The sequence below is a fragment of the Felis catus genome, chromosome B3 (genome assembly GCF_018350175.1).
Source record: "Felis catus isolate Fca126 chromosome B3, F.catus_Fca126_mat1.0, whole genome shotgun sequence".
Taxonomy (NCBI): Eukaryota; Metazoa; Chordata; class Mammalia; order Carnivora; family Felidae; genus Felis; species Felis catus.
The window spans coordinates 41,817,797-42,106,154 of NC_058373.1; the positions used below are offsets into that span (position 1 = coordinate 41,817,797).

The following is a 288,358-nucleotide window of genomic DNA, read 5'->3' on the forward strand; positions in this document are numbered from 1 at the left end:
AGTCCAAGGTTTTTCTGTATTTAGTTCCCACTCTTCCACTTACTAACTGTGTGAACTGGACAAATCACTTAACCTTCTGAGCCTCGGTGTCCCCAACCACAAAGTGGTAATGATACACCATGCACTGCCTGTTGTGTGGAGTTTTGATAATGAAGGATGTGAAAGTATTTTGAAAATTGTAAAGTGCTAGTCAAAGGCAAGCTGAAGAACTGATCCATGTCAGCAAAGTCACAGGATATAAAATCAATGCACAGAAATCGGTTGCATTCCTATACACCAATAATGAAGCAACAGAAAGAGAAACCAAGGAATCGCCCCATTTACAGTTGCACCAAAACCCATAAAATACCTAGAAATAAACATAACAAAGAGGTGAAAAATCTATACACTGAAAACTATAGAAAGCTTATGAAAGAAACTGAAGACACACACACACACACAAATGGAAAAATATTCCATGCTCCTGGATTGGAAGAACAGTGTTAAAATGTTGATACTACCCAAAGCAATCTACATATTCAATGCAATCCTTATCACAATAACACCAGCATTCTTCACAGAACTAGAACAAACCATCCTAAAATCTGTACGGAACCAGAAAAGACCCCAAATAGCCAAAGCAATCCTGAAAAAGAAAACCAAGTTTGGAGGCATCACAATTCTGGACTTCAAGATGTATTACAAAGCTGTAATCATCAAGGTAGTATGGTACTGGCACAAAAACAGACACCCAGATCAATGGAACAGAATAGAGAACCTGGAAATGGACCCACAAACATATGGCCAACTAATCTTTGACAAAGCAGGAAAGAATATCCAATGGAAGAAAGACAGTCTCTTCAGCAAGTGGTGCTGGGAAAACTGGACAGCGACATGCAGAAGAATGAACCTGGACCACTTTCTTCCACCGTACACAAAAATAAACTCAAAATGGATGAAAGACCTCAATGTAAGACAGGAAGCCATCAAAATCCTCGAGGAGAAGGCAGGCAAAAACCTCTTTCACCTTGGCTGCAGCAATTTCTTACTCAACACATCTCTGGCAGCAAGAGAAACAAAAGCAAAAACGAACTACTGGGACCTCATCAAAATAAAAACTTCTGCACAGCGAAGGAAACAATCAGCAAAACTAAAAGGCAACTGATGGAATGGGAGAAGATATTTGCAAATGACATATCAGATAAAGGGTTAGTATCCAAAATCTATAGAGAATTTACCAAACTCAACACCCAAAAAACAAATAATCCAGTGAAGAAATGGGCAAAAGACATGAATAGACATTTCTCCAAAGAAGACATCCAGATGGCCACCCAACACATGAAAAAATGCTCAACATCACTCATCATCAGGGAAAATCACAATCAGATACCACCTCACACCTGTCAGAATGGCTAACATGAACAACTCAGGCAACAACAGATGTTGGCGAGGATGCAGAGAAAGAGGATCTCTTTTGCATGCTGGTGGGAATGCAGGCTGGTGCAGCCACTCTGGAAAACAGTATGGAGGTTCCTCAAAAAATTAAAAACAGAACTACCCTAGGACCCAGCAATTGCACTACTAGGTATTTATCCAAGGAATACAAGTGTGCTGTTTCAAAGGGGTTCATGCACCCCAATGTTTATAGCAGTGCTTTCAACAATAGTCAAAGTATGGAAAGAGCCCAAATGTCCATCGACAGATAAATGGATAAAGAAGATGTGGTATATACAATGTAGTATGACTCGGCAATCAAAAAGAATGAAATCTTGCCATTTGCAACTACGTGGATGGAACTGGAGGGTATTATGCTAAGTGAAATTAGTCAGTCAGAGAAAGACAAATATCATATGACTTCACTCATATGAGGACTTTAAGACACAGATGAACACAAGGGAAGGGAAGCAAAAGTAATATGAAAACAAGGAGGAGGACAAAACATAAGAGACTCTTAAATATGGAGAAGAAACAGAGGGTTACTAGAGCCTGAGTGGCTCCATCGGTTAAGCGTCCGACTTCAGCTCAGGTCATGATCTCAAGGTCCGTGAGTTCGAGCCCCACGTCGGGCTCTGTGCTGACCGCTCAGAGCCTGGAGCCTGTTTCGGATTCTGTGTCTCCCTCTCTCTCTCTGACCCTCCCCCATTCATGCTCTGTCTCTCTCTGTCTCAAAAATAAATAAACGTAAAAAAAAAAAAAAATAGAACATCTGCACCCTGAAAGGCCAGGCTTCTTCTTATAATGTAACCATATTTAAGACAACTTGGAAATAAATAAAAATAATCCAGAATCCTACTATCTGAATACAACTTTTTGTGTATTTGCCCATTACTGTCCAGTTGTCATCCTGAAACACAGATAGCTTAAGATAGCTGTAATTATAATGTACACACCATTTGGTATTCTACCCTTTCTCATTTAACATTATAGCAAACATTTGTCCATGTTTCTACATAGCCTCCATGTTTATCACTGTAATGGCAAAATAATATCCCATGAAATTAGTTAATCATAATCCCCTTTGGGTCAGAATTTACATTGTCTCCAGGTTTTTCTTTTGCTACTGTTAATAATGCTGTAATGGAGAGCTTCTTAAACATAGCTTTTTGCCTAATTGAAAAATAAATTCTCACGGGTAGAACTATTTCCTCAAAGGGTATGAAAAATCTTTAGGATTCTTGCAAATATATTTTTATTGCTTTCCAAAAGGATTTCCCTATTTATAATGCCAATAGATGTATTTGATTTCATTGCAAACATTTCAGGATTGAGCAATTTATTATAAAATTTTACCAATTTAAGAGGTATAAAATGCTCTCTTAGAGTTGATTTACTTTTATCAATTAAAAATTTTTTTTAGTTAACATACAGTGCAATATTGGCTTCAAGAGTAGAATTCAGTGATTCATCACTTACATACAACACCCAGTGCGCATCATAAGTACCCTCCTTAGTACCCATCACCCATCTAGCCCATCTCCCACCCACCTCCTTCCATCAACCCTCAGTTTGTTCTCTATCTTTAAGAGTCTCTTGTGGTTTGTTTCCCTTTTTTCTCACCTCCCCCATATGTTCATCTGTTTTGTTTCTTAAATTCCACATATGAGTGAAATCACATGGTATTTAAAGGAAAGACAATTTTCAAGGACTGCTTTTTAAATTTTTTAACATTTATTTATTTTTGAGAGACAGAGCACAAACAGGGGAGGGGCAGAGAGAGAGGGAGACACAGAAACAGAAGCAGACTCCAGGCTCTGAGCTGTCAGCACAGAGCCCGACGCGGAGCATGGACTCATGAACCATGAGGGGAAGTCAGGCGCTTAACCGACTGAGCCACCTAGGCACCCTTAAAGGACTACTTTTTAGAGGAGAAAGTTTGGGTACCAAGAAGAGAAATCCAGGAAGCAGACAGTACCTTTCTTTAACACTTTGCCCACCCCAAGAAGGTGAGAAAATGAGCTGGTTCCCAACCTCTGCTTCGGAGGATGAGAACAGCCGGGCCTGCCCTGGAACCCACATCACATTTGGGCTTCCGGTATGTCATAAAGGAACAGTCCTGCAATAGTTTACATACTTGCTGGAACTCACCAACAGAGGGTTTCAGTTTCCTGGAACTTCAAAACCAGCAAATACAAGTTACAAATATTCCAGGAAGGGATATAGGTTTGGCAATGTGAAAGTTGATTGTCACCCAAATACTGGCATCGAGACCTAGTCAGAAGGAATTTTCAGGCAAACAGAATCTGGTGTGATGTTTATTGCTGCTTAGAGGGAGCCAGGCCTCCTAGCTTTGCTACTTGCACAAATTCCCAAGAGAACTTGGGGGTGGCAAAAGCCTACTGTAGTTTTCTCAGTTTCGCTTTGCCCATTTGCTAAATGCATTGCCTGAGAGAAGTGCTATGAAACATGTGAAACGGAATCTTGGAAATAACTCTGACGGTCTCAGATAGAAGTGACAATTTTAATTATGAAAGCTTGCTCCATTAAAGAAAAATCCGATACCCTTTTTACTATTTCATATGCTGGCTGAGATATTCTTTTTTAAAGTTTATTTTTATTTATTTTGAGAGAGAAATAGAGAGGAAGTAGAGGAAGGGCAGAAAGTGAAAGAGAGAGAGAGAGAGAGAGAGAGAGAGAGAGAGAGAGAGAGAGAATCTCAAGGAGGTTCCGTGCTGTCAGTGCAGAGCCCAATGAGGGGCTCAAACTCATGAACCATGAGACCTAAGCCGAAACCAAGAGTCAGATGCTTAACGAACTGAGCCACCCAGGTGCCCATCTGGTTCAGATATTCTTCACAAAACACACAAAAAATGACTTGAGCCTTAATTTTGATAAATTCAAAAGCAGTAGCAAAATATAAAGGGGAACACTTTACTAAAAAAAAATTCTTTTGTTAAAAATGTTAAGGTAAGCAGAGGTGATTTCATGCATGTAGAGATGTTTCCTTTTCCCTGGTTTGCCCTTTACATATTTAATTTTTTTTCTCATCAGGTAGATTGTAGAGGGAAAAAAAATCTTATTTCACCTTAAAAACAGCTGTGTGAAGCAGGTATTGTCTTCATTTTATAGATGAGGACACGGATGCACAGAAGAGCAGGGCCTTGCCTCCAAGGTCACACAGCTCAGAGTGTGCCTCTACTCTCCTATTCAAGCCCTTCTGCTTCAGCTGAGGGTTTGCCCTCCCTGCATTTGAAATTGAGCAAAGGCTGATGTTCTTCTACCCAGGTTATAAAGGAGGTCTGGGAAAGACAGCAACGAAGATCCCGAGAAACTGCACGAAGGTGGGGAGAAGCCCTCGGGTGGAGAATGTGTGAACAGCAGGTGGCAGCAGCGTCCTTGGAGTTGTGGTTATTCTCTGAGTCCTTGGAAAGCAAGGTCAATGCACACCATGGAAGGCATGGATCTAATGCCTGACCTCTGCTCTCTGATCTGTCTCCCGTCCTTCATCCACCTCCTGCTGAGCCAAGCGGACTGTCTGACACCTATTAAGGTGTTTCCCTTTCTCTGCAGCGTATCCCTGAGGAACCAGGGGAGGAAGACTGGGGAAAATGACCCAGAAGTCATTTGTAATGGAAAGGCTCCATCCAGATAATTAATGTCATGTACAGTTGTGTGATGGTGGCATGTTGCCCTCTCTGATCCTTGACATCCTGTTCGAAAAATGGGGATAATAATGGCCACCTGTCTCACAGGGTCATTGATTGAAGAAATATGATACGTGCAAATCTTTCGAACAGTACAGTGCATACAACACATGCTGCTCATTAGTACTATTCTTTGTAGATGGCTTTCTCATTTGCAAGGGCTTTCGTACCTATCATTCCATTCCATCCTCCCTCCATACTCTGAGATGCAGATATTATGTCCGTTTAACAGAGAAGGACTCAGGTTGAGTCAGAGGAAGTAAAAGTTAGCATGAACTTTGAAGTCAGACAGAGGGAGTCAGATTCCTCTGAAGTGTGGGAACACATGCAAGTTAATGAATGCTTCAGAGCCTCGGTTTCTTTGTCTGTATAATGGTGATAATATCATCTACCTTCTGTGTTTGTTATGAGGGTTAAATAAAATAACATATGTGAAGCTCTCTGGTGTAGTTCCTCTTACATAAGGAACACTTAAAATTATTAGAACTATGCCTTAGGGTCAAACATACAGAAGGCACCCCTCACAATCCCACCACCCAGAATTAACTCTGTTATTATTGTGGTGTGCTGTTTTTCCCCTCAGTGCTTATATGTAACATGGCTGAGATCACATCACGTATGGAGATGCAACCTGTCCCTAAGCAAGTGGCAGAGCTGGGCTGGCTCTAGGTCCAAGCTGTCCTGTGTAATCACTGCTCTACACTGCCTCTCTGATGTTAAGGCTTATTACATGGCTTTGGAGAAACTGATGAAAAAATGTTTAAATGTTTTAAGTTTGAAAGTACACACTTAGATTCAAAAGCACGTAAAGAAGCCAGAAGTAGCCAAAACAGTCCTATCATATGATTAAAGGCTAGAATTTTGCCTGGAAAAGTTGTGTTTGATGTGGAAAAAAATTAACGTCTGCATATTTCTGTTTAGCCAACATGTTGTTAAAATATTACTGCTGTGTCGTTACAATTACAATGAATAAATTTGGTAAAACTAATAAAGCAGTCATTTGACAACATTGATTAAACTGACAAGTTGAGTGAATTGATCATTCAACAGATTGGGTTTTGGGGTACACTGACTTTTGGCAAATTGGCTTGCATCTATCGGTCATGGAGTAGTATTGTTGAGTAACGAACATCTGAATGAATGAATGAATGAATGCACTGAATCTTGCTATAAACGAAATGATCTTCCCTTCTAAAACTCAGTGACTTTTCAGTGTACAGATTCCATACAATCCCTCTCAAAATACCAACGACATTTTTCACAAAACTAGAACAAATAATACTAAAATTTGTATGGAACCACAAAAGATCCTGAACAGCCAAAGCAGTCTTGAGAAAGAAGAACAAAGCTGGAGGTATCACGATCCCACATTTCAAGATAAACTACAGAGCTGTAGTAATCAAAATAGTACGATACTAGCACAAAAAATAGATACATAGATCAATGGAACAGAGAGACCCCAGAAATAAACCCACGACTGTATAGTCAGTTAATCTATGACAAAGGAGGCAAGAATATACATGGGGAATATACAATGGGGAAAAGACAGTCTTTTCAATAAATGGTGCTGGGGAAAGTGGATACCTACATGCAAAAGAATGAAACTGAGCCATTTTCTAACACCATACACAAAAAACAAACTCAAAATGAATTAGAGACCTAAATATGAGACCTGATACTGTAAAAATCCTAGAAGAGAAGAGAATACAGGGAGTAATTTCTCTGACACTGGCCATAGCAATTTTTCTAGATATCTCTCCTAAGGCAAAGGAAATAGAAGCTAAAATAAACTATTGGGGCTATATCAAAATCAAAAGCTTTTGCACAGCAAAGGAAATCATCAACAAAGCCAAAAGACAACCTACTGAATGGGAGAAGATATTTGCTAGTGATATTTATGATAAGGAGTCAATATCAAAAATATATAAGGAACTTACACAACTCAGCACACACACACACAGAAAAAAAAAAAAATCCAATGAAAAAGAGCAGAGGACCTGAATAGACATTTTTCCAAAGAAGACATACAGGTGGCCAGTAGACACATGAAAAGATGCTCGACATCACTAATCATCAGGGAAATACAAATCAAAGCCACAATGAGAGATCACTTTACATCAGTTAAAATGCTACAATAAAAAGGCAAGAAATAACATGTTGGTAAAGATGTGGAGAAAAAGGAACCCTTGTGAAAGGTTGGTAGGAACATAAATTGGTACAGTCACTGTGGAAAACAGTATGGAGGTTCTTGAAAAAATTAAAAATAGGAATACCATATGATCCAGGAATTCCATTATTGGGTATTTACCCAGAGAAAACAAAAACAGTAACTTGAAAAGATAATATGCACCCCTATGTTTATTGCAGCATTATTTACAATAGCCAAGACGTGGAAGAGTCCATGAACAGATGAACGGACAGGGAAAATGTGATACACACACACACACACACACACACACACACACACACAATGTAATATTACACAGCCATACAGAGGATGAAAGCATGACATCTGAGACAATATGGAGGGACCTAGTGGGTATTATAGAAAGTAAAATAAGACGGAGAAAGACAAATATCATATGATTCCACTCATAAGTGGAATGTAAAAAAGAAAGCCTAATGAATAAACAAAAAGCAGGATCATAACAAACTAATGGTTCCTAGAGGGTAGGGTTTGGGGGGGTTGGGCCAAATGGGTAAAGGGGAGAGGGAGATACAGGCCTCCGTTTACCGAATGACTAAGTCTTGGGAATAAAAGCACAGCATAAGGAATATGGTCAGTGATCTTGTAAAAGTGACGTAATGGGACAGATGGTAGCTATACTTGGGGTGAACATAGCATCATGTATGTATTTGTCAAATCACTAAGCTGTACACGTGAAACTAATGTAACATTATGTGTCAACTATTCTCATATTAGAAGAGAGAGAGAGAGAGAGATCAGATTTGTGGTCACCAGAGGTGGAAGAAGGAGAGAGACAATAGGATGGTGGTCAGAATGTCCAAACTCCCAGTAATCGGATAAGCAAGTACGGGAGACCTAACGTACAAAACGATGACTAGAGCTAACAGTGCTGTATGATGTACAGGAAAGTTGTTAAGAGAATAAAGCCTAAGAGTTCTTGTCACAAGGGGGAAATTTTTTCCTTTTGTCTTTTTTTCTTATTGTATTGATATGAGAAGATGGACGCTAGCTGAACCTACTATGGTGATCATTTCACAATATATGTGAATCAAGTCAACATGCTATACACCTTAGACTTACACGGTGATGTATGTCAATTATTTCTCAATAAAAGTGGAAAATAAAAAAATAATAAAATGGCACACACACACACACACACACACACACACACACATTCAATGCGTTTACATGATGTCAGCATTTTAAGAGCCTTGAAAGTTTCCTGAGACAGAAATTCTGGTTCTAGAATCATGTTGTGTGCACTTCTGCTCCAAATCCATGCCGATGGCCTTGGTTGGTTGCTCAGCATCCACCAGTGTTTCCCGGTGGTTCAGGGTAGAAGCCCACACACTGTGGGCTTGGAGTCAGAGGAACCAGGTTCCGACCTCATTCGGCTCACCCAGAGCCAGCCCCAGAACACTGGCCAGCCAGCTCATCCTTGAACTGTTTCCTCATCTGTAAAATGGGCTTAGTTCTGAAGCCTGCACCCTTCCCTTGTTCCTGGCATGACTGTCAAAATCAAATGAAATATTTAAGTGTTCTCTGGGAGCAGGGAAGTGCTAGGTGGATGTGAGTTCGTTATCGTGAAGCAATTAGACCTCAGGGTCCAAAGTGCACTGGTGTGGTGAGGAAGGGGTAGGATCTTCCTGGGGAAGGAGGGCCTGGCGTGCTCTCTCCTTTGCTCTTTGGCCTTGCCCTTCTGGTCACTGACACCCGGGACAGAGAGACGCATAGACCTATTAAACGGCCCCCCACAGGTCACCTGCCTGTGAAGAGCAGACAAACAGCAGCGGCCTCGTAACCAGCGCCTCTCCCCTGGACACTTCAGGCTGAGGTTGTCTGTGCAGAGCCACTGCAGGAGGGGTGAGGAGACCAGCCTGGCCTCTCCCACAGTCACTCCTGGGCCCGCAAGGGCTGCTGATGTCCCCCTGGTCTGGCCTTTCCCTCTCACCACAGCGCTGAAGCCAGCCTGTCAGTGTTCCGAGCTAATGTCCACCGGCCACCTTTGCTGACTCACAGAAAGAAACCTGCAGTCAAGGACACCTCACTGGCGAGGGCCGAGGAAGGGACAGAACACAGTTGGGTGTGCCAAGAGAGCCTGGGAACACCAAAGACAAAAGAATGGTAGTGGGGGGGTGTGGGGGGAGAAGTCTAGAAAGCACTGCTTTCTTGTCTCCTCCCTTTTCTCACGTGTAAGAGTGAAAAAGGAGAGGAAGGGCATTCGTCAAAGGGAAAAGGCAACCAGGGTCGGCTTTCAGTGCCTGCATGGGTGACAGTATGCGGGCACTACCATCAGGAGACCTACCATCGCTCAGTGAGGCCGCGGGCTGGCCGGTTCAGGCCAGAGGCCCTCCAGCAGCTTCTCCCCTCACAGCCAGGCCGCCTGACCTGCGCAGGCCTCTTGCCAGCAGCCAACCAGTAACGTGTCACCCACTCATTCTGGTTTACTTTCTCCTTCCTGACTTGTATCAGCCCTAGCATAGGCTCAATGTAGCAGTTCACTATATGTGTGAGGTGCTTCTTTCCAGAAAGCGTCACACCCACCCTCTGAAAGCTCGTACACTGGAGGTCACAGGGTTTAAAGCACTTCGGTACAGATGGACTGTGAACTGAAAGGTTCTGAGGTTACTCACTGCAGTGATTATCTCGTATCGGCTGGGACCTCCATCTTACCCCTTGGAGATCTGGTTCGACCTGTCCTGAACCCCAGTTCCAAGGCCTGTGACCAGCGTGAGTTTTCGACTATAACAGGCCCCGGGCCCTATCAATTAATTTTGGAATTCACATTCCACATCATAGCAAAACACGTTAGAATATATCCATATTTCACATTAAATATAAAATGTTTGCTAGGCAAAAAAAAAAAAAATCAAAATGTGTTTTGTTTTCGAAATTATTTAGCTACTAGTCATTCATTTACTATATGATTATGATATCTAGGCTGTCATCAGACATGCACAGGAAATTTTATAGGGTGAGAATATCAAACCATAGTATTACTTTCAAATACAAAGGATTTATAAATACGAAATTTAAAACTGCAGTTGACATAATTACATGTTTTATAGATGTTTAAATAAAATGCTTTACTTTCAATTTTATGCTTTTCTCCTGTGTTTAGACCCGTTCATTGTTTTTCTCATATGTTTTCACGGGCCTTTGAAAACCGTACATCTGCCAGAGGCCCTGTACCAATGGGGGCTGCAGACCAGGTGGCCTTGCTGGAGGTTGCTAAAAGCCTTCCCAAGATTTTGGCCTGCCCTTCACCTCATTTCTAGCATCCTTCTGATTCCTTTCTCCTGTATAGCTGCTCATGCTTTGGTTTCGGCTGGTACCAAAACTGGTCACAAAGCTCCTTCAATGTCTCCTATAAAATACCTCTTGGCATTTTTTGGTATTCGGTATTCACCTCTTGGTGGAATCCTGGATCAGGGCTGGTCACCAGAAAGACTGAGGATAATCAGAAGCTTGGATCGTTCAGCCTCAAAGCCCTTTCTCTGAAGAGGGCAGGGGGCTGGAAATGGAGTTAATAATCCGCCATGCCTACATGATGAAGCCTCCATAAAAATTCCTATAATACCAGGTTTGGGGTTTGGGGCACTTCTGTGTTGTTGAACACACCTACATGCTGAGATGGTGCACCTTCTTCCACCTCCTTCCTCCTCAGGAGCCCTCTGGATCTTGTCTTATGCATCTCTTCCTCTGCCTCTTCACTCATTACCTTTACTATGTCGTTTATCATAAACTGGTAAAACCTAACTCCTTCCCTGATTTCTGTGAGCTATTCTAGCAAATTATTGAAGCCAAGGAGGGGATCATGGGAGCTCTATTTCTAGCCAGTTGGTCAGAGGTACAGGTAACAGCCTAGGACTTAGGATTGGCATTTTAAGTGGGCTCGGTCTCGCGGGATTGAGCCCTTCACCTATGGGAGCTGATGCCAACTCCAGGTAGATAGTGTCAGAACTGAACTGAATTGTAGGACACCCGGTTAGCATCGGAGAATTGCCTGAAGTGTGGAAAACCCACACGTCTTGTGTCAGAAGTGTTGCAAGCATGGTAGTGCGATGATTTTATGATTCTGGGCAGATTCAAAGTTTCTTCACATCAGGAAAAGATTGGGGATTCTTTGTGTAAGGGTATTTCACGACATATAACACATTACACTATGAAAACAGGGAGATGGAAAAGTTTACCGAGGCAGGCAGAATGAAAACAAGCCGTTTCCCATTAAGTCTCTTCAGTTCGCATCCTGAAGGTGGAGCTGACTTTTAAACTTGCCCACCAGCAATGCGGAGTGTGGCTGGAAGGCGCCCATGCTGCTACCGCCCTGTGGGTTCTCATACGGTACTCGGCTGTGACACTCTAAGGTAAGAAGGGAGAATGGAGCTTCAAGGCTCATACTGGTGAGACCAACGAAATCCCTCTGGCAAATCCAGGAAAATCTAGAATTCCAGAGGGCCGGGGGAAATCACAACTTTCAGACTGGGATCAAACTTCATCAACTTTCATAACTGGGAGATGATGTCTAACTTGCAAATCCCTGTGCTGCCAAATGAAGCCAAGTTCACTTTCCTTGAGGTTGACCAACTGCAAAATAGAAGTATGGGGAGAGAGTACATGTGGGGATGTGGGGGCCAGAATAACAATCCCATCTTTTCTGGTAAGCTTGAAGGGGGGGTGGTTGGGAGACGATGAGAGAAATACCCATTCTAGAATTCCTATTCTTGTTTGTTCCTGTCCTGTCCTCCCCACCTCCCTCCTCCTTCCCAACACACACACACACACACACACACACACACACACACACTCCTTGCAGCATGGAAACCATTTAGCCGCAGACAGATGACTTCCCAGGCATACTGTTGGGAGTACCTGGAGTAAATCACTTCCTTCTCTATCCCCGGGAAAGGTCTCTCTCTTGCTTGAATCATAATTCAAACGGTCTGCCTCCAGTGAGCTGAGACTGAGATAAAGTGCACCAGCACCAACTGCCTGAGCTCCAAGAATTAGGAACAAGATAAAGAGAAGGTGCCTTTGGGGTAATGCAGTGCCTGCTTCAGACAAACCTGACCATCAAAACTGAGAGAGAGAACGTTTTCACTTCCCTAAACCTAAATAATTATTTTAAGTAGAAATATAAAAAAATATTTTAAAATATGATTTTATGGGGCACCTGGGTGGCTCAGTTGGTTAAGTGTCCGGCTCTGGATTTTGGCTCAGGTCATGATCTCATGATTCATGGGATCGAGCCCCGGATCGGGCTTTGCACTGAAAGCACAGAGCCTGCTTGCGATTCTCTCTCTCTCTGCCCCTTCCCTGCTTGCTCTCTCTCAAAAAAATATAAACTTTAAAAATATGATTTTATTGATAAGATTTCTATTTACACAAAACTTTCTAGGAATCTATGTATCACATGAGTGTCATTTCCTCACTAAAATTAGATTATATCTAGTGATTTTTATAAAAACTATTGGAACAAGCTGATGGGATAAGGATAAGAGCCTTCCTTTAGAGTAGACAGGCAGCAAACTTGTCCTGTAAAAAGCCAGATAGTAAATATTTTAGACTTTTGGAACATAAGTCTCTGTTACAACTACTCAACTCCATAGCTATAGCACAAAAGCGGCCCTAGACATCACATCAATGAAGGGATGTTCACATATCATGAACTATCATTCTTCCTGTGAATTTTTTTCAGCCATTAAAAAATTTAAAAATCATTCTCAGTTCTCAGGTTGTACAGAAATAGGTGGTGGGTTGAATTTGGCCCATAGGTGATACTATGCCTTGTTTATAAAATTCCCAGGACACAAATATAATGAAGGTAATGTTTTGTTTTTGGTTAATGTAATCTGTTCCCTATGGTTCTGGTATTTTAAAATAAGACAAGTGGTAAGCAAAAAGAAAGTTAAAGGAATAAATTATTAATACAGGAATTTCAAGAAGGAAAGTATTTTCAAGAAGGTTCCTCATTTGACACTTTGTAAAACAAGTATTGACTTTTCCTTCAGACAGGATGGATTTCACCTCTATCAAGTTAAATAGACTTTTATTGATCTCTATTATATTTCAGATAAAGACAATGAAAAAAAGAGTTCCTGCCTTTTGACAAGGGGCAACTGCTAGTAAATAATCAAATAAATAATCAAGTAAATCAAGTAAATAATCAAGGGGCAACTGCTAGTAAATAATCAAATAAGTCCTTTCTATTTAGTAATAGCATCCAACCATTCATTGAACAAAGCTCGTGTTGAACACCTACTTTGTGCTAGGTCTTGGGTTAGGTGCCAGAAATTCCAAGATAAATAAATTCCAAAGGTGTTTATTGCAAGTGACTTTCTTCCTCACTTCACTTAGTTCTTATCTTATTTTCTTGAGGAAAACCAGAGGCAGGAGGCATGGAGGGTCTAGCTGGCTGTCCCAGATGGAATATCAAAGTGGGAAACCAGAGCGTGACTAGTACCTGCCTTAGCAGGGCTGGGACTAGCGTGAGGTGAGTGAGACCTCGAGGGTATAAAGGTCAAGGCAGCCTCACACTCAAGTGCTGCATGACCTTGAGAATGAGCACCTCCTTATATCTTGCACCCAGGGCCTCTCCGTTGCCTCACCCTAGTCCCGGCTTGTGCTTTAGCTCCCTCAAAGCCCTGCTGTGGTCCTGGGAGGGCTGGAATATAGGCCTTGGTGGGTTTGGGCTACCTCATGTTCATGTCCCCTTCCTAAGATGTCCCAATCTCCTCATGAGGAAATCCTTCTTTTTCAAGGTAGTCTTGTGGAAGCCTCCCCCCGCCACCCCGCGCCCCAGCCTCACCTTCGGGGCCTAGGCTGGTGTGAGGGTCTGAGCATGGTGTGGGCATCGCGTCCTCCCTTCCCGGACTGTGACTTCTGAGCTGAATGAGTTGTTTTCTGTTTTCTTCTCACCACCCACATGACATCTACAGCCTTTCTGAGTGATGCCAATGTCACATTCCAAGCCACACCTCGGAGCCCTGCTGTTCCAACTGTGGTCCACAGACCAGCCGTGCTGGCATCACCTGGAGCTGGTGAGAAATACAGATCCTCTAGCCTGCCCCAGACCACAGTCAGAATCTGCACTTTGACAAGAGTCTAGGTGATTCCTGTGCTCATTTAAAAGTGGGAAATCTATTGTATAACTTTCCCCCACCTTCCTCCCCTTGGGTTTCACAGCCATAAGGGCCTGGGAAAGGGCCTTCCTGGGAAGTGCACAGCTTGCTGAAACTCAAGAAGGCTCAGCACTGGCCCTCCCCTTCCTAATGGGCTTGCTCTCTGAGGAATCCTCAGCCTAGGGCTCCTTAGACCCACTCATCCGGTCTCCACTGGATGGTTGACACTAAAATAAAAATATAGGCATTGACTTCAGAAAATGGTGACAGTACCACCCTTTGAATCAGCTTCTCTCCAGAGATGCTCCTCCCCTTTAAAAGTTTGGGGTGGTGAGGGGCGCTTTGGTGGCTCAGTTGGTTAAGCGTCCAACTTCGGCTCAGGTCATGATCTCACGGTTCGTGAGTTTGAGCCCCACATTGGGTTCCGTACTGACAGAGTCTGGAGCCTGCTTTGGATTCTGTGTCTCCCTCTCTCTCTGCCCCTACCCGATCCACACTCTGTCTCTCTCTCAAAAATAAATAAACATTAAAAAAAAAGGTTTGGGGTGGTGGGTGCAGGAGACTCAGGAAGCTACTTCAAAGGGTGAAGTTTCCCTATAAAGTCCCTGAGACTGACACAGGACGGTGGATGGTGTTGGTTCTCTTAGAGAAGGGGCCTGCTCTGTCTTCCTTTCAGAATGGGCCAGGGGTGAAGAAAGGGCATTAACAACCCTACTATTCCCTGATAGCCTGCCATGTACCAGGCCTGGACAAATTTGACCTTTCATTCTTTAACACAACCACAAAGGACAGGCTTTCACAGAAGAGGAAAGTGAAATTCACAGAGCCCAAGTAACTTGCCTCAAATTTCCCAGTTGTTAGCTGGGGAGAACTCCAGGGATAGAACAGGTTTTATCAGTGGTGCAGACTCACAAAAACACATGAAACATAACACATAAGATGTAACTGTGGTTGGCATTTGCCCCATGTGGGTAGTGATGACGACTCTGGGTACGGGTGTGTGTGAACGTGCATTGGGGGAAGGTGGGGTGGGGTCCTCAGGAGAGTCAAAGGCAGAGGTGAGAAGCTTGGAGAGGAACCCAGCTCCTCGTGATGGTGGGCCATGGCATTGGTGAGATACGTAGTTGGCTTCAGATACCGTTCACACATTTATAATTCAAAATAAAATATCACGATAAAATAATTGGCAATAGACCAAGGATATTCAAATTTTTCCAATGATGACTGCATCAATGCTTTTTTGGGAGAGATATAAAATATTAAATTCTACCTTTTTTTTCCTTTCTTTTGGGTGCGCTTCTGTTGCTGATGCCCTCAGTGCCCATGCTTATAGGACCCATCTTAACACCAGCTCTGAAGCCAAGAGACACTCCCCCTGCTATTTGGAAGTGGTGGTAACACCCTTCACTTGGAAGACCAGTGGTATGCCTCATTGTTAGGGAGGTGGGGAGGCCAAAAACTTTAGTGAGTCACTGCTCTAAGGATTTTGGAGTACTTGTTCTCCCCATTCCTGGGCTCTGAGTCAAGAATGTAACTGAAGCCCCAGACAATGGAGTGTGAAAGAAAAGATGTTCCCTAGTGTCAGATACCCTAGCCAACCGGACCCAAAAGCACAGAACAGGTGCTTGGCTTTAGTTCCTGGTGCTGGCTGGGTCCCTGCACCCTGCCCCACACCCCACACCTCTCTAGACAAAAGTCACAGTTAAGAAGCATGGGCTCCTGCCTCCTCCAGCGTATCTAGGATCTGCTCCAACTGAGAATAGCCTATTCCTCCTGCCAACCCATTCTTTCAAGGCTAAAGACACAGAAGGCAGGAGCCACAACCCAACAGAGGACACCAAGAAGCAGGACCTTACATGTCGGGATTTCACCAGAGGAGGATGAGAGTACTTTATGGTCTGAAGAAAACTTTCGTGTGGCCTAGGTAACCTTCCAGTGTTCGGGGGAATAAGATCAGCAACGAGGCAAGCTGAGTTTTCACAGGGTTATTGGGAAGTCCCCAGGAAACCAAACCCTGCAGGCAAACCCCCATCATGCTCTGGTGAAGACACAGGAACCGGGTACACAATTTTGGATGCCACGGAAGAGGTGACTCCCTGGAAAGCTGGCGATGGTTGGTCACTCCCTTGGTCACTGAGGGTCTACTCAGGCCCTTCTCCTCCTCACTGGAGAGGGGCTGTTTACACTATTTACCAACCCTGGCTTTGAGTCCTGAAGGGACGTGAATCCTTGCCTCCTTGTGATGTCAGAGGGAAGATCCCACTGAACTATCTGGCCCTGTACCATCCTGATGAACATCAGAGGCGCCTCATAGGTAAGTATGGGAGGGACAAGGGCAGCCTTTTCTTTGAAGCCTGAGGAGAATGGCTATAAGGGCTGACCACAAGGACACAAGACTCAGGTGTATTTAAGAGATACTAATACAACAAAAGAAGTTGTCCATCATGGAGTTTTTTGGTATCAGGCACTGTACTGAAAACTTGACATGCATGATCGTATTTAGTCATGACCTTAATGCAGTTACTGTTAGTGTCACCCCCATTTTGCAGATAGAGACGTTAAGTAGCTTACTCAAAGTCACACAACCCAAGATGGCTTTCAAATTCTGCTCTAACTCCAAAGCCCGAGATTGTAACTGCTGTCCTAGGCTGGGTTCTCTGTAGTGTAGCTTAAGTTAACTTACTGCTGCTGCTACCCTCTGTCACTGTTCATTACCAGTGATGAAGGGTCTTCCTAAAACGGAGGCAAGAATGGCCCTGGACAGGGCCTCTGGGCCCACACACCCATTATTCACTTTTATCAATTCTGGGTCTAGACCGGGGTATAGGAGAGAGGGTAAGTGCTGTAAAAGCACTGCTTAAAATCCAAGTTTCTGTGTTTTTGTTGGTCTGTGGAGATTGGGGAGAAACAGAGATAACATGTAGAGCTGGATTTCTTAAAAACCTCTATTTTAACCAGTTTGGGAAGCGTTTGTTTTGTTTCTTTTTTAAGAACCCAAAGGCTGGAACTCAAATGGGCTGTCTAGTCCTGGCTAGAGCAGGAATCACTACATAGTTAAAAAAACAAACAGCTTAACATTATATTTAGGGTATGCCTGCACTTAAAAAGAAATAGCTTTGTTTGTTGTTGTTTTTTTTAAGTGTCTGTTTCCATGTCCTATATATGGGAAATATCCTATCACAATGGGATAATGGGAAATATCCAAATCACAATGAATCTCTACCAGTTCTAGTTATGAAAGCAAAAAAAAAAAAAAATCAGAAACATTCCACATGATCAAAAATAGGAGAATAATACATCATGGCACACTAACCAGATGGAAAATCATATTAGTAATATCATAAAGGCTAGGTTAGCAACATAGAAAGATACCTATGCAACATTTTTTGAATAAATAATATAAAGTTTTGAAGAAAAAGCCCTAAATATATACACAGGTAAAACATACGAAAATATTATTTTTAAAAATGGAGGTGAGATTATGAGTGACTTTTCCTTTGCTGATTTTTTCTATAGTTTTAATAACATGTAACAAATGAAAAACTCACAGGGTATACAATTATATTGTGGTTTGGACCTTATGAATACATTTTGGCTTATTTACTTCACAACCTGGTCTCCAAATCCGGCAGAGCTTTTCATTTGAACTTGCAAATTGCTGCATGAAATTTACATATTCCTTTAACTACATAATAAGTATCTATCCCTGTTATACAAATTGGGGCTAATTCTTCAGGTTAGAGTCTTTGTCATCCAAATTTAATTATGCCATATTTATCCATAGTGCTTATCGTTTGGGGGTAGGAACCAAAACTAGAAAAGCAAAAGAAGAGTTCCTATCAATACACAGTGAAACTCAATTTTCTCACATACACCACCTCACTTTTCATCTTTGCATGAAAGCTGGAAAATGAATTATCCGGAGACCCCCAGGGCCCCTAACCTATTAGGAAGGCTGAAGTCTGACCCCAGCAGGTCAGGTTGCTATCTTCTCTAAAGGCCACAAGAAAGAGCACTGGGGAATGGTCCCAGGGGAGAATGGAGTGTTCACGGCATCTCCCATCCATTCGCTTATCCACAAATCAAAGGCTCCCTGCAAATTTCCTTACTGGCATAGAAAGCTGAGTTTATAGTCTCTAAGAGTCTATGCAAAGATTGAGAGATGCTCTAGGATAAAAGCAAAGGTGTGGTAAGACCCCCAAAATGTAATAATTTAAAACGAGTTAAAATAGCCTAAGACAAAGAAGAAGAAGGTGGGTAAGAAGGGAGAATTTTTCAGTTAAAATCTGGCAGAACAAAACTACAATGAAAAAAACCTTGGTGGCCTGAGTAAAGAGCAAAACCAAAGCATTTTATAAAGGAGCAGAGGTCTCGTTTCTAAGGTTTGAAAGGTAAGGGTGAATCGTGAACTGCCTGTAACTGGAGTACTTCTGAGAAAACGATGCAGCACGCCCAGGAGGGCCTTTTCCACCGGTTTCAGGTGGTTAGCAATCTTTCAGGAAGGAGGCATGATGCCTGTGTTTTCAATGCACTCCTATAACATTTACTCTCAATTTTCCATGCAACCAAATCCTATTGTTTTTTATTTTTTAATGTTTATTTATTTTTGAGAGAGAGAGAGAGAGAGAGAGAGAGAGAGCGCGAGCGAGCGTGTGGGCATGTGGGGGAGGGGCAGAGAGAGAGGGAGGGAGACGAGCAGGTTCTGCACTGACAGGGCTCGAACTCACAAACTGTACAAACCATGACATCATGACCCGAGCTGAAGTTGGATGCTTAATTGAGCCACCCAGGTGCCCATTATTTATTTTTAAATGTTTGTGTGTGTGTGTGTGTGTGTGTGTGTGTGTGTGTGTGTGAGAGAGAGAGAGAGAGAGAGAGAGAGAGAGAGAGAGAGAGAGAGAGATCGAATGGGGCTCTATCTCAGGAACTGCGAGACCATGACCTGAGCTGAAATCAAGAGTCGGACACTTAACCAACTAAGCCACCCAGGTGCCCCCATATCCTCCCAATTTTCCAAGTCTGTGCACTTCTTCTGTAGACACTGAGGGCAAGAAGTCTATTTTATGCTTTTTCCTTATCGTCCTACAAACCCCAACCTATATAGTTCCTAAAATAATGTGCATGCTTCTTAGGTGAAAATGGAATTTCTTAGTTCTATAGGCTAAATCATGTATAATCTTAATTTCCATATATTCTCTAGATACTAGAGGACAATATGGAAGTCCTTTCTGTGTTTAAGGGAAAGTGAACAAAACAAGAGATTGGAGTAGTAAAAAATTGTAACCGGAGAGGGAAGAGAGATCACAAGCCAGAAACAGACAGAAGTTTTCAAGTATAGAATTAGTAACCGAAGAGGTGTTTTGCCTGAACAGTTTTGCCAGGATTTGAGTCTAGAAACACTTCACTGAGGCACATTTTCTTTACGTTTCTTATATTTCTATTCCTAGACAAATTGTTCTTTTTCCTTTTTAATTTCTTGGGAAGGTGCTAAGGCAGACAATTCTGGAGTACTCTGGAAAGGAGTACTTGGTGAAAACAGGAAGAAGACAAATCATGGGAAAGGCAGTCTTCAAGCTGAATAAACCAGTAATTCATCACTTCTCAGCTGGGTTCTGAGAGGTACGACGTAGGAGTCCCTATGAAACCATCACCCACCTTAATTAAGAACAAAAATGAAAAACCCTACTGCCCATGTGCTGGCTCACATTTCTAACACACTCTCTGGGCTTTTTAGCACCGGTACTAAACCCTTTTGGGATAGTGACAGGGCTCGCTTCAGATAATGGTGTCCTTGACCACAACATGATTCAAGCAGTTCTTTGGCAAACTGTTTTAGTGTGAAACATGGTTTTCACAGAGCAAGTGGGCATGAGGCAGGGTAGAGTGTGGGGCTGCTGATGCAGAATGTAGTCGGCCGATCAACTCATTGGATCAACTCATGTGGCTCATTGGAAGGCCACAGGGCTATACTATTCTACTGCATGTACCCGAGAGTTTAATATCCGATTTAGGAGTCTAAGAAATAAGAATTCCAGTGGAAAGGCAGCATTGCAAATCCAGAGTATCTCCAGAGTTGAAAACAGATCAGGACTCACCAGGATGCAGTGTGCTTTCTTCTTCCCCCCCGACCCCCCCCCCCCCAACCCCATGCAACATACACCCAGAGGAACTTTGTTGTTGTTTTTTTTTTTTTAATTTTTTTTTTCCAACGTTTATTTATTTTTGGGACAGAGAGAGACAGAGCATGAACGGGGGAGGGGCAGAGAGAGAGGGACACACAGAATCGTAAACAGGCTCCAGGCTCTGAGCCATCAGCCCAGAGCCCGACGCGGGGCTCGAGCTCACGGACCGCGAGATCGTGACCTGGCTGAAGTCGGACGCTTAACCGACTGCGCCACCCAGGCGCCCCCACCCAGAGGAACTTTGGCTCAGACAGACCCAGGAGGCCCCTTGGGAGACAGGACCGACAATCCTGCTCTGCAACCCCCCCTGCCCCGCCCACCACACACGGCTTGTTTTGCCATCACCAGCTTTCCTCTGGAGATGTGGATTCCCAAGCGGTCCTGCCCAGCGGCTCCTCAAGAACGAACCAGGGGCAGTATTCCTACTGCTTTCCTACTCACTAGCACATCCAAATGCAGTTTGAGAAGCCAGCAACAAAAAACTGACTTTCAAAGGCCAGTGTTTTTGCTTAAAAAATGAAATCTCAATTTATTGCTTTGAAGCATTTTTTACCGGGGTGCCTGGGTGGCTCAGTCAGTTAAGTGTCCAACTTCGGCTCAGGTCATGGTCTCACGGTTCTTGAGTTCGAGCCCTGCGTGAGGCTCTGTGCTGACAACTCAGAGCCTGAAGCCTGCTTCAGATTCTGTGTCTCCCTTTCTGTCTCTCTGCCCCTCCCGTGCTAGCACTTTGCGTCTCTTTCTCTCAAAAATAAACATCAAAAAAATTAAAAAAAAAAAAAAACATTCTTAACCTTCTGTGCATAGATGGTTAATGACTCTGTAACTGTTACTTGAGCGTTTGTGTCTGGCCATTTGTCCAATCAAGAAACGCATTTTGAATGGCTCTTAGGGGTGAGGTGCTGATTCACTGCAACGAGTGGCCTCCAGGGGAATGGTCCTGGAGGTTTTCACTCCAAAAGGAAAGAAGGTATTTTCCGTTTTCCTAAGGACCCCAAGGAAGGAGGAAAGGGGCTCCAGCTGAGGAGCAGAGATGGGACTGGAGGTGGCGGGAGCACCATCACAATCCACCTTGGTTAGTTCCCAGGCTCATGGGGAAGTGCAGAAGCATGTGAAGGAACAAACCCTCTCCCTTAAGGATGAAGAAACGACTGCTCAAATGGTGAAATTAACCAAGCTCACACAGTGAGCGGTGGGGCAGGTTTCAGAGCTTTGCCCGTTTGCTTTCCAGGCCCTGCGGGAGAGCTGAACTCCATGGGATTGAACTCAAGCAGCTGAGCGGCCTTGACCAAGCCAATGAACCTCTCTAGGCCTCCTTCCGGCTCTGAATCAGCATTGCGGTTAGGGCATCAGCCTTGGCAGGCCCTGATAAGGCTGTGACTTGACTCTTTGTTCTCCACGGCCTTGATAACAGATGGAAATAAAACTCTCACAGGCGGCAGGCACCGGTCTTATCCCCGGTCGATGCCCATTTGTCAAAAATTCCGCAAAAGTTGCATTCCTATTAGCGGGCCCTCAACATAGCTTCATTCATTGTTTGACACACAAAATTTATGACATCTGTTGGAGGAACAGAGCTCTGAAAACCCTCAATGTCAAAAAGTATACATAATGGAAGGTACACTTCTTGCACCGCCTGACATCTCGAATATTTTCCCAAAACCCCCTGTCTCCAATTCTGGAAATGATGGCTCCCTGAACACCCCGGGACTTTTTGTTTTGATTGGAGAATTCAGACTTTTTTCCTCCCCCGTATGTACATCTGACTGCAGATTTTAAAACACAATCACATCTACAAATAGTGTTGACAAGTTGAAAAAATGGCTAACATGCACTCAAATGTTTGTTCAATTAAAAAGCCTTTTTCCCCCCCCCGGAGGGGGAAAAAAAAATCAGGCCCAAAGTATTAAACTCTGGAGGATACATACCAGCATACTCAAAAATTAGATTTTCTTTCTGCTAAGGACATCTCCAGGAGCAGTAATAAGTAGAGGAATTGTTCTCTTCAATGCCAGCCTCAAAAAGCTCAGACTGTGTCCAGAAAGCAACGGTTTGCACAACTCTCATCGTAACTTTAAACATTTTGGGGAGATGCTTATTTCTTACTTGTAGCCCTTTTTCTGTGGAGAGCCACCTTGCTTTACCTGAACAAGGCACGTTTTCCAACTTCTCATTCTGAAATCCGGGCCTGGTAATGGAATTTAGGGTATGAATCTTGAACTATTTCTCTGTACTTCGTGATTTTCTAAGCAGTGACCATACTGGCTTCCAGCCTCGGTGTGTCCACACTGAAGAGCCCTCATTTTTCTCCTGACCTCACAGGCGTGGCGTGTTCCGGGATTATCACATTGGAACAGACCCAAGGTGAGTGCCATGTGGAGACAGGGTGTTCCCCCCTAGCAGAAAGATTGGGTGATAATTCTTTGAATTGGTGAATAAGTTGAATAATTAATGCCTCATTAATTATTTCAGCTGATCCCTGAAAGCCAGGAAGTTAGGCAGCAAACCACTCACTAGGGGTCGTGTCGGCCAGAGAGCTGACCCCGCATACACCTTCCCCGTCTCCTCCTTCCCCAACTGTATTTGCGGGTTCGTCTGTTTCTAGCTACGTCTGGCAGTTGATCTTCTTCTGCCCTAAAGCATCTAAAACAAGTGGAAGAATCCAAACAGGGCTCTGGAGTCACACAGGCCTGAATCTGAAGCCAGGACCCCCTCCTTGTGAGCTATGGCACCGTGTGTAGGTTCATGGACTCTCCGAGCCTCAGGTTTTGTGTAAATAAAGCAGGGACCGAAGTGAAGCTGAAGTAACACTCGGAAGGCATGTTAGTACAGGTTCTGGCAAGCGGTAGCTCAGAAAGGAATTAATAACCATCACCATCTGGAGCAAAGTTTAGCGTTGCCCCAGCCTTACCAAGTCCGGTATCAAATCTGCTCTGCTGTGGTCCCTGGAGCACATGCGGCATGACAAGGGCGGCAGCGGCTAATGGTTATCAAGCACGTCCTGCGTTCTGTGTTACGTACTTTACTGCAAAGGTGACGCATTCCAGTCCCATGTAATATCCTAGGAGCTAGGTGAGACTCTTGTCTCCACTTGATTGATGAAGAATCTCAGATTTAGGGACTTGACGAGGCTAGGCAGCTAGGAAAGGTCAAGCCAGACCTGGCTCCCAAAGTGAAAGGGTGCTGGGTTCAGGAAAGGCCGCTGGGACTACAGTGAGGCAGAGAGGCCTTCTTGGTCTTGCTGAGGATGGGCAGGGGTGAGCCTAGGGGCGGTGAAGATGAGGGGAATTTGAGACCCAAAGAGTTTCTTTGCCTTACACACCCTTTCTGTGGAGAGAAAATACCTGATCAAAGGACTTGAAAGAAGAGCTACAGACACACTTCATACTTTTCAATGAAAATATAATCTGTCATCCAAATCCGTTTCCGTTTATTTCCATCCTCCCATGCTTGCTTTCCAAGAGAACGTCCTTTTCCGCCCTGCAGCACAAGTCTGGCCAACTAATAGTGTTCGTAATCTTTCGTTTGCTGTGAGTCTTCAGGAGCGACCTGTGATATTTTCAGTTTCCGAGTCCAAAATGACAAAGATGTATTGGAGTTTAGAACTCAAGACAAGTGAGAAAGCAGAAAATCACAAAGACCCTTTACAGCAATACTTTTTCGAGTCACACTGCTGGGGGACAAGGGCACACTTGGTGCATTCACTATGTGTTGGTGTATGTGCCATCACTAGGGACTTAGCTAAGACTTGAGGAAAACCCCCCAAACCACTACAGTCACTGCAAAAGCCTTTATGTATGTGCAGATATATGACCACATCATGGAAGAAGCCTTTTCTGGATGGGGTCTTTCCTGCTGGGTTCTAACTCTAACAGACCAAAAGGATGCTGCCTCGAGAGCTTCTGGAAGGGTAACACTCAGAATTTGGTTTCCCCCAATCTTTGGGATACTGTTTTAAGAAACCATTCATGAGGGAAGGTAGGTCGACCACACCATCTAAAGTTCACCAAGTAAAAACATACAAATGACAGGACCACCAAATTTAGAAAATGTCCTACAATGTGCATTTTATTCCATACCATTATACAATGTTTACATATAGTTATAACTCTTAAGAAAATGATTTTTCTTTACCAATTGTACGTAGTGCCTAAATCTTTCACTTGAACATGGAGAAATGGAGAGTGGAAGTCCACATCGAATGCTATCCTACAAGTTGTAATGAGCCGCAGGTGTGCCAATGAGAAGGCCCTAGAAGTCTTAAAAGAGCAGCGTGCCTTACAAACCCTTGGCGTTAGTGAATTCAGGCATACCGGATCCGCAGTCTCATCTCATAATAAAACTCAAGACAAAATAAATTAGTGTCGGACAGGATTCTAAATTGTACAATATTGAACGAAAGACCACAGTGGGACCTTTTGTTTAAAGTAGCACCAATCCACACCTGATTGCGTTTTCAACATTAACCTTCCTGTTGATACATCGTTGGCACTTTGAGTGGAAATCTTTCTGCTTTAGTGAGGATTCCTAGACTGGCTGAGTATACTGTGTTGCAAAACTCTCTACTAAGTGTGGCAACGTCAACCCGGGAAATGGCACATTTAAGTCATTACGGCCCTGCCATGGGCTCGCCTTGTCTGTGTGTATGTGTGTGTGTTTTCCCCAACCCCTGACCTAGCTGGTATCTTGTGGATGTTTCTGTGACAGTGTAAAAGTAAATAAAAATGCGTTTAAGGGGTTTCATGGTAAGCGTGGTGTTTCAAAACAAAACAAAACAAAACAAAAAACAAAACAAAACAAAACAACAACAAAACGACATGAAAGAGTGTGGTCGCAGCTAAGGAGGGTTCACATGTTGTTTAACTCCAGTAAAGTCTGATCCAGCATCTGGTGCATACTAAGGTTTTCTTCTTTGGCATGAGCCACTTTCTCTGTGATGGGATTAGAAAATTAAGTCATGAATAGTTGCACTTTGGACACAGAGGCGGTTTGTACATTTAGGCAGGCAAACATCAGTCACAAACAAAGATGAGATGATTAGGACAAGGCATGCTTGTAAGATACTGCTCATTTCCAGACAAGGACCTACAAAGGGAGAAGACATCTCTGACCGAAAGGGACTAGAGGCACAGCAGGTTCTCACAGAGCAGTCAGGGGAACCTCCACCAACAGGCCACTCTGAACAGAGCACAGGTGGGGCTTGGTGAAGGTCCCCCGGCCGTATGCCACAGGGACAGCGACGGTGCTTGCAGCACTCAAGCTACTTATGGCAGACATTTCTGAGTTACAGGCAGTTAAAGATCTGGGAGCTGTGTTTAACACAGAAGACAGAGATGATATAAGTAGATATGCTGACAACTTTTAAAATGATTTATTTCTGTTGCTCATTAAAAAAAAATATCCAAGTTTCATGCACACTTCAGTAGGACATTCTCTTACTATTCTTATATTTATTATTAGCATGACATTCTCACCAGATTCCAACAACACCATTAGACGGAATAAAAGCATACCTTTTAGACAATCAGGGACTTCTGACATGAGCTCCTGTTTTCAAAAGCTATTTTGCCCAAGCATAGGTACATTTAATCAAACGCTATACCAGATATTAAGAAGTTAGGAATATGAATATGTAATAGCAATATATATATATTATATATTGCATCATATATAATATGTATACGTATATAGTTACACACTCCTTGGCTTTGGCTTTCTAACTTAGGCAGAACTCATTCTCTGTGGGAAACAGAAAACAATTTTTGGTCCCCATTCTGTATCAGTTCAAACAAGAAGAACTGCGATTGCTGAATTGATTGTTATAAATATTTGATCCATATACATACACATAACTTTACCATAAAAGCAGTTTGGGGTCTAAAGAGAACTTAATTATTCCAGATTATAAGAGGAAGAAAGACGCAGATGAAGCCAGCCTTTCTGCTAACTCCCTCCATGTACGATTCTGCAGAGAGCAAGTGCTGTCGGCCCTATTAGCTGAAGGCATGGCAGTCCTGGACTTCCTGCCCATGGGCTCCATTCCTAGAATTCAGCCCAAGTTCTTTCCCACTTAAGTTTAATCCTCATTCAGGGCCAGCTTTAGTTGGTTAGTTAGGCGGCGGTTTTGCTCAAGTTGCTGGTAGAGTTGATCTGTACAGGTCAGCAAGCAGGTTAGCAGAAGAGAAGAGGCAGAAGGAAGACAGGTTAGCCAGACGTGGTGAAAGAGTTAACAGAGATCCCTCAGGTCACCTGCCGAGCAGCTCACCCTTACCCAGTGGTCGTCTGTCTCGTGCTCAGGAAGGATGGGTGGGAAAGGCCTGATAGACTCAGGACGAGCCAGGATTTCTCTCTTGGTGGCCAGGGAGGGAAAGGGAGTGACAGGGGCAAGAAAGAGAGAGGGGGAATGTTCCTCTTGCACCTTACTAAAACCCCTAGGTGAACGGAGCCGAATGCAGTTCCTGGCAACAGCCTGAGGAGCCAAGGCAGGGGGTCATGGTGGAGACCTTACAGTGAAACTTGACCCCGCCCATTTTGCCCACCTCTTTCCGGAACCCCTTTCACTTGCGCTCCAGGGACTGGCTCTCCTTTCAGGCAGAACCAGGAGGGCCGCCCACCGCCCCCCCCTCCCCCCCCCCCCCCCCCCCCCCCCCCCCGGCTGCCTGTGCACTCAGCTCTTAAAATGCAGAACTAAGCTCCCTGTCGGTCCCCCAATCACCACCATACAGGGTGCACTCTGACCTCTCGTCGTTTTGACACAGGGTGCTACACTACTCAAACAGCACAACAACAAACCCGTGTCTCCACGCACAAGTGACGTAAAATTCATTTGCCGACTTCTTGAAGAGAATGGCGTTCGTGTGTGGCGCGAGATGGAGGCGTACAGCACGGACAAGACCTCAAACATCCACCAGGCCACCGGCACAGCATCAGTTTTACACACTGGCGTCTAATCTGCTCATGCGCTAGGGAGGCCAACTACAGGTTGTCAGTCTGTATCTGATGGCCCAGGGGATGCCCCCAAAATGACAAGAACCTGGCATTTACCATGAAAAGTTGGAGGAGATACGACTGGTTCGAATGACAGTGACAACCTGGACCCAGAAATTCTACCGACCGATCTCGAAAAGCTGACAATCCTAACCCCAGGGAGAATGAACCCATCCAGCCTCTGGACCCCAGGGGTGTTGGGAAATTAATCAGTTCTTAGGTCAGCTTTCTCTGAGAAGTGACAGAAGATGGGGAGGTGCTAGGTTGCACTATGCTTTCTAGCTTAGAGTGTCTGCTACTTTGTCCTCTTTGCTCATCCTCATTTTCTGGATATTCAAAACCCCGGTCAAATGTCACCTCCTCCAGGTAGCTCCAAACATACACCATCTAGGAGTTTGGGCTCTTTTCACTCCTCTACCTTCCAGCAAAATGGCCAGCTCATCGAGGGCAAAGAACATTTTGGGCTCAGCTCTTCACCACCTCTCCGCTGCCTTCCACAGTGTCCTGCAAAGGACACATGCTTGGGGGTTGCAAATTTAAACCCCACTGGCAATATTACCGCTAATGCAGGGGGGCGATCGCCACGGGCAGGCAGGTTTGGCCAAGCTGGAATAAAAGAACTTTGGAGAAACCCTAGAGAATCCAGGAGGTCAATGTAAATTCAGCTTAAATGACGGCTGTCCCTCCACATCCCCCTCTGGGCCTGCTCCACTTCAGCTGTCATGGAGCTGCCATGCCTGGGTAGACTGGGGGCAGGAACCGGAAGTGGTTTTACATTCGCAAGTATTTTCTGCTCCTGTCCTACCTCCCAGATGTCTGGAGCCTCTAGTGCCCAGACTCAGGAATGCTTTCTGTTTGGTCCAACCAGGTTCTTGAAGCAGCTGCAGCTATGGCCTGACTCTCTGAACTAGAAACCTGGACGCCGACAATTTCTTGACATAATCAAGGTGCTATTTATCCTTTCGTGCACCCCTACCTCCTGGGGCTACTCCAGATTTGCCTTCCCAATGCAGCATTTTCCCGTTTCTCCTTGTAGAATGTGCTTACACAAAGTATGAAATTCTCTGCAAAGTTCCCCCCCCCCCCCCCCCCGCCAAAACAGATGTGCTTCCAGAATTAACTACACATCTGCTCAGCAGAACTTGGAGACCTGTCATTTTGTCTATAGCAGGGAGTAGGGGCACTCAGAGAAGGGCCCCCTTCTATTACTAGGAAGTTAAAAAAATATATGACAGGAATCACAGTCAAAAGCAGACCCAAGGAGCTTTAGGGGGAAAAATCCACGAAATTATAGAAGGCTTTTTTACACTCTCAAGGGAGAGACACTGACTTCCAGATTCCAAATTTTACAAAGTCTACTACACCAGTATTAAAATGCTTTAATTTATGGCCCTCTTAAAGAGTATTTTTTCTCTACTCTGATGTCTTTGTGGAGCAATTGACAATATTTTCAGTTTGTCTACATTTGAGTATAGTGGTATATGTCAACACCCTCAGGCTAACAAAAACAGATCAAGATCACTCACGTTTAAAACACAGGAGAAATAGAGCCAGACTGCTGAGCTGCAGAAATGTTGGGAATTAAGAAACAAAAATCCACATCATTTTAAAGTTCTAATTTTGCAATTTCTTTTAAAATCATTTAACCATTGGCGCGCCTGGGTGGCTCAGTTGGTTGGGCCACCGACTTCAGCTAAGGTCATGATCTCTGTTTTTGAGTTTGAGCCACGTGTTGGCTTTGTGCTGACAGCTCAGGGCCTGGAGCCTGCTTCAGATTCTGTCTCTCCCCCTCTCTCTACGCCTCCCCTGCTCACGCTCTTTGTCTGTCTGTCAATAAGAAATAAACGTTAAAAAAAAAACTTTAATCACTTAACCATTGTTTTTAAAGTAAAAATAGTGAAGCCTAAATAAAAATATAACTGTATTCTGGGGCACCTGGGTGGCTCAGTCAGTTAAGCGTCTCTTGATTTCAGCGCAGGTCATGATCTCACCGTTCGTGAGTCCCAGCCCTGAGCTGGGCTCTGTGCTAACAGCATGGAGCCTGCTTGGGATAGGGATATCCTCTCTCTCTCTCTGTCTCTCCCCATTCCCCACTCACACTCTCTCAAAATAAATAAACTTAAAAAAAAAAAAAACTGTATTCTGAACAATTTCCACTAATTACACTGGCAAAAAAAGAACCAACCCTAATGGTTATACTTTAATAACAACTACAAATGAAAAAAAAAAACTGCTATCATCACAAAGATTATGTATGCACTACTCCTAAAGAATACAAGAGGTCCTTACGGGCACAAAAATGAATCTTGACTTAAATGTAACCATATGTAGAAAACTTAAGATGTCATCTCATGATCTAAATGAAGGTGGTTAAGTAATGAATATACTTTTTAAAACTTTAACTGTTCTTTGTGCTGTAAAGGAGGATCAACAATAATCTCAATAACATTGGCTCCAAGTTCCAGTATGTGAAGTCCCAGCAGTGTGGGACGGCTGTGGAGCCTTCGTCAGAGCCTTGTGTTAGTTAGCTGCAGCCCCACGAACAGGGCCAACTCAGCAGTGACACATCTAACTACACCTCTGGCAGAGGAAGGCACTGCTCAAGGCACACCTGCCACTCCAACAAGCAATGTGCCCTGTGTGGGTTCTCAGTGAGGACTATACACCAGCACCATCACAATCTCAACAAAACAAAACACCCCACTCTTTAATCTTTGGAAACCAAAACTCTGAGAGGGACCCACGCTTGAGCATTTTTTAAAAGTCCAGTGAGGAACTAGTGCTTTACCAACTTTTAACATTCATGTTCAGAATGAAAAAAAAAAAGGGTAGCAGCCAAAACTAAGCCTCCTATGTGTGAGGCAGATTTGTAGTTTTATTTATTGTTTAGTTTTGTTGAAACTGAAATGTCAATAAATAAGAAGTAAAAAGAATAGCAAACAGAAATAGCTTACACAGTGTTTATTTTACACTGAAATGAGGAGCTTCTGTACAATGGAAAGCAGTGTGCCTGGCTCTCAGGCAGGATGCTAAAAGAATGAGCCAGGTCGGATGGAGAACAGACAAACCGCAGAGCTCAGAGAGGTGGGACAGCCAGCTTGATGAAGGGGTCTCAGGAGAAGTGAAGCAAAGAAACTTATCTGCATGAGGAGAAAAGGTGGGAGAAAAAGAAAAAAAGTGGCACAATGGAAAAAAGGAAAAGCAAACTAACAGATGAGAGCAGCACTTGAAACCCAGGCAGGAAGCAGACATGCAAAACCCACTGCCAGCCGCACCTGCAGGAGGACGTCCCTCCTCGCCCACCCGTGTCTAGACCCAAGGCCAGCACAGGCCCCTCTGGGTGATGGTCCATCGTCAAGAAGGCCCATGAGTAGAAATCAAAAACAGGTTTTAAGCTAACTCACCTTTCAGAATATTTGAGCATTCTTGATGCCACAAATTTTCCCTATAGAATCACCACATTTAGCACCAGAAAAGACCTAGAGACAGATGTTCTGATTCACCCCCGCATTTACAAACGAAGGAAGAGAGGATGGAATTCTCTCTACTTTCCATGGTGACAGTCACGTCTCTAATGGTGATGTGGAAATTCTATAGCCTGTAAGGCAGCAGGCACATGCCACACTCTTTACGCTACCGTGTTCGTACACGGGTGGGTCTGAAATTTCCAGCTTACGTGGAATTCAGCGCTATATTATTAGAATGAAGAGAACGCTCTGTGGAACACTCCAAGTTAGAATTTAGAGAGGCAGAAGAAGTGTAACACTTAGGTTGGGTTAGCAATACGTGGATTAGTTGTGAATGATCGAAGTTCGCGTGTGAACAAGGTATCTACTCTCTCACTGCCTCACACAGTTAAAGGTGAGCCATTAACTGCTTAACTCATACTGTGTAATCGGTGTCTTGTATCCCAATTCTTTGACACCAGCTGTGGTGTTCACTGTGAATATTTCAATGCCTTTTATTTAAACACAGAAAATTAAAGCCTCGGTTATTCAGCAGATGAACGATTTCTCTCCAGAATTCTTACAGGTGAGGAAGAGATCATCTCTCAACCATTCCCTAGGCTGTACTGGATCAATCTCCTCTCAGATCCTCAGTAACCAGACACTTGAGGGTTCCTTAAGTGTACATTTCTTTTACCAAAAATGATCCTATTGTATTTAATCGAATCTCGGGAAACCGATCTTTGATATTTCCGGGGAAGCTCCTGCACCACTGTGTAGCCTTCTAGTTTTACTTGAGCCTAGTTTAATTTCCTAAAAGGGTAGTGCTCAAGCCATTCGTATTTCAGTTCACTGCTTGGTGGGGACAATCTAGCTCAGAGATCATGAAATAAACACATTCTGAAGGGAAAATGATGTGTATAGACTGACTTAATCTACTCGGCTCTTCTATTAGTAGAATGTGAGCAGACAATAACTATCCTAGATTATGCAGAGAGAGCAAACAGAAAGGTGTGAAGATGGAGATTCTGGAGGTACAGAAGGCAGCAGCGGTGAGTTTATCATATTAGCGTGAGGGCACGGATGTGAGCAGGCAGGGTGGATCAACATTTACATGGAAGTCATATCGTTGAGAGCGTGGTCCAGCTCCTCGCTGATGGCTTTGTACTTCAGTTTCTGAGCGTACAGCTCGTCTATGACCAGGAAGTGGAAGGCAGAGGTGCAAGGGCATGGAGAGTGATCAAGAGATGGAGGGTGAGCGAGGGTGGCATGGACACCATCCCCACACAGCAGCAAGAAAAGGGCAATGCATGAAGGAAGTGATGCCGCAGCAGGTGGCCAATGCAGGAGGCGTGCGTTTTGTTTTTAAATGAATTGAAACAAAAACAAAAAGAACAAAACCCATTAGAAAATAAAACAAGAAAGACTCAATACGAAAAATCATAACAAACAGGATTGGTTTCTCAGTAAATCATGTTACACCCTGAATACAACCACAGAAGGCCGTCTCCTGGGTAGGTAATAGAATAGCTTTCCTTTCTATAGCTATATTTTAATTCCACTGGAGTAGTCAGCCATCTGCAACTCTCAACAGTGGAAAAAATTCCCAAGGGCAGTGTTTTGGAAGAACAATTTGTGACTCTGTAATCCTTATCTGGCTCCGCCTTCAAGCCACTGACTTCCTGACCAAACCAGACCACTGGGATGTCGGTTTCTTAGTGTCCTGTGAGCTACTCCTTTGGTCTTCTCACTAAGCTACCCTGTTACTGGCCCACGAGGTTTGAAAAGCGAGGACAGCCACACGTTTACGGTGGGGCTCTTGCCAAGTCTGCAATTTAGTTTTTGTAGTGATGAAGGTTTCACACTTTGCTGCACTTTGGCAGACTGGTTTACAACCACCTGTCATTCTCTCTTCTCCACTAGCTTGGATGCCTTCGCCAGCCCCTTCTGCCTTTCTTATATATTCTATGCATTCTCCTTTCTTTCCTTTTCATAGCTGACCCTTCACGAGCCTCAGAGTTCAACATTTAGGATTTCCTTGAGACAAAGGCAGGTGTTACTAAAACAAAAACCTAAATATCTTAGGAGAGAAAGGCTTGAACATAATCTCAAAAAACAATGTCCTATTACCCCCACCCCCCCTTTCAGAATATAGAGCATTTACCAAGATATTAAGGACTTAAAACCACAAGAACCCAACTGTTACATTGAATTCACACTTGAAAGACGAGTTGTGTCTAAAAACGAATCCATGCCACTCTGACAATTAGGAGGTATCAATAAGCAGAGAATACACTAAGTCATTCTCACCTAACAACAACAAATAAACCTGCCCCACTTCTGCACAGTGTGAAGGAAAGCTGGATGGCATCTGCCCTTACAAAGAGACATGCCTCATCTGGTGGCTAACAGTCATCTGGAGAGCAGAGGACTCAGGTCCAAGAGTTTAAGAGCCACAGAATGGAAACCCCAAAGGACAGGCAGGAAGAATGTGCAAGAGCAAAGAAGTATATTCAGGAGGATGCACTTGGATTGGCGAAGTGTTCCGCCAGGTCAGTTTTCAACCATAAGGACTAAATTAAAAACAAAACTTAAGATCTTACCTTCTAAGTCATCAATGCTTTTCTCCAATTTAGTTACTGACCTCTCCGCAAACTCAGCCCGAGTCTCAGCCTGTAATGATTCCATTTATTTTAGTCAAAATCGGGAGGTTTTACATTTCTGGGAGCTACAAATACAGGGAAAACTAGAGAATCAAAATCAAGCACAGCACCCATAAAACGGGTCTGAACACTTCAGTCAGTCACTAGCACAGCGCACTAACTCCAACACCACCTTTGAATATTCCTGACTTGGATCACCATACTTTTGAAATGAAGAGGCCCTGACCAGCTTTATACAAATGGACTCATTTAAAATCCAGTTGGCTTCATCTAAAACACTCATAGTATTACCTCCTTCAGCTTGTCAGAAAGGACCTTGATCTCTTCCTCGTATTTGTCTTCCTTCTGCGAGTACTGTAATTAGAAAGAGCGTTCCAGATGTCAGGCTGCAGCTCACTCTATACTCAGGTCTTCTAATACAAAGAAAGCGCCAGCCCAGCCAACAGATGTTGAGGATCCCTTAGGAGGTAACGGAGCCTCTGGTATCAAATGGCACACTACAATACATTCTCTGTTTTCTTGCCTATTGTTTTACATGGGATAAGAACAAGATAACTTAGCCATGTGGCACTTGGTTTAAATTGAATTGTTATAGACGAGTCACATACTCAACATAAAAGATGTTCTCTATTAAAAGTGAGAATCTGTTATCCAATAACCATCAGGAAATCACCTCAAAATCATGCCATTTGCTAAACAATATGCTTTCGTCAGCAGGGCCTCAGAAGAGAAAAAGGATGGGTCTTTCGAGCAGCTCTTAAAAGATGCTTCTCCCCCACACCATGCTCCTGGCCTACCTTCTCAGCCTGAGCCTCCAGTGACTTCAAGTTGTTCGTCACAGTTTTCAATTCTTCTTCAAGCTCGGCACATTTGCTAATGTTTTCGATCAGAGGCAGAAAGGGTGGGAGACAAGCCCAAGGAAGGAGGAGAGAAAAAGGAGAGGGATGGGAAAAAATGAAAACCGAGTCCCAGAGAACAAAGGGCTGCCTTAAAGTAGCCAAATCATCAGGTATTAAGAAACTCAATTGTGCCGAGGACACTGCCTCCTTAAACTTGCACCAGCAGAAAGGCAGGGTGACAAAAATCCAGTAATTTTGGAGTATGATAATTTGGCTTCTTTTTGGCTGCACCAAAGAGCATTTTGAAGGAAAAACAAAGGAGTTTAAAGGACCCAAAGAAAGCACTTAAAGCAAGACAGAAGACAGCAGAGGGTGTCGTTATACCGAACGAACCAGTAGACACTGGAAGCTGAAAGGCGTCTGGGTTGCAGTTAAACCTAAAACCACACATGAGCCATCAGTACCTTATCCTCTGCAGCCATTAATGCTTTCAAGGTCTGATCCATTATTCTTAATTGTTCTTCCAGCTGTCGAACTTGGCTGTTAGTGGACACAGGAAATGCACAAGGCCATTCTCAAAATCAGTGTGCAGGTAAGGCATGCAGTGATACACGCATTCATACAGACACCCCACACAAGTCCTCCGTGTTCCGTGCTCGCAGCTCATCCATGTAGATGAGCACAGGAGGAGCCTGGAGCTGAAACAGGTCAATGTGCAGCTGCCAGAAGGTCATGCTGTTTAGTCACTGCTCTGTAGCACCCCACACACAGCAGACCGGCACCAGGCCCGCTTACCTTTCTGAGAGCTCAGCCCGCTCCTCCGCACGTTCCAGGTCACTCTCAATGATGACCAGCTTACGGGCCACCTGTAGCAGGACAAACACAACACACACACACACATACCATGGGGCCAGCAAGCTTTGAGTACGGGGGCAGGACACGGAGGTGGGTACTGGCCCCACCGGCCCCTACAAGTTCTTATCGACAAATGAGATGACCCTCTTTCCCGTGGATGGGAGAGAAGCAACTCGCTACCCGGAGGGCCAGGGGAGAGCAGACCACAGGCTTCTGCTCACAAAGACTCAGAGTCGCTCGTCTGGGGGAGGCAGTCTGATTTTAAGTCTGACTCAGGTGAAGTCCATTTAATTACAGGGCAGCCAGCCCAAGTGTGGAGGAAGGGAGAGAGAGGAAATTCACCATCTTGAAAATAGCAGAATGGTGAGACGAGATGCATCCGATGCTGTGAAGGTGGGGGCTGCCAAAAACCACTGAAAATAATCCTGAGAACTCTTATCAATTTAGAGCTCTGTACCTCAACCTCCTCTTTGTGGAGGAGGTTAAAAATGACAACAGGATACCAAGAGAAGCTAACTTGAGATGAGCTGGTAAGATGACTAATGGAGTCAACTCTGTATTTAGCAGAGGAAAGGACCTGAGAGCTTCAAAGGGATCCTTTGAAGCATTTCAAAAGTAGCAGGCATAGTGTAACCTGGAAGTAATAATAGTAATAACGATGGTGGTAAATAACAATAATAGAAAAAAGGAGTGTCAATGCCATTTCAAGACAGCCGTGACACATTAAGATAAAACTAAGGCAATAGTCATGTTAGCTCTGTTATCACAGGAAGTTGTTCTCATGGAGACATGACCAGAAGCTGATTCACCTGTGAACCTATCTTGATAACAGGATTCTACCACCTTGAAAAGAGAGGACACATTGAAAAGGGCCTCTTGAATCTACGCGGACTTTAGTGCATGGACTGTGTCCCTATGTTGCCTGAACTGGATGTTAGGTGAATCACACCAGGAAGAGCCGCCTACATAGTGACAGTACGAGAGGTTCTTTCCTCAAGTGAGGCCCAACTCTCCTCTCTCCTGGCCAAAGGTCTTTTGGCCTCCTCTGGGGGCTGCACAGCTGGGATATCACAGGGGAAGCTTTGGTCTTTCTCAGTGCTTTCTCAGCCCGGCTTCATGATAAAGACTGGGATGCCTTAGCAGGATCAAATAAGAACTGTTTTCTGGAGACAAAGGGAATCTGCTTCTCAAAACCACCCATTTCCACCAAGGAAGCAGATCGTTTCACTGAAGAACGCAAGGCTGTAAGCACTGCTTCCTGGCCCCCACCAAGGCCAATGCAGGGGAGTCTGTGAGGCTTTGGGCCCCAAGATCTGACCTCTTCATACTTGCGGTCGGCATCTTCAGCAATGTGCTTGGCCTCTTTCAGTTGGATCTCCTGAATTTCCATTTTCTCCTCATCCTTTTGGGCTCGACTTTCAATGACTTTCATGCCTCTGAAAAGGAAGACAAGCAGAAGACCCAAGGTTTAGAGGAGACCTCCGTGAACCCACACTGCGCTGCACTGGTCTGTGAGGCTTGGTGTAACTGGCAGACCAAAATAGAGCACAGGGCAGCTTTTATTTTCCAAACCATGAAGCAAGAGTTTCCAGAGCCGAAGGAAGAAAAAGACATACACTTCTCTGTTTATTGTGAACGAAACCTCACACTTTCGATACTGGTGAAGCTATCCAGGGATCTAACGTTAAATGAAAGGTACCACGTCAGGATCCTGCTTGAAACTGGGAGGCATGGAAACAGGAAAAGCCAACATGCTTTACTTGCTATGTAAATAATGAGATTTCTTCCTAGTTAGAACAAAAACAAATCTGTCTTCGCGTACTTCTTCCTACAAAGAAGGTAGCTGTTCTCACCCCATCAGTCACAAACGTAAACGTTAGACCGAACCATGTGAAGCCGCGGACACTTGACTATGTCAGACCTACAAAAATGACAACTTCATATGGGTCAACCTAATACTTTAGATGAAAAACTGTGAGTTTTGCCTTTAAGAGAATTCTTACATAATAGAGGTGTTGACAGAGAGATTGATGCCATCGTCTGTGCTGTCTCTGGATCTCACAGTGTTAAGTTTTCGAAAACGTAAATTGTTGTGGGATGTATTACAGTTTTATGGAATAAGTCATTTTAAAATGGGATTCATTAAAAAAATAAAAATAAAATAAAATAAAATAAAATAAAATGGGATTCGTTTACCAAAATCTAAGTAGGCAGTTCAGATGATGAAGTACTACAATATGTATCAGAAGACTAAAATTCTTGGCTTGTCTATAAATCCGCCGTGAGACTTTGGGCAGGCCACATCAACTTCTGAGCCCTCGTCTTCTCATTTGTAAAAAGAGGGGAGTGGGGTAAGTGATCTCTGAATTCCTTTTTTTCCTACAAAGTCTAACATTGCCAGATTGCTTTTTACGTCTACTGGCAAGTATATTTTAGGAAGAGTCAGCCACAAAACCACTGGCATGTGTGCACGGTAAAAGAGGACGAGTCATCTTAAGGAATTCCAAAACTCTTGGTTAGGGAAGAAACAATAAGCAGCAGTGAATAAGGAGCTGGACACTTCAACTTAAGTGCTTCTTTAATCTTCAAGGCTGAAATCACTCTTTACCCATGGTGGCAGGGTGCTCACTTCTATCGGAGTGAGTGGACAGAAACTCACTTCTATCAGAGAAGGAGAAATGGAAAGAATGACGGATTGCCTTCACCTGCCCAGGCCACAGCACCGATGCACACTCCCAGTGTTCTGAGCCACCACATTACTCGGTCATGCTTCCAAGCAGGAGAACTCTCCAGTTCAGTCTTTCTTGGAACGCTTCTATGCAATATGAATACATTAACTTGAGCAGTTGAACAACTTCTAGAATACACGGAGTTGTGCTGGGCTATATGGCCGTGGTATTCCTTTACTACCACAAAACTGAATCTTGGAGTAATAATCAGGTGGAGCCAGGTTACAGGGAGTGGGTTCTGAATACACGAGTATCCGACTATATTTACATGTGCACCAGTATCTTACCAACATTACTAAGTCCAAAACAATTTACTTTTGCAGATAATATTTCTGTTTTATCTGTGCTTCCTCTTCCACCAATTTGCTGGGTTACTTGACAACTGATAGTCCATGGTTCATTTATCTGGGCCCAGTCTCCTTGGCGTATTTTAAATAAAGTTTACCTTTTGGAAATGTCTAACTGCTCTGCGGTCAGCAAGAATGAAAGAACCAATAGTCATCCCTAGAATTTCTCATTTAAAGGTCCATCTCCCTCTCTGGACGATGAGCTCTATGAAGGCAGGAATAGGAGCTCTTTCTTCTTTGTAACCTTGGGATTTCAAACAGTGCTTTGTACACAGGGGCTCCACTAACGTTAAAGGAACAAACCTAGTAAAGTTATACCTGGGATCAACTGAGGAGACGATCCCACCAAGGCACTGTAAAATTGTGAAGCCCCAAAGATCAGAGAAGCCCTCCTGTTCCACCCGGAGGAGAGGCCTGTGCAGAAAGGTGGGCTGGGAGAGGCACCCTCACCTCTCACTCTCATCTGCTGCCTTCTCGGCCTCCTCCAGCTTCTGCAAAGCTGTTGCCAGTCGCTCCTGGGCACGATCCAACTCTTCCTCAACCAGCTGGATGCGTCTGTTCAGAGAAGCTACATCGGCTTCAGCCTAGGCAGAGACAGCGAAAGGCATTTCAGACTGGGAGAGAAAGTGAGGGCACTGCCTACAGGAAGTGGCTGAGTCAGAAACACCGATTTCTGACAGGAAGCCTGGCCGTGTGGTGAGCTACCTCTAAGTGCATTACACACCCTGGTCAAGTCCAGAGTTCTCGAAGACACTGCTACATTGATTTATATAGTGAACGTCCACACTCGCGTGTGTTAAGTCCACACGCACCATTCTCAGTGGAGAGAGGGACCGTTACCAAGTGCTCTCTCACTTGGTTCCTTTCTTCCACAGAACTCCACAGTGGGTCCCCCTGACTGCTAAAGGGGCGCTTCATTACGGCCACCTCACTCACGGGGGCTCAAGCACTGGGCAGAGACAAGACCCACCCAGGCTCCACCACATAGGAAGAGAGCAGTCCAGCCGGAAACCAGACTCAGGAGTCTGCATTCTCCTTCCTCCTGGCTACTTTCTCAAAGGAGTCTTAAAAGGAACTAAAGTATTTAAAAACTCAGCCTTTCTAAAATATATGCCATATAGACACAACTGCCCCTCCCCCACTCCCGTTTCAGTAACCCCTTTAGGAGAACTCGGTCATATGCTGGAACAGGGCCAAGACAAATTTCCCAAGTGTTCTTGAGATAAGCTTACTGGCATTTCTTGCAAGGTTGTTACAAGAAAAGTTTCAAACTCCTTAGGAGAAAGCGGTATAGATACTATTTTTATTTAGTATCTGTATCTAAATTAAGATGTTACTTTTCGGGGGATGCAATGATTAGCTGCTATCATAAGCACTTTTTACTGTGAGCCTCAGAACACTTGCAAGTCTATGATGATCCGTTACATAAACTTGCATTGGTGTTTGTTTCAATATTATGCCTGGAAGTCAAAGAGAGAACTTACTAATCAGGAACCATTTCCTCATCTGCAGCCACTGTGAATGTGTGCTTATCATGGGGTGAGAAGGTTTTCAGGACACCACTTTAGAGTTTTCTAAAAATTACCATACATACTTAAGGCATGCCAGTTCTATCCATATTTCTGTGTGCTTTACTCAGTTGGAAGCTTCCTACATGTAAGGAATCATAGTTCTCTGCACAGAAGGAATATGGGCTCAGTAAATGTCTACTGAATAAAATAAATAAGACCGACGTAATTTAAACAAAAGCAACTTTCTTAGCTCATGGACTCCTGATGTACACAGTCTGAACGGCACATGTAGTGAGAGGCTGTGATTATGGCCTTGAATGAAATGAATACAAGAACGTTCAGCTCTTTGCTCCTCTGGATTTGTAAAATTTTAAATGCCAAGTTTTGTCTGGGAAAGAGAAGTTATTAGGGCATCTCCAACCATGGTGAAGGACTCTTTATAAAAAATTCAAATACACTTTTATCTCGACAAAAATTAACTATGTAGTAGTAACAGGCTGACGGAGACAGGGAATAGGAGAAATGGGAAATGACTCTGAGGAGGACAATTTGCATCCATATAGGCCCACAAAGTAAATCCTTAGGAGTGCACAGCTAGTAATGGGTTCTGCTAAGTCTGACCGGCGAATGAGTATGTTTTTTTTCTAGAGGAGGAGAGAGGGTAATAGGGACAATGCATTTCTTACATGAAAGGAACTGTCGTTCTAGCCCTATTTCTTAAAAATTGGAAGGAACTATACATTAAGGTCAGGTCAGCTTTGTTCACTTTTTTTGTATTTTCCATTTCTAACACAATTCTATTCCTTTTATGAATGGGGCATGGTAGTGGGGGGTTGTCAGGAAACAAGCAACTCTGAAAGCTGAAAACAAAAACGAAGAGCAAAAACAAAAATACCTTAGTAGAAGGTCTAGGTCATACACTTGAAAGTATTCCTCACCTTTCGTTATTATTTTGAATATGAAGGCAAGTATCTTCGTTACAGGTGCTATGGCCAGAGAAATGTCAACATGATTTTCAAAATGTTTTCTTGTAGCCACCACACTCTAAGGTTCTGCTCTGTGTTTCACCTGGGCCCCAACCCTGAGGACTTTGTACTCACAGAAAGAACAGGGTTTATGCTCTGAGGAAAGGACCTTCCGGGTGGCAGGGCAGTCTAGGTCCCCAGCTTGTCATGTGGCCAGGGCATGGAGAGTAAGGAGACCATGCCCCCATGCTCATTCCTGCCTCTGTACACAAGATCTCCCTGCCTAAGCGGCCCCCGTCAATCTGTAGCTTCCTTCTTATTGCCCCTCACTCTAACCACTCCTTCCTTTAGCTCTGGACCCTGATATGTAAATGTCACTAACTCTTTCCTAGGAGCGTGTCGTAGAACCTTCGACTTCTTGGCACTATATAGGGCCTCATACAGGGCCCCCAAGCAACAACTGGGAACGGAGGTCCATTCTAGGAGCCAGGACCGTGCACACAGCAGACCTGTGGCTGGTTCACAAAATGGGTCTCAACTGTTTATCTGGAAGAGTCTCTAGGCATCATCCAGCAGTTCCCACAACTGGCTGTCAGAATCCTAGAAGAGGCGTATTAATAATGCAAACTTCCAGGCCCTATCTCCAGAAATTCTGATTCAGGAGGTCAGAGGGGAGGGCAGACATCTGCAACATAAATACGCAACCTATTCCATCCCTCCACCTTCCCGGCCCCACCATCCAAAGAAGCTGGCAAATCTTGTGGGAACCACTCTTCCAGCTCTCCTTTCAAAAGAAAGGAGAGAGGGAGCTTTGACCCACAGTGCTGACCCTGCTCGGGCCATACAGACATCAGTGGGAGACAAGACTAAAACCCCAGTTGCCTGGGTCCTCGTGTGTGGGCTCGGCCACTTCTCATGGCCTCCAGGGATCTCACAGCAGCCCTGGAATTGGTGGTTCTTACCTCTTACTTCTCTCTTCCTGTGTTAGAGTGACAAGTCCCCTATAGCCTCTCTCAACACAACTCACCATGTGACAGAGAGGCTTTGATGACAGGCCTAGGAGAACAGTTACTGTACTGCATAGCATCCACTAAACAAGCCCTCTCCGTCCCTTCAGAGATAAGGTATGGTATTCCACTGAAAACTTCACCAAGTAGCACTCATGGGTGACACCTCACAGGTAGACACAGAGCATCTGCCCTCAAGCTGGGAAGCCAACACCCACTGCCCCTGAGCTTTCACAGCAGCACGGGCAGAGGTGCTTGTAGGCTACAGCTGGGACCTGGGAGCAGTGTCTGGGGTACGTCTATCTGCATGTAAGCTTTCCCTGGGAAAAACCTGGACTCCCAGTGGCTTCTCAGGCCGTTCCACACTGGGATGGCCGCAATTTTGTTTCAGTCCCTGCAACTCAAGTTTAAGTCCATAAATTAATTAAGGAAACTTCTTACTCTTATTTTTACTTGTGTGTGTATATATGAGAGAGAGAGAGAGAGAGACAGAGAGAGAGAGAGAGAGAGAGAGAGAGAGAGAGAGAGAGAGAGAATATGAATGATTGAATATATGTGTGTGCTTTGGATTACGCTCTGTTCAAAAGGCCTCCAGCTCTTACCTTCACTAGCCTTTTATTTCTGGTATGTGTTTTCTAAGTTCTGAAGTTTATTTAGGTATTCTCTAAGGTTCCTTCATCACAGAACCTGGGTAGTCTACTTAAGATTTAACCTTCGGTTACCTCTGCCAGTACAAGTCCCCAGCCACATGAGTACCTGTTATTTAAAAAGCACATATAAACAACAAGGAGTGTGGGAAGGGTCAAGACTCCAGACGCAAATCATTTCCAGGCATGGAAATCACCCTTAGTGCGCTGGGTTGGCTTCTTCTAAAAATGTGTTGATAACTGCTAGTGGAGTCTTTCAGTTTGGGATGCTAGTTTCTTTTACTTCAAAAGTGCTATTGTGTCCCAACATGTAATGAGCTACTCAGAAAAGAGACTGCTATATTAGTAAAGGCTACCAATTATCTTCCTGCAGATCTGTTGTTAAACAGCCAGCAGGCACTTTGCAGTTGGGCCTGGCCTGTCCCTGCACCCAACCCAAAGGTACCAGCTACCTACACGGAAAACAAGGGTAGGCACACCGCTCTCCCAACCTCAACAAGGTACTATACAGAATCAAGGGTAGCAGGGCCACTTCAACACAGCAAACTATTACTCCAAATCAGATTTGACAGCAAACTTTTATGATGCCTACATTTTCATGAAATCCAGATGTTTTGGCCAATATAACTAAATATATATATATATACACATATATGTGTGTGTGTGTGTATATATATATATATATATATATATATATATATAGCAATGGTTTTTACTTTCAAAAAGTATTCTAGTTAAAACAGTCAAGAAAATAGTAACTAGGAGAGTAACATTATATTCTAAAAAATGATCCTCTGGAATATGTTTTCAAAGTCCTGCCTGAACCAGAGGGGAACATGGGATGACCAAAGGTCAGGCATTTTTATTTCATGCAAACTGTAGTTATACGGCGAAGGTTTCACCCAACTTGCTGTGTAAGACCAAGTGACTACAGCCAAGTTAAACTTCTGCCCTTATATGGTAAGGAAAGGGGAAAAAACCACTGATGACATTAAGGGGCACTCCCATGGATAATAGATAAACACAACCTCCTCTATCTGTGCCAAGGCCTATAATTTATGAGGCATATTTGTATAATGAGGGAGAACGGACATGAACAGGGCATTGTAGTGCCCTCGCCTTGCCTACATATGAAGACAGAAATCATGAGTGTATATTCTAGTCATTGCCAGCCTGGGGTTGCCAATGTGAACACAAAGCACACTCTTTTGAGTTTCCTGGTCTCAGAGCTATTTACCAACTTGAAAGTGGGAGAGGGTAGGGGATTTCTGTTAATTGGTTATTTCCCACGATTTAATAAAATTACTAGTTGAGAACCTACAGGACACATCTTTAAGTCTCGTTGTTTGCTGGATACCACCCAGAAAGGAGGAAAGACTGGCTCCTTCTTGCTACTCTTTCCTTTGATAATAACAAAAAACACACAAAACCCTAGTGTGTCACAAGACCTAGAGTCAATCATTATATCAAGCAAAGTATCCTCATTCCAACATTTTGAAGGGCCCACACACCTTGGAAAAACAAACCAGTAGGAAATAAGGGATAACCAAGTTTTCCAAGGTAGTGCTAGCCTAAGAGGGCCAATTAACTACAGTACGTCTGAACTTTTCAGAATCAGAATTTAGGGCCAACTCTCCAGTCAAGTATTTCTTGCAGCGGCTCATGATTTTGTCACTAAACCTGTATCCTTGTAGCTAAGAGAAACTGACTGCTAGCTTAACTCACAGCTATGTCTGACAACTACCAAGAGACCACCTTAAATTAACTCCCTCTAAATTACAGTTGCAGAAGTTAGGAACAACTCTCAATCTGCAATGGTCTCTTCTGACTCAGTCCTCAAACTGCTATCTTAAAAGGTTCTGGGGTGCCTGGGTGGCTCAGTCAATTAGGCACCCGACTCTTAATTTCAGCTCAGGTCATGATCTCATGGTTGTGAGATCGAGTTGTTGTGTCACCAGACTCTGCCCCGGGCGTGGAGTCTGCTTAAGATTCTTTCTTTCTCTTTCCCTCCCTCCCTCCCTCTCAAAAAAAAAAAAAAAAAAAAAAAAAAAAAAGTTCTGTGTCCAATCAACCTGGATAGAGTGTTTTCAAAATTACTTCCAAAAAATTCAAACTATTTAAACCACTTTAAACACAAAGCTTTGAAAAGAATGAAAGCATCATCTTTAGCCAGCAGGCCCAGGAAGACTACCGCTAGAAAAATGATGTACAAAAGAGAAGACATGTATAAAAGTAACAATATGCCCTTCATAAAATTAATCTTCTGTGTCTGACATCAAACACTAGGACAGGAGTCTATAGAAGGCTCTCCTGCAGAGGACTACATGTTCCCTTTCTGACGAGGGTGAGGGGAGTTCTATCTACTCACTTCCACCACTCATGCCACCTCAACCAAACATTTCCTCCAGTCCGCCCACATCCTCTCTCCATCAAGTTCCCAAAAGAAAAAAAAAATATCGGTTAAAAGCATTTATATGCAGTGCTTTGACATGTAGTGAAAAGAGTAGGCCATTTTCAAGACCCTTTGAATAGGTGGTGAACTGAAGGCAAAGGAGCAAAGAACAAAGCCAAGTGCTGTGCAGTTTTAATACCAGCTGACATTTAGCACTTACTCTGTTGTGTCAAACACTGCTGTCATTTCCTTACACATACTAACTCCTTTGGCCACCTCGACAGGTAGGCATTATTATTATCCACATTTTAGAGCTAGGGATCTGAAAGAACGAGAAGTTATTCTGCCCAGCATCTCACAGGGAGTAAGTAGCAGAAGCCAGAATTCAGATCCTGGCAGTCTGGGTCCAGAGTTCTCTTTCTTATCCATCATGTTCTATTAGTTCTAATGGTTCAAGGACAGCTGTTAGCCAGGCAGAGAGAGAACTGGAATCATTTTATTGCCCTGTCAAATTCAGACACATCAAGGGGATCTTTGCTGACTTGTTCTCAAGAAAACTGTCTTTCTTATTAATTTCCTGATTCCTGTCTGTATTTTCCGCCAAATTTCCTCTAGTTAGGCCTTCCTCCTAAGAGGACCCATTTGTTTCTATGTATTTTATGCAAAACAGGTATTGAAGTTTCTGCAGCCAGCCATATTGCCATTACAAACACCTAACCGGTAGGATTTACTCAACTCAGAAGAATGGGTCCGTATTAAGCACAGCTGGACACCATATTATGCTTGTCATAAAATTCCCAAGGTGTTTGAGTATCCTGATTTAAAACACACACTCAAAAATCAACAAATAGCAAATGCCTGAGCTACCTCTGAAAGCCTGTTCCTGTATGTTGGATACATTTGCCTTAGGAGAAAGGAAGGAAGCCAGGTATTACATTCAACATGGGGGAGGGGGAAGCCGGCAAGAGAATACACCCAATGATCGTTGACATGTAGCCAACTCTTCTCAATACTCGGTAACAAAGGAATATCTGTATAAGACCACTAGGGAGGAGAGATGGTTAATACAAAGGGAAAGGTAAGCGGGTCTCATACTATGCGTGTCATACATACATGTATGTCAGAGCCCGGCGCTGTCAATGTCTCAACCACCACAAAGAAAACCAATGGTCAACGGGGATGGTGGAGTTTAGCATCCCCCGGCCCTAAAGTCTGGCAGTGCCCCAGACTTTCCCTGTCAGCGCCCTTTCCAAAGGAACGGATTTCCAAAAGGATTTCCCTCTTCCCTCCCCACCCTTCGAGTAAATAATGCCAGCAGCGCAAAGTGCACATCCCGAGGGACCCGAGACACCCGGGCCGAACGCAAATAACCCCAAAATAGAGCCCTTTCTGGGAAAGCGCTGCTTCCAGAACCTTCTCAACACCACTCCTGCTTCCCCTCGGGGCTTTTACTTTAAACCAGCGAAGATGGAAAGGAAGGGCTGAAAGGAACAGGCAGGGCCCCTCCCTAGAGTCCGACGCCAGCTGCCCCAGGTGCGCCAGGTGCGCCCCTGGAGGCGTGGGGGCAGGGGTAGGTGGGCTCTGGAGGGCCCTGCACCGCTCTGTGGGCCCAACTGGGGCGGAGGCGCCTCTGGGTGGGGGTGGGTGGGCAATGGGTGGGTCCCTTACGGTCTCCCTCAGCTTCCTCTCGTAGTCCAGCTCGCGCTGCAGGCTGCCCGCGCGCTCCTCCGCGGCGTCCGCCTGCTCCTGCAGGCTACGGATTTTCCTCCGCACCGCCTCCAGCGAGCTGCTCCCGGCCATCGCGCGGAGCGGCGGCGGGCTGGCCGGCGGACTGCGGTGAGAGAGACCGGCTGCTGCGCTCCGGCCGCCGCTGCCGCAGCCGCACTCCTGAGCGCCCGGCCGCCCCGCCCAGGCCGCGCCGCGCAACGGCGGCGCCCCCAGCGGCCCAGGACCAGCCCGGAAGTGGCGGTCTCCCGGGCGGCGCAGGCGAACCGCAGGCGGGTGCGCGAGCGCCGGGGGCGGGCACAGAGGGCGGGGCGCGCGCCGCGGACCCCGGGAATATGCAACCCGCGTGAGACACTGCGCATGCTCGCGGCACCGGGGCTGTCGGAGGTGGTGGACTCGCTTTGGGACACCTGGAGAGATGGGCCCGGCCGGGAGGGAGGCCAGCGCGCCAGGGATTTTACTGCGATTCCTAGCGCCCCTCCTTGGCTCCGTGGTGACCCCGCGTAACGGACCTGGTTGCTAAGGGCGGTGGTGCCGCCTACTGGCGGCGGGAGTTCGCACTCGGGAGTTCAGAATTCCCAAGCCCAAGAGAGAAGCTGAGTGGAGGAGTTTGGGGCCTGAGTGTGTCCCCAGGACCTTTCCTCGTTATAAAGAACTACAGCACACAAGATCCCAATCACAACCACCTTCCTCTTTCACTAAACTCACGAAGTGAAAACCACTAACATATTGCATTAACCTTGATTAAACCTAACATATTGATTAAACCTTTCTAAATGCAGCGTTCCTAGGTAGGTTAGAATCCGGCTCCTAGAATCTCTCCTGGCTGTTGACTTTGGCCAAGTAACTTGCCTCTTCTGGGCTTCATCTATAAAAGTGGAATTAGTACCAGTACTTCCCTCATGGGGCTGTGGTGAGGATTATGAAATAAAGTGCCTAGCACAATACATTGTACATAGTTAACTCAAATGATAGCTTTAGTGAATAAATATGCAGGCACTGCCTTAAGAGTCAGGTGGGGGTCCATCACGGGCTGTGTTCTCAGGGCCACGAACCTCTTTGGGGCTCACTTCCCTTTCCATAAAAACAATCATCTCACGGGTCCCTTATAACTTACAAGCTTCTCTGGTTTTAGATCAGCCTCAGAGATCTTCTGGAATCTGACCAATTCTGGGCTGGACTGAGATGCCTTTAAAAGGCACAGCCATGAAGGCTATAGAACACTATGAGAGCCTTTGGCTACAGCTGGATGAAAACCCAGTCTCTGGGAACCGTCCTCTGCCAATTCTCCCATTTGGGCTGCGTTTTTAAACGCCTTCCAAATCTCATGGCTTTCTTCCTCACCTTTCTCACAGGAGGCCCTTCAAGTCAATTCCTGATGTATTTAAGTGTGGGAATAATGAAGAACAAACACATACTTGACAACCCCGTCCTCCTTCTCCAAAGCCCTAACAAGGAACCTCCTTTGCTTTCCTGATTCATTTTCTATGGACTTTGTCACAGTCTCCGCTGAGACTCTCACAAACCTCAGCATGTGCCCTCACGCCCTGTAGGTGGAGCCTCTCGCTTTGTTTCCACACAGTTCATCTGGTCAGGCGGGAGGTTACAACTCCTCCCCCAGAGGAGTCCAGACAGTGGGCTCCAACGTTGAAGGTGGAGGAAGGGGGCGCCAAGGAAACTACTGGACACTTGCAAGTGCTCTAAAGCAGCCAACTAATGACTTAATGTCCTGCTTTTCAAATACCTGGGAAAGACAGTTTTAGGTGAGTTCATTTTAATGCTGATGTCATTATACAAGAGTTTAGGACAGTTCTCAACCTTGGGTGCACATTTAAAAAATACTAATGCGTGGGTTCCACTCCCAGAGATTCTGATTTAATTGGCCTGGGGTGCAGTCTGGATTTGGGCTTTTAAAACCTCCCTAGGAGATTCTGTTTACATAAGGTTGAGAATCACTGATTTAGGAAGCAAAGACCTGCAAGGAATAAAGACTCACATACTGCAAATATCAGATACATCACAATATTGGCGAAGGGGTTGGGGGCCAGAGAAAAAATGGAGCCCTTGATCCCATTCAGCCTCATTTAGGTGGAACACCAAAAGTTTCAAAAGAAAAGCATCAGGATGCTTGCTACCTTGTGAATTACAATCTTTTAAGCTAGGAAGACCCTTCTTTTGGAATAAAATTTGTAAAGTATTGGTAAATATGTAGAAAAAGGTTCTAAGTAGTAGGAAAATGTAAAAATGTTTTTAAATTGATGAGTAATGACAGTGAAATGTCCTAATTCCAAATGTAATATGATTCTACCTCAGGAAGCTGACCTCCTATCTCCCGCTTTCTTTAGTGATATCGGTCTCTTCCTCCTTAACTCTTGATTATTTTTGTTAGGAAATCACTTTAAATATAGCATTTCTTTGCAAATGTTCTTCTTCAACATCCCTACACATTCCAAACAACCTACAATATCTTAAAAGTTCAATGATCAATCTACTATAAAAAAAAAAAAAAGTACCATATTAGGGACAGTTTTCCAGTAGGAAACCAAAACACAGTTTCAAAAAGCTCCCTCCCTTGCTAACCCCGCCTCCACCAAGGTGGCTTTAAATATCCTCATCCACTTCTGCCCCACTTCATTCCAAAGCTCCCTTAAACAAGACTTTTCAATAAAGACATGATAGCACTACATAGTTACAATAATTATGATCTTTTTTTTCCCTTTAAGAATTGTAGTCGCTTTTTTCTCCTTCAGTCTTACTAGGCTATTTTCAAATTCTCTGCATTCTTTTCCTTATAAGGAATATCTCTCCTTGATCTATCAGCGGCTCTTTTGAAAAAGCTAAATAAACGTCCTGCTGGAGAATTTGGGGGAGACAGACATCCTCCATTTAGCCTTACACGAAGCAGACATATGATCTACATTATACAAAGCAGACACAGAGTTATATGTGTTTTTTGGCTCTTTTTCTAAAGCCAGGTAGTTTGTAGCTTTAATGTTTTAGCTAAGTCAGTGCTTCTGTGAACCCCGTTTCCAGTAATCTTGATGTTCATTGAAAAAAGAATTTTTTTTTTTGGTCGATTCTAAATGTCCTATGTCTGGATTTCCCATTTGCAAAGCATGCTTGGAGATTACATTTTAAGCCTTTCACGCCACAAAAAGCCATTACTGGTTTCAAGGCCCAAGACCCTCCAGCAATTTGCATTTTACTCTCATACAAAAAATTCTGCCATTGTGCTTGGTAGTTCAACTTCTGGGCACAGCTTTCCCCGGTGCTCATACATTCTTGGAATTGTTACTAACTTCGCAAGGAATTCTTTCCTAATTGGGCCTCTAGCCTTAATGAGCTTCTACAATGGAATCCAACAGTGTGAAAAGAAGTCGTTCCTTTGGAAATCTAATGCTTGGCTTGACTTATGGAGCAGAAGAGACAAGCTCTTCAGCTAAAAAGATTCCAAAGGGCAATGGACAAAGTGCTGGTAGAGTTTTTGCAGTGTGTGCATCACCCCTGAAACTATGTGGTGGTTGTCAGAAGGCTGACAGGTGGGGGTGGGGCAAGCAGGAGGGGCAGGGGGCAGTTAGCTCACTATACCATATAAAGCACTGAGCTATATATAACTCCCAGGGTACTTTCAGGATCTAGTGCTGTCAGACTGCAGACCCAAGCAAGTATCATCTTCCCAGGCAGATCTTAAGGGCTGGATTAAGGCTTCCCTAGTGAGCAAGGAGGCCTCAAGTGTCTCTGCACCCCAACATCAAGCTCAGTCTTCTAAGTAAAAGTAGCACCATGTCATTCCTTCAATTTAGAGACCAGGCCCTCTGTACCCTGACTAGACTCACCATTGAAAACCAGGCATTCCCACCCACCAGAGGCTGCAAAGGAAAGAAAGTAAACTAGGCATTCTGTTTGCACAAACCTTGGTGATGACACCGCAGAGGTTTTCTGCCACCAGGAAGGCAAGGTTCACCTCCAGCATCCAATTTCAGCCACTCCACTCCCAGCTTCTCACCCACCCACCTCCACCCCCAGGAGTGGGGGAAAGAAGGAGAAAAAGAGAGAGGAGTGGATGAAGTATAAATGAACGTGTGCAATAGAAGTCTGAGGCAGCATCCAGTGCTCTGGGCCATGTCAGGGCTGTGTGCGGGTGTCCAGCAGGAAGAGGTGACCCTCCTCCATTGCCCCTTGGCCATTGTGGTGACCTCAGAGTGGCCACTGGGCAGGAGTTGAGGGAGATACTGTGTGCGTGCACTTACGTCAGTGGCCTTTTTCTCCGCCAGCTCCAACTTCTCCTGGGCATCTTTGAGAGCCTCGGAGTATTTGTCCAGTTCATCTTCGGTGCCCTTGAGTTTCTTTTGCAGCGACACCAGCTCATCTTCCAGCTGGGAGTTGGCCGTGAGGGACGGGGAGGGGTGGGGGTGGGGTGCAGCAGGCAGCGTGATCCCGCGGGGGAGGGGTGTGGGTGCACAGAACCAGAAGGACAGGGACAGCAGAGAGAGAGAGGGAAAGACAGGGAGGGAGAGAGAAAGAGAGAGACAGAGTTAGCCATTCGTGCGCCGTGCTGCGCCGCGCGCCCCGGGTACCTTGGCGGCGGCCTCATCCGCGGCCAGGAGGCTGTCCTCCGCCTTGTGCAGCTCCTCCAGCACCCGGTCCCGCTCGTCCTCCGACGCCCGCAGCAGCTTCTCCTTCGCCGCGATGTCGTCCTCCAGCTGGGGGGCAGCGGCGGGCGGGCGCGGGCGGCCGGCACGGACCGGGTGTTAGACACACACAACACACGAGCGCCTGGTTGGCTGCGGCCCCTCGGCTTGGGGCGCTGCCGACTCGGGGTTCAAGGGTCTCTAAGTAAGCTCTTCTCTCCTGAATATGGAACCGCACTGTGGCCCACCCTGCACCCCCACCTCCCGCGGGACGAGAATCCTGCCAAGGTCCCAGCGCGCTCAAGTCCACCACTGGGGGTGCAGAAAAACGCCCCAGTCTCCCTGGCTTTCGGGCCGTACTCTCCATTCTGTTCCATCTTTGTTCTTAGGAAAAACTTAATGACTCGACCCCCCCCCCCCGCCCCCACCTCCACCTCCCTGCCCCTTCCCCCTGCTCAAGGCTCTACCCCAGTTGAAGGTTTTATTCTTTCCCGTCAAAAGTCCAGAAGAACTTCTAACACTTTCTGGACTCGATTCACCCTAACCTGCTCGCCCCCCCCGCCCCCACTCCGGTCCAACACTGATCCCCGATCGTGAGAGTCAAGTGTCTCTAGGAGTTGAGAAGACCTCGCGCGGGCTCTGGGAAGCCGAGGAGGGAAATAAACGTCCCCGGACGAGACCAAAAAGTTAGCGTAAGCCTGAGTCTTGCTCTTCCCCTCCCCCTTCTCAGCTGCGCGTCCCCGGCCTCCCAGGAGTGGCGGGGTGGGGAGTGGCTCCCCTTGTCCTCGGGGTGAGCAGCCGGGAAGGGGTGCCAGGCGCTCAGGGCCCGGGGGCGCCGTGAAGGGCGGGGGGAGCGCAGGGCCGGGGAGGCGCAGACCTGCTTGCTCCTGTCCTCCGCCGCCTTCTTATCGGCCTCCGCCTGCTCGGCTCGATCCAAGGCGTTCTCCTTGTCGAGCTTCAGCATCTGCATCTTCTTCTTGATGGCGTCCATGGTGGCGGCGGCGAGGGGCCCTGGGGCTGCGGCGGGAGCGGAGAGGCGAGTGCGCGGTGGGGCGGCCGAGCCGAAGTGCGAGCGCGGAGCCGCCTGCTGCTCCCAGATATGTACTTTCCCAAGGGGGCGACCGCATTCCTCGAGACAGCCAATACTTTTTTGGAAAAGCTTTTTTCTCCTGCCCCCTTTCCCCCTCTCCTCCCTCCGCCCCCTGCTCCCGCCCCGCTCCTTCCCGCGGGGGCCGCGCGCCCATTCGCTGCCGCCTGCCGGCCTCCCAGTTGACGGTGGATATGACTATATATGGGGACCGGAGCCGCCGAGGCGGCGGCCGGGCGAGGCCGCCCTGTTCCCAAACCTGCGCGCCAGGGAGAGGGCGTCCAGGCCTCGCTGGGGCCGAGCCGGGCCGGGGCCCTGACCTGTGCCCTGTGCCCTCCGCGCCCCCTCCTCCCGGAGCCCGTGCCCTGCCGTCGGGGTCCCGAGCCGGGCCCGCCAGAGCCCCAGGAGGCCGGGGGAGCGTGGGTCAGGTAGTGGGCACGCGTGGCCCCGGGGAGACGCCAGACCCCGGCGCTCTCAGCATCCCGCCCCGGGGGCCCCCGGAGCAGCGGCCGCGCGGGGCCCGGCCTGCGAGTTCCCCGCACCCGCGCCGGCCCCGTGCTTCCCTGGCGGCTCTCAGCTCGCCAGGTGTTATCTGGACCCTCCCTTTCTCGGAAACTCAACTGGTGCACAGAAAAGGAGAGTGGAGAGGAAGGCCCGGGGGCCGCTCCCGAGACTTGCCTGCTGGTGCGGGTCAGGGCGTCTGCGAATCTGTCTTCTGTGTGTCCTTCTTCCCAGGGGAGGGGCAGTCAAAGACTTCAGGGACACAGGACTCAGTTGGCTTAGTTGTGCGTGCGCCTGTGTGCGGTGCTATGGCCAAGGGTAGGAAGGCGTGAGTCGGTGTGTAGGTGGGTGGTTGGGAGTTTAAGCGGAAAGAACATTGAGTTTAGACTCGGCCGCCTTGGTCTTGGTTCTCCATCACCAGCAGCTGTGTGACCTTGACAAGTAGCTTCAGTGCTGCAGTTTCCTCATCTTTTCATATCGGGGGGGGGGGGGGGGGGGGGGAGATGATCCCTGAGATGCCTCCAGATCTAGCTTTTTGTCATTCTTCTTGCACTGATTTTAGGGTGTCAGCCTCTTTCCATGTTTAGGTGCTCAGACACCAGGTTGCCGACACGTGGGCTGAGTGTCCTAGCGAAGTCCTTGTACCCACAGCCATATCCCTGAGGAGGGACCAGATCCAGCTCTGTAGAGTGATCTCTGCTTGGAGGCAGGAGGATTTCCTCTCCATCTCCTACACCTCCCAGCTCCCAAGGGGGAAAAGCCTGTTCTTTTCAGAGCTTTGGTGGGAGAGGAGGAAAGGGGGCTGCCCCAGGGCCCTGTCTGAGACTGGCTGTGATGGAGTTGGTGAGGGTCTTGTTAACAGTCCCCACGGAGCAATTCACAACCTGTACTACATGGATACCGAATATTCCCCAGACGGTGCCTGAGCAGATTAGGCAGGCCAAACAACTTGTAAGTCCTTCAGAGAATGATCAAGTTCCTCTCCAGGATTTTATCAGGTTTCTTCCACTAGCCCAACTGCCCAGGCAGGAAAAAATACCCTGACCTAATGGTCAGAATGTTAGACCTGTGTACATAGGAGCCGTGTGGCACAAAAATGCACCACAACCCTTAAATCACCATGTGTCAACCCAGCCACTGGAACACAGAAAAGTTCAAGGCCTCTGGGAAATATACAGATGCATGGACCATAAGGAGCTGACTCCCTACCTTGGAGCTCTGCATAGGAGGCAAGAGTCTCGGGAGTCAGACTCTAGGATCCAAACCCGGCCTGGCTACCTTCTTGCAATGTGGCCTTAGCCAGGTTACAATCTCTTTGAGCCTCAGTTTTCTCTTCTGGAAAGTAGGTATAAAAAGTCTTCCTAGGGTTGTTCCAAGGGTGAAAATGAGATAAAGAGTGAAAAGCATTTTTTTTTTTTTCTAGCACATAGCAAAGAGCTCAGTAGATAGTGGCTGCTTGGGTGGCAAAGGGCAAATCATTCCTCCTCTCTTGGCCTCAATGTTCTCATCTGTGAAACTAGGCAACTGAACTAGAGAAACTCCTGGAGAGATCATATATTACTAACTTTTCTCCACTGTGCCTAATATAGCAGAGGAACTTGTTAAAGTTTCCTTAAATGTCCAATGCTACAGACCGTTCATTAAACACCCCATCGGTGAGCAACTGCTACATACTAGGCAGGCACTAAGCTCTGGGATCCCAAAGTGAATCCGGCCTGTCCGTGTCCTCCGGGTGTTCAGCATGAGCAGAGGTTTTAGAATTCAGAAGAGGAAGACCTAGAAGTGACCAGGTCATGGCAGACACAAAAAACACTTTTCTGGAAAGTGGTGATTTTTAGACTGATTTTAGAGGAAGGGTAGCAGTCAGAGAGGAGGGTATTGGAGGAGCCAAGGGAAGAAAAAGGAATGTTTGATGGTGGTTGGATAGTAGGCTTATTTGGGGGTGAACACGAGACTGCGACATGAGACTGGAAAGATAGATGGGGGAATATGGGACTTGAATTTCAGGTTCACATGTTCAGGTCTTCTCATGTGGGTTGAAGTCATCCAGTTCTGTTACCCTCTCTGCTCCTCCCACCTAGGTCCATATTCAGAGGAGGAAGATTGTGGTGTCCAAGGGTGGAAAAAGAGCTGCATAGAGCCAATTTTTTAAATCCTTTAGTGCGTCATCATTGATCCTACACTGATGGGTTAACGTAGCAGGTCCCTGGGCTCCCTCATTTCCATCTCACCACCGTTGAGTTTGTCCCATAAATAGGCTCATGGCCAGACCCCACCTAGCTTGATGGACCGCACCGTCTATGACCTGCCACCGAGGGCTAGGACAAGCAAACATCATGACTTAACTCAAACAACAATTTCTTCCACACTGGACAGATCTTCTGGTGGCTGGAGAGGATTAAGAGGTGTGGGCTGGACAGCCATGGGCGTGGGCTGGACAGACAGTGCATACGCCTGTCCCCAGATGATTGGCCATAACTTAAGGACAGATCCATGGGCTAACCAGGGACATAGGTTGCAGCCTGTCAGGCCAAGACGGACTGGGCCACTCAGCTTTTCTCTCACTGCAGTTTGAATGAAGGAACATGGAAAATATGAATCATTAGCTGTGGCTGCTGAAACAAAAGGGGTTTGCAGTCTTGGGCTGAAGATGCCTTGTACGAGGGTGATTAAGGGTATTTATACATATTTTGGCTTTCTCTCCAATCAGGGCCTTGGTAGGATTGCACATCCCCACTCAATTAAGTTAGTTGTGGTCATTGACTTGCTTTGGCCAAGGAAATGTGAGTGGAAGTGACGTATGGTGGACACTTTAAGAGCACATGCCTCCTCATGTTCCCTTTTCAAGATTATTGCTGCTCTGTCATTCTAGGTTCCCAAGTGGCTGTGATAAGAGGAGCTCCCCCCTCTCCCAACTAACCCTTGGTGAGCAAGTGCTCGAGTGAGACATAAACCTTTGCTATTTTAGGTCACTGAGATGGGGGCTGTTTTCACTGAAGCATAACTAGCTTCTCTTGACTAATATACTACAATAGGTCATGCATCATCTAAATTTTGAGGAAGCAGAGAAGTCTGGTTATGGAGAAGGAATGGAGTAGACATATCAAGATAAACAGAAGCACCATTGAGAGAGAGAGACTGGGAGAATATGATCATATTTCAGTTCCGAGTGTCCTTATAATAACTCCCTTTCTTTCCTGGGGTAACATGAGAGAGTCTGTGTTCTTTGAAAGTAAAAAGCTGACCAAATCATGGCGTTGCAGAAGCCTGCACAACACCTTGGCCCTGAGGTTCTCTGTGAACACTAAGAATGTCTGTGGAATTTCCAGATTTCTCCAGTGCTTAGTATCCAGTCATTTCTCAATCAATGTTTGTTGAATGACTATTCAATGGCTACAGGTAAGCAGGAGAAACAGGACTGGGAAGGGAAGATATCAAAACTAGTCTCCAAAGATTTATTTCTATTGAAAACATGGGCTCGATGGTTTATTTTCTGAAGAATAAATGTAAGTATTGTGACAGGGTAGGACAGACGTCCTTCAAATGTATATTGAATGCTTGTGGTATGCAAGGCATTTAACTAGAGTTTATGGGATCACGGATGGTGAATAGGAGACGTGGATCTTTTCCTCCAGGGAAATCTGTATGTTGAGGATAAAACCCTCTCTCTAGGGGTCACTTAATGTATATTTCCAACAGGGTTACTATCATTGTCCCAGATGCTGTCTGTGCCTCCTATAGCTATGAGGATCACATATCTCAGGTTTTCTAGGAGAGCTCTAGTATTAAAAATACTGTCCCTTTACTCCCACAAGAGCACCCATACCGGCCACACTACATTTCCCAATATTTGGTTAGAAAAGAGAGTTAACATAAGCAAAGCTTATGTTACATCAGCGACACCTTTAACAGGAGCACTTACCTGAATATGTACGTGAGGGTTTGTTTGTTTAAAAAACCAAACCAACCGAAAACCTCATTACCTGATAGTCGCACCTTGTTCGACAGCAATAGCTCTACCTGTGTATGGTGACTGCCCCGGAGTCAACAGTGCTGACTCAAGCAATTAAGGGAAAGTGAAGAATCTATAATTAAACCTAGAGACAATTGCTTCTTCCACTGGGTTTTGGAATGCAGCGTGTTATTATGCTCATGGCTCACTGTCTCACGGAACAAGATACAGCATGTTCTCCTCGTACACAAGGGAGTTTTCTTTCTCAAGGGCTTGTGATGCTACCACCAAGGATCCAACGAAAATAGGCTCTGTTTCCAGGAAGGGTTCAGAGCCTTGAGAAAAGTCTTGAGGCTATGTGGATGCCTTCCTCCATTGTTCAGCGACACACGGCCGGTCCCATATCCCGCTGCGAGTCACCCGAGTGTGCTTGCGACCTGGAGGGTTGGCACGGGCAAAATGGTTCTCCTAGTATGAAAAGAGGCATATGGCTTTTCCTGCCTGACAAATCTCTTCTTACGACAGCAGCAGCTACGTATAGGTTTAATCAAGCCTGACTTGTGGAATTTAGCAGCCTCAAGAGTGGCCATAGTCCCTAAGGACGTACGGTTTAAAAAGCACTTTCAAGTTTATTACCTTCTCCTTACAATTTGTGACAGCATCAGGATGAGGACTGTTATTCCCCCTCTAGAGATTGGAATGCCAAGGGCAGTGGCTGGCTCCAGATCACCTAGCTGGGAGGTGGGAGTGCAAGGATAGGAACGTGGATGTCCCAGCTCCCAGCAACGGTGTTCTTTCCATTAACCCTTCTGCAGTCGTGTTTATATTAATATTTGATTTCATATTGAAAAGTAACACATTATAAGGTGAGGAGGAGAGAACTCAGGACCACCAGAAGTCATTTATCCATACGAACATGGTGAAAAAGTGACAGTAATGAGGCTGGGACTGAAAGGGTGTCTTACCTTGTACAGGCCATCTCTGTACTACCACCCCGGTTCCTAAACCCCACCGCCCTCGGCTATTGGGATAACCTGGTGAGAAAGCGTGTTTGGACCAATGAGACCTTTCTCTATGTTTATGGCTCAAGATGGGAAAAGAAGGACATCTTCATGAAGAGAGAAAGGCAGGTACATTAATTTTGTTCCTAGTAGCTTCAAGGGAGAGTTTGAGGCAATTGTTAGAAATCTACACCTGCTAAAAAAAAAAAAAAAAAAGAAAGAAAGAAATCTATACCTGCTAAAACCGTCGGGTTGGCGAAAGAATGAGCCACCAATCAATCCAGGTAGTATGTTTGGGGGAAAACGAAGACAAGATATGAGGCCAGCATAGCAGCTTCCTCAAGGCCCAGACTGTGCAGAAATGAAAACGTCCACAGACTTTGCAGTCCAGAGACTTGAGCCAGCCTCGGGGGCCACATTTAAGCTTTGGAATGGTTTTAATCATTACTTCCCGGCAAACCCCGCATTCTTTTCGCATTGGATGCCACCTGTTCATTTTTATATTTTTATACTTGGTTCTCAAGTTTCCACTGATGTCCTTAACAGGAACATATGTGAAAGTGACCTTTGAAGCCTCCTGAGTGGCAGGCAGAACCCCACTCTTGCTCTGCAGATGTGAAACCTGACACAGAAATGCCCGTGGACGTGGGCTAGCCTGAGCCTCACGCTCTAGCTGACATCTAGCTACCACCCATCCAGGCTCTCGGAGGACCGCTGTGTTCGGCATGCGCAAACCTGGGATTTCTAGAACTTTGTTCCTGCGACTTTGCCAGACCACTGCCAACAGCTCAATTTTCAGTGGCGATTATTTGGGTTGGAGGCCTATGGGTGGGCCCAGGTTACTGAAAATAAGCAGTGGACTTCCTTGTTTTCGTAAAGACCCTTTCTTGGCGGTCTAGCAAAACCCTTCTCCGTCAGCACTTTCTACTGGGACCCTGGCTTCTCCTTCAGAGAGCCCGTTTTCTTGCTTTAATCGAAATTGCGATTTCTCAGTAGAAATGCTTCTTTGAGGGTATTTTCTCCGGAGGACCATTTCCACATCAATGACTGCAGAGGAGGAAAGAGCCAGGCCTTTCCTACTGCTTGAGGTGGAGGAAACTCTGCTCTTTTTCTGAGGTGCTGCCGCCTGAGGAGGGAGCTCCCAGCAGCAGGCAGAGTTCCAGAAGAGGCTGGTTATTTTTAGCATGGCCTTCTTTCCTTCCCAGCACCTGCCATGATCTGTGACCCAAGGGGCTGCTTAAATGCTAGCAAGATGACTGAGGACAAGGCAGCCTGAGCTCATGTCCTAAAATACCACCCAAGGGAGGCTTTTCTTACAGGAGCCATTTCATTTCCAGCTCTGTTCCTTGTTCCTCCCCAAACTGTGGGGCTGCTACAGATGCTAGCTGAGACGTGTGACATCTGCCTTGGGAAGAGGTTGGAGAGAAACCACTGGATCTGTCTATCTAGATGCCAGCCAGCTGAGTTATAATGACTCTATTCCTGGCTCCCAGCTTCCATTTCACCCTCTACTGTTTGTGCTAGATAGAGGGAATACGAGAATCTCAGCCCACATTTTCCTGAAGCAAAATCCTCTTTTGCTATCCACGAAAATATGTGAAGAGACAAAGTCCAGCTGTTTTAGTTCAGATGATAATGGTAGGGATGCAAACCTCTTTCTCAATGCAGATATAGTTTATTGAATTCATTAGCCCCTAAAGGTGGTACAAGCTGGAAATAGAAATATGTTCTCAAGGAGCCAGATACCTTTGTGGAGGACAGATGCATCATGGGTCATGAAGGATAAAGGGAATCTCTTAGGAGATGTCTAATCCTGGAGTTTGACATCAGTTCATGTTATCCACCACATTCCTCAGTGCCACTGTCACATGTGAGGTGCTGCGCTGATAAATTCGAGGGCTAGCCCGTGGGGAAGTTCTTCTGTGCATCTGCTGGCTTCTCTGGCTCCTCTGAATTCTCCCAAATGCCATGGAAGGGCTATGGGAGTCCTGTGACATCAAGAGCTTATTTTCAAAGGAAGTGAACCGGCACTTAAATATGTAAATGGGTCTTGTCCCCCTTAAAGAAGTCAGTTTTAATTTACTTGACTGAAAAATCATACATATGTGAATCACACATATAGTGATACATACATAGTGAAAATCATACATATAGGGATACAATTTAGTAAAATATGTATGTATTATATGTAAATATGTATGTATTATATGCAAATATATATAGTAAAATATATGTATGATTATAGTGATAATCATACATATAGTGATACAATTTAGTAAAAAATGATACGTATGCTTTATATATGTCATATATATATACACACATACACAAACATACAATAATTGGCTAGTGCGTATCAATATGATAACTGAATTCATTTCCTCTAAGGAGTTGGGGGGGGTGGATAGGATTGAATATGGTGGTCAAAAGGGAGTATAGCCATATATTTAAGGTTTAATTTTATAACTGGAACATTTTTATGAATTGAATAATTAAAGTGTTAACAATCTCTTATTTCCCCTTTGCTCTTCTTTCAAAATATATTCTTGAGTATATTATGGAAAATTCTGGAGGGTTTATAATCTCTTGAGTCTCCTAGAGGAAGGAATGCTAGCCAAAGCCACACAGCAATTAACAATCAATTAAAACATAAAGTGGTTGATCTCCTTCATGGTACCCGACTGTTTTTAAGTGCCTATTACTTGTCAGGAATAACATTTTTAACTTCGGGCGCCCAGAAGTTAAAAATGAACAACTCAGCATTCTGGCCCTGAAATCTTTTTATTTATTTATTTATTTTATTTATTTATTAAAAAAAAAATTTTTTTAACGTTTATTTATTTTTGAGACAGAGAGAGGCAGAGCACGAATGGGGGAGGGGAAGAGAGAGAGGGAGACACAGAATCTGAAACAGGCTCCAGGCTCTGAGCTGTCAGCACAGAACCCAATGCAGGGCTTGAACCCATGAACCACAAGATCATGACCTGAGTTGAAGTTGGATGCTTAACTGACTGAAACACCCAGGTGCCCTGGAGACCTTTTATTTCTAAGTCGCTGCTTATGCAAAGTGAAATTTCAAGCAACTCACTGGAACTGTCATTAGAGCTATTTGACAAGCCACCCAATAAAATTAGTTTCATTACTCTATCATCTTGTGTTTGGACCCAAAGCAACGTGCCCTTGGCTTGATCACATCAAATTTGCCACACCTGGTTCCTGACGACTTGTGAATGTTTCTAACATACAACCTACCTTCAAAGGATAAAGATCTGTCTCACTAGGCAAAGTCAAAAGAATGTGCTACAGAGTCTAAGGGAATAGAGGTTCCAAATGTGGAGTTCAAAAATACTTCTGGAAAAAACTCAAAAGAACATATGCACAATATTGACTATAGTTGCTTCGATGATGGAATTTTGAGACATTTCTGAAATGCTTTCTGTACTTTCCACAGTTAAAAAATGAATATGAGGATGCCTGGCTGGCTTAGTCAGTAGAGCATGTGACTCTTGATCTTGGGGTTGTGAATTAGAGCTCCACGTTGAGGGTAGACATGACTTTAAAAAAGAGTAAAAAATGTTTTACTTGTATTATAATGATAAATTAATAAATGTTAAGAAGCTCCTTTAACTCTCAGCAACAATGCTTTATATGTAAATATGAGGCCTCCCCAAGGAACAATTTTGAAAGAGACACTGCTTACAATTCTCAGTTGCCTATTAGGTTACTTGTCATATTCTGCATGTTTCCTATTTCACAATCGTGGGCTATTTGTGTACTTGTCTTAATGCCTCTCCTAGCAGGAACACTCCTTGAGTACTCTCCCTCTCCTGACAAGCACCCAGCTTCCACTGAGTAATCACACGAGTAATAACAGCAGCAGACTCTCACTGGACAGGGCCTGAACAAGGTTAGGACTTGAACCCATTTCAGACCGCCACAGAATTCCCTTTCTTGACTGCCAGACTGCATCACGCCTCCTAATGTTTGATGGAAATAGGCCCACAACATATGTTTATTGAGTGAACGAATGTCCCATGTGTGAATTAAAAGAGTAGCAGTCACAATATCTTGCAGTTACATAGCATTAACAGCAACAGGAAAGCCCACAGCCAGAATCTTCTCAGCTAAGGAAAGAGAGAAAGCAAAGCTCACCATAGCTTGTTTTCACCTCCACTCACTCTCTGTCAGCCTTGAAGTCCGAGCAAGGATGGTGAGCTCATAGCTGGAAATGATGTACTTTTCCCAGGTGAGCTGTTAGCGGGGAAGCTGTTACTTAACGTCCTTCTCTTCTCTGGGGAAGCTGGCATGGCTTGTGACTTTTTAGTCATCAGCCAAATTCCTCCAAGGCATGAGTGTTGGTGGTGCTCTCTGGGTTCCTCCTTTCCAGGGAACCCATTGTGGGTGTGCTCCTTGGCATGATCACTTTTTCTTGGTGCTTGCTGAGCTATTGGGCCTGGGTGCCCTGGTATTGCTAAGGGACAAATAGAAGTCCTGAGAAGTAACAGCCCAGTCACTGAGCACACCTGATCTAGCACAAGGCCAGGCCACGCATGAGTCCTCCTGTCCAATCCAACAGTCTAGAGGGTCCAGTTAAGAGGCCAACACAAGGATGTAGGCTGCCATATTTGGGAGTAAAAATGCCTTCTTGGGCTTTGGAGTAATCCAGGCAAGAGTCTGAACGGGGATGAAGGTCCTTCATCTCTTCCCGCCTCACTTTCTTCTGCACACTAGAGATAAAAATACCCACCTCATAAAATTGTTGGGAGAAGTATGATTACAGAACTGCTGCATCTATTGCTTCCCTTCCAACTTTCACATATGGAAAAATGACCAGCAAATCAATGATTTCCTATTTACCCCTTGAAACAAACAAGCTCACTTGTCTTGCTACCAGATGTGCCTTCAGTGTAAACCACTGATGAATGAAACTGAGTATTTACATTTTACATGGAGAAGTCAAGTGTACAAACCTCTGTTTATAACTTTTTTGGGGGCTGGGAAGTATTCTTTTTTAAAAATATAGGTTTTGGGGGCGACTGGGTGGCCCAGTTGGTTGAGCGTCCAATTCTATCTTGGTTCAGGTCATGATCTCACGGTTCGAGAGGTTGAGCCCCACGTTGGGCTCTGTGCTGACTGCATGGAGCCTGTTTGGGATTCTCTCTCTCTCTGCCCCTCCCCCATGTGCTCATGCACTCTCTCTCTCTCTCAAAATAAACATTTAAAAAATATATAAGTTTTGGAATCAGACCAACCTGATTTTGTCATTTATTTGCTTTCTGACATTAGTCACGTCACTAAAACTTCTCTGTGCCTCAGTTCCCTCATCTGAAAAATGAGGATAAATAGCAATGCTCACTTCATCGGGTTGTTGTGATCATTGAACTATTTAAGGAATGTAAACCACAAGTCCCTGCCATGTAGAAAGTTTCAGTAAGATTGACTTATATAATTGTTCTGAATTTATCAAAAGGTCCAAGGCATGTGAACATATGCTCACACCCATACGTCCGTTGGTCTGTGTATAAAACGTTAGCCCAAACACAATGTTATTACACCATTCGGGGTTGGTCTCCTAGCAATGAGCCCTTCTCCACCCCGAACTCTTTCCAGAACAAGGCTGCTCTTCTGGGACTTGGCCCTCGGATTCCTAAGCTTTTCCAGGCTGCTTCGGTTAGTTATTTTAACCAGATATCACGTGTATGGAAATGCTAGGGAGGTGGATCCTTGAACTCCTACCAGCACTGCATCAGGTAGGCTCTGGGGATGAGTTAAGACCTGACCCTTATTTGTTTTATTTAGAAATTTTTTATCGACACGTACCACACATACAGAGCTGTGCATACGTCGCAAACATACGGCTCACTGAAGTCTCCCAAACTCAACAGACCTGTGTAGCCAGCACCCAGAATGAGAATCAGAACATTCCTGAAGCCCCTTGTGTCCCTTCTACATACTCTCTAAGGGTAACCACTATTCTGATGAGTCGTTTCCTGTTTTTGAACTGCAGATAAACCTGGCTCCTGATTTTGAGCAGCTCAGGGCCTCTTTGTTTCTCCCCCAGATCGACACTGTGACTAGGTTTTCACCTGTTTTTGGTTATTAATTCAAGTGTCAACAAGCTTTTATTCAGCAGCAACTGCATGCAAGACACTGTGTTAATTAACTAAAGCAATGAGGCAAAAGAAGTTGAAAGTCTCTGGTGAGTGACTTTTGCGATCCTCCTCGCATAGGGCTGCCTCCCTGGAAACAGGTCCAAGTTCCCAATACTCTTCTCTCTTGTCTGCCTTCCGCTCTCTCTTCTATCCATAGAAGTGACCTTGGCAAAGGTCCCCAAAGAAACCCACCAGCGTGTCTGATTTCCAACTCCAGAATTCCAAGAAGAGTATCTGATTGACCTGGCCTGGCCCACTCTTGGTCATATCAACTGTGGCTAGAGGGTTAGGGACACAGGGTGCTGAAGGGCTGTGGACCCCTCCCCCTGAAAAGTGGGGAGGCTGTTGAGGAAGGCAGAGGGGCTTGGCTTGGAGGTTCTCAGCAAGGACCGTGGTCCAAACTGGCCCCTTCTAGCTCGGTAGTCTCTGATTTCTTTTCCATCTCACATACAGATCCTCGACCCAAAGTCTAAACTGATTTATTCACTCTGTGCCAAATTCGTACTGAAGCACTTCGGAGATAACAGTGCTTGTGGAGGACCAAGGCCAATGCTCTACGAACTGCCATTTGAGGGGCATTTCTGGCTCTGATGCAGCGGCCAGACATGCAGGATGGCGGCTCTTTCATCTCACACTGAGGATCAGCTGTGGTTTTATAGGCACACGTGCTCTGCAGTCCCTCCTCTGAGGGTGAGGGCACGTTCCGTCGCAGCCAGACCTGGCCCCTAAAAACTAATTTCCTAGACTCAGGGACCACCAACTGTTTATGATGATGATGATTATTACAGAGCATTGGAATTCCTGCCCAGATTCCAAAAGTCAGCCTTGTGGACGAGTGTTTGCAAAGGCGTCCTGAATCCTGCACAACCTCGTGGTCTGAGTAAAGAGCATATTGCTGGGTTTGTGGTCCCAGCCCTGCTGATATCATGTGTGGGTCAGAGATGGAGGCAGGGAACTGTGCTCAGTGTGCTTTACGTACGTGAGCCCATTTAATCCTTGCTGCGCATCCCAAAGGGACACACTGTTACTACTACTCATTTTTATGAATTTGCAAATTGGGGCAGAGAGTGGTTAAGCAGGGCACAAGTGAAGCCTCTTATCATTCACAAAATGCTTTTCTCCTTATTATCTCATTTCATCGTCAAGAAAACCCATTTTATGGGTGAATTTCTTTTGGCTCAGTTTCCCAATTTTGCACAGGTCATAGGTGGCAGAGGTTGGACACAGATTCAGAGCTCTGACTTCAATCCCCGATAGCAAATCCAGAAATGACTATAATAAGAAGCAGATGGTGAAGTGTGCCTTCAAACGATGCTGGTGTTTCCGAGACTGGCATGCTAGCATACGGAGGGACGAAACTGAGGAAGGATTGACGGAGAGGTAATATCTCGACTAAGTTCTTGTCAGTGGGGTGCAGTGGACAAGCATAATTTGAAGGGAGGGTTCTCCAGGAGGGATGGACGTGGGCTAGAGCCTGAGGAGGAGAAATAGCGGGAATATTCTCTTTGACAGGTGGGAACACACGGGACAACCTACAGGTGGAGGTCTGTGATCGCTGATTCCCCTGACCATTTTCCTCATCCTCACTGGGTGCCTGTGGTTAGGGACGGGGTGGGGGCAGGGGTGGCAGTGCCCTATTATTTACAAGTGCTGGGGAGATCCAGCAACTTTCTAAAAGAAGGAACAATAAAACTTTTATAGACTATTGCAGAGTCAGTTGCACCATAAGGTAGAGCCAGGTTGTGTGTATATGTGTTGGGAAGTTTGCAGGCCAGGGAAGGTGGGGAGCAAGCTAGCGATGAGTGGGGGTGGCGGAGGGGGGGGGTGTAACAGCTCCTCTGGTCCCATGTTAGCTTACACCACCAGAAGCACAGTTTATGGGAGGACAGGATCCCTTTTCTGAACCTCAGTTTCCTCATCTACAAAACAGGAGGTCATAATACCACTCAGGATCACTGCAAGAAATCAATGAGTTGGGCTAAATTGTCTTGTGACATTACTTTCATTGTTATTTTATACTATTATTAAGCTGAAACTTTCTCACGGGTGCATACCTTCCCAATGAGAAAATCAAAGTCGTGGGAGTAGGGGCCATGTCATCTTTTTCTTATAATCTTCAACAGGACCTAACACACAACAAATCGTTTCAACAAATAAAATAGACAAATCCTTAGTGAGGCATGTTGACCCATGGGATGAACCAGTCCCTGAGTGTAGTCTTTTTGGAGCCTTACCTTAGTTTCCAAGATTGTAACAAGCCAGATGGCAGCTGAAAAAAGCAAGGTGGAGGGGTGCCTGGGTGGCTCAGTTGTTTTAAGCATCCGACGCTTGAATTCTGCTCAGGTGCTGATCGTGAAGCCTACTTAAGATTCTCTCTCCCTCTGCCCTTTTTAGGCACATGTTCTCTCTCCCCCTCCCCCTCCCCCTTCCCTCACCCTTCCCCTCCCTTCCTCTCTCTCTCTCTTAAGGAAATGCAAGGTGGATTTCACACAATCTTTCAGTACTCATAGGCAAAGCTGTCTGGAGCCCCTGTTGGGTGCCTGGACATGAATGAGTTCTATTACATTGGATTTCTCCAAAAAAACCTAGATTATTTTATTTTTTCAAAGCCTTTTCTTCTTCTTCTTTTTTAAAGTTTATTTATTTATTGAAAGAGACAGAGAGAGGGATGGAGGGAGGGAGGGAGGGAGAGAGAGAGAACGAGCAGGGAAGGGGCAGAGAGAGAGGGAGAGAAAGGGAATCCCAAGCAGGCTCTGCACTGTCAGAGCAGAACCCAACCAGGGGCTCGAACTCATGGACCATGAGATCATGACCTGAGCCAAAACCAGGGGTTGGACGCTTAACTGACTGAGCCACTCAGGCATCCCAAAAGTAGATTATTTTAGAATCAAGAACATGAAATGTGTTTAGGTGAAGATAAATTAATAATCAAGTTATTGAAAAATGAGGGTTTTGTCCTTCTTGCTGCTGCAGGCTCATCAGCAGAAGAAGAGAGGTAATCCTCCCTGAGCCTCATGTGCAGGGCACCAGCCTTCCTGGTTTCGAGTCCTGCACAACTTGCCCTGCGGAATGGGGTGGAGGGCTGGTAATGGACAGCTTTTTGTGCCTGTGATTGCAGGAAGGAGAGGAAAAGCATCAGAGCTTTTTTTTTTTTCTGTAAAGTCTAGGCCCAGCTAGGAGAAAGGCTTGATTGTCCTAGAGGAGAAGGGATCAGGCTTGGGGCTTGGGTGGGAAAGAGGACAGGAGACCTTCATTCCTGAGGGTGGCAGGAACCCAGGGTGGGCTGGTGGATGCTTAAGGACCATACCTATGGAGCTTTGGCTTCCGTTCCGTGGCTGAGCTTGGTATGGTGGTCATGGGTATATTTGTGGCGCAGTCCCCACAGGCTTGGACCAGGGATTCTAACTGACCACAACCAGAGAACTTGCTCCTATTTTCTCATGGATCATGAAAACCTCAGGGAAGGGACAAGGGAGCCCCCCCCCCCCCCCATGACCAACATGGGCTTTCACACTGAGGTTAGTTTAATCAGGTATTGGAGCCCGATTTGATTTAATTCAGAAACATTTCAGTAGTAACAATTCTTACAGCTCAAGCAAGGAATAAAAAGTTAAGCCAGTTAAGCGAGCAATGGTGAACATTGTGTTGAGAAATTGCTATAGAAAGACCCTCCTGGGACCTGAACATTGTGTGTAGAGGGTGGGATTGGGCAGAGATTGATATGGAAGAGCACAGCATCAATCCACCTACTTTTTGGGTGATAAACTTTTTTTTTTGGAGAGTTTACTTTTGGGATGAATGCCTGGAAAATGTGTGTCTTTGACATATTTGAAAAACGAGGAGATGCTTCAAAACCACAGGTAGTTTCTACAGTGTTAGGAGGGAGTTTACATTTAAGCTTGACATCTCACATTGTGTTATATGTTTGTGGTTTGAGTATCCAGCTTCAGGAGAAAGCAAGGATATTTGGAGAAGTGAGAGCCTTACTTTGCTTGCTCTGTATTTTGTTTCTGTTCATTTATCCCCAGAGCTCCTACGCTAGGTCCTTCTTTGTCAGTGAAGTTTCCTGCTTTGGTCTCCCACCAGACTCTCACAATCTGGTGTCACCACTCGATTTTCACTGCCACCTATTTTGGGGACATGGTCTATTGCCCCAGAAGCCCAGGGACTACAAAAGGAAAACTGTGAAGGTATGGTTATGGAGAGACAGCTTCTCCTGATTTTGATATGGAAGGACTGTATTTCAGTCCCCTATCCCAAATCAAGATGAATTCAGACTTAGGAGCCAGATATCTTTGAGGTGGGTATGGTGGGAGCTCTACCAGCAGGAAGGCAAGATGGTCCGGCTAAGAAGGTCCAATGCAGGTGAGCGGAGGGAGGGGTGTTCCTTAGGGCAGCAGCTCAAGGATGTTTTGTCAGGTTGAGGATGAAGAATCTTAGTGGGAGGTGGTCAAAGCCAAAACCAAGGGCACCCTAACAAGTGTCAAATCCCAAAGGTGGCTGAGGTGGAAGAGGAGGAGGAGCAGAAGGATGAGGGGCAGTTAGAGGAAGAAGCTGGGCTGAACAGTCAGGACCAGATCTGTGAAGGCAGATGGTGTGCTAGCACACCCATGACCCCCAGTGGCTGGCTCATTCCCCAGAGGGGAGTGCTGATCGTCAGGGGTCAGAAGCTGAACATTCACCCTAGTTCCTTGAGAATCTATGGAACTCCCCTTCATGCCTATGTGCTTTTCTTAGCCAGTTTGCTGCCTACACTCAGCTCTCTGAATGTTTGGATCCATCTATCTACCTGACCGTCCATCCCAAAGTGACCAGGGAGAAGGGAGCACAGAGAAAGCACAAGAGTCCACTTGGCCGCCAACCAGTAAAATAACAAAAGAACAGTTTTGATGGAGGATCAGAGGTTGAAACAAGCAAGCATTTCAACTTGTGGTTTGCTTTAAGTCTCCTTGGCTGTCTCTACTCTGAGGAAAGGGATCTAGAAGTACACATCATCCGGACCCCTCTCCCAAACTGCAGACGAATCTGATGTCTGCCCACTCTTCTCTCTCCACTTCACCTGACAGGAGCCTCTTTAACTGTCTCCTCTGCACACTGTCCTATGTTCTGGGCTTCAGGGCCAAGCTAGATCTTAGACAGGGAGAATGGCAGGGGCCTGGAGCTGCCCTTCTGTGGATACCTACTGAGTCAGCTTGGCAGCTGGTCCTTCGATAACCTTGCTGCACCCCTCAGCTCTCCCTGGGCCTGAGCTCCAGGTTTGGGCTCCTGACTTGCTTACCCTTTCTACCTTGATTCCCTAAGTCTCTGACATTGGGATCCTCCATCTAGACCCCCATACCTTACCTCAAAGCCTTGGTCTGAAGTTTTGGCCTGGAGTCTCCATACCCATCCTTTGCCTTTCCTTCAAATTATACTTACCTGATATTTTCCTCCCTCCAGTCCAGATGTTCCAGCCTGGATCCACCTGAATGTTGTGTTCTGACAGGCCACAAGATGTCCACTGGTTACCCCCAAGCTTTCCTTAGGCCAGCCCACCTCTGTGGACTTCCAGGATTACCTGTCACTGAGACCATCCTCAAATACCTGCCTTGCCTTGGTGGGTCTGCCTTTGTCCTGGCCAACCATTTCTCTTCTGTGACCTATCCCCTGCCCTGTAAGCCATAGTTGTGCTCAGAGGTTCTAAAATCAATAATTCAGCAGCCAACAAATAATTCCTTATGGTACAGGCTACATGGTTGGTGCTATGGGAGTAAGGTTCCTCAAACAAGTAATGATTGAGAGGCAACAAATATCAATTTATAATGCTATGAGATCATTTAACCTTTCAGGAGAATTATTTGATGAAGTATTAATTAGATACTGCTGCATAACAAATTACTGCAAAATATAATAAAACGAGAAGAAATACTTACCTGCCACAGTTTTTACGGGTCAGGTATTAAGAAGTGGTCTAGCTGGGCAACTGTGGCTTGGGGCTTCTCATCTGCTTGTCATTAAGACGTCAGCTGGACAGCAGCTATGTGAAGGCTTGTCTGGTCCTGAAGCGTTCACTTCCAAAGTAAGGCATGCCTGGTGATTTGGTACTGGATTCTGAGAGAGCACCACTTTTATTCCCACAAGCCTCTCCATAGCTTCATAAATGCCCCCCATGACATGGTGGCTGGCTTGCTCTGGGGCAACTCATCTAGAAGACCAAGGATGAAGCAGTAATGTAATTTATGACCTAACCTTGGAAGTCACAGAGTATCACTTCTCCTATACTCCATTGGTCACTTAGGACCAATGGTCACTCCATTGGTCCTTAGGTCAGGGTCAAGGTGGTCGGGATGTATTCCATAACAAAGGCAAGGATCCCTGGGAGCATCTTGAAGACTGGCCACATCAAAGAACCATTCAACTTAAAGTCAGAAAGAAAATCAATTTTACATATAGAAAGATAATAATATTTGTTTAATGCTTTACTTTAATGCGGGGATAGTGCCTAGCATATGGTAGGTGCTCAGTAAACATTCGTCGGACGTGTGACTGTTTGAACAATATTCACTGCTTTCAGGAAGTGCTTTGTAGTTTATAAAGTACTATTCCATATCTTATACAATTTGATCCTCACCACTGTGAGGTAGATAGGGCTAGTATTATCAATACTATTTTATAGAAGTATTAATAGTATTATTAATACAATTTTATTTCAGATATATAAAGTATCATCCAATCAGATGGGACACAGTCCCACATCTGATGCTCTTTCCCCCATGCTCCTCATATACACAATCAGGATGTGACCCCTGTTCACCAGGCTGTGTTCAAGTGCATGGGCTGTGAGGTAGGTATCTTGAATTAGAGGTGAAATGACCCTTGAGAGGCTGGGCCAAACCCACTTTCTGGTTGACAGGGCGATTTACTATGCAGCTAGTGACACTTAGGCTGGTCACTTGCATGGGCCCTTCCAAGGCAATTCCAAACATTCTGGCAAGTGAAAGCCATCTGTCTGTGACACAAATTCTAGAAGATGGTTGCCCACTCTTAACAACATTCACGGTCACCCTGACAACACAGCTCCAAGCATGCTGGAAAAGCATCATGGGCTCTCAGAATAGGTGACATGTCCAGTTGATTTCCTCTGTCTCACAGGAGAAATCTCTCTTCATGGTACCTGAAGCTGTTGATATTTTCAGTGTTTTCCATCAGTTGCCTCTTTTCTTTTGCAGTTTTGTCTCATAGATGGGATACATACAATATAAAACTAGTTTTCCTTTAGCTAAGTGAGAGAAAATCAGATTAAAAAAATGGATTATGAAATTGATGAAATGGACATAAATCATTCTGATATGAAGAAACAAATTGTAACAACTGAAATTTCATGTCAAAGGCACTTATTAAGAAGAAGTACATTTTGAAGATGAATAACAAATAGAGTCTTAGACTTGTGACAATCCCATCTTTAGGGAGGGGCTCATCTGGGTAAAGGGAGGTTACCCCTGAAGATATGTCTTCTTCTCAACCAGGGTCTATGTGGTGCAGCTCCTGATGGTCTTGGCCAAACAGGGGACCCCTGGGAGCCTGGGCTCCTGCAGGCTTATGACCACCCAGCTCCTCCTATGACCTAGGTGACCCAGCCTCTCTTTAATGAGCTAGTTAGGGGTTCTTGGGCATGAGCAAATAAGAAGAAACCCAGAAGAAACGTTCTGCATGTAGTTAAAGTAAATATTTGCTCCCCCTGACTCCCCTATCCTTCTCCAGTTTCAGAAGAATCTTTGTCTCTGGATTAGTCCAGCTGAAGTTATTTTTCTTACCATCTGTAAGGAGGATTTTCCATTTTTTTTCCAGCAAGAAAATAACCCGTGGGCCAAAGGAACTGTGAAAATGTTTAGTCTTCAGACAGGCACGCAGACTCTAGGGGTGGCGGAATCCCTGCAACTCAACTCTGGAGAGTGCCATTATGTCATTTAGGAAATGACCTCTCTTGCTTTTGCTTTGTGCCACCCAGGTGCCCTGAGGGCTTACCTTTAAATCTTGTATTTCGGGGCACCCGGGTGGCTCAGTCAGTTGAGTCCGACTTTGGCTCAGGTCACGATCTCGTAGTTCCTGAGTTTGAGCTCCGCATTGGGCTCTGTGCTGACAGCTCAGAGCCTGGAGCCTGTTTCAGATTCTGTGTCCCCCTCCCTCTCTGCCCCTCCCCCGTTCGTACTCTGTCTCTCTCTCTCAAAAACAAATACACATGAAAAAAAATAAAGCATGAATTTGTATTAGGGAACTGCATCAGGCCATGCCAATGGATGTTGGGGGGGGTACTTGTTGGGGAGGAAGCTGGGATTGTGACCACCAAAGCAGATTGATGAGGACCAGGCTCAGGAGGACAGTGCCTGAAGCTATCTGTTGAGGTAGACCAGGAAGCCAGGTGAATAATTAGGTACCAGGAGACAGTCAGAAGGCCAAGGTCAAAGCCAGACAAGAAACTGAGAAGTATATATAGCAGCAACTAAACTGGCTTGCAGCTGAGGCTCTTCCTGCCTTAGCCAGAGAGCCTTTTATATTCTTCCTGCTGAACCAGGGCTGATGATGAGACCACACTGGCCAAGCCCCTGTTTGCTGGTCCAGGAAGGGTCCCATGGGAGATAAGGGAGTGTGGCTGGAGTGGGGAGTGAACCCATCTAATGTTTGCAAGTGACTAAATATTTATGCAAATAAATAAGCAGAGCAATCTACTGAAATTAAAAGAGAAAGTATCAATGATAATAAATTCGTATCAGCTTAAAAAAATCAACATTTAGATAAAAGTTATTTAATCTTTTGAAAATATAATTAAATCTTTAAAAACACTCTTATAAGAATAAAACTGTTTACAATTCTCGCTTTCAGTGTCTGCCTGGGGTCACCACAAAGAATTAGTATCATGCTTCCTGTGTGTTACAGATAGGCCGGCAAATAAACAAACTAAAAGTATCACGATTTGGTCCCCACTAGAAAATATTCTCTAGCCATCATGCATGACTGTTGTGAACACTGCATTAATTTTTGAGTGCCTTTAGAACGCACATTAGAACACAGAAGAAATGGACACTCACACTACTAGGAAAAGATACTTCACTGGGCATGAATCTGTTGTGTTCGAATCAGAGAGGGAGAATACGATAAGTTAATTAATCTGTCTTTACCCGTATGGTGTCCACTGTTCAAAGCTTGCCCACCCTCTGAAGGGAAGGGTCCATCTCCAAAGCTTCAGCAGCACAACCCACAGGTCATGGCTTTTGGGCACAATTCCCTTTTGATGCACAGACCCAAAGCCAAGAGAGTTGGAGAAGTTTCCCTGGGGCCTGAATGGTGTTACTCATGAGAGTGGATGGTTAGGGTTATCGGTTGTGCTGTGCCAGTGCCAAGTTCAGGATCCTGAATGACGGAGGCACTCTTGTGTCCTTTCATACATTAACTTATCCGGTGTTGGTGATGTAGGAGACCCGGTGAAGCAAGGGCTCAGAGACGCGGCCCCTTTTGCCTGGGTCTTGCCCAGATGATTGGATGATTCAGTTAACAGATGCCAGGGTGGGTGAATGATGGCTAAAGATCACACATTCAAAGCAGGAAAGAAACGGAACCGTAGGCAAAGAAAGTTTCGGCTTTTCGAGTGTCCTTTTGCGAAGCTTTTCCTAATCCGTCTTCTTCCCTTATAGATGGAATTAATTACCATCCTTTGAACCACTCCTGTACCTATTTTTTAATGCTTACAAATGTCACATTGTGATAAGTAATTAAAAAAATATGTTAATATTGGTTTCCTTGGCGAGGCTGAACACGTGGGAATCAAGTTGGTATCTTCATTGTCCCCGTGTTTCCTGTGTGGAGCATGGCGACTGATGTATCATAGGCGTGTAGGCAGTAGACTGTGAGTGTGAAGAACTTGTGCTTTAGAGCTAGGCACTCTTGAATCTGAATCCTGGTCTCGCCACTTCAGAAGTTTCTTAACGCCCCCGAGCTTCAGTTTACTTCTCTGAAAATGGGGACAGTGGCATTCCCACCTCATATGGTTATCCTGAGGCTTACTTACCATGATTATTTATAAAATATTTCGTACAACGTTAGCTGTGGTAGTCATGCCCACTATCGATCCAGGCCGAAGCATCTTCTTGTTCAGCCTCACGATGCTGACATGCAAATACACCAGGCAGTGCATACTGGGGCACGCACTTGGAAGGATATTGCAAGGAGGCGTTATCGTTAGGTCCATTTCTAATCTTAAAAGGGACACTGAGTGTGTGGAAAGTCTCCAGGTCTTTGAGCCTACTGGGAAGGAGGGAGGATTAAGGAATCTATCTAAGCTAAAATAGTCCTGGAACAAATGAAATGTGGATCTTCAGTTGTCATTCTCCTCCTGGACGGTGACGCTCTCTGGCAAATATTTCTTGCACTGATGGGGTGGTGGTGATGGCCCTGTCCTAAGGCAGCTCCCGTCAAAGGCTGGGGAGCTGGAGAGCGGGGTGTAACCTGAGACCCCACTACCGCAGGCCTGAAATCTCAGCTGGGATAGCACCAGCTTTCCCAGCAGCAGCAGACTTGCTGGGGCTCAGCTCTGTTTCAGGGATGGTCGTGTCCTGCTGGTCAGGCACAGGACCCGTCCTGTCTCTGCAACCTGGAAAAACACACAGGCCATCGAGGGCTGGTGTTCCCATCTGTCGGCTGACTTGCCCTGAGAGATGCCTCGGCCTCCCATTGCTCCACTGACCACAGTATTTACTCTTTGGGGCTCTGGGGGTAAGGGGGGTGATGTGTGCAGGGCCCGCAGTCTGTGCTCTATTCCCTCAATGGAGTAGCCGCTGAAACATTTCTAAGCCCTGATTCATCTCCAGGCACAATGCCAGGGGACAGGAAGAACGTAAGAAGGCTCCCCGTTCCCAGCAGCTTATACTCTAGTTGGGGAAAGATAACGGGGGGCTGGTCAGCTACAGCTGAGGTTTCTTGCCACATCAGGCTGATTCCCTGACCTTGAAGTTGCCCATTTATCTTCAGTGCCCACAAACCAGCATAGGTGGCATCACCCAGTTGCCAGGATTTGGGGTGCGGGGCAGAAGAGAGGGATCGGACTCTTGCTCGGACTGGGTATAAGATTAGAATCAGAGCAGCCTGGGATGAGACTTGCAAATCACTTCTCATGAACACACTAGGCTCAGGATAATCCTTAGGAAAGGCGACACACTGCGTTACAGCTCCCCTCAGCTCAAAGAAGGGATGGAAGAGGAAAGAGCCGCTGCTGAAATAGAGTATCTCGGAGTGTGGCTTTCCATCCCATATATGTCTCTAGCAGCCACGGGGTTACCTCAGGCAGGGGGCCTGGGCCAAAGTTCTGGTTGACCTGGTACCAGACTGCAAGGACCACCATGGGACATGAAGTAACATGCCCATCTTGGATGCTCTAGGACCTCAGCACAGGCCACAAAGAGTCTCGTTTGCAAAGCATTGCAGATGGGAGTGGGGATGGAGGAGGGTTGTCTCTTGATCATGGTCTGGATCAGTCTCCGGGGGACTTCAGCAAGTTCCTTGTTAGAAGGGTCTGTTCAACTTCACAAGTGGGGCCAGCTTTGAGAGTTCTAAAGGGCAGTTATTATTGAGAGACCAGGCCATTCAAGGTAGTTTGAAAGACCTGTCATCAGATGGGAGCAACTGTGCCTCTTTGTGAACCCCTGAAAGGTGTTCATGTAAGGAGGAGCCATAGCCCACGTCCCCCATCGTCATCATCATCACCATTGTCATTTGTTATGTAAGAGCAGTCATTGAGCACCAATGATGTGTCAGGCACAGTGCTAGGTGCTGATCCTCATAGCAATCTTGCGAGCTAACGGTTACTTTCTGCAATTTACGGGGGAAGTAACTCAAGTTCAGAGATGTTAAGTAATTTGTTGGAAATTAACTTGTTGCATTAAAGTGGCAGAGATGTAGTGGCTTTGGCACCAGGTGAACTTCCTCTAAGTATAGCTCATTTAAACAGCAAATGGGTTTACTGGAGAATTAGAGGGTAAATCAAATACTGACAGAAAGACTGAAGAACCAGGCATGAATGTGCCCCTACTAAGACTCACACATGGGAAATTCCTCTAGGAAAGTATTTGGATGCTGTGAAGCCAAAAAAGAACGATAAGCATTTACTACAGACTTCTAGAAATGACAGAGCATCAAGGATGGTGGTTTTGGAACCCCACTGAAAATTTGTGGTCAAATGTAGCTAAAACTCATAACCATTGGTACCTGAGCCTTGGTGCCTCAAGACTGAGGCTTATATAGATTTGAACAGGTGATAGTGTCCCATCTATTTGCTCCTCCTCACCAAACTTAAGTGGGTAAGCTTTCGTTGTAGTGATCACTCTAGTGTGGCACTAACCTCAAGACCCACTCGCTCCACCCAGACTTCAAGATGGCCCCCAATGATTCTTGCCTCCTGATATTATTGTCCCTCCCACATTGAATCGGGGCTGACCTATGTGAACAATAGAATACGGTATATATGACCACGTGTGACTTCCAGAGCTAGGTCATAGAGGCACTATAGCTTCTAACCCCCCGGTCTCCTGGATAGGCGGCTGTGGGGTAAGCCAGTTGCCATGTTGTGAGGACACTCAAGGAGCCTCATGCCAGCCATGTGAGTTAGCCATTAAGTTTTGAAGTAATTTTCTATACAACAAAAATTAGAGGTGAGAAAGAAAGTATGTAATCTGTGTGAAAGCAGTAACCAATTAAGGTACGTAGTCTTTCCTGGGGCTAAAAGGGAACTTCCAGCAGGTATGGACATCTCCTCAATAATAGCTGTGACAGGTACTCAGATTCTCAGCAAACCTTGACCTCCCTTATCTGTTTTTCATATGTAGTTGTGTTTGTAACAGATGTCAAATATTTTGGCCTCCTGGTACAAGGTTAAGGCAATCACTGGGGCCCAGGGATGGGCAGTTCAGGAATGGCCTTCCCTCTATGAGTAATGTCCTTCCATGTCTGCAAGCCTGTCAGAGCAAAGACCTTCCGGGATTGTGTTTTCCCTGTGTGTAAACCAGGGATTACACACTATGACCCATGAATCACTCACCAGTTTTTATAAATAAAGCTTTATCGGAATATGCCTGTTCATTTGTGTATTGTCTAATGCTGGTTTTGCACTACAATAGCAGAGTTGGACAACTGTAGCAAATATCATATGTGGCCTGCAAAGCCTCAAATACTTTCTCTCTGGCCTTTTAAGGAACACTGTGCTGACTCCCGGTAAAAACAGTCAAAGCATTGTCAGCTAGCACACCTGAGAGCTAGAGGGGCAGCATCATTGTCTAGTCTCTATTCCTGGCTCCACAGCAGACAGAGAGGCACTGTGGCTTCTCTTTACCTTTCTCAAGATGAAGGACTTTCCAGGGTACCCGGGTGGCCCAATTGGTTGAGCGTCCGACTTTGGCTTAGGTCATGATCTCACGGTTTGTGAGTTTGAGCCCCGCATCGGGCTCTGTGCTGACAGTGTGGAGCCTGGAGCCTACTTCGAGTTCTGTGTCTCCCTTTCTCTCTCTGCCCTTCCCTTACTCATCCTCTGTCTCTGTCTCTGTCTCTCGCTCTCTCAAAAATAAATAAACATTAAAAAAAAAGAAAGATGAAGGACTTTCCAAGAGTAGAAATGTCAAGGAGAATCTCACCAAATCCTGATACGTGAGCCAGTTAGAGGTCTGCACACCTGTATTAGTTACCTGTTGCTGTTTAAAAAGTATCCCAAAATGTGATGCCTGAAAACAATAAACAGTTATTATCTCTCACAGTTTCTGTAGGTCAGGAATCTAGGAATGGCTTAGCTCGGTTGTTCCGGCAGTTCTAGGTGGTTTCACTGTAAGCCACAAGCATTTTTGCCAGATAACTCATTGGTTGTAGGGCAACTTTCCTGTAAAGGAAAAAAAATAACTGGTTGACAGTTTGTTTTGACAGTTTGTTAGTTTCATCTCTGGTGGACAGTTTGGTTTCATTTCCCCGTTGACGCCACTACTCCTGTTTTCACATTATGTAAATCTCCGCCTTCGTAATGCTTTATGCAGTGGCACAGAGTTTTGAACCGACATTTCCCATAGAACTTTGGAATGTCAATCAACGGACACGTGACAGTTGCAAGCAAACAAGAGCGTAGAAGGCTGTCCCAAACAATTCAAAACTCGATTACAGACACACATCCTAGTATTCGGAAACTGGTACCTCTCTTAATGAAGAAGGAGATTTTAGCAAGAAAAAGAAAGTGTGTGGTGAATAAGGAGGAGGATCAACAACTAAAACAACAAAAAAGTAACACATTATAAATGAAAGACATTGAAGATAAGGGTTTAGATAAAATCCATAAAATAAAACCTTTTTTTTTTTTTTGCACAGATTTGATATAAACCTATATGCATTTTAAATGTATTTAACTATTTTGCGTTTCACAATGAAGCTTTAAAATTTTTGTTGGGACACCTGGGTGGCTCAGTTGGTTGAGCGTCCAACTTTGGCTCAGGTCACAATTTCACTGTTCGTGAGTTCGAGCCCCCCATTGGGCTGGCTCTCTGCTATCAGCGTGGAGCCCGCTTTGAATCCTTTGTCTCGTTCTCTGCCCCTCCCCTACTCACGCTTTTTTTCTCTCTCAAAAATAAATACACGTTAACAAAATTTTGTTATTCATTTTTCATGTTTCATTATGTCCTTTTAACGACTGTCCCTCTTTTATTTTCTGTATGTAATCTTTTACATTAAAATTGCTTTACGTCTAATTAGTTATGTGCAAAAATGGTCGTAGCCAAGATACTTACGGTGAAAATACCAGACAAGGGCTCTGGCTTGGGGTCTTTGAGGAGGTCAAGATGTTGGGGCTGCAGGACCTGAAGCCTTGACTGGGGCTGGAAGATGTGGTTTCACGGTGGCTCACTCAGATGGCTGCCGAGTCAGTGCTGGTGGTTGACAGGTGGCTTCAGTTCCACTCCACGTGGGCCTTTCCGTAGGTTGAATGTCCCCACAACATGGTAGCTGGCTTCCTTGAGAGAAAGCACACTGTTACTTGTATAACATCCTATTAGCTTCCCACAGGGGGAATACCTAGACACGAGATTCACCGTGAACTCTGTTGGAGGCTGGATACCACACATCTCACCCCAAATAAGAGTAGTCATACATGGTGGGAAAGGTCCTTTGGATAGAGGAAGAGACAGATGCTCCAAGTGGCCTCTGCACGGTAGGATGGAGAGAAATGTGGGATGGCACTCAGGAGACTCTGACCTTCTGAGTGTCCTAGGATGGGTCATGTCCCCTGTTGGACCTACAGTTTTCTCATCTCTGAATAAGAAAGTCTTTGGAACCCAGGTCACTGTGGCACAGGGGTCAAGTCCCCACCACTTAGCCAGTTCCTCATTTCTGTGGGCCTCAGTTTTCTCACCCATAAAAGCAAGAGTGGGAATATCACCTCTCTAAGCTTCTGTGGAGAATAAATGAGCCGGGCCGTGTAATATGCCTTGCACACAGAAGGCGCCCAATAAATGTTAGCTATTATTATTTGCAGCAGAAATAGCAGTATCACCTCTAGCTTCAAGATCTCTGATTCCACAGTCTGCTGTGAGCCCTGAGAATGAGGGGCTTCTGTATGTTCCCTCCTGTCAGTTCAGGCCCCCTTGTGTGTGCCTCTGGGGGCGGCTTCAGGTGGCTGTGCTCAGACCTTGGGGAAGGACAGGGTACCCATTTCCTTTCTCAGCATTTTGTGGTCAAGGCACTTGCACACCTGGTAGAGCTAGCTGCAATTAGAGACCGAGCAATGAGAACAGCCTCAAGTTCAGAGCTGGGGGTCTGTCCTCGGGACATGTGTGAAGCATGAGATCAAAGAGTGGCAGAGACGGGCTGCACCTCAGGACTCATCCAGGCCCTTGTCGGGCCACGCCTCCAGCCTGTGGGGCCACTATCCCTTCTCCCAAGTCTGGTTGAAGCAGAGGTCTGAAGAATACCACCCACTGAGCAAGGTCCATGGAAGCAGCTCTTAGATAATTGCTGGGTCGAGGCTGGCCTGCCCAGACCCACGCTGTGGCCAAGTCATTGTATGAAGCTCTCAGCTTCAAGTCCTCACCCTACTATGAGACCACAGGGATGACATAATCATATCCATCCCCATTCTCCACAGTCTCAGCCGGCAGCCCAGGCCTCTTCCTGTACCCACCGGCTCCCAGATTCCATCCACACGCTACTCTCTTCATCTTCTCACTGTCCTCAGTCCCCGTCTTATTCCCCTTTATCCCCTCACTGCTCCGTGACAGCAAATCCTCTGTACCCTCAGTCTTTTTCTGGAATGTTCCCTTCTTTCAGCCTGTTGTCCTCTCAGGTGGGGACTGCCATTCTCATATATACCTTCCTCAGAGTCACAGGATCAGTCTGCAATCTTCCTGGCTCCCCAAGCCATTCCTGCACTCTCTTTCATCTTGTGAAAGCCCCTGCTCCTTTAGAATCACACCATTCAGCTCCCTCCCCTTCCTTGATGTTCTCCAGGCTTCCTGGTCAACCTACTCCATCACCAACCACCTTGGCTCCTGGGCTCCTGGACGCCCTTTCCACCCCAACTCCCTCATAATCCCCGGGCCTTCATCATTCACAAGGATGACTTTTCCAGGTTCCCAGTCTGCACCTCATTGCCAAGACCACTTTCATACCTCAGCTACCCACTCACTTCCCAATACCCAAAAGGGCATAACCTCCCAAATAGCAAACCCAGCACCTCACTCTCTGACCATCATTTCCCATACATACAGAAGCTTACTTCCTCAAGCCTTCCTACAATAATTCTTTGTTTTCATCATAAACCCAGACCTATTGGTCCACTCCTTTCTTGCTATCCATCAGTATCTTCCTGGCTTCATTTCCCTTCCTTTCTGTCTTAGATTCCATGGTTCTTCACTAGCATCACTCCCTTGCACATACCTCTAACTCCCTTGCTCCCCCAGCCCCCCTTGTACTTTACCCAACTTGTAATGATGCTTGGTCTAAGTACAAGGCTCTTCATAGTACGTAGAGCTTTGGAAATTACGTGATTTCACTTAGACATTTTGGTGGTCATATATGAGGTAGGGCAGGTGTTCATGTTTTTGTTTTTACAGAAGAGGAACTAATCCCCAAGAGGTTAAGTTTCCAGCGTTGCCCAAAGCTGAGCCCCCCACCTGCACCTCCTGGCCCCAAGTCCACCTCACCTATTGAAAGCAGCCCTTCTAGAATAGATTGGTATTGGGATTCCTGGTGATGGGAGTGTGAGTGGGGGCAGGGCACCCCAGCAGAGGGGACACTGTTCCTTATGGTGGGGATAGGAAAGGGGGTGGTCCAGAGAGGAATGTGGTGTTCCTCACAGGTCCCTTAGAGGCTGAGAAATCCTCTCCCGCAGGCTGCCTTGCAGAGGTGTGCTGGTTGCGAAATGCCAAAACAGATGCCACTGGTAAAGCATACTGTCTGACACAGAATTCCTCCAGCTTCCCGGCCTTCTGCAAATCTCATTTCTTTCCTTGTTGGGGCTCAGGGGGCTGAGGGCTCCGCATCACCCTACACATCAAAGACACCGCCAGGTTTCCCAGCATAGCCCTCAGAGGCTTCTAACCAGCCTCTGACAATAAAATCACTTTTATATAAAAACCGAGACTCAATATTTGGCAGAAAAGGGATTAACAGGATCAGTGGTGCAGGGGATGGCATCATGCTATTTTTGTTGGCACTTCCCCAGCTGAAGCGTGAGGAGTCTGGGCATGGAAGGAGGATATATATTTTTTTTCTTTTCAACTGACTTGGCCGCTCTAGGTCTGGAAAATCCAGGGAGCTGGAGGGGGCTGGCACGTCTGGGGGTGACCTTCCAGCAAGGTCAGGGCATCTGCTAGCCTGAGGAGGTGAGCACATTGGGCCTGCGGGGCTAGAGCAGGAACTACAAAGTCATTCTCCTGGGGCCTCGGGCAATAGCAGAGGAAAGGCTCTCTTTGGGGATCAGGTCCTGAACTCCAAAGGGGACAAATGTCCCGGTCCAACCAGCAGCAGAGACAGACTGACCTAGGGAAGCATGGTCTGGCCCTGCCACGCACAGACCTCTGCATCTTGGCCACTGGCAATGCCCACAAGGATACGGCAGTGAGGGCCTTAGAGGACACCGCTCCAGTGGGAGCCAAACTTGTTCTGTTTTTTAGGTAAGGAACTCCTGCTTTGAATGAGATACTGAAGCTACCTTCTGCATACAGAGGACCGGAGGAGGAAGTGCTGCTTAGGCCTGGCGCCTCCCCGGCTCCTGAGGCTGCCTCGGAATCTGACACTGGAAGTACACATTGAAAATCACATCACTCATTAGATGAACACTTACTGAGTGCCTGCTCCATTCCTGGCGCTTCTCCAGGCACAGGGGGAACGCTGGTGAGCAAAACCAGGCACAGCCCGCCTGTGGGGCTTACAGGGTAGTGCGAGAGAGAGACCTTAATTGAATAATGACACAAGTGAATGTTCACTCCCTCCAATGAAGAAACTGATTTGTGAAGTGCCAGATTCTGAGCTGGGCACTCAAGGCTCTGGGCTACCGAGCCTCAAGCTGCCTTTCCGGCGTTGTGTCACTTTACTCTCCCACCCAACCCGGAGCACCACCCATACCCTTGATGCATTTCCCCGGGTATAACTTGTCTTTTCCAGCCTCCAGATTCCCCTGGGCTGCCTCATTTCCCCTTTCCTCCTTTCTTCCCTCCAGCCACCTCCACCACCCCAGGAGAGCCCCGCGACAATACCACAGGTCTGCAAAGTCTCCTTGGATGAAGGGGATCCTGCCAGCATTTCTGCCTGGTCCAGAGGGCAGGGGGTGGGGGGAGTGGCCAGCACTGGTGAAGGAGCAAGGAGCCTGGGCAGAATCCTCATCCTGCTCCTGAGACCTTAGGTGAGTCACCCAACCTCACAGAGATGCCCATGAACTCATCTTGGACTCGTCTGATCTCCTCCGGTGGACACAGTTCCTTTCCTCCAGAAACGCCCTGTCTTCTCCCCGTACCAAGTTCAGTGCCTTGAGCTCATTAGGGGCCAAACATGACATTTGTTCATTGACTAGTACATTTGGTTGTGAGCTCCTGGGTCAGCGTCTCTCACTTGCTTATGTCTGCCTCATGGCTGGTTCTGGTCCAGCGGTTCTGGGTTTTCTTATAAGAAGACTGAAGAAGGCACTTCCTTCGGGAATCTCACTAATACCTTCAAACATATATTGACTACCTACTGCATACCAAGTCTGTGCTAGGAATGACATTTTCTCTTCCCTTCAAAGAGTGTAAGATCTAAGAAAGGAAGCAATCAAGGACAGCAACAATGGTATTGTGTGCTAGGTAGAGTCAGAGATGCTATGCAGACATGGGGGCCCCTCCCACATCCTTCAGAAGGCAGTGTCCACTAATCTACAGGAGTGGGCAGAAGGTTGGGTTATCTGTCTGTCCTCTCAGAGCCTCCCCTGGTATTGGTGGCTCTGCCTCCATGAACCCTGAGTCGTTCCCTGGATGCTTGAGAAGCTAATGGTTCCTCTTCTTTGAGGCCAGTGACTAGATGAATATTCCTTTGCTACTCCATCTAGCTGGGCTTCCTAAAATAGCCACATGAGGCTGAACAGGCATGACCTGAGTTCTGTACTGAAGGGTTCCAAAGTTGGAATTATGACATATGGAAAGAAAAGCCAAGTTTCTTGTTAAACTTTCCCTCAAATCTTTTTAAAAAATGTTTATTTATTTTTGAGAGAGAGAGACAGAGAACAAGCAGGGGAGGGGCAGTGAGAGAGGGAGAGGGAATCCCAAACAGGCTCTGTGATGTCAGCACAGAGCCCAATGTGGGGCTCGATCCCACGGACTATGAGATCATGACCTGAGCCCAAATCAAAAGTTGGATGCTTGACTGAGCTACTCAGGTGTCCCAAGTTTCCCTTGAATCTTAAAGGAAAGGCACTTGAAAATAAGCCTATCGCTGACACCCCCTTAAACCTGACCTGGTTCGTCAAACCCCGAAGTTCTCCCACACTTTGGCAAGTCCAGGTCTTCAAATCTCCACCCAACTCCTTTGGGAATCCTCTCTCCCTCCCCACTAGAAGTTTCTAACTTCCATCTTCTTTTAAAAATTTTTTTAAAGTTTATTTTGAGGGAAAGAGAGAGCAGAAGCACGGGAGGGACAGAGAAGGGACAGGCAGAATTCGAAGCAGGCTCCATGTGCTGTCAGAGCAGAAGCCCGATGCAGGGCTCCATCCCACAAACCGTGAGATCATGACCTGAGCCAAAATCAAGAGTTGGACGCTTAACAAACTGAGCCACCCAGGCGCCCCTAACATCCATCCTTCTGATACCCCTGCCCTAGGACATTCATTCTGGAGTATTGCCCTTTCAGCCATCTTCTCTTCCCCAATCCCTGTCAGGGCCGCTCAAGTCCTAGAGACCAACCAGGACCACAGAGGGAGAAGTTCTAAGTCCTGCAGCCCATAGTTGGCAGTGAGTAAGGATCCTTCTCTTTGGGTTTCTTTTTTTCTTTTTAAGTGGTTTTTTTTTTCTTTTTGGAGAGAGTGTGAGAGAAATGGAGAGAGAGTGAGAGAGAGCAAGTGGGGGAGGGGCAGAGAGAGAGAGGGAGAGAAAATCCCAGGCAGGTTCTTTGCTGTCAGCACAGAGTCTGACGTGGGGCTCGAACTCACGAATGGTGAGATCACGACCTGAGCTGAAATAAAGCGTCGGAAGCCCCACCAACTGAGCCACCCAGGCGCCCCTCTTTGGATTTCTTTTTAATATTCCCATCAGTGTGAGCCCCATAGGTACGGGTTCTACGATCTAGCAGTGACATTAAATTATGACTATACATTTCTCCCTGACACAACAATTAATTTTGGGAGACAGTGTTGTTTAAGCCATGCAAGAGAAATCCAGCTATTCAGTGGTGTGCCGGAGGTAGCCCATCCTGGCTTATAAGAGCTGACTGATACATGTTTAGGAATTTTGCAAGCTGCTTGTTAAGCGTTGCCATTAAGAAGTAGCAAACCGTATAAAATAAGCAAATATATCAGACTGAAGACAATACTAAAAATTCAGTACTTTCTAATTGTTTTACTCTAGTATCATCTACGTTCTTGAAGTAACTTCCATCTACTGATTCTGTGCGGCCGAATACCGGATGTGTATTACTGAGTATCACTGTCCAACTCCACGCTTAGTGACATCACCCTGGTAGCTTGACCTTGGCCATGGTGGGAATCTTTACACCACGGACACTGGCAAACCTCACAAATCATGGCTCCCCCGCCCGCACCCAGAGCTGGCTGATAAACCTTTAGCAGCTCTTCCCTGAGAAACACCATGTTTCTTTAGTGGGCGGGGCATTCTTCCACCTTCCTCATGGTGTCACATCATTTTGCAGGGCAGCACTTGGCTTCTTGCCTGCTCTGCCTGGCGCCTTTTGGAACTAACAGTTCTTTAGGGCAGCTGCCTGAATTACTCAAGGAAGGACTGAGTCACCATCTTGAGGGATGGGAGAGTTGACAGTTCTTCTGGAAATGAGAGGTGTTGAAGGCTTGGTGAGCACAGGCTCCTAGCTCAGCCAGGTGGAGCAGACTTAAGGCAGGTTCGCCTGAGGAAGCAATGCTGGGACTAAGGGGGGCTTCATATTCCTGGAGGGTGTGGGGCTTGCGTGGTGGGCTGGGTGAAGTCAGAGGATAAGCCTGGTGCCTCTCGGCTGGAGCATCAGCTTACTCGGTGGTAAGTAATTAAAAATATTGTTTTAACAACCAAGCATACATGAAAGCACTATGTAAAAGAGGATAAAATATGGATGAAAATTTTTTAAAGTTTACTTATTTTGAGAAAGAGAGAGAACACGAGCAGGGGAGGGGAAAGAGAGAGGAGAGACGGATTCCTAAGCAGGCTTCACGTTCCTTGCTGAGGACGCGGGGCTCGATCTCACGACCATGAGATCATGACCTGAGCCAAAATTAAGACACGCTTAACCAACTGAGCCACACAGATGCCCCTTGGGTGAATTTTTAAAAACAAGAGACTGTAAAGAGATTTTTCCTACATGACAGTTTCAAGGGTATGGCTCCAGACCCCAGGAGCACCTATTCCTTGTCCTCAGACATTAAGTCTTTTGACAGAAAAATTTGAGCACCCCGAAGCTATAGGCCTCTGAGATATCCATAGGAAGGAACTGAACAGAGGCTGGGAGGAAGTGGCTAGGGCATTCTAGAAAGTAGAGTTCAACAGAAAAGAACAAGGGCTTGGATCAGATTCCTTGAGTTTGAATTCTTGCTCCGCTACTTATTAGCTGTGAGTTCTCGGGTAGGTTACTCAACTGCTCTGTACCTGCACTTCCCACGGCTGTCGACTGAGGGTAGTAACAGGACCCATCTAACAGGTTGTTTCAAAGATGAAATCAGATGTACGTGCAGCGTTTGGAGCCGTGTTAGAACTTGTTCTTTCCAGTCATTTCAAGCAGAAGGAACAGCATGAGCGAAGGCCAAAGCCTGGACAGGCTGCTCCAGCTGGTGAGGGCAGAGTGTACCTATGGTAGAGTGTGAGGTTGAAGCGCTTTCTTGGCTCATGGCTTTCACGGCTCTCCACTCAGCTGACCTCTCTAGTCTTCCCCACACAGGGAGGGGAGGGAGCTTGCCGACCACCAAGATCCATCTGGTGCCCACAGCCTACGTCTTCTTTCATCTTTTCTCTCTTTTCTTTCTGAATAACAGAACATTCAGGTCCCCACTGTTTAGTGATTTAACATGTTTCTATGGTGCTCACCAGTTAGTTACTTTATGAGTTAGTTTTCCCATCCCCAAACGACAAAGAAAAGTATATATTTGATATGAAAAGTTAAGGGGGAGAGAAAATCCAGTGTTAGAGTTATCTTTTTTTTTTTTTAAACCAATTCATTTTGCTAATTTCATGGCAACGCATGGCACAATACGTGAGAATGGAAAAACTCTGGTCTGTGGAGTCAGAGCGATCTGGGTCCAAATCCTGACCCAGAAGTTATTTACCAGAAGTTATTTCTTCTTTTACCGTTAGTTTCCTTGTGTCTGAAACGGGCTGCTGATAACAGTACCTGTCTCACAGGGCTGCTGTGAAAATTAAATGGCCTCAGTCATGTCAGATTCTGAGAGGGCAAGGCTACCTTCCCTTTGCCCCTGTGGATCCTGCGCAGGAATGAGGCTGAAGGCAGGCTCCTTGCTTGTTGGGCACCATCAGTAAGTTGCTTCCCTTGATCCCAAGTCATAGCCCAGGGAGCTCTGTGCCATCTACCCTGGGGTACTGCATTCTCCTCTGTGGGTCCCCCCCACTTGGCCACACATTTACAAATAGCCCCTTTATTCAACTCTCCTCAAATGACCCGCTTAGAGTGTTCAGCTTGCTTCTGATGGGGCCTGGCCAACAAACTTAGCATAGTACTTGGTCCATAGTTAAGCGCTCAACAAATGGAAACAATTATTTAAAAAAATTTTTTTAAAGTTTTTATTTATTTCTGAGACAGAGAGAGACAGAGCACGAGCAGGGGAGGGGCAGAGAGAGAGGGAGATACAGAATCCGAAGCAGGCTCCAGGCTTCGAGCTGTCAGCACAGAGCCTGACATGGGGCTCGAACTCACAGACTATGAGATGATGACCCGAGCTGAAGTCAGATGCTTAACCGACTGAGCTGCCCAGGCGCCCCTGGAAGCAATTATTTACATGCAGAATAGAACACTCTGTGCTCTGGGGTGCCCGGGTGGCTCAGTTGGTTAAGAGTCCAACTCTTGATTTCGGCTAAGGTCATGATCGCATGATTCGTGGGTTCAAGGCCTGCATTGGGAGCACAGAGCCTGCTTGGGATTCTTGGCCTCACTCTCTCTCTGCCCCTCCCCAACGCATATACACGCTCTCTCTCGCTCCGTCTCTCGAAATAAATAAACTTAAAAAAAAAAAAGATAACTCTGTGCCCTATTAAAGGAATGCTTAGTGATATTTATCCACCAACATTCATTGATTCAACAAGTACTGAGCATACATGATTTATGCAGTGTATCTTTCATTTACTATGAAACATCCTGTGGCAGGTGGCAGCACCTTTGGGGGATTAACTTCTTGCCCCTTGGTTTCAGCAGGAGGAGGGACCTCTCTGGCATCTTCCCTCTTAGGCCAACCGTTGAGCAAACTCACCAGTCTCAGGATGATGAACCAGTCGGAGCTCTTACCTGCAACTGGGCAGTAAGTCATTCTTAGGAGAAGCAGGCTCCACTCACCGAGTGCTCTTTGGGAGGGACATGTGCACAGTGGGGTAAGGGGCCTGGTCAAAATGGGCCTTTCTCTGGTCCTAACCTAGATGTAAAGTCGCACGTCCAAGGCTTGGAGGATTTCTAAAGTGAGGGAAGACCCCCGGATGGGGGTCAGGGCCCTGGTTCTGGCTCCTGTTGAGCTGCTACATTTCAGGTCATGCTGCTCTGAAATTTCTAGGAGAGAGTCCTTCCTTGCCTTCGGCCCCCGGTGGCTCCTGGCATTTCTTGACATATGGTAGCATAACTCCGATCTCTGCTTCCAACTCCACAAGGCCTTCTTCCCTGTGTCTTAGCGTGTCCTCCCCTCTTCCTGTAAGGACACCGGTCGTTGGATTTGGCACCCACCCTCATTGAGATCCTTAACGAATTACATGTGCAAAGACCTCATTTCTTTTCTTCTTAAAAAATTAAAAAAAAATTTTTTTTTTCCACGTTTATTTATTTTTGGGACAGAGAGAGACAGAGCATGAACGGGGGAGGGGCAGAGAGAGAGGGAGACACAGAATCGGAAACAGGCTCCAGGCTCCGAGCCATCAGCCCAGAGCCTGACGCAGGGCTCGAACTCACGGACCATGAGATTGTGACCTGGCTGAAGTCGGACGCCTAACCAACTGCGCCACCCAGGCGCCCCAAAAAATTTTTAATGTTTATTTTTGAGAGAGAGAGAGAGAGAGAGAGCACGAGTGGGGGAGGAGCAGAGAGAGAGGGAGACACAGAATCCGAAGCAGGCTCCAGGCTCCGAGAGAGCCCGATGCGGGGCTCGAACCCACGGACTGTGCCATTGTTCCCTGGGCCGAAGTTGGTGCTTAAACTAATTGAGCCACCCAGGTGCCCCAAGACCTCATTTCTAAATCAGGTCACATTCTGAGGTTCAGGTGGACATGAGTTTTGCAGGGGGACACTATTCAGCCCACTACAGTTGGAGTATCGGTTCTCAATAGTACTTACCCGTCCCAGCCCTTTGGAAGTCAGGGGGTACATAGAATTCCCTTGCCAGGCACCTCTTTCTTTCTGGGACTCCTTCGGTAGAGATTGGGAGAGGCAGGATGTCCTCTGAGCCCTGTGACAGAGAGCCAAGAATTATCTGGGTGGTAAGACCACCAGCGGGACTGTCACTACTCAATACTGTATCACATCCTCCTCTTCTTCCCTCCCTGCTGTCACCACTTGACATGTCCCCGCCCCTCCCCCACCCCTCCCCCCCCCCCCCCCCCCCCCCCCCCCAGCTCTTACTTACTGGCCTCTGTTGCAGTCTGTCTGTGCGCTGGCCACCGAGCTAGATACCCCCGTCCCTTCCCTTTCTCCCACTGGTACTATGAAATTAGTAGTGTCACTCTTCCCATCGAAAGTTACAGAATTGGGCACGGAGTGGTAGAACCAGGATCTGAAGCTCACGCTCTTGCCACACACCTGGATGTTTCAGCAGCAGAAACGGGTCCCAGCTCCGGCACAGTTTGACAACACTTGTGTTCAAGGCCAGTTTGCGAAACCGTCTGATTGGTTTACAGAACTTCCTTCCGAATCGCCTGTTCTTGTCTCTTCCTCCCTCCCCATGCCTGAAATCCCCGTGGTGGAGTCTGGTACCCTCACGTCTGCCCCGGTCACTTCGCTTTCTCAGATCCCTCATTTCCGTCAAGGGCATCGTGTCTGGTAACAACACAAAATGCTGCTTTTACTTCACTCTCAGCCCTCCAAGGGTCTCTGCATGTTATTGGCATGTGGGCCTATGGGTGGAAACCAATTTTCCCCACTCGCTTTTCCTTCCTTCGCCCTTGTCCTAAGGGCACGGCTGGGCTCCGCCTGTTTGACCAGGGTGGGGATTCCTATGCCACTGTCACAGCGTCTGTCCTAACAGTGTACTGCTGAACTCTTAGGACATAGTGGTTTTACTTCAACCCAACACACTGCAGACAGACAAACAGAACAACTGAAACACACATATTTTAACCAGGTCCTAAATAACGACATTTACAGAAACATGGATGGTTTGGTATGTCGGTTTTGCCAATACGTGAAAAAAAACTTTGATCGTGCCTATCCTAATGTCACCTCCTGTCCTCGGCAGTATGGGAGCGACACTGATGGAGGAGTCCGTGTTCTGCTGCTTAATTGAGGCATCCTCTAAGGATGCTGGGATTTGGGGGGGGACACCAAAGTTTGGGGGTTTACACACTGGTATAAGTCTCTTGGCAATTAGTTTGGTAATACGTATCAAGAGGCGTACAACATTTAAACTTACATTTCTAGAAAATAATTCCTGAAATTACCGCCAAAGCAGAGAAAGCTTGATTTATTTCGTAATGCCATTTGCAAGTGTTTACAGATTTATAAAAGCCATAGCAAATGTTTGGGCAGTCATCTAGGGTTCCGGTGATTGGGGTAAATAAATCATGGCGTGTCCTTCTTTACGGAATATTATGTGACTTTTAAAATGATGCTTACTCTGTGCAATTAAATGGAAGAAGCAGGGCATATACACATGGCTATTAAATACGTGGATGATAATTACTGTGTAAAATATGTATTAGAGAAAGACTTGTGAGAGGTGTTGCTAAATGCTAGCAAAAGTTTTCAGAGAGTAGAACTATAGTTTTTCCATTTTCTCCCTGTTTATTATTTCTAAGTTTTTTTTTTTTTTAGTTTTTTTAACGTTTATTTATTTTTGGGACAGAGAGAGACAGAGCATGAACAGGGGAGGGGTAGAGAGAGAGGGAGACACAGAATCTGAAACGGGCTCCAGGCTCTGAGCAGTCAGCACAGAGCCTGACGCGGGGCTCGAACTCACGGACCGTGAGATCATGACCTGGGCCAAAGTCGGACGCTCAACCGACTGAGCCACCCAGGCGCCCCTCTAAGTTTTAAAAAGTAAGCTTAAGGGTGGGGGATTAAACCATCGACAAGATCATTGATCTACCCTCTGGGCAGAGTTACTGCCATTGCAGTGATGGCCCCGGGTCTTTCAGTCCTGGCCACAGTCTCCAAAAAAGATGAAGCATAATGGGGTTCAGAGGCCTGTCATGTGGGTGCCTACTGAGGAACACTACAGATGGACAGGGGGTTCCCAGGAAAGGGAGACCCAAACATAGTCACCGAGCGTCCAGGCGCAGCCTGCACACTGTCGCCCTGTCAGTGCTTGAAAACACATTGTCCTTTGAGAGAAATGTCCAGCCTGACATCTCAAATTACTTCTCAGGGCTGGGGGGGGGGCGGGGGGAAGAGGACAGAGATTCCCCAGGGGTGGGGTGCCTCCTCCTGGATGTCTTCAGGACAGTCCCTTTGGCCATGGAGGTTCTGTGAGGCCCTGGCCAGCAAGCACCATGAGAGCCCTGGGGTAGGCACTGATCTAGGCACTGTGGAACCAGGAAACAAGGGTCGAGACGGCGTGAATTCGTGAGAACAGAATGACCATCACAACAAAATAGCTTCTCTTTACTGAGTGCCTAAATGCATGTGCCTACAGTGATACATGAATTTTATCCTATTTAACACTTATAACCGCCCTGGGGAGAGGTTTACAGCCCCCATTTTGTGGATGAGGAAACAGACTCAGAGAGGTTTAGGAATCTCTGCAAGGTCACAGAGCTAAGATTCACACTCAGGTCTTGCTGATGCCAACACTTCAACTTTTTCGGTGATGCTCCCTGGCTGTCCGTGGACAGGATCTAATGCTGTTCGTGCCCCCTGCCCCCTGCTTTACCAGGTGTGTTAAAGCACTGGGTAATTGGGGATGTGATAATAAATCAAGCAGCGGCTCCTGCAAGAGACAAGCCACAAGGGCTGCTTCCATTTGCTTAGGTCAAGTTCATCTTAGCCTTCTTTGGGGCTGCCACGGTGCTCAGCCACAGAGAGTGCCAGGATGCACAGGAGGTGCTGAGATGCTGATGTGTACATGTGTGATCTGGTGTGGCCTCACAGATCGGGTTATATAATATGGGTTATATTTTACTAGGCAGTCATGTTGATTACGTTCATATTAATAAGGAAAAGTATCGTTAGGAGCCCTTCTTTCTCCCTGGCTCCCTATCACTCATCAGGTTTCAGCCTGGGGCACATATTTGTGCTTAAAGCATTAACCCCTAAAACAGGATAGCATGAATCCCTAACACACACACACACACACACACACACACACACACACACACACACTCCTTCACGCCATAGCAATTTGCTGAAAATGCTGACTAAATCATATTAACCTAATTGCTAGGTTGAAATAATGGTAATGATGATGATAGTAATAATAAAAGAATGACTCTCAAATTATTCTGAGCGATGTTGCAACATCAGCTGCCATACTCATTCTCCAAAAAATAATTTGCATTTTCAGACTCGGTTCACAAGAGGCAAGCGGCTCCCGGGAGATAAATGACAGTCCTTAAAGAGGTTTTCCCTTGCCCAGAGGGACATCTTACTTCTTTCTCCAAAAGCAGGTGAGTACCAATTTCTAGACAGAATTTGGGCCAAATGTCCAAATTTACAGACTTCCAGGAGGCAGATTAGAATATGGAATCTGCCAAAAATCCTGGGCTCTCCTTTCAAGTGGTCTCCTTCAGGGTGGCATTGCATTTAGCTGTGAGGGCCGTTACCTGGTAGGAAGGTGGCTCTCTGGCTCTCTCTGGCACAGAAATGTTGGGAGCTTCTGCGGAACACTTCTGGAAACCAGAATGGGGGTCTTTCCTCCAGCTGTGGCAGGCAGGCCACCGTTTGAAATGCCCCAGCTAATTAAAGACACAGGTCAGAGATGAAGACCCTAAGGGACTCTCCACAAAGACTTACTGAGCGCCCACCGTGTGTGGCTCTACATAGGGGAAGATGTCTAGGATACAGCCCTTGCTGTCTAGAATGTATAGCTAGTAAAGGAGAAACACGTACACAGATAACTACCTGTGATCAAAACGTGGTCTAGAAAGGTGATGCTTTGGGAGCCAAGGGTAAGCTGAGTCTGTGACAATGACAATGATCATTGAACTGGGTCTTCAAGTATGAAAAAGAATTCACCAGATGAGGGTTGGGATGTGGAGGCAGGTTGGAGGGTAAGCAGGGGAGGAAAGGCATTCGAGACAGACAGCAAAATGAGCAAAAGCAGGAAGGAGAACAAAGTATTGAGAAATAAGCTTGTCCAGCACTACTCTACCTCTCCTGTTTACCTGCCCTAGTTTTCAGGGCTTCCATCTGCTGCCTTAACCCCTTTGGAATACCCCTGTGCTTTGAAGATGTCCATGGGGGCAATGACCATATTTATGTTGCTCTATGCTGTATCATATTTTATCATCATTCAGTGATAAAATCTTTTTACTCCATGAGTATTCTTTCCTTCACCCATTATTTAGAAGCATATTTAGAAATTTTCTTAATGCATGGGTTTTGTGTGGAAATGGTTCATTTACTGACTGAGAATTTTATTGCACTGACATCACAGAATGTGACCTGTATAAAAACAATTCTTTAGTGTCTTTTGATATTTCCTTTGTGGCCTTGGGTACATGATTAATTCCTGTAAGTATGTACTTGAAAAGTTGTTTATTTATGAGACACAAGATGAATAACTGTGGTTAAAATCTTCTATATCCTTTCTATTTTTTTTGTCTCACTTTCTGGGAGAAGGGATTAAAATCTACCACTATGATTGTGGCTTGTCCATATCTCTTTATAATGTTGTAGGTTTGTGCTTTATGTAGTTTGAGGCTATATTGTAACGTGCATATAGGTTCAGGATAGTTATAATTTTTGTCATCTGTTCCCTTTGTCAAAGAACTTCTTTCTTGCCAAGTTTCTGCCTTAAGGCCTATTTTGTTTCAAATTAATATTGCTAGGGGCGCCTGGGTGGCGCAGTCGGTTAAGCGTCCGACTTCAGCCAGGTCACGATCTCGCGGTCCGTGAGTTCGAGCCCTGCGTCAGACTCTGGGCTGATGGCTCAGAGCCTGGAGCCTGTTTCCGATTCTGCGTCTCCCTCTCTCTCTGCCCCTCCCCCGTTCATGCTCTGTCTCTCTCTGTCCCAAAAATAAAAAATAAACGTTGAAAAAAAAATTAAAAAAAAATTAATATTGCTAAATCAGCTTTTAGTTAATATTTACCTAGTACATGTCTTCCTAGTATATTAATTCCTTTATTTTGTTTTCAACCCCTTTCTGTCTCTGGATTTAGACGTGTCTTTTGTGAATAGCTTTTAGATGGATTCCAGGGCCTAGATCAGTGCCTAGAACATAGTAGGTACTCAGTAATTATTTCTTGAGTTAATGAATGGAAAAAATTAAATCTAATCTGAATATTTGTCCTTCAGCAGGTGAGTTTGATGTGTTTACATTTGTTATGATTACTAATATATTTGATTGATTTATACCACTTTGTTTTCTAATTGTATGTAACTTTATAAATGCTCAACATCACTCATCATCAGGGAAATGCAAATCAAAACCACAGTGAGATACCACCTCACACCCTTCAGAACGGCTAACATTAACAACTCAGGCAACAACAGATATTGGTGAGGATTTGGAGAAAGAGGATCTCTTTTGCATTGCTGGTGGGAATGCAAACTGGTGCAGTCACTCCGGGAAACAGTGTGGAGGTTCCTCAAAAAACTGAAAACAGAACTACCCTGCGACCCAGCAATTGCACTACTAGGCATTTATCCATGGGATACAGGTGTGCTGTTTTGAAGGGACACATGTACCCCAATGTTTACAGCAGTGCTATCGACAATACCCAAAGAATGGAAAGAGCCCAAATGTCTATCGACTGATGAATGGATAAAGAAGATGTGCTGTATACACACACACACACACACACACACACACACACACACACACACACACACAAACCCCACAGTGGAGTATTACTCAGCAATCAAACAGAATGAAATCTTGCCATTTGCAACTACGTGGATGGAACTGGAGGGTATTATGCTAAGCGAAATTAGTCAGAAAAAGACAAATATCATATGACTTCACTCATATGTGGGATTTAAGATACAAAGCAGATGAACATAAGGGAAGGGAAGCAAAACTAATACAAAAACAAGGAGGGGTACAAAGCATAAGAGACTCTTAAATACAGAGAACAAACTGAGGGTTTCTGGAAGAGTTGTGGGTAGGGAGACGGGCTAAATGGGTAAGGGGCATTAAGGAAGACACTTGTTGGGATGAGCACTGGGTGTTATACATAGGGGATGAATCACTAGAATCTACTCCTGAAATCATTATTGCACTATCTGCTAACTAACTTGGATATAAATTAAAACATAAATAAGTAAATAAATATAATTTTACAAAAAGAAAAAAAATATTCAGTTACGAAAAATAAAACAAGTTAATTAAAAAATGTATCTTTTTCTCTTTCTCTGCTTTATTGCCTTCTGCTAGATTGGTCAAATATGCTTTATTTCCCTCTCTCCTAGCCTAAAAGCAATTCCTCTTCTTTTCTTTAGTTCAATAACGGCACAATCACTTTCACTATGTCCTTTGATCAGCACAAAGCCCTGTAAATTCAATGTGAGTATCCCCAATTTGCAGATAGGAAAACTGAGACTCAGAGTTAAAAGTAACCTAAGGGCCCACAGCTAGTGACCAGCAGATCTGGGATTAGAACCAGTTCTGTGTGATCTGGAGGTCACGTATTTCCCACTGTGGGCCACACTGCTGACAAAGGTCAACTTCCGATTGCTGAAAGACAGTTATCACAGACCTTCTTAGTCCCCAGAGTCATACTGTGATCAGCAGACCTTGTTATCTCTGTGTCCTAGTGATAACTCGGAAATGGAAATGAATGGACACAGGCCTGGGTACAGAGAAAGCTGAAAGCTGAGAAGTAAACAGAGCTCTTAAAATTCTCCCAAATGAAATCCTCCTCAAGCTGGGTGACTGGATGACAGCTTTTTAAGAAATGATATCTCAGATGTGACCACTTAACTATTTTGGGGGATGCTTTCTCTTTTCCCAGCAGATAGCTGTCCACACAGCCAGAACCCTTCAATAAGCAATAACTGCGGTTCTTTTTTTTTTGATACATTTTTTTTTAACATAGGAAGAGAGCAGGAGTGGAGGAGGGAAAGAGACAGAGAGGGGGGGGGGGAAACACAGAATCCAAAGCAGGCTCAGGCTCTGAGTTGTCAGTACAGAGCCCGAAGCGGGGCTTGAACCCACAAACCGTGAGATCATGACCGGAGTCGAAGTTGGACGCTTAAAACCGACTGAGCCAACCCGGCGCCCCACAGTAACTACAGTTCTTGCCACTGTCTCTACACACTGCTTTCGAAATACTTGTTCTTTCTTCACACAGGTTGCTCTGCTTTGATTTCCCTCTTCTGGAAGGGGTCTGAGGATGGGGATGGGTGAGAGGCAGAGACATAGGGCCACATAGTCGCCTTTGTAGGAAAGGAAGGACAGAAGCTTCTGACGCAGTATTAACCTGCACGAGGCTTTGATGATGTCACCCATGGAGGAGGCAGGTGTTATGAGTAAGATTACCCACAATCCCCCTAGCTTCCAGGGTTCCTACTGCAGTAAACAACGCCCAGTGGAATGATAATCCTGGTGTCAAATGTCCCGCTGATTTTGTAGGGGTACAGGTGTATTTTTGGCTGAAAGAATGGCATTCATTTTCAGGATGGGAGTTTGAAAGAATGTGACCAAATTCCTGAGATACCACTAAGGGACCGCAGCCATGCCCGGTAACTGCACCAGCATGGGTGTTTCTCAGAAAGTGCAGTTCAGTGTGGGCCAGAGGGCTTTGCTGGGTCCTTCTCAGGATTTCATCTCTATGTGGAGGCACCCGAGGGAGACTGGCTCTTGAGAGGCGTTTTTCAAAGTGCACTAACTGAATTAGAATCACCTGGTGGGGGGGGGGGGGGAGGGGGGCAGGGGAAGAGACATGCTTGTTAAAATGGTAATTTAGGGCCCCACCCTAGGCTTATAGAATCGGAACCTAATAGGGGGCCCCAGGAATCCCCATTTTTAATTAGTGGCCCAGGTGATTTTGGTGCCGAGTCTAAATTGTTCTTTAAGGGTCTGCAGGTGTCTGAAACTTCCTGCAGGGTAGACAAGCCCATGTGAGGAGGCACATGGGAAGCAGCCAGGAGACCTGAGCCCCAACCTTGCCTTTGGCTGGCTATGTGCTCTGGAGCAAGGCAGCTGAGGTCATTTTCTTTCTGCCATTGCCCTATGAGTTTCGGTACTCTCCTCTTCCCATCCTGCAGATTAAGGAACTGAGGCAAAGAAAAGTTAAGGGCACAGAGGCGGTAAGAAGTAAAACCGGGTTCCGAACTCACACTCCAGAGCTCTTGTTCTTAACCCCGAAAATACAGTATCTCTCGGCCATAAAGGTCCTGCTGGCAATCGGAAATGCCAGACACAGCTAAGAGGTTGGATCATCTGGCAAATGTGGCAGATCCCTAAATAGAGGTGACAGGTGGAAAGCTAGGGGAGTGTGTAAGGAGTAGAGCTAGAGTGCCAATAAATACCTGCTGACTTAGCCAACCCAAGGTAACACAGTCCTACCCACTTGGAGAGGATCGTAAATGGGACGCAGATGGCGGAGTTCAAAGTGTCAGGACAGGTGGGTGGGGGAAACCTTGGGGCGGGGGAGCAAAGGTCCACTTGAGAGGCCCCTCCCTGCCTGCCCAGCTCGCTCTGGGGATAATGGGCTGTAAACCATACCCCTTCCTTCATCGAGATCTGCAGACAGAAATAGGTCCCTGCTTTTCCCCAAGCTTTGAAGGTCCCTTCAGGAAGTTCTAAACCGACCATGAAACCACACTTCCTTCACCAGAGGAGACTTGTCTAGCAGATAACACCAGGGCCTAATTTGGCCTCAGGCAGAGACTGGGTCAGAATTTGACGGTGGGTAAAGCAGGTCACCGCACGACGCGCAGTTACAGGGCTCACCGCCCCCTGCTCCTGCATGGGTGGGGGGTTGGCTTTCCCATGGAAGTGAAGACCCCCCCCCTCGTCACCGTGTGCTCTCCCTGGCAACGGGGGTGTCCCGCCCCAGCATCAACTCCCTCCTTAGTGATAGAGACTCCCAATGTCTGCGTCTAGTCTGGGCCTTTTTGTGGAGCCCCAGACTGTTATACCCAACGGCCTCCTGGACATCTCAAACCAAATTCAGGCTGTTTGTCCCGGCCCCTGCCCTCTTTTGCTCTCCTTTTAGAGACAGTTCACCAAGTCCTTGAAGTCCAGACTCTTGGGGTGAAACTCAGGGATCTTTGGGAGCCAGACCCACCTCCCTGCCCAGCCCATGCCCAGTCCTTTGTGTTCTGGCCACACCTGTGCCCTTTGACACCTGGGTGTCTTTCCTCCAGCTAGTTTTTTTGTTTTAAATTAGAACATCAGTTTCTTGGTCTGGTAGTCTGACTGCACTTTCTTCCTTCAAGACCTGGCTCAATTCCTTTGAGAAGCCTTCCAAGATTGCAATAACTACCCCCCACTCCCACCCCAGGAGAGTTCCTTTCTCCTTGGAGTTTCCCATGGCCCTTGTTGCATACCATTGGCACACTTTTGTCACTGCATTGTTAATATCTGTTCACATGCCCTTCCCTCTGGACACCAAGCCTCTGAGCTTAGCCATGGAGAGGGCTGTCACAGACACACTTATTCAACTATATTCTCAACGCCGATGAGTGCTCAGGAGATGTGGTTGAATAAATAAATACATGATTCAATAACTAGTTCAGAATTTCTGGGCAAATGGAACCTGTAGTCTTTTAGAACCTCAAGATTTTACCCAAAGCATAAAAAGGTGGTCTAACAAAGCACAGAAGCCTGGAGAGATTGGCCAGGGGCTGTACAGCCTAGGACCGAAGCCGTGTGATTCTTGATGCGGCGCCAGGCTCCAGCCATGTGTGTGACCGCTGGGCACCCGTGGCCCCTTCCACCCCTGCTGACCTGACCCTGCAACGACTCACCGCCTTCTTGTCTGGGAGCCCAGCACACTCCCTTTGTTCCGGTTCTTCTGGAAACCACCTCCCTCCCCGCTTCACCCACCTCTTCTAGGGAGCTTCTCCTGAGGAAATGGGATGGGAAACACATTGTGAGCCTTCCCAAAGCTCCGAATTCAAGCAGTCTCCCGTCCTCGGCACTTCAGGTTAACGGGCAGAGTGAGCACTGGAAAGCACAGGGGAGCCCAGGTGAGCAGCTGGTCCCTAAACTCCTCATTAGGATCACCTGGGCTGCTTGTTACACTTATGGGTCACGTGCTCCACCCAGGCCTTGCTGAATCAGAATCTTCAGGTCAGGAGCCCAATCTGTATTAAAAAACCCCCCACTATATTATATTATATTATATTATATTATATTATATTATATTATATTATATTATATTATATTATATTATATTATATTATATTATATTATATTATATTATATTATATTATATTATATTATATTATATTATATTATATTATATTATATTATATTATATTATATTATATTATATTATATTATATTATATTATATTAATTTTAAAGTTTATTTATTTTGACAGAGAGAGAGAGAGCACAGGTGGGGTAGGGGCAGAGAGGGAGGGAGAGAGAATTCCAAGCAGGTTCCACACTGACACAGTACAGAGCCTGATACAGGGCTCGAACTCACAAACCATAAGATCCTGACCTGAGTCAAAATTAAGAGTTGGACGCCTAACCGACTGAGCCACCCAAGCGTCCCAGAATATCTATTTTTAACAAGTGCCTTGGCTAGTTTGTTTTTTTTTTTAAATCATTAGACAAGTTAGGGAAACACTATATATGGTTTGGATGCCAAACAAATTAAATAAGCTTCTGTGGGATCATTTTGTGAGAATGCTGTGTAATAATCATCCTCACTGTGAAAATTTATTGGGCACATACTATGTGCTTGGCACAATTTTAAGCCTTTTATAGATGTTAATTCATTTGTTCTCTATTACAACCCTGTGAGGTAGGTACTATTATTAACTATTCACAACCAATGAGGCATAGAGAAGTTACTTACCCAAGGTCACCAGCTAGGATGAAAATCTAAATCGGTCTGGATCCTGAGTTTCTGCTCTTAACCCACGACCCACAGAAGATTACCATCACTAGAGCTGGGGCATGCTGTTGCACGCTGTAGACAATGAGTAAATATTCACTGAAAGGAGAAATTGGAAACAGACCTGACGGGAGCGTTTGCTTCATTAGCCTCTCCACTCAGACACTGCCAGTTCTTTGCCATCAGTAACCTGTTCACTTTTACAGCATCCTGGGGGAGCAGCCCCAGGGTCAGCAGTGCTCTTTTGGTTCTGCAGTTGCAGAAATGAGGCCAAGAAGGTCACAGGCAGACGTCAGTAGACACGCGCACCTCTATCTGGCTGATGGCTGGGGAAGTCTACAGTCTAATGCTCTACACCTCCAGTCAGGGCTTCATGGATGGGTCCCGGTCCAGCCTATACCACGGACTTAAGGCTACAGGGATCGAATGCAGCACATCACTCATGGAAACACATAAATTGGATAACAGTAGTGATAATCAACCTGGCAGGATTATTTGGGATGACAGCCTAAAGCTGGCTTCTGGTGCCATAACACCTCACTCTCAGTGGCTTAATCAGATGGCATCAGGTCAGCCGGACTGCACTGCTGTGGGACCTCAGGTGGATGCCCTCGTCCACCTCATCTCCCGTGCCCTGGTGAGTCCAGATGAATTCTGGAACACATTCCAGTTGCTGCTGGCTGGAGAGAATCGCCCACTCTCAGGGACTTGGGGTAGGGCAGGCTGACCTCCCAAAGGCCCAAACACCAGCAGAGTTTTGAGGGCGTGCACTTCTGTTCCTTCTCTGGGTCACTGAGAAAGCGGCTGAGCCGTGGTGAGGGGTGGGGAGGATGCTGAGTGGTGGGTCAGTTCCCCAGCAGTGTTTGTACCGCCCTGCTCCAGGCCCCAGCCTCCCTTGGGCTGTGCCCCTGAGCCACTCTGGCCATGGACAAGAAGCAGGAGAGGAGCCTTTCCTCGTTCTCCTGACAACTTTGAGGCGGTGAGGGGGGAGAATGGGGGTGGTCTAATCAGGGAGAGCTGGCCTACCTCTGTGCACCCCACATTCAACCCCACAGGCAGCTGCCTCTGTGGTGTGACTGAACAGAGTCCTGGAGGCCCATCGCACTCTGGCTCTATGCTTTCGCCCACCATTATCGCCACAGAGTCATTCCTTACAAGGCCCCTTCTAAATACAACTTTGGGATCTGAGAGGAAGAAGTCAAGCCTTTAGTGGGGACGAACCCAGGAGCTGTTGGGTAGCTGGGGTGAAGCAGATGTGGGCACTCAGAGAACAAGACCAGGAGAGGGTAATTTCAGGGACAGAGGAGGGGAGGCAAAGGAAAAAGAAGAAACAAAATTAGAACTTCACAACTGTGTCCCCATACCTCCCCAATCTGTCAGTCAGGACTGGTTTGCTACGTTGACTGCGTATCAGAATCAAGTGGGACACTTTCAAGTGTGCCCATGACTGCCCCCTTCCACCCAAATCCAGATTCTGCCATGGTGAGGGGTGTGGCGGATGGGGCAGGGGTGGGGCGGTCTGGGGCAGGTCTGGCACTAGTATTTTTCATGGGTTCCCAGGTGCTTCACTTATAAGCCCGGGTGGAGCCCCATCCCACTCCCCACTTAAAAAATTTTTTTTTTGTAATGTTTACTTTTGAGAGAGAGAGAGAGAGAGAGTATGAGCGGGGGAGGAGCAGAGAGAGAATGGGAGACACCGAATCCGAAGCAGGCTCCAGGCTCTGAGCTGTCAGCACAGAGCCCAACGTGGGGCTCGAACCCATGACCTGAGCGGAAGTCGGCCACTTAACCGACTGAGCCACCCAGGCACCCTGATCCCCATCCCCTTGAGAGCACCTGCAGGCCTCCTGCCTGGGCTGCTGCATCATCTACTCCTATGCTTGTAGCTTCGGTCTATGGAAAAAAAACCCGATTTCTTTAGCTCTTTCATGAATTGCTGAGCTAAAGACCGCTGGCTACACAGGGAGAATTTGTACCCCTGAAGTTCGGTGAATCTAGCCTGTAGGCTCAGGAGGGCAGAAACCACACCGGACTCATTTTCCTGGGACCTCAGCACTTGGTAAGAACGTGTGGTGTCAGTGTTAAAACAGCTACTCATGTTTTCCTGCAATATTTTGAGTTGGGAAAGCTCACTGCTACAGGGGATCCTTAGCTTCCTCAACAGTTCTACGAGGTTTACCTTCAACGTATCGTAAAGATCAAGTGGGGTTGGTATGTGAAAGAGCTTTGGCAAGTCTAATTCAACTGCTGGTTGAATTAGTTGCATTGCTCCCTTGCTCTGCCGCTTGAGCTCCTACTCATCCTTTAAAACCTGGTTCATGTTTTGGCTCCCTCCCTCCCTAACCTCTTTTTTTTCTTTTTCTTTTTCTTTTTCTTTTTCTTTTTTTTTTTCCATCCTCTCCCCACAAACATAAGAGACTCTTACAAACTGAGAACAAACGGAGGGTTGATGGGGGGTGGGAGGGAGGGGAGGGCGGGTGATGGGTATTGAGGAGGGCACCCGTTGGAATGAGCACTGGGTGTTGTATGGAAACCAGTTTGACAATAAATTTCATATTAAAAAAAAATAAAAATAAAATCTTGAAAAAAATTAAAAGAATAAACTTAAAAAAATAAATAAAAACCTGGTTCAAATGTCACTCCTCTGTGAATTCTTCAGAAGAAGAATTCTGTACTGTACCCGTAACTCTACTATGGCACCTACCCCTCTATGTTCAACATGGCGGCCAAAGGCTACTAAGCTCTTCCTCTGCCAGGCACTGTGCCAGAGCTTTACTGCAATGATTAGATACTCACTCATCTATCTCATGAGAATCTGAGCTCCTCGAGGGTGGAGGCTTTAAGGTAAACTAGTATATTCCCCATGATGCCTCGAAGGACTTTGCTTCTGGGAACTTCTTCCCGCAACTAAGAGAATGTCAGTGTTTGTGTTTCTTTCTTCTTCTTCTTTTTTAATTTATTGTCAAGTTAGCTAACAAAAAAGTGTATACAGTGTGCCCTTGGTTTCAGGGGTAGATTCCCATGATTCACTGCTTACATACAACACCCAGTGCTCATCCCAACAAGTGCCCTCCTCAATGCCCATCACCCCTTTTTCCCTCTCTCCGACTCTCCACCCCCATCAACCCTCAGTTTGTTCTCTGTATTTAAGACTCTTATGGGTTTGCCTTCCTCTCTGTAACTATTTTTTTTTTTTTTACCACTCCCTTCCCCCAAGGTCTTCTGTTAAGTTTCTCAAGTTCCACTTATGAGTGGAAACATATGATACCTGTCTTTCTCTGACTGACTTATCTCACTTAGCATAATACCCTCCGGTTCCATCTACGTTGCTGCAAATGGCAGGATTTCATTCTTTCTCATTGCCAAGTAGTATTCCACTGAATATATAAACCACATCTTCTTCATCCATTCATCAGTTGATGGACATTTAGGCTCTTTCCATGATTTGGCTATTGTTGAAAGTGCTACTATAAACAGTGGGGTACATGTGCCCCTATGAATCAGCTCAGTGCTTATGTTTCTGAGTCTTGACTAACTATTAGGGATTTGAGAAAAATGGGATTTTGGAGTTGGGAGGATAAGAATGAGCAAAGGGCATGGTGAAGGGGAACAGATGGCTTTAGAATGCCAGGGGATGGAGGGAAGGTCACCTGGCCCAACAAGGGCACTTGGAGAGTCAGGCTGCTTGGGATGAGGACATTGCCAGTAGATGGCCAGGGCCATACAGCCTCAGGAACTGGAGAGGACAGAAGAAGATCTACTCAAGCATGGTAGGAAGGTTCAATAAAGATAGCCCCGAGCTGAATCCTGAAGATTCAGGAATTTTTCTGAAGGCTCAGAGTTTTTCTGCATCCTTGAGATCCCAAAGGGACCCGGTGGGTGAGACAGTATCTCAGAACCATGAAACTGAAAGGCATAAACCTAGGTTGGAAGGTGGCTTCAGAAAACAGGGAGTATCTTACTGTGGAGGGTAGCAGCAGTAGGGTATAACTGATTACAAGCCTTTTTTAGAACTTCAGAGAAGGGAGAGGCTCTCTGGTGAAAGCCTCTGATGTGATTCTGAAACCCACACTGACAAAGACAGTATTGTCATGTGCATGCCTCAGGCATGAACTCTGCGAGACGTTAATAGGAATTATGTCAAATAGGGACTCCATGGCCATCATTTTGGGAATGCTGGATTATATAAATTTAAGCACAAATTTCTCTTTTTCTTTTTTAAACTCTAGCTTGTCTCAGAATCTTTAAAATGGGAATGTACCTGGTGAATCTCCAAGAGGAATATGTATTTTCTAAACCAATTTCAACATAGAACTTCCCTTCCTTCCCTTCACTCCGCTCCCCTCTCCTCCCCTCCCCTCTCCTCCCCTCCCCTCCCCTCCCATCCCCTTTTCCCCTTTCTTTTCTTTTTCCTTTTCTGGTAGCATAACTATAGCAATGGTATTTCTTAGGACACACTTTGGGACATGCTGCTATAAACTAATCTTACAAATGTATAGAGTGGTTGTAAGAATCCTAAGCAGTTGTAACAATCAACTTCAACAGTACATTTAAAAAAATTTTTTTTAACATTCATCTATTTTTGAGAGACAGAAAGAGAGACAGAGCACGACTGGGGGAAGGGCAGAGACAGAAGGAGACACAGAACCCGAAGCAGGCTTCAGTCTCTGAGCTGTCAGCACAGAGCCTGACGCGAGGCTCGAACCCACAAACTGTGAGATCATGGCCTGGGCTGAAGTCGGATGCTTAACCAACCGAGCCAGCCACCCAGGCGCCCCAAATAGTACATTTAAAAATGTCACCAAGAAAAGGTGGGTTTGATTCTAGAAATGTAAAGATAATTTAGTATTAGGAAATTATGAAGGTAATTTCTAACATCAACAGGTAAAAAAAAAAAAAAAGATAATCTCAACAGATAATGAAAATGCATCTGATAAGTTTCAATATCCATTCCTGACTTAAAAGTCTAAAAACTAAGATTAGAAAAATATCTCCTTAATGGGATAAAAATAATCCATAGTAAATTAAGAGGTCACTGATTTTACTATTGTTTAACATGGTTCTTGATGTCGTACACTGACTCACAAAACAAAATTATACATATAAAGGAGGAGATAAAATTATCATTATTTGCAGATGGTGTAATTATCTTCCTAGGAAAAAGAGGGATTGAAATTGAAAAAGTATTCAGAGTAAGATAAGAGTCAGTCGCAGGATACACTTTCCAAATCAATAATTCAAATTGGAAGCATTTAGAGAAAAAAGGTCCAATTCCCAATTTAAAATAGTGAAATAAAAACCTCAACAAGAAAGTATAGGACCCATTTGAAGGAAATCTTTTTACTTGATTAGGAGATATTAAAGAAGATCTGACTAAATAGGTAGGCATACAATATTTCTGGATAGAAATTTGAACATTCCAAAGATGCTGATTTTATCCAATTAACTTACAAATTTAATGAACTTGCAGTCGTGCAAAACAATGGGCTTATTTGTGTTTTTTTTCTTAATGTTTATTTGTTTTTGACAGAGAGAGAGAGAGAGACAGAGCACGAGCAGGGGAGGGGCAGAGAGAGAGGGAGACACAGAATCTGAAGCAGGCTCCAGGCTCTGAGCTGTCAACACAGAGCCGGACACGGGCCTTGAACTCATGCACCACAAGATCATGACCTGAGCCGAAGTCAGACGCTTAACTAACTGAGCCACCCAAGCGCCCCTGGGCTTATTTGTTTATCACAATGAATCTAAAATTCATTAGGAAAAAGAAATAGTTGGGAATCATTTTTTAAATGCCGAGAAAAAACGATGAGGGAGGATCTCACCCATTAGGGATTAAAGTCTATTATAAACCAATGATAATGTGAGCACTGTGGTAAGGGGTGTTGGCAGGCATAGCAATGAAACCATACAGTCCTCAAACAGACCTTAGAGCGTATGTGTGTGTGTGTGTGTGTGTGTGTGTACATATATGAATGATATCCACATATATGTGTGCACACATACATGCTAAGAAAAGAACTGAAAGGAAATACATTAAAGAGTTAGTGGAGCTGTCTCTGGCCGGTGGGGTTATGGGTTTGTACTTCTTCGTATTTTCTGTGTCTTTCGGATTTTCTATGTTGGGCATGTTTAATAGACACATTAAACGTTGGGTGTGTGTGCGCATGGGCACGTGTGCGTGCTTAAAGGATGCACTCGCCTCAATATGGCACTCCCCTGGGAAAGATTACCCTTTTGCTGCCATACTGATCTCTTCCTGGGCTGCTGTGGCTAAAGAGAGGGTGGTAATGCGAGGGATGGGGGTGGAGTTGAGGATGATGGGGCTTCTGAAGGCGGAAAGGGTGCAGAACAGAGAGGCATCCAGGGCAGTGGGAACGCGCGCCGCCAGCTTCACACACGGTTTTGCCCTGAGCTGGGAATTATGAGGCCAGAAAACACAGAAGGTTGAGAGTTATTTTCCTTGGCAGAGGAGCTTTGCGCTGAGGTTGTAACGCTGCCCGGAGGTTAGGCGATGGTGAGTGGAGAGAGGAGAGATGACCAAGATTGGGTCTGCAAAATGTGCACCCTGTGATTTCAGTAAAACCCCAGATTGGTGAGATTTAGGGGGGTATTTGTAGAAGCTGGCCCTGAACCCGGGGTGGGGATAGCAGTGGCTGGTGAACCCGTGGGGGCTGCCCCAGCCCCCCTGTCTGAGGAATTGCTCTGGGAAACGGCGGGACGGGAAGGGAGAGACCCTACTGCTTGTTACCATGCCAACTGCTCCAGGGCCTCACCCCTCCATCCGCCAGCTGAGGGGCGGGGCGCTGTGGAAGCAGGTGGAACTGCGTTCAGGGCCTGCCTTCTCGCTGGCTGAGTGACCTTGTGCAAGTCACTTAACCTTTGCCGCCTGTGGTGTCTTCCTCTGTGGAAGGGAAGTAGCAACCTCTATTTCTCTTTAACAACTCCCTTTGCCCTCGACTGGGACTTTCTGAAACAATAGTTAGCAATTCAAGTTTGGACCAGAGGAGAAGGAAGAAAAAGGAAAAGCATAAGTAGCCTTTGAGCAATAGTTCCCTCTGTGAAACCCAAACAGCCTTTGTTTGGGTTTGTTAAGTTATAATTTCTGGAATGGCGGCCCTGGAGGTGGTGGCCAGGCAGTCATCTGAGAGTGGCGGTGCGTAAGAAGGAAACCCTAGGGACGCTACTGCAGGTTCAGAGGACGTGGGGCCTTGCTGCCCTTTGGTTGGAGAATCACACGTTCAGAACTGGAAGAGGTCTCAGTTTAGCAGGAAGGGGCCAGAAGCCAAATAACTAGCACCTCAGGTCATGGGGCAGATTCTCAAATAAGGGCCCAGCGTAGGGATCTTTGCCTGGCCCACCCTGCTGGACTTTGAATGGGTCTGAAAAAGTCAGTTAAAGGTGCTGGCATCACAATGTGGCTTCTTATTTCTTTCTCTTGGTTGCTTGGGGCTATTCGTTGTTTTTTTTTTTTAATTTTTTTTTCAACGTTTTTTATTTATTTTTGGGACAGAGAGAGAGACAGAGCATGAACGGGGGAGGGGCAGAGAGAGAGGGAGACACAGAATCGGAAACAGGCTCCAGGCTCCGAGCCATCAGCCCAGAGCCTGACGCGGGGCTCGAACTCCCGGACCTCGAGATCGTGACCTGGCTGAAGTCGGACGCTTAACCGACTGCACCACCCAGGCGCCCCAGGGGCTATTCGTTTTTAAAAAAACTCAGGAGAATGTTGAATCTTCCTTGGTTTTCGTTTTCATTTAAAACACAATTTCAGGGAATTACCGAAGTCAAGATGGCTTCGAGGGATGACTCTTTCAGGATCCTCCGTTCTCTAAATATTGAGCAAAGAAAGACTAGAAATAAAAGAAAACCCCAAACACCCAGGAATACTTAGATGCAAGATAAGCCCCCCAGGGCACAATACACAATATAAGACACAGACCTACAAGAGGGGGTAGACGAGGCTGGGGCTGCCTGGCTCTGGGTCTGAGAGCCGGCAGGGAATGCTGGCCATTTCAGCTCCTCTTGACATAATGGGGAGTTAAAGGACCCTGATTTGCAGAAGGACTAGCTCCAGTGCGCCGTGTGGGACAAGAGAGGGTCAGGGCTCCCTTACGGGTGCAGGGACACTGAAGGAAGGTAGCTCCAGCGCCAGAGGCACCTGTGAACCGGAATTCCAAACCAGGAGGCAAAGGGGGCCAGGAAAGATGGTCAACAAAACTGACAGCCAGGGGAAGGGTTTGAAAGAGAAAAAAACCTTGAAAACCTAAGATATTCGAAAAACAAAGAGCAGGCGGATATGAGGCATGACCAGATGGATATGAAGAAGAGCGAGTTATAAATCTTGTGAATGAAAATACAGGCACGGATGAGAGGGGCAGGGAGAGAGAGAGAGAGAGAGAGAGAGAGAGAGAGAGAGAGAGAATTCCAAGTGGGCTCTGTGCTCTCAGCACAGGGCCCGAAGTGGGGCTCGAACCCACGAACCGTGAGATCATGACGTGAGCTGAAATCAAGAGTCGGACGCTTAACCGACTGAGCCACCCAGGCGCCTCAGAGTTCACCCTTCCCCGCAGTGCCAGGTTTACAGCTGGGTGTTGCACGCACTATCTCATTTAATACCCACAACCACCTTCTGGGATAGATGTGGCGATTCACGTTTGCACATGAGGAACCTGGGAGACCAGGCTGGGCAGGCTTGCCTGATGTCTCACGGTCACAAGTGGTGAAGCTGAGTTTCCATCTCAGGCAGAATCTCTAAGTCAAGACAGGGTTCCCAACTCACCAGGAGGCCCAGGACTTTCCTGGTTTTAGCACCGAACATCCCGTGTGTTATGGAGGCCTGCAGTCCTCGGCGAAGTGGGATAATCGGTCATCCTGGGTCAAGGGCATGGACTTTGGAATTTGACGGACTTCAGTCCAAGTTGCATTTCTGCCTTTCCTGGGCGTCCCTGGACAAATTGTTTAACCATTCTAAACCTCATCCTTTTTAATCTGAAAAATGGTAACCACAGAGCCAGTGTGTGCATTAAATGGTGATTCATTTAAAGCTCTTAGTCTATGCCTGGCTCCTGGCATGTACCCAGTAAATGTCACCTGTTGTTATTTATATCATTCCTACACAATTTGTTTCCCACTATGAGGCCTCACCCGTGTAGAGTCGGGCCCGCTCCCAGAGGCCTTGAGTGCCAGGATTAAAGGTATGGCCGTCATCCTTTAGGCCAGTGGTTCCAAAACCTGACTGCACATCAGGATCAGGTGGGAGCTTTGTTGCAAACCGATCTTCCCAGGACACAGCCTCTCAAATTCTCATTCAGCTTGCCTGGAGAAGGGTCTGCTACTCTGTAATAAGAAGTCTCTGAAAATTGTTTATATACCGCTGAAACTTTAGAACACATCATAATCAGTGTGTTGGGCAGTTTTGCTGTGTCTGAATGTTTTGAGTTGTGGCAGGCCTTCGCTGCAAGTCAGAACGTCAGTGTCGACTCAAGGTTAAGCCCTCTCCTAACCAGGAGCCCATTGTTTGTTTGTTTGTTTTTCTTGAGGCTTCAGCCTGCAGGGGGGTGAAACTATGAAAGTCCTTGTTGAGACCCCCAAGGAGGTCTAACGTGCAGGGCAAGGGCAGGACTCATTTTCCTTCCTCTGAGGGCCCCTGCTTCTCACCCCTGGCGGCTGTCCCAGGCTCCCACCTCTGCTGAGAAAGGCATTCCCTCCCCATGACCTCATCACAAACTGTCCCCTCCTCAGGCCAGAACTTTCCACCACAAATTCTTCATCAACAGCCGCCCCTCCGGCAAACTGAGAGTGGGCTCCCCACAGCACTACAGCGGGCGCTCTCTGAGTCACAAAGGGGACCCTGCTTCGGGGCATGCGTTATCTCCAGAAGCAGTCTGGCTCAGAGCAGGCTTCTTAAATGTTTGCAGATTGCAAAACAGCAAACAATATATTTTTATCTGAAACACCTGTGAGCATTTTCTTAAATTAGCTGAAAAAAAAAGGCAAAAGAATTCCAACCCTTCCCCTTGGAACTGACATAGCCAACAAAAACAAAAAGGAACCCATTAACTCGGACCTTGCTGCAGTGAAGAGATGGCGTCTTACCTTGTTTTACTGAGAACATATGTAACCTCAAATTATTCTCTCATGTCATAAAGTGCATTGTTCGGGGAACAGTTTCTGCTAAATGATAATTTAGGAACATTGCAAAGATGAGAAAAAAATGGGACGTTGGTCTGGGTTTGTCACAGATGGGTTCAATGAATTCTATTTGGGTCCAGGTTCCTCCTCTGTGATAGGTGGCCGTGTGGGGTCTGGGGTGTGGGGGTGACAAGGATGGGTGTGGGTGGGATTAGTTTAGGGCTATGTTGTCCAGTGTCATAGCCACTAGCCACACATGGCTATGTAAGTGTTAATTAATGGCCTCTGGGAGGCTCAGTCCTTTAAGCATCCTGCTCCTGATTTTGGCTCCGGTCATGATCTCACGGGTTTGTGAGTTCGGACCCCGCGTTGGGCTCTGCACTGATTGTGCAGAGCCTGCTTGGGATTCCCTCTCCCTCCTCTCTCTCTCTCTCTGCCCCTCCCCTGCTTGTGCAAGTTCTCTCTCTCAAATAAATAAATGAACTTAAAAAATGTAAATTGGGGTACCTGGGTGGCTCAGTTGGTTAAGCGTCTGATTTCGGCTCAGGCCATGATCTCACGGTTCGTGGGTTCAAGCCCCGCATCGGGCTCTGTGCTGACAGCTCTGAGCCTGGAGCCTGCTTCAGCTTCTGTGTCTCCCTCTTTCTCTACCCCTCTCCCGCTTGTGCTCTGTCTCTCTGGCTCTCAAAAAAATTTTTTAAATGTAAATTAATTAAACAGAATTAAAAATTCAAATTTCAGTTGCACCAGCCACACTTTAAGGGTTCATAAGCCACGTGTGACTGGTGGCCACCACGTGGGGCGGTGCATATAAAATATTTGCATCAATGCACAAAGCAGTATTTGCAGCAGGGGGCCTAGATTGGAGAGTACAGGTAACCCCCCCCCCCCCCTTTTCTGAAGTTCGAGTCCTGCCACTTCGCTTTCACAAAAGACCTACGTTAGTATCTGTTTTTGAAAGAAACTGAAAGAAATCCAAAGAGGATTTTCACTTTTATGAAAAAAGGCACTCAGCGTTTGTTTTGCAGAGGAGGAGCCAAGAGTGGCATCGCCGAGTTCCTTCCCTGGGTGCTACACTCAGCGTCTCAGCCTCCAGCCGCCATAGCTTTCACCTGTGCCTACGAGCATCTGGGCTTCAGCTTGATTCGTTTTGTGCTTGCGTTAACAAGATGTGTCCTAAGGTATTAGAAAAGCCTAGGAGGGTTATTTTTGGGTCTGGGAATGCTCACAAAATTTTCCATATAAATTAATGCTAATTGCTTCTTTGCTCTACACCATGTCAGCTTGCAAAAGTTTTCATAGGAATGGTCTCCTTCCAGATAGCGGGGGAAACCTGTGATTAATTACGCTCTCCCACTCTTCTCCATAGTGTGCCCATGACAGCCATCGCTAATCAATTACTGTGTTCTTCCCTGCTGCCCCCTGGTGTGTCTGCACTATTTTTTTGGAGATCCTGGGATATGTGTGTGAGACAAACCACTTACTTCCAGGGAGCAGACCTGAGTTCTTGTCCTTTTTTTGTGCTGTGGACCCCCTTTGGCAGTCTGGTGAAACCTATAGATTCCCTTTTCAGAAAAATGTTTTCAAATGCATAAAACAAAATACTAAGGATTATAAAAGGAACCAATTATGTTGATATTGCTTTCAATATAATTGAAAAAGAATAAATGCTTGATATAATAATAGACATGCTTCATTACTAATGCATCAAGTAACAAGATCTGCTGGCGGGTATTTTTTTATAATGCTGTAATTTTACTATAATTTTAAAATAGTGTTGGAAGTAAAAAGCATCTTGAGATTTTCATAATCGCTATAATGACATATAAAAATGAGTATGATTTCTTTGGTGAAAAAAGTCACAGGTACTGCCCAAGTAATTATAGTGTGTTGCTTTCATTCATAATTGAAGGAAGTGCAAAACATTAGTAGTTATTGAAAATAAAGATGCAATCTTTTTCCATCCAAATTCATGGACTCATTCATTTCTACAGACAGATGGCATAGAGTTGCAGGGACCCTGGTGAGGATCCTTGAAGTAAATGATCTGTGAAGTCTCAGATTTGCCATTTTGTGACCACATAAAATACATTTCTCCCGTTTGTTCATCTGCTATGGAACATCAGTGTGCCAAGACTGATCCCCCTCCTTTAAGAATGCCCCATGTAGGCGCAGTTGGTTAAGCGTCCGACTTCAGCCAGGTCACGATCTCGCGGTCTGTGAGTTCGAGCCCCGCGTCGGGCTCTGGGCTGATGGCTCAGAGCCTGGAGCCTGTCTCCGATTCTGTGTCTCCCTCTCTCTCTGCCCCTCCCCCGTTCATGCTCTGTCTCTCTCTGTCCCAAAAATAAATAAATGTTGAAAAAAAAATTAAAAAAAAAAAAAGAATGCCCCATGTAGTTGAGAAGACATGGTGTGAGGGGATGGGAAGGTCTGCTGGAATGGGGAGGGCAGAGGGAAGGGAGAATGAAGATGGGGATCAGAAGAAGGCTCTGCCGTGTCTGTGGTGACAAATGCAAAATGACTGTCACCCTCTGCAGTGGAGATGGGAGGAGAGGGGTTAATCGTCACTGCTGACCACAGAAGACCACAAAGTCATTCCCTCCACAAAGAACTCAAAGTTAATACCATGAACTCAGTGTATGAAGCTAGAAAACCAAATGGTCACATCTGGAGATGACACTCCCTCCTTTCAGTGCCCTCCTCCCAGTGGCCTTTTATGTCATGACCTTTCCGTGCTTTTTGGACAGTTTTATGTCTTTTTCAAAACAAATGGAATGCCCGTTAGTGAAAAAGAAGTTTCTACAAACACCAGTGGCAGTGTGGGAATAAATATTTATAGGCTGGGCTCTGAAACCAACATATTCTCATTTTTTGTAGAGCCTTGGGCCAGGCCTATGCCAAGTGAAAATTAATTTACCCAAGAATTTCTTTTCAGTTTATAAGAAACACTTGCCTGCCACTTTCTTCTGGGAATCCTGACAGATCACAAACTCAGTCAAAGTTATAAAAAATTAGCTGACTGCAGCAGAAATACGCAGATCAAACTTGATTTCCCAATGATCAACATTTCATGATCTTCGAGCCAAGCAGGAACTATCCCCTCCGCAGTTCTCCCTCTGACGGGATGTCTTCCCTGCTAGCCAAGGACAGGCTCTTTATTTCTCTGAAAGGGCCACTCTGAGGTGTTGAGGATGCTTTATTCTTTCCGTTCTTTGTCACTCATTTACTCGTTCGTTCATTCATTCATTCATTCATTCATTCTGCAAACAATCGCTTTGTAGTCACTGTGTGTTCAGCTCAGGATTAGACGTTGAGGGGTTGGGAAGTAACATTGATTGGGTACTTTCTATGTAGCATGCACAGTACAAAGCCTTCTTATCTGTTCTCACATTGCATTCCCACAACCAGCTTGTAATGTAATGTTGGAACTACTGTCTCCAGTCCTAGGTAGGAAGAGCTTAAGGCTCAGAGAAGTAAAGTAATTAACTAGTTAGTTGCACAGCTATGAACAAGTAATTAACTATTTAAATAGTTCCCTAGAAAGGGGAAAACGTTATCACGTGATTCTGGGAAGTTAAAGTCTAGATCGGAAGACAGCATTGATACAGCTGAGGATAGCTATAGCCAGAACCATAGATAGAGAAATAATTACATTGCAATGCCAGAGAGGGCGATGGTTGGAAATCAGAGAAGAGATGAGAAAAGTCTAGGGATCACCGTAGACCGGGATGGCCAGTAAAGAGGCTGCCATCAAAGGACAGAGAAGACTGGGCTGTGAGGAAGCAGATCAAAGAGGGCAGTATGGGTGGCAGGGTGGTGGTGAGCCAAGGCCAGAACCAGAAATCAAATGCGGTTTGGGAGGTGGGCTGGAGAACGTCATGAAGCTATGGATCCATCAAAGGGAGGATATTCCTTAGCATAATGTCTGCCATGGAGGCAGTACTAAGTAAACACCTGATGAAGGAACAACCAGATGCGTAAGAGTGAACGAGCAAGTGGACAAATACCGTGTGTGGGTGGGAATGAGGCTGGACTGGAGGTGGAGGATTTTGCCTCTCAGGCTGAGGAGTCGCGTGTCCACTCGTGGAAACACACGGGAGTCCCCATTCCCCTCGAATTTGGACTCTGGAGATAGACTTGCTCTGTATAGAAGGGGATCAGGCGATTATCCCTAATTTTTTATTTGTAAAGCATGCCTTAGAGTCAAATATATTAACACCATGAAATAAAAATCCAAGCTAACAAAGAACTCAAGTAGCCAAAATTTTTTTTTAAGTATAATAAGTACATGGGGCACCTGGGTGGCTCAGTGGTTTGAGCGTCTGACTCTTGATATCAGCTCAGATCATGGTCCCAGGGTCAAAGGATCAAGCCCCACATCAGGCTCCACAGTGAGCATGGAGCCTGCTTAAGATTCTCTCTCTCTCTCTCTCTCTCTCTCTCTCTCTCTCTTTCTCTCTCTCTCTCTCTTTCTCTGCCCTTCTCCTCTGCTCACGCTCTTTCTCTCTCAAAAAAAAATAATACAATTATAATATGTACAAAAAGCCAAAACATCCTAAGATAGACGAGGGGTAAAGTAAACTGTGGGGCAGTACCGGAGACACGGAGGTGAGCACAGAGCTGGGAGGTGGTGACAGTGAGTGGTACTGGGGAAATGACAGTAGGGATGGTGAAAAGAGAATGGACCCCAGGCCTACAGTAGACGTAGAATCCACAGGACATGGTGACTGATGGATGTGAGACATGGAAGACGGGAGCGTCAAGAATAATTCATGCCTAGGCTCTTGGAGTGGATAAAGGCGCCGTGTGTTGAGATGGGGGAACGCAGGAGGAGTGGATGTGGTGGTGGGGGGGGGGTGGGAAATGAGGAATCTGGCCTTCAATAGCTGAGTGTGAGATCTTAACAAAAAGATATCCACTGTCCAGTGGGTTATATGGGACTGAATCTGAGGAGAGATACCTGAGCTAAAGGCATCGATTTAAAAAGCACCAGCTTTCAGCTGCTGAATGAAGGCACTGGAACGGAGGAGGTTGCCCTGGCAACAGGTGTAGAGTGAGAAGGGCGTCTGGGACAGAGGTTTGCGGAACCCCAACATGTAAGGGTGGATAGAAGAATAGGAACCCAGAACAGAGACTGATAAGGAACGGTCAGAGAAGTGAGAGAAAACCAGGGAAAATGGTGGCATTAGACGGTGCTAAGGGGTTAGGTAAGAAAGTGACTCGACAGTGTCCATCAGACTTAGCAACAAAAAGGTTATTACTGACTTTGACAAGGACAATTTCTTTGCAAAAGTGGAGACTGAATCCAGATTAAGTGGTTCGAGGAGCAACTGGGAGGTGAGGAGTTTAGCCAAGTTGTTTAAGAAGTTAGGCGGTGAAGTAGCTAAGAGAGATAGGGTAGCAGCTGAAGCGAACAGAGGAGAAGGAAAGGGTTCATGCCTTCGTGTGTTTGTTTTTCATTAAAAAAATTTTTTTTAAGTAGGCTTCATGCCCGGCATGGAGCCCAATGAAGGGCTTGAACTCACGACCCTGAGATCAAGACCTGAGCTGAGATCAAGAGGCGGATGCTTAAACAACTGAGTTGCCCGGGTGCCCCAGGAAAGGTTGTGTTAAGATGGGACAGACATAAACACCTTTAAACGCTGTTATGGGGGGAGCCAGTGGGCAGGACATAGAAAAGACCTAGAAGGACATTTGCCAAAATGTTAGCAGTGGTTATCTGTGGGTAGTGGAATCAAGGGACCTCTGAATGTTCAAAAACAGTCCAAATGATGTTTGACAGAGTGTTGGCATTGTCTGTTTTTATTGCTACAAGATTCTCTAAAATATGTCCGTTTACACATAGCTTCACTGAAATTCACTGAAATTTGCAGAGATTGGATGAAAGCGAATGTCCTACTGCCTATGTTGGTCAGCAGAGGGCTGAGTCTGAAGCATGCGTGATGACAAATACCGGTGGTAGCCCTTCCCACATTGAGTCAGAGCTGCCCGTGTGGCCAACAGAATATTGTAAAAGTGACAGTTAAGACCAAAGATAGGTCCTAAAAGGCACTGCCACTTTGGCTGTGGTCTCTTGTATTTTTCGCTCTGGAGGAAGCCAGCGTCTATATTTTAAGGACACTCAAGATGCCTCTTAGAAAGGAGAGGCACATGGAGAGGAGCAGGACCCTGGCCAATATCCGGCACCAACTTGCCAGTCATGGGAGTGAGCCACTTTGGATGTGGTCCCTCCATCCCCAGTCAAGCCTTCAGGTGCAGCCCCAGCTGACACTGGATGGAAACTTCCCGGGAGATTGTGAGACAGAACCTCCAGCTGAGCTCTTCCCAAATTCCCGACCCACCGAAATGGTGAGAAATATTCAGTGATTATTGTTTCAAGCTGCTAAATTTTGGGTGACTTGTCACACAACAACAGACAACGAATGTGGGCACCTTGCACACTTTATGGGACCCACTGGAGGCTCCATCCACTCGACAAGGGTCCAGACTTCAAAATGGACGTGCCAATTATGTTACATTTGAATAATGGGTACATGCTCAGACATCCTTCCTTGTGTGTGGCACAACCTCTCCTACCCCATCACACACACACATACACACAAATTGATAACATTCGTTGTTTTATAGATGGTATTGAGTACGTTAGTGTATATGACTCAAATACGAGTCAAGTATGTGTGGAGCCTTTCTGATGCCATAGTTTCAGGATGCAATTTTCAAAGGAAGTGAACTTGAACGGTTTCAAACTGCGTAATTAATGACATTCCATTTCCATGACAACTACTAGTTAATCATGCCTGTTAGTGGGAACTTGTAGCCTGTGGGAATCTAGGTCCTCCTCGCTCACATGGGACAGCAAATTGTGTTAGGCTTTCCTATTTTAATAAAATAGCCAGCAGTAGGAGGAAGGGGTGGGGAGGGGGGCTGATGCCCAGAAACCAGCGGACCGCCTGGGAATTCAGCACCTGGGCTTATCAAACCCCCTACAGTCGGCGCTTAGCACTTTCACACCTGTATTCCCCATGCTGGCGCGGTGCCTGGCACATAATACTGGCTCATTGAAAATTTGTTGAATAGCAGTTGAATACATAGTGGTCCCATCCCTCCCCACTCCCTCCCTGTACTCTTAGAGTTTAGAGTTTGTTTATTTTGAGAGAGCAAACATGTGGAAGAGGTGGGAGGGGCAGAGAGGGTGAGAGAGAATCCCCAGCAGGCTCTGGGCTGTCAGTGCAGAGCCCCATGCGGGGCTCGCTCTCACGAACTGTGAGATCACGACCTGAGCTGAAATCAAGTATCAGACGCTTAACCAACTAAGCCACCCGGGTGCCTCCAAGTACTCTTAGAGTTTAAGAGAAACCTCAGAGAAGGTTTCAACCCTTTCACCTCTGCAGAGGGGAATGGAAGATAGTGTGTTTTGCACAGGAGTTGAAGCATTTCCCCCAGGCCAGTGTGACAGTAGCAATCTCCCTTTCCCCCTCCCGCCTCTTCATACATCAGGAAAGGGAAACGGACATGGATGGGGCTCCTCCCATAATGGCCTCCCCTGTCTGGGAGCACAGTGCCTGGCACGCAGTGGGCCAGGGATGCAGTCGTTGCCTAAATGAATGAATGGAGCACCCCTGGGAAAGTAGGTCAACCACAGCCATGGTGGCAGAGACGTGAGGGTGTCTGGAACATCTGAGGAAAGGTCTAGTGAAGAGCTTCCAGGGAGGTCCACTCTCATCCAGCCGGGCCCTCTTGGTTTCAGCGTGTAGCCCGTGGGTCGAATGTGGCTGCTGGCAGACGCTCTGGTTCCCTAAACAAGTGTGGCTAAGTCTCCCTGCGTCCTCTGAAGGGGGGCGAATTTCCCTCAGGGCAGTTAAAGGATTTGTGCCTGGCCCTGGCCACCGTGGTCATTTCCAGAGGGGAACAAAAGTAATTTCCCACCCCCACATCCTGGCCCCTGTCGGGAAGGGGAGCCATTTGCCGAGTCAGACAAAGACATTCCTGGCTCACTCCGGAGCATTCTTTGAGCTCGTCACCTGGACCCGATGACAAGAGTTAGGATTGCTGTTGCAGGGCTCATGTGCCATGGCGCTTTGATGGGTCAAAGCAAGGATCCAGAACATGCAGCACGCCGCCGTGGCCACCCGTGGTTCTTCACCCTCTATGATGATTTGTAGATCAGCCTGGGGAGATGGATGGCTGGAGATTGGCAGGGACAATTGCCCCGGATTTAGGTAAACTGGGGACACCAGGCTGCCTGTTGCTAGAATATTTGTGGTAAGAACACTTGTTTTTGAAACTAGATACCTCATAATAACCAGCTCCTGCCTCTCCGTTTATAAACGATGGGGGCAGCTGGTCCCGAGATAGGACAAACACAACACAGGAATTGGAACAACTGTGTGTCCAGACCAGCCCAAAGGTTATGGATGAGTGGGCAAAGTATGTTTCTGGAGCTCTCAGGTGCCCCTTGTGGGGCACATTTTGAGCCCACGGATTCCTTTGGGCTCACTCCCTCCTCTACTCTATCAAAATCTCTCACTAAAGGAGCTGCTATCAGCCGTGTACACTGTAGTGAGAATTAAAGCCATTAAGCCTTTCTCTGAATGTAGACACATTCAGCCCTGATGAGCCTTACACATGAGCCCTGATGAGTTAAAGTCTCATCTGTCAGAGGTGGTCTACTTTGATTAATCAAAGGCCACAGTGCAAATCTTGTTTAATTTAAAGAAACTCTGATCTTGGCACAGTAGAAAAAAATAAGTTAAACAGTTTTCACTCTTTCAAAGAACTTTGAGAATACATTAGCTTTTTAGCTTCTCGTAAATTTGGGAAGTAAAGCGGATAATAACTTTTATCTGCATGTTGCAGAGAAGAAACTGAGGCAGAGGGTTTAAATGATGTGCACAAAGTCCAGGATGAATTAATGAGCTGGCATTAGCATAAAGGGAGTCCTGATTCAGGAGAAAGGTCTCTCCAGGGACCTGTGTAGGCCACGTCTCTAGGAGGTGCCAAATGCCTCACGTATGACTGTCATTTCATCCCTACATCGGTCCCAAGAGGTGGGGGTCTTTTCATAGATGTAGGCATAGTGGCTCAGAGAAGTGAAGCAACTCCCCCAATTTCTCACAGTCAGCAAGTGGAATCACTGAGATTTCAATCCAGGCCCGCCTGACTCCTAACTGGTGCTTTCTGCTCTTAGTGGGTCATTTAGACTCCCGAGTCCCCTCTCGACATCTGAGCAGAGGGGGATGGGCATGAAACATGAGACTATAGCTCCCAGGCCTTTAGCTCTGGTGGGGACGGTGGATGGGGGAGCTCATGGGCACTTTTCCAAGTCTCTGTGTAATGGCAGGTTTCCCATGGATGTGAAGGTATTCTGAGTCGGCTGGGGGAAAAATGTACCTCTGGCTTTTTGAAGCCACATTTATCATCCTGTAAAGGCAGAAGAGGGCAAAAAACAAAATATGGGAACAAGTGCTTTCCTGTGGAGAGAAGGGACTGGTCCCTGCTGTGTTGTTTATTTATACAGGATGGCAGATGGGATTCCTCTCCTACATGCTTTGGGTGAGGGTCTCCGATTCTCTGAATTCCTCCTCTGTGCCGTCACGAGACAGGGAGTGTTGTAACATCAAGAAAGGGCTTCAGTGTCGCCGCCGCACAACCCTCTCCCCGCCTCCACGAGTTAATTAGAAAGGAAAGGTCATGGCCTCTCTAGCAAACCTACTCAGGAATTCATTGAACTAGGGTTTCTCTGAGACCATCTGCGTTCCTCCATCCATTCATAAAATACGTAGTATCCATTTGTATGAGGTACACATATATTTATATGTATCCATGCGTAATATATATACATACAGGTACATGTTACGTACCAATAATAACGACCTGCTATTTGATGATACTAAGCCCACAGGCACGGTTCCAAGAAATTTACAGGCAGTAACTCATCCCATCCTCATACTATCCCTTCGAGGTGGTATTTTATCACTCCCAACTTGCACGCTAGGAAAATGAGGCACGGTGAGGTAAAATGCCCTGGCCAAGTCTATCGCTAGGTTGGAACCCGGTCTGCCTGAATGCAATGGAGGGCTCTTACCCATCAGGGAAAACCATCCCCACAGAGACAAGAACGCCCGACTAACGAGTATGGACAAACTCCTGGGGAGTGCGGAGGAGGGTGGGGGCCATCTGCTTGGGAGAGAAGTTGTCTGGGAGAGAGGCCAGTGGGGAGAGACGTTTCCAGTGAGGAGGTGGCCTGTGAACTGAGAGCTCGTCTCAGCCTTGAAAATAAATGCTTCCCTGCCCATACGATCAGGGGTTGCTTCTCAACCTCTCCCTGGGAGTGGAAAAACAACACAGATGGTAGTAGCAATAGTCGTAGTTACAGTAGCAGCAGCAGCAGTGGGAGTAGTGACCACGAGGCCGTCTTCATTTGCCCAGCATTGTAGCTTTAGAACTGCGAGGAACCTAATCTTTTAAGGGCAACATCTGTGCCGGCTGGCATCTGTGTCCTGTCATTTAAGCCACTCGGCGATTCTGTGAGGCAGCTCTCACCATTCCTGTCGCGGGTATAAGGAGACTGGGGCTCAGAGGTGTTATTTGCTCGCTTCAATGGCCTGGTTAGGGTGGAGCTGGATTTGAATCCAGGTCTGCACGGCTTCCTCACTTCACCTTGTGACCATTTTAAAGTCTCTCTGAAACATGCTTCAACTCGACCTTCCCCAGTAAACACGGCGCAACACAATTTAGCCTTTTCTTGTTGACTCAAAGTCATCCCTGTGAACACAAGCCATTGTCTGCGGTGTGTGCTCATGCCCCAAGGAAGGACCTAGTAACTGGCTTGAGCCGTCATTGACTTGGCCTGAACCTCTCTGATGTTCCCTACCTCCTCAGAGTTACTTTTAGGGATTATTAAGTTTTATGGGGGAGATGGAGCTTTATAGCCCTATAAATAGCTCTGTCTCTTGTCCCTAGAGTTGTCGTTTTTTCAGATTCCCACCTTGTGGCCTTCTTTGTTCTCCGTCATCACTTCTCGAAGCCGGGTGCCTGTGGTCCACACATCCAAACCACCATTTCCCCATTTTCTTTGGGGTTTAGGGTGGTACCTAATAAAGACTGCCAAAGGAGACCAAGGACTGTGGTTTGCTTTGCTTTGCTTTGCTTGATGGAACCATCTCTCACTGTATGCTCAATCTTCGGTGAATTATACTGCCTTTAGAGATATCTTGTAGAGGTCATGTTTTCTGTGGGAAATCTAAGAAATGGAGCTGTGGTGCACAACTGGACTGAAGCCAGAGAGAACAATATGAACGACTGCTGTGTCCTCAGAACGAATTCGGCAGAAACTGGTACTCAGAGCCCAAGCTCAAGCCGCCCTCCCCAACAGACTCCATGGGAAAAAGGGGTAAGAGCTTCCCACTACACGAGGAGTGAGGTTGAAGCCATTCATTTTATTTTATTTTATTTTATTTTATTTTATTTTATTTTATTTTATTATTTATTTATTTAATTTTCAATATATGAAATTTATTGTCAAATTGGTTTCCATACAACACCCACTGCTCATCCCGACAGGTGCCCTCCTCAATACCCATCACCCACCCTCCCCTCCCTCCCACCCCCCATCAACCCTCCGTTTGTTCTCAGTTTTTAAGAGTCTCTTATGCTTTTGAAGCCATTCATTTTAATCTGAAATGCCAGGAGACTAGATACTTGGCATATGAATTGATTAATTAATTACGAATTAATTATGGATAATATGTTAACTCATGTTAACAAGCGCAAAGAAAACCTAGTGTATGCTTTTTTGGATATATGGATAATATGTTAACATATGGACAATATGTTAACATATGGACAATATGTTAACTCAGAGTGACTTAGTGTCTCAATGTTCTAAAAGAAACAAAATAAAAAAAGGAACCCATTTTTAACGAGCATCAGTGTCTCATAGAGTGGCCTCAGGGTCCATGAAAGAGATGCCTTTCAGCCGAGGCAATTATTTTGGAGCTCGTTAAATTTATGGGCTATGATTCCAACCCTGATTCAACCCTATCTTAGGTCACTGTCCCAGTGAAGTCACAAGTGAGTGGCTAGAAGTGTCTGATCATTGTCACATGCTGAAAGCTGACCCCGTAAGAATGGCAAGAAGCTGGTCATTAAAGTGACCTGACTTTCAAACCCAAATTCATGGGTTTAAGCAAGTCACTTAACATCTTGAGTTTCTGTTCTCAAATCTGTCAAGCTGCGGAAATGCCACCGTCTCCACCTAGGACAGTGGTTGTTGCGAGGTGTAAACCAGAAAGGTCTTGGGAGGCCCAATCAGGATGTCGATTGGAAGCTTAACCAAGGAGTTGCCTCAGAGCTTATGCACTCAATTCTTCCTTGGGCACAGATCATATTGTAATTCATTTTTAAAAAAAATGTTTGTTTTTGAGAGAGAGAGAGAGAGAGATTGAGAGAGAGAGAGAGAGAGAGAGAGAATGAGCAGGGGAGGGGCAGAGAGAGAGGGAGACACAAAGTCCAAAGCAGGCATCACACCCCAGAGACCAGAGATTCAAACACCAGACTCTCGGGCTCTTAAAGAGTCCCTTGGCTATTTCTATTTCCTCAAGTTCCTGCCATGTTTATTGGCTCTCTCCCTTCCTCTTTTCTCTCCTCTGTCCCGCCAAAGTTCTAGTTTATTTCTTATGCTGAGCGGAGCAAATGTTTCTTCCAATTCCTTTCTCCCCGGATAACATTTTCTCCTTCTGCTATGCATTCATTCATTCATTTATTCAACGAGGATTAATATCCACTGAGAGGCACCATGTCAAGCACGGCTGAGGATACAAAGATGAATTTGACATGGATCCTGAGCCCACACAGCTGATAATCTAGTCGAGGAGATAAGATATGTGTTGGATAACTAGAACATAAGGTAGAATGTTCTAAGAAACTGATGCATGTGGGAAGAGAGGCCATGCTACGGGTGACTGGATGAACATGTACAGGAAGGCACAGAGCCCTCCTGAGGGGGAGGAAAAGGTCTGAAGTCTGAGGCAGGGCAACCTGGGTGAAGTTCAATAGTTGGGGACTTAGGGGAGCTGAGGGGGTGGCAGGAAGGACCTGAGAACCTGGGGTGCAGCACTCAAAGAAGGCATCAGGGCACAGAAAGTCCTTGGATTGATATTTCTCTCTCCCATTCCCCACCCTCGAATCTTGACTCTCATATCAGGCTCGCTGGAGCAGGGTGACAAGGAAAGTGGGTCCCCGCTTTGGGGCAGCACATCTTGGACCACTTGGACTGGCTGATAATAACACTGTCAAGGCCATCACCCATACTTCTGCGTGTATACTGTTAGAGGAAGCACTTGCCACAGGGCAGAGGCTCCTGTCTATTTGCTGTGTGAATGACTGGAGGGTGAACGGGATGACAGTGACCGGCTTTGGTACCAGATTCCATTTTTCCCAGTGAGAGGACAGAAATATGTGGACTGGGCTGGGGGTTATGAGATCTGGGTTTTAGTTCTGGGTTTAGTCCTCTTTTACTTTCTAGCTTGGTTAGAAGATCACTCACTCATTCACTCATTCATTCATTCGCTCACTCATTCACGCAGTTGTTCAATGAACACAGAAAATATCCACTCTGTGTTTAACTCTAGCAATGTGGGCTGAGTAAGGAGCTCAAGCCTTGTGGGACAGACAGAAACATGCCCAAAGGATGAAGTGCTTGCATAAATTTTAGGCAATATAATTTTATAAATATTAGAACAGGGAGGTGCTGTGAGATTCCGCACAGGATGCTGTGAGGTCTGACAGGGCAGAATGACTGTCTCAACTTCCCTTTGTCCAGCCTGTCTGGCCAGTCCAATTTAAAACAATATCCTTGGATTGCATTTAACTTATTTATACCCTGTAACACTGGAAAGAGTGGAGTCTGCTTCATTTGAACAAGTATTGCACCAAAGAGTAAGATGTAGGACATATGGGTCACATTTAGTGGGGGAAAAAAAAAGCATACACTAGGTTTTCTTTGCGCTTGTCCACTTACTAGCCCCAAGGTGAGTTGAGGAGGGGCTCTCACCCTGAAGTGGGAGGAAGCCTCCCGTCTGATTGTCAGGGAGAGGCACGTGGTGGTGTGTTTGGGGGGGGGGTGTTGCTGAGGGTACAGAAAGCAAGCGGAGCTTTGCTCCCGCGCACGGGATTGAGAAAATAGCATTCACTCCTTATTCTAGAACTGTACGCGGACTCAGCTTGTGTTTTTACTGGGCCCATGTGTCTGTATGATGTCTGTTTGCATAGAGGCAAAGACGGAAAAGACATGCACACAAATGTCATTAACAAGAGCTTCCCGTGGAGTCCATACTATGTAGCAAGTGCTTCATAAATATCGCTTCAGTTAATCCTCCTAACAAGCCTGTGTGTTCAGTTTGCTGTCTGTTTCACAGATGAGGAAAATGTAGCCAGTTGCTTGCCTGAGACAGCATGGGAATAGGTCACGAAACTGGTGTTCACTCGGAGCCTGGGCTGCGGGGACCCTCTCTGTAGCGGTGGAGTGCTGAGTGACTTTGAATCTCCGGGTGGTGGGATGTTGGGTGGTTTAAAAGTTTTTTTCGTTGCTTATCCATATTTTCTTAAATGTGTTAAGTAAATAAATATGACCTTTTGTAATAAGGAGAGAGAGAGAGAGCTACTGAAACAACTCTTTCTTCTACCCATTTCTTCAGAACTAATCTAGGGGACTGGCTCAATTCCTCCTGCAACCTTCCTCCCAGCATGCCCCGGGGTGCCCGCTGTGCCTGGCTTTCTGCCAGGAATCGGGAACCAGAGTCCTCATCTGGAAGGAGCTCACAGTCTCATGGGGTCTCTTCTGTCACAGTGGTGGTGTCACTTCTACAGATCAGAGTTAGGACCCCTAAAGAATTGTGTCAGTCACGGCAGGTCAAGGTGGAGAAGTAGCCACATTATTAATAACTGAAGTAATGTGGCTACTTCTCCACCTTGACCTGAGAAACTTAACAGAAGTCCGTGGGGGAGGGGAAGAAAAAAAAGAGGTTCGAGAGGGAGGGAGCCAAAGCATAAGAGACTCTTAAAAACTGAGAACAAACTGAGGGTTGATGAGGGGTGGGAGAGAGGGGAGGGTGGGTGATGGGTATTGAGGAGGGCACCTTTTGGGATGAGCACTGGGTGTTGTATGGAAACCAATTTGACAATAAATTTCATATATTGAAAAAAAAGAAAAAAAACTGAGAACAAACTGAGGATTGATGGGGGGTGGGAGGGAGGAGAGGGTGGGTGATGGGTATTGAGGAGGGCACCTTTTGGGATGAGCACTGGGTGTTGTATGGAAACCAATTTGACAATACATTTCATATTAAAAAAATAAATAAATAAAATTTAAAAAATGTGTTTAACATAAGATTTAAAATAGCCAGATTTCAGAGGTAAACATCATTCCTCTTTTGAAAAGTTTTTAAAAAAACGTTGTGACCAAGGGGCAAAAAAATTCAGCCACATTCAGAAGACCAGCCCTGGAGAAAGGAAGTATAAATGAGAGTAATTGTAGGCAAAGGCAGGTGTAAGCATGCGGCAACGAAATCTGAAAAGCTAGAAGAAATGGTGAAGCAAAAATAAGCACAAGCAGGGGCGCCTGGGTGGCTCAGTCGGTTAAGCGACTGACTTCAGCTCAGGTCACGATCTCGCGGTCCGTGAGTTCGAGCCCCGCGTCGGGCTCTGGGCTGATGGCTCGGAGCCTGGAGCCTGTTTCCGATTCTGTGTCTCCCTCTCTCTCTGCCCCTCCCCCATTCATGCTCTGTCTCTCTCTGTCCCAAAAATTAAAAAATAAAAAATAAAAAATAAGCACAACCAGAGATGAAAATCTTGACTAGACCAGGGCCATAAATTTATATACAAAATCTGATAAATTTAGTATGAAATAAAAAACTAAATAATCTAACTTGTGAATAGAGATACTGACACATCCTTACACATGGGCATAAACCCTTTGAGTCAAAGTGTATTATTCTTTTAATATAATGCAAATGTTTTACTTAGGTTTATATTTCTACATTCGTCAATAACACAATCAGATCAATAGAGGTTGACAAGGTGCTTGGTAAAATCCAGAGGCCTTCCCTAATAAAAACCCTAAGAAGAAGAGAAGGAAATAGCTAAATATGATAATTGCTATTTATCAAAACCCAACAGCAAACATTAAAAATGGCGATACAATAGGGCACCTGGGTGGCTCAATCGGTTAAGCGTCTGACTTTGGCTCAGGTCATGATCTCATGGTCCATGAGTTTGAGCCCCACATTGGGCTCTGTGCTGACAGCTAGGAGCCTGGAGTCTTCTTTGGATTCTGTGTCTCCCTCTCCCTCTGCTCCTCCCCTGCTTGCACCCTGTCTCTCTCTCCCTCAAAATAAATAAACATTAAAAAAAAACTAAAAAACAAAAGGGTGATACATTAAAAACACTTGCACTGAAATCAGGAATAAGACAGGGATGTGCACTCACCCTATGATTATTATTATTTTTTTAAAAAGTTTATACTTGTTTTTAAAGTTTTATTTATTTTGAGAGAGAGAGAGACCACAAGTGGGGAAGGGACAGAGAGAGAGGGAGGAGAGAGAACCCCAAGCAGGTTCTGCACTGCTAGCACGGAGCCCAATGCGGGGCTCGAACTCACGAACCATGAGATCATGACCTGAGCTGAAACCAAGAGTCGGTCGCTCAACCAACTGAGCCACCCAGGAGCCCCTCTCCCTATGACTATTAAGGCTGTTTTGGAGGAGGTTCTAATGGGTGTAAGACAAGAAAGTGACGCTGGGGAGCACCAAATAATATAGAAGATTGTCAAATCAGTATTTTGCACACCTGAAACTAACACAACACTGTATGTTAATTCTTTTTTTTAATTAAAAAAATTTTTTTTATTTATTTTTGAGAGAGAGAACGCGCAGAAGCACAGAAAAGGCAGAGAGAGAGAGAGAGGGAAACAGAATCCGAAGCAAGTTCCAGGCTCTGAGCTGCCAGGCTCAAACCTATGAAATGTGAGATCATGAGATCGGAGGCTCAACCAACTGAGCCACCCAGGTGCCCCTGTATGTTAATTCTTAAAAAAAAAAAAAGACAAGAAATATACAAAAAAGATTTTAAAAAAGACAAGAAAGTGAAATAATTTGTATACGATTTTGGAAAAAAAGAGGCAAAATTGCCCATTTTGCTGATGCTATAATTGCATCTAGAAAACCTAAGTACTCTACAGTTAGGGGGGGAAACTAGAATTAATAAGAAAATTTGGCACTCGGTACTTAGATAAATATTTTATTTTGAGATATAGCTTTTTCTGTACTAATAGTAGACTGGTCACACATAGAAATGGAAAGTAACTCATTGATAACAGCATCAAAGCTATAATAAACTTAGGAATAAATTTAAAAAGACAGGTACAAGAATTACATGAAGAAAACATAAAATCTTATTAAAAATAAATAAGAGCTGAACAAATGGAATGACATCCTATATTCTTGGATGGAAAACTTAATATAGTAAGAATGTAATACAATTCTAATTAGAATCTCCGTGGCTCATAAGTCTTCTGGAAAACAAGACCAGAGGGCTTTACAAGGTATTAAAACATCGCACAAAGCCTCTGCAATCAAAGCCAACATAGCACTGGCAGAGGAACAGATGGCTAGAACTCTGGAACCAAAAAGGGAGCACAAGAAGAGTCACAGTAATATATGACTGCAATATATGACAGGGATGATATTTTATTTCAGTTGAAAGTGAATGTTTCTTTAATAAAAGATGATGACATCACTGGCCATCCGTGTCAAAGAAAATCAAGTTGAATCCTTACTTATACTGCATTTACAAAGAAATTCCAGATCGATTAAAGGCCCAAGTGTAAAAAATAAAGCAAAAAAAAAAAAAAAATGGAAATCTAGGAAAACATACATGTAATCTAGGGAATAACAATACCTTTTAAAGTAAGCCAATCGTCTGAAAGCTATACATCCAAAGATAGCTATGAAACACTACCTTAAATTTGAAATGAATGTATGATATCGTAAACAAGATCGGAAAGCAAATGTTAAAGTTGGGGTAGGAGGGGGTGTGCATCACCTATGACAGATGAAGGATTAAAACCTCTAATAGAAAATTCTTAGTAGTTCCACAAAGATGCACATCTCAGTGGACACAGAAAAAAGCAAATCCAAGTTGATATGAGGACACACCCAGTCTCAGTACTAGTTTAGCAAATGCAAAATAAAGTATCAGCGAGATACTGCTGATGACTAGAATTGAGAGATGGCAGGAGATTTGGCTCACATACTGCCAACAGAGATAGAGATGATTCTGGCAACGCTTTTTATTTTATTTTATTTTATTTTATTTTATTTTATTTTATTTTATTTTATTTTATTCTATTTTATTTTATTCTATTTTATTTTATTTACTTTAAAGTGTGTTTATTTTTGGGGCGCCTGGGTGGCGCAGTCGGTTAAGCGTCCGACTTCAGCCAGGTCACGATCTCGCGGTCCGTGAGTTCGAGCCCCGCGTCAGGCTCTGGGCTAATGGCTCGGAGCCTGGAGCCTGTTTCCGATTCTGTGTCTCCCTCTCTCTCTGCCCCTCCCCCATTCATGGTCTGTCTCTCTCTGTCCCAAAAATAAATAAAAAAAAAACGTGGATAAAGTGTGTTTATTTTTATTTTGAGGGAGAGGGCGGGGAAGAGAGAGGGAGAGAAGGAGAGAAAGAGAGAGAGAGAGAGAGAGAGAGAGAGAATGAGAATCCCAAGCAGTCTCCTCACTGTCAGTGCAGAGACTGATGTGAGGCCTGAACTCAGGAACCGTCAGGTCATGACCTGAGCCGAAATCAAGAGCCAGACCCTTAACCTACTGAGTCACCCAGGCGCCCCTGGCAACACTTTTTATAAGTAAAACCACACATATCTTCTGACCCAGCAATGTCACTGCTGGGTGTATATCTCACAGAAATAAAAGTATCAGAATGTAAGATGAGCCATGGGATAATTTTTGTTTTAGTTAACAAAATTTTTTTGTTTTTGTTTTTAGAGATGGAACGAGCGAGTGAGCAAGCTGGGGAGAGGGGTAGAAGGAGAGGGAGAGAATCTTAAGCAGGGCCTGACATGGGGCTTGATCCTATGACCCGGGGATCATGACCTGAGCCGCAATCAAGAGTCAGATGTTCAACCGAATGAGCCACCCGGGTGCCCCTCCGTGGGATAATATGAATTGCACCCTGCATTGCAGGTAGCACCTTTATGTGAATGCTGCCCTTGGAGGGGTGCACGACGTGCTGGCGTTGAATGGAACACGTGTGCTGTGGCCCAATACCAAAAACTGGGCCACAGCCTTTTAGCGGACAGATGGCTGGGTTCCTAGGGGACATACATACCATGGAATATCGAACGTCTATTAAGAAGAGTGTGTTGGATTTCCACTGATTCAAGGGGATTTCCAGGGTGTATCATGAAAAAAGAAACGCAAGGTGCCGAGAAATGTATCCAGCCCAGTCTCAGTCTTTGTGAAATGAACCACCACGCTCCCTATGCCCTCAGGTTTGAATGAACATGAAGAAAGGCAGTGGAGCGGGCACCCCGAGGAGGGAGAATGGGGAGGGAAGTCCAACACAAACCAAACTCAATCAGACCGAATCAAACCGGACCAGACCAGATCAGTCCAGACAGAATAAGCCAAATCAAATCGAACTAAACCACATCAGACTAAACCAGTCCAGTCCAGACCAGACCAGATTAAAACAGATCAGACCAGACCAAACTAAACTAAACCTGAACGAAAACCCACTGTCAAAGTGAGTAAACGGTATGCGTGACATCCCTTTTAATATTAGGTGTGTGTTCACGGATAGACGTGTATAATGATGAAGAAAATGATGGTCACTAAATGGTGACAGCTCAGTGTGCGGGATCTCAGGCAATTTTCATTTTCCTTGTACTTTTTGTGTTGTCTGATTAAAAAAATATATACATATGTATACACACATATATATACACACATATATATGTATATATATATATACACACATATATATGTATGTATATATGTATATATATACATACATATATGTATATATGTATGTATATGTATGTATATGTATACATATATATGTGTGTGTGTATATATATATATATATATATAGTATGTATAACTTACATACTATATAAGACCCCAAGAAACCTTGCACCCACACGATTTCTGGGCTACAACCGCATCATGGTGCATCTTCTCGTCAGTTTGGGTTCGGCTCTGGGCCCCTTCCCAGGAATTTTGGAAGGGGGAGAGAGAGAGAGAGAGAGAGAGAGAGAGAGAGGGGAACTTTTGCAGGAAGCAGAGGTAGCTCACAGATCCCCTTCCAGGGTAGGAGAGGAAGCCTGACAACAAGGAAACATAGAAGCAACAAGAAAAGTTTATCGTGGCACAGGGCTGAGTCATACTGATGGTTAAGAAAGATCTGTCCTTACACTGGTGTGAATCCCCAGGCCTTTCTCTCTCCAGCCCCCAAAGTGTCTGGGAGCGCGGGGCTTTCCGGGGAAAGAGAGTATTGAGAAGAGAGTAGGCTCATGGCCCTATTTTAGTTGCCTAATATGGAAAAACACAAGCCACACTCTCAGCTGAATCTCCATGGCCGGCCGGGCCTCTGGTGGAGTTTTTTTTTAATAATATCTGCACACCGGCTGTAATTAGGGGCCAAGTACACCCTCAACCCTCCGTCTCCCCATGATGGTTGGCGCTGGAAGGGAAAGGGTCCCAAGGCCGCAGCTCAACATTGCATCTCTGTTTTCATACCGAGTTTGACTTTCTCTGAGTTCTCTTTGTTCTTGGCTCTGTCATCTTTTTTCTCTGGTCTAAGGGCTGAAATGTCAAAACATGGACAAATCACAAAGACAAACACAAGAACTAGGCCCAGGGAGTGTCTTTTTAAGTCTTTTTCTTACGTAACCTTTTCAGCTTTGGGGGACATTGATGAAGTCCGTTGCAGGGCCTTGCACTAAATAGTTGCTCAGTAAACACGTATTAAAGTAAGCCTCATGTCTTCCCCCATACTGTGTGTGAGATGCCGCACACGCACCCACTTGCCTCAGTCACGTATCAGCGTAGGCCTGTTTAGCAGATTAACTCACAGAATGGCCCACCTGTTGGAGGAGCTCCCCTTTGATCCATGGACTCCTTTGGCTCTGATGGAATGAGACAAGGGCAGGTATACTCTAAGGCCTGGGGCGGTGGGTAGGGAGAAGCCGGGAGGGAACGGTATGTCCAAAGATTCCCTGCTACAGAGAAAGGTGGAAGGGAATGAGTCGAGGAAGGGGAAGAAAACCATTCAAGAAAGGCTAGGGACTTCAAAGAGATAGCCAGTGATAGCAGCAACCATGATAATATAATTGCCATTGGGTAAGTGCTTCCTAAGGACTCCAGAGATATATCATTTCCTCTTGCCCTGCAGAGGATGTTTGTGGGGTGACTTTTTTATTTTGCTTTTCAGTCCCCAGGCCCAGGAAGGGATCATGGGGCCAATGCCACACACCCCTAGCCCTGGTTCTGGGCCGTCATGACTGGGGTGCTACGTCTTTCAGTAGGAGATTAGTGTGCTGGGCAAAGAGGGAGGGAAGGTCCCTTCCCGCATAACAAGGCAGCTGCCAGGAGCAAGGCTTTAGGGAAGACTTCAGGGAGGGTTGCAGCGGCAGAGGAGTCAAAGTGGGCAGAGCCTGAGCCCCAAGCCCTGGGACAAGCCATTTCGACACAGCTCTGAGCCGGCCTGGGGAAATGAGTTCATTGCTGGCTCCCGTCCGCGTCTGAGCAGCCTACAATTAGGGTGCGTTCAGGATACTGCCTGGTTTCCTGCTCTGGGCATTCTTGCCCACCCCCGCCCCCAAACTGCCCCCTAGAAGGGCTGACTGGCCCATAGGCCTACAGAGGGTCAGGTTTACATCCTCCATGAAGCCTTTTGGGCTCCCGAGGGAAAGGGCTGTCCCCCGACCTTCAGATAGATCCCTGTACATCTTGTCTTGGTGACCCAGAGTAAGCTGTTTCTGCACAGGGCTGGCGCCCACCCCTTTCCTGGTCTCCATAGCACTTGGCACGATGCCTCCTACATAGGTGGGTCCTCAGAGAAGTTTTCAGAACTGGCTTGGAGGTCAGATAGACTGGGGTGCAACTCCTGCCTCCGTCTCTAATCAGCTGTAGGACTGTGGCCCGAAGGCATCCTCTGAGCCTCAGTTTCCTCATCTGTAAATTGGTGATAAATTTTTTTTGACAGCTGTGAACATTACATTAAATAATGCATATGAAGTGCTTATTACTCAGTGCCACACATGTACAGGCCGGCCACCGTGTCTGCAAACAGGCTCTATTAGTCAAGTACTATAATGCAATACCAATAAAACCCTTACCATGTTTTTGCCTGTGCTTGCAGAGTGGTTCCTCACCCTGCTGAAGGCCCTCAATCCAAGTCGTCCATCCATCGCGGTAACCAGGTGGGTACACAAATGCTTGCTGCCTCCTGGAGCCCAGATTTGCCTGGGCCGTTTCCCCTAAAGGCCACCCCAGCCTGCCCCTTGCTGCTTCTGCGTCTAGCGAGGGCTGCCTCCCAGATCTGGTTTTGGTGACCAAGGAGAGCGCTCAGAGATAGGCTGGGCTATGGGGACACTGCGGGGAAAAGCCATTTCGGGGCATGAGCCATTCCGTGGGGGTTGGGTCTGTGTTCACTAGAGACCAATGAAGCATCTGTCACTGACATGCTGCTTTGAGCCCCTGGGAATCAACATTTGTACCTGTACGTGTCTGCCTGCCACGTACAGAGGTTTTGAACGTTTAGGAGAATCGGGAAGGGGGCAGACTATTAGTGTCTGCTAGATCATCAGTTCGATCACCCTACAAATGTTTATTGGGCACCTACTACGATCAGGATCATATGCTAGAAGGGGTTGCACAGACACAGACATCTAACAGATGGTCCCTGTCCTCAGGGACAAGAGACGTGTCCAGAGCAGTATAAGGTGAAGAAGTTTGCAGGAGCAGAGGGCCACCCAGACCTGGGCAATTTAGGGAAAGTTCCTCGGGGGAGGTGCCCAGGTCTGACTGAATTATGCATTCTTAGATGGAAGTATTTGAGCAGATACTGGTGGTGGTGGTTGGTGTCGATAATCTGAAAATAAGCTCCTTTTGGGCTTCGAGAGCTGGGATTCACAAACTTCTTCGATAAAGGGCTAGACAGGAAATGTGATCTTTCTGCTACTTCCTCCTCCTCCTCTTCCTCCTCCTCCTCCTCCTGCTCCTCCTCTTCCTCTTGCCCCTCCTCCCCCCTCTTCTTCCCCCTTGTCCTCCTCCCCCTCTTCCTGCCCCTCCTCTTCCTTCCCTTCCCCTGCCCCCTCTGATGCTCCTCCTCCTCCTCCTCCCCCTTCCCCTCTCCTCTTCCCCCTCCTCCCCCTCTCCTCTTCCCCCTTGTCCTCCTCTTTTTCTTCCTTCCCCTCCTCTTCCTTCCCCTCCCCTGCTCCCCTCCTCCTCCTCCCCTTCCTCCTCCCCTTCCTCCTCCTCATCCTCCTCCTCTTCCTCCCCCTCTTCCTCCTCCTCTTCCTCCTCCTCCTCCTCCTCCTCTTCATCCTCCTCTTCCTCCTCCTCCTCTTCCTCCTCTTCATCTCCCTTCTCCTCCTCCTCCTCCTCCTCCTCCTCCTCCTCCTCCTCCTCCTTTTTATGCCCCTTTTAATGTGTAAAATAAAAACCATTCTTAGCTCACAGGCCATACAAACACAGACAAAGGGCTGGATTTGTAGTTGTTTATGAACCACTGTTCTAGAGAATTACCAGAAGCTTGATATCCTTATGAGCAGCAACAATGACTCAGCCCCTGGTTTAGTGTGCAAGCACTAGGCCATGTACTTGACTTACACTGTCATGTAGAATTCTCACAACAACCCTGTCAACTAGGTATTGTCATTATGCCTTTTGTAGGGAAGGAATTGAGGCTCAGAGAGGTTAACTAATTTCTCAAGGGTGCTCAGCTGGGAAGTGCAGAGGCTGGATTTGATTCTAGGTCTGTTTGATTCAAACCCACTCTCAGCCACGGTAGACACCAACCTCAGCCGGCGGAGGCTGGGGTAGGGCTTTCCTCTCTCGTGAGTCCAGGGGACAGTCCTGTGACGAAGGGATGGAAAAAATGCAGGAAAAACAGTTCAGAATCAAGAAGAGAGGTTGACAAGAAACACAATCTGGCTTTCCAGTGGCTTCCCTGGACTCTCATGTCCTTTCACATCTGGAAACCTTCACTTGACCATCTTTGAAATGGATATACAGTGGTAATAGCTGTTTCCCTGCCCCCGCCCCCAACTACGAAGAGGGCTCATTTTAGGCACTTACAAAAGTGTTTATTTATATATTGTTAATTTTTTTGATGTTTATTCACTTTTGAGAGACAGAGTCTGAGCGGGGGAGGGGCAGAGAGAGAGGGAGACACGGAATCCAAAGCAGGCTACAGGCTTTGTGCTGTCAGCACAGAGCCTGACACGGGGCTCGAACCACAAACTGCAAGATGATGACCTGAGCTGAAGTCAGACGCTTCACCGGCTGAGCTACCCGGGTGCCCCTATTTATTTATTTTTTTAGAAAGAGAGTGAGAGACAGCATGAGCAAGAGAGGGGCAGAGAGAGGGAGAGAGGGAATCTCAAGCAGGCTCCACAGTGGCAGCATAGAGCCTGATGCAGGGCTTGAACTCATGAACTGTGAGATTGTGACCTGAGCCGAAATCAAGAATTGGATGCCTCACTGACTGGGCCACCCAGGTGCCCCCTTTTCAGGCACTTTTAGTACCTCCTGGGGCATTATTTACATGAGAGTCTGGATTTATTTGTTCATTCAATATATACAAAAGTCCATTCCAACAAAGATCTGATAGGTGTAAAAGGTAGCATTTGATCATTCTTTCCTCAAAAAGAGTGGGGAAACAGCTATCAGCCCTGAGAACACACTGTACAGAATTTCTATTTCATTATTTTCTTTGCTCTTGAACGCACTCAGAGAGGAAATTAAAATGCAGACAAGAAAATAAATACATTTGTTACTTCCTAGAATGAATTACTTTGTAATTTTAAAAAACCCAATAAACTCAAACACACACACTCACACACGTCTCAGGCACAGCATGAAAGAAAGGGGTAATTTCTGGATTGTTTTCCCAGGGGCAGGCCCTGCCTCAGTAGAGACCGACAGGCTCGGCCTGCTGCCCTTCAAGAATAAACAGAGGGTGCGAGGTAATGTTTGTGCTTTCTTAGCACAGGATCGGGAACCTGGACGTGTTGGCTTTTGCTATTCTGTCCATAAATCCACTCAGCCGGAATGAGCCAAAGTCGTGAACAGTCGCATGGGGTGCTTCCATGCAGCACACAGCTGCCTTGGGACCCCGAGTCCTGGCTCCAGACGTGGAAACAGAGAGCAGGGGCAGGAGGAGCACCAGCAGACTCACACAGGGAGGGAAACTCATTTCTAAAAATGAGAAACAGACCGAGAAACCTGTAACCCATCCAGGACGAGGCTGTTTCTCTCTCAGGCCCCACAAGCCAGCAACTTAGGGGTTACTTGGGGGAACCCAACTAGAAGTTCTCACAGAATATTTTTGCAGACCCCTTGGGTGGGGCCTGAGACTCTTTCTGGGCTCTGAAAGGCCCAGTTTTTAAATTCTTTTTAATGTTTATTTAATTTTGGGATAGAGAGAGAGAGAGAGAGAGAGAGAGAGAGAGAGACAGACAGACAGACAGACACACACACCCCGAGAGGGGAAGGGGCAGAGAGAGAGGGAGACACAGGATCCGAGGCAGGCTCCAGTCTCTGAGCTGTCAGCACAGAACCCGACGCGGGGCTCGAACTCGCGGACCGCGAGATCACGACCTGAGCTGAAGTCAGACACTCAACCAACCCACCGAGCCACCCAGGCACCCCAGCCAAACCGTTTTCATAACAATACCAAGGCGGCTTGGTATTTGCACTGCGGGTACAAAAGCAAATGTGTATACAACAACGGGTGTAGCCGCTCTTGGCTGCTGTGCCCTCACAGGGAAGAAAGAAAGAAAATGCCAGTTCCAGTTAGGAGTGTCCTCGATGAAGCAGCAAACTTCTTCATTATATTAAGTCTCGGTCCCTGAGCAGATGTCTTTGCGCTGTTCTGTGTGGTCAAACGGGGAGCACCCGTAAAGCGCTCTCCCGAGGAGAAGCACTCAGGGAACCCTTTGAATCGCAAGGGGAACTAGCCGCTGTTTTATGGAACGCAATTTGTACCGCATAGAATGACGAACATCCAAACTGGTTCTCGACCCCTGTATCGGGCGGACAATTTCCTGAAGATGGATGAAGTGCCTTTTCGCTATTGGCCAAAACGGAGGAATAGGAACTGAATTTATCCTCTTCCCTAATACGACTTGAAAAACAGAGAAAGCCAGGCAAACTATAGGAAACAATGGCCTTCAGATACTGGGCGATAGGCAGCTCAGGACAGTGACTCTCGGGGAAGGGTCACAAATGAGGTGTTTCAGCTCGCTGGAGGGTTTCCAGGCCACAGTGTGGGGAGGGCTTCCCGATAGAGCCGAACGGAATCGCCTTGAATTTGAGAAAAGAGAGCCGAAGATTCAGGGAACGTGTTGTGTGGAGCCCAGGAGAGGAGAGAGCCCCCAGAGGACTGCAGAAGGGCTCTTGAGACTTCAGCGAAGTGCTGAGCTAGCCCAGAAAGCTGTGCGGATCTCCGGCCCCATTAAAAAGATAGAAGGCAGTAGCGACAGTAGGTAGGTGAGGTTTCAAGGAGCGCTGGGGTGACTCTGTGTGTTTTTGTCCTTCACCCCTGCACCTCCAGCTTCTCAGGGCCTGAATTAACGGACAGGACTGAGGCTCAGGAATGGGGAGGGTCCACTAAGAATGGAGACCTCTGCCTGCTCCTTACACCCCAAATCTGTGCAGCAACAGAAGTGTTCTGGAAGTCACTCTGGGTCACGCTCGCTTGGAGCCAGAGGGGGATGGATTTACTAGGAAACTAACGAAGCTTTAGCTGTAAGGGTCCCTTATTGGCAAGTCCCGAGAATGGCCTAGATTGAGTGCTCCCATGTCATGTTTCTGTAAAGCTTATAGCACAATTATTTTATATTATTTTTCTTCAAAGGGACCCCCCCCATTATACAAGCTTCAGGGTTCACAAAGTCTAGATCCTCTGGTAAGGAGGTCTCCCACCTAGATCCCTGTCCTAGGGACTCTGCGTAACCACAGCCCTTTATGTAACACAAAACATCCTGTTGAAAAAACAGTTCGCTTTCCCTCATTCGTGTATTCAACAAATGTGCTGAGTGCCTGCCATGTGCCAGCCCTGGGCCAGCTCTCAGATGCAGGGGTGAGCAGAACAGTCATGGCTCCTGTCTCTGTGGAGAATGCAGACTGACGGGGGAGAAGGGTGCGAAGTAATTGCCCAAATAGGGATGGGACTGGACCAGGGGTAGGTACGGTGAAGGGGTGGGGTGGGTGCTGAGAGCGAGCACATTAGGGCTTCCAGACTCTTCTGGAGGGTGATATCAGGGGGGCTTCCCTGGAGAAGTGATGTTTAAGTGGGACTTCGGACAAGAGCATGAGGTGGCCAGGCGTAGGGTGAGTGCTGGGAGGAGAGCTTCCGGGCAAAATAAACACTGTGTGGCAAAGGCTGGGAGGGGTGGAGAGCTGAGTCAGTCTGAGGAGCCCAGGAGGGCCAATGCGGGCGCCGGGACATGGTGGGGGCACAGGATGAATCTGGGGAGCCAGGCAGGGGGTAGTCCCGCAGGCCACTGCCAACTGGTACTGGGGATTTTGACTTCCCAAGTATTTCTTTCTAGAAAAAATCCAGGGCTGGGACCAGACTGTGCTGGCAGGGTTTCAGCCCAAATAGTAGGCTCCTTTTATGACTCTTTGTAATTCTGCTCGCATCCAAGTCAAAACCGTCTGCATCTGGAAGGCCACCCTCTCCAGGCCAAATTACAGACACCATCCTCCGAGGGACCAATGGCAACGCGCCACCTCCTCCCACAACGCCAGTCGTGCGGCCAAGGCCCAGCCTGCAAGGAGAGTCAGAGCACACGGGGTACGGGGACAGGGTGAGGGCTGACCAGGAGTGGCGGCCACAGAGGTCACCCAGGAAGCCCACACCCAGGAAGCTGCGAGGTGGGGGTGCGGGGGGTCTGCCCCTGCCAGAGATCCTGGCACACAGAGTAAATTGCCCGTGAGCCTCAGACTACAACACTGGCTGTGTGTGACTGGACCCACCCCCCGCGAGGTCCCACCTGCCCTTAAGTCATTTTCTAGGACCCCACAAAACCTGCATCAGTTTCCAGGGCTCACTCTCAGAGTCACCCCTGAAAGAAACACGTCCTGTGTCGTGCAGTTAGGCTAAAACGTGGCTCCGCGGGATCAGCTTCGGGAACGATGGGTGTGGGAGGGGGTAGTGAGATCGGGCACTCAGCGAGCACCTGCCCTTGGGTGGCAGGCACCGTGCGCCTGGGCATCTGTACACGTGTCATCAGTTCAGTCCTCACCTGCACCTGGGAGACGCCCGTGTCCCCGAGCAAACTGGGGACTCCTGGTTTGAGCTGCAGTTTCCGTTCACAAGGCGTTACATCCAGAAGTTCACAGAGGCCCTACATCCACAGATCACTGAAAAGCAATTTAAATTGCTTCTGCCGTCTCTCGAAAAACATCCAGGAGGATCACGTGTCTGTGAAACACAGCAAAATGTTGACCGCTGTGTGCTCACGCCTATCGCCCCCGCCCCCTCATCGGAGCAGGGCGGCTGGGCCAAGATCTCTCATCGCTCCGCCAAGTCCCCCCAAACCCTCCGGAACTTTCCTCTCACCGTTCCCTCTCCCTTTCAGGATAGTTCTTTCCTTCTCCTGACAGCCGTCAGGATAGCTTTCCCTGTCCATTCAGTTCTGCAGGCACAGCTCCTACCTCTTTCCAAAGGTCCCTGACCCCAGAGCCACACAGGTAGGTTTTGTGAAGCCTCTGCTGTTTGCGGGGAGGGGGCAGGAGGACGGAGGGGGAGGAAAAGGCCAGGGTCTGGTAATGCTAGAATCCGCACCTGGCTGGCAGGTCCAAGTACCCCGCCCCCCGGAGTCGGGCTCTGCTGTCCACAGCACACGTGCTGGCTGAGTGACTTCGGGCAGGGCAGGGATGCGGCCAGCGGGCAAGGGGGCCAGGTGGCAGCGGGTGCAGCCTTCCCTTCATCAAAGGGTGCAGCCTGGTAGTGGTGTGCCGGAGACAAGTGTCCCTGCCTCTGTGAGGCCTCTGCTGAGAGTCGAGGGGATCAGTCAAGATAACAAAGGGCAGGAAAATGCAGTGGTTCTTTTTCCACTGGGAATGAGAAAAAACACCCAAGTTCTCCCACAACAGACACACCGGAGAGGGGCAGCCACCGTTTGGAGCGTCTCCCACCCTGCTCTGATTGCCCCGTTCCCCCTCAGCCTGATAACCCCCTAGTGCTTTATTAGTGGCTACGGTTCCATTTCTTTCTTTCACCCTGGCTTGCTTAAAAGTACTCCTTGATCTCATCATCAATGTCTGCACATTAGACTTGTCTGGGGAACTTTCACAAAAAAGGGTCCCCCAGTCATGAGACCACTTAAATAAAAACCTCTGGGGTGTGGCTGGGACATCAGTACTTTTCACAAGCTCTGCCAAGGGGTTCTAAGAGAGATCCAGCATTGAGACCGTGAGACCCAGAAGCAGTTAGGACTGGGAGTGTCCTTATCACGCATCGGGAGTCCATCCCCTTGAGGCACACGCATGAGCTGGGGGCCCAGGCTCTGGATGTGGGGGCACTCTGCCTGGCTCCGAGAAGCAACTGGCTGTGGCATGGGCAGGAGCTGGAGGGCCTCGCCCCCCAGAAAGCAATGCTGAAGGCAGGGAGAACCCGGCAGCTTTCCCACTCCCGGCCCTTTCTGCCCTTCTTCCACTGCTTCTGGAAGGCCTGAGCGGTGAGAACAAAGCAAAGAGGCCCAACATCCAAATGGGTAGCAGAAGAGGTAAAACTTTCACTATTTGCAGATGACTTGGTACCATATATACAAAACCCAAAGGACTCCACCAAAAAACTACTAGAACTGATAGATCAAGTCAGTAAGGTTGCAGGATACAAAGTCAATACACAGACATGCATTGCGATTCGATACACCAATTCTGAGTTGGCAGAAAGAGAAATTAAGAAAACAATCCCACTTACAATTGCACCCAAAATAATAAAATACCTAGGAATAAACTTAAGCAAGGAGGTGAAGGACTATAAACTGAAAACTATAAAACACTGGTGAAAGAAATTGAAGATGACACAGACACATGGAAAGATAGTCCATGCTGGGAGAACAAATACTGTTAAATGTCCATATTACCCAAAGCAATCTACACATTTAATGCAATCCCTATCAAAATACCAACAGCATTTTTTTCACAGAACTAGAGCAAATAATCCTAAAATTTATGTGGAACCACCAGAGACCCTGAACAGCCAAAGCAACATTGAAAAAAGAAAGAGCAAAACTCACAATCCCAAATTTCAAGATATACTACAAAGCTATAGTAATCAAAATAGTATGGTACTGTCACAGAAACAGACACATAGATCAATGGAACAGAATACAGAGCTCAGAAATAAACCCACAATTATACGGTCAATTAATCTCTGACAAAGGAGGCAAGAATATGCATTGGAAAAAGGTCTCTTCAATAAATGGTAGTGAAAAAACTGGACAGCCATATGCTAAAGAATGGAATTAGACCACTTTCTTATACCATACGCAAAAATAAACTCTAGATAGATTCAAGACCTAAATATGAGACCTGAAATCATAAAAATCCTATGACTTGAACCGTAGCAACATTTTCCCCAGATATTGTTTCCCTGGGGTAAGGGAAACAAAAACAAAAATAAACTATTGGGACTACACCAAAATTAAAAGCTTCTGCACAGCAAAAGCCACAGTCAACAAAACAAAAGGATAACCTCCTGAACGGGAGAAGATATTTGCAAATGAAATATCCAATAAGGGGTTAGTATCTTATACAACTCAACACCAAAAAACCCCAAATAATCCAATTTAGAAATGGGCAGAAGACATAAACAGACATTTCTCCAAAGAAGACATACAGATGGCAAACAGACATACGAAAAGACGCTCAACATCACTCATCATCAGGGAAATGCAAATCACAACTACAATGAGATATCACCTCACCAGAATGGCTAAAAAAAACCCCAAAACAAACAAAACCACAAGAAACAACAAGTGTTGGCGAGCTTGTAGAGAAAAAGGAACCCTCCCACACTGTTGGTGGGAATGCAAACTGGTGCAGCCACTGTGGAGAACAATATGGAGGTTCCTTAAAAAAAAAAATTAAAAATAGGACTATCCTATGATCCCGTAATCACACTACTGGGTGTTTACCCAAAGAATACAAAAACACTAACTTGGAAGGGATACAAGCACCCCTATGTTTACTGCAGCATTATTTACAACAGTCAAATTATGGAAGCAACCTAAGTGTCAATAGATGAATGAAGAAGATGTGAAATCTATCTATCTATCTATCTATCTATCTATCTATCTATCTAGATATAGATAGATATTTTTCTGTCATAAAAAAGAACGAAACCTTGCCATTTGCAGCAACATGGATGGATCTAGAGAATATAATGCTAAATAAAATAAATCAGTCAGAGAAAGACAAATACCATATGATTTCATCCATAAGTAGAATTTAAGAAACGAAACAAAGAAAGGGGTGCCTGGGTGGCTCGGTCAGTTAAGCATCTGACGTGTGGTTTGGGCCCAGGTCCTGATCTCATGGTTGGTGAGTCTGAGCCCCACACCGGGCTCTGCATTGACAGCATGCAGCCTGCTTGGGATTCTCTCTCTCCCTCTCTCTCTGCCCCTCCCCTGCTCATTCTCTCTCAAAATACATAAACATTAAAAAAAAAAAAAAAAGAAAGAAAACCAAGGAACAAAGAAAAAAGAGACAAACGCAAAAACCGACTCTTAACTTTAGAGACTAAACTGACGGTTATCAGAGGGGAGGTGGGTTGGGGGGGGATGGGTGAAACAGGGGAAGGGGATTGAGGGTAGACTTATCACGAAGAGCACTGAGTGATGTAGACAATTGTTGAATCACTATATTGTACACCGGAAACTACTATAACACTGTATGTTAATTATACCGGAATTAAAAACATAAAAAATAAAAACAAGAAACAAAAAAATAAACCCAGAGAGGCTGAGGGCTGAGACTCAGTCACCACATCTCCAACTTTCAGCAGCCCAGAGCTGGGTTCCCAAACCCAAGGGAGTTTTGGCAATTTATTAATCCCTATTAAATAGCCAGTCATTAATCTCAATTAACTTGATTGCTTAATTAAGTAGTGCAAATAAAGAAAAAGAGGAAACCCTCAAAATGAAAATGGCTCCTGGCACACGGACAGGCTGTGTGGCCTCTGCGAACCAGCATCAGGTGGGAGGCCTGAGTTCCGTCGGTCCTTCTGCCGAGACCCATGTCAAGCACAGGCATTCACGTTGCTAAGCCAGGGGTTGCTGAATGGGCCGTTCCTGTTACCAGGGCTTTTGTTATGGATATGAGCAATTTTCAAAGAATTGGACAAAAATAAAACACAAGTAAATAAATTCAAACTGAAAATCATACCAAAGAGCCTATAATTTCTCTTTGCTACAGATTGCTTTCCAGACTGCTCTGTCATTAGTATTGCATTATGAACATTGATTATAACCAGACAACTATATGATCATAATAGACAATCAATAGTTATTAAATAAATAAAAATGTTTCTAAGATCCTGAGCTAGGGTATCCATGGTTTACTTTGTTGCTGGATATTAACGTGTGTTCACTGTGGGGAGTTTGAAAGATACAGAAAAATGCAGGGAAGTCAACTTGAGATTATCACTATGAACAGTTTAGTATATATATAGCTCTAGTTTTCTTTTTCTATGTACATATACATATTTTTTTGTTTATTTTTGAGACAGATATACATACTGTTTTTAATGTTTGTTTATTTTTGAGAGAGAGGGAGACAGAGCATGGGCAGGGGAGGGGCAGAGAGAGAGGGAGACAGAGAATCCGAAGCAGGCTCCAGGCTCTGAGCTGTCAGCACAGAGCCCAACGCGGGGCTCGAACTCACGGACCGTGAGATCAGGACCCGAGCGGAAGTCGGTCGCTTAACCGACGGAGCCATCCGGGTGCCCCCATATACATACTTTCAAAGGTAAAATCTCTGATATGAAAATGAGTAGGGATGGGGCAGGTGGCCTGGAAGACTTTTAGGCCTTTGGAGTAGACGGTTGGTGGCCTGCCAGATCCCTATACCATGGAAGTATGCAACTCCCAGGGGCTGTCAGTGTTGGATGCTGATGGCTCACACTTGCATACTTCTCCTTGACCAAATGGGAGCCACTAACGCCTGGCCGTACCGGGAGGTTCTGCCTTTCTCCCTGCGGCAGCCCCTGGCCAATGACCGACTGACGGTGGGGCAAAACCCTGGCTCTCCCGCCTCAGGATGGAATACCGTGGCGGTATCACTTGCGTTCCAGAGCTGCCCTGAGGATCAGACTGAGGTTCGCGTTCTTCTGCACCACCCCTGTGCTTAGTTTCTTCCCTGGTCTCATCCTACACGCTCTTCCAAATTTCTCTAGAGGGCACTTCTACAAGAATTCCTGGCTCAGGCTCTGCTTGGAGAGAACCTGACCTTGACAGCTCCTTTCAGCTCCAGCTCTCTCGGACCAGAGCATGAGTGTAGAGCCTCACTACTCAGAGTGTGGTCCATGGACCGGCAGCCTCAGCATCATCTGGGATCTTGTTAGCACGGCTGAGTCTTGGGCCTCGTGCCAGTCCCAGTGAATCTGCATGTGTAGCTACCAAGCTCCCAAGGAGATGTGTACGCACGTTGCAGTCTGAGAAGGCTGTCCTCGATTATCAGCACTGTAAAAGAGAAAGACAGCTCTGGATGGAACACAGTGGGGAGGGTGATTCTTCTGTGGCTAACTTCCACTGGTGCCTGGGAGGTTGGATAACGCGCGAAGAGTGTGCTGGGATTCTAAGTCTTTGAGCTGCGTCCCTGCACACAGGGTGAAGAGTATCTTTTTGAGGAGACCAGAGACCGCAGAAAACACATGAGAAGCTGACAAAAACTGAAGCTCCAGCTTAGCCAGGGAGGGCCAGCGGTTCCTGGATGGGGAGGGCCTGGGTATGTCATGTGCAGTTTCTAATCCCTCCCCTCCCACCCTTTCACAGGGTGAGCCTTGCTCTCTGAGCTTCCTTCACAACATACAGGACATAAGGGGTCTGGACACGTTGGTTTCTAAGATGCTCTGCGGATTGCACCCTGTATGGGTCTAAAAAGAAAACAAAAACTCGTCTCTAGAACTGCAATTGTAAGCCTCAGGCAAAGATGACAGAGATATTAAATGAGAGAGGCTGTTGCTAGGATAATGGGGCCTACAAGGCAAAATTTGGGGCCTGTGAATGAATCCCATTCCACTGCATCCAAAGTGTTTTAGAAAAGGAAGGAAGGAAGGAAGGAAGGAAAGAAGGAAAGAAGGAAAGAAGGAAGGAAGGGAGGGAGGGAGGAAGGAAGGGAGGGAGGGAGGAAGGAAGGGAGGGAGGAAGGGAGGGAGGAAGGAAGGGAGGGAGGAAGGAAGGGAGGGAGGAAGGGAGGGAAGAAAGAAGGAAGGAAGGAAGGGAGGAAAGAGGGAAGGGAGGGAGGAAGGAAGGGAGGAAAGAAAGAAGGGAGGGAGGGAGGAAGGAAGGGAGGGAGGAAGAAAGGAAGGAAGGAAAGAAGGAAGGAAGGGAGGGAAGAAGGAAGGGAGGGAGGGAGGAAGGGAGGGAGGAAGGAAGGGAGGGAGGGAGGAAGGGAGGGAGGAAGGGAGGGAGGAAAGAAGGAAGGAAGGAAGGAAGGGAGGAAAGAGGGAAGGGAGGGAGGAAGGGAGGAAAGAAAGAAGGGAGGGAGGGAGGAAGGAAGGAAGGGAGGAAGAAAGGAAGGAAGGAAAGAAGGAAGGAAGGAAGGAAAGGAGGGAGGGAGGAAGGGAGGGAGGAAAGAAGGAAGGAAGGGAGGGAGGGAGGAAGGGAGGGAGGGAGGAAGGGAGGGAGGGAGGAAGGAAGGGAGGAAAGAAGGAAGAAAGGAAGGGAGGAAAGAGGGAAGGGAGGGAGGAAAGAAAGAAGGGAGGGAGGGAGGAAGAAAGGAAGGAAAGAAGGAAGGAAAGAAGGAAAGGAGGGAGGAAGGGAGGGAGGAAGGAAGGGAGGGAGGAAAGGAGGGAGGAAGGAAGGGAGGGAGGAAGGGAGGGAGGAAGGGAAGAAGGGAGGGAGGAAGGAAAGAAGGGTGGGAGAAAGGGAGGGAGGAAGGAAAGAACGAGAAATCACAGAGTGGCTACTCTCTGGGAGGTACATACAAGGATCAAGGGAAACAATGGAGTGGGCAGCAATCTCCCAGTTTGTAGAATCAAATGGCATGGACAGAAGGCGCCTGATATCCAAGAAGATTCCATGTCAAGTGAAACTGCCCCCCGCACAGCAGTGTCTCCCAGAGCTCGCATAAAGTATGGAGGTCAGTCACATACCTCGGAGCCACACCTATCTGGTCAAATTCCAGATGCCGAAAGAATACGGCTGTTGCTGGAAAAACTTGAGCTGGTGAGGCTGTCTTCATACACCCCTCAGCGACACACCTTCTGTTGGAATTTCCCTTCCTTGTCTCAGATGCCCAGGGTTATTTATGCTGCAATGTGGTGCCTGATTAAGGCGAACCGTCTCCAGACATGGCCTCCGTTCCATAATGTTCTAAATGTAAGGTTAGTTTCCTCTTTGTGACATCCAATCTGGGAGCCACTCCTCACATGTGGCTATTTCAAATTTCAATTAATGAAATGCAAAAAAATATGATTCCTCAGTCACACTAACCACACTTGCAGTGCTCCCTAGCCATGTGTGGCTAATGGCCACCATATTGGACAGTGCAGATAAAGAACACTTCCATTATCACAGAAAGTTCTATTGGACAATGCTGCTGTAAACTACTCCTGAGCTTTATTTACTTGGCAACATATCTGACCAGTTACATGAGTGGGTAGGAGTGGGAAGTATTTGGAACGCCTTCCCACTTCTCCCTCCACATGTCTCCTCCGGTGGCAAGTCTGCACATCACTCTGCCTTCAGATACTATCTGCTGTTCTCTGGAGAACATTCGGGCTCTGGGAATCTCTGTACCTCTCCTTCCGGCCCTTCGCCACCACACATAGCCAAGTTGTCTACCATCCACCACTGCTGAAATCCCCCCAACACGGTCCCAGATTGCTTTCAGAGCAGCTGAAAAATAATGCGTGCCTTACGTCTGTTTGGGTTGCTAAAACAAAGTACCGCGGACTGGGTAGCTTATGAACGACAGAAATTGCTCACAGTTCTGGAGGCTGGAAGTCCAATGTCCGAGTGCCAGCACGGTCGGGTTCTCGTGAGGACCCTCTTCCAGGTTGTTGACTGCCTCGCTTGGTAGAAGGAAGGCAAGTCAGCTCTATGGAGCGTCTTTTATAAGGGCACCAATCCTATTCCTGAGGGATCCATCCTGATCACCTAATTACCTCCCAAAGGCCCCGCCTCCAAATGCCATTGCACTGGGGGTTAGGATGTCAACATACGAATTGCGGCAGGATGCAAACATTTAGACCACTGCAATGGTTACTGCTCATATTAGTCATGATAGTGCGATTCTACAAGACCGTGAAGGTTTACACGACGTGGTATCACCTTATACTTGCCGGAATGGCTGGAATAAAAAAACACAAGAAATAGCAAGTGTTGGTGAAGATGTGGAGGAAAAGGAACCCTTGTGCACTGTTGGTGGGAATGCACATTAGCGCAGCCACTGTGGAAAGCACTGTGGCGCTTCCTCAGAAAAATTAAAAATAGAATTATATGACCCAGCAACTCTCACTCGGGGTATTTACTAGCAAAGAAAATACAAATGCTAATTTGAGAAGATATATGCACCCCTATGTTTATTGCAGCACTATTTAAAATAGCCAAGATATGGAAGCAAGTCAAGTGTTCATCCACAGATGAATGGATAAATAAAATGTGTTGCATACATATAAATATAACAGAATACTGTTCAGCCATAAAAAAACAAGAGTGAGATCTTACCATTTGCAACAGCATGGACGGATAATGAGAAGTGAAATATGTCAGTCAGAAAAAGACAAATGCACATATGATTTCACTCGTATGTGGAATTTAAGAAAGACCCAAACGAACAAAGGGACAAACAAAAAAGCAGACTCTTAACCAAAGAGAACAAACGGGTGGTTACCAAAGGGGAGGTGGATGGGGGGGGCGGGGAAACAAAGGAGGACTGAGCAATGCACAGAACTGTTGAATCACTATGTTGTACACCTGACATCATGTTAATATAACACCATGTTAATCATACTTAAATGAAACGAGAAAAATAAAATTTAAAACGGCCCTGGGCAGAAGATCCGCCAAACCTTTTCCTGCTTGCCCTTCGTGCATCCAAACCGTGGTTAAGGAGGCGTCAGAGTCTCAGAGTTGAGGGCTAGGGCCACAAGGCACGGTTTCAGTTCCCTGCCTTTCACCTGCCCATGGTGTGCCTCTTTTAGACCCTGTCCAATCGCCCTCAGGTACAATAGTCGTGGTAGGAGTGTTCAATGTCATCAGCTGTGGTACTTGGGGGAATAGGTTTACTCAGCACAATGTGTCCTTAGGCCCAATTACTCCCCAGGCTCCCTCCTGGATGGATGCCTCGGGAGACCCTCAATTCAATACAGATTATTCAAACTATTTTTATTCGGTGACACGTGCTCTCAAGTTTCTTGTTCTGATTTTGTTTGAATGAGTTAAGCTCCTTTCAGGGTCCCCGCTTTCCTGAAATGCGGTGGGGGAGAACCTGGTACCGGAGAGACCGTGGACTTCGGAACGAGACAGCCACTGTTGAATCACTGCTTTGCATATGGCGCCACCTTACCTGACAAATGGCCGCAGAAACACCTGCCTCCACGCTGTGGTGAGAGAATGCACGGGAAATTGCCTGCCCAGCCTCTGATCCGTGGCAGGGACTCAGCAAATACGAGCCTCCCTCCTCTTACTCCCCTCCTGCCCAACTCCAGGCAACAGCCCTTTGCACTTCAACCCAAATTCACAGTTTTGAGTTATTTTCTTCTTCCTCCAAAGGCTTTGGACGCAGCGGCTTGCCGTTTCTTCTTTACCCACTGATACTTGGAAAGACGAGGCGCTCTCCATCTGCACTTCTCTTTCCCAGCTGTGCCAATTCGTCTGCAAGCTAGCAACCCTTTATTTTGCGGCTGCGTTTTGTAAGGCACAAGTAGGGGCGGGTACTTCCTGCCCTGGGAAATGGCCCAGGGATGATCGTCTCTGGGGGCTTATCAAAACTGCTGAATTGTGATTCTCTTTGCCAAAGCCCCTTCTACAGGATGTGGAGCAGATGGCGGGGTGGCACAGTCCTAAGCTGGAGACACGCGCTCACAAACGAAGGGGCTCTGATGAATACGCCAGGATGGCGTGCCTAAGTCTCCAAAGAGGGGAGGGACACTCAGTATAGACTGACAGGCTGGTTACAAGCAGGGCCCCCTGCCCACACAGTGCTTGTGGCAGCTCCATATACCAGAGCCCTTGTTAATCAATCAAGGTGTCAATCCAGATGGCCAGTGAGGAAAGGATGGGGCCACAGGTGGAGGGTTGGGTAATGGAGCTGGCACGGCCTTCTCCTGCACATAGTTAATGTATGAGGCGATATTCAATCACCTCCCAGCGCAGCAGTTAGAAGCCCCGGAGAAGCTAACTATGCACCGAATTACCACCCTGAAGACCACCAGAGTGGGGCTGCAGCTGAACGATGGTCCCGGACTGGTTCCCAACCATCCAACCGGCCAGGGAGGATCTCCTAGGGGCTGGATTAAGCAGGCCCACACTCTTCCTTCAGGCAGAAAGAGACGGCTGCAGGCTTCTGTCTTGTGCCGCTGAGCGAGGGCGTCGAGGGATCACTTTCAATCCCAGCCCATTTTGGAAAAGGCAGGCCTTTGGGAGGGAAGTCAGCATGGGGGACCAGGCCAGGGCAAGAACGGGAATGACAGGGGCACTGTCTGGGACCAAGGCTGGGGAGCAGAACCCAGAGGGGGAGCACCCCATGTCAGGGAGAGCTGCATTTCACTCACAAGTAACTGTGTCACCCAGGGCAGACTGCGGCAGCTGGCTTTGAACAGGGTGGCCGTCTTGGCCACCCTGACTCGAGGCTGTCGATCCACACATCCTGGTCCTTGTGGGGCCCAGCTGACAAGTCCCCGCCAGCCCTGGAGACCTTTACACCCACTTGGGGATGGGGTGGGGAGCTCTCAGACAGACACAGAGAGAATGGCCCATGTTCACAGCGTTCTCTGATTTGTTCTCTGAGGTCAGAGCGAGGAGCGGTTGGGACAGAAGGCACCCTATTCATGGGCAGAAATGGTGTGCGCAAAACTTCAGTGGCGAGGAAAAGCATCACATATGTGGGGAGTTCAGCAAAGCAGGGGCATGTTGAAGAGGCATGTTAACGTTCACGTGTTTCAGATGAAGCCCTCCTCACCAGCTTCCCCGGCTCTGCTCCTGTGCTCAGGCCTCCTCACCTGAGGATGAATAAAGGGACTCCATCCTTCTAGTTACCTCAAGCCAACCCCCCCTTTGTTTTTAAATTAAAAAATTTTTCTTAATTTTTATTTATTTTTGAAAGAAAGAGAGTGTGTGTGAGTGGGGGAGGGGCAGGGAGAGAAGGAGACACAGAATCCGAAGCAGGCTCCAGGCTCTGAGCTGTCAGCACAGAGCCCGATGCAGGGCTTGAACCCACGAACCTCAAGATCATGACCTGAGCTGAAGTCGGTCGCTTAACCGACTGAGCCACCCAGGCGCCCCTCAAGGCCAACCTCTTTAAAGTCACCTCCACCCCTCTCAAACCCGCATTCAAGGTCTCAGCAAGTCTCGTTTCTCCAACTTCAGGCACTTCGCCATCTAGGTTTAAACCACCATGCACCATCCCGCGGGGTGCATTCCACTCCATCCTCTGAACTGCATCCCGAGTGACCTTCCAGAACATCACCTCCCTTTTAAAATCCCCTCAGTGGTTCTCTACACCCCACAGGATAGAGCGAAACCTCCTTTACATGGCTTACAATGCCTTTTGGGATATGACCCCTTCTTACTGCCAGGCTCCTCCTCGACAACACTGCCCCCCACATCCGGCCCCCATATATACATACCATCCAGCCCATTCATTTGTTCATTTTATCAGTGACTCATGTATCAAATATGTGTTGAGGGCTTACCATGTGCTAGATTCTGTTCCAGGTACTGGCAATACAGCAATGAACAAAATAAATTATCTGCCCTGAGAAAGCTTATATGCTTGGGCGCAGAACCCCAAATAGGTAAACAGGCAAATACACAGTGTGTCAACCATGATAAGGACTCTGGAGAAAGGGAGGAGATGGTTGGCAGCGATTTCCAGCGCTCACCTTAATCTAACTACCCCCTCCTTCCGGGCCAGGACCCAGCAGGGTGCCCCTCTGCCACCCCCTCCTCCCATTGAAATTAGATGGGGTCACGTGACCAGTTCTGACCAATGGTGTGTGAGCCTTAGTAACGCGTCAGCTTAGGGCACCACCCACTTCCCCTGCAGCAACAAAACAGGCTTCGTGAGCCAAGGTAAGGAGACTGAGCAAAGGGGGTCAGGGAACTACGTCATGAACGGGAACGAATGGTGTAGGTCAGGCTTCTCAGACTTCGAAGCCCACACAAATCCCCCGAGGCTTTTGTAAAAATGCAGACTCAGTAAATCTGGGACCGAGCCCAAAAATTCTGTGGGTCCATAAGGCTCCCAGGTGATGCTGATGCTACTGGGCTGCAGACCGTTCTTGGAGAACCAAGCATGTAGGAGAAGTCAGGGAAGAGGCTTTTCAGAAAGTGGTTGGCCATGGGATTTCGCCCTGCAATGCCGGTCTGTCTCAGCAGGAGCACGGAGTGGGGAGGATTGAGGCTCTTGGATTTAGGAATTCCGGGGCAAGAAGACTGACTGTGCATAGTACCCAGGTTTACCTGGACTGGGTGATGCCATGATCTTTAGTCCCTACTATGGATTCTGAAAGGCAAGCTCTCTCCAGGAGGCCTTCTGGTGGAATGCACCACCTCCTTAGGGCCCCCAAGCAGGGCAGGGTGTCCCCTCTTCCACAGGAACAAGGGCAGGGCTGTCTGAGATGACCTCTAACTGATGCAGCTGGATGGGCATTCCCCAGGCTCTCCCTGTCCTGTGATGCGTCTGCACACATGTCTCAACCACCCCTCTGCGGGATGCGGTCATGCTGACGCCCGCCTCAGGGACTCCCTCAGCTGTTGTGAAGAGCATCTGGGACCCCCTATGGAAGGCCACAGTGTGAATTCCTCTTGCAAGACAACCCCGCTGCTGACAAAGGCCCAGGACAGGGGGTTGGAGGGGATCTCCACTCCCCAGATTCCTCCGGCTCCATCCAAGCTCACATTCCTCAGTAAGTCCCTCAATGCTCTCCCCCATATGACCTTTATTTGCATCTCTTATAACATCCTCCCAGCTGTCTTCCTCCATCCTCTGGCTTTCATCTGCGGCCGTAACAGTCGACACCCCTTTCCCAGAAGACACCTTGAAATCCTGTGCCTCCTTTCTCTACTCCCCTGTGTGGCAACATTTCAAGGCCTGGCTCAGATTCCATCTTCTCAGGAAGCCTTCTCCGATTTCCCTGACAGAGTGAATCTCTCCGGTCTGTAGGAAGCCCCCACCATCCTTTGCACTTCTGTTTCAGCATTTCCCAGAGGCTGCTTCTGTTAGTTGGCTGGTTACGTGTGTGTGCTGGCCAATCCATTTATGAGCTTCTGGGGGTGGAAGGCTTTGCCATCTTCGTCTCTGTATCTGGGGCTGCCGTGTATGCTTGTGCAGGTTGGACACTGCACAAGAGCCCCCAGCTTGGAGGTGCGAGGTACTGGGATCTGATGTAGGCTGCACGTTGCTCACCAAGCTGTGCTCCCTGGCAAGGGCCTGTGTTGGCCCAGAGGAAAAGGTGGGTTTTCTTCTGTTTTATGTAAAGACACTGTACAGACAAGGAGGGGCCCAGTCTGTACCCTTCTCAACACCTGAGCATTTTGCTTTGCAGGTGACAAGAGCTTCATGAACGTTTGTGGGGTCAATGCAGTCCTGTTCTTCGATGTGAGTGCTACACGGTGATTCAAGGCCACTGGTCATGTCCACACCCTATTTTCCAGCTCTGTCTCTGTGAAGTCCTTGAGGGATTTACTTTGTTATCCTGAAGAGGCTGCATACTTCTCTGACAGCATGTAAGAAATCTGTCCGACATCGACCCCTTTCTGGAAAGACCTCAGCCCCTCCCCCACGGACAGCAGTCTGCCTCTCTCTGGCCTCACGCGGGGTCTTAGAGCCGGACCACATCTCTAGGTGGCTGGTGGAAGACCTATTACCAGTGAGGACTGGATCTAGCGGAACAAATAATTGTGCGTTTCTTTCCCTCAGAGTGAGAACTGTCCATTTTCCTATTTCCACCCTATTCCCATCCAGCCCTTAGTGTTGTCACAACTGCCCACTCTTTGCCTAGCCCAGAGGGAGGAATCTTATTAACAGGAAATTTCCTTCAGGGGTGTCCTTCAGAGGCCACTTGGACCTCCATGTAGGGAAGCCACAAATGGGAGGGAGGAGGGAGGGGGGAGGGAGGAGGGAGGTAGGAGGGAGTGAGGGGTAAGCTGGCCTGTCGCGGTCCAAGGGATGGCTGGTTTTGAACGTGTACCTCACTTGGAGAAGCTGTTCCTGAAAAACTGAGACTCCCCAGGTGGACCTTAACCTTTCAGCCTCCTGTCCTTCTTCCTCTGTCTTTGCTCCCCCTTCACTTTCCAGGACCCACATCTCTAGATGTCTTGGCTGGTCACCTTCCTTCTAGAAGTCTCTGCTCTTCTGCCTTCCACACCATGGCATACTCCCGGGCTCTCTGTATCACTTCCCTCTGGCGTCCTTCCTGCTTTCCTCTCCCTCTGCCCACCCCTCGAACGCTGGTGCGCCTCTAGTCCTACCCTGTAGGCTTCCCTGCTTGGCCAATGGTGATGTGCCGCCTTGTAGCTTTTCTGTGCATCAACAAAGTACAAGTACACACACACACACACACACACACACACACACACACACAGGTTATTTATTTTTAATAAATATGGTGTCCTAGTAGGTGTATGGACTGTGCTCTTGATTTCTAATGATAGCACCATCATCTCCTAGTACCTGAGGCAGAAGTCTAGAATCCTCCTTGACTCTCCCTATTTCTGTGCTTTCCAATTTAACCTCCTAAATAGTTCTGGAATTGTCCTTCTCTATTTTGACTATCTCTGTCCACTCATCACCTCCTACCGGGATTATTACAATCATCTTCTAAAGTTGGTCTTCTATCTCCAGGTTGGCCTCTTTCAAATTAATCCTGCATATCAATGAAATGGTTTTTTGAGAAATTTATATCACATAAAAGCCATCATTTTGATCATTGTAAAGCATACAGTTCAGTTGTTTCTGGTGTATTTCCAAAGTTATATACCCATCCTCATGATCTAATTCCAGAATATTAGAGCAGTATTTTTGCAATTCTGGTCCTTCACCAATTGGTGGGATGTGAAAAAAATTTAATAGTTTTGGATCATTATGGTTTTTAAAAATTTTTTTTAAATGTTTACTTCTGAGACAGAGAGACAGAGAGACAGAGCATGAGGGAGGGGCAGAGAGGGGGGGGGACACAGAATCCAAAGCAGGCTCCAGGCTCCGAGCTGTCAGCACAGAGCCCGATGCGGGGCTCAAACCCACAAACTGCGAGATCATGACCTGAGCTGAATTCAGACGCTTAACCGACTGAGCCACCCGGGTGCCCCACATTATGTATTTTTTTTAAAACAAAGTAGCCATAGAATAGATCAAATAGAATAGATCATGGAGCATTGTAAAAGGTGAAAAGGGTAACTATTATTTCATGGAACTTTTGTTTCTGTTAGACTTTTTTTAAAGTATATTTGTGTGTATGTAGTATGTGTTTACTGTGGGTCATGTTAAAAAGAGGGGGAAAGGGAAAACCGCCATGAGTCTATGCTGTGTAGCTACAGTACGTCCCTCCCCTCGCCTAATGCCTGTTCATGGTTCTCTAGCTTAGTCACTTGTTAACTAAGAAATACTCTTTGAGGGGCACCTGGGTGGCTCAGTTGGTTAAGCGACCAATTTATTTCTCCTTGGGGCATGAGCTCACGGTTCGTGGGTTCGAGCCCTGCATCGAGCTCTTCACTGAAGGTGCAGAGCCTGCTTGATGTTCTCTCTTTCTCTCTCTCTCTCTCTCTCTCTCTCTCTCTCTCTCTCTCTCTGCCTCCTCCCCACTCATGCTGTCTTCCTCTCTCTCAAAATAAATAAATAAACTTAAAAAAAAAAAAAGAAAGAAATACTCTTGGGGCACCTGGGTAGCTCAGTAGCTTGAGTGTCTGACTTCAACCCAGGTCACAATGTTCCCGTTCATAGGTTCAAGCCCTGAGTCCAGCTCTATGCTGACAGCTCAGAGCCTGGAGCCTGCCTCCGACTCTGTGTCTCCCTCTCTCTCTCTGCCCCTCCCCTGCTTGCACGCTGTCTCTGTCTCTCAAAAATAAGTAAACATTAAAAATGTTAAAAAAAAAAAAAAAAACTCTTTGAAAGCATTATGGGCTAGCCACGGCTCTAGGTGCTGGGGACATAGCAATAAAGAAGGTAGATAAAAACCCCTGCCTGGTCCAGTTTATATTCTAGTTGGAGAGACCTAAGAAGTGCTCTGGAAGAACAGATCAAACAGGGTCAGGGGTTTAGGAGTGTGGAATGAGAGAAGGAGGGTGTGGCAGTTTCGAAAGGAGGGTCAGGGCAGGCTTCACCAAGAAGTAACATTTCAACAAGACTTAGAGGAGGTGAGAGAATGAGCCACATAAGTATCTGGGAGAAGAGTGTTTTGGGCAGAGGAATAGACAGTGCAAAGGTCCTGGGGCAGGAGTTTCCTGGCTTGTTGGAGGGCTCAGGAAGAGCTTGTCAGTGTGCAGTGCGGGGCGGAGGCAACAGAAAACGATGAGGTCAGAGAGTCAGCTGGAAGCCAGGCATGTGGGGCCTGTGGGCCACTATAAGGACCTTGGCTTTTACCGTGGGGAACATGAAGGCCACTGCAGAGCTATGAGCAGAGGAATGACAGGCTCTGGGTCACATTCTAACACGATCATTTACAGGGTTCGTGCTCCTTAGGTTGAGGTTCGAGATCCCTTATATTTTGCTCCTGACTACTGTTCTACAGCCATTTTTTGCTACTTCCATCGGCAACAGCAACATGCTCTCACTTTTTTCTATGTACCGTGATGTCTCCCCACTCTGGGAGTCTCTCCACTGTCCCTCTCTCTGGAAGGTCACTCCTCTTTGGCCTGGCTCATCTCTACTCATCCTTTAGCACCCAGCCCAGATGCTACCCCCTGTTATAACCCCCTGCCCTTAGGCTGGGTGATGTGCACTCCCCCCCAACCCTCTAGAACCTTCCACGTATCTCTGTCAGTAGTTTACTTTATAGTACTGTAACTTCTGTGTTAGCTTTCCTGTACACCTCCGATTCCCAGGGGACATGGGCTCTTGCCTTTTGCATCTTGTGACCCCACCATCCATACCTAGAACAGTGGTGCATGTGGTTCAAGGATGCATGAATACACGAAATGCTGTTAATCCGCTGTTGCTTATGAGGACTCAGTGACCTCAAAATCAATGGCTCAAGACCACAAACTTCAATGCTCCCTGTTCCTTGCTCAGTGCACCTCCTCAACCAACACACTCCTCTCCTGGGTTCTCTGAGGCTTTCCTGGTGGAGGCGGGGGAAGGATGTGATTCCCCATCATCCCTGGAGGAGTTTAATAGATGAGACAAACTGCTCAGCTGGAGGGGTGCAGGTGGGGAAGGTGCTCCCAGAGGAGGCGGCATACCTAAGGTTACGCTGTGCTCATTGAACTTGGGGGTCCCCTTGCAGTGTTTGGCTCTGCATCGAGATAAGTGCACACTGATACTTCACCACGTCCATTGTATCTCCTCTCAATGGCAGATTCCCTTTCACCCAAGGTGCTTCCTCAATATTAGACCCAGAGAAGGGGGGCCAGCCCAGTGTCCCTGTGGCCCTCGGTGCAGATGGGGCTTTGGTATTTTTGAGAGCAAACTTGGGGATTCTCCTCCAACATCTGGGGGAATCCTGCCCCCGGTTACCCTACCAAAGCTCGGAGGTTAGGAAGGGAGAGAATCAGACGCCCCCACTAAGTTCCACTCTCCTGTAGCGAGAAATACTCCCAGACACACACAAGGACCGGACACTGTTGAACATGAAATAAAAATCCAACACACCATTTTTCTCCTGATGGAATCATCAGCCTTTCTTTCTTTCTCTTCTTTCTTCCTACAGGCAACCAAGAATCTAACTTTTCTAGACATACCAGAAAGCCCTTCTTCTAATAATTTTTGCAGCCTAGACATACCGTTCTTCTTCCCAGGTCCATTTCCTTATAAATATTCCAAGGTGAGGCTGCCAGCGGGTGATTTATTTACAAGGGGGTATCATTTCCTGCCGCTGTGAGTGGTGTCCATGCAAATGGCTGACTACAGCTCTCACCAAACTCAGCCTCCTTATCTATTTTAGATGAGACCAGGGTAATTCACTCCATCTCTAGTTTCAACTCCAGCCGAGCTAACAGGATTTCTGCTTTATAAATGTGAAGAATATGAAAAAGGGGAAAACTACAGAGACGACAAGCCTAACGAGTGGCTATTCTGATAGCCACCATTACTCATGACATCTGAATGCTGTCACAGGAAGGGCAGACACACAGTGAACGCCACAATGCTGGAGCCTCTCCCAAAGTTTCCCCAGCCAAAAAGGGAACATTACCAAAGGGACAAGGAGAGCCCACCTGCACACTGCCAGGCCAGTCTTACTAAAGCGCTGCTCTGTCCAAAGCCTTCCCGGGCCTCCTCATCCCCTCCCCCATGGTTCTGAACCTTTTGGGGATCGAGGACTCCTTTGAGGTTTCCCAGAAGAGTATGCCTATGCCCACGTGTGGACCACTTCTGCTTGGGATCTCAGGAGATACAGTGGAGTGCGGGGCAGCAGGTATAAGGCAGCAACTACCGAAGGAGGCCAGAAGGGCGGAAATCTTAGGGGACTGGGAGAGTCAGGCCCGGTGGACTTGGCTACACAGAGGAAATGAGGAGTGCTTCTAGATAGGAGAGATTCTTGAAGGTGAAAGAGCTGAGATTCAGATGGCTTGCTTGCAGAGGAACAATGAGGGGAAGAAAACTAATGTTTGTCCAACATCTACTGTGTTCTAGTCACTGTGATTTGTTCTAGGGGGACAAAAAGAGGTGTGGTCCTTCACCTGAGGGAACACAGGGTCTAGTGGGGCAGGCAGCCAAGACCCAGGGTACCGTTCACAATAATACGAACCAGAAGCATCAGGGAGCAGTGGTCTGAACACAAAAGCCTGGAGGCTGTAGACGGGCTGCACTGGATGGGTGCCAATGCCCCCTGAGAATCCGCATCACCAGGGCAGAGGGTTGGCTGCCTCTTTCCAGTTAGGGGTTGGGTCACGAGGGCCGGGACCGGGCCCTTGACTCAAATGGGTGATGCCTCAGTTAGGGCTTTTGGAGATCTTGTGGTTCCAGCTGGTTCCAGCCCCTTTGACCAGACGCAAGGTGGGGTCATATCTTGTTTTCTGGTGTGGTGACTCAGCTAACCAAAATAACTCGTGCTGGCAGGAGCTCTTTCTGCAACTTATGGGCTGAAGACGGGTATCCTGGGAAGGGCAAAAACTGCCAACCGGTGAAATGTGAGGACTCCTCCATCTGACTCAGCCACTAAGAGACAGAGACAGAGACAGAGACAGAGAGAGAGAGAGAGAGAGAGAGAGAGAGAGAGAGAGGGGCAGAGACAGAGAAAGGGGGAGAGGAAGGGAGTGAGTGGATGCGAGGGATGGTGAGGGAGGAAGAGAGATGCTCTGGAACTAAGTGGGGCTTCCTCTAGTGCTGAGGATGACAAGTACCTCAGTTCCTGGCCCAGCAGCTGGGGAAGTCACAGGATGCTAACTTCCACTGAAAACAGCTTCTAGGTCCCAGGACTCAGAATGCCCTCCAAGGCACTGCAAAGCACACCTGCCAGGTGTTACCATCCTCTGAAAATGGATTTCTGTTGGGGCGCCTGTGTGGCTCAGTCAGTTGAGCATCCGACTTAGGTTCAGGTCATGATCTCACGGTTCGTGAGTTCGAGCCCCGTGTTGGGTTCTGTGCTGACAGTTCAGGACCTGGAGCCTGCTTCGGATTCTGTGTCTCCCTCTCTTTCTGCCCCTCCCCTGTTCACGCTCTCCCTCTCTCTCTCTCAAAAATAAATAAACATTTAAAAAAAACCCTTAAAAGCAAAAAAGAAAATTGATTCCAGTTGGGTAGCTGCTCCTCTCTTACAGGACCCAGAAACTACCCCTTTAGTTGGCTCCTGTGTGGTCCTGCATGATCTGTTACCAGGGTCCTCTTGTCTTGACCCTCAGGTACAGGGTCTGAACATACACCTGGCTGAATCACTTACGAGGTGCCCTCTCCAAAGACCACCTCATTCTGTGAATTGGAATCTGACAATGAGGAGGGATGCTACCTATCCTTCTTGCCCACTCACATCCAGTCCACCCACTGAGGCTCACTCATTTCATTTCCACTTCTTCCATGTAGCATCAGCAAAGGAAGCTCACACTTCAAAAATGGGTCTGACACTATGCTGGGTGCTAACAACATCATTTCCTTTCAAGTAGACAGCAATCCCAAGACACAGAAACTGTTTAGCAGATGAGAAAGTTGAGTTCAAAGAGCATAGATGATTTGCCTGAGGCCACGCTGTTGGTTAGGGTAGAGCTGGAATTTGGACACCAATGGCTTCTGTGGCTTTATGCCCAGTGTCACAGTCACATGTCTCCCTCTCAAAGTCTGACCATGGTGCTGGAAGCCTAGACAACTCTTCTGAAAATGAGGATTATTTTATAGGAATAGCAAATGGAAGGAAGCCTTCTATCTGATGTGATTGGGACAGGGAGTTGGTTGATTAATAAAAAAATTTTGGTTGTTCCGGGAAATCATAAAACAGGACACATATAATCTTATTTTGATGTGAGTCCAAGGCCTCTCTTTTAAAAAAGAGCCCTCGGATGACCATTTTCTCTGTCTGTCTCATATAAGCTCATGATTTCCATGTTCTGTTTTTATAAAGAGAAGAGAAACTTAAGTTACTTGCAAAAGAATGTGAGTGCAGAATCCTTCTATGTTTATACAAAGCTCCTCCTCTGTGTGTATGTGTGTGCGTTACAGTCATCTTGTCTGCATTTTATTCCGTAAGAATTTTTAGTGACTCACCTTTGTCAAGTTTTTCCAAAGCAACACGTGTGTCATAAAACAGCAATGAGTTTCTTTTGTTCCATACCCCTCTCTTTGGGTTAAATTGCACAATTAAAATGTCAAGTGTAAGCAGCCTAAACAGGTTTGGGAACAAAAATAATTGATTCTTGGTAAATATTTGATAGGAGCAGAAGTACAGAGATGCATCACAGGTAAGCTCCTAGCTGGGGGCAGTGGTTGGTGGATTTATGCCAGGGAGTGGGGGCTGGTGAATCTGACCAGTTGGTTAAGGGGAGTTTGGTTAAGAGGCTCTGCACAGGACTTGACAGATCATTGAGGTGAGGATCAAGTGTAGACACCAGGTGTGAAAGGCTTTAGTGAAGTGGCATTCATATACTGCACCCACGTGCCCCTCTCCCCCACTCACAAACCCTTCTGTCCTGGGGAACACTAGAGGGCCCCTGACCGGTGGTCAAGAGGCCCAGATCTAGTTCCAACTCTGCCACTAACTGCCTCTGTGAGTTTAGACAAAAGGCTTAATCGCCTCACCTAGGTTTTCTTCTCTATCACCCAAGGGATTGGGTGACACTGTCTTGAGAGGCTCTTATCGTTAGTTCTGAACATCTCGGGGCCAGGCTTCTTGTTCACGCTTTTCCTTGGGTATCTCTGTCACCCCCAGGGTCATAGCATGCCCCCCAAAGTTTATCAACAGCATCCCCTGAGTCCTGGGTTGAGCAGGAGACCCACATTTCCTGCTATTGACTTGGATGCCATACAAGCAGGATGAATAGATGAAATTTCTTAGACCTACTAAATCCAAAGGTATATATTCAAACAATAATTAAGACCATGTGGTTCTGAAGCAAACAGACTCTCATAAACACTGTAATATATGATAAAGGCAGTATCACAAAAAAAAAAAAAAACAGTGGGGAAAGGAAGTAACGTTCAGCGCTGGAAAAGTTGGGTAGCAGTTTGGGAAAAAGTCTTTTAGACTCATATCTCAAACTACACAGTAAAATATATGTATACCTCAACATAATAAAGGCCATATACGACAAACCCACAGTTACCATCATATTGAATGATGAAAAGCTCAAATCTCTTCCTCTAACATCAGGGACCAGACAGAGGTGCCCACTCTTACCACTTCTATTCTGCAAGGATTGGAAATCCTAGCCACCCCAGTGAGGCAAGAAAAAGAAATAAAAGGCATTCAAATTGGAAAGGAAGAAGTAAAACTGTCACTATTTGCAGATGACATGATATTATATATATAGAAAACCCTAAAGACTCCATTAAAAACTGTTAGAATAAATGAATTCAGTAAAGTTTCAGGATGCCAAATCAAAATACAGAAATCTGTTCCATTTCTATACACCAGTAACAAACTATCAGAAAAAGAAATTAGGAAAACAATTCCATTTACAGTTGTATTAAAAAAGAATAAAGTGCCCAGGAATAAATTTAACCGAGGAAGTAAAAGGCCTATACACTGAAAACTGTAAGACACTGAGGAAAGAAATTGAAGACAACACACATAAATGGATATTGCATGCCCATTGAAGAATTAATATTGTTAAAATGTCCATACTAACCAAAGCAGTCTATAGATTCAATGCAATCCCTACCAAAATTCTAACGGCATTTTTCATAGAAATAGAACAAATAATCCTAAATTTTGTACAGAATCATCAAAGGCCCCAAATAGCCAAAGCAATCTTAAGCAAGAACAACAAAGCTGGAAGCATTATGTTTCCTGATTTCAGACTATATTACAAAGCTACCATATCAGCAAAGTATGACACTGGCATTAAAACAGACACATAGATGAACAGAACAAATAGAAAGCCCCAAAACATCGAGCTCCCCCCCCCACTGCCCCCGCAATTGGGCTCACACTGACAATGTGATTGGGATTCCTTCTCTCTGTCCCTTCCACACTGTCACTCCCACTCTCTCTCAAAATAAATAAATAAACTTAAAAAGAAAAAAACAAAAGAGAAAGCCCTGAAATAAAGCCATGCGTATACAGTCAATTAATTTATGACAAAGGCACCAAGAATGTACAATGAGTGAAAGCCAGTGTCTTCAATACACAATATTGGGGAAACTGAACATCCACATGCAAAACAAAGAAACTGGACCACTGTCTTACAGCATACACAAATTTTGACTCAAAATGGACTAAAGACTTGAATCTAAGACCTGAAACCATAAAACCCTTAGAAGAAAACATAGTGATAAGTTCCGACATCATCCTGAGTGGTGATTTTTTTTGGATTTGACGCCAAAGGCAAAAGCAACAAAGGTAAAAATAAACAAGTGGGACTACATCAAACTAAAACACGTCTGCACATCAAAGGAAACCGTCAACAAAATGAAAAGGCAACCTACTGAATGGGAGAAAACATTTAACGTATATCTGATCAATGGTTAATATTCAAAATATATAAGGATACAACTCGTACAACTCAATAGCAGGGGAAAAATAATCTGACTAAAAGTGAGCAGAGAATATGAATAGACATTTTTCCAAAGAAGACATACAGATGGCCAACAGTACATGAAAAGAGCTTCCATATCACTCATCATCAGGGAGATGCAAATGAAAACCACAATGAGGTATCGTCATCTTACGCCGGTCAGAACGGCTAGTATTACAAAGACAAGAAATGACAAGTGTTGGTAAGGATATGGAGAAAAAGGAGCCCTCATGCTCAGGTGGTGCGAACGTAAACTGGTGTAGCCACCATGGGAAACAGTATGGAGGTTTCTAAAAAAAATTACAAATAGAACTATCATGGGATGCAGCAATTCCACTGCTGGGTATTTATGCAAAGAAAATTAACACATTAACTCAAAAAGATATTACCTCTATGTTCACTGCAGCATTATTCACAATAGCCAAACTATGGAAACAACCTAAGTTTCTCCAATGGATGAATGAACAAACAAAATGTGGTGTGTGTGTATGTGTATATATACACATAATATATTAATATATACACACATATGTAATATATGTTAATACATGTTATATAATTATATACAATATATGTAATGGAATATTATTCAGTCGTAAAAATATAGTGAAATCTCACCATTTGCAACACCAAGGATGGACCTTTGTGGGCATTTGGCTAAATAAAATAAGTCAGACAAACAGAAAGACAAATAGCATATGATCTGACTTACATGTGCAACTATCTAAACAACAGCAATGATAATGACAACAACAAGCTCATAGATACAGAGAACAGATTGGTGGTGGCCAGAGGCAGGGGGAGGAGGGTGGTGAAATGGGTGAAGGGCGTGAAAAGGTACAAACTTCCAGGTATAAAATAAATAAGCTCATGGACTGTAATGTATAACATGGGGACTACCGTTAATAATACCATATTATATATTTGAAGGCTGCTAAGAGAGTAGATACAGAAAATTCTCATTGCAAGCAAAAACATTCCATAACTACGTATGGTCCTGAATGTTAACTAGACATATTGTGGCGATCATTTCACAAAACAGTAGTCTGCTTATCTGCGAGGATATGTTCCAAGACCCCTGGTGGATGCCTGAAACCACAGAGAGTACCAAACTCTCTTGAGTTTTTTTTCTATACATATATAACTATGATACAGTTGAATTTACAAATTAGGCACAGTAAGAGATTAACAGCAATAACTAGTAATAAAATAGAATTATGACAATATGCTCTAATGAAAATTCGATGGATGTAATTTCTCTTTTTCAAAATACCTTATTGTACTGTACTCACCCTTGTGATGATGTGAGATGCTAAAATGCCTACATGATGAGATGTAGTGAGGTGAATGGTGTGTGCATCACGACACAGCGTTAGGCTACCACTGACCTTCTAATGATACATCAGATGTTCTGGACCACGGTTGACCACAGGTAACTGAAACCATGAGAAGCAAAACCACATATAATGGGGAGGGACTACTATATACACAAATATTGAATCACTATGTTGTACACCCGAAACTAATATAATGTATGTCAATTATACCTCAATTAAAAAATAAATGGTGGATTATTCTTTTTTTTTTTAAGTTTATTTATTTATTTTGAGAGAGAGCGAGTGAGTGAGCGAGCATGGGGGAGGAGCACAGAGAGAGAGAGAGAGAGAGGGAGGGAGAGGGAGAGACAGAATCCCGAGCAGGCTCTACGCTGTCAGTGCAGGGCTCGATCCTATGAACCATGAGATCATGACCTGACCAGAAATCAGGAGTCAACCAACGGACTGAGCCACCCAGGTGCCCCAGTGATGGATTATTCTTAAATTTAAAACAAATTGCACTAAGGAAAGTCGGGAGAAAATGTAACTGAATGTTGCCAAAGCCTCGGATAGAGGTGTCCGTGAAGCCTAGAAGCTACAGATAAATTCACAAAGGAAAAGAACAATAATTTCCATATGTAAAAATAGGCAAAGTATTTGTAAAATAAAGAAATAGACAAAAAGGAGAAACATTTTCAGCTAAGATAAAACATTAATGGTTAATATATTTATACAGAACTCATACCCATTACTAAGAAAACCCATGAGATTCCAATAAATAAAGGGGCATCAATCATAGGTAAGTTACAACAGAGAAAATTCAACTGGTATGGTAAAAAGCCCAACCCTTCTAGTAGTGAAATGAATGGAAATTAAAATAAGGGCCAGATCCACTAACTGAAGCAGAACATGAAAATCCTAGCATGTCTAGTGCTGACGAGGATAGAGGTGAATATCAATCCCAACCCTTTGGAAACTGATTTCCCTTCAAGAAATTTTAAAATTATTTTTTTTGGGGGGGGGGACAATTGCTTGAAAAGCATCCTAAGAAGATAATGTTCAATACAGATAAAGCTTTTTCTAATGAAGAAGTTCATCACATTTTTTATGGAACACCATACGTGTTACAGAAGAGGAAAGAGTTAAGTTATTATGTGGCACACTGACCCAATAAACTGTTTTGCAGGCATTAAAAGAATCAAGACCGCAACGCAACGTGTAACATGGAGAGTATGGTTAATAACATAACAGCTTTGTATGGGGATAGATGGTAACTAAATTGATTGTAGTGATCACTTTGTAATATATAGAAATGTTGAATGAATGTTGGCCACCTGAAAGTAACATAGGATTGCATGCCAACTATATGTCAATAAAATAAAATAATAAAGAACTCTGGAACACTATGAAAAAAAAAAAATTCCCAACTGTAGCAAGGGTGGGGCGCCTGGGTGGCTCAGGGCACCTGGGTGGTTCAGTCGGTTAAGCATCCGACTTTAGCTCAGGTCATGAGCTCATGGCTTGTGAGTTCGAGCCCTGCGTCGGGCTCTGTGCTGACAGCTCGGAGCCTGGAGCCTGCTTCGGATTCTGTGTCTCCCTCTCTCTCTGTCCTTCCTCACCACCACCACCACCCCCCCTCCATTCACTTTCTCTCAAAAATAAACACTAAAAAAAAGTGTAATAAGGTAGAAAATTAAGTTTACATAGCAATTCAGTGAATCTCTTTGAGCTTCAAGTTTCTTTTTACTTTGTTATTTTAAGTGAAGTACAGTTGACATACAACGTTCTATTAGTTTTAGGTATACAACGTAGTGATTTGACGATTCTACACATTATGCAATTGAGCTTCAAGTTTCTTCTTAATGGAATGTGATGTAATAGTACCTTCCTCCTGAAATGTTGTGAGGACTGAACAAGATGGCCCGTGCTCTGTGTTTAACCTGGCATGAGCCATGGGAAGCCTGCAGTAACCGTTGGCTAATGTTATGTTCATAATTGTCAACTGCAGATAATAAATAGCTACAACGGAGGATGAAAAAATAATAATAGTTCTGTTAGGGGGGGGGGGTTTACAGGTGATCGTTTCCTCTCTTTTCCAAACCTTATATATCGTGGATACGTTTTGTTTATAATCTTATCAATTTTATTGAGGTATACTTTATATGTCATAAAACTTACCCATGTGCAGTATACCATTCAATGATTTTTAAAAATATTTATCTAGTTTTGAGAGAGAGAGAGAGAGTGCACATGCACGAGCAAGCGGGGGAGGGGCAGAGAGAGGGGGACAGATGATCCAAAGTGGGCTCTGTGCTGACAGCTGCAAGCCCGATGCAGGGCTTGAACTCATCAACCCCGAGATCATGACCTGAGCCTAAGTCGGGGCTCAACTGACTGAGCCACCCAGGCAGTCCCATTCAATGATTTTTAATACACTTACAGAATTGTGCGACCATCACCACAATCCATCGCCAGGAAAAGGTCCCTCATGCACCTTTGTAGTCACTCCTCATCTGTACCCCAGCCCCAGGCACCAGCTGCTCATAGATTTCACCTTTTCTGGATATTTCACGTAAATGGAATTGTACAATATAGGGTCTTTTGAATCTGGTTAATTTAAATTTATAATCTTAGGAGTTAAAAAAATAGCTTGCTACAGCTGTTGTAAAACAGAAACAAAGTATGTATTTTCCCTACAAAAGGGAAATAATAATGTGACGTGATAGAGTATATCATACTGCATATATAAACCTATCAGACTAATACCTCGTGCACCGTAAGCCTATACAATGTTGTACGTAAACGAAATCTCTCCTTTATTTTTAAATGTTCTATTTATTTATTTTGAGAGGAAGCATGATCAGGGGAGGGGCAGAAAGAGAGAGAGAGAGAGACAGAGAGAGAGAGAATCCCAAGCAGGCTCTGCCCTGCCAGTGCAGAGCCCAACACGGGGCTCAGTCCCACGAACTGTGAGACCACGACCTGAGAAGAAATCAAGAGTTGGACGCTTAACCAACTGGACCACCCAGGAGCCCCTAAATTCTCTCTCAGTGAAACAAAACAAGACCAAAAGCAACTCCTGAGTGTGACGGTTCTTTACATTTGACCCAGCCTAGCAGTGTCCACCGGGGTTCTGGCAGGAAACAGATGACCCCTCATAAAGGTCAATGAAAAGGAGTTTAATAAAGGGACTATTGGGGCGCCTGGGTGGCGCAGTCGGTTAAGTGTCCCACTTCAGCCAGGTCACGATCTCGCGGTCCGTGAGTTCGAGCCCCACGTCAGGCTCTGGGCTGATGGCTCGGAGCCTGGAGCCTGTTTCCGATGCTGTGTCTCCCTCTCTCTCTGCCCCTACCCCGTTCATGCTCTGTTTCTCTCTGTCCCAAAAATAAATAAAAAAACGTTGAAAAAAAAATTAAAAAAAAAAATAAAGGGACTATTTGCAGAAAGGTTGGTAAAATTAAGGGAACCAACACTGCAGCATCCAAGGCTTCACCAGAGAGATGTTCCCACTTCTAGGCTAAAAGGGAAGGGCAGTGTTACTGGAACCTGGAGAGAGCTGTAGCCACAGAGGACAGGCCACCCGGTGGGAGCTGTGGCCTGGAAAGGAATGCAGGAGGCCGCCACCATGGCCTGCAGGGAGGGAGCCGGTGGGTGGCAGGAATCAGTATTCCACCCTCACTCTCCGTGTTCCATCTCACCTTCTACTGGGACCCCCCTATTGGCTGAACCCAGCTGGCAGGCAGGAGTGTGAAAGCCCAGGTAACACAGTCCCTGAGGTCACCTTCCAGGACAAGAGCAGGGCAGAGAAAGGCCAAGAATGAGCCCTCCAGAGGCCACAGAGACAAGCCAGCACACAGCTTTCCCACACGTGTCTCCCTCCCTCTCTACCTTCCTCCAGCACAGGACTTAATCACAGTGAAGGACTCTGAATGCTTTCCCCAGACCACAGATGTTCTTTCTGGATTCTGGACCTCTTGGGGCTTCAGGAAGATGGCTTCCCCAATGGGCATTTTATTCTGCCACAGAGCATTAGCATATTTCACTGTAAATATGTGTTGGCATGACCAACTCTGACAGGAAACCATTGCTTCCCTGGAGGGGAATGGCTGTTTTATTCATGGTGCCTGGAAGGGTACCTGCCACACGGTGGGTGCCACATAAATATTTGCTGGACCGAAGAGAGTCCTCTAATTGTTTTGTGCTTCCCCCGCCACCCACAGCACCAACCCCAGTGCTGGCAACTGGCTTAGCGGATGGATTCTGGTATCCTGGTGAGAGACGAATAACCTCAAATTTTCAAGTTTCCTTCTGGAACAATTCAAGTCCATTATGGCCTCAGATTTTAGGAATATGCTAATAACCTAAGGAAGGCGGGAAGAAAAGGCACGGATGTCTATTTTGTACAGAGGCGAAGTGATTTCCTTGGTTTTGAGCAGCTTAAATGGCTTCATTTTCTTGGTGGCAGCCATCCCACATGAAGGCAGCGTCTCTAACCGTTTTTTCTTGGCCCTGAAAGGAGCTTGTCACCTCTGGTTAGGGAGACATCAACCACCCATGAAACAGACCTGACAGGGTATACACAAGACAAAAGAGTGAGGCGGAACGAACTCAAAGCATGCATATACAGCTAATAGGAACTCTGTCAACAGGACAGAAATTATCAGACATTTTCCCCCACTTAGCTGGTTCTCAAACTTCTGCAAAAATCTTCAAAGGAAAGAAAAAGAAACAGTGATTTTCAGATTCGGTCATCCTCTCGGCCAAAATAGATGCTTCTATGTGCAGCCTCGAGGCCAGCGGCATTTCCTGACTGACCGTGGCCGTGAACATTCCATTGGGGCATCGACTTCCAAATATCGTCCCTAGCAGGGAGGCTCTAGGCTGACTCCCAGCCTCCTGGCCCCGTGGCTCAGAGGATGCTCGGGAAGCCACAAAATTGGGATGAGTGCCACAAGGCAGGACGGAAAAATTCCCAATGCTGGGCCGCAGGGCAGAATTGTCTGGAAAGAGGAGAAGGGATGAAGTGTGGGAGGACAATTACTAGCTCTGTGGAAAAATACAGAATGAATCCAACGTCACCCAGATAACCCTGCAAATCCCCTTCCAGGAACAGTCCAGAGAGCAGTGTGGAGTAATGAGAAGATGATCCTCTGAGAAGAAGACCCATTTTCAAGTCCTGGCTCTTGTTCTGCCATTTACTGGCTGGGGGACCTGAGGGTTCTTAGGAGTCTATAAAAAATAATTTCCTGTTGGCTCCTTCCGAGGAAGGCGGCAGAACGTAGTGGAAAGGGCATGGCTTTGGAATCCTACAGATTTGAGTTCGAATGTGAGCCTATTATTTACTGGAATGCGCGATACTGCTTTTACGTAGGATTTTTAGCTGGGCACATAGCCACCAAGGTAAACGCTATGTTTCTCAGCCTTCCTCATGGCTGTACGTGACCACATGGCTAAGTTCCAGGATTGTGAGTGAGAGTAGGTGTTTGGCTTCCTCATCTGCCCAGAAAGTGAAGAAGTATGTCCTGCCCTCCCCCCGTTCCTGTTGTCTAGAAAGCAAACTTGGTGGGCGACTCACTGTGGATCACGCAAGTGCCCCAGGTGAATGACGGAAGCAAACACAATTCATTTCTGGAACGATGCAGTGACTCTCCAGGCCTCAATGAATTCCACAAAGTTCCAAGGCACATATACTCACAGTAAAAGGCAAGACACAGACTGAGAAAAAAAAAATATTTGCAAATCACGTATCTGACAAAGGACTTTGTCTTAGTTTGGGCTGTTATAACAAAGTACCATAGATTGGGTGGCTTATAAACAACTGAAATTTATACTCAAAGTTCTGGAAGCTGGAAATCTAAGATCGGAAAAACAGCATGGTTCGATTCTGGTGACCGCTAGTTTCTTGTATCCTCACATAGCAGAGAGAGGGCTAGAAAGCATTCTGGAATCTCTTTTACAAGGGCACTAATCCCATTCATCAGGACTCTACCCTCATGGCCTTATTACCTCCCAAAGGTCCCACTTACTAATATCATCACATTGGGGGGTTGGGATTTCAACGTATGAATTGTCAGGGGACACAAACATTCAGTCCACAACAGACGTGTATCTGGAATATACGAAGAACCCTTTCAAGTCACTGATAAGATAAACAACCCAATTAAAAAGTGGGCAAAAGATCTGGACAGACATTTCACCAAAGAAGAGAACCGCATAGCAAATGAGCACACGAAAAGTTGTTCAAAATCATTAGGGCAATACAAACTAAAACCACAAATAGCCTACTACCGCGGCTATCACCAGAGACAGATAATAACAAATGCTGACAAGTATGTAGAGAAATCAAAATCCTCAAATATTACTACTGGCAGGAAGCTATTTCGGAAAACGATGTGTCAGTCTCCTAAAAACTTAAATTTACGCTATGACCCAGCATTTCCACTCTCAGAGAAATGAAAACATGTGTCCACCCAAAGACTTATGAAGTGTTCACAGCATCCTTAATCATAACAGCCAAAAGGAGAAACAGGCCATTAGTGGAGGGATACGCCAAATGAACCGCATCCATACAATGGAGAACCAAGTGGAATGCGAAGTGAAGACGTCACACAGAAAAAAACCACATGTTATGTAATTCCATGCATGGGAAGCGTCCGTAAAAGGCAAATTGTGGGAGACGGGAAATAGACTAGTGGTTGCCTGGGCCCAAGAGTAGGATAAATGGGTACAAAAGGTCTTATTGGGGTAACATAGGAGTTCTAACACTCAGTTATGGTGATGGTTACAAAACTTGGCAAACTCATTAAAAACCACTGAATTGCATACTTAACATGGGCGAATTTTATGAATGTAAACGATATCTCAATGAAGCGAAAGACCCAGGTTTGCAGCCGCTGTTAGGCTGCCATGGCTTCTAATGCCTCGCTGAGCTCCGCCCGAAGCACAAGGGTAGGTAAATAAAGAGGTGTCCACGAAGACGGCTCCTACAGAGCAGATGCACCAGACCCTGCGAATCCACCAAGGGTAAAGCCCAGAGGAAGCCACCTGCTACAAAAGCGACTCGCAAGAGGGCGCCCTCTCCTGGAGGGGTGCCGAAACATCATCGTTACAGGCCTGGTAACTGGCCCTCTGGGAAATTAGCCGCGATCAGAAGTCCACTGACCTTCGCACCCGCAAACTTCCTTTCCAGCAGCTCGTGCGAGAAATTGCTCAGGGCTTTAAAACAGATCTGTGCTTCCAGAGAGCAGCTATTGGTGCTTTGCAGAAAGCGAGTGAGGCCTATCTGATGGGCCTTTTTGAAGACACCACCTGCATGCTATCCATGCCAAACGTGTAACCATTATGCCCAAAGACATCCAGCTGGCACACTGCATATGAGGAGAACGTGATTAAGATTCCACTAGGATGGGGCGCCTGCGTGGCTCAGTTGGTTAAGTGTCTGACTCTTGATTTCTGCTCAGGTCATGATCTCAGGGTTCAGGAGTGTGAGTCCTGCATCTGGCTCTGCACGGACAGTGAGGAGCCTGCTTGGGATTCGCTCTCCCTCTTTCTCTGTCCCTCCCCTGCTCGCTCGCGCTCTCTCTCTCTCTCTCTCTCTCTCTCAAAAATAAAATAAGTAAAGGTTAAAAAAAATCCACTATGATGGAAAACATTTCATTCTTTAAAAAAAAAAGAGGGGCGCCTGGGTGGCTCAGTCGGTTGAGCGTCCAACTTCAGCTCAGGTCATGATCTCGCGGTCCGTGAGTTCGAGCCCCGCGTCAGGCTCTGGGCTGATGACTCAGAGTCTGGAGCCTGTTTCCGATTCTGTGCCTCCCTCTTTCTCTGCCCCTCCCCCGTTCATGCTCTGTTTCTCTCTGTCTCAAATATAAATAAATGTTAAAAAAAAATTAAAAAAAAAGAAATTCTTTTCTTTTTGTTATTGGTAGTTCTGAATATTACATTTTTTTTCCCCCATGGGGTCAAAAGGTACCTAAGTATCTGACTGCGAGTGGGAATCAGGCACTGACAGTATTTCCATTTTCATTCACGCGTGAATTTTTAATGCAAATTCAGGGACTTAAAGCATTAATGCAAATCAAAATGTTTCTGTGAACACATCTCAGCAATTCAACTTTACAACAATGACAAATAAACCTGTTACATTTTTCTGGACAACGCCAACATTTGGATTTATTTTCTTTTTTTTAAATATTTATTTTTGAGAGACAGAGCACAAGTGGGGGAGGGGTAGAGAGAGAAGGAGACCCAGAATCGGAAGCAGGCTCCAGGCTCTGAGCTGTCAGCCCAGAGCCCGATGCGGGGCTCGAACCCATGAACCACGGGATCATGACCTGAGCTGAAGTCGGATGCTTAGCCGACAGCCACCCAGGTGCCCCTGGATTTATTTCAAACACAAGTAAATTTCTTATGGATAGCTACTAAATGGTATTTGTAGCATTTTTATCATATAGTAGATTCCATCCATTCACTATACTTTGTGAGGTATCTTACATGCAAGCACATGTTTCTAATGTTGTCTGTCTTCTGTGCTGTTCCTGTAAGTTTGCTATTAAAATATATCCCACTATAAAAAATAAATGTTCAAAGACATAGACTTTTATGCACTGAACTTTCTTTTCAGAACAAGAGCAAAAGTCAAATTAAAAATGTTTTCAGATAAACAAAAACTAGGAGAGGTGATGAGCAACAGATTTTTTTTTTTATTAAAGGAGTTTTTAGAAGACATATATACATATAGCTTAATTTTTTAATGTTTATTTTTTTTTTTGAGAGACAGAGACAGAGCATGAGTGGGGGAGGGGCCGAGAGAGGGAGACACAGAATCTGAAGCAGGCTCCAGGCTCTGAGCTGTCAGCACAGAACCCGATGTGGGGCTCGAACCCGTGAACTGTGAGATAGTGATCTGAGCCGAAGTCGGACGCTCAACCAACTGAGCCACCCAGGCACCCTGAAGACATACATTATCAAGAAGAAAAAATATGTGAGAAGGTGGAGGATGCTAAAAGAAATGATAAGCAAATAAACCAGGAAGGGAAAGAAATTTATGTTTTATTTTTTAAGTTTATTTATTTATTTTTGAGATCAAGAGAGAGAGAGAGAGAGAGACAGAGACAGAGAATGAGAGCATGCAGGGGAGGGGCAGAGAGAAAGGGAGATAGAGGATCCAAAGTGGGCTCTGCGCTGACAGCAGAGAGCTCAGAGACCGACGTGGGGCTTGAACTCACAAACCGTGACCTGAGCTGAAGGCAAACGCTTAACTGACTGAGCCACCCAGGCACCCCAGGAAAGAAATTTATTAGCCTGACCCAAGGCAACTACAAAAGCTCATGGCAAACAGTATACTTAATGGTGAAATGTCAGATGTTGGCTCTTTAGAAACAAATTCAAGCAAGGATGTGTCCCATCGCTACTTCTCTTTAATTTTGTTCAGGTCAGGGGCGCCTGGGTGGCTCCGTCGGTTGGGCGTCCGACTCTGGCTCAGGTCACGATCTCACGGTCCCTGAGTTCGAGCCCCGCATCGGGTTCTGGACTGACGGCTCAGAGCCTGGAGCCTGTTTCGGATTCTGTGTCTCCCTCTCTCTCTGACCCTCCCCTGCTCATGCTCTGTCTCTCTCTGTCTCAAAAATAAATAAACATTAATTTTGCTCAGGCCAATTGTAAAACAACCAGAAAAAATAAAAGAAAGAAGGATCAGAAAGGAGGAAGTAAAACCACCCTTATTTGCAGATTGCATGATTATCTTCTCTGAAAACCTAAAAGAATTTATAAACAAATTATTAGCACTAATATGATTTTTAGCAACATTAACAGATAAAAAATCAATACACAAAGTCTAATTATATTTCAACCCACCACCAACAATCAGATTGAAAATGTAATTAAAATGATAAGATTGACAAGACAAATGAAAGGTACAGAGTAAAGGTTTACTTAGGAGTAAATCTAACCAAATATGTGCAGGCTTTGTATGGAGAAAATTGCAATAATTTCCTAAGAGACGTTACAGAACACTTAGATAAATTAAGAGCTACATCATGTTCTTTGGTAGGGAGATTCACTATTGTAAACATGTCAATTCTCCGCAATGCAGTGCCACTAAAAGTCCTAACAAGATCATTTGTAACACTTGAAAAACCTATTCCAGATTTATACTGAAGAGAAAAAGGTCAAGAGTAGCTAAGACACTCTTGAAGAAGAATAAAGTTTTGGGAATCATACTGCCATAGAGCAGGGCATTATTAATATAAAGCAATTAAGACAGAGGGCAGGAGCAGGGATAAAGAGACCAATGGAGTAGAAGAGAGAGATAAGAAACAGACTTAAACATACGTGGAAACTTGGATGGGCAATTCAATAAATGATGTTAGGACAATTGGTTATCCATGCGGAGGGAAGGTGTGGACAGAATCCCTACCTCACACTCTGTGCAAAAGGAATCCCATTTTGGATTCCATGTGGATTAAGCACTAAATAATGAAAGACAGATCTATACATGTGATCAAATTGAATAAGAACTACACACACACACAAGTGCCTGTAGAATCTGGTGAAGACTTGAATAGGATGTAGTACAGTTAATGGTATTTACCAGTGTCAGTTTCTAGGTTATTATATTGTACTATAGTTTGATAAGATAGCACCATTGGGGAATGCTGAGTAGAGGGATCACAGACCTCTATGCACTATTTTTTTTTATTAAAAATATTTTTTTAGTGTTTATTTTAGACAGAGAGACAGAGTGTGAGCAAGGGAGGGGCAGGGAGAGAGAGAGAGACAGACAGAATCTGAAGCAGGCTCCAGGCTCTGAGCTGTCAGCACAGAGCCCGACGCGGGGCTTGAACTCATGAGCCATGAGATCATGACCTGAGCTGAAGTTGGAGGCTTAACCCACTGAGCCACTCAGGAGCCCCAGTATTTTTTTAATTTTAATTTTTTATTTTACAAAGAAAGAGAGAGAGAGAGAGAGAGAGAGAGAGAGAGAGAGAGAGAGGGAGGGAGGAAGAGGGGCAGAGGGGGAGAGACAGAGAGTCTCAAGCAGACTCTATGCTCAGTGTGGAGCCTGATATGGGGCTCAATGCTATGACTCTGGGATCATGACCCCAGCTGAAACCAAGAGTCGGATGCTCAACCAACTGAGCCACCAGGGCGCCACCATGCACTGTTTTTGCAAATTCCTGTGAGTCTACAATTATTTCAAAATTAAAAGTAATAAAAAAGAGAAAGGAAAAGTTATAAAATGTTTAGAAGACAGTATAAAATGTTTACGGCCTCGAGGTGGAAGAGAGTTCCTTTAGCCAAGATTGAGAGGCAGAAACCATAAATATAGGTTAATGAATAAGATTACATTGTAGAGTTAGGAAATTCTTCATGAAATGATGCTCTACAGAAAATAAAAATGAAGAGAAGACATGTGCCACACATACAATCATCATTAAACGATTCGTATCCAGAATACAAAAATAACTATGAATCACCCAGAAAAAGAAACACAACTCAATAGAAAAATGGGCCAATATATAACAGACATTATTGGAAAAGAAACACAAACAGTCCAAAAGTATATGAAAAAAAAAAATCTCCCCGTCTATTTAGTAATCAGGGATGTGTTAGATAAAATCCCAATGAAATATCATTTTACAGCCAAAAATATGGCAAAAACTAGAAAAGGAGACAGTATCAAGTGTGAGTAAGGATGGAGAACAACCGGAACTCGCATACACTGAGGATAAGGCACAAAGTTGGGACATCCACTGTGGAACAGTGTTTGGAAGGAGCCACTAAAGCTGGACACATGCGTGTCACGTGACCCCACAGTGTGCAGGTAAGCAAGAGTAGGAAACGACACAAATGTGCATCAGTAGCTGAAGAGATACACCATAGTATATTCATGTGATCGAACACTATATAGCAATTAAAAATGAACAAACGAGGGGCGCCTGGGTGGCGCAGTCGGTTGAGCGTCCGACTTCAGCCAGGTCACGATCTCGCGGTCCGTGAGTTCGAGCCCCGCGTCGGGCTCTGGGCTGATGGCTCGGAGCCTGGAGCCTGTTTCCGATTCTGTGTCTCCCCCTCTCTCTGCCCCTCCCCCGTTCATGCTCTGTCTCTCTCTGTCCCCAAAATAAATAAACGTTGAAAAAAAAATTAAAAAAAAAATGAGCAAACGCTAAGTCTGCAAAACAAAATGAACGAATCTCACAAATAGCTTGCCTGAAAGAAGCCAGACACTAAGGAATATACAGAGGAGGGCTCCAGACCCAGAACAAATCGAGCTACACTCTTCAGTGATGCATACATAGGAGGTAAAAGCAAAGCAAAGCAATAAAATGATTGTTCAAAAGGCAGGCGAGCGGCTCCCATGGGGGCGGGGGGGGGGGGGGGGATGTGCTTTTGATCAGGGGGAAGCAGGCAGACGGCATCCGGGCTATTAGCAAAAATTCTCAATCTAGACGTGGGTCATGGTTCTATCAGCACCTACTCTGTACTTGCTTGTTAGTTCGTATGGTAGATGGACTTTTTTATACGAATATGACCCGATGAAAGAGGAAAAAGGGTAGAGCATATACCATTCCGCACTTCTTCCGTCAGAGTGTTTATCACCAGGTTACGTTCAAATCCAAGTTACGTGAGAGCAGGAGTCCCGTCTAATGGATCCTTGCAGCCTTGCCGAGCACTTGGTAGTTGCTCAACAATTAACTTGCTGCTCTTGAAAATTAAGCTCGGGCTTATGAAACAGCATCTGATTTTACCGCCTCGCTTAACATTTTGCCCAGGAGCGACAGGGCAGGACTCAAGCAGCAGCCTTACCTGCATGCCGACTCTGTGACTAGCGCAAAGCAGAAGACGGAGCAGAGGCAGAGGACACATCCAGTTGACTCTGCTAGGCCTCGTCTCACCGCCTGTGTTCTATCAGACAACTTGTAGTTGAAAGTTACAAGCTCGGCTGGTCGGCAGCCTCATGACTAAGCAACTCCACTCTCTAGAGCTTTCAACATACCGATCTTTGCTGGGATGGTCTTTGGCAGGAACTGCCAGGGCAATGTTCCTGCGTGGAGCCAGCTCTTGTCTAGAGAGGCACCTCTAGAAACTTCAAACAATGACAACCGCCCCAGGGTTTGGGGCACAGTTTATGGTTCCCTGCTTGTGACCCAACATCAAATTACTGAGCCCAGCTGCCTGGTAGATGACACCAGCTTGTCTCTCCGCCACGGGCTCCAGGGGACACAGAAATGAGGAGGAGAAAGGTCAGACGGTCTTTTGTTGCACAGGCAAATTGTGGCCTAGTGGTTCAGGCAGAAAGTCTCCATTTCTGCCTTCCTGCCTCCACAGGCTTGGAATCAGGTCATTGACTCATTCTGAGTCAAGTTAACCCTGGTCGTGGTTGAGTCATGAGGAAAAGCCCAAGGAAGTTGGGGTTCACACATGAAACGGTCTGCATCAAGTCATAGGGATCGTCACTTAGTGTTCAGTTATTCACTCAACAAGCAGGCACTGAGGGCCAACAGTGGGCAGGCCCCGACCCTGATACCAGGGTCAGTGTCCAGCAGGGGAAAGTCATGTCACTGTCTTAGACAAGGTTGATGCAGGTGTTGTTCAGGAAGAAGCAGATACGGTAGAAGTGGCAGTCTCAAGATATCACACAGTTCTAGAGGAGTCTCCTTGAGTTTGGAAAGATGTAGTTTCAGGATCAAGGAAAGGAAGCACCTGACCATACCACCTGATCTGTCACGGCAAGTGCTAGAGAAGGTGGGGGGATGTAAATGCTTACAACATAAATTCTTGGATGCCTGGGCTAGAAAAAAAGACACAGACGTTTGGGGAAAGACCCCCAACTTTTGAAGTTATGTCAGGAAGAGCAATTATTCTTTTGGAAGAGCTGTGTCTTAGTACTGTGTTAGAGACAGCAAGCTTGGCTATATGTGTAAATATATATGTTTACACTGCCCCTCTCCAGGGCCCCACAGCATTTACGGAGCTCCCTCTAATGCCCAGACTGTACCTGGGTGACAGGAGACAGGCTGAGCCACTCATCATTGAAACACAATGGGCTCCATGCTGTAATATGACTACATGAGACAGCGTGTCCTTTTTCTCAGAGCACACGTTTTACCTTGATCGCTCATGCCAAAGAATACAAAACGTCCCGTGATCACACAAGAAGCATGTCTGTTGAGTTATAAATGTTGACTCTGAGAGGTGACAGGTGAGTACGGAGCTGTTTATAAGCAGCGTATACATTTCTGACCATTTACGTAGTTAACCTTCTTGAATTAAAACTTAGATTTCCCTGGGGCGCCTGGGTGGTGCAGTCGGTTAATCGTCCGACTTCAGCCAGGTCACGATCTCGCGGTCCGGGAGTTCGAGCCCCGCGTCAGGCTCTGGGCTGATGGCTCGGAGCCTGGAGCTTGTTTCCGATTCTGTGTCTCCCTCTCTCTCTGCCCCTCCCCCGTTCATGCTCTGTCTCTCTCTGTCCCAAAAATAAATAAAAACGTTGACAAAAAATTTAAAACTTAGATTTCCCAATCCACATAACGTGGGTTTTTTTTTTTTTTTTTGAACAGTACATGAAAGTGTTTGTGTGAAATCCAGGTATTCCTGACTGTATATTTACTTAACCAAAGAATTTTGTGCCTTCTGGACTCTTATTTGTTTAATTATGGATTTGAACGTGCGAAGAAGTATAAAAATAAACCATGACAGGAGCTTTGAGAAATGGTGGCAGAAATATTAATTAAGCATGAGAGTAGAGAACAGATAGACTGCAAGACGGATCTGAAACTCTACAATTGAAGGACCTTCTTTATCTATTGTGAAGAGAGAAAACAACCTTTAAAACTGAGAAGATTGAAGTCCTATGGGGCTGATAAAAAAAAATAAAAGAAATACCAGATACAGAATGTTGAACAAGTGGTAACCAAGGCGGGAACACTGTAACGCAGGATATTCATACTACAATAGTGAGCCCTACGCTGGGGAGTACATTGTGAACGCCTGCTGAAGATTTTGGACGTTAGCCGCAGCAGATTTGGAAGCCAGCTGGGTACTGTGAGACCTGGCATTTTATAGGTAATCATGGTGCCATTGTCCTGTGCAGTCAAAGAGCGGGACTGCAGTCAGGGAGGCCAGGTGGGAGAAGAATGCAATTGTCTGGAGAGACGGGATGAGTCTGTGCCAAGGTGGGGGCGGTAGGATGAAGGGAAGAGCCGGTCTGAGCAGCATGTTAGGGACAGAGCTGACACCTTGGTGTCATTCGGGTGATGGAAAAAGAGAGCCAGAGAGAACCACGCGATTCTGGTGAGGGTGAGTCAAGGACACGGAGGCCGCAGGCTGAGGAGCAGGCCTGAGATGGGTTCGGCATTGGTCATGTTGGGGTCCTTGTGGGGAATGTCACAGGGATCACCTGGGGAGAAAGCTTACAGTGGGAAGGAGCGTTTGAGAGGGCAGAGGAAGACAGTGGAAGACGTGGAGAGATTAGTTAGCCTAGAAAAGCAGGTCTTATCATCTTAGCAGTGAAAGCAATCCCCCTTATTGGGAACATGGTCCCAGGTTCGTGGCCTACGTGACCTCTTTTCCCATGATCTCTCTGCATTACTGACCTTTCTATGTTCTTTCCCACATTGCCCTGGTGTGGATCATGGACTCCTGGTTCTCGAGGGGGAGATCAGCTCTGGGGCTCCTTCCCTGCTCCACACACAGGCCAAACCAGCAGCAGTTCTTGGCCTGTAGGGTGAACAGCATGGAAGGATCCCTGTGCCCCTCAGCTCTCAAGAAATAGCCCCCATCATGGGAATCTGTAATTTTCAATGCCTCAAAGCAGTCAGCTTGGGTTCCCCCCCCCCGCTCCCGCCCCATAAAAGCCCTACCCTAAAATAGGGTCTTATGTCTCTCTCTTGTTCAAACCAAAATGCACATCAAAAGACAGTTTTGCACCGTGCCTGCAGTGTGGCCTCAGAACTCATGACCAGGTTCCTCATGGGAACAGGGCCAGGGTAATGCTCAGGAACCGGTCGACAGAGAACAGTCTTTCCTGGAAGAGCACATTCTTGAGGTCCCAGCCTGTGGCGGGGTGCACAGTGTTCACCGTAAGAACCTGGACAAATGTTTGCAAGTGTCTGTCCTGTGTCAGGTGCTGTGCTACGCCCTGGGGATGGGAAGTGGCCTGGTTGCCATTTTCTTTCGGTCTGCTCCAAGCAGAGGTGTGGCAGAGACTTGAAGTCTGTACGGGCCGGGGAAGCCCATCTTAGGTACGTGCCGAGTGGACAGTGAGGGAGGCAAATCCATTACAGAGAAACAAAACAGCAAAGAGAACACCATATGAAAGATATCTGGTTGTCAGCCTCGCCTCAAATCCCCAGTTTCCAAACCTTAAAAATAGGAATGTCTCTGGGAAGATTATTTTTACAGTAGTAAGAGTTTGGATTATATTTGAGTTTGAGGAACAGCGGATATTAGATATTGCAGTGAAGGAGAAACAATCAAAGGTTAAACAAGAAACTTATCAGATGGAGCCAATGATTTTGTATTTCTTTTAATTTTCCATAAGTTGGGTGTTGAAGCCTCACTTAAAATTGTGTTTTTTTATATTATAGAGTAAAAAGTTATTTTTAATTGTTCCTTCTCTGCTATTCTGACATTTAAAACTGATCTTTGTATAAAAACATAACTGAGTAGACTCTTTGGATTATTTGCTCAGGCCTAAGGGAAATCTATCTGCGAGATTTCAAGATTAGCTCTAGGTATCGCTACTCAGTTGGCAGAAGCTCATGTGAACGGCAGGTGTAAGACAATAATTAAACAACTATGAAAACATATATGCATAAAAATGATTATTATCATGATAGTGTTTATAATAATGAGAAAATGAAAACACACTAAATGTACAACGAGAGAGAAGTGAACAAATTATCATAGATATAACTATTCAAAGTAGTTCTGTATTGCTATTAAAAATGATGACGTGGGGCACCTGGGTGGCTCAGTCGGTTAAGCATCTGACTCTTGGTTTCAGATCAGTTTGAGCCCTGCATCTCGCTCTGCACTGGCAGCTTGGAGCCTGCTTGGGATTCTCTCTCTTTCCCTCTCTCTGCCCCTCCCCCACTTGTGCCGTATCTGTCTCTCTCAAAGTAAACAAGTAAACTTTAAGAAATGATGACATAAGGGCCCCTGGTGGCTCAGACTCTTGATTTTGGCTCAGCTCATGATCCCAGGGTCCTGGTATGGAGCCCCGCTTAGGGCTCCACGCTATGGTTGAGATTTGCTCTCTCTCTCTCTCTCTCTCTCTCTCTCTCTGTCTCTCTCCCTTTGCCCCTCTCCCTGGCTGACATCTTCTCTCTAAAATAAAAAAAATAAATTAATTAAAAAAAGAGAAAGTTAAAAAAATAATTATGTAAATTACATTTCTGGAGGTTTGGATGAGAGGTTGGGTACACCCATCATACACTTGACTCTCTTTCCCTAGGATACTGGCCAATGGAAAATCACTAGGCAAATGGAATTGAAATATTAGCTTTATTACTAAGTAGGCAAACACCAACAGCCCTGAGTGCAGGACTGTCTTGGTCAACTGGCTGGGAGAACAGGTCTTGGAAGTGAATCCAGGGTAGAGCCTCCTTCCCCTGGATAAAGACCCGAGTGCTTGACTGTGGGGAGAGCTGGACCCACAGAACTGGCTCTGTATCCAGACCCCAAGCCAGCTTCCTTCCTGGACTATTGGTCTGTCTCATCTGCCTAATTATGGTCGAAGGGAGAGCGTAAAAGAAGCAGGTGCTGGGCCTTGCCCTGGGCTGGGGGGGGGGGGGTTCACCAACCAGAGACAAGAAGCTAAGAGTCCAGTGAGCCCACCTCATAAGAGCTGAACTTTTAACACTTTAAGCCCTGCCCACTAGCAAAATGTGGCCCAATGTTGGGCCTCACCCAAAGAGCTGTTTCTGCTCATGCGAGTAGGTGAGTATAGAGAGAAAAACCCAGAAGGCTGTGGTCCCTCCAACACTCTCCAAGGAGGCAGAGAAGCTCCCTCCTCCATTTGCTGTGGTAGGAATATGACAAGAAGGAGAACAGTGTCCCGTCTTCCCTGATACATATTAACATGACAAGAAAATACATGATGTGATTATTACATTATTTATATTCTCAAGTATCAACTATAACATTTTTTTTTTGTTTTTACCATTAGCATTCATTACTTGGACACTGAAAAGAAGTACAAATAAAAAATATACATTTGGGGAAACTGGGTGAAGGGTGTGTCAGAATTCTCTGCACTATATTTGCAACTCTTTTGTAACTTTTACATTATGTCAAAATAAAGGTTTGGAATACACTCGCCTTGCAAACACTATCAGATTATGGGGAAAATACTTGAAGTCATAAACACATTCAGGTTTATACATGCTTTCTGTCCTGGCCAAAATGGAGTCGCAGGGACTCACTGTACCCACCAACTTGAAATAACTAAAAAATTGGGTGAAATACATGAAATAATGGTTTTCAAGACGCTGGACAATAGGCACTGAAGGTCAGTGTTCTCTGAGAGCTGGGAAACCACTGTGGAGGTGAGCCCTATAATTATCCAGCTTGCTACATGGAGTTTCCAGGTGCACAGGGAGAGGGCACCCAGGAGGAGCCCTGGTGGTCTCTCTGAGTTGAAAAGGTGGAGCAAGGGGGCACCTGGGTGGCTCAGTTGGTTAGGTGTCCGACTTAGGCTCAGGTCATGATCTCGCGGTTTGCGAGTTCAAGCCCCGCGTCAGGCTTTGTGCCGACAGCTCAAAGCCTGAAGCCTCCTTCAGATTCGGTCTCCATCTCTCTCTGCCCCTCCCTCCCTCGCACTCTCTCTCTCTCTCAAAATATAAATAAACATTTAAAAAATTGAAAAAAAAATATGGAGCAGGAACTTCAGGGAGGCCAAGGTGACTAGATTCCACAGGGCCGAGTACCAGACAGGAGCAAGCTGCCCAGAGAGAAATTCTAGAGATCTATAGAGCAGTCTTCTAAGTAGTGAACTGTGCATTCATACAAACAAACTAGTCATGGCTGGAAAAAGAACCACCCTGAAGGATTAGGAGGAACAATTCTCAGAGGTCACACAGAGATGAAAATAGTACCAATTCCCATAAGCCAGACTGAGAAAGCTCAAAATTCACAAGGTACTGGGCAAAATACGCAGGAAAGTTCTGCCTCAGTAGTGGGGAAGAGCTAATTCCAGGTGGACTACTGATCCCCCGTCACCTAACAAATCATGAAAGACCTAAAAGCACCATGTTGTTGCCAACTAATTCAACTGTGTCCCAGGACGAAGCTTGAGAATATTTACAGGAATACAGGAAGGTCCAGTGCCCAACAATGTCTGGCAGCAAACAAAAAGTTGTTGGGCATGCAAAGAAGAAGGAAAAGAAGAACCACACGGAGGAGGTACGTTGACCGGTCGAGACTGCCCCGGAGCTGACACTGAAGGTAGAGTCAGCAGAGAAGGACATTAACTGTTACGATAACGGTTTTCCAGATGTTCAAGAAGCTAGAGGAACATGTCAAGTGCTAGGGTGGAAGATATATTTAAAAAAAAAAAAAAGAGGCAAATCAAACTTCTAGAGATGAAAACTGCCATGTCCAAGGTTGGATTAACTAGACATTGTGGAAGATGGGCTAGTGAACTTGAAGGCAGCAGTAGGAACTACCCAAAATGAACCGATAGAGACTAGACAGAGAGAGAAAAGACCAGGAGAAAACGGGCAGAGCATTGGTGAGCCATGACATAATTTAAAACAGCCTAATTATATGTGTAATAGAAGTCTCTGAAGGAGAATGGGAGGAATCTGGGAAACAGAAAAGATTGCTTGAAGAAATAATGGCCCAAAATGTGCCAAATTTGATAAAAACTGTAAAACCACATGTCCGAGAATCCACGGGCATGAGAAACATGGAGAAAGCTATGCCAAATAACACCGTAATCACTTCGCTCAAAATCAGGGATGGCGAGAAGCTCTTAAAGGCAACCAGCGGAACAAAACAAGTCATGGACAGAGGAACAAGGGTAAGAATGACAGCAGTTATTTTTCTTTGGAAACAATGTGAGAAGAGAGTGGAACAATGTCTTTTAAGGGTTGAGGGGCGGGGGGGGGGGTGGGGAGCCAAACCTGTCAACCTAGAATTCTATAACTAGCAAAAATATTTTCCAAAACTGAAGGTGACATGAAAACCTTTTCAGATGTACAAACGCTGAAAGAATCCATCACCAGCAGAAGTGCATTATAAACAATGTCAAAGGAAGTTCTTTGGGTAGAAGGGACAGGACACAAGCTGGAAAGATGGACCTAAGCAAAGGAACAGACAGTTCCAGGAACTTTACCTTCATGGCTAAATAGTAAGATTTTAACATTGTTTAACTCTCTTTAAAAGACATTGGACTGAGTGAAAATCATTGCAATGCAGCGTGGAGTTTATAAACTATGTAGACGCATGTGCGTAACAACAGCACCAAGGCTGGGGTGGGGGGAGAGAAATGGAGCCGTTCTGTTGTGAAGTTCTCACAGCACCTGTGAGGTAGTGTGATTCTACTTGGAGGAGGACATGGTAAGTAAGGAGGCACCGTGTGCTTTCTGTTGATACTGTTAGAGAAGGACAGATGGGGTGGGGAACACAGAGGTGAGGAGAATCCATGAAGAGAACTCCTGGAAAGGGACCTGGGCAGGATGTGGGTACCACCCCCTGGTTGGGCAGCTCTGCGGGGCCAGGGGACATAGGAAGAGGCCAAAGCCCGCCTTGAACAGCGACAATTTCTAAGATTCAGAACTGAACTGAAGAGAAGCAAAAGGGTTCTTTGTAGAATCCCCTCTTACAGGCTCCGCCTTCAGCCTTCACGTGTATTATCCCGGAACAGAACCAAACCAGCTTCCGTATTCCCAGCAGATGCCATATTGCAGCTGATATTTTTGAGGCTAAATACCATAATGTCGTTAGGTGAGACATTCAGATGTGAGACTGAGGAGCTGGAGGGAATAAACACAATGAAAGGAAGGCATGATTCAAAGACCAAGTTAGAGTCTACGTTGACAAGGCTAGACTGCATGAAATCCATGTAAATCAAGCTTCTAAATATACAGTCAAAGAGCACAAAGAAACCCACATCTGTCTCCTGGGATGCTAGGTCTCTCCACATGTAATAAAGCATCTAGCTGGGAACATTGGGAGAAAGGATTCTCTCCCTTTCACTGACGAAAAATCCAAGGCATGCAGAGTATGATTTGTTCAAGGATATGAGCAAATAATGATAATCGGAATCAGGTCTAAGACTCAGGTTTCTTGACCTCAATTCAGATCTCTAGCTCTTTTTAAGTTGATGGATCTTTAAAACTTTTAAATGAAGTATAATATATAGGCAGGGAAGTAAACAAACAAAGGATCAGACACTGACCACACCAACATAACTAGAGCCCAGATCAAGAAAGAGAGCCTTCCCAGCCCCAGAAGTCCACTCCTGTCCCCTTCCAGTCACCATCCCCTCAAAGTAACTACTATCCTGATTTCCCAAAGCATGGAATACCTTTGCCTGTTTTTATACTTTCTAGAAATGGAAAAATAATTTTTCTTTTGCTTTTGGTTGTTGTAGTTAAACATTATTTTTGTGAGTTTCATCTATATTATTGCATGCATATTCAGGTAGACTATTCATCCCCAGAGCTGTATCGTGTCCCATTATTTCATCAGACAACCATTTATTTATTTCTTCTACCAGATGCCAAGGACCCTGGAGTAGTTTCTAGTGCAAAGCTTTTTTTTTTTTAATATATGAAATTTATTGTCAAATTGGTTTCCATACAACACCCAGTGCTCATCCCAAAAGGTGCCCTCCTCAATACCCATCACCCACCCTCCCCCCCCCACCCCCCATCAACCCTCAGTTTGTTCTCAGTTTTTAACAGTCTCTTATGCTTTGGCTCCCTCCCACTCTAACCTCTTTTTTTTTTTTTTCCTTCCCCTCCCCCATGGGTTCCTGTTAAGTTTCTCAGGATCCACATAAGAGTGAAACCATATGGTATCTGTCTTTCTCTGTATGGCTTATTTCACTTAGCATCACACTCTCCAGTTCCAACCACATTGCTACAAAAGGCCATATTTCATTTTTTCTCATTGCCACGTAGTATTCCATTGTGTATATAAACCACAATTTCTTTATCCATTCATCAGTTGATGGACATTTAGGCTCTTTCCATAATTTGGCTATTGTTGAGAGTGCTGCTATAAACATTGGGGTACAAGTGCCCCTATGCGTCAGTACTCCTGTATCCCTTGGATAAATTCCTAGCAGTGCTATTGCTGGGTCATAGGGTAGGTCTATTTTTAATTTTCTGAGGAACTTCCACACTGCTTTCCAGTAGTGCAAAGCTTTTCTAAAGAACGCTGTCATGAAATTCTTTTAGGTGTCTTTTGATGAATACAAGTACACAGCTCGACTGGATACATATTTAGGACTAGAATCGCTGAGTTTTAGGATATGTGTATGCTAAGCATTAGTGGAGAGGTCCCTGCTTGGCTCAGTCGATTGAGCAACTGACTCTTGATTTCCTCTCAGGCCATGATCTCACAGTTTGTGGGATCGAGCCCTGCATTAGGCTCCATGCTGTCAGCACGTGCTTGGGATTCTCTCTCTCTCCCTCTCTCTCCCTCTCTTCCCTGCCCCTCCCCTGCTTGTGTGCACTCTCTCAAAACAAATAAACTTAAAAGAAAAAGGATTAGTAGATAATCTAATTGTCATATTTGAATTTGGGTGATCAAAATGTAAAAAATCACCTGACTACAAAATTTATTATTTGTTTGTATCTGGGCATTTGTCTTCTAATGCTGTATAATTGTCTTTGCAGCTACATCATTGAGGAGTGGCTCATGACTTCATCTGCTTTGTATCTCTATGGTGCTGGGGGCTTGGGGCTGGGTACAGAGTACCTGCTACGTGAATCCTTTCTTATTCAAATGTACAAAGAACTGCACAGACACAGTTCTGCTTCCAGGAAAGAATCACTGACTTCAGACACACATGGGAAAGACAAAACAGCTCAAGAGAAAGAATAACTAAGCCAAGACGGGTTTTAAAGTGGAGAGCAGAGATCATGGCTCATAAATCTATCAGTCATAGTACCTAACACAGTGCCTTCCTCATAGGATGTGCTCAATAAATATTTGCCAAATGAATGGAATCAAGATGGAAATGATCATAAATCGGTCATGTCACGTACAGCTCCAAGGAAAGTACATTTTGATATGGGAACGCAAATACAGACTGGGTAAACGTTCGGGGGTGGGGGGGTAACGTGCACTAATCTAACCCACAGAAAACATTTCGTGTAAGGGACGCAACATAAGTGTTTTATTAATTTTCTGGCCACTTCTCCCAAAGCAGAGAAATCCTGGCTCTCTCTTCCTGATCCCTAACAATGTAAAACTGAAGAGTGGACGAATTTGAGTGACTGAAGGTTGAACTTCATTCCTTAAAAACCAGATGCATAAGAGAAGATTTGGAAAATTTCGTTAACACCAAAGACAGTGGATCTCTCGAAGAGACCCGATCTCAGAAACTCCAGGTAAGATGTGGGCTGGTGGTAGGGACACAAGACAGTGGGGGCTTGACCCCTGGCCCAGGCTCCAGCTTTTAGGAATAAGGCCAAACTTCTCTGTCTATGCAGCAACAGCATTCACAAAGGCAGGCTTAAGTCACAGGGAGCAAAGATGAGACGCCAAGGCTTTTCCTGAAAGGGATTTTTTGGAGAAAGGCAAGTCTTCAAAAGAAATCTGAACTTGACAGTGTCTTGAATCCCTCAACACACCCTCAGGCCTAAGCCGACAGAGAGCAAGTTACACAGAGGTGTGCATTTCTGAGGAGGGCAACACAAAGGAAGCGTCTCTCGTCCATTTCCAAGCCAGATAGAACGAAATGTAAACCTCTGTGAGTTATGCTCAGGGGCAAGTTCTGACATCTCACAGGAAATCAAGTTTCTGCCAAGGAAAAGCCAAGAGTTTTTGGTCAGGACCCAAAGGACTTTTTCAAGCTTCTCATTAGCAAGCCAGAGAGTAATATGAGGTTTCTAACCCACTCTGTGAACCGCAGTATCTCCCCTTACTTAACATCAGAAAAACCCAAGACTGCTTTTTAAATGGACAAAGAACTCAGAGTGGCCTGTCACAGCTCTCCTGCAGAAAAGGGGGACAGTGAGCCCTTCCCAGGGCGGCTGCGGTCAGCTGTGCTGAGCCCAGTCCTGTTGGGCCTTACAGAGAAAAGAAAGGGGGTGAGGATGGGGGTGCGGGGAGGGGGGGGGGTTGGTAGAAAGGAAGAGGAAACTGAACACCTACTCTGTGCTAAGTTTTTTATATAAAGTGTTTCACTTGATCCTCAAAGCCACCCTGCAAGGTAGGTTAATAGTATCCCTATTTTTATGGGCAAAGGAATAAATGCTTGCCTAAAATCACATGGCCAGTCCCCCTTCCCCTAGGCAAGTGGGGCCCCCGCTGCGGGCCTCATGCTCTAGAAGGCTTTGCTTTGGTCTTACTCTGACCATAATGCTCTCCATGAAGTAAAAAGTTCCAGGGGCAAGAGATGTGTGCCTCCCCCCACAGTGGACGATGCTCCAGGTACCTGGAACCCTGGAATTCTCTGTCCAGACGGCCCCGCCTTCTTTCAAGGACCACAGAGGCCTCTTTCCTGGGTTCATTCTCCTGAGTGGGTGCTGGGATGTTGATGTGTAATCCCAGGCCCCAGGGTGACCAAGGAGGTGATGCTGAAAGGGCCGTGTGAGCTAGTTGTCTGCACACATACACGTGAGGCTTCTCATGATGCACGACAGCGCTGAGCGGGAGAGGGTGGGAAGAGAAGGGAGGGTCAGGCGACAGAGAGGGTCGGAGCTCGAGGCTGGGTCTTCTCATTCTATCACGTCAGAGCAGAATTCCAAGTAGTCTGGGAATTCTCAATCAAAGGTGGTCTTCCAGGTCACTATGAAGGTCTATTTGTCAAGGTTGGAGGAAAAAAAAATCCTATTTTTAATAGTTTGCTATATGTATATTTTATAACTCTTTAGTACTGAGGTATATGGCCTGGGGCCTTCATCTGGGCCCTTCGCTGGGTCCTGAAAATGTTGGTGGTGGGCCTGCCTATAGTCAATAAAGAGGTGGAGCCCAAACCTAGCTCTGTCGTCTGCCAAGGGTGAATGCTTTGGTGACCGCCCCATGACGCCTGATCCCACAGAGAAGTCAGGGGCAGGAGCAGTGCTAAGTATTTTATGAACATTGTTTAACAGAAATTATTTCTGACAATTTCCCATCACAGGTCCTGAGTTGCTATGAACACACTGCGGGGCCCTTAGAAAGCCAGCCAGTTCTCTGGGTTCAGTTCCCTCCTGTGGGAAATGACATCTGAGGAGTCACTCAGCTTGAAGACATTAGGAGTCTAAAGAATAATACAATCGGTTTCCTCGCTCTACTTGGGGGTCTCAGCAATAGGTCTTTTAGGATCGCGAAGTGCTTTAAAGAATAACAACAGTAAACGATAATATAAAGAACACGACGGTAGGGGAGTAAAATGAACGATCACCTCAGACACTGAGCGCCTGAAAGAGGACTTTGGCAACCATGGTCTTGAAAGGTCAGGGGGGCCAGAGCAGTAGGGAAAGAGGGTGGTATGTCAGACATCCCTGAATGACAGACAACAGAGGCACAGAAAAGCTTGTGTTGGGACCAGCGGGGCCTGGCCTAGGTGGCAGCCAATCTGTCATGGCTCCTGCCTGTTCCCGGTGTCTCTTGGAGGAAAAGGAGCAGAAGGCATGGTGTAGACCCAGGACAGGCTGAGGGAAGGGAGGGGGCCAGGCCCAGAGTAGGATGAGACCCTGACTGTCTTACTGGGGCACTCGCAGGTGTGGATCCTTCTGTGGTAGGCCCGGGAGCAGTGTTCCTGCCTCTTGACCTCCATCACTCAGTTTTCTTTCTCTCCACGGAGAATCCCACCTTCCTCACCCTGTCCAATCGGCTCTTTCCTATCCATTAGCCTGGAGAGGCAGCTTGGTACTGAGCCTCTCACTAGGGAGTCACATGGTCTGTCACCCCCTACTCTGAGCTGTTGATAATCAGGCCCGGTTGAGATATGAACCACTTCACCAGAGAAGCAGGGCTGAGGGGGGTCTGTGGTCCCACAGGTCTGTGTCTGGCTCCACAGGTGTGCAAGGGAAGGCGGTAGCTTGAAACCTACAGGATGGAAGGGGCCTGGACTCTAGAGCCAGAGGATCTGGAGTTGTTTCCTTCCTCCCTTACTGACTGTGTGCCTTTAGGCAAGTTCCCGAATTGTTCTGAGCCTCCATTTTTCTAATCTGTAGAATGGGAGTAATAATTTTCTATCCTATAGGGTTGGATAAGAAATATATTTGGTAGGAAAATATATTCAAAGACTTTAAGCTAGGGACTAGTTCAAAATAGGGACTGCTTAAATAATGCAATATTGCCTGTTTCAGGCACAAACTGCAAAAAAAAAAAAAAAAAAAAATCCCTTCTGTCTCAAGTTCATCTGGAGCAAAACACCATGGCCGCTAGATACATGCTCCTGGTCTTCCAGAGGGTTCTTACATTTCACCATCCATCTTCCTCCACTGAGGGTAAGCATCTACGCATTATGCATGGAGGGAAGCCAAACGGACAGTGTATAGGAGGAAGAAAATCAGGATTTGTGTGTTGGGGAGAAACATTTGTGGCTCAGTTAGGCGGGACCCAGCCTCCTGCTGCAACCTCTGCTGTAGCGGCGGAGTCAGACCCGGTGACACAGAGAGATCTGGGTTAGTAGAGCAAAATCTATAAGACATGCAGGCAAAAACCTGGGTTGTGGTAGAGACGAAGACGCGTTATGTGACATGTTGTGACCTCCAAAATGAATAAGAAATATTGTTACGGTATCTGTGCTCAGCGGGACAGTCTTGGGTAAAGAGGGGTCCAGGGGGTTGGGGTCAGGGTAGGATCACAGTTGCTAGTACAATGAGGTAAGACTAAGGTCACTGGATGTGACTGTGTTGGCTGTCTACTCATAGCTCCAAGTTCCGGTCATGCAGACCTCCGGACCTGTGAATGATGGGTACGGGCTTAACGTAGAGATATTGTGGGTTTGGTTCCAGACCACTGCAATGGAGCAAATATCGCAATAAAGGGAGACCATTAAAGTTTTTGGTTTCCCTGGGCATATAAAAGCTATGTTTACACTAATTAAGTGTGCAAGGGCATTGTGTCTAAAAAGAAAAAAAACCCGTACATACCTTAACTTAAAAATACTTTATTGCTAGAAAATGCTAACCACCATCTGAGCTTTCAGCAGGTCATAATCACTGATCACACATCACCATAACAAATATAATAATGATGACAAGGTTTGAAATATTGTGAGAATTACCAAACTGACAGGGACATGAAGTGGGAAAGTGCTGTTGGAAAATCATAAATACAGAGAACCAACTTGTGGTTGCCAGCAGGGAAGGGGGGGGGGGATGAGCAAAGTAGGTGAAGGGGATTAAGAAGCACAAACTTCCAGTTATAAAGGAAGTAAGTCATGGGGATAAAAATTTCAGCATAGGGAATATAGTCAATAATATTTTAATAACATTATATGGTGACAGATGGTAACTACACTCACGTGGTGAGCATTTCTCGTAATGTACAGAATTGTCAAATAACTATGTTGCACACCTGAAACTAATATAACATTGTATGTCAACTATACTCCTATTGAAAGAAAAGAGGGGCGCCTGGCTGGCTCAGTCGGTTAAGCATCCAACTTTGGCTCAGGTCATGATCTCACGGTTCGCCAGTTCAAGCCCCATGTTGGGCTCTGTGCCGACAGCTCAGAGCCTAGAGCCCTCTTTGGATTCTGTGTCTCCCTCTTTCTCTGTACCTCCCCGGCTCACACTCTATCTCTCCCTCTCTCTCAAAAATAAACAAACATTAAAAAAATTAAAAAAAAAAAAGAAAGAAAAGAAAAAAGGTACCAAGAGAGTTACTCGACACAAGATTGCCATAAAAGCTCCAGTGTGTAGAGTTCCAGCTGACGATGGTGATGTAGGAAGACTCTGAACTCACCCCCACCATGGGACAAACCTTTCAAAATAGAACAATTTCTCCTGAAAGAGAACTGAGGGCTGACCGAACAGCCACTGAGCAACTAAAGATACCGAGAATGGCAAGAGAGACAGAAACATGCCACGGTTTAAAAGCGTAACTAGCATATACAGCCATGGTTCTAATCAGCCAGCAAGAGTCACCAGGGACACAAAGCTGCACAGGGGACACCACACACAAGACCACTTCTTCAACTTTAGGAGAAGTAGGCATTTTGCCTACTCTGTGGAAACAAACACAGAAAGTCAAGCAAAATGAGGAGACAGAGGAATATGCTCCAAAAGAAAGAATGAGAAAAAAAAAAAAAACCTCAGAAAAAGAACTAAATGAAACAGATTAGCAACATGTCTGATAAAGAATTTAAAGTAATGATCATAAAGATACTCACTGGGCTGGAGTAAAGAGTGGAAGAACTCAGTGAGACCTTCAATAAAGAGATAGAATATGTTAGAAAGAACCAATCAGAGTTGAAGAATGCAATAACTGAAATCAAAAACACACTAGGAAATCAATAGTGGGTCGGAGGATGCAGAGAAGTGCATTAGTGATCCCGAGGACACAGTAATGGAAAGCACACAGCTGAAGAGCAAAAAGAGAAAATAAATATTTTAAATGAGGATAGATTAAGAGACCTCTTGGACAATATTAAGAGAACAAGCATTCACATTATATACATAGGGGGAAGGGGGGAGGAGGGGGAGGAGGAGGAGGAGGGGGAGGAGGGGGAGGAGGGGGAGGAGGGGGAGGAGGGGGAGGAGGGGGAGGAGGGAGAAAAGTGTAGAAACCTTATTTGAAGAAAGATAACTGAAAACGTCCCTAACCTAGGGAAGGAGATAAACATCCAAGTCCAAGAAACACCGAGAGTTCCCAACAAGATGAACCTAAGGAGGTCCACACCACAGCACATTATAATTAAAATGTCAAGGTTAGGGGCACCTGGGTGGCTCAGTCAGTTAAGCGTCTGACTTCGGCTCAAGTCATGATCTCACGGTTTGTGGGTTCGAGCCCCACGTTGGGCTCTGTGTTGACAGCTCAGAGCCTGGAGCCTGCTTCAGATTCTGTGTCTCCCTCTCTCTCTCTGACCCTCCCTTGCTCACACTCTGTGTCTCTCTCTCTCTTTCTCTCTGTCTCTCAAAAATAAACACTAAAAGTTTTTAATTAAAAACGTGTCAAGGTTAAAGATAAAGAGAGACTCTTTTTTTTTTAGTGTTTTATTTTTTATTTTTGAGAGAAAGGGAGCAAATGCGAGAGGGTAAGGGGCAGAGAGAAAGGGGGGACAGAGGATCTGAAGTGGGTTCTGTGCTGACAGCAAAGAGCCTGATGCAGGGCTTGAACTCTGGACTGTAAGATCATGATGACCTGGGCTGAAGTCAGATGCTCAACTGACTAAGTCACCCAGGTGCCCCAAGATAAAGAGAGACTCTTAAAAGCAGCAAGAGAGAAACAAAAAGTTGCACACAAAGGAAAATCTATAAGGCTTTCAGATAATTAAAATTTTTTTTTAATATTTATTTTATTTTATTTATTTATTTATTTATTTATTTTTTAAATTTTTCTTTCAACGTTTATTTATTTTTGGGACAGACAGAGACAGAGCATGAACGGGGGAGGGGCAGAGAGAGAGGGAGACACAGAATCGGAAACAGGCTCCAGGCTCCGAGCCATCAGCCCAGAGCCCGACGCGGGGCCCGAACTCACAGACCGCGAGATCGTGACCTGGCTGAAGTCGGACGCTTAACCGACTGCGCCACCCAGGCGCCCCTTTAATATTTATTTTTGAGAGAGAGAAAGACCGAGTATGAGTTGGGGAGGTGCAGAGAGAGAGGGAGACACAGAATCTGAAGTGGTTTCCAGGCTCTGAGCTGTCAGTACAGAACCCAACGTGGGGCTCAAACCCACAAACCGTGAGATCATGACCTGAGCTGAAGTCAGGCACTTAACCAACTAAGCCACCCAGGCGCCCCAATCAGCTGGTTTTTCAAGAGAAACTTTGTAAGCCAGAAGGGAATGGCATGATCTATTCAAAGTGCTGAAAGGAAAAGCAAAGCAAAACAAAACAAAACAAAACTATAACCAAGAATAATCTATCCAGCATGGTTATTCAGATTTGAAGAAGTGATAAAGAGTTTCCCAGACAAACAAAAGAGAAAGGAACTTATCAGCACTAAACCAGCCTTAAAAAAATCTTAAAGGGACTTCTTTAAGTGGAAAAAATGGCCACAATTAGACATAAGAAAAATATGAATAATAAGATGTAAAATGTGACAGTATATCCATAAAATATATAGAAGAGAGTAAAAAAGGGAAGAGAGGGGAAAAAGAAAAAGAGAGAAGATTTTTTCTTTTTAGAATGTACTTGAACTTAAATGACCATTAAATTAATATGGAATGCTATTTAATTCGGATGCTATATATGAACCTTATAGTAACCACAAACCCAAAACCTATGATAGATACACAAAAAATAAAGAGAAAGAAAGCCAACCAAAACACTATAGACACTCATTGAAAATAAAGAAAGAGAGAAAGAGAATAAGGAACAAAGAAGTACAAAAACAACTAGAAAACAAATTTTTTAAAAGGCATTAAGTACATTCCTATCAATAATTACTTTAAGTATATATGGTTTACATGCTCCAATCAAAAGATATAGTTGTAGACAGGATGAAAAATCAAGACCCAGCTATATGCACCTCCAGAAGACTCATCTCAAACCTAAGGATCACCCTCTTTGTCTCTCAAAAATGAACAAATAAACATTAAAAATATAGAAGAGAATAGAGACTCCAGAAATAAACCCACATTTATATGGTCAATTAATCTACAATAAAGGAAGCAAGAATATACAATGGGAAAAAAGAAAGGCTTTTCAATAAATGGTTCTGGGAAAACTGAACAGTTACATGCAAAAGAATAAAAGTGGACTACTCTCTTACACCATACACAAAAATGAACTCAAAATGGATTAAAGACCTAAATATGAAACCTGAAATCATACAAATACTAGAGGAGAACACAGGCAGTAATTTCTCTAACATCAGCCATAGCAACATTTTTTTTTTTAATTTTTTTTTCAACGTGGGACAGAGAGAGACAGAGCATGAACGGGGGAGGGGCAGAGAGAGAGGGAGACACAGAATCGGAAACAGGCTCCAAGCTCTGAGCCATCAGCCCAGAGCCTGACGCGGGGCTCGAACTCCGGGACTGCGAGATCGTGACCTGGCTTAAGTCGGACGCTTAACGACTGCGCCACCCAGGCGCCCCAGCAACATTTTTCTAGATACGTCTCTTAAGCAAGGGAAACAAAAGCAAAACAAAAACAAAAGCAAAAAAAACCCAAAAAAACAAAAAGCAAAAAACAAAACAAAACAAAAAACCACATTGTGACTAAATCAAAATAAAAAGCGTTTGCACAGCAAAGGAAACCATCAACAAAACGGAAAGATAATCTACCAAATTGGAGAAGATATTTGCAAATGATGTATCTGATAAGGGGTTAACATCCAAAATATGTAAAAAAAAAATTATATAACTCAACACCAATAAACAATCTGATTAAAAAATGGGCAGATGACCTGAATAGGCATTTTTCCAAAGAAGACATACAGATGGCCAATAGACACAGGAAAAGATGCTTAGTATCACTAATCACCAGGGAAATCCTAATCAAAACCACAATAAGATATTACCTCACAGATATCAGAATGGCTAAAATCAAAAAGACAAGAAACAAGTGTTGGTGGGGATGTGGAGAAAAAGGAACCCTCGTGCACTGTAGGTGGGAATGTAAATTGGTAGTCACTGTGGAAAACAGTATGGAGCTTCCTCAAAAAACTAAAAAATAGAAATACCATATGATCTAATAATTCCACTATTGGGTATTTACCTAGGGAAAACAAAAACACTAACTGAAAAGATGAATGCACCTGTATGTTTACTGCAGCATTATTTACAATAGCTAAGACATGGAAACAACCCAAAGGTCCATTAATAGACAATTGGATAAGGAAAATGTGGTGTGTGTGTGTGTGTGTGTGTGTGTGTGTGTGTGTGTATGGATATACACACACATGTATATACATACATAATGGAATATTACACAGCCATAAAAAGGATAAGATCGTACCATTTGAGACCACATGGATGGACCTAGAAAGTATTATGCCAAGTGAAATAAGTCAGACTAAGAAAGACAAATACCATATGATTCCATTCCTAGGTGGAATCTTAAAAAAAAAAAAAAAGCCAAATGAATAAACAAACAAAAAGCAGAATCAGAACAAACCGATGGCTGCCAGAGGGGAAAGGGTGGGGGCCTGGGCAAATAGGTAAAGGGGAGAGGGACATACAGGCCTCCAGTTATGGAATGAATAACTTGCAGTAATAAAAGCGCAGCATAATACAGTCAGTGATATTATAATGATAAGGATATGATATTATATTGTAATAGTAATGTAATGGGACAGATAGTACCTACACTTGGGGTGAACATACCGTCATGTATCTATTTGTCAAATCCCTAAGTTGTCCACCTGAAACTCAGGTAACATTGTGTATCATCTGTGCTAGACAAAACCGCGACAAAAACCCTTTCAATCTGTAAAACACGCAGTATCTGCAAAGCACAACAAAGCGAAGAGCGGTAAAACGAGGTAGGCCTGTACCGAAGCTGGGCTATGCAGTAGTTCTCGGAGAAGCACTGTGAATGAAATGTGTGCACAGGGGTCTAGAAACAAAAGCGAGAGGGCAGTTGTTTCTGCCTCTCTGTGTGTGTGTGGCATGGGAGAGATAAATGCCAAGAGTTATTCCATCAATACCTCCTCTAAATCTTCATCCTGCACCTCCCTCCTCTTTTTCTTTGGCCAAAGTCCCCCCTTTTTGACAGGGCATCATAATTGCTGGAATGATTCTCAGCCCCGCAATTCTTTGACATGCATAAGACTTGGCAGGCTCACAGGAAAATGAGGTCATTTTACCAAATCCTTGTAATGATTGAAACCTGTGCTTTCTAGGGTGGGCGGCGGGCGGGAGTGGGGGAGGGGAGTGACCGGGGACAGAGGTACAGACAACTGAAGCGGCCAGGCTAGGGAGCTCTCCTCCCTTGGGGAGGTGTGACGGACAGAGGTCTTTCATGCCCGAGAGTGGGTTTCAGGCCCCTGCTAGGAAGCCTTTGCCCCTCTGTGCTGGGGGAATGGCGGGGCCAGCCTGCTTTTCCCAGCTGCTTTGCGGATTACATCTGAACCGGTTTATTTTAGGAAGGAACTCAATGCGGCAGGCCCAATCTGCGATCTGCCGGGGCTCACACATACCTGGGAGTGAACCAGACCAGGCCACCCTTGCGGGAGGGGGGGGGGGGCTGTTGCGCAATCAAAGTCATCCCCAGTAACGTTAGCTGGGGTGACAGCCTTTTGCGTCCTGCCCTGTGGAGTTGCCAATTCACATTCTCGCAGGGCAGCAGATTAACAGCTGTGGCTTCTCTCCCTACCTACCAGCCTGAGATCTGAGGGCCTCCTCCCGTCAGGCACGTCTTTGGGAGTTAAGTGTTTTCAACACTACGGAATAGTCCGTGCTTATACGACAAACTGCTTCTTGATTACAAAGAAAGAAAGAAAAATTTCTCCGAGGTTCTAATTCTTCTCTAGGTGAAGCCTTTCTTTCCGGTGCTCTTTTGTTTTTTGTTTTAAATTTTCTTTCCTGTTTACTTTTTTGAGAGAGACAGAGACAGAGAGACTGGGGGGGGGGGTGCAGAGAGAGAGAGAGGGAGAGAGAATCTCCAACAGGCTCCATGTCGTCAGTTCAAAGCCCAACGTGGGCCTTGATCTCACTGAGCAGAAATCAAGAGCCAGATACTTAAGGGACTGAGCCACCCAGGCATCCCCTTTCCGGTGTTCTTTTTAAATGTCCCCATAAGTCTCTACAGAGGTGCACTGGGAGTGCCAGTGTGGGAGAGAGGAGGGTGTGGGGCAATGTGTGGGGTGAGAAGGACAGACAGCCAGTGTCTGATTTCAGCTCTGCCTCTTGGGTCCTTGGCCAGATCATATCATTTCTCTTCTTTAGCTTATCTGTTAACATGGGGTTGATGTCCGCCTTGACCCCTTGGGGTCAAGATAAGTTAAAGGGCACTTTGAAAGCTGAAAGGCGGTAGGATTATTGTTATTCTGCTGTATGGTCAAAGTCAGGTTATTCTGTCTCGTAAACTCTTCTGCTATTTAACATGGTACATACACATGGAGGGCCCAATAAATTCAACCTACTAGTAATGTGTGTTAAGAACCTATTATGTGCCAGGAATTGTATTAGCCACTGTAATGGCTAAAGTAAAAATGAATATAAAGATGAAGTTTACATAACTTCTATTTTCTTTTTTTTAACCTTTAGTTTTGAGAAAGAGAGAGACAGAGTGCGAGCAGGGGAAGGGCAGAGAGAAAGGGGGAAACACAGAATCCAAAGCAGGCTCCAGGCTCCGAGCTGTCAGCACAGAGCCTGACGCAGGCTCGAACTCACAAACCATGAGATCATGACCCGAGCCGACGTAGGACCCTTAACTGGCTGAGCCACCCCAGGCACCCCCACATGATTTCTGTTTTCAAGTTTACTGCATTTTAAGTGCCGTGTAAGCACTTATGGGCTGTAGCTGTAGGAGTTGACAAACAAAGGACATTTCACTTCCATCGACCTTTGGAATCCAGAGTTGACATGTAAAACCACACACACACACACACACACATGTCCTCACTCCCTTCCCCGTTGTGACTCTGTGGTTACTGCTCTTCTGTCTGCAGCTGAGATACCCTGGCGTGGGGCACAGAGGCCCCCTGGGATTGCAGCTAGCAGGACGTGCAGACGGCGGCCTTGCAGAGAATAGATGGTTCAGTGCTGTCAACACGGGAACGTGTAAGGGCCTTTGAGGTTGTTGGTGTGGCTCACTAGGGGGAGCAGGAAGCCTGGAGACAGTCAGACCCGGGCTGTTGATGACCAGCCCTTCCAGATAGGGATTTTATTGTGTTACCTTCAGCAAGACTGAGCCTCAGCTTCTCTGCCTGCAAAGGTTCCCCCACCTCGGAGTTCTATCCGAGGAATTAAATGAGACTCTGACGGTGGAGCACTAGACAGAGAAAGCTCCCCTTGTCCACCCGCCCGGGGAATCTTATTCATCTTGTTTAGAAACAGTGGCAGCCCATCATTCATTCATTCTACAAGCATTCGTTGTGCGCCTCCTGTGGGCCAGGCACAACAGCAGACGTGGAATAGAGCCGTGAGCAAACCGGCAAGGCCCCTGCTCTCCTGACGTTCATCTTCCAGCTTCGGTGCTTCTTTATCACAGGATTCTTCCCAAGGACACAAGGGACTGAAGTCTCATGCGGCATGTGGACCTGGCCCTGTTCTTCTGACGTGGCATAGTTGGCATGGCTCTATTTTACAACTTCCTGCCTTATTTTAATTGCTGTCTGACATCTGGGAAAGAACTAAGTCATGGTTTAAGTCTTAGTCCGCTCCCAGTGTTTGCTTGCCACGTGAAATGGTTGCTCTCAGGCTGCCCCCAACAGAATGCCCACAGGGGCTCCACAGACAGAAGAGGTGTGTGGTCTGGAAAGTTGTCTCACCAGCAGCTGGCAGCACAGGGGAATTAAGTGCATCGCCCTCGAGTTCTCATGGAGCCATGCAGGGAGGTGCCTGGCCACCTGCTTCACCGAGAGCCCAATGGTGATGCTGTGCCCTGAGCTGGGGCCTGGCCTGGCAGCCAAGGGCTGGGTTTCCATTAGATCCTACAAGGACTTTGCCTGGTGACCTTGGATGGTCCTGGTTCTCTGCACTTCAGTGGCCTCATCCCCCAATGAGACCATCATTGGCTTGACCAACTGCAGGATTTTTATGAGGACCAAATAAAAGAACAAGAGGTTTCCTGAGTCAACACACACACACACACACACACACACACACACACACACACACACACATAAACGCAACGTCTGGCAATAACGAAAATGCTATCATTCCAGGACCATCTCATTGTCTGTATGTTAACATCACATTATCCTCTTTCTGCTCATTTTCTCCCTCAAGCATTACTTTTCCCCGGTAAAGAAAATGGAACCTACTGCAGGCTGCAAATCTGTGTCTGGAATTCTGTGTCCAGAATTCAGCTGTTTGCATTGGCGACCATAAAAGCAAGGAGAGTAGAGAGCAACAAAGGAAATACGTGTGGGGAGCGGGAGGAGGCAGAAATGAGGGTTTGCTCCGTGTAGCAGACAAACCACCAGACTTCCTCCTGCAGGAGATGTGAGACCAGCCAGGCCAGAAGTCAGTCACACATGGCCAGGATGAGTCCCCCTGTTTGCATCCAGCCAGGGAGGCTGGGGGACGGGTGATTGTGCCTTTCCTCATCCAAGGCAGCCACAGGACTACACTCTCTTCTTACCCATGCAGGGCCTGACCTCCCACTGGAGCCCAAGGGTGGGCAGAGTGGGGGCTCTGTCTTCCTCCAGGGCTCCTAGTGCCCTAAAGAGAGAACTGAACCTATACCATTCAACTCAGTTCAGGCAAGGCCTCCCCTGGTGGGTGCAGGCCTGGAGCCTCCTGCCCTATTCCCTTCCTGCCTCTCCTGTGAGGGGTCCACAGAGTGAGGATCTGTGGTCTGAGCCTGGAACAGCAGCCAGTGCCTCACGGTGGGTGGAAGGGAGCTAACATAATGGAGTGCATCCATTGGGCACCTCATTGTAGGGACAGAAGAGGGTAAAAGTTATGGATCCTGAGATTATTGGGTTCAAATGCTGGCTCTGCTACTCACTTGCTGTGGAGCTTTGAGCAAATTACTTTACCTCTCTGGGCCTGGATTCCCCATCTGGAAACTTAGGAGGAGCAAGCATTTTGGGGTTTTGGGTTGTGGGCATCTGAAACAGACTCTGGTTCACTTAAACATAGGAAGACTTGGGGGCTGGTGGTAGGTAGCTCACAGAATGAAGGAAACTGTCCCAGAAAGGGGGGCTCAGAAGTTTCAGGCTACCAAGTTACTCAGAGATCCCAGAAGCTAGAACCAATTGAGGTCGCATACAATAAGAGGGTAGATGAGGCCCTCTCCAAAATATAGATCTGGTAGACACACTTAGTGAGCTTTGGGGTCACATGGCTGCCCTGTGGCTAAGAAAGGATAGGAGACAGCCCCACCAATCTGTACAAGACCGAGATTGTCCCCAGATCAGAGCTGGGTGCAGTTCCAGAAAGACGTGTGAGCGGCTGCTGGGGCCCAAATACCACAGAAGGGCAGCAAAGCGGACAACGTACCCACTGGCGGGGGTGTTCTGAGGAAGAAGAAAGATAGAGCAGTGAAACACGTAGCACAGCACCCTGTCCTGCCCAAGGGATCAACAACGTGTAGCTGTCCCAGCTATCAACAACTCTGAAGTACTATCCGCCTTTTCCAGACAGAAAACCGGAACTCGAACTGAAGAGCTGCCCAAGGTTGCCTCAGTGCCAAACGAGACTTCGACCCCAGCTTGGCCTCCAGAGCCAGACACACAAACTGCAAAGCCTCACGCGAAATGGAAGCAAGGGACCCCTTTCTCAAAAGGCCAGAAAAAGTACCATTAAGGGGCCCTGAAATACAAACATTTTCCTTTTGACCACTGTCTACTTCTTGACCGTCTTGAGTTTTTTTAATTTGCTATTTAATGTCATTCTAAGTGAAGAAAAATTAAAAAACTAAGGGATCAGTGTTAATTTTACCAGTCTTTACATAGTACAATCCTGGTCTTACAGGCAAATGAAGATACTCAGTTTGTATGTGGAATCGCCAAATCACCAACTCGTTCTCAGCATAAGTGGTTGGCTAATACAGGGGAGTAACACGAGTGAGAAAGGAGATGACAGAACTCTCTAGATGTTCCTGCTTCTTAGAACATCACCGGCTCCTTTTTGCATCTGAAGTCGAGCTCTGATTCGATTGGAAAGCATGGCTTCTCGGGGTTTTCAGTGTCATCAACAGAACATGCTTACCTTGCACTCACACTGACTCTCACTGGGTTCCCAGGCTTTGTCCCCCAGAATGCTGTGCTGGTGCGGTGGCTGGAATGCTCTAGGCATGTGGAACAGCAAGGAACAGCCGCACGCATACTGCCAGGCTCTCCTCTGCTCGCACATCTCCGCTCAAGAGCACTCCCCGGGTTTCACTTGCAAAACACAAATTGAAAGATAAAATGATTAAGAATGCCAGGACAGTGGCAGCAGATGATTTAACCAAACGGAGGGGTCCTGCCTGCCTCTGACCTTGGCTTTCTTTTTTTTTTTTTTTAAATTTTTTTTTTCAACGTTTTTTATTCATTCTTGGGACAGAGAGAGACAGAGCATGAACGGGGGAGGGGCAGAGAGAGAGGGAGACACAGAATCGGAAACAGGCTCCAGGCTCCGAGCCATCAGCCCAGAGCCTGACGCGGGGCTCGAACTCCCGGACCGCGAGATCGTGACCTGGCTGAAGTCGGACGCTTAACTGACTGCGCCACCCAGGCGCCCCTGACCTTGGCTTTCTAGAGCACATGTACCTCCTCACCCCAAGAGTCAACAAACCCCTTTCTCAGTTGTGTTTGCTTTTTGCTCTTGGAGGGAAACGTTGAGTTCTGGGACTAAGGCTCTGAGAACTGAGGGAAGCTGGGGCTGAGGGGGAACCAAGCAGGTGGAGGAATGTGCACCCAGGAACCTCTCTGCACAGAGAGTGGGGCCACGGGGACTGGGGTACAAGACCAGCGTACGTATTCCCTCGTGGGCCATAGTGTCTGGACCGAGGAGAGTCTGGCTAAAGACAGACCGATGGCTGGCCCTGAATGCTTGTTCTGTGAGTGGAAATTTCAGGTCTATCATTTGCCTGCCTTGGCGGAAAGGACAGGCATCCTACAAGTACTCATGTCACTGTCCTTGGGGCTGCAAGTGACCCAGCAAGAGCTCCCCAGGGAATATTAAGCACCCATAGGCTTTGGGCTTGGCCCAGAGCAGAGCTGCGTGCCTTGTTGGTTGGCCCCTCCTCCCTAGAAGCACCTCCCCGAGTTCTGTAGGCTGAGATGCTACATCTCAGAGCATGAGGCCCATGGCTTTGTCAGCTCAGAGCGGCTCGGCCAAAATCCTGGTGGTCTGGAGACCAGCCCTAGACACTCCTCCCTCTCTTGGCCCCAGCCTCCTTGGGATTTCCAGTGGCAAAAAGACATTCTCCCTCTCCCCACTTGTCTCCATCTTACTGGAGTGCTTCCTGGGAATTTTCCTACAAACCCAGCTCCATGCTTTCCAATGAACCACCAACCAGCTGGTCCCTGATGGGGGTGGGAGGGCACAACAGGCAGGGCAAATAGCCATTTCTCCTGTGACCCTAAAGAAGAGAGAGTGAAGAGGAAGGACACGGGCTGGTTTCCTGTTCCAAAGAAGCCAATAAGGACACTGACTTTGTGACTCAGTTTCTTAACGTGCAAAATTGAGGAAGTGATGGCTTACTATCCCAGAGGAGAGAAAGTGAGGGATAAAACGCGGGGACTAACCTGTAATGGCCATAACACCCTTCCCCATCCCCGGGACTGTCACTGACCATCTACACGACCTAGTGGGAGCCCTGCACCAGCTTCCGTTCCTGCACCTGTTAAGGGGTCCCGTGTCCTGCAGGCTCCTGTGGGCACTGTGGCCATACAGGACACAAAGCGCCACCACAGGCTGCCATAGATGGAGGGATTGCATGGTTGCTCTTGTAATAAAATGCTTTCAATCTCCCCAAAGGCAGATTTGCCTCCTGTTAAGCAAACAGAATTGGTAGACAATGGCGTTCGTCTTTGCCAGCTTCATTATTTTTACTCGAGAGAAAGAGTCATTGTATGACCCACAAATATTATTTCATTTTACAAACTCTGCCTCAGGGAAACTGCTTGGTCAACAGTCTTCCTTAAGATCTTGTGGGAGCTCTGAGATCATCCCTCTCAATCCCTGGAGAATCCTTGTCCACCTGGCCAAAAGAGGCCCTCTCCAGCCCTACGGCGAATGGTGGGTGCTCAGGGAGCCCCTGTGTCAGGCGACCTGCCCCCGTGGGGGTTGGAGCAGCTGAGAAGGTGTCATATTTTCGGATGGAACATCCCTCCCCTTCGGGAACATAGAAATACCACATACCTTGCAATTAAAGCCAGGCTCCTACCCTCCTTTCCTCTGGATCTAAAATGGGTGCTTGGGGCTCAGACTAGCCAGCATTCTCCATGGGCTGGACCTGTCGGCCTCAGGCTCCAGGGGCGGGTCTGTGAAGTCCAACAGCTGCAGTGCTGCGTAAATATTTTGAGAGCTCCAACTTGGAGCCATCTGCCGTGAACTCGCCTCCTTGGCTTGGGTCGGAAAGAGAAGAACAAACCCACGCTCATGAGCGCATGCCTACATTTCTCGCTCAGGCCCTGGAAGCAGGTGCGGGGCTGCTGGGCTGCTGGGCTGGACCAGGTGCAGGGCATTGTCTGACTAATAAAGTATTTAAGTGCTGCCTGCCGGACCCCGGCCCTTGGGGCCCGGCAATCTCATTACGCAGCTGTAGGGAATGGAAGTGGTGGCCACGTCTTGAACGCAGGTGACCCCAGCATAGCTGGCCACTCCGTTCGGCGAGGTCTGCTCGTTATGCCTAAATGAGAAGCAAGAGGAGGAGGCACAGGCTGTGCCTATATCGTGCCGCCCCTCCCCCCCCCCCCACCACAACACAGTCACTACTTTTGGTAGGTTCTGGGCTTCAGGGAAAGGGCCCTGGTGTCAGTGAGCTGGAGTCAGGAATGAGTCCAGCATAGCAACCACAGCAGAGGGCAAATCCATCTGGTAACTCTGTGTGATAGTTTCTGGATCATATTCCACCTCCTCCAGGAAGACTTCCTTGACTTCTCTAGACAAGAAGAGTGCTCCTTCTTGGAAAATCACACAGTACGGATAACCTGGACCATAAACGTACCCATGGTGAGGGGCACAATCTGGCCTCAAATCCCAGCTCTACCATTAACTAGGTGTGCAGCTTGGAGCAAGTTGTTTAACTTCTCTTTACCTCATTCTTTTGCATAGAATATGAAAATAGGGGAAAATGCCCACTGCATAGAGTTGTGGGCAAGTACAGGACTTAGGTACAATGGTGCTCAGAGGAGTATTGGCCGAGAACAAGCCCTTGACAAGAGGCTGCTATTATGATCATATACTTTTATTGTGGTAAAGTACACATAACATAAAATTTACCATTTTCACCATGTTTGGAGGGATGGCTCAGTGGCATTAACTATGCTCACATTGTGCAACCATCGCCACCATCCATCTCCAGAACTTTTTCATCATCCCACACTGAACCTCTGTCCCATTAAACAATAACTCCCCATTCCCCTTGCCCCAGCCCCTAGTAACTTCTACTTTGTCTCCAAGGATAACTTTTGACTACACAGAATCTGAAGCAGGCTCCGGGCTCTGAGCTGTCAGCACAGAGCCCCACGTGGGGCTTGAACTCACGAACCTTGAGATCATGACCTGAGCCGAAGTCGGACGCTTAACCGACGGAGCCACTCAGGCGTCCCAGTGTCTCTTGTATTTTTGTGTGTGTGCCATGATTTTCACTTTTAAAGGCTATACTTTAACACTTTGAAGAACATAAACCAAGACAAGGGAATAGAGGTGGCTGGATCTGGTAGTAGTTTAGACAGGGTGTTTAGAGAAGACATCTCTGAGGGAGTAAAATCTGAGCAGGAACTCGGATGATGAGAAGAAACAGGCACCCTGAGATCTGGGAGAGGAGTCTCCTTGGCAGGAGGAATGGTCAGGAAGGGCCTGGGCTCCTCCTGGGAACTCGAGGGCACCAGTGTGATGGGAGCAGCAGGAAAGAAGAGTGTAGGAGTAGATGAAGTCTGGAAGGTTCCGGGTCAGACCGTGAAGAATCCTGCAGCCATGCCAAGGGATCAGGCCCAGTTTGAAATTGATGTTGAGGAATATGCTCTGTCCTTATAATAAGAAAGTAACCCCAGGACGGGAGTCAAGCTTCCTGGATTATGGGAGCTCTATTCCGCCTTAAGTTCAGCTCAATGAGTCTTACTCATACTGGTTCATATTGCCCCTTTATCCCAAGATTCGCCAAGCCTGAAGCCAGTTGTTTCTTCCCCGAGACCTTTTTCTCAGCCTTGGGTAACAAACTTTAGGGACGGGGAAGGGGGTGCCCTCTGGGCAGGCATGGAGAGGGAGGGGCCATCGCTGGGCTGGCTGGTCAGGAACCGAGGGGGGAGTCCAGTGTCTCCCAAGAAGTTCCCATCAGGACCCAGCAAGATGGCTGTGGCCACCAGCGTGTTGGACTCAGGGGACTTGGCTCTGCTCGAGGATCTCTCTGGTAAAATGCAAGTGATTCCCTCCGTCTCTAAAACCCTCCAGGATTCCCAAAACAGCCCCGACACCACCCTTCAAACATCACCTTCTTGCGTGGAAGTGAGTCTTCATGGCATCTCTACTGAACAGCGCCTTCTAGTGGAACTTTGTGTTCCTGCCATAACCTCTCTGGGGAAAGGGATCCCTAGGACCGCCAAGAACTGGGGGCTTTTATGCAGAGACTAAGTCCACTCTAGTCCTTAGAACTTCACTGTTAGCTGCTGAAAGGCACTAGCAGCAATGTGACATCGGGGGCCATGCCTGTCTGGGCCTCAGGGCATCATACCGCCGGGTACACACTAGATATCCCGTAAGTGCTTTCTTAATGAATGAATGAAAAAACAAAGATAAGTAAGATGTAGTGCCTGGACTTTAATGAAATCACTATGGGGACTGTTCTGTGTTACTTCAGGGCACTCCCATGAGCAGGTGTTAAGTGACATCCTTTTAATTATACTCAACCTAATAGATGGCTGTGTATAGAGTAAAACTAGAATTCTGGAGTCAGACTGCCTGGGTTCAACTCCTGGCTCTGCCACTCATCAGCTCTGTGACCTCGGTCATGTTACTTAATCTCTCTGTGCTTTCGTTCCCCTACCTGTAAAACAGAGATACCTCATAGTGTTGTCATAAGGGTTAAAATAATTAAAATTTGTAAAGCGCTTAAGAGACTGCTTTGAACATACTTTACGTTATGTCAGTATCTATTAAAGAAATAAGAGAAAATGTTCTCGACATCACAGTGATGTCCAGCAGTGAGCTGGCTACCTAATGAGATACTGAGCTGCCCGTAATCAGAGGTATGTATTAACTTTCTTTTTTTTTTTTAATTTTTTTGATGTTTATTTTTTGAGAGAGAGAGTGTGTGTGTGTGAGTAGGGGAGGGATAGAGAAAGAGGGAGACCCAGAATCCGAAGCAGGCTCCAGGCTCTGAGCTGTCAGCACAGAGCCCGACACGGGTCTCGAACTCACGGACCACGAGACCATGACATGAGCCGAAGTTGGACGCTCAACCGACTGAGCCACCCAGGAGCCCCACACTTTCTAAGATAATTACTAATTATTCTCTATTGAATACTTAATATTATTTAGCATTAGGCTAGGCATTTTACACTTATTATCCTATTTTCTCTTTACCTTAACCCTGTGAGGCAGGCGTTATTATCACCATCTGACCCAGGAAACAGAGGCTTAGTTGTCCGTTCTGAGTCATGCTCAGAATTCCAGGAACACCTGGGTGCCTGAGGTCACGCGAGGCATGGGAACCATGGGGAAAAGGCAGGTGAGTCGTGTGTGGGCTGGAGGGGAGAGCCTCCGGGGCCTGCCAGAGCCCAGGGCTCCATGATAAGGAACCCTTTGTGCTGGGGCTGCAAGGCAGAGTCAGGGCAGTTGGGGCGGGAAGGTGGAGGTGGCTTTTGCAACAATCAATCAAGCAAGCAAACAAGCAGCCAACCAGCCTACCAAGCCAGAGACATGCTGTATTTGGCAATGAAGGGAAGGGAGGTGTTGGCAGGTGGCTCCGAAGGCCCCAGGTGCAAGGCTACGGTCTGTCATGGAGCCCAGTGCAGCAGGCTAGTGTCTTTGTTGAGAAAGAGCTGGAAAATCCTGAAGGAGGGAACATCAGGTAGATGGGATGGAAGACGCAGGTGGAGGGGTGCTCTCCTTGGGACAGAGGGGACAACCTCCCACTGCAGCTGCAGGATGGAGAAGGTGAATGGAGAGACATAGAGGAAAAGAGGAGAGCCAAGGGGATTCTGGCTTGATCTTCACAATAAAAAAGGAGCTGAAGGCAGCATGTTTAGGGGATGAGGGAGTGAGTAAGGGGGCTTGAGGAAGGAAATCAAGGGAGGCAAGAGGTGTCATGAAGTCGCAGGGGCCCCTGCTGGGGAAGGAGGGCAGGAAGCCAGGCCGGGCCAGGGACGCACAGGGAACAACTGTTAGCGTGAGGGCGGAGAGACTTCTAGGCCACACGTGCTGCTGCTCAGCCTCCTGGTTTTCCCATGAGAACCCCAAGTTCTGGGGCTCTGGGAGCTGTCCTATCCACCTAAGAGTTATTCTTTCTCCCCGTCTGGCCTTTGGGAAACTCTCAGGGGCCAGGACGGCCATCTCCCAAGAGCACGGGGAGCCCTCCCCCTCATCCCAAGGGGTGCCTTCGGATTCATCATTTGGAGCATTTTCTCCCCATCTTGTATATCCCATTCCTTCTCCACATCGATTCTATGGAGAACATCAGTGACCGAAGAGGGACACGGCTATGAAGTCCCGGCTGCTTTCTTGACCCATGTCATACCTTGCTTCTAACGCCTTTCCCTCAGTTTTCTCCTAGGTCTCTCCATGGGCATTGGATGGGCTCTGTGACTTCACTGCACCCATGGGAAAGCTGACCCTGTCTGGTTGCCTGAGCTGTTGTCTTGGTATCAAGGCCAGAAGTGTTTGGTTGTGGTCCGGTCCTCCCCCGCTCGGCTCCCCTGTGGGGCCACTGCCATCATTTCCCTGACTGTGGGGTTCCAGGTGGGCACAAGGCGGGGATGGCCAGCGCTTGAAAGGCGTGCCTCCCCGTGCCCAGGTCTGGCCCCGGTGGCAGAGACAACGACCTACCACACCCTGTTTCTCAACACATTGCTTCCGGCAGCATCACAAAACAATTGCAGTTGGAACCCCAGGTGAACCCTTTTTGTCACCCCAAACCGTAGGATGGGTTGCTCCAGCACTGCCTCTCCCCTATTGTCTGCGAAGCGGGATGGCCCCAGGTGAAACTGGGAGGCCGGGAGGTGTGTCCTTGGCTTCGAAGCCCCTGTCCCCGCAGCCCCCTCCAGAGGCTGCTGGGGGAGCAATGGTTCCAACCACAGCCTCGGCTCCACAACTGCCCTCGCCTCTCCGAGGCTCTCCCCGCTGCAAGGAGGTGAGCTCTACTCACCTGTGAATCCGCACCCACGGGAATAAGGATCAGAATGGAGTGAGGCCCTGTATGTGTAAGACTTTTAAGTTACCATCATCTCTCCAACGGAAAGTGGTCTTACCCGTAGTCACCAGAACCAACCTTCCCCGACGTTTTAACAGGGGACTTTGGGAACACCACCTTTTAGTCTGCTAGGAATAATTTTAATGGTGGGATTTTTTACTTGTATACACAGTTGGGGGCCAGCCAGGCTTGTGGCGCTCTTCACGTCCTCCTCATGCTGCAGCAGGACTTATATTTGTCTGGCATTTAACGTCCATAAAGGGCCTGTCGCTTTTCTCTTGAGACAGCTCCGTTGCTATTTTAAGTGGCGTCGGAGCCACTGCCCTGGGGAGGTTCCGTTACTTTCCTACCTGGTAGACACAGCAAATCCTTTTCTTTCTTCCCCTTTTCATCAAGGGCTCACGATGGGTGGCTAGGTGGGCGGGGGTGACATGGTGGGTGAAAGCACAGTCCTGCCTAGAAATGCCCACACGGGGAGTGTAGCCCATCTCTGCCCCTAGGGCAGGGAGAACACGGCCAAGCCCCAGGGTTATTTTTAATCCCAAAGACGCAGCGTTAGAGAACAAACAGCTCGGCCCTGGGAGGACCTGCCAAATGAGCGTGGGCCTGGAGGCTTCGAGTGTGGCTGCTTCCCACCCCGGCAGACCCTTCCAGAAACCAGAGCCGGGTCGCATGGCGTATTTTTACACACGCTGACTTGCTGTACCTTTGGGCACCAACAGGTCCTATGAGGACGTGTCTACTCGTGTACCATGACCTTTAAAGCCAGTCCGGGCCTAACCTGAGCCTACCGTCGCCCGGAGCTGCCTGGCTCTTGTTGCCGGATGCTCCCAGCCTCTCCACCTGCTGCCCTCCTGCCCAGCCCAGCCCAGCCCCAGACTGCGGAGGGCAGCTTGAGAAGTATCCCTTTCTCTTCTTTTTTCCTCTTCCCCCTTCTTTCCTTCCTTTACTCCCCGTAACACCAACAATTCCTTGTAGAGAAATGAGAAAATTGAGATTGACCCCCTCTAATTCTCCAGACCCTTCTACTGTGAGTGCGTGAAGATAAGCACTTGTTGATCTTTGGTGGATATTTTTCTGACTTTTTTCTACGCATCTTTACACATAAGGCATTTATTTTTTTTTCAAAATACGAATTCCACCCGAGGCCTGGCTTGAGGAAACCAGGAGGGCTCCTCATGCAGGAAGAATGCTAATGTCATCTCCCAGCGAAGGCTCCGGGCTCTGTGGAGGGGTTTGTGAGGACGTCATAGGGAAACAGCAGGTGCCTGGCCCTGTAGCCGTGAGTTCCGAGTTCGGTACCAGTGACTTTCTCTCCATCCTCATTTTTTCCAGCGGGAATCATTTTGCCTGTGTCAGGCTTTGTTTCAGGGGTCACCTGATCTGGACCCCCCTCCTCCACCACCCGCCCCACCCCCACCCCATATGCTGGTTAAGAAGACAGGCTCTGGAGTCACAATGCTCGCGTCTAGGTCCTTGCCCTGCCTCTAACCGCGTGAAGTTCGGCAAGTGGCTGCGCTTCTTTGTGGCCCGTTTCCTCTTTGGTAAAACAGGAATGAAGATAGGATGCGGGCCCAGTGTGAGAATTCAGGGAGCAAGCACATAGTCGGTGCTCAATAAGCACGAGCTCTTATTCTGCCATGATGATGATGATGATGATGATTATCACTTCAACTCTTTAGAACCCCTCCTATGTTTTAGGAACTAGTTGAGCGTCCTGTTGAGCTTCCTGTATTGGGGGTAAAGTAACTTACCTTTTTCATACTTCCCTCAGATTGGTGCTCCAGGCAGTTGGGGAAGGAGATGGGGATGAAAATCAGGGGATTTGATACATTTGTATTATGGAATCCCTGGAGCTCATTAACACACTGCAAAGATGTTAAAGCCATGTTGCTCGAACCGGCACTCTCCCACACACGCTACTCAGTTGCAGAAGGCAGGTCATGAACCCGTGGCGATTCACCGTGTTATTAGTGCTACTGTTGTGTATGTTTGAAAACTTCCATAATAAAAAGTTTATATATATATATATATATATATATATATATCCATATTACTGTTTTGCTTTCATACTTTCTCTACGTTGTTTTAATATACTTTTTTACAACGTTCAGGAATCAATAAAGCCCCTAAAAAATGCCTCCCCCTTGAGACACGCTGGTGTTAACGAAGCCACTGCTGGTCCAGAGTAGGGTCTTCGCTCTGGGCTGGCCACACTCCATTGCACTGATGACGTCCAGAATTCCCAGCTGACAGGTGCTGGGACAAAGAGCAGACACACTCTAGCACCTGGCGCCAGTTGCTTTCCTTCCCGGTGTTGGCTTCCAGCCCCTATTGTGGGTCACACTTGTCCTATCTATGTCAATGCACAGCACTCGGTGTGCCCCATTAAAACTCTGAGAGCAGAAGAGGTGCAAATCAGGACATCCATCCAGAGCAATGCCAGGACTTTGCATCTCAAGGTTTAGGGGTCCCTGATACCTGTCCCCTTCCTCTTCCAGGCCAGTCAGCAGGCTGCTCGCCTCCTCTTTCTCTCTGATTTTGTCAACAACATGGATGTCACGTCCTTGTTCCTACATCGAATCAGTTCACCTTGTTTTTTTGCGATGATCCAGAGACTTTGGGTAGTTTTGTTGCTACCACCATTGTTGTCAGAAATAGTTACAGCTTCTAATTATTGAGTGATTACTGGCTGCCAGATGCTATGCGTAGGTACCATTGCCTCACTCAACGCACACGACAGCAAATGAGGTAAATAGCGTTATCCCATTTTTCAGATGAAGAAAGTGGAGCTTAAAGCAGGTGAGTGACTCGTCCAGGGTCACAGAACTAATAAATGGAAATTTAAATTTCAGGCTGTCCTATTCCCAAGTTCATGGTCTTAACCCTATGCTAATTAGAGGCTTTTTTTCCCCATACCCATAAAGAAGAGAGGGGTGTAAAAGAATGGCTAAGTTTCCCCAGGTCTAAAGTTGCGTTGTTGTTGTTGTTGTTATTGTGTGCGTGCATCCTAAACAGAGACTACCATCAGGTGGACACCCTGGCGGGCTGGGCTGTCGTCTTTTATAAACGGGCCCTACCGTGTGTGCGAGAGCGTGTGCGTCCAGATGCGGAGAGGAGGCAGTTCAGAGGTAGTGGGCTGTCCGGTGAGAGACCTCGACTCTGGCTTTCAGCACACGTGGGTCCACCCCATCTCTGACACTCATCTATTCCCTTGAGCAACCCACCTACCCCCTCTGGGCCGCAGGGTCTTCATCTTCAAGACTGGGGGACAACAAAGCACAGGTCGCCAGCACATTGAGATCACGAGTGGAAAGTGCCCAGCCCTGTGCCTCACCAAAGCAGTTAGTGGAAAACAAAAGTGCTCTCCCCATTATTCCCAGTGGCTGATGGGAGTTCCCAGCAGGACCAGGAAGGAGGGAACCTGTGGCTGGGGGACAGGGGAATAGCGGCCGGCTGGCATTGGGCCTGCGCACACCCCTGAAGCTCAGCTTCTCTTGTGGAAAATGGCGGTCCTAGCTCCCCTGTGGCTCCGGGGCCTCCCCAGCCCCTTGTTGGTCCACTCAGCCCTCACCCGTCTCCCTTCACCTTCTCCGCCCCCACCCCCGGTTTAGCCACGCAGAAGTTCCAGGCTAGTCCTCCCTGCTTTCCCTGCCCACAGCCACTGGCTGGGCTGCAGGTGGTCCGCACATCCCGAGGTGGCTTCCCGGCTGAGAAGTTGGGCCACCTGTCCTGTGACCCACGTTGCTTAGAAAACTAACACTTGGCTTGATGTGTCCCTGACCCCCTCTCTGTGCCACGGACACGCATGCAGACACACACGCATGGACACCACGAAGATATGCTGACACAGACACAGACATACAGAGATACAGACATACAGACACAGAGACATGCAGACACACATACAGCCTGTCTGGGAGTCATCAGCCTTAGAGACGCACAGACACAGGCACACAGACACACGGACGATGGCACTGGCTGCCTCCCAACCCTTGGGCCCAGCCTTCTGCCCAGGGGCCCCCACTCCTGAGTTCTGCTTCTTTGGTCTAATAAGGGTAGGTGAGAAAGGGTCATGAGATTCCAGAGATACTTCCTGGTGCCTCCTCCTAAGACTCTTCCAGTAGAATGTTCTCTGGGCAAGTATCCAGGGCTGGCAGCCCCTGGCTGAGTCATACAGATGAGGGTTTTGGGGGCCCCAAGTCGCATTTCTGGCCACGTCCAGATCCCAGCTTTTCAAAAACTCACAGGCAGCCTTCAGAATCAGTGAAGGTTCCCACAAAACTCCATTTGGTGTGGATTTAATCACAGGGTGTTTTTAAAGCTTCATCTGGAGGTAATTTGGAATTTAAATTACTAGGATAGAGGATATTTTTACCAGAAGAAGGGCTTGGAATAGTTATATCCTGTCAATTATCGATCAACCATTTCCAAAGGATTAAAAAAAGTAAGACCTGTTCTACCAAATACGTTAGAAAAATTTCCTTCAGGCTTTGGTCATTATTAGCGTAACTGATAAAAATTGTTCCACGACACTTGGGAATGCGTTCCATGACACATTTCACGAATTTTCTAAATTAAACGAAGTCGTGTTAAGACCCCACCTATGAGGACCTCAGAAAATTCAATCCCAGCCACTTTTCAGGGCCTTCACTCTCCTGTTATGTGGAACCCTGAGAACTTCAGGATTCCAGAAGCTCGAGGAAGGGCATCAGGTTCATTCTGGTCAATGCTGACTTTCTCAATGTCCAAGTCCTGGGGGACCAGCTAAACCCTGATGCTGCTCCCAGCATCCCCCCAAATCAAAGGCCATAGGGGTTGTTCAGTCCCTAACCATCTTCCTCCCCCATCTTAGTCACTAACCAAAAACCCTGCCACCTCCAGGGTGCCCCATGGAGGCCCAGCACTCAAGCATCCTGCCAGCCCTCAATGACTTCTGAGGGCTGGCCCTTCCCCAGCCTTCTGCATCTCTATGAATTAGTGTTAAGTCTCCAGACCCTTAGAAAATCTAAGAAAGGCCTCTAACTTGCTCCTGGGGCAAGAGAAGCCCAGCCCTACAAAACACCAGGGCCTCTGGAGAGGAAGAGGGGAAAATACCTCACATTCTTTTCCAGTGAGCCTGCAGAAGAAAAACAGACATGGTTAATTTCTCAATCACAGTAGCCCCTGCCTTAGTCAATAATTACCTGATTTACTTAGAAATCCATACTCTTTGGAGAGTAGATAGAGTTGTGGGCCAAAACAAACAAAAATAAAAACAAAAACAAAAGTCCTTCTTGGAATAAAGGTTAACAAATCTCTTGGCTTCTGTAATTTTCAGGGTCTCCAGAATATTCCCGTTTGGACAGAGATGGGTTCAAACCCACACAGAGACCATTTAGTAGCCTGGTTGTGTCATTGTTCCTCTTTGTGGAAAAGTTGTACCCCATGTGAGGACTGATGAGATTGAGGCAAATGGCACTGAAACTCAAGTAGATGTGAGCTAGCCTCGGGGCACACCCAGGGCCACATCAGGGGACAGAGCTTATGGTTAAGAGAAATGGCTATGGAATCAAACAGACCAGAGTCTGCGCTCTGGCTCCATACCTTTTTAGCTGCATGACTTCAGGCAAGTTATTTCACCTTTCTGGGCCTCAATTTCCCCATTTCTGAAACAGAGATGGTAAAGTGCCTCACAGGATGGTGTGAAAGTCAAATGACAGACAGCCAAGATAGTGGCTCTCCTGTGAGGAATACCCTCTGCTCCAAACACACACCAATGATTTATGATACAGAGAGAGAAAGTGAAAATGACACAGCCACATTCAAAAAACATTATTAAGACCTCTGTGGGCAAGCCTTGAGATGTATTCTGAATACCTCGTCCCACGGTCCCAAGTGGGATGGGGTCCCATTTGCCTGTGGTGGTGATTAGCTTTCTCTTCATTTTTGTTTTTTCCTTCCCAGACACCTCCTCTGTTCTTATTCCTTGAATCATTTCCTAAAATAAACAAGCTGCAGAGAGGCCCTTATCTCAGACTCTGCTTTGGGGCGGGGGTGGGGGGGACGTCTAGGTTAAGACAACTGGAAGGAGACAAAAAAAAAAAATGAAGCAAAAAATGGGGTGGTAAATAGAAAACACGATATGGCAGAAATGAGTTAAAATATATTAGTTGTTGTAATAAATGTAAACAGATTACCCATCAAAAGACTATTAGGTTATACAAATGAACAAATTTATGTGGTATACCTAAAGCAGAACCACAGAGAAGATTGAAAATCAATGTTGGAAAAAGATATACCCATCCAGTGGAAGCCAGAAATATTGTTATGGGTTGAGTTGTGTGCCCCCAGATAATATGTTTAAGTCCTAACCGCTACTACCTCAGAATGTGACCTTATTTGGAGAGAGTCATTGCAGATGTAATTAGCGAAGATGAGGTCAGACTGGAGTAGGGTGGACCCTTAATCCAATGTGACTGGTGTCCTTATAACAAGGGAAGAGACACACAGACACATGGGAAGATAGCCACATGGCAGTGGAGGCAGAGACTGGAGTTACAGCGCCGGCCAAAGAATGCTGAGAACTACCAGAAGCTGGAAGAGACAAGGAAGGATTCTCGCTTACAGGATTTGGAGGGACCATAGCCCTCTCAACACCTTGATTTCCGACATTTTGTCCCCAGACCTATGAGAGAGTTAATTTCTGCTGGTTTAAGCCACCCAGTTTGTGGAATTTGTTATGGCAGCTCCCGGAAACCAATATATGTGTCTAGCAATATTTATATGAGACCAAATAAAATGTAAGAGCAAAGCATTATTAGGAATATACAAAGATAATACATAATTATAAAAGCTACATCCCATTAGGAATATATAACAAGTGTGAATTTGTATGCACTTAACATGAGTAAATTACAAAGAGAAGTTGATTAATTCATATTTATAGTAAAGTATTTTTGATATACTTTTATCAGGACTTGATAGATCAAGCAACCAAAAAACATGTAAGATTCGAAGAGCTAATTTAGTAAACTTGATCCAGTATAAATGTATGGAAGCCTTCATCTGAACAGAGAACACATACCCTTTTCAAGCAAGTTGACTATTTTAGCAAAGGAAGACTCAACAAATTTTAAATAATTTATAGTGTACAAATTATAATTTCTATCCACAATGCTAGTAAATTAGAAACAACATACCCCTAAATGTATTTTGGATTAAAGAGAAAGTCTTAATAAAAGTTATGAAATACTTAGACATGGAAGGACTAAATAACAAGACTTGTGAGGTACAGATAAAACAGCACCTAGAGGTAAATGTATAGCCTTAAACCACCTTACTGGAAAAACAAGAATGAAAATAAATAAATTAACATTTCAATGTAAGATGCTAGAAAAAGAAAATAAACAATATACTGCATTTAAGATTCTTTGCATAATGTATGCCACACAAATAAGTACTCAATAGAAGAAGGTACTTGATAAAGAGAAATTGTCCTTGTTATTATTGTACCCATAACCTTCCAATTAAGAGAGCTTTTCTTTCCAGGATTATGTAAAAATTCTGTAAGTAATATGTGCTATTGTGATTTATAATAAGAAACATATATTTGGTCTTCATGCCTGTTCCTGGCACAGAGCTCCTAAAACCCTTGGGATTTCCTGTGAGGAGAGCCAGAAAGGTGTCTTTTGTTATGCTAATGAGAGACTTTTGGAAAGTCTCTAGATATTCTAAGGATGGGGGCTGGTTGCCTGGGTAACCAAGCCTGTGATTGGAGAGTTAGAACTTTCAGTCCCACCCCTGACCTTGGGAGGAAAGAGAGGCTGGAGATTGAGTTCAATCGCCCCAATTGCCAATGATTTAATGAACCATGCCTACGTACTGACGTTTCCATAAAAACCCAAAAGGATGGAGTTCTGAGAGCTTCAGGGTTGATGAACACATGGAGATTTAGAACAGTGGCATGCTCAGACAGCCCAGAAGCTGATCTTCCTACCCTGTACCTTGTCCTGTGTATTTCTTCCATCTGGCTGTTTCTGAATTATATTCTTAAAAAAAATTTTTTTTTAATGTTTTGTTTATTTTTGAGAAAGAGTGTGAGCGGGGGAGGGACAGAGAGAGAAGGGGACAGAAGATCTGAAGCAGGCTATGCACTGAGAGCAGCAAGCCTGATGTGGGGCTCGAACTCACAAACTGCAAGATCATGACTTGAGCCAAAGTCGGGACACTCAGCCTACTGAGCCACAGAGGTGCCCCCTGAATTGTATTCTTTTATAATAAACTGGGAAACTAGTAAGTGAAATGTTCCTCTGAGTTCTGTGAGCCACTCTAGCAAATTAAATGAACCCAAAGAGGGGGTCATGGGAACCTCTGAGCTATAGCCAATCAGAGGCACAGATGATAATCTGAATCTGGATTTGCAATTGGTGTCTGAAGTCGAGGAGGGGCCGGTCTTGTAGGACTGAACCCCTACCTCACTTGTGGCGTCTGATGCTATCTCCCAGTAATGGAGTCAGCATTGAGTTGAATTGTAGGACACCTGGCTGGTGTCACAGAATTGGTTGGGGGGGGGGGGGGGGAAGCCCACATCCGAGTTGTTGTCAGAATCTTAAAACTATGGCCTGCCAAGCAGAGATATTTCTGTGCCTGGAACTTCAGAAACTGATTCTTATACAGTTTTGCATAGTCCAATAATATTGCAGAAAGATAAATTCTCCAGCTCAGGTGGGTCTCGTTTGCCTCTGTTAAATAGAAACACATTCTTTAGCCATTGAATGGGCTAGAGACTGAACTGAGGATCTCAGCAGTGACAGAATATGTATCAGTCAAGAAGTTAGGTACCCTGGGAAGCTGCCCTCTGAAAGACCTTAATGGCATCCAGGGAATTCTAGCATCAATCCTCCTGGAAGGAAATAGTAATTAGACAGTATCACTTTTACCAAAGGTACTGTTGATATACCACTTCCCTAAAATTATCCTTCAGAAAAGAGCGAGTGGCCTTAGATAAGCTCTCAGCTACAGGGTTTTCTCTTAATGCTTGTATTTTTGAATAACAAAATACTATCTGGAGAATATATACAAAGTCCTCAAAGGAACTCAGTCAATGTTATTTTTAGATTGGTAAGGATTCACAGACAGAATTTGGTTAAAGAGGAAGCCAAGAAATGAATAGAAAAGTACTAATTTCCCCTGGGGCAAGGACTTCACAGATTCGAGCCCTGGGTATCCGTGCAAACTTTTTAAAGATCATTGATCACAATGGGACTGTGAGTGGTTTTGTTATAGAGATCGTATATATACTCGTACTGGAAGCTTAGAAAGTTTGTTTTACACTGGGTTGTGTAAGTGGGTACTCATGACTCAGAGTAAATTTCCAGTGACAAGAAACATGAATTCACAAAGTGCTTTCTCTCTCTCTTTTTTTTTAACGTTTATTTACTTTTGAGAGAGAGAGAGAGTGGGAGAAAGGGGGCTCTGTGCTGACAGCAGAGAGCCCGATGTGCGGCTCGAACTCATGACCCGTGAGAACCAAGAGTTGGACACCCAACCGACTAAGCCACTCAGGTGCCCCCAAAGTGCCTGATTTCAAACAATGTAGCGAGTAAAGGTGATGGGCTCTTGGAAACCGTGGTAAGGACTCAGAAAGTAGCTCTAGCGTTGAAGACATGATGCTGAAGATGAGCCTGCGGAGTTAAAACAAAACTGTTTCATGAAATCCAAGAGAGGAAAAAAGCAATCTGTTATTTTATGTGACCTGTGGTTTTCAAATTTGTTGTATGTAAGTTAAACATCATCAGTAGTACTTGACTTATCCATCTGTAGTCTTAAGTCTGTATATTCAAGTTGGCCCCCAAGTTCTTCTTGTTCAGTCTTTCATTTAGAAAAAGAAAAAAACAATGAAGCCTAGTATTCAGGGTTGACTTCTCTTTTACTCAGGCATATGGATTAATCTGGAAAAGGTAAGAGGGTGAAGAAGGTCCTTGACCTTCCTGGACAGACAAGCCAGCTCACCTGTGCAGAAACTAACAGACTACACTTAGCGTCTTTGGATGGGCCTGCTCTTAGGTCCCAGGAGCCTGAGTGCATTAGGGCCATGAGGCAGTTTAGGACCCATTGCCTTCACTGACCAGTGAGCAGTTCATTACCTCCTTCTTTCCAAGAAGGGTTTCTAAGGTCTACAGACTGAATGTGTCCCCTCCCCCATCTCCATTCAGTCGGTGAAGCCCTACCCCCCTACCCCCCCATTCAGTCGGTGATGGTAGGAGGTGGGGGTCTTCAGGAGGTAATTTGGTTCAGGTGATGTCATGAGGGTGAGCTTTGCCATGATGAGGTCAGTGCCCTTAGAAGAAGAGCTTCTACCAGGGACGCCTGGGTGGCTCAGTTGGTTGAGCATCTGACATCAGCTCAGGTCACGATCTCATGGGTCATGAGTTCGAACCTCACATTGGGCTCTGTGCTAATAGCTCAGAGCCCGGAGCCTGCTTCGGATTCTGTGTCTCCCTCTCTGTCTGCCCCTCCCCGACTTCCGCTCTCTCTCAAAAATAAACATTAAGAAACATTAAAGAAAAAAACAAACAAAAACATTATAAAAAAGAAGAGGAAGAGACCAGAGCCCTTTCTCTTTCTGCCCTGTGAGGCTACGATGAAAATGTGGCAATCCGCAGGAAGAGAGCTGTCACAAGGAAGCAGACCTGGCAGCACCTTGATCTTGGATTTCTGAGCCTTCGGAACTGGGAGAAATAAATGACTATTGTTGAAGCCACCTAGGTTATGGCAGTTTGTTATAGCAGCCCAGCCCACGCACAGGATGCCAGGCAGCTCTCAGGCACTGGTTCTCGGGAGGGGCTGGCCTGTCATCAGAGTGAAGTCAGCCCCTGTGTGACATCTTGTCTTTGCCATTTATCTCCCCGCACCTTTTGGGGTAGGCAGTGTATGTTCTGCTGCCCCCTTTAGATGAGCAGAAAAACGATACAGCCCCAAGTTATGGCAGGAAACGAGATCTTGCTCACTGATGAGGGAGGGAAACTAATGGGAGGGGATGCATGGTTCTCGGGGCCTCACTGCCCCCTCTCTCCGTAAACCTACTTCTCTGTCGGGTAAAGGAACGAAACTCGGCACAATCCGCCCTCCTGCCTGATACACAACGGCAACTGCACCCTTTCGGCAGCCAGGTCACCAACCTCACTGCACAGGGCATCCATCCACACCACACATATTCCTTGAGCGCCCACTACGAACTAGGTGCTATGCTTGCTGCCAGGGATGCCCTGAAGAACGAGACAGACGCAAGTCGTTGCTGAAAGCCAGGATTGAGCCTGCCCTTGTCGCCGGACCCACTTTGCTGTGGAGAATGGGCCGGGTATGCAGTGAAGAATGAAATGAACTTTCCTGCCTGGCTTCCCCTGCAGAGCAGGAGCAGCACTGATTTCCTCTGTCAGCGGCTGCGGAAGACAAAGCCTAGCAGGGCGGAGAACCATCCCTAAAACCCTGGGTTGGAAAGGTGCACAGTGCCACCGGGAGCATGTGATTTCCCTCCCTCCTCCCTCTCCATTCAGGCACCAAGGAGGCAAGGAGTGGGGGACCCCAAATGTCACTCTCCTTTACGGCCTGTGAGGAAGTCGGTCATCTGCAAAGGGCCCCTTGAGGGCCCCCAGGACCAGTTTTCCCACTCCCTACCCGCTTCCGGCAGCCAGCTCTGAACTGTATCGGAAGCAGCCACGTGTAACTGAACCGAGGTAGTATAAAATATCCAAGTTGTTTCCAATTAGTTGGTTTTTTTAAGCCGTCCTACAGAGGAGGCCAGTTTTTTAAAGGGCAGCTTTGCGCATTAGGTAATCATCACTTTCAGCCTCGGAGCTGAATGCCCAGAGAGCATTCTCTTTGGCCCCGGCAGGGGAAGTCAGAAGCCTCTATGCCAGGGTGACCCAGAACCATTATCCTCTCCTGTTAATTTCGCTGATAACAGTTGTGCAGCAGCATCAGGGGCTAACTCCACGTGAGAGCCGACTCTTCTTTTATGATGTGTCCTAAAAAAGAGACTTTATAAACCCCGGCGAATGCAAAGCAAGCGCTTCCGGTGAAATGCCTGTCCTGTTGGCAGCTCGGTCTCCAACAGCAGTACCCCACATGCACGTGCGTGCAGAGGCTCGACGAGGGTGATGACCTCGGTCCGTTGGTCGGTTTCCGGGCGGGGGAAGGCTGCCTCGGCTGAGTTCTTCAGCGATCATTAGGGTATCAGTGAGGCCCGTTAAAAAAAAATGCCCTGACGAGCAGGAGTGAACCATCATGGTTAAAATTTTAGCCTACACGTTTGCATAGCATAATGTAGAAAATGTCACATCACTAGGTTGGGCTGCTGAAACTCATGTGACATTGTGTGGGTCCACTACACTAAATAAATAGTATGTTGTAAAGGAAAGACAAAAAATAAACACCCACCCCCCCAAACCTGTTTGTATTAATAAGGAAATCACATAACAAAACCCCCTTCTCTCAATGTGGAACTCAGGTACACCCAGGTGGAAGTCTTCTGAGTTGCCACAAACCCTGGGTGTGTTTCTGGAAGCTGTAGATGAACAGCCACCCACAAGAAGGTCAGAAAAGCCAAGCAGGATGAAGTTTTCGATACTAGAACAATGCCTTCGTGCTCCAGATCACCTCCACGCCTCCGCTCAAGCTGCTCCCGGCCTCTGGGAAACTGCACTTGTCCTCTTCCCACTTGGCTAACACCCAGTTGTTCTCAAGGGCTGCTCGTGCCCCACAACGTAATCTTGGGATCCGTGTTGGAAAAGATTCATGTCACCGGGTTCTAGGGTTTACTCCCTTCTAAAACTTCGAGCCAGAGTTTGAACACCATTGGTGATGGGAGACTCACTGCCTCCCTGGGATAACCCACGTTAGCTCCATATAGCTTTATTTTTATTAATAATTATGCGATCTATCGAGGGCCCGCTTATTCCTGACAACTGTCACATCATGCAATTCTCACAACAACCCTAGGAGGGGAATGTTTTTATTATCTTCTTACCCCATTTTACAAAAGAGGAGCTCAAGTAGGAGGGAGACTTTCTGTTTCCCTTTAGGAATTCGGTGTAGGCAGCCCTGAGTCCATGCCAATGGCTGGGCGCACCCTCCGATGGACTGATTGGCGGTGGAGAGAATAACAGACCAACAGTCAGGAGGCCCGGGTGCTGGTTCCAGCTCTGCCACTTACCAGACCAGTCCTGTCCCCACTCTCTGGCCTGTCTCCCCATGTGAACTAGATGGTGTGTGCGATGACCACCCTGTGATTCTGGCCAGCTAAGTGCCAGAGCTCTACCAGGTCACAGGAGTGATGGGGAAGGCCGGGAAGAGGAAGTCCATTACTCGGCCCCGAGGCACCCACCCCGCAAGCAGCGAAGGTCCCCCAGAATGCTGTAGGACAGGAGCTAGAAATGACCCGTGGGGCATAAATTCTGTAGGCATCCCTGGTCTCTTCATCCCTGAGTTCCCGAGTCTGGCAGTAAGGAGAAATTCTGCACCATTCCCAGTCTTCCAGCCTCTAACCTTTCAGGACCTCTCTCAATGTTTATAGCAAAGGGTTTCACCCAACATGGTTGAGAATCTCCAGAGATTTCCCTGGGAAACTGGCCAGCTCACCAAGGAAGTTAGGAACCTGGTCTGGGTTCAGCCTTCACCACTGTCTTGGGCAATTTTTTATTCATTTATCTCACACGCATTTTGTGTGTGTGTGTGTGTATGTGTGTGTGTGTGGCACTGGGGGGCGGTGGGGCCATGTCCTGGGCACTGTGCTGGACATCATTTCCAATGATGAACAAACTGGACACAGTTTCTGTCCATAGGGAACTACCGTCTTGCTGAAGAGGGGGTGATTAAGCAGATAATCACATAAAACTCTGATTAAAAATTGTGATAAGTGCCATAAAGAAAAAGTGCCCACAGAGTGCTAACAGGGAAAACTAACTTTAATGTGAGGGTGACTTTCAATCAGGGAGGGCTTCCCGGAGGAAGTGGCATTTAAACTAAGACCTGAGGGGAGCCTGGGTGGCTCAGTCCGTTAAACGTCTGACTTCAGCTCAGGTCACAATCTCGCGGTCCGTGGGTTTGAGCCCCGCGTCGGGCTCTGGGCTGACGGCTCGGAGCCTGGAGCCTGCTTCCGATTCTGTGTCTCCCTCTCTCTCTGCCCCTCCCCTGTTCATGCTCTGTCTCTCTCTGTCTCAAAAATAAATAAAACGTTAAAAAAAAATTAAACTAAGACCTGAGACATTCAGGAAAGGGGACTAGGAGACCCTGCTCCAAGCAGGGGTAACGTTCGGCCTGATTTTTATATGCTGCGTTTGGTAGGGTAGGGATCAGCTTCTCGGCCCCAGCTCTGGCTCCCTCTGAAACTTGGTATGTGTCACCTACCTTCTCTGGGTCTCAGGGTTTTGTTCTTTGTTTTGTTTTTCCTCCATCTGAAAATGGAGATCTGCTACTTCATGCAAACGTCATGATGCTCAAATGAAAGCAATGGCTAAGGTATCACCCTGAAAAGTCTAATTCCGCACAAATAAATGTAAGGGATCTTACTATGGGCCCTTCCCCTTGGATTCATCGCATCTGTGAAAGTGGGATTGTCTGTGGGAGAACTTCACTTGACATTTAGAAAAATGACAGTCAACTGGGTTTTCCTTTTGTGGATCCCCCACTTTATGCACAATATACCCAGATTATGTACTGGCGTATGAAGGGGGTGCACAGGGGTTGAAGACCTGGTCCCAGGCGACCTTGACAGGGAAAAGCCAACAGACGTGTGATGGAGGAAAGGGGCTTATTCAACAACCCGCACCGACAGCCCTTCTCCCTTCTTTTCCAGATGCGCCTCAAAACGCTTTGCCAAGAATTCTAATGAGAAACAGACCGTCTCGCTCCGTCCTTCACCTGCAGATTTCTGAGCAGAGATATTGCGGCCGCTTCGGCTAAGAGTCCAAGCGTGCTTTGTTTTCAATCGTCCCCTTGTAGGAATCGGGCCTTTGAGAATCGGAGAAAGCATTTCAGATTTTTCCTTCCTTTCTTCTTCAGCCAAAAAGCACAGGGTCAAAATATGAAAGAGAGAAAACCCAGGACATTTGGTGGAAACGCTGGGGCTAATCACCTACCGGAAACCCTGGTAGTTAATTAGCAAAACGCTTACGTTGAAAGAAAACAGAGGGATCCCAGTTTGCCTAGATTGCCGTTTATTCTGTCCTGTGAATGCCCATGTTTGCAGTCCCCCCTCCCCCCACACACTCACAGACACAGCGTGGGTCAGTGAATCTATTGTGAAGTAAAGAAAAAGGCAAGACCTTAGCCAGAAAGCTGCAAAGGTGGGGTTTGTCCTTTTAACCTGGAACAGAGGTTAGAAAAGAGATTTGCTAACTCCTACCATCTTGGATCGGGAATCTTCATAACTGCTTAGGATTCTAAAACAAACGTGGTCTTCGCTCCTGCCTTTTTGGCCTGAAATCCAAGCCTGCCTCTTCTCCACAGCCGGCCCTGCTCTCCCTGGGGCCTGTTTCTCCCTGTCTTGTTTGTTTGCTCTGCTTCCCACAGCCTTGGCCTGCTCCAGCCTGCAGAGCAAGCAAGGGGGCTCTCCGAGGCACTTCCTCCAAGAAGCCAGCACAGACCTTGGCTCCCTCCTTCTGGGTCTGCCTGTTAACTCTGGAACCATCATTCTTTTTTTATTTCCCATGTCATCCTGTCTCTTAAAAAAATAAAATCCTTACTTTGTAAAAGCTTCCATTCTCATGGGCAATCAGGATAGTGGTTTGCTAAAAAAAAAAAAAAAAAATGATTTGAGCTGCAATCAGTCTAAGTGATGGGAAAACCCAGTTCTTTTACTTCCTGTTGGCTCTGGCCTCCCAAAATTCACTCCCAAGCACCCCACTCCTGTCTATGACAGCGATGTGCTCTTTGAACCGAGTTTCATCCACAGCCAGGTTTGCCAAGACAAATCTTCACCTGGGAGGAACTTCCCTCAAAGCCTGTACTAATAGTGTGCCATCCATCAAATGAATGCTCTAAGGATAAAAACTCTCGGGAAAACCATTTCTATGCTAAAGGTACACACACACACACACACACACACACAAAGCCTCAAGCAAAACTGAGCTTTTCATGTGTTTTCAAAAGTACGGACCCAAACATCACATCAAAGATAAAAATGCTCGCTTAAAAAAAAGGAAGACAGGGGGGGGGGGGGGCAGGGAACATTCCAGAATGTGGATGGTTTTGAGGGTGAGAAGGAGCTTTCTGGCAAGGCGACCTGCCTCCCTGTGGGAGCCTGAGCAACCCACTGAGTATCCAAGAGCCTCAGTGGTCTTAACTGAAGATCGCAACAAAGGCTCGTCCCCGCCAAGGGTTCTTATGAGGACTCAATGGGACGATGCTTGTGAAAGTTCCAGTGCAGTACTGGTTTTGTAAGTGTTCCTCAGCCTCTTGTTGGTTACTGTTCTGCATTGTCTAAATTTTCCATGATGTGCATTTTACCCTGAGCATGGGAAAAAATAAGTTTAAAATAATAACAACAAAAATATGATCCATGTTATAGGAACATTTCAAACAAGGCAATGTTACCCAGATTAGATGCCATATCTGGGGTGGAAAAAAACTTCCAAAGGCATCCTAAAGCTTTAGTAATAGCTGGCCTAAAAATTATTTTGTCCTGCCAATAACTCAGCCTCAGACTCAATCTGCCATGTTAGAGAGAAGGTTCCATTTCTTGACTGTGGCTACTCTAGGCAGCACACTTGAAGGATGCTGTTGCCTCCCACAGTGACAGGAGGAGTTTTACTGTTTGCTTTGAAAGATGCCCCAGCAGGCCTAATCTGTCTGAGAAAAGAGGGTGCCCCCCACATCCTCTGAACCAGAATGGCAAAGATCCTCTCATTAAACTGTTTCATTAGCATCCTTTTGTAACCCATTAAGTCCTTAACAACGGCTTTGAGGAGTCCCACCTGGTTTCCATCAAGATTTCAACTGTAAGCCAGCACAAACATGTGTGATAAGTTGATGCTAAAATACCATGACATACTCCTTGGATTTACTAGCATTTAATAAATGAAGGAGAAAGCTTTGCCTTTTATAGCCCTGAGCCTCCCGGGCCCAAAGCAGACATAGAAGTTACCTCCTGCTAAGCATTCATTACCCACTGCTTCCAGATCCAGAGACTAAGCACCTCAGGCCACTGTGCTTTGAGGACAGGAGGACCTCTCTCTTTGGGAGTGGCAGGTCCAGTGTTCTCAGCCCTGACTATAGCTCAGCATCAACTGGGGGTGTTTTGAAAAAGTGCCCAGGCCCAGGCCCTGGCCCCAGAGATTCAGATTTAGTTGGTCTGGGGGCACCCAGGGAGCCATAATATTTAACAGCTCCCCAAAGGCCTGCCATATGTAGACAAGATTGAGATGTCCTCGAAATGATTCGGACCATGAGCAGTGTATTGTAGTGGGAAGAACATGGACTTTGGAGGGAGGGAGCAATAGATTTGAATTCGCCATTTGAAAAGGATTGTTATCTTAGTTTCTTAAATCCTTCGAGCATCAGTTTCTTCATTTCCAAAGTAGGGTTAATAATATCGGTCTCATAAGGCTGATGTCAGGATCGAGTAAAATAATCCACTTAAACTTCAGAGTACTGGGTCTTAGGGCAGGTGATCAAGAGGTGTTAAGTATTGTTATTAATGAGCTAAATGTGAACAGCTATTTCCTTACATTCCAGTTTCTTTAGGAGAATGTCGTAATTCAGCCGTCATCTTGTGGGGCTAACAAAGCCTTTTTCCTTCCATCAAAGTGCCTATCATAAGAGAGGCAAGCTTAACATTGTGTTAGAAATTCTAGCCAATGTAATAGCGCAAGCAGGAGAAATGAAACGTAGAGATTGCAAAAGAAAATATTTGCAGATGGCATAAATGTCTACGTAGAAAATCCCAAGCACTGGTAAAGAATACAGTTAGAACTAGTAAGTTTAGCAGGGTTGGAGGACACAAGGTCAATGACAAAACGAGTTGTATTTCTATAGGCTAGCAAATGAACCATTGAAAATTTAAATTAAAAAAAAAAAAAAAGAAACGGTATCACTTATAGCACCAAAGCAACGAAATCCATGAAATACTTAGGTGTAAATTTTACAAAATATAGGCAGGATTTGTATGCTGAAAACTACAAACCACTAATGAAAGAAACCAAAGAAAACCTAAATGAGGGAAGTCATATGCAGGCTGGAGGACTATCTTTAAGATAGCAATTCTCCCTGGAGTGCCTGGGTGGTTCAGTGGGTTAAGCCTGTGACTTCAGCTAAGGCCATGATCTCACAGTTTGTGGATTCGAGCTCTGTGCTGAGAGTTCGGAGCCTGGAGCCAACTTCAAATTCTGTCTCCATCTCTCTCTGCCCCTCCTCTCCTTGTGCTCTCTCTCTCTCTCTCTTTCTCTCTCTCAAAAAAAAAAAAAAAAGAAAAAGAAATAAGATAGCAATTCTCCCCAAATTGACTGATAGATTTCATGTGAGCCTAATTAAAATCCCAGAAGACTTTTTGTAGAAATCAACAAACTGATTCTAAAATGTGTATGGCAAGCCCCAGGATCTAGAATAGTCAAAACAACTGAAAAGAAAAATGAAGTTAGAGAATTCATATTATCTTCTTTCAGTACTTACTATGGAACTAGAATAATCAAGATCAAGTACTATCGGCAAATAGAACAAAGAAAAGAGTCTAGAAAGAGCCCCAAATGCATATGGTCAACTGATTTTTGATAAAGTTACCAAAGCAATTCATGGAAAAAGAACGCTTTTTTTTTTTTTTTTATAAATACATTGTGCTGAAACAATTGGATATCCATTTAGAAAAAAGAAAAGAAACTCAATCCTTGATCCATATTCCATACCTTACACAAAAATTAACTCAAAATGCATCAAAGACTTAAATGTCAAACCTACTACTATAAAATTTGTAGCAGAAATACAGAGAAAAGTCTTTGTAACATGGAGTTAGACAAAAATTTCTTAGATATGGCACCAAAAGCACAATCCATAAAAGAAAATGGATAAATCAGACCTCATCAAAATAAAAACTTCTGCTCTGCAAAACAAAACAAAACAAAACAAAACAAAACAAAACAAAACACTGCTAAGAAAATAAAAAGACAAGCCACAGTCTAGGAGAACATTATTGCAAAACACATCTGACAAAGGACTTGTTGTATTCAGAATACATAAAGGACTATCAAAACTCAATAAGAAAACAAACAACCCATTTAAAAATATGCAAAAGATCTGAACAGGCAGCTCACCCAAGAGCATATAAGAAGACAAATAAGCATATGTAAACATGCTCAGCATTGTTAGTTTTTAGGGACATTCACATTAAAACTGCACACCTGTAAGAATGACTAAAATTTTGGGGCACCTGGGTAGCTCAGTCGCCTCTGACTTCAGCTCGGGTCATGATCTCGCGGTTCGTGAGTTCGAGCCCCGCATTGGGCTCTGTGCTCATAGCTCAGAGCCTGGAGCCTGCTTCGGATTCTGTCTCCCTCTCTCTCTGCCCCTCCCCCATTTGTGCTCTCTCTGTCTCTCAAACGTGAATAAATGTAAAAAAAAAAAAAAAAAAAAAAAAAAGAACGACTAAAATTTTTTTGTAAATTGACCATAGCAGGTCCTAGTGAGGCCAAGAAGCAGCTACAATCCCATACATCACTGGTGGGGATGCAAAAACGGAGTAAACACTTTGGAAAACAATTTGGTGGCTTCTTATAAAGTTGCAGAAGCGCTTATCCTTTGCCCCAGCAATCCCTGAAAACCTGTACTGAGAAAAATCTCAAGTTCTTTTGCTTTGGGCTGTGATTCTCTTTTTCTGCTGACCATACCCAATTCATAGAGCATTTTAAAAGTCAACATATAGCTTAGTGGAGAAAAGTCCTTCAAAAGAGGCCCATGGGGGACAAATTATAAAATGGGTTTTTGGTGGTGAAAAATTTGCGAATGTCCAGACTTAGCCACACATGTGAGGGAGATGAACGAATGTGATCTTGTGGGAGGGTCTGAAAACGCAAATAAGCTTTTACTTGCCCAGGATAGCTTAGCATCATTCCCTGAGTAAAGGCAGGGAACCCTTCCCACCCCCACCCCAGATGTCCTCAGATCTGTGGGAACTCCAGATCAGACCTGTGTGTAAGCTGGAGACTGGCAAAAACACAATCCCCTGGGTTCTGGTACCCCGGGGATATCAGCCCCCTGCCTAGAGCACCTTCTCTCTCTGCGTGGGAGATGCCTAAGAAAAAGAAGTACATTTCCAGGGCCAAACTTGAACTCCTTTGTTGACAACCAATCCATCATAACAAGTAAGTTTAGGGTTTTGCACGGACCAACACTAGGAACAGTGACAGGGAGCCCTGGCCGAGGTGGGAAAATGTGGGAGATTCTAACAGCAACATTAGACCCACCGGTACTGGGGCCAGCCAACGTGCCCTCCCCTGCTCAGCTTGCACACAGCTCAGAGGAGCTTAACAGGATTAGGAGTAAATACCTTGTTGTTATTTTTAACATAGCTCAACTCTCTAGTAAGTCTCTCTATTGTCCCTGCCAGTAACCTTCATAAAGGGAAGCATCCACCCTTAGAGACGAAACAGGCAAGACCGGGCCAATGATTTGTCTGAGATCTCACCCAGTGGCCCAGGGAGTTCAGTACCTAAAAAAGAGACTCATCATCTTCAACATTTGTGCCTTTTATGGCATGGTAGAAGGTTTATGGGCTTCGAAGCCAGAGAGGGCTGGATTTGAATAATGATTCTGCTACTTAGGAGCCTTGTCTTTGAATCTCAGTTTTCTTTTTTTTCCTATAATTAAAAAAAATGTTTATTTTTCAGAGAGAGAGAGACAGAGCATGAGCAGGGGAGGAGCTTCTGAACTGTCAGCACAGAGTCCAACATGGGACTCAAACTCATGAACTGTGAGTGAGATTGTGACCTGAGCCGAAGTCGGACACTTAACCAACTGAGCCACCCAGGCACCCCTGAATCTCAGTTTTCTTTAAAATGAGGATAATATTCCTTCCCTCACAAAACTACAATAGAGATTGATTAGAGATAATGGAGAGTCCTTGACATGGGATTTATCACTTACTAGATGCTCAATAAATTTTAGACACACACACACACACACAAACACACACACCCATACATATATTTACAATTTAATTAATAAATAATTAGCAGAAAAACAAGATGTATACTTTCCCTTTTGAATGCTTCTGGGATTGGCTTGTATCTTTTAATTGCTGTCAGCCGAAATTTGCTAGTAGCAACCATAGGAATGAGTCGTGACATGCTTGTCATCGAGGGACTGTGCAAACTTAGCCAGTCTGAGTAGATCATGGAACCGAGCGCCATGAGAGGCTGCTGTGTCTAATTGGTGCCTTGTGGAAGATTGTCACTAGACGTTACACACCCATCTGTCAAAAGTGTCTGGCTGACTTTCAAATTTCCAGTGATATGTAATTCAATTACAGAGAAAATGAATCCATGAGTTTAACCAAATAGGAAATGCACATGAAATGTGGCATATTAACTGTCTTTATTAAGTATATTCAGGATGTCCATTTGTGGGAAGAGACTTCATACATCGACACTTCTTTTACAGTGTTTGCCTCAACTGGGAGGAAACTAGATCCTGAATGCGAAGATTGATTCTAGATGGTGATATTAAAAAGGAAGATGGTGTGTGATTGTGTTGATAAATATGTACACTGTTATTAGTTTTTAAAAATGGTATGATTTGCTTTGACAGTTCTTTTTTTCTTTTTTTTCCAACGTTTATTTATTTTTGGAACAGAGAGAGACAGAGCATGAATGGGGGAGGGGCAGAGAGAGAGGGAGACACAGAATCAGAAGCAGGCTCCAGGCTCTGAGCCATCAGCCCAGAGCCTGACGCGGGGCTCGAACTCACGGACCGCGAGATCGTGACCTGGCTGAAGTCGGATGCTTAACCGACTGCACCACCCAGGCGCCCCACAGTTCTTTTTTTCTAAAAATCTATATGAAATTGATGATGCATCTTATAAGTGATGGCATCTTATAACATTAAATATGATAATACTAAGCCACCTCTCCCAGTCCTAGTTGGTACCACACATGCTCTTATTTTCTGTGACAGAGGCTGATAAGGCTGATTCAAAATTAGCAGTGGAAGGCCAAGTATATGGCCAATGAACACATCCAATGTCATTAACAATCAGGAAAACACAGAGATCACTATGAGATACCATTTTATAGCCACTAATTTGGGCAAAAAAAAAGTCTTGGGTGGCTCAGTTGGTTAAGTGTCTGACATCAGCTCGGGTCATGATCTCAAGGTTTGTGAATTTAAGCCCCACGTCGGGCCATCTGCTGTCAGCACAGAGTCTGCGTGGGATCCTCTCTCTCCCTCTCTCTCTGCCCCTCTCCTGCTCAAGCTCTCTCTCTCAAAAATAAATAGACAGTAAAAAAAAATTTAAAAAAATATAAATGTCAGACAATACCAAGTGTTGGAATGTGGATTCACAAGATTTCATATACATTCCTTATGCTTTAGAATACAGTTTGGTATTTTCTTATCAAGTTGAACATGCACATGTGCTATGACCCAGCAATTGCATTCCTGGTGCCAGAGTGTCTTGTGTACGGACATCAAGAATCACACACAAGAAAGCGGCTAGTTTAGCTTGCAACTCAAACAATCACACGGATGGTTTTTCTCTACATCATCGTATTTCACCATGCAGAAGGGCTATACATGTGCTTCTTATCTTGTGACACAGAATATTAGAGACCTACACTCAGGGATTAAGGTTTAACAGAATTCATCATTTCTACTGTTTCATCAAGATATAGTCTTTAGTGAAACTGCCAAATTTTTCTGAGAATGTATGATAAGGAGAAAGACAGTGACTACCTAGTCCAGTTGAGCGTCACTGCCTTGATGTGTGCTAAGTCCCCTGCAGTTTTACCCATATCTGCTCCTGCACCATCAGTGCAAATGTAAATAAAGTGCAAATGTCAATAAAGGCAAATAACGTCTTAGGGTTATTATGAAAATAGTTTTGACCTTGCAGATTTCCTGAAAGGATCTTAGGCACCTACAGGGGCAGACCACCCACTAAGAATGCTGCTGCATGGTCTTCCACTATATGAATATACCACAATTCATTTATTCTAATGTTGGTGAACATTGGGGTAGTTTCCAGTTTGAGGCTATCACACATAGTGTGTAGCAAGCTTTTTAAATAAATTTTTCTCCCTGCTATATAAACAAATGTACTTAATCCAGAGCCTGACATACTAGACATTTAATATACTCTGATCATTGCAAGTATTTTACAGAGATGTCCTCATTATTTTCTGTTTAGGATTCCCCTCCCCTATTCCATATAAGTCACAGTGGGCTCTCTATGCCTACAGATGATCATGACATTTTTTCAAAAAGCCATAGAAAGAAATGAAGTAGTAACATTAGAAAAGATAGAAACTAGGAGTGCCTGGGTGGCTCCACCGGTTAAACGTCCAACTCTGTCTGCTCAGGTCATGGTTCGTGAGTTTGAGCCCCAAGAGCCAGGGATTCCCTCTATCTCTCTCTCTCTCTGCGCCTCCCCCGCTCTCTCTCTGTCTCTCAAAATAAATAAAATCTTTAAAAAAACACAGATAGAAAACAGGAAATTAACCTCTTTCTTTCCTTCATCCTGATCCCCCAGGACATTGCTAAACTTTTCCCTAGCTTAGGAGCAGGGATAAAACACCTAGAAAAACTGCTACCCACTCCCCACAGGAAGCAGCTCTCAGCCAAGACTCTGGGAGAACGGCCGAGGTCTGTCCCTTGAGGACTCTGAGTCTCCCTTCCCCAGACTGTGGGAGTGAGAGGGTCCTGCTCTTTGCCCCCTGGCAGTCAGAATGTGGAGATGGGATCCGAGTCTCTACCATTTGGGACCTAGACCTCGGAAGGAAAGATGCCAAGATGCAGGGACAGTTGGGAGATCATTCCTGGCAGTAGTGTTTCCATGACATGCCCTTCATCTGTCGGCTGCCGCCCTGCCTTTCTTGGTTCCTATCTATTTTCCAAGCCTGCTTTCTCCAGATTTCCGGCTAATTTTGTGAGCACCCCAGGGGTCTCCCTATAGGGCACTTCTTTGCTCAAGTCAGCCTACGAGTTTCTGTTACTTGCACCTGATGACCCTGAGCCACTCCACACCTTCCGCGGAAGCCTATTCTCAATATCCTCTCTCGGGAGCAGGTAGGGGCCAGGCCTGCCACCCAGGGGCAGTCTTAGGGGCCACCAACATGTTGGGGTCAGCTCTTTCACTCCTCACTTCTAGCCCCATTAACTGCTCGAGGCCTTGCCTGGGCACATCATCTGCCTCTTACCTGGGCCGCACCCCGCTGCAGACTAACAGGCCATTATGTCCGCCGAGCCTCCTTTGCGCCCACAGGCATTAGTCATGACCACCTTCACTCTCTTGGCACCTGTGCTCGCCTCCAACAGTGGCTGAATCACATTCTCATGCACGTGTTTGTTTACCCATTTGCTGTCCCACTGCCTCTGCTCTCCTCGGGGCTGTGGGCTACCAGTGACTGATTCATGGGTGGTGACCCAGGAAGCAGTTTACACCTTCGCTGACCCCAGCACAGAAACGCCCAGGACTGAAGGACAAATGCGAGCGGTCTTCTCGCACTCCCACGCTTCCCACGGGGCCGAAGAACATAATTCTACGAAGAGGGGTCACTTTAGAAGGGAAGGTTGGCTTTCCCGGAAGAAAGCCGGGTTTGCTTGGGAGAAGGTATTTCCTTAGATTCTCAGAGATACTTCCTAGCAGCACAGCTGGGAGGCTGGAATCATCCACCAGCTCTATGTTCAGCATAAGAGAGTGGCTCCAGGAGACCCTCCCTGGAAACTCAGGACCCAGGAAGCATCTGGTGGAGTGAAACATATTTTCCTAGAGGTAAAAAGCTCATGTGACTGCCCACCCACGTGAGTGCATTTCCATGCCTAAGTCTACCCCAGAGTCCTGCACCTGCTGGAGAAAGCCAGCAAGCTCAGTGAGGAGTGACAGTGATATTGTTTTGAGGCTTCTCTCTGCTCTCAGGTGAAGCTTGCTTTACCTGCCTGTGATCCCTCGGAGTGAAGCATTCGAGATGGCAATGTCAGCGTCACACCTGGGCCCCCTCCTCTGGAGGCATCCTTGGCCCCTGGGGCTGCCTGGCCTGCTGGGAGCCTTACTTGCCTTCGACCAGCTGAAGGGCCCATTCACTGTAAAGGTTCAGGATGGTCCCGGGCTGGCCTCCTCCCATCGCTGCACAATTAGAGAGGCCCCCAAAGGTCATCCAGGCCTACGCCTCACAGGACTCTCCAAAGTTCTCCCATCCCTGGTCTGGGCAGAGAGCTGTTTCCCAGAGGCGGCTTTACCAGGGAGAGCAGTCCCTTTGGGCCCCCAACATGAGGTTAGCTCCCTTTCTGGCTGTAACCAGATCCCAGGAAGACGCAGGGGTTATCACACCGTGGCCGAAAGGTCAGAAGGTCTCCTTCCCACAGGGCACGTTATTAAATAACCCACTGAGTGGCCATGATCACATCACAGGAAGAATATCAAAGTCTCGTCTTGCCCACCGAGGCTCTTCGGATTACCAAGGGCAGCCTCCTCACTCCCAGAAACCAGAGGGCAGAAGGCCCAGGAGAATCACTTAAATGGGGTGGTGGGGGGGCTCTTTAGGAGAGAGAATTCAAATCCAACAGACTGCTCAGCTGATTAAGACTTGGAACTGGTACCATTCTAACCTCAAAGAATGATTCTCCCAGGACTCCAAGCAGATGGGCCACCAGAGATCAAACGAAGGTGAGAAAGGGGCCCTCAGGTCCCCACGGCTGTGGGCTCCAGTGCCCTGTATCTCTCCCGCTCCCCCCCCCACCCCCCAAACAGCACACCGTGCAGAAGAGAGAACCCTGGGATGACATGGAGAGATCTGGGGCCGGGGTCACTCTCCCTGGGTGACCTTGAACATTCTCACTCACCCACCAAGCCTCAGCTCCCTCTTCTCAGGAGGCGGACAGCTGTGTAACCCGACACCCGGGGAGACAGGTGTGTGGTCAGGTGTGAAGTCTAAAGTGAAGCACAGCGTTAGTTACTGTGTTATTTTTGCTTGCTGAGTGTGGCCATCCCTGGGAGGCCACATGTGAGGCCTTGGGAGGTGGCATGTAGACGATGCCAGGCTGGCAGGGAATGTGGGCCACGGGGGACCTGGCAGGGCCTGTGACCCCAGACAGTGTGGCCAGGAGCTAAGTGCCTGGGTAAGGGAATGTGGGCAAGCCTGAAGGTGTGGACGTCCTCTCCTTTGAAGGGTCCGAGTGGATCGCTAAGGGCACCCCCAATTTCAGGACTGGATGTGCCCCGAGCCCACAAGCCCACGTAGGAGCTGGGAAGCAGGAGGGGGCGGGGCCCAGAGTCCGAGGTGGGGGTGGGGCTGCCAGGGCCACCGTGGTGCCTTGAGCACCCGCCGGGATGGTGCTGGCTACAGCCACACCCACTCGGTACTGCCGACTTGCTGGGTCACAATGAGCTCCTGTGCCTTTAAAACCTTTTGACATCTCTGCGATTGGAAACAGAGCTCCCCAGCGGAAGGCCGGCAGTAGCTCTGGAATGCTGTTCTAATATAAAACTCTCGCTCTCAGTGGATTTCAGTGATACTCCGAATGTCAGGCTTTGGAACAAAATCACCTATTATGGTCCTGGAAGAGGCCCCAGATTCTCTGGGCTGATCCTTCACCCGTGTGGGTTAGCCAGAACAGAGCTATTTTCCTCTCAGGCTGTGCAGACCATCTTCCACCCTCGGCTGAGAGTGGCCCCGAGATTTCCACTGGGATCCAGGATAAGGGCATCAGGGCTGGGGAGGGAGTCGCAGCAATATTGCTCAAAGGCCTCATCCAGCCCCGCCCCTCCAGGCACACCTCGCCCAGCCCCCCCACCATGGGCTGGCAAAGCCCGGCCGGCCGGGCAGCCAGGTCTCCCTCCACTCACCCATTCCTTCCACCACCTCTGGTCGCCTCCCTCCCCAGGCCAGGCGGTCAGAGGTTTGTGCCCAGGTTGCATGCGCACGAAGCGGGGTTCAGCCTGGACACCCCAGCTCCTCGTGGCCAGTCAGCTCCGTGATGGGAAGGTCCATTCTTCCCACCTCATTACCACCTGAGGACTCTCGAGGTGCTCCCCTCCTCCAGCTCCAGAGTCTGAGAGAGCGGGGTTAAATCCTGGCCTGCTGTTTGAGGGCTGTGGTCACCTGGGGCAAGCTGTTAGGCTTTTCAAGTCCTCACTTTCCTCCTGTGGAAAATGGGAATAGTAATCCTATACATTTCAGAGATTTAAATGAACGAATTGAAATATAGCAGCCCAGCTCAGGAGCTCTCAACGCATGGTCCAGGGGCCTTAGAGAGTCCCCCCAAACCCTTGGATGGCTGTGAGGTCAAAACTATTTTCATGAAAATTCTGAGCTATCGGGGCACCCAGCTGGCTCAGTCAGAAGAATATGTGGCTCCTGATCGTGAGGTAGTGAATTTGAATTTTGATGGATGTAGAGTTTACTTTAAAAAAAAAAAAAGAGTGGCACCTGGGTGGCTCCGTTGGTTAAGCATCCAACTCTTGATATGGGCTCAGGTCATGATCTCACAGTTCATGAGTTCAAGCCCTGTGTCGGGGTCTTCATTGACAGCGTGGAACCTGCTCAGGATTCTCTCTCTCCCTCTCTCTCTCTGCCCCTCCCCTGCTCGTGCTCACTCTTTCTCTCTCCCTCAAAATAAATAAACTAAAAAAAATTTTTTTAAAAAAGAAGAAAATCCTAAGATATTATTTGCTTTTTTCACCCTCACAAGGGTATAGTAGAGTTTTCCAAAGGCTACTGGCTGTGGCAGCTAGGAGAATGTGTGCTGGGTTTTCTTGTTTTTAAATTGTTCTCAGTTTTGATTTATAAAGTGGTAAATGTCAATAGATGGAACCCACCCATACAAAAGCTCTGGGGGCATCAATAATTTTTAAGAGTGTAAAGGGGTCCCGAGACCAAACTTTTGAGAACCTCTAGCCTGGCGTGGCACCAGGTGCACAGGAGATCTTCCATTTATTGCCCCCGGGTCATCGTCCTCACCTTGTGTCCCCATTTCTTGATTCATTCAGTGGGTTCCATCTCTGTACCATCAAGGATGCGTTCTCTTATTCATTTCTTCCCAGCCCCAACCTGAGCCTTCCCATGTTGAAATATTCTAGCTACTCAGCCCGATGCCTTGGTAATGGTTCCTTTTCTCCTGTCGCATAAAGCCGCATATATAAATGCCCAGCAGGTCAGCCTATTTTTCTGTCATTCGTAAGTGGATGGCCTGAGCCTCACATGCTCACCAAGGACAGAGGTATTAACACGGTTGTAAGTTACAAAGTCTATTTGTGCAGCTCTAAATGTTTTCTCTCTTTTTTGAACTAATTAACTTTTTGAGAGAAAGAGAGCATGTAAGCAGGGGAGGGGAAGAGAGAGAGAGGGGGACAGAGGATCTGAGGTGGGTTCTACACTGACAGCAGAGAACCCCACGGGGGGCTTGAACTCATGAACCGTGAGATCGTGACCTGAGCCGAAGTTGGATGCTTAACTGACTGAGCCACCCAGGGATCCCTAAAATGTTTTCTTTCTTTATAAACTGACTTTCAGAGTTTTTGTTGTCTCTTCTGTTGTCTCTGTTGATGTTCTGAGCTGATAACTTCCTGGAAGGCACCTAAAAGGACTTAAAACTTGGCTGACAGCATTCCAGTGATCGCACCATGACAGGCATTATTGGTGTCTTGTGTCCAGTCGACTGACACAGGCCCTGCAGGGCCCAGCTTCCTGGCCGGGCTCAGGGCTGCTGGTACCTCCCATGAGAGCACAGGGCAGGATCTTCATGTGGGCAACCAAGAGGCTCGACAGAGAGATCTTCCATCACCTTAGCTCCCGAATGATGCTGTCACCTTCACTTACCTTTCATCAGCTGAACAGGGAGGCATATTTGGAGACTGGAGTTAAGTATCTCCGTCTTTCTGAATTAGTTCAGTGATATTTTGGTGCCTTTATTGGTTGGCAACCTGGACAGCTGGCCTGGTACTTAATTTGGTTCTGTTAAGAATAAAAGCTACGATGTCTGTTAGGTTTTTCTGAAATGCTGACAGTGGCTTGTGGACATCCCTTCTCTTCCATTATTCCCCAGTGGGGAACACCTCCGTACCAGCTTCTCCATAATATTGACCTTCTTTCAGGCAAGTTGAGGCTTCAGTAGGGATCAGAGGTGATACTCCATAGCACTGAGATACTCCATAGCAATTTCTGAAAGCCTTTCTGGTCCCATCATGCAGAGCAGAACATGGTAGAAATTAGAGATAATTTGGATCCATTAAAAAAATTCCAGGGCCCCCACAGCAAGTGGGGTCCAATGGAGTAGAATCCAGGTGTAGAGGAAGGAGGGAGGGGTTATAGATAAGGTGTAAAAAAGTCAGCAGAGATCAAAGAAGTACTTAGGGTGCTTGTGTTAGCTTTCTAGGGCTGCTGTGAAAAACTACCAGAGATTGGGTGACTTAACAAAGAAATGTATTTTCTCATGGTTCTGGAGGCCAGAAGTGCAAGATCAAAGTGTGGGTAGGGTTGGTTGCTTCTGAGGGGTGTGAGGGAAAGATCTGTGCCAGACCCCTCTCCTTGGCTTGGAGACGGCCATCTTCTCCTCGTGCTTCCTCATATAATCTTCCCTCTACCCGTGACTCTGTGTCCACATTTCCCCTGTGTAATCATAACACCAGTCATCCTGGATTAGGGCCCACCCAAATGACTTCATGTTAATTTGATTACCTCTGGAAGTACCCTATTTCCAAATAAAGTCATATTCTGAGGGGGTTAGGACTTTAACATAGAAATGTCGGTGGCGGGGGGGGGGGGGGGGGAGGGGACACAATTCAACCCGTAATAGTGCTTATGATAAAGAAAAAATGCAGCTCTGTCATGATCTCATTATGTAAGTACTAGGCATCTGCATAAACACGGACCCAGCACATGTAGGAAAAGTTGGTCGGCCAGATGTTCATATCTGGGTGGTGGAATTTAAGTTGATTTTTATTAGCGTGCTTTCTTGTAGTTTAACATTTTTTACCTTGAATATAGATTAGCCATATAGTCTGGTAAATATTCTGATAAATAAAGAGTTATCAGAAAAAAAAGAGCAAAGGTTGCAGAGTCAGACTGCCCGGACTCAAATCCTGCTCCTGCCCCTTTGTATCTCTGTACCTTTGGGTAACGTACTGAACCTCCCTGTGCTTCAGTCTCCTCATTTGGAAAATGGGAATGGTACGTTGTACCTCGCAGGGTTGTATGAGGGTTGTGTACGTGAATATATGCAAAGTGCTCACTGCAAACATGACAAAAACCTGAGCTGTTGTTCATTTATTGCAGCGATATTTCTGAGTACTACGTCTACAACTGTAGACAGACATACGTGCACTATACCATAGTATAATAACGGTTAGCTCATAGCAAGCCCTTTCGACGGGCCAGGTAATAGTCTAGGCCTTTCGTGTACACTTGTGCATTCAAATCTCACCAACACTCCCGGACATAGGTACTAGTTCTATTTCTCTTTTGCAAGTGGGGAAACCAAGCCACGAAGGCTATTAAGGGGTAGAGAAGGGTTGGAACATGTTGCTCCCGCCCCCAAACACATGCAGAAAGGGCCGTAGCAGGGCTATGAGGATCAGAGTTTGCCAGGGGCATGAGCAGTCATGGCAACCCCGTTAAGGAAGAAAAGATAACGTAGCGCTTCAGATAGGGGCGCACCTGCAGCCAGGACTTTACCAGGTGGTGTCTCAGCTGAGCCCAGAAGTGCGGATCTGCAGTTTAGAGTTAGCTGGCTTCAAATGAATTCTTCCACCTTGATTTTCCTTTTATAATGACATTGGCATTCGTGTGTCCAGTCTCGTGTCCACCATCTGCTTCGTTCTCAAAAGGAGCCCATGACTCACGAGAATGAGGCTCACTGGGGCTTAGAAGCCGGGCCAAATGGCAGAGAGGAAGGGACAGAGCCAAGACCGGACTGGAAGTCAGGACTCCTGACTCCTGGCCCACAGCTACTCTTTCACAGGGCCCTGGAGCCCTGAAGGCACGTGCGCTCTGTTTTAGGCAAGTGTGGGCCTGGAGAGTTTCCCTTGGAAGGAAGAGCACCCCCCCCCACACCGCCCCCACGTTCATGGAACCTCTCCGCTGGCCTGCCACTCTGCCTGCACCTGCTTGGAGCTCAGGGTCCCCAGCTCTGTGCTGGCTCAGCAGCGAATACAGTGCCTGGCACACATCTCCCCAGGTGGACAGGGCGGCAGGGACCTGGAGACTGCCTGGTGTTTAAACCCTCCTGAGGCAGCAGAATCCTTTTCCAAGTGGAATTACACACGGAGTCCCTGTACGAATAGCAGACGCAAGCCGCTCTTCCGAAGCAGGTGTGGGGTCCTGACCCTCTGCTTCCCCTTCACGTACCCCTGCCCATGGGGCCTCCTGAAAACCTTGGCCTCCAAGAGAATTCAGGGTGAGAACTGCCAATCTGGTCCAAATCCCCCCTCTTACAGCTGGGAAGGCTGAGCCTCAGAGAAGACACCGCAGGGGTGTGAGAGCCAAGGTCAGGAACACAGGTCCTTGGACTCTGAGTCGCTGCTCTTGGCAATGCAGTATTTATTTGCTCTTTTCAGCAAGCATTTGTTAAATGACGACATAAACCTTCCTGGAAAGCCTTCCATGATTTTCCCCGTCCCCACCGAACTTCCTTCACCTTGAGAGGCTTCCTGATTCCTGGCGTGGTTGGTGCCAAGCACCTGGCACACACCTGGTCAAGAGCAGTCGCTGCTGTCTCTCATATCACCATGGCCTGTTTGTCGGGCCCACTGGTACCCCAACCATGAGCTGGACTCACTGGAAAGACTGCAGCGGAGCTATGACACGGTTACATCACGGGGCGTCAGGGCTATGGGCCACCTTCGAAGCCCCCTCCACTGGTCAATTTGGCCAATCTTCACAACTGCCTACCCCACTGAAGGAGTGCACAGACTCCGGGCAGACGGACGAAGCTGGTGTTAACAACCACAAACACTGAGAACTATCGGAGACTTACCACTCACAAGGCGAGGCGCTGCGGTAAGCACTGTGCTAGCTTCGCTCCTCAGGTCTCATTTGGTGGCAAAGCAACAGAAGTTCAACTCAGATCAACATAAGCGTTTGGGCCAGAGTCTTGATCTGAAGTTTCATTTAAAAACAAAACAAGGGGCGCCTGGGTGGCTCAGTCGGTTAAGCGTCCGACTTCAGCCCAGGTCACGATCTCGCGGTCCGTGAGTTTGAGCCCCGCGTCGGGCTCTGGGCTGATGGCTCAGAGCCTGGAGCCTGCTTCTGATTCTGTGTCTCCCTCTCTCTCTGCCCCTCCCCCGTTCATGCTCTGTCTCTCTCTGTCTCAAAAATAAATAAACGTTAAAAAAAATTAAAAAACAAAACAAAACAAAACATCCTTCCAGATTCACAGGTGTGGGTGAGGGGGTTTTGTGCCTTGGGAGAGCATTCGCTGATCAGGAGATCGTGAGAGGCAAGGACATCTATGTCCCTTCTGGTCACTGTGCAATGCAGGCAGTGAAGCATGAGACTTGGCCAGCAGAGGACAGTGCCAGGGATCAGTGGGAAGTCTGGACGCGTCTAAACCATACACACTCCTTTTTGTAGCCTCCCTAGGTTTGGGTGAGCACCTGACTGACTCAGACCAGCGAGGGCTTCCTCTTACTTGGGGGAAGCCGGCCACACTGGTGTTCCTTGTGTGTGGGAACCAGCTCCTCTCAAAGTACAAAAGGAGTACAGGGTTAGTGGAAATGAAGAGTCCGTTTTCACACAGTACAAACTCCATCTGTGGGAATTTAGGAACTGTCACTAAAGAAACAGTAGCTCAAGTTACAGACATAATTAAGAAAACCAACTATGCCAAAATCCGAATTTGCAAACCACATTATTCTCTTTGCAGAAGAATTCTGCTGTTTACGAAAGCCCCTAGGGGCGCCTGGGTGGCTCAGTGGGTTAAGCATCCGACTCTTGGTTTCAGCTCAAGTCATGATCTCACGGTTAGTGAGTTCAAGCCCCATGTCAGGCTCTGCACTCTCAGCTGGAGATTCTATCTCTCCCTGTCTCTCCACCCCACCCCCACTCGCTCTGTCTCTCTCAAAACAAAACAAAAAAACTTAATAAAAACCCCAGAAAACCTCAACACATGCATACATACATACATGTACACACACACACACACACACACAAATTTCTTTTAAATGATGTTAAATCATGTAATGATTTTTTTTTTTTACCCAATCTTTTCAGGAACAAATGGAGGATAAAGCAGAGAATTAGGGACAGCCTGGGTATTTCCAGCTCAGAAATGCCCCAGGTCTGAATCCCCAGGATGGGAACAGGAATTTGTTCCTTAATAAGAGTTAATCATTAGCCTTTGAGATTAAAAACAAAAAATCCCCTTGGAAATACTTAGCATAAATGTTTCACTGTTCTGATCTTATGGCCATAAGCAAATGCCATAAAGAGGTGTTGGTAAGAGTACAGGACTGCAGTCACAGGAGAGACCAGCCTTACGGAGACTCGCTGTACTTCTCTCTCTCTATCAATATGATTGATGAACGCTGTGGCCTGAGCCAGCTGGGTGACCTCTCTGAGCCTCAGTCTTTATGTCTGTAAACAGGGCCAGGCCTAATGCACTCGGCAGACAACAGGTCTTGGTGTCTTGGGCACAAGTTTCACCCTGAGTGGACTGGGGAAACGGCTTTGCTTTGAAGGACGACGCCAGGCTGAGCTGGGCCCAGGGACGGGGGCCAGGAGGCCACCAGAAGCATCGTGCCGTCTGCATGGGCAACAGCTGTCAGACCACGAGGAGCGGGACACTCCTCTGGGGGCTTAGTGACCTTGGCTGCAGGTCAGACTCACAGAGTCGTTGGGGTGTGTCTAGTAGCCCTGCCTCATGGCAGGACACTGTCGTGGAACTTTTGTCGTCATGGAGCATGGACCGCTTTAGGGTCCTCTGCCCAGGGCAGCCCCAGCTATTTCAGGGCTCATGCAATAGCTGATGTGCCTCGGGCCACATCCCGTTCACACACCGGGGCCTCTACATTTTATTTTAGCTTCATACACCCTCTTTTGTGCTTGGCAAGGTAGTAGATGAGCAGCAGGTATTTCATGAAAGAATTTCATCAGTGAGGACACCGAGGCTCAGAGGGATAGGAAGCTTGCCCGGGCGCACACAGCTGCAAAATGAAGAAAGCATGATTCAGGGCCAGTTCTCTGGACTCCAAAGCCACTCACATCTGGGCCGGTAATCTCCGACCCGTGGGCCACATTCAGCCTGTACAGCCAGGAAATCGAGAATAGCTTTTACATTTTAAAGAGGTTGTAAAAGAAAAGAAAAAAGCTGTAGAACACAAAAACAAAAATAAAAACAAAACTCTGCAGCAGACGCTGTATGTGGCCTGCCAGGCCTAAAATACCTACCATCTGGGGGAAGGGATTTGCCAGACCGCAGTTAAGGCTGACATATGTCTAGTGCTGAGCTCACCCTGGGGTGGTCGGTGAAACGACTCAGGGTCATTGTGTCTCTCCAAAGCTGCGTTGTCAAAAGGACCCTTCCAGCAGCTCTGAACCCTGAATACGACCCTAGGTCTCTGGAGTCTTTCGCAATACTTGTTTTTCTGGCTCCGTGTGCAGGTGGCACATACTCGTTTGGGTGCACCTGTGTTTGCCGGAGCGTCACAGAGAGCTAGGGGCTTAGCAATTTATCCTGCCATGTTCAAAGTCCTCCAACAAGGACCTCCCGTGACGGCCAGGGGCTGGTTCCCCTTAAATCAGAAGCCAGAGCAAGAGCTGACCCAGTCCTGCTCTAGTCACTCTTACTTGATCGTCCCCCAAATTCTGTGAGGTCGAAGAGAAAGTATGGCTATCCTAATTAAAAAAAGAATCTTTTTAGATGACTAAACTACGGCTCAGAGTATAGAGGTGTGCTCATGCACACAAAACGGCAGGGCCTCGATTGGAACTTGGGCGTCTCCTGATTCTAAACACCATGCTTTACAACATCGTGCTACAACAGCTTTGGGTGGTCATCAGCTCACTGCCCTGTGTTTAGACTAAGGATCCAAAACTTGGAGTTAGGCAAAAGAACGACTGCATGGGGTGTGTTCTAACAGAGTCGTTTAAATCTTATCCAGCTCTCTGGGGATCTATTCCTTTTTTACTCGCAAATGGGACACTGTATTTGTAAATTTCACTGTATGTGAAATTGCATGAGACCAATAGTCACACGTGATCCCTGTCTTCTAGAGGCACCAGGATTTGGGCTGGTAAAATAGGTTACAACCCAAAGGCTACATTTTTGTTGCCTTATAGGGTAATTAACCTTGTAAGCAATTTAGCAAACTTACCCCAGCATTCTTTCAGGGATGATTAATGGTTTTCTATATTTTTTGAATGAACCTTGCCACTCTACGGGTTCCTTCTTTCACAAGTTAAATAAATCTTTGACACACGTTCACTGTTTGTAGGAGTCATGGATTTGACCTTATCGCACATCATATTTGGACATCCTTATCACGGTTACAAATGGGACTTCCGAGATCAGACCCAGCCAGCTGCTGGGGTTGCCCCGAGAGTTTGAAGAATCTTCTCTCTGTATAGGTCTGTTGAGAAGTGGTCCACAGTGGTAGGAAAACGTTGAACGACACATCCAGGTTTGGCTCTAAAGCCTGTGGACAAATTGTACGGCTTCTCTCACTCTGAGTTTCATTGTCCTTAGAGATTATACCATTTTATTTAACGAGAAGTGAATCATGCATAACAACAGAGCACAGTGGTTGAAGATACAGTTCCGAGCCAGGCAGCCTTGGGTTCCCTGCTGGCATCTGCTCTTTTTTAAGCTGTATAAACTTGGAGAAAGTAATTGTGCCTCAATTTCCTCATCTGTAAAATGGGGTCGGTATCTACCTCGTAGGTTTGTAATGAGGATGTAATGAAGCAATGGAAATAAAGTTCTGAGACCTGTGCCTGGCACATTGCAAGCACGTAGTGAGTGTTAGCTCCAGCAAAGAAAATGATGGTACTTATGAAGTACCTAGAGGAGCTCCTAGTATATGATTAATACTCAAAAATATTGGTAGCTGTCAAACATCAGGGGTGCCCTTCATCCAGGCTCAGTTGGAGTCACGGCAGAAGACAGACGGCCCGTTCACTGATGAAAAAGACGTTCCATGGAGTGAGGAAACGCGCCCAAGATCGCCCAGCCAAAACTAGAACCCGGGTCTCATGACTCCCGGCCGGATTTGGTCCCCTGCACAAAACTAAGGAGCTAGACACTGAAGGTGAAGTACGCGGACCGGTGTCATTCAATGGTAGCTCAGCCTCCTCCCTGCCTTATTCTCCCCTGTGGCTTTCAGTTATTCTCCTCCCCGGGGAAATGCCTTCCCCTCCTGCCACAGCTACTTCTGTTTCACTTTGACTTCTCCTGGGGTGCCTGGGGTGCTGGCTGGGGGATGCCAAGTTGAGGATGGTACTGTGCAGTCCTGGGAGCAGGAGAAGAGGGAAAACTATCCTACCTACCCGTCCCTACTTCCTACTCCCTGGGTCCTCAGCTCCACGCTAATGCCTCCAGACAAAATAGTGAAGGATTTCCTTGCCAAGTGATGAACAGAAAAAACAAACCTACACCATATTGCATACCCTGCATACCAGACATTCCTCAGATGGTTTGCTTGGTAGGTGATTGGCCAGACTTCTGAGCTCACCAGTGGCAGATGTCTATCTGAAAGGGAGGGAGGGAGCCTGGGGGTGGAGGAAGTGGGGGGGCGTGGGGGAGGGGAGAGCCGTGTTCCGGTTGATCATCCCAGAGTCCAAAAACAGGACTCAGACCTCTGCAACAAATTTGTCTGTTATCTTTTCCACCCCGATCACGCACGCCATGAGCTGAAATCCAGACATTACTGACATCATACTCTAGAGGGGTGTCATGCACATTTCAAGATCACTTTTACGGAGGTGTGAGGGAAAGGGGAAGCAAAAGGTTGCCGAGCGCCTAATACGTGGCCAAATGCTTGTGGCTCTTTTCCACCATGACTGCTGGCAGGGGTCAGTCATAGTGTGCTGGGAGCAAGTCAGACTGAGCAGGCTTCGACGTGGTAGGGACGTACTGGTTAGGGATTGGGAATTCTGGAAGAATTAGAGTTAGACAAGTTGGCCGACCACGTCACCAAAGACACAGATTCTTTGTCTTCACCGTGCGTCCTTGGGATGGGCTCCATCCCGAGGCTGGCTCAGCTGTGCTCAGAAGCAGCCTCTCTTTTCACTATCGATGTGGGGGAGAGAGAGGCTAACGCCTTCAGCAGACATTGCCTCCCAGCTGATTGGCCAGATCAGGTTTTTCCAGAACAAATCACCAACCTTGGAGTGGTGTCCTCGGACCAGCCATGCCCAACCCTGACTAGGGTCCACTGGCCCCAAATGTTGCTGCAGCCCCATTGGGGGAAAACAAATGCTGGGGAGAGAAAGGGCAAGGTCCATCCAATGTATATCCCCGTGGGCTTGGAAGCAACATGATGTGCTTAAAACTAGGTCAACCTATAGTCCAGAGCCCCTGTGTGTGTTCTTTTCACTTCACGGTGCTGCCTTCTGTGGCAAAAAAAAAAAAAAAAAAAAAAAAAAAGGATGGATGGGGGAATTGAATTTCAGGTGCCCTTTTGAGGCAATGGAGCTGCTGGAGAAAACTTAAGAAACCCCTTCCTCCCACCCCAGCTTTTCCCCTTTCTTCCAGATGGCCTCTGCATTGCCCTGGGATTTGGGCCACGGGCACCATTTTGTAGGGATCAACTCACAGCATCCGAACGAAGTCCTTTCAATGTTTCATTAACAACCCCCTCCGGCCTGAGACCATCCTCTGGATTTTGCCACATGTTGGGGGAGTGTTACCAGGAGGTTTCAGGATATTTAGGGTCAAGATGTCTCCATGCAGCTGTGTTAGGAAGGGAACCCTAGGAGAGCAATTTTCAGAGAAACCGTTGTAACCATAATGTTGCCCTGTGGCACGGTGGGGCCCTGGGAGGCAGTGGGGAAAGGAAGGGGGTGGCTATCATGTGTAGGCCCTGTTTGGGAACACATTTTTTTTTTCTTTGGCCTATTTGAGTTCAAATCAGCCAGAGTCCAAAACAGCTGATCCCCAGGTCGTAAACACTGGTGCAAACGACATGGTCTCAAGTTTATCACCCGGGTCATCAGTCTTTAGGAAATATCTCACATATCCACAGCTCAGTTTTAGGAGCCGGGGCAGCTACGTGCCAAGATGTGATCCCCGCCTAGGACCTACATGAGGTTGCTGCACAGACGAAATATTACCTAGTAATGTTAGACAGGGTGTGCCACATGTGACAAGTGAGGAGGGGGGGCAGTCATTCCCCACGGATCCTTGAGCAGAGCGTCCCCGGCTATGCTGCGTGGGACATTTGTCCCTCCAAGTGCACTGGAATGAAAAGAAAAGTGCCTTAAGGCCAAATGTATCATACGCTCCTTTGGAGATATCCAGCGTACCCGAGTATCTCGCAGGCCTGAAGACGTCTCGCAGAGGCTTCTTAAGGCATTTGCTTGTTTAATACTCTGTTTCTTAAAAGTATTTGCCAGAGGAAAGCCCCTTTTCCCTCAGGAAAAACAAGAAGGCCTGGTTGGTGTCCCGTGGAACCACACTGCCCCCTGGGGTCAACACCAGCCAGGATGCACAATAAACTAGGGCCCTAAGGGTGCAGAGGGCCTTCCTCCCTGTAACCTGGGAACAGCCTGTGAGGGGCAGAAGCGTGCCACACCGAGGCCTCTGCCTCTACTTACCCTGCAGTGTTGGGCCTCTTCAGGGTCCACCCTCTCCTCCCGTCTCCCTCCCTCGTCTGCAGGCTTAGGCCCCGCAATGTTCTGCCTACTCCTTCCGCTTGCCCAGCCTAATGGCTTCCTGGCCCCACAGAACCCAGTCCCTGCACCCTCCCAGCCTTCGGCCCAAGGGCTAGCAACGTGTGTCGTCCTCACCTCCCTGGAAGGAGACTGCCTTCTCCCGGCAGGTCTGACATCTGTGGAGGGAAGGACTGTGCCTTTATTCTCTTTCTACCTTTCCTCAGGCCCAGAGCCCATCTGCCTCTCCCTCCCTGATCCCTCTGAACGTCCTATTTCAGGGTGCCAAGAATACAGTCGGAACCCCTTCTCACTCTGGGGTGCCCCGAGACCCAGGCGGTTTGCCCTCTGGTGAGCACAGAAAGCATGTCTCAACATTCGGTTCTGGGCTTCACAGAATCAAACTTCTCTTTCTAAAAATAAGACATAGAGCAAAGAGAAGCCCAAGCAGACGGGAAGCTCTTCTTGTGGCCCCAAGTGCTGGGGCCCCATTACTGTCCCTCTCAGGTGCCAGCCCCACAGGGCATTTCTGTCCCCGTTTCCAGGCCAGCCGGTACAGAGGACCCGGGGCCGGGCTTCTCATTCGGGAGGTTCAGTTAGCGAAACTGCTGCAATCACACCCTGTGATTGCAGACAATGTTCAAATAAAAACCCACAGTTGCATTGCTCTCCACCATGAGACATTCTTGAGCACTGGAGATTTAAACTATTTTATTTTTTTAATGTTTATTTTTGAGAGAGAGAGAGCGAGTGAGCACACGCAGGGGAGGGACAGAGAGAGAGAGAGGAGGACACGGAATTGGAAGCAGGTTCCAGGCTCCGAGCTGTCCGCACAGAGCCTGATGTGGGGCTTGAACTCATGAACTGTGAGATCATGACCTGAGCCAGTATCAAGAGCCGGATGCTTCACCGACTGAGCCACACAGGTGCCCCAGCATGGGGCTTTAGACTCAGGAAAGAGCTGTGGTCTGAGAGAGAAAGAGACCCCAGATGAGGATTTTGGAGATGCCAGGTGGGAGTAAAGCCAAGGCTGGCTCTCGGGAACCTGCACCTTAAAGAACAAGCTCCTTAGGCACTCAGTGACTCCTGGGATGCCCCCTGCCTCCACACACTTGAGGACTTGCCATCCTCTCCTGTTCCGAATTGCCCAGCAGCCCCTCCAGCATGTCTCTGGTTCTGCCACATGCATACGGGGTTCTCTCTGCCCTTGAGGTTCCTTCCCCCTGCCTCTGCCTAATTTCTACCCAGCCTGCCAGGTTCTCCATATACTGTTGGTCACAAGCATGAGCTTTGGAAACAAACGAGTGTGAGTGTCTGCTTTGCCACTCACAAGCTGCGTGATCTGAGCACAGCGGTTGGGAGATCCCAGTTCTGCCAGCTGTGTGGCCTCGGCTCTGTGACCTAACCTCTCTGTGCCTCAGCCCTATCATCTCTAAAATAATAAAGGAGTGCCTCTGTGTCGTGCTCTGTGTGGATGTGGTAGGGATTCCAGAGGGTAATAAGTTTCATTCCTGGCCTGTGCTAAGTGTACAATAAAGCAGCTATCTAGACATGAGCGTTCTATCCGCTCCCCTCTAAGTCAGTCCCTCCTGTTGTGGCATCTCCTGCCGGAGAGGCTCTCGGCTCACACCCTCTTTCCTTGCTCTCAAGTTTTCTGGCACAACAGCCTGGGCCCCGACGCACTCCTGAGCGGCTGACCTCTGTCAGTACATCTCCACGCTTCGATCACGAGTTCTCTGAGCTTCCTGCAGAGGGATTCATCTGATAACAATCCCAGTGCCCCAGCCGGATGCAGCGGCCCTTGTGCGGTGTTCCTGGCCGCCCTCCTCTCTGGGCCGCACGCCCCAAGCCCCGACTTCCTCCTTGTTCCCCTAAGCGACCCATCCTTCAGAAACCAGGCCTCTGCATGGGGTGGTCCCTGGTGCGTGGAATGCTAACCCCTGCCTCTTCTCTACCGGGAAAACTCCTACCCGTTAGGAGTCAGGCCGAATGCCTTCGCGAGGCTTTTCTCAACTCCAGGGCTCTGCCCTCTTTGCTCAGGGCCCTGGCTCAAGTGTTGGTGACCTTCTCTACGGTCTCCAGTGTCCTTCCCAGAGCGGGCGATGGGGCACTCAGGTCTTTGTGGGCCAGCCTGATTTAGCTGCACAGAGGATGTGAATTCCTATAGCCGGCCTCCAACCCCTCGCCTCCCACTGCTGTGCCTTGCCGCCTTCCTGCTGTGCCCCTCCGCCAAAGGCCACAGCACCTTCCCCACTGCTGTGGAGGCAGGAAACGTAGGGGGCCACAGGAACACTGGCTCCCCTCGCTCCCTCCTGGACTGCACCTCAGGCCATCTGCAGTCGGAGCCCCATTTCCGTCAAGTCAAAGATAGAAACAAATCACCAGTTTGCCTAGAGATCCTCCATCACCATTTCAGGGAGGGAAATAATCCTCGTAGTTGTGGGACAGGGCGGGCACACTCTCCGTTGCCGTGGTGATTCTCTGACATCGCCCTCTTGCAGAGTGGAAATGCCTCACAGTTTTCGGAGCGTGGCTTCCCCCCACAAGGATGCTGCCAAGCCATCTGCACTCCCCCCGTCCCCCAACACAGAGGCGAAGGTGCAATCCCGGTGGGTTGCATTTCAGCCTCAGCTGTCAGAGGTGAAGCTCATCTTCCTGGGTCAGGTGCCCCTCAGGGTCGGAGAGTAACGCAGGGTCAGCTGGGTACCACACCATGGTCACTGAGCTCCAAGCTGCTTGTCCACGGGGCCTGCTTCTTTCAGAGGAAAATAATCATCTTCCTACTTATGGTCTATTTCTCTGAATTTCCTCCAGAGCCAGCAAAGCTACATAGACAGTGGTCCCTGTGGCTTTGCCTCTGTCACACACACACACACACACACACACACACACACACACACACACACGCACGCCTGGTTAACTGCGGGGTTGTACTCAAGGTAGAGTTTCTCGCCCATAAAAAAAGGGCACATCCTCCTCCCTCTCCCCCACCTTCCTTCCATTTCCCAGGACATTTTCACACAGGCTCATTCCTTTAAAAGTTTATTTCTGGTGAACTAAAAAAAAATAATTTATGCGACCAGATCAATAAAGACATTATGACACAGGGCAGAGCTTAACTTTCCTGTTTGCTCCTAGATTTTGCAGCCAGGTGGGAAGGTGGTGGAGGGAGACCCACACTCATGCACTGTGGAACAAGGAGAGGCCGACGCTTATGGGAAGGCCGAGCGGGGCTCAGAGGAAGGCCAAATCCCAACCTCTTGTACAGTCCCTTCATTGTGTTTTTTTAGAGTCACCAGAAGCTCTGTCACATGCCTGTTCCTAATGACCATAAACATACCAAGCAGACGCTCAGAAAGACGGAGTTGTCATCTCAGGGACTTTTAGAGATGGCAGAACCTTGCTTGTGGACAAAGACACCTTTCCCCCGAGGCCCCCTACTGGGGAGGCCAGCACCTGGAAGAGACCTTGGGGAGTTGGAACCCGAGCCCCTAGCACAGCTGTTAGGATCTTTGGGTTTCTGAATTCTATTTGCCTCTTAGCCTGAAGGGGACATTTGCCCCCAACTCCTTGGGTTCCCCTAAGGGTCTCAGAGGTGGCTACTCCCTTGGTCAGCAGCAGGGACACTTCCTCCATGAGTCTGAGAACTGAACATGCTCATAGTCTGTCCTGCGGTCTCAAAGCCAGAATCCCCTGAGGCTCTGCCATGACCCAGAACCTCAGAGCTTGGGGAGATGTGAGGGTTCACTGCTGAGGAGGAGGAGGAGGTGGCCTATGAGTGGGAGGTCCTCAAGTCCCCGGGGAGTGGAGACCACAGCTTGCTTACCACCATCGTCCTGCAGCCTGGTTCCTGCATGAGGTTTCGGCCTTGGGATTACTTTGGTGGTGGGGTTCATTGTCTTGGGGGATGGTGAAATTTGGTACTAATACATTGATAAGCTTAGAATAGGCTTTGGTTACTAGAAACTCACGGACTGATGAAACACCCAGAAAGCACACAGGGAAAGCCTCTGAGAAGCCCTAAGGGTATTTGTGATAAAGCATTTGCAGTGGTTCAGGTGGCTCATCCTTCAAGACCACGTGGCTCCGCAGTAGGTGGCCTGGGGTCCCCATGACACCTGACTGCACAGCCGCCCAGGACTCAAGGTTCTGCTCACACTGACCTGCTGGGGCACCGCCAGTCTAAATAAGGGCTGGCTGCTTAACTGAATGCGGCTTTAAGCATCCTTACACTCCAAGACTTTTGAAAAGGCAGAACCAAACAAAATCCCAACTCCCAAATCAACGAGCAGTTCTTAAGTCCAGTGCAGGTTCCTTTCTTGACCTTGTGAAATAGAAATTTTGGGGCACGAAGATCAGCTGAAAGCTTCGAAGCCCAGTGCCAGTTCCCCTCACGGGGCACACACCTGCTTTCCCCTCACAGGGACAGAAGCATTTCTAGGCTCCAGGCCTGGGACCATTTTTACCCTGAAACCATCTTCTTGTTAGAGGCTCCTCAACGAAGGCTCACACCCCAAACACAAGTCATATCTGCCTTAGCTCCTTTTGAAGAAGAACTAGAAGCCCCCTCAATGCCATTTGGGGTCATGTGCTGCAGAGCCTACTAAATAACTCCTGAAGCACCGTCTTTCAACCATTTGATGAAATGGGAAGAGAGGAAGGCAGCCACGAGGTCACGCGCACACACACACGTCCGCAGTGTGGACGAGGAAGGGACAGGTCAAAAACCAGCACCACGCCCGGTGATAATGATAACTGGGAACCAACTTCCCCAAAGCTCCTAGCAGCAGAACACTTGAGACAAGAGGGTATTTCTATAGGTCATACAAGAACAAGCTTGGTTTCATGCCTGTTCTCTCAAGTTGTAAAGGACAGGCCTCTCTGCTGCCTCTCTCTGAAGGGTTTTCTGTATCGAACGCAATAGAGGTTTTCAATGACCGAGGCAGGGACAGAGAACTCCCTGTCTGCCCTTGCCTCACTCCAGGGACGCCGGGATGTGACAGAGGACAGGTGGGAAGAGGAGAGGGGACCAAACAGCCTGGAAGAAAATATGGGGAGGGTGGGCCATGGAGGGGCTCCCTGGGTCCTGCTACATGAGGCCATTAACACACCTCGACTCTGAGCCTTTGGGTCTGATTAAGAGTCTCAGAAAGCACCCTGTGCCTGTCCAGGGAACATCTCTCGGGGAGAACCCTCACCCCTGCCAAGTCCAGGGGGCCCTCGGTTTTCATCCTGAGGTCTGAGAGGGTACAGCCCAGGGCAGGGAGGAAGAGCTGTACTAGCTACACTCAGGGAGAACCAAGAGTGTGTGAGCTTCTTCCTGAGAGGCCAGGGCTCTGTTGCTCCCTCCTCTTCAGAGCTGGTACCCACATCCCCCCAGTGCCCTACACTCTCTCCGCTTTTTATTTGTACTGTATTTTCCTCTAACTTTCCACTTGTCTGGAAACAAATTGGATGTATAGCGCTTACAAGTCTCTAATAAATACGGGCAATGGTCAGAGGTTTAATTAAATTTTAAAATTATGCCACAGGCTAGAGTCTATTAAAGCAGGACCAGGGGGCAAGGTCTAAAAGTGATGCCTTTTGAGGACCCAAGCGTCCAGTTATCAGCTTTGAAACCCATGGACGTCCATTACCATCGTCTTCCCCTCATGAATTCTCTCACGGACGCTGGCTACCTGGCGTTCGGATCTATTCCACGAGTCATTCGTCCTTCATGTACTGTTCTGATTAAAGACTCCGATTAAAGGTAAATTCAAGGCCTTAAAATGCCCTTTTAAAGAAAGGGATCTGAAAGGAGAGCAAAAAAAGAGAGAAGGGAAAATAATACGAAATTCGGGAGGTGCAGCATCAGAAAAATGGACTCTGGATGTACCATATACCTTCCCTTGAAAGATGCGAGAGTGAGCAAGTCTACTTGTTAAAGGTTCACACTGATTTCAGTTTGCATCTAGATTGTAAGAATATTAAGACACAGAACAAATTTGCACCTTGGGATGGAGGGCAGGGGACAGATTTTGAAACAGATGCCTTGCAGTTCTGAAATCTAACCATTTGGAGAGCAGAGGACCCTGGGTAGGACCTGGCAGTCACCAAGGAAGTGCTTTATTCTAGCTGAATCCCCACCTCGGACGCTCCGGAGGGGGTGTTGAGGGGACTGTCATCGGAGGACATGGGTTTGTCATCAGAGGCCATGGGACTTGTATGAACTGAAAAAGTCTCTGCAGAGTAAGGAGCCCACACATTTTATTCCAGCCTCTGCTCACCGAGCCCTGACGGTCCCCCATACTTCTGCCCTTTGGATTACGGAGGAAAAAAAATAATCGTTCAGTTTTTTTGGGGCCACAGAATACAAGACGGGTCTAGATTGTACAAGGAGCTTACACACTGAGGCAAGAAAGCGTGCAAATGGGAGCAGGAATTCTCCATCCTCTGGGTGAGCCAGTGCTTGAGATACAGAAGGACAGCAGTGGCCCTCCTGGAGTCCACACTGGTTTACGTTTCTAGCTTTTATTAGCCATGTCCAACTCCAACCTCCATCTTCTCCTGAGAGGGAGAATAATCTCTAGGATACCAATGCTTTCCCCCAAGCCATTATTTTTGTTTCCTCTTAAGATTTCACAGAAGGCCCAGGAGCAGGCCTAGAGAAGGACCAACAAAAGCAAAAGTGTCTGAGAACGACGTAATACTGACTTCTCTTTTTTTTGGTAACAGTTCACGAAACGTGCGCCCCTCTCTCCTGAGACACGGTGAGGCATGAGGGGAGGTGGCGAAGGAGCTGTGGGTGGGACACTGTACCGTGTGACATCACGATCATGCAGCCGGTGCCCGACAGGACAGAGACGTGAGAATGAGCACTCAGGGCTCTGCGTTGGCCCCAGGGGAGGCAGGCAGTTTCCAGGTAAGTCCCAGCTTCTCAGGAACACTATTTGTTGCAAAGTCGTTCCCTGGGGCACGCCATCTTGGCTCTGGCCTTAGCCTTCATCCTCCCGCAGCTCAGTGGGTAGGAATTTATACTGCTGTTGGCGGATCTGGGCCAGTTTTTTCCTCGCTTCTTCCAGTTCTCGTTCTTTTTTCAACATCTCTTCCTGGGCGGCAATGATCTAGAAGGAAAAATGACAAGCTGGATGGATCTAGAACTCTCCAGGAAACTGCCCTCCCAACTCTACTGCTTGTCTCATAAGTTCCCATAGCTTCTGCTACACACAGCCGTACAATGGTACTAAGTATCTTAGTGCTGGAGACCAGCCTATGGGCCACAGTTCGGTTTTTGAGATCCAAATGACCCAAGAAAATTAAGTGGCTTCTGGCCAATGATTTAACAGCAAACATCTACTGCATCCCTACTATGCACCAGATGCTGTGTAAACATTTTGCATGGAGCGTCCCATCATCCTCGTGACAACACGGTGAAGTCCTTATTGAATGTCCCATTTTTCCGATGAGTAACTAGAAACTGAGAGATGTGGGTCTACCTTCCTTAACACCCAGCTAGTGGAGCAGGACTTGGCCAAGTGATGCTGAAGCTAAAGCTGGAGTCCTTAACCAATTGACAGCTTTCATATATTTGTTTCATGTTTCTAAGATATGATTTGAGGAGTATCACTTAATAGATAACAGGTGAAAAAGGTAAGTAAGTGTTCAAGAAAGCCAAACAGCGTACTTTCCTGTGGGCCCTTTCAGAGCCTCTACTAACCATCACTGTGCTAGTCCAAGGTGGAGGTATAGAGGGCAGTATTTCCCACCTTATCTGATCAGTGACTTTTCCTCATGGAACTTCTCATGGAACTAGCACATCAAGAAATCGATTCTGATAAAAATGCACCCAGTGTATGTCTACTGGGAGTGGTTTGGGAAGAGCCGAGGAAGGCATGGGGATGAGTAACTTCTGGGCATTGATAAGAAAACCGATCATGTATAATGGATTTGTATTAGCACATATCCTAAACGGCAGGCCTGATTTCCTGAAGTTTGCTCCTTACTACCACGTACAAGAATGCAATCCTGTGTGAGTCTGAAGCCCAGCTGCTCTTATAAAAGTTGTGGGAAGGGGTTATCGTTCATTCTCTCTGTAGGGCCAAATATGTGAAGTGGGTAGTATCTCCAAATTCGTCATTTTATTTAAATGATAATACTACTGCCTGTCACTCTCTCTTCTTCCCCCTTTCTGTAACAGAATCCCTGATTTTTACCTAGCCACAGGGGTACTCAGAAAAGAATACTACATGTTCCAGAATCCTTTGCACCGGGTTGGTTGGCCATGTGACTAAAGGCCGACCAACGGTATGGGAGCGGGAGCAAGGGACGCAACTTCAGGGTCCTGTGGTCCCTTCTTTCTCCCTTTCTGATGGCTGGGAAGCGAGGGTGGTTACTGACCCATTTTGGAGCAAATGGCCAAGGCAACATCTCAGGGATGGTGGGGGGAATAAGGCAGATGGAGCCTGGGGATGACACACAAAGGAACCAGCACACCATCCACAGATTGCCTACACCCACAATTGTTTCCCAAAGGAGAAATACACTTCCATCCTGTTGAAGTCATTGTTACTTTGAGTCTCTGTAATAACAAAAGGCCCATCTCGGGAGTAAACACTGTCTAGATTTAATCACAAACCTGAGCAATGCCCCCTACAAACTTTGTTTTCACTACAACATCGTCATCGTCAGCTTTGCCAAATGCTGCCTTCTGGGCTGCACGAACAAGATTATCTGAGGCTCTTTTCACAGCATTTCCTGCTGCCTGGAGAGGGGGGAAAAGCATACATTGTATCATTAGAAACAGCCAATTTGGATTCACCAAGAATAGACATGAGAGTACAATTCATGGGATTATGAATGGCTTATCATCCAATTATAACACAGAATTTCTCTTTAGCAAGTATCCATCTGTCTGTCCAGCTGTCCAACGATTCTACCAATGCTGGCACCTACCTAACCTTCGCTCATTCACAGATAAATGAGATATAGTTCCTGGCTCCCAAAGAACACATACTTTTTTTTTATCTTTTACTATTAAAAAAATTTTTTTTTAATGTTTATTTATTTTTGAGAGAGACAGAGACAGAATGCGAGTGGGTTAGGGGCTGAGAGAGAGGGAGACACAGAACCTGAAGCAGGCTCCAGGCTCCGAGCCGTCAGCACAGAGCCCGACACGGGGCTCGAACTCATGAGCTGTGAGATCGTGACCTGAGCCAAAGTTGACCGCTCAACCGACTGAGCCACCCGGGCGCCCCAGAACACATACTTTTGAGGGAGAATTAAAATTATGTCCACAAATGATGGTAGCAATGTGAAACGTGTTAATAGAAGCATGCCCAGTGGTCACCTCCTTGGTCTAGAAAACTATCTCCCGCTGCCCCATCCAATTTAAAAAACTCAAAGATGTGGTTCAGATAGCACTCTTCCTGTCTGCCTTGGCCTTACCAACACCTACTCACAGTGCTCCCTGCGTGCTCTGCACTCGCTTCTTTGTGGCCATTTCCACACTTGGGGTTGCCTCTCCCTTCCTGGACAGTGAGTCACTTGGGGGCAGGGGCTGTGACTGTTCTCTCTGCATCCCTAGTACTTGGCATACTGGATGCCCAGGGGTGGCACTCACTGAATGCTTCTTGAGGGAATGATGGGCTAGGAAAGCACAACCTATCCCTGCATGGGAAGGCTGGGAGCCCCACAGTAACTAGGGCCTCGACAGGTATATTTTCCGAGTCACAGCTGGGCTTTATGCCAAGTGCTCAAGGGTGGGGCAATTGCTAGAGACAGGTAAAGAAAAGCTTTTTGATGTGAAGTCATACTGGCTTACTCTTAATGCTCATGAAGCATGGCCCTGGGGACTTGTCCTCTGCCCCCTGAGGTTTGGAATTTTCTTCGAAGGGTGGTCAAAGCTGCATTAAGACTCCCATATTGGGGCGCCTGGGTGGCACAGTCGGTTAAGCGTCAGACTTCAGCCAGGTCACGATCTCGCTCTCCGTGAGTTCGAGCCCCGCGTCAGGCTCTGGGCTGATGGCTCAGAGCCTGGAGCCTGTTTCTGATTCTGTGTCTCCCTCTCTCTCTGCCCCTCCCCCGTTCATGCTCTGTCTCTCTCTGTCTCAAAAATAAATAAACGTCGAAAAAAAAATTAAAAAAAAAAATTAAAAAAAAAAAAAAAAAAAAAGACTCCCATATTCCTTGCCCAGGCCACCTCTGAGTCAAGGGCTTGTGTGTGGGGATTAGCCATCAGAAAGTTGAGTTTTTCTTAAAGCGAACTAGCTCATCTGGCTGGTGATCTCAAGTCACCAACAGGGACTACGAGGGCTTTTACCCAAGAAGAGAAGGGGAAGCCAATTAATATATATGACAAACCTGGTCTCAAAATAGCTTTCTGAGTTTAGAGGTCATCGGTGCACTTTTCTGAGGCAGGAAATGGGGTCGAGTAACTTACCTCAGACCCTGCAGCTAGTATGTTACAGAGATGGGATTTGACTACAGATCAGTCTAGCCCCACGGGACCTCTGGGTCACTGCAAGGCACTCAGATAGGACACTGCAGCATCCAGTTAAATCAGCAATGATGACAGAGTGATGCTGTGCTCTGTCTGTGTAAGTCCTTGGCGGTTAGAGAAGCACATTCACATCTCTTGACCTTCCTAAGAGCCAGTGAGGCATCTCTATCCACATCTTATAGCTGAGGCAAACTAAGGCCTGAAAGGTTTTGAGTCATCTGTGTTAAGATCACATACTTCATACATGGCAGAGGCAGGACTTGAACCCAGGTCTCTCTTAACTCAGGATGCTTTCCCCAGAAGGGTCCCCCAAACCCACAAACCACATGTTCATCAACATGAAGCTTCCCATTTCCCCCCTGGGTTTAGCCCAGGGGTCAGACGAAGGTAAGGGGAGGTGGGTGAGAGAGAGAGACTCAGGAGACCCCAACAACAGAAATACATGTTAGGACTTGCAAAATAAAATTAAAGTTCTGGGTTTTGGTGAAATTGTTCTCATACTTCTGCCATTTATGAGTTTATTCACGACGTATAAACATTTTTTTTTTCAGCAACAGAAATAGTCTATATTCTAAATACCTGGAAAATCTAGGAAACTGGAAACAAAACGTCCAAGGCATAAGGAAATTCTGGCATAATCAGTTGATGTAATATCATGCAATCATTAAAAATGAGACTCATGAAGAATGGACCAGTTAGCTTTGCATAGAGAAATTATGACGCCTTGTCTTCAACTAAAAAGACACGTATGATAAAATGTTACGTGAAAAAAAGCAGAATGTCTCTTGCTATGATTACAAGTAGACACAACTATTTTGTATAGACATAAAACAGGAAGAGAAAAAAATGATAACATTTGACATGGGAAGATGTCGAGGCTATGTGATTTTTTTCACTCAACCATTTCCTTTGCTGTGTTTAAAACACTTCTGTAATTAAAACAATCAGGAAAACGTACATGCACTGGGAGAGACTGGATTATAACCTACATAATAACCATGTCCTTTGGGCTCTGGGAAACCTTAGCCACAGTCTCATATAAATGCCTCAGTCCTTTCCCTGCTTTCTTTTGCCAACAGTGGAGGAGGGCCCCCTCTTGAACAGGCACCATCTCGGGCGTGACAGATGCAAAGATAAAGATGTGGTGCCTGTGCCTAACGAGTTCACAGCCTCCCGAAAGACAGATATAAAAATAAATACGGTGGTATCAGGTGACAGGAACCCTAAGAGTGGTCTGGCTAGGGGCTCTGGCAGGATAGAGGAGGGAATGACTGCCTGACATGCAGGAGGTCAGGGAGGGCTTTCTAGAAGAGGGGACTCTAGTGAGGAGTCATGAAGAATGAGCAGGTTGGGCTGGTGGGGAGGGGCCGGGACATTCTGGGTGAGAGAGGGCCCCAACTCATGAGACCAGAAGGCACACATGGACAATGTCAGTCTGCTGGGGCAGCAGCTGTAGGATGCACGGCCGTACGTGGTAAAAATGAGAAAAGTAGGACAGCGTTAGCTGATGGAAGGCCTGGTGGGTCATGCCAAGGAAGTGAGACTGTCCCCGTTGGCGACACTTACCCGCTCCAACAGGAGTATTTTCCCACCAGCATCAGTGACCATTACCTGTAGCCGCCTCATGGCCTCTGAATCCTGGTCGGCCTTCACCTTGCAGGCCACGAGCAGCTGAGCCGTGGAAGCAGCGACCTGCTTGGCGGATGAGATGAGCTTCTCTTCACTGGCATGTCCCTGAACAGAGGCATTGGCCGCCTCACAGAGACTGCTGGTTGCAGCTGCCACCATCCGGGCCTGGGGACAGTTGACAGAGAAGTGACCCAAGGCCCAAAACTCCCTCAGGGGACCCAAAAAGCAAATGGGAAGGAAGGAGAAGGTGACTCACGGCAGAAATCAGCCCCTGCGACCACTGTCCGTCATCCGCAGCATTGGCGGGGATGGAGCCCACCTAGAGAGCGTAGAAATCCGTAATGAGAGCCGGAAGGTGCAGGGTCATCTGCAGCCCCTCAGACTCTACCCTGCTCTGGAACTGGAGAGAACGACATCTCCTCGGACACACAGCACCACCGGCGTGAGAAGGGAACACCCTTTCTCATGTGGGATTCTGCCATTCTGAGACTGCCTGCGGTCCATGGCGCCACAGTGACTTAATCTGAAATGCTCAGAATGGTCTCCCTTTAGTTCCTGGTTAAACTGCTCAGGAGTGATGGACTGGGGCTGTCCTTACATGCTTACTTCCTCTGCTGACCTTTCTCCATTTCAAACATGGGAGCCACTGAGCCCTCTTCTTTCAAGGGCCAAGGGAAACTTACATCTCTCCTGATCATTGACCCTCAGGCCATGCTGTGACTTTCTGGCAGATGATGGGGGGGAAAAAAAAAAGATAGTGCTTTTCCTTTAGTAGGGTGGAGTGCAGACCTTGGTCTTAAGGAAACGCAGACTATTTTGTCAGGGGTGGGGAGAGAAGTAGGAAGCTAGATGTAAGATGATCTCTGCTTTGATTTAGAAATTATACGAAGAAGTGAAACATTTTCTGTCCAGATGTAGAGGGAATGGCTATGGGAGGAGACCTTTACATACCTTTACATGGCGGGAGGTGCCTGGAGAGGTCAGAGAGGAGTTCTCAAACCTCAATTTGAATATGAAATTAGGGACCTGCCAGCAATTATTAGGCACCACACCAGGGCTCGGTGAACACCAGATAAAACCCCAAGGTCCTGTCTATAAGCCTATAGTTTACTCAAGTCCAGGGGTGCCTCCTTTACCAACTTTCTCAATGTGTCAACAAGTTAGGTTCTCTTAGTACCTAGCAATCTGGTGCACGGTCAGCCCTTTATCGAGAGACTGAAATTTGTAGGTAAGATATTCCTAAAATCTTAAAATTGATCCATCTTTAGTCTTTACATATTGATGGGTCAACAAGTACTTGATTAAATAAGGTCAACACTCTGCTATATCTACAGAGCATAAGTGAAAAGCACAAAGGGACAGACCACATGCTGGCTGGAGAGAAATACAGATGTCAATAAGGAGCAATAGAACACACGATGGTTTAGAAAAAGGAGCCGAAGTCTGTGGTCTGGACTACGACAAGGCTTAGCTCACAAGACACTTCGTGGAGGAAGACAGATGGCCACTCGTTGGACCTAACTTCCTGTCTATATTACAAGTTTTCTCAGGTCAAGGTGCAATCGTATCCATCTACCTATACACTGATGGCAAAGGCCTTTTAATATCAGGCAGAAATAATTGAAAACGATGGTGACCAAATTCCCCAAACCCACAACCTGACAGGATTTCTGTAGTGCCTCTATATTTGAGAGGCTCTCTGCAAGGCGCGATTTGGATGGAGTCACTCCATGTTGTATGGGAACAACACCAGGGGTATTCCAAACTGTAAGACCCTCTTATATCCAGGAGTACTCTAATATACTAATAATCCTTTGGGTCACTGAAACAGAACTATGCTTTCATGCTAATGCGGATGGAATGGGTTACTAGGGATGAAGCAGATCAAAGAAATCTCAGATTTGAAACCAGACTGGCCTTTTTGATCGATGGGCTCAGGAAAATGCTAACTGCAGAGCTGGACGGCATTTAGCTCAGCAGTCCTCCAAAATGGATTGAGACGTTGGAGGTGGAAACTGTATTATATAAAGTCCCTGACCACGGTGCTCCTCCAGCCATCCGCTAGGAAAATATGACAGTTCACATCTTTAAATAGCTTAATCTACAGTGGGAATATAAACGTCTTGTTCAGGCCCTGATCACTGTCTGGAATGGGACGCTTTCCTTAACAAGAAGCAGATGAGAGGCCCAGCAGCCAAACCCGTCCTTCTGGAGGTCAGGCTTAAGCGAACAGAGTTTTCAGTCCGATGGGGCAAAGACGACCCGTTCAGTGAGGGAGGGCGCAGCACTGGTTTCCTCAGTGCGGGCCACGAGCGTTCACATCTTTCCCTCAGCCCTCAGAGGCTCTTGCTGTGGCAATGTCCCAGCACGTGGCCAGAGGGGTTTACCCACCTTTCCTTGGGCCACCAGCTCCCTCTGGGCTGCCGAGGCCGATTTGACCAGGGCACTCGTGGCAGCGGCAATGGATTTAGCAGCTTCCAAAATCTGTTCTTCAAAATCCAGGGTCTCATCTGCTTGCTATAACAAAAGAAAATGGCGTCACATGCCATTCACATCCACAAAGGGCGCTTTTTTGCCCAACTACTTACTGCTCCATCACCTGGCTCTTCATCCGTTTATGTCTTTTGGCTGACAAACCACACCCAGGGCAGGTAGGCCTAAGCTGCCCCAAATCTCCATCTGCTGCCTCCCCCCTTCCCCGGTTCTAAAAGGTACAAGCTGCTAGCATGGACATTCTACACAAATTTCAAATCAGGAAATTCTAAGACTATTTTTCCAGACCAGAATCTTTAACAGGATGTAAATTCACTGTGAATAAACTACGCTCAAATTGCTCCATTAGCATCAACAACCGAAATTTAAATAATCGGTAATCAATTCTCACGAGTGGGTGGTGGAATCCTCTTCCAGACCTTAAGGCTCAAAAATGGGTGGAAACAACGATGAGGTGGCTAGGAGTTGCGAAAAGCCTTATTTTTCTTGGGTAAAAACAAAAGCAAAACCGTATTTGCGTCTTCTGCGGCTGAGCAGAAGGAGTTACTTACTAGCCACAGCTCACCAAAGGGGGGAAAGAAATCCAGGTGACATGACATCGAGGTGGAGCTTGTTCAGCTCCCTGGGAATGTGAGGCCCGGCTCCACCTGGGGAAGACCTCCGGCCATGACTGTGCAGGTGTTATGAAGCTAGGAGGGCCCTGCTCTAAGTTCACCAGCACCAGGCCAGCACAGCCCCGGGAGCTGAAGAGAAGCTCTGGTAAGTGGGGCAAGCCTAAGGACCTTGATCCCAGGCTGGCTGGGATGCAGTCTCACAATTTGGGGTGGTCACGCTGGATGCCCTCCGTGGTCCGCTCACCACTAATGTTCTGTGCACCTGAGTACGGTTAAGTCCCCCTTTGGTTAAGGAAAGTTAAAGGTGTGGCTGGTACCTTTCAGGCACTGCAGTGAGGGTCAGGTATAGCAATACTTTTCTTTGTGTGTTAAAATATACATGCCATTCACCCTCTGAACCAATTTTAAGTGTACAATGCAGCATCATCAGGTGTATCTGCAAGGCTGTGCAACAGCAAAACGTCTTTAAGAGTGCCTACCATGTGCCAAATGTTTTGTTAGGCATTTCCACTTCCAATGCTTGTTTAATTCTGAGAAAGAGGAAAACAAATCTTACACTGTAGTTATATTCATTCTCATATTCACAGTGAGAAAGCAGACTCAGGGAGCTAGAGTGTTGGGATGAGGTCATAGGGCTGCAATTAAGATTCCCCATCTCTCGGACTCCATGAGGATCTGTTCTTACTAGCCTGGTCACCCCTCTGGGCATCAGTGATGACTAACTTCGTGCCAGAGGCTCAAAGTTGATCGCTAATGGTCCATATGGAACCTCAGACAGGATAGATACATAGGTACAATTTTTTTTTTCCGTTCCCCATTCTTTATGACCACATCTTGAACTATGAGAGATTCCAAGCTCATTTTTATTTTTTACAAGTCATGTTATCAAAATAACATTTCAGTGCACGTCTGGTGAATCCAGAGAACGACGCCAGCATTTTAGAAGTTCTGAGAAGCCATACGTTCTTTCTTATCTGACCAAGTCTTGCTCTAGGAGCATTCAGGACAGAAGTGGATTCAGTTGCAGTGGATTCATTTTGGAGTAAGGGAGCTTATAGTAGTGGTGGAGTATAACATCTATTTACTGAAATAGAAAAACAACTCATCGTAAGACACTGGCATAAAAGGTACTATCATACGTAGGCCCCAAAGAAATTGCATTAGGCTCTGATATCAGTAGTTATCTAGTCAGTGACCTCGAATTAAGAACTTTTTTGGAAATTCGTTCTACCAAAGAAACTCAAGTATCTAACAGATTAAAGCACCAGGGAAATCACGTAATTCTTGAGCCCCAAGGGAGCCCCCTCCACTGTGGCAGGGGAAACAGAAGCCCATGGTGGCTTCTGAATGGGTCCCAGATCCTGATCTTAGGCGGCCTCCAAGGTGAGTCCATGCACAGTGTGAAGTACCCCATCCGACTTCTGCTTTCTCAAATTTTGGGATCCACAAAAATGGAGTTTTCTTCCAATTAAGTGCTAACTCTAAGCCATGGCTAGATCTTACAGAATCCTCCTATTAAAACTAATTTTAAAGGCCTCTGCCATGTCTCCTGCTGCCGTCAAGTTTTTTGGTAGAACACGTGCTTGACATAGATATTCAGCTTGGGAATATTTTTGACACCCACAGATTTTTCTTGCAGTGGCAACTGGTATAATGCCTGCTGATGAATTTTTGTTTTTCTTTCCGTAACATCTCGATGTTTTCCAACGAACGTGGCAGAGAGCCTCCTGTCTGGGAGACACTTGCTCTGACTAAAAAGTACTAATTTCCCAAGAAAGGCTTAATAAAGCCGAACGGGATGACAACAGGGACAGAGGGCTAACGTCTAGACATTGCAGGCCAGGTTTATCCCTAAGACTAAATGCCCATCTTTTCTCTCCTGCTGGACATAAACATCAACACCGGGCACTTCTTCATACCACACACGACTTCTAGCCTACAAGGTGGGATTCTCCCCAAGCCAAGGCCACTCGGAAATGCCTAAGTGTCCCTGTCCATGCTGCCGTCTGCTTGGCTCTCACCAGCACCTGTGACGGCATCTGGGGGAAGGGCGGTGAGAGCTACAAGAGGAGGAGGGCGCGTGCTCAAGCGTGTTGCAGAAAAGGGAAGAAGCAAAGTGGCTTGGTCTTCAAAGGATCTTCCTACATAAAAGGATCACAACGAAATCGCAGGATTTGTCAACAGAACAAATCCCGCTGTAGCTGGGGGATGGCGGGCAGTGAGGACAGTCACGTGGAGCCGCTACAAGGAGAGCCTGAAGAACCCCGACACCCAGGGCACAGGGAACTTAAGAAAAGGCTTTCATTAAACAGGCTAATAAACGGGCAGCCCTTGCTCAGAACCACCTGATGATCTGGTTCAAGATGCAGATTGTGTTTCAATAGGTCTCATTTCTAATGGAAGTGGGCTACTCCACGGGAAATGCTAGCCTGGGCTACGGGAAACAGACCCCAGTTAACTGAAGCCTACCCGCCTGACATTTCCTCCAGGACACGGCCTGTGTTTTATTCCACTAATGTGGTCTCTCGAGTATACAATCAGGCAGCGTAGACTACATGATAAATGTTTGCTGAATGAACGTATCCATTCAAAACGAGTCTTCCAAGTTCTAGAGTTCAGCCAGAGGGCAATTTACACGGTTGGGGAAGGAGAAATGCATGGAGTAAGCGTCTACATCAGTAACTGTCCGGTCTGGGTTCCTCCGGGAGGAAGAAACACACATCTATACACTGGCTCCTGCCCCGTTCAAGGCCATGGGTTGTTATTTGTCTGCTCTGCCTTCACCCCTCAACCTGCATCCGTAGTTTGGTGTGACGTCTACTCGTGCACATACGGATGCAAATGGCATTTCCAGCATTTTGCAAAGAGGCTCTTAGCAACGCAGTGCTGGTGAAAAGAACACCAGATGTGCCAACAGAGAATCTGCTCTGCTTAAATGATTGCTGAATCTGTCTTCTCATCCTCTGTACAGTGTGCCCTTTTCCCTGCTCCCCTTCACTGTAAGAAAGCACTGGCCAGCTCACCGCCAGCCCTCAGGAGCTGTCCCTCCTGGACTGTCCACTAAGCCCTAGCAGAGGACAGACCTATCCTCCTCTCGACTGTCTGGTAGCTGTGGGAAAGGCCCAAGCACCCTTTTGCTAGTATTTTTCCTGTTTGGTGATCTCCTGCAGAGCTTCTCTTTTAAACAGTTGGAGGTCTGGGGAAGTGCCTCTGGGGAAAGGCCACGTTTTGGGCTGGCTCTCTTGATGCCTGCTTCCTGTGCTCAGAAGAACATGTGAGGCTCTTGTCTTGTTCTGACTGATCTAATGTGTCTCAGGAGCTTGAGGTTCTACTGGGGTACGAAGGGGGAGAAGAGAAGGGAAGGGAAAGGGGAGGTTTTTACTCAGTTTGCATTTTGCCTTTTGGCCTTTCAGGCATTCTGAGGACATAACCTTTGGAGCAATTCGTTTTCTGAACCTGCCTTCCCTCCTACCTGATAGGGTTGTTATAAGTACATTATAAATACATGTAGAGCACAAGTGACTCGTAGCAAATGCTCAACAATTCCTAACAATTAATTTCATGGTGACTTCTCTTACTACCTTCGTGTTCTGTGGTTTTAAAAACTGTTCTTTGTAGACTTGGTGCTAAGCTAGTCTGTTTTCCCTCTCTGAACCATTTTCCACTCATCATTTGGAGAAAGGGTCTAACTGCCACTTCTGATGACAGCCTAAAATAACTATAAATAAAACCCATAATACACCAATGATGAATGAATTTCAAGTAACACAAGATACCGACTGGCACTGCTTCCAGCTTCTGCCTCAACCCCCCCAAAGGAGATGGGCAATCTGGGTTCTAGTCAGTGCCCTGCACTTTCTGACCACAGAGAATTTGCTGCCTTTCTCCAGGTATCAATCAGTTTTCTATTCGTTACTTACGGAGGAACCTCGGCTCTCTTGGTCCTGTAGCCTAGAGGTGCTACAGTTCCAAATTAAACATTTCTTAAGAAGGTGCTGACTTTCTCTCTTCCTTATTCTCTTAGTCCCCTCCATGGAGAAACCCTGCCTCCCTCATGCCGCATCTTGGCCAACCTTCTCCCTGACGGGTTGTGGGGCACATGGTGCCCAGAGAAAAAATGTTTTGGTCTGTCGTCCTTTTGCTTGCCATTTGTGAATTACATCCCTGCAGCCCTATGGCCCCTTCCCCCATGAGCTTGAAGGTGAGGTAGCTGAGGGTATCCATAGGAGATGGTCCAAAGGTCCCTGCCCTGGTGTCCGCCTCCCTCTGTGTAAACCTCCTTTAAGGGACTGCCTTGCTAAGAGCTGATAAACACAGGGGTCACCTTTCTCACAACTGGCTACAAAAACCAGATCACAACTCATGGTGCCATTTTTCCATTTAGAAATTGTGCTTTGTTCTGTGTTACCCAAAGTCCTGCAGAATGCTTGCTGTTAAAAACAAGGTCGTATCACATCAGACGCTTAAAAAAAAAAAAAAACAACTCTGGAAATATTTTTTAAAGGTGTGGACATTTTGCATATAATTTAAATATACTTGAGGGAAAAAAGGAGGCCAACACCAAGAACACACACAACACCAGGGAAGCATTTTCTTGCCAATTGGAAGCCTGAGTGGAATAGTTTGGCTGCTACCAGTTTGCTTCTGGTATTGAACTGAGAAGTGCCTTGGGGGAGACCTTAGCCTGTACCCAAAAACTCAACTGTATAAGAGCCAAATCAGCTTTTCTTTGAGAGGCCACATGGGTGGGTTGTCTTTAGGACCACCACTCTTACTATAAATGAGAATTTATAAATGGGAAGATTCTTAGAATAACTAGACCTGCCAAGATCCCAAACCTGGACAGCTGGCCTCGTTCCCCTGAAAGCCCTAGGCAAACAGTAAACAGTCAAAATGGATGATGGAGAGAAAGGAGTGCCAAATGGTTTTGCCTCCAACTTGGGGAGGGACCACTCTTTGTACCCAGGTAATAACTGCATGTTCATGCAGCATCCATTAGAAAGGGTCCGAGCTTGCACGATTCGTATCTTAGGAGTGGTTTTCCCATGGTAGCTCTTGTTTTATTTGTTTTATTTTATCTTTTTCCTGATAAAAAGTAACACCACTGAAACCATCTTTTAATTGCTACTTCTGTTTGATGGAAAAATTATTAAAGATGATCGTGCTTTCAAAACAAGTCATGTGAGTGTTTACTTAGGAAGCACAGACAAAAAAAGATAATGGAATGCTTTCAAATATCTCGATCAGATACATTTGCTGCTGTGATAGGAATCCTCTATGTAACTGACGAGAGTGTGACAAGACCTCCTGTTCTACACGGTCGGGAGTCACCTAGGAACACGGGCGGGTTGAGTTCCCCACACACCTTTGCTTTTCACACTCTTTACATCTCCGGGACTGGCAGCCACTAGTGGCAAATGAGCTCAAAGCCCCCACTTCAGCCTTACAGAAAATGTCCTATCTCTTCCTACTGCTCCCTGAACACCTGGCTGCCCCTTCCCATCCACTCAGCTAATCAGTACAGCATGCTGGCCAACAGCAAGATTACAGAAAGAATTAAGAAAATCCCATCAGTTTTAACAAATGGGTTTCCCCTCAAGGCCCTTTTAAACTGGGTTTTTCTTTTTCGTTATTTATAATAACTTGTCATCTCTTTCCCATGACAGTTTGTCATTTTGGTCCAATAACTTTAACTGCAGTCAAAACCCAAACGCTGTCCTCTAGCTGCGTGAAGGTGGCAGCATCTTGCACACCCTCCAAACTGATCTGTTCTCAGTGGACAAGGATCCCAGGGACAGGCTCCACGTTATAACTCTGGAAGCTGGGACTCCAACACTGTGTTTCCCTCTCCTGTGTCATCACTTTGCTGCTGTCACTACGCATTCACTGCAAGCAACTTGGAGATGGCTTCTAGACATAACAGGGGAAACTTTCCTGACCAACCTGTTCAAACCACTGGCTCGCCACCTGTGTGGGGCATTGCTTACACACATACTCAAATGTGCTCTTAAAAGAGCACTTCTCTGCTCCAAAAGACTGAGCTGTTGGCACAATGGTTCTCTTTCCAGAAAGCAGTGCTCAGTCTTCTGTTGAGACAGATCAGAATGAACTCACAAGCTTCACAGGCGCTTCCATGAGGAGGAGGTCAAAGCCAACCAAAGGCGGCTTGCTGCGTGCCAGAAAAAATGTTTCATAATCCCAAACTTCCTGTTGCACCCAATTAGGCCATGGAATTACTTTCTGATTGTCAGCTTATTCTAAATATTATCAACTTCGACTGACCAGTTAACCTATTACAGGAAATGTGACAGACAGGGTGCACACTATCTTTGTTAGATACATTTAGTCCTGAGGTTTTTATAAACCCAGTGACTCACCATCCCTACAGTTAGTATGGCTGATTTGGTTTATATGTTTTGATACTATGGGCAGAAGGGAAATTTACAGAGAGTTGATCTGTGTTTAAATATTTGCTAGAAATTAGATTATGAAAATTACTAATTTCTAAATTGAAGATCAGGATGAAATGCAAATCTACGTGTGTGGGGGTTATAATGCTTTTAGCCCATGTCACAAACATGGCCTGGAACCTTCCATTTTTTTTCCACTGAGCATATCCCTTAAGGATTCATTACTGACAAAACTAAGCTATACATAATGTCTCAAGCTCTTACGAAAACATCCACAATTATGATTTGTTTCTACAACAAACAAGAGAATCTAGTGACACCGATACAGGTCTTAAACGCTACAAGAAAAAACGGAAATATAGCATTATGAAATGGAATGAGCACCCCGTCTTCTAAATCTGCTTGTGAGTTTAACATATGCTTTCCTGTTGCCTTATAAACTATATTAGGAACCCCCGGAGACAGGGCAAGACACTGTAGGAATATGTTTGATATATAGTTGGATTAAATAACAACCTAATATATCAAACATATCACACAGAGGCCTGCAGAAAAGGCATCCAGGTTTGACTGAGCTCGAGAAAAGGCAGAGTACTGCAGGCTACGGCTGCAGGGGGTGGTCACCACTGCCGCAAGTCCATTACCTCTCTGTGGAGCACAGTCTGTCTGTAAGTGTGGAAACGACACCATTAGCAACATTGTAGGTACACGCACCAGCCTTAATACCATCCGACCTTCTCTCCTTTTGCTTTGATACCATCCTCCCAAGAAAACAGTGGATCCAACAGTGCCAATTGGTTATTTGTGTTTGGCAGATCCCAGGCAAAAAGAGGTGCTGAGATTTTAAGGGCCTGAGGGGGGAAAAGGTGCCAGGAATCATCTTCATAAACCATGGAGCATTCTACTTTTAAAACAGGCGACCTGAGAATGCGGTGAGCAAAACAATTCAAACAGACAAAAAAAATAAAACATTGCCCATCCCCGATACTATTCCTTTAAGCAGTGTAAATGCTCTCCCGTTAGGAAAGGAAAGCATTATTTGCTCTCTACTAAGGGCTTGTGTGTTCGTGTGTAGTTACAGGGATGGGAATGCGAGAGCAAATGCTTATTCACAGTATCTTGGGGATTACTTATTTTTTTTCAGTTATGGAAGGGGATGGAGAGAACCAATGAACCACAAAAGACTGGCTGCTTTTGGTGTCAGACTGGGAATTAAAAAAAAAAATGTTTATTTTGACAGAGTGTGTGTGAGTACAGGGAGGGGCAGAGAGACAGGGAGAGAGAGAACCCCAAGCAGACTCCCCACTGACAGGGCAGAGCCCGATGCGGGGCTCAATCTCATGAACCACGAGATCATGATGACCTGGGCCGAAATCAAGAGTCGGACGCTTCACTGACTGATAAACTGGGGAAATGCATTCCTTTATAAAGGTAAGGAAGATATCTGATTTTATGCAGTTATTACCACATAGCAGATGGTTTTGTTCCTAGACAGGCACAAAAGCCCTGGTTTGGGTTGAAGATTTCTTTAAAAGAATTTTATCGATAATATAATCCACGTGTCAGGAGCCTCTGGCCAATGGGTGGCGTAAGACTTCACATCATTGTGAGGCACTCAGAAAGTACTGAGCACCCTTCCTTATAGGAACTGGGGAGCGGCCTAAGGTAGGCGTCCCCAAGGAAGAGACTCAGATCAACAGTTATGTCCACTTTGACCTTGACTGAAGGATTCCTTGGCTCTCCGTAAAGAGCCACACTGTAAATACAAAAGCTAGGTGACCCCAGGGCAGTGCAGGGAGCACCCACGCATCCACCTCTGCAGCCATCATTTATTTTTTAAGTGCTCTTATTTTTAAAACACTGCTTTACAAAATTTTAAAACCCAGGCACTCCCTGAATTCCACTGTCATTCTTGTACATTCCCCGCCTGTCTCCTTTGTATGTAAGTGTTGTTTACAGAGTTATACCGAGCACATAATTCTGCATCCTGTTTTTTTGTTCTGTTTTGTTTTTTTTTACTTTACGTTTATGCCATGAGGAGAATCCTCTGCACACCGAACAGTCCTACCAACATTATTCTCAACAGCTGTGTACTTTTTCTTCAAGGAGACACTCAGGTCACGTCTAACTTCTTCCTACTACAAACAAGGCTACAGGCAACAGCCCCGACCCCTTCCCCTCCCCCAGGTTTCTTTCTCTCTGGATTTCCTCCTTTGCACAGGAAGTGGCAGTAACAGCTCAGAGGGTACAGGCAAACCAAAAAGCTTCCCTGTGGAGCTGCCCCAGCCTCTGACATTGGCTAAACTCAGAAAACTGGTATGAACTGACTGTGTCATCCATAGCGCACATACAATGCTTCCAGATCAGTCGAGGCCACCTGACTCTGGCAAGGTATTTTGCCTCTGATTCTGCAAGGACAGGCGTTGCTTTGTGGGCACGTTGCAAGGACCCGACGAGCCAACGCCTGTAAAGCACTGCTTAGCACATACTTGGTACTCAATCAGTGTGAGTCTTTTATTTTCTTTTTGCTAAGGCCATCAGCTCATGGGTCTATGGAAAAATTATTCTTTCAGGCATTCTCCTAGGAAGTAGTAGATAAAAGTCTCTGAAGCATCTTTTTGGTTACTGCTTATTCAGTTAGGCACCGTATTCTTAAATGATCTCATTTAACTGTTATAACAACAATGCTATGGGGTAGGACCTCTAATTGCTGGGTTTTTTTCAGATCAAGAATCACGAGGTATATCAATGGCTGGACAGAGGGCAATTAGGACTCAGAGACAGAGCACAGAGGGACCTTACAAAAGGACAAAAGGAGAGGGATTAAAACAGGAGCTCTCAGAATCTGGGGAAGTGCTAATGTTACATGAGCACCAGGCTAATTCTCCAGAACAGTGTCAATTGACGTGACTTCAGCAATAGCAGACGCAAGCTCTCCAGGAGAGGCTACTTGTGCTAAATCAGATGAGGAAAAGGGAAGACAAATTACACACAAAGCCTCCAAATCTTAGTCAACAGTTGCTTGCTTCTTAGTTGAATGCACATTTTCCATTTGCAATTAACCTGATTTATCAAGCAGAAATAAAGACAAAGCCAGAAAGTGGGAGTTGCCCCTATATACACATCCAGTTCTTAAACTTGTTGAGAACACCTAGGACAATCTCAGACCTCTTAAGACCCTCAGGTTACAGGCTAGTCGAGAGAACCCTGGTAACCCCCAAATCAGAAAGCCGTAACTCCTAAATTACATCTTGATGAGAGATTTACAGAAATGCCTTCACCAACTATCAGCAACTATCGGGAGACTGGTTCTAAGAATTTAATGGTTTTAAGAAGGTTCCCAAGCTCAATACATTCACTTACATGCTCACGTCTGTTTTACATGCAGCATTAACCTGGGTGCTGCTTTTGAGTGGTTTGGTGTATTTCAGTGCTCAGACTCCATCTTTTGGTTTTATAAAAATGGTAGAGTTTTAGGCATACCTAATCTGGGGGATCCAGCTTTTTCTGAGGGGAAAAACCATATTTTACCTCCTAATGTTTTTGGGTCCTTGGAAGAGAAGTGAGGTGATAGGTACCAGCAGGGACTTGCTTGAATACAAAGAAAAAGAGGCCTCCTCTGATTCCACCGTCTTCTGGGAGAAGACAGCCGTGGGAGATAGAGTGAAAGGTAACTGCTTCTGGACAGGACTGGGCTTTGCCCCTGGACAGCACTAGCTCACCATCCTTTTATGTATAATTGTCCTTTCTATGGCCCCATCTTAGAGTAAGTCCTTAAATGGCTGTTTCTCTTTAACATCTTAAGTTTTACATTTTTAAAAATGTTTTTATTTATTTTTTTACAGAGAGACTGAGCATGAACGGGCAAGGGGCAGAGAGAGAGGGAAACACAGAATCCGGAGCAGGCTCCAGGCTCTGAGCTGTCAGCACAGGGCCCAATGCGGGACTCGAACCCACAAACCGTGAGATCATGACCTGAGACGAAGTCAGATGCTTAACCAACCGAGCCACCCAGGCTTCCCTTAACGACTTAAGTTTTAAACATTTATCTAGATGACCAACACAGATGGAGAAAACATACCAGCCCCCAGTCTCCAGCATATACTGAGGAAGTCTGTTACTAGGTCCACTTTGAGGTCCACATTACCCTTTACTGATTTGAAGAAAAGGAGAGACCCCGCATTGCTATTTGCACTGCATTATGGAAACCAGAAAATTTGAGGGTGACAACGTCCCCTTCAGTAACAGGGACTTTCCATAGTAAGCATCTAACAGCTGCTTTCTATATAGTGGAACTAAATTCAGATCCTAAGTGCCCTGGATTCTTCCTTTGGATACCCAAAGGTATTTTTCTGGGTGGTTAACCTGAAGGATCAACCCATGGGTTTTTTTCCATGCCCTGTAAAAAGGTGCTGGGCAGGTAGAGCAGGTCTGCCACTTGCCAGTCTAACCACGGGGAAGGGGACAGGCTCCCTGTGGGCACACCTAGCTTCACTTCACAGCCATCCACAGGAAGACCTATTGACATCGGACAAGCAGCCACACATGGACACTCACTTTCGGTTTGGCTCTTGGCTTCAGTTGCTCTAACTTCTTAGCAGCAGCCTCAATGGATGCCGCAGCCCCCAGTAATTCTGTTTCCGCGATGACAGTTGGGTCTTCTGGATCCACCCACTCTGTTCCTAAAATCAGTCCAAAGAGGGTCATTCTTGGTAGCTATGACCGCAGGGCTCTGGCTTCATTCCCAACCATGTCTGGATTTACGTGCAAGGAGGCTCCGTCAGCCTACTAGTTGCACCGTCCTAAGGGATCTTCTCTCAAGCTCTCACCGAGATCAGCTGGGCGAAGGGGAGCTCCTATCTGATCCTGCCGCTTGTGTAAGTCAGTTGTGTATACAGCCCTACCGCAGGAGCACTCATCGATGCAGTGTCAAAAATCAAGATCTCATGGTTCAAGGCCAGCTCGAGCCTTACTCTGACCTCTTTCTTAAAGCTCATGACCGCAAGTAACCATTTTCAAGATACTTGAGACTATGCGGACCACACAGATTTGTCATCCTCTTCTCTTGGGGACTCATGGAGAACCACCATTCACCTCAACTCAGACAAAGGGAACCTGATAAGAAAACCTTGCTCTGGTGAGGTGACTGCTTCTAATGTGACCACAAGGGGGTGTGCAAACCATGTACGGAGATGGTATCATTTCCTAGACATGGACTGTATGATTGAATGAGGATATTCTGATGAAGGCAAATGCAGATAAAAATAAAGGGCGATACCCTTAAGACAAGTGAGCTGCTCTAGGTGGATTATACCATTTAAGTGGAAGTACTTAATCAAAGGACTGGAAAAGAGCCTTGCTTGAGGAGGATATTACTTTGAAATTCTAACTCTATTCTCATTTGCTAAAAAAAACAAACCAAAAAACCCAACAAAAAAAACCCCTACTGTATTCCTTCTGACTGCGTTCACCAAGAAAGGGCCTGTGTTGGCTGCGGGGTTTCTTTGCTCAGTTCACGGCCACTGAGTGGCGTCCCACGAGATGACACGAGAGAATCCAGCCTACCTTTCATGGCTTCTGCTGCCTGGATGAGCTCAGTCACGGCACCAGCGACGCGCTTGGAGAAAGCAGCCAGCTGGTGCTTGAGTTCCGGGCTGGGTTTCTGAAGAATCTGAGGATGAAGAATAAGTCAAATGCATAAGAAAGATGGTAGCCGTTGTGACAGAAAGCACACTCTTACTGGTGAACCGAGTTGGACAACCTGGTTTGAAGTTGCAACTCTGCCACCCAAGTGACTTCAGAAACTTGGGGGAAAACACTTAAGGCTCACTGGCCTTCAGTTTCCTGTGAGAAATGAAAAGTTGGGAATCACGAGTTTTTCTAAGGTCCCTCTGGACACATTTCTGTAAGATCGTAAGTGAGATGAAGTCCTTATGTGTCCTTTATTTGCCCTTTCTTTTGCCCATAAACCAAACATATGCACACGAAAATTACGCACAGTTTAGGAACATTCCGAGTGAACGCGAAAGCCTGAGGTTACAGGTCAGATGGTACTTGTGACAAAACAAATGTGGCACCAGAAGAAATATGTGACTCCGCTGGGGTCTCAGAGACAGAGTCCCAAGAAAGCACAACCTTCTGATCAGACAGCAAGCTCTCCTGCGAGAGATTCTGAGGATTTTCCTTTTTTTTTTTTTTTTTTTTTTGAACTGGCTCAAAGGTTTTTTTAAGTTTCTTTTTTTGCCTTTTGGTTTTTGATGGGGTTAAAAAAGATATTGGCTATCCAACACCCAATCCAATTTATAGGATATCCTGTGTGAGGATTTCTTCTCCAATTCACTCAAGAATGGGATGAGATCTTCACCATAAATTTACATTCTGACTTAAATCACCTTGCTCCTACCTAACTCTGAAATTCCTCTTCCAACATTCTTTTTCTGCATTTCTTTCTCATGCTTCCCAGTGCTACTCTTCACATTGAGAAATGCTCAAACCTTCAGGAGGAAAGCACAACGGCTGCCTCTCTCTGGATAATTCTGAAGCCTCGAGCCAGGGATAAACATCGCTTTGGAACTGGACAAACTTGTGTTCACACACCTGGCTTCCTTTGTGCCTGCTTTTGGATGCTGGGCAGATTAATGAACCCCTCAGAACCTGTTTTCTCCTCTGTAAAGCTGGGATAATGACTATTCCTCAGGATTGGCATAAAGATCAAAAGGAGTAACACATAAGAAACACCCTGCACAATGCCCCCAACACGGCAGGTGTTCGTTAAATGTTAATTCCCTTCTTGGTGTCCCATACTCATTCTTAGGAGTCTGGAAAAGAAGTCTTTTGGACCCCAGAGATAAAAGAAAACTGTAAGTCTGGTTAAAAAAAATCTGGGTTTGGGGGAGTTAGTGGGATTATACTTTGACCAGCACTGGCCGCACCAGTGTGTAGAAGACATCGTGTTACATGCCTGAACCGATTAGTCAAAGGTCTTTGAGCATCACTTAACATGCATCCATCACCATCCTCCTTCCTTTGGCAATCTTTAAAATTTATTTTCTATTTGCTACTGTTCCATGAATTCAGTTATTCTGCTCTTACTTTCTCACCCTAGGACTTATACATATCACTATGCAGATACTAAGAACTCAGTACAGGGGCATCTGGCTGGCTCAGCTGATAAAGCATGTGGCTCTTGATTTGGGAGTTGTGGGTTCAAGCCCTATGCTGGGTGTAGAGATTACTTAAAGAAAATTTTTAGGAAAAGAAAAGAACTCAGTACAATTCTGAGAATGAGTGAACCAATGAATGGATGGGTAAAAACAGAGCAACATACCATTGGGACAAGTCCTAATATGATAGCTTCATGGACCAGTTCTAAAACACTAGAACCATGGAGAGGTGGGGGGAGGAAGTTAAGTGTCTTTTATTTTCTAACACAGCCAGGGGTAGGCAGTTTAGTTAAATAAATGTTCTAGAGTCAATTTACCTATGTAACCCTGGTCTAGTTACTTTTCTTCTAAGCCTCAGTGTAAGTAAATTGCCTAGTAAATAGGCATAGCAACAGTCCTTTTGTTACCGACTTGTGGTAAGACTGCATAAATTAATATGTAATTTGATACAATATATATTCCCATCAGGGCTATTGATAGAATTGGACTGAAGTACAGATTGGGCACCAGGGTTTTTAAAAGTCCCCCATGAGATTCTCATATATAGCCAAAGTTGTGAACCACTGCCCTAGACTCAAATGGTACCATTTGGCACCACTTAATCAAAGGCCTGTACTATTTTTTCCCCCCTGAAACAATACATGTTGTAAGTTCACCAAGTGAATAATGGTTAAGGCTCAGGGTTTGAAAAGCTAAGTGGTCCATAGCCTTGTTCGTTGCTTAGTTCGTTTATCCATGGTGGTCAACACAACAAGAATAAGCAAAGAATTAAAAGTATGATGGGAGATTCACAGTAAATGATGAAAGACTGAACATTCCCTACCTAAGATCAAGAATATGGTAAGGATGTTTGATCTCACACCCTTATCAGTATTGTACTAACATTCCTGGACAGTGCAATAAGGCAAGAAAAATAAGTAAATGGTACAGAGATGGAAGAGAAGAAGTAAAAGAATCTTTCTTTATAAATAATGTGAATGTCTATATAGAAAATTCTGAGGCATATGTAAACAAAAGCTTCTAGAATAAGTGAGTATAGCAAGGTGACAGGCTATAAGGTCAATATACAAGTATCAATTATATTTTTAGGTTCAACAGCAATAAAAAAATAAGAATTTTAAAAAAGCGGTATCGTTTATAACACCATAAAAATTATGAAATACCTAGTGCTAAATGCGACAACACATGTGCAAGACCTGAATCCTAAAAATTATAAACATTGTTGAAATTATTAAAGGAGACCTAAACAAATGGAGATATATGCCATGTTTACGGATTAGAACACTCTTAAAATGTCAATTACCCTCAAATCTCCCCCACAATCCCAGTCAAAATCCCCAAAGCTTTTTTTTTAGATATTTACATGATGATATGAAATGCAAAGCACATAGAAAAGCTAAAACTATTTTGAAAGAGAACCAAGTTGAAAGTCTTCAAATACCAGATTTTAACATTCATATAAAGTAGTAGTAATCAAGACATCATGATATTGGTACTCGGACATATAGATCAATGGAGCAGAAAAGAGTCCAGAACTAGATTTCACATATATAGTCAACTGATTGTCATTAAATGTGTTCAGATGCCTTTAATTCAATGGGGAAAGAATAATTCTTTTCAACAAATGATGATGGAACAATTGGATAGCCATACGTAGGAGTATGAACCCTGGCCCTTTCCCCACATCTAAACCTAAATATAAGAATTAAAACTATACAGAAGCAAACCAAAGAAAATCATCTTAGTGATCTCAGATTTGGTAAGGATTCTCTGAGGACAAAATATAAACTAGGCTTGAAAACTTTAAAAATCATGAACTTGGAAGTTTATGTTTTATAACTTTAAAAACATTATGCTAATTTAAAGAAGCAGTCACATATACTGTGTGATTCCATTTATATGAGAAGTCCAGAATAGGCAAATATACAGAGGCAGAAAGAGATTAGTGTTTGTCTAGGTCTTAGAATTGGAGTGAGGGCAATGAACGACTGCTTAAGGGTATGAGGTTTCTTTTTAGGGGTGATGCAAATATTCTAATATTTTGTGATAGGTGCACAGCTCTGTAAAGACAGGAAAAAACAATTAATTTAATGCCTGAAATGGGAAAATTCTGTCATACGCCAATTATACCTCAATAAGGCTTCTCAAAAGAGAATCAATCGGGCATGCAAATAAAAGAACAGGAAGCTGGTGAGAGGTAGCAGAGCATGGCACCCCGAAATAACCTCTTTGGTATACGGATTGTTTTGGGCTAATTATTGTGAGAAATAGACACGGGAGAAGCTCTGAAAACAGAGTAGAAGTTACTCTTTTGAGAGAGAAATTTACAGTGACAAGGCAAATCTTCCTCTGTTTAGAGTGTCTCCCTCTCCCTGCCTGAAGAGAAGGTTGACTCTTTATCATGAGAGAATTTATCAGAGGAGAAGGCACAGATTTCAATCTGCATAATCTGCTGGCAACCTCCAGGAGGTTTTTCCTGGCAACCTCCCATCACCTGTCCCAAACCAATTACACACCTTTTTTTTTCACTGAACTGAAGATGGTCTTTAAGCCAGTGGTTTAGGCCACCTATGTAGTTACTCATTTTTCCCCTGGATACCTGCTATGCATCCATGAGGTACACAATGTATTTGTTTTTCTCTTCTTAATCTGCCTCACTACACAGGGTCTCAGGCAAGAACTCTGAAGTGTAGAGAGAAAATTATTTTTTCTTCCCTTATACCGGGATATAATCCTAAAAATAATTTGCAAACATAACTGATGCAAACAAACATTCAATTCATCTTATGTGTTTAATTATTTGGGATATAAGATCTATTTTGGCTTTACTTTTCTGTTTTTTCAAGTTTTATCTGAGCTTTTTGTTTCCTTAACTCTCTGCAGCATTGTTATTTTCTTTTTTAATAACACACATTTCCATCTCTCTCCAGACGTTGTTATGAAAACGACAAGGCAAACCACACCCTAAGAGAAAGGATTAAAAAAAAATTCACCATTTGTATCTAGAAAACGTAAAAAATTCTCAAAATTCCATAATAAGGCAAACCCAATGAAAAACAGCCAAAAACATCTGAATAGGGACTTCACCAAAAAAGACATACAGAGGGCAAACAGGTGCATTAAAAAAGATACTCAACCACGTACATTAAAACCACAGGGAGACACCACTGCACACCCACTGGAATGGCTAAAATTGAAAAGACAGACCATTTCAAGTGTTGACAAGGGTGTGGAGCAACCGAAACTCTCCTAGTCTGCTGGAGGAAATGTAAAATAGTATAACTACTCTAAAAAAGTTTCCCAAGAAAGGAAAATAAATGCATACCCTATTTTATAAGTATTCCACATCCAGGTATTTACCTGAGAGAAATGAACAAATTCAGGCTCAGAGATTTATACAGAGAATGGTCTTGGCAGTTTTATTAGTAATCAGAAGCTGGAAACAACTTAAATATTTGTCTCTTCACCTAATGATGGACGAATATGGCAGAACCATTTGATGGAATACTACTTAGCAATAAAAGGGGACAAATTATTGTTACACATAACAACATGGATAGAACTGAAAATATTGATGCTGAGTGAAAGAACCAAAACAAAGAAAAGTATGTGCTATATATCCCGTTTACATAAAAGTCTAGAAAGTATTAACGGATCTATAATAACAAAAAGACCAGCAGTGGCCTAGAAATTCTGAGGAGTAAAGGATACATTCGTTATTTTGATTGTGGTGATGCTTTCAAGGATATACTCACATATCAATACTCAAAATGCACACTTTAAATATCTGTTTATTGTATGTTAGTTATGGTTCAATAAAGCTGGAAAAAAAGTTAGGGGTGTGGTGGGCAAATTCACTTACATCATCAAAGTGGAGTGCTTAAAGACTTCTGTCTTTAAAAAGAAGAGCCTGGAGGGTGAGAGAGAGAGAGCCACTCCTTCATATACTCTGGCTCTGAGAAATTACAAGTCCTATGGTAAAGTATCCTATTCAGACAAGGCAGGAGGAGAGGAGTTCTATTTTTATTCTGCCATTAAGTCAACATGATTTCTAATAGCAGACAAGAGACGGAACCAAATTAAAGCTCTGCTAGTGGAAGCGAGGGTAATTTTAAGGCTGTCAAAGATCTCACATTGTGGTTCAGCAGCAATATTGAACTGTGGTTGCTACACAGGCAATGTGGCTGCCTCTTGCAGTACAAACCTACTATGACAAACCAGCAGAGAGCAAATGCAGGAGGCCAACAGTGCTCACATGGGAGCGTCTAAAGCTTCACAGAGCAGCTCCCTGGACAGCAGGGACAGGGCTCTGCCTAAACTGGATCCCATTATTTGCTAATTGCTAACTAGATTCTCCAAAGGAAAGGATTCCCCAAGCAGGGGTTCTTGATTTGGAGTTTCTAAATTCCCAAAGAATCCAGCTGGGCATTTGGGTCTGGGGACCCTCTTAACGGTTTAAGGAACAATTTTGTGCGTGTAATGTGCTGCGGTTTCTCTGATGCTGGTAGTGGGAGGCAGGAGATGGACTTTCAGCTCCGAGGGGTCTAAGAATGCTAAAATCATGATAGTTATTTGTGTCTAGAGAAAAAAGGAGAATGGGATTGATAACGGATAAAAAATTATTGATATATATATTTTAAAGTAGGGATCTAAACCAAATAGGACAAAGCATTAACAAAGTTAGTTAATTATAGAGGGTGGGCACGTGGATGTTGATACGGTTTTCTGTATTTTTAAACCCCTTCAAAAGTAACAACTGAAATATACAAACCAGCCACTAAAGTTAAGAATCCTTGGCCCTAACGTATTTAAACCGAACAAGACTGAAGCAGCCTAACTTTCCCCACATTTTGATGTGCCTTAATTTAAGGAAAGTAGCAGCTCACTAAAGAAGCTCCCCGACCAGCTGAAAGTGACCTCAGTTCATTTCTGTAAATCGCTGGACACTGTCTCCAAACCTTAATTTCTACTTCTTTCTCTTTTTGTAAAAATTAGACAATTATCTGGCCTTTCTTCAGCTTTCAGGAATCTTACTAGTTCTCTTCCAACAGTTAAAACAAGACGTCACCTTTACAAGAGATCCAAGGGGCTATCTCAAGATCTCCTGTTACAGTTTTTAAAATTTATTTGTATTTTTTAAATTGTTTTTAAGTTTAATTATTTTGAGAGAGAGAGAGCACAAGCAGGGGAGGAGCAGAGACGGACAGAGAAGAATCCAAAGCAGGCCCCGTGCTGTCAGCACAGAGTCTGAGGCGGGGCTTGATCCCACAAACCATGAGATCGTGACCTGAGCCAAAATCGAGAGTTGGACGCTTAAGTGACTGAGCCATCCAGGCGCCCCATCTCCTGTTATAGTTTTAAGTTAACTTTCTTTTCGGAATGGAGATGCTGTAGCCATCCCATGAAGACCAGAAACGAAGAGGAGAACAGAATGCTGTGTGTTCATGTGAAAATCTCTAGTTTTTTAACTGTTTCTTTATTCATCACCCTCAAGGAGCCAATTTAGTATCTGACATGAATGCTAACTTCCCTGTTTGTGTGTCTCCATTTTCCTTTATTCCTTGCTGGGTTCTCCACCAGCACTGGCCTCAGTCTTGTGGCTCCTGGGCCTCTCACTGGTGTATAATCTTCCACACTTGGGCCTCATGTTAGCCCAGATTTCTTCTCAGTCTGCTCTAGAGGAAGAGTTAGGGCTAACGATATGAGAGATGAACTTATTCTCAGCTGCAGGCCCAAGAAAACTACAAATGTCCACAGCAGACGTGAAAGAACGCTGTCATAGGACTTCTGCAATTTTCAGTTATGAACTGCTATTTTTCCTATGTTTATGATAATCCCCAGGGAAGGCTTGCTCTCTTGCTATGTTTTTATTAGAAAATAACCTTCAAAGATTATGTCCAGCTTTCCAAAGAGACAAACATAAATATATGAACAAATAAAGGTATGGTGCTAATTCATTCACATTTCCCTCAAGTCGGAACCATCAGTACCTGTTATGAGGAGGCAGAAACATCCTTGCAATAGATGAGACAAGTTCTGCATGTTTTATACCATTTTTAACGCCATTCAGGCTTTCTTTCTATTAATGATTTCTTTTTGGCACTAGCTACCTTCACAAAATATACCTCAAAACAGCTCTGGGGAAACAAGACGTTTCTACTTCCACCATGATTCTCGGTCACAATGATGAAGACCGTATAGAAAGATGAAGAGAAACTCAGATGGCAGGCTTTTAACAGTCACCTCGACCATCCAACTTGACAACACATAAGGCTTAAGAGTCTCGTTTCTCTAATAAATACGAGGAAGAACTCGTAACAGAAAACCCATCAACTAATATGAGCAGCCGCAAGAGAAGCACAATCTACTGCAAAGTGCAATCGCTCTTGCCTGGGCCCAGAAAAAGGGAGTGGATGCTCCCGTTCTTGCTAAGCTCTGTCCTCCATAGTTAATCTCCCAAATCACACATGATGTGGGGTTTCCAGGCACCAAGTGCCCTTCTTCCTCTTCCAGAAAAACCTGATGATTATCATTAGGCCCGATGCCTGATACAGTAATTAAGCGGCCATAAAACTGGGGTCTCTGAATGTGTGGACTGGGAATGGCTACTACAGCTTCCCTACCTAATGTTCATGGAGGCATTGGACCTCTTGGCCTTTTCTCGGGCAAAGAGGCCAATCATCCACCCACCCCCTAGAGGCCTTGTCTTCTTTTGCTCACCCAAACAAGATGCACAGGGAGAGAAGAGGTCAGAGACAGGGGGGTGGGTATCCCTTTGGTAGACGTGACATCTGGCTCCCAGATACTGGCAAAGGGTCTAAAGTCGGCTTGAGGTGGGAGGGGACCCTCTGAGGGTTCCATTTTTCTTCCCCCCTTGGGAAAATTTCTCAAGTGCTGGCCCCTGCCCCTCCTCATGAAGGCAAAACTCCTCTCCCAGGTATAAGCTGTCTTGTTGCTGCTGAGCACCACAGGAGACCTTCAGTCCATTAAACACCTTAAAGGCTGGTGCCTCCTTTTTATCCAGGTCGTGGCTTCGCCAGGGACACAGCTGGAGGTAGATGTCTCCGCAGTGACATTCCTGGTACAAGGCTCACCACGAGCAAAGCCGGAAAGCACCAGCCTGAGGGCAGTGTGCCTGAGGCCTGGACCTACAGGCGTGAGGTAAAGGATGAGCCCTGCACAGATACAGGCACAGGTGCTACAAGACATAGGGTTTGCTCAATAAATGGAGCTAGAGAGGGGTGCCTGGGTGGCTCAGTCGGTTGGGCATCTGACTTTGGCTTGGGTCACAATTTCACGGTTCATGGGTTCGAGCCCTGCGTCGGGCTCTGTGCTGACAACTCAGAGCCTAGAGCCTGCTTTGGATTCTGTGTCTCCCTGTCTCTCTGCCCCTCCCGTGCTCATGCTCTGTCTCTGCCTCAAAAAGAACCAAACATTAAAAAAAAAAAGAGAGAGAGAAAAAAAGAAACGGAGCGGGGGAAAAGGGGCAAAATGAGGATCCCTCATTTAAATGAATACGAAAATCCCAGTATTTTCTTCCCTTCCAATAAATGATTAAGAGGGAAAAAAAAAAGTCTGAGACAGAAAGCAATATGGGAAATGGGCACCCTGTGGGTGGAGAGCACACGTGAGCTGAGCCCCGAAGCCCGATCTTCCTGACATTCTCACGGATTCCTGACACTGTTTACCATCCGAGGAAACTCAAGTCTGGACAAAGCAGTAGTCATGCGGCTATTTATGTGGCACAGCTGGGAATCGAATGCAAAGATTCTAAACCTAAGCCTAACACTGCTTCTGCTGCAACTCCTAATTTTCTGATAGAACAAGGTTCTACGTGACTAAGACTATATGATTCTACCAAGAAAAAAATGCCTTTTGGAAGCCTTGCTGGCATCATTCTGAATACCCTGAATTTCCTGCTAATACGCATGCTCCGGACTGAACACTTTGACTCTGTTCTTTTTTTTTTTTTTTTTTTTCAACGTTTATTTATTTTTGGGACAGAGAGAGACAGAGCATGAACGGGGGAGGGGCAGAGAGAGAGGGAGACACAGAATCGGAAACAGGCTCCAGGCTCTGAGCCATCAGCCCAGAGCCCGACGCGGGGCTCGAACTCACGGACTGCGAGATCGTGACCTGGCTGAAGTCGGACGCTTAACCGACTGCGCCACCCAGGCGCCCCACTTTGACTCTGTTCTAACGCAGAAAGTTAGTTTGGCGGCAGAGGCTCGTGCCTTGTGAACAGGGACTGGCCAAGGCGTTTTCTTGGCCCGCATGAGATGATACCCTGTTTTCTAGTCACGGGAGTTCAGGGCTTCTGGAACACAATGTTAGTGACCCCAGAGTGCCTCCACTCACACCAGATACACTTTCACACAGACCACACTTAACCTGGGTGAAGAATCAAAGTAATGCTCCCTCCCTAAGAGACCTAACGTGTTTAACATCGGGAGGTAATTTAATTTCAAGGTGGCAGTGAAGTGCTGGAATGAGCACGGGCCCGGAAGTAGTAAGAATTGGGATTCGGTTCCAGGACTGTCCTAGTAGCTAGGCGACCTCAAGCAAGGGGCCGAACTTCTCGGGATCCTTCCTTTGCCTTGCTAGCCTCATATATTAGCGCAAGGACAAAACGAAAAATCTCAGGGCTCCACAAATGAAAGGCTTACAGTTGTCTGTGGCCTGGTGGTGATCTTTTTTTGTTTTTGTTTTGTTTGTTTGTTTTGTTTTTAAGGTTTGGGAAGGAGCAGTAAGGGAATGTGGGGCATCGTCAAGTCTCTTCGGAGGCTGTGTCTGACCCCTGGACAAATTCTCTCAGGGCCTGCGGCAGACCTCCCCATGGTGGGTTTTGACACAGAGAGGCACATAGCAAATACATTTCTCGGTTGCTCAGAGTTTGGCCCTTAGGATCTGTGGGGAACCTAAGTCAGTATAAGCCCGAGGCTCCCATGTGGACAGTCCCTATAAGCCATGACCACTGTCCCCACCTCCCCTTCTGGCATTTTCCCTACCAGCCTTCTGTCTCAGCTCCAGGTGGGCACTCTAGGCTGACAGGAAGGTCATCAGAGGAAGGGAGGCATCATTCTCAGTGTGGTCTGAGTACTCATTCAAGGACAAGAGGCTGGTAGGTCACCTGCAGCACGGGTGAAATTTCTCCTTAACTCGTCATGGAGGCCAAGGTCGCTCTTTCTGGAGCTTTCCCTGTCCTCTCAGGATGGACTGGGGTCTTCCTAACAGGACCTCCCAACGTTGTTTCAGTGGTGGCTTTGCCTGTCCCACCCTCTGGCATGCTATTCTTGCCTCTTTGGTGCCAAGAGAGAGCCTGGCTCTCCTGGATGCTAACTGCAGCTTCTTCTAGAGCCTTCTTTCATCTCGATGTGCTGAAGCAGTGTGATGCTGGGCACTTTCTAGCTCCATCCACCCCCAGCCTCCCAAGTGGAGCCCGCACAGCGCTCTACGAGGTACTTTCCTGAGGAAAGGATGGTCTGCATCTAAACAAGCTCTTCCCCAGTCCTGGCCCGGCCCACGCCCCTCCTCACCACCAAGACGTGCTCGAGAAGGTCCAGGTAGCCAAGGGTGCACTCCGTCCCGTATCGCAAGGCTCTCGTGCGCACCTCCTCGCTGACATCAGGGTGAAAGGATGCTTGCTGGGGAGAGAAAGGAATGTGGACATCTTAAACAGGAAGAGCCAGCTGGTGAGTGGACCAAGGAGTAAGGGGGGAGGGGAAGGCACCTGCCTAGCAGTGCTGACCAGCCCTGCACCCCAGAGGGAGGAGACCTTGATTCTGGAATTCCCTCTGCCTTGCCCTCAGCGACCTCCCTGAGAAGCCTTCCGTGACTCCCTGGATAGAGAAGGTGGCCTGCCTCCGTGTTCTCCTGTTAACCTCACACCTGTGTCCAAGGCAGGTTCTCTCACCGCATTTTGTGTCTTGCCTTTTTTAGTGCCCTGGAGCCAGACAGAAGCACCTGAGTCCTGTCCCTCCTCCCATCCTTTCTCCCTGTCCCCTTCTATTGCACTGTAAGAAATTCCACATGCACTAAGAAGCCCAGGAAAGGGTCATGATTAGGGCTTACAGCAGGACATGCGCTGCCTGTCCCAGGGTGTGCCTGCCTTTCTCCAGCAGCATGGGGGGGGGGGGGGGTGGTTCCTGAAGCCCCTCTCTGTTCACAGGCTGATCACACTCAGGCCCTCACTCCGTGGCCTGACCATGCTGCACTCACAATGCCTCCTCTGGCTCTTGGGAAACTTCAGATGGTAAGCTCCCCACTACCCTCAGAGGGGCCGTAAATAACTCATCTCACATTATGCGCGGTGAGATAAGCAAACAAGGACGTATGGTTAATACAGCACCCTGTGCTTTTTTTCTTGCACTTGTGACCTGTTGGCTTCATTCAATCCTGATATAACAGATGACACGCCCAATCACAGGGTTACCAGGTTAATCACAGTTAACTGTATTTTTGAAGAAACAATAAAACAATTTTTAATGTTAATTTGAGAAACGCCATTTTTTATTTGCTAAATCTGGCAACCCTGCCCAGCCCTTTCTTCCTTCCAAAGCCTTAACCCTGGAAAGAACTTGGGGCTTACAAGAACACATTCAAAACTGCAGATACATCGCAAACCAGGACACGTATGAATCACACATTAGGATAAAAAGTCAAAGTGGTGGGGGATAGTGACTAGCCTTCACGTTTGTTCCGCTCAAGCCTTTCCGTCTAGGATTGGGGGATGCTGGCGGGAACACCTGTGGGTACTCCCCTCACCTGCTCCCCCAATACACCCCAGAAAGAGTGGGGATAATCTGAGTGGCCAGGATCTATCATTACTGAGCTCAGTTTTGCCCACCTGAGGACTAACGGGCCGTGCCTTTAACCACTGCCCCGTGTCTCCAAGTGTGAGAATGGAGCCCATGTCTTGGGGAGGACACAGGCTATGATGCTACCTCTGGTATGGAGTGTGTCAGACCCCAATTTAGAGTTGTATGGGGACTGAGGGTGGGTGCTCTTGTCCAGGCAGAACTCTTTGGGAGAGCAATCTGGCACGAATTAAAATGCCAGACCCTCTGACTAATTCCACTCCTGGGAGACGTGCCTAAGGAAATTATTCAAAGCATGGAAAAAACAGGTGTGCCCAAAGATGTTCCTGGCGGTACGGTTTATGCATTATTTAAAAATGCAGACAACTGAAATTTCTGGTAACAGGGTAAAATTATATCCATTGACAGAGTGTTTGTGGTCATTAAAGAGTCAGTTATAAGGACTCAGAGCACCAGAGACCAGAGCCATACGACATTAGCTGTAATAGTTGGTTGTATTGTATATAATGCAGACATACGCACATGTAGGTAAGACGAGAAA

At 46.4% G+C, this 288,358-nt stretch overlaps 2 protein-coding genes and 2 long non-coding RNA genes across 41 annotated transcripts in view; all 4 read right to left on the reverse strand.

The window, feature by feature from the left end:
* Positions 1-24,649: 24,649 nt before the first annotated feature.
* On the reverse strand, positions 24,650-52,482 carry TPM1 (tropomyosin 1). 21 transcript variants are annotated; one of them, XM_045059202.1, is made up of 10 exons: positions 52,230-52,477; positions 51,299-51,424; positions 50,972-51,097; positions 38,925-39,058; positions 36,717-36,834; positions 35,339-35,409; positions 34,502-34,577; positions 33,996-34,058; positions 33,645-33,714; positions 24,650-25,539 (listed from the first exon to the last, which is right to left on the reverse strand). In XM_045059202.1, exons 1-10 carry the CDS (start codon positions 52,341-52,343, stop codon positions 25,457-25,459), a joined length of 981 nt encoding a protein of 326 aa, XP_044915137.1. In that variant the 5' UTR covers positions 52,344-52,477; the 3' UTR covers positions 24,650-25,456. The 21 variants fall into 21 exon arrangements, with proteins under 21 accessions (XP_044915137.1, XP_023111035.1, XP_023111032.1 ...); XM_023255258.2 differs by lacking the exons at positions 24,650-25,539; positions 51,299-51,424 and adding exons at positions 30,544-30,735; positions 32,156-32,234 and having other exon boundaries at positions 52,230-52,437; XM_023255267.2 differs by lacking the exons at positions 34,502-34,577; positions 50,972-51,097 and adding an exon at positions 35,008-35,083 and having other exon boundaries at positions 52,230-52,482.
* A 9,405-nt stretch (positions 52,483-61,887) lies between these two features.
* On the reverse strand, positions 61,888-72,185 carry LOC123385902. Its single transcript, XR_006599157.1, has 2 exons — positions 69,958-72,185; positions 61,888-62,620 (listed from the first exon to the last, which is right to left on the reverse strand). It is a non-coding gene; the product is annotated as an uncharacterized LOC123385902 (long non-coding RNA).
* Positions 72,186-77,586: 5,401 nt separating this feature from the next.
* On the reverse strand, positions 77,587-204,325 carry LOC123385903. Of its 6 annotated transcripts, none has more exons than XR_006599160.1 (5): positions 204,025-204,325; positions 201,886-202,058; positions 89,261-89,372; positions 78,829-79,046; positions 77,587-77,936 (listed from the first exon to the last, which is right to left on the reverse strand). It is a non-coding gene; the product is annotated as an uncharacterized LOC123385903 (long non-coding RNA). The 6 variants fall into 6 exon arrangements; XR_006599158.1 differs by having other exon boundaries at positions 78,829-79,050; XR_006599163.1 differs by lacking the exons at positions 77,587-77,936; positions 78,829-79,046 and adding an exon at positions 87,685-88,622.
* Positions 204,326-251,243: 46,918 nt separating this feature from the next.
* The window catches only part of TLN2 (talin 2), a 442,548-nt gene continuing 405,433 nt past the window's right edge, over positions 251,244-288,358 (reverse strand). For 12 of the 13 annotated variants that reach the window (XM_019832311.3, XM_019832310.3, XM_019832308.3 and 9 more), the window contains 8 exons: positions 286,537-286,644; positions 275,403-275,508; positions 274,395-274,519; positions 262,712-262,837; positions 260,577-260,639; positions 260,258-260,485; positions 256,829-256,954; positions 251,244-255,317 (listed from right to left, as the gene is read on the reverse strand). In XM_019832311.3, coding sequence (XP_019687870.3) covers positions 255,189-255,317; positions 256,829-256,954; positions 260,258-260,485; positions 260,577-260,639; positions 262,712-262,837; positions 274,395-274,519; positions 275,403-275,508; positions 286,537-286,644 — 1,011 coding nt within the window. In that variant the 3' untranslated portion in view covers positions 251,244-255,188. The remainder of the gene's footprint in view (positions 255,318-256,828; positions 256,955-260,257; positions 260,486-260,576; positions 260,640-262,711; positions 262,838-274,394; positions 274,520-275,402; positions 275,509-286,536; positions 286,645-288,358) is intronic. The other variant, XM_011282911.3, reaches the window with a different exon arrangement.

Coding starts and splice junctions, on each gene's coding strand:
- TPM1 (XM_045059202.1), bottom strand. CDS start 52,343: ATGGACGCCATCAAGAAGAAGATGCAGATGCTGAAGCTCGACAAGGAG. Junction 36,835..38,924: donor GCAGCAGATGAGAGTGAGAG/GTGAGGGTGCCT, acceptor CTTCCTTTTCAG/AGGCATGAAAGTCATTGAAA. Junction 34,059..34,501: donor TGGAGGCTCAGGCTGAGAAG/GTAGGCCAGGAG, acceptor TTCTAATTACAG/TACTCGCAGAAGGAAGACAA.